This window comes from Oncorhynchus tshawytscha, linkage group LG05 (genome assembly GCF_018296145.1).
Source record: "Oncorhynchus tshawytscha isolate Ot180627B linkage group LG05, Otsh_v2.0, whole genome shotgun sequence".
Classification (NCBI taxonomy): domain Eukaryota; kingdom Metazoa; phylum Chordata; class Actinopteri; order Salmoniformes; family Salmonidae; genus Oncorhynchus; species Oncorhynchus tshawytscha.
In genome coordinates, this window is record NC_056433.1 from 48,935,963 (window position 1) to 49,199,085 (window position 263,123).

At 42.7% G+C, this 263,123-nt stretch overlaps 8 protein-coding genes and 2 long non-coding RNA genes across 18 annotated transcripts; 4 read left to right on the top strand and 6 right to left on the bottom strand.

Moving 5' to 3' along the window:
• Nucleotides 1-7,892: 7,892 nt before the first annotated feature.
• On the top strand, nt 7,893-8,940 carry sid1 (secreted immunoglobulin domain 1). The gene is made up of 2 exons (XM_042322743.1): nt 7,893-8,185; nt 8,495-8,940. The coding sequence occupies exons 1-2, from the start codon at nt 8,137-8,139 to the stop codon at nt 8,842-8,844; spliced, it is 399 nt and encodes a 132-aa protein (XP_042178677.1). The 5' UTR covers nt 7,893-8,136; the 3' UTR covers nt 8,845-8,940.
• Nucleotides 8,941-77,794: 68,854 nt separating this feature from the next.
• LOC112250728 lies at nt 77,795-102,112 on the bottom strand. Its single transcript, XR_002953566.1, has 3 exons — nt 100,934-102,112; nt 100,474-100,734; nt 77,795-78,014 (listed from the first exon to the last, which is right to left on the bottom strand). It is a non-coding gene; the product is annotated as an uncharacterized LOC112250728 (long non-coding RNA).
• On the bottom strand, nt 92,395-96,541 carry arrdc2 (arrestin domain containing 2). Its single transcript, XM_024421116.2, has 7 exons — nt 96,052-96,541; nt 95,349-95,418; nt 94,931-95,181; nt 94,567-94,823; nt 94,228-94,390; nt 93,946-94,100; nt 92,395-93,839 (listed from the first exon to the last, which is right to left on the bottom strand). The coding sequence occupies exons 1-7, from the start codon at nt 96,323-96,325 to the stop codon at nt 93,786-93,788; spliced, it is 1,224 nt and encodes a 407-aa protein (XP_024276884.1). The 5' UTR covers nt 96,326-96,541; the 3' UTR covers nt 92,395-93,785.
• Nucleotides 102,113-105,592: 3,480 nt separating the features above from the next.
• On the bottom strand, nt 105,593-107,705 carry LOC112251788. 2 transcript variants are annotated; one of them, XR_006083522.1, is made up of 4 exons: nt 107,600-107,705; nt 106,713-106,999; nt 106,367-106,537; nt 105,593-106,006 (listed from the first exon to the last, which is right to left on the bottom strand). It is a non-coding gene; the product is annotated as an uncharacterized LOC112251788 (long non-coding RNA). The 2 variants fall into 2 exon arrangements; XR_002953714.2 differs by having other exon boundaries at nt 105,593-106,537.
• An 18,912-nt stretch (nt 107,706-126,617) lies between these two features.
• Nucleotides 126,618-128,665, top strand: LOC112250729 (ubiquitin-60S ribosomal protein L40). Its single transcript, XM_024421117.2, has 5 exons — nt 126,618-126,734; nt 127,188-127,299; nt 127,427-127,513; nt 127,973-128,075; nt 128,499-128,665. Exons 2-5 carry the CDS (start codon nt 127,197-127,199, stop codon nt 128,590-128,592), a joined length of 387 nt encoding a protein of 128 aa, XP_024276885.1. The 5' UTR covers nt 126,618-126,734; nt 127,188-127,196; the 3' UTR covers nt 128,593-128,665.
• Nucleotides 128,666-131,995: 3,330 nt separating this feature from the next.
• Nucleotides 131,996-179,809, bottom strand: homer3b (homer scaffold protein 3b). Of its 3 annotated transcripts, XM_024421118.2 has the most exons (11): nt 179,316-179,808; nt 177,661-177,710; nt 156,746-156,902; nt 155,996-156,127; nt 155,783-155,890; nt 151,330-151,338; nt 146,794-146,930; nt 145,201-145,357; nt 136,087-136,200; nt 133,706-133,786; nt 131,996-133,337 (listed from the first exon to the last, which is right to left on the bottom strand). In XM_024421118.2, the coding sequence occupies exons 2-11, from the start codon at nt 177,681-177,683 to the stop codon at nt 133,152-133,154; spliced, it is 1,104 nt and encodes a 367-aa protein (XP_024276886.1). In that variant the 5' UTR covers nt 177,684-177,710; nt 179,316-179,808; the 3' UTR covers nt 131,996-133,151. The 3 variants fall into 3 exon arrangements, with proteins under 3 accessions (XP_024276886.1, XP_024276887.1, XP_024276888.1); XM_024421119.2 differs by lacking the exon at nt 151,330-151,338 and having other exon boundaries at nt 179,316-179,809; XM_024421120.2 differs by lacking the exon at nt 177,661-177,710.
• Nucleotides 179,810-187,103: 7,294 nt separating this feature from the next.
• LOC112250731 (regulator of nonsense transcripts 1) lies at nt 187,104-208,185 on the bottom strand. Of its 5 annotated transcripts, XR_002953567.2 has the most exons (25): nt 207,783-208,185; nt 207,000-207,139; nt 206,759-206,848; nt 206,497-206,664; nt 205,933-206,113; nt 205,495-205,656; nt 204,361-204,448; nt 204,025-204,123; nt 203,291-203,414; nt 202,866-203,025; nt 202,474-202,592; nt 202,101-202,265; nt 200,831-200,945; nt 200,479-200,622; nt 200,112-200,325; nt 199,554-199,671; nt 199,265-199,421; nt 198,859-199,001; nt 198,373-198,547; nt 198,036-198,117; nt 192,763-192,924; nt 192,249-192,475; nt 190,932-191,054; nt 189,919-190,799; nt 187,104-188,110 (listed from the first exon to the last, which is right to left on the bottom strand). XR_002953567.2 is itself a non-coding variant. In XM_024421125.2 (24 exons), exons 1-23 carry the CDS (start codon nt 207,951-207,953, stop codon nt 190,935-190,937), a joined length of 3,306 nt encoding a protein of 1,101 aa, XP_024276893.1. In that variant the 5' UTR covers nt 207,954-208,185; the 3' UTR covers nt 189,916-190,799; nt 190,932-190,934. The 5 variants fall into 5 exon arrangements, 4 of the variants coding, with proteins under 4 accessions (XP_024276893.1, XP_024276891.1, XP_024276892.1 ...); XM_024421125.2 differs by lacking the exon at nt 187,104-188,110 and having other exon boundaries at nt 189,916-190,799; nt 203,291-203,399; nt 204,364-204,448; XM_024421123.2 differs by lacking the exon at nt 187,104-188,110 and having other exon boundaries at nt 189,916-190,799; nt 204,364-204,448.
• Nucleotides 208,186-212,956: 4,771 nt separating this feature from the next.
• LOC112250732 (pyroglutamyl-peptidase 1) lies at nt 212,957-217,088 on the bottom strand. 2 transcript variants are annotated; one of them, XM_024421126.2, is made up of 5 exons: nt 216,910-217,088; nt 214,949-215,001; nt 214,174-214,290; nt 213,827-214,059; nt 212,957-213,746 (listed from the first exon to the last, which is right to left on the bottom strand). In XM_024421126.2, the coding sequence occupies exons 1-5, from the start codon at nt 216,941-216,943 to the stop codon at nt 213,554-213,556; spliced, it is 630 nt and encodes a 209-aa protein (XP_024276894.1). In that variant the 5' UTR covers nt 216,944-217,088; the 3' UTR covers nt 212,957-213,553. The 2 variants fall into 2 exon arrangements, with proteins under 2 accessions (XP_024276894.1, XP_024276895.1); XM_024421127.2 differs by having other exon boundaries at nt 216,993-217,083.
• Nucleotides 217,089-217,094: 6 nt separating this feature from the next.
• LOC112250733 (U6 snRNA-associated Sm-like protein LSm4) lies at nt 217,095-228,233 on the top strand. The gene is made up of 5 exons (XM_024421128.2): nt 217,095-217,226; nt 218,873-218,914; nt 219,092-219,190; nt 219,451-219,640; nt 227,561-228,233. Exons 1-5 carry the CDS (start codon nt 217,224-217,226, stop codon nt 227,668-227,670), a joined length of 444 nt encoding a protein of 147 aa, XP_024276896.1. The 5' UTR covers nt 217,095-217,223; the 3' UTR covers nt 227,671-228,233.
• Nucleotides 228,234-258,504: 30,271 nt separating this feature from the next.
• LOC112250734 (transcription factor jun-D) lies at nt 258,505-260,097 on the top strand. Its single transcript, XM_024421129.2, has one exon. It carries the CDS (start codon nt 258,809-258,811, stop codon nt 259,628-259,630), a length of 822 nt encoding a protein of 273 aa, XP_024276897.1. The 5' UTR covers nt 258,505-258,808; the 3' UTR covers nt 259,631-260,097.
• The last annotated feature ends 3,026 nt before the right edge of the window (nt 260,098-263,123 follow it).

Consider the following 263,123-nt stretch of genomic DNA (forward strand, 5'->3'; position numbering starts at 1 on the left):
TCAACCTGTCCCTGACAGTCTGTAATACCAACATGTTTCAAGCAGACCACCATAATCCCTGTGCCCAAGAACACCAAGGTAACCGGCCTAAGTTACTATCGACCCGTAGCACTCATGTCTGTAGACATGAAGTGCTTTGAATGTCTAGTCATGGCTCACATCACCACCATTATCCCAGAAACCCTAGACTCACTACAATTTGCATACCGCCCCAGCAGATGCACAGATGATGCAATCTCTATTGCACTCCACACTGACCTTTCCCACCTAGACCAAAGGACCACCTATGTGAGAATGCTATTCATTAACTACAGCTCTGCGTTCAACACCATAGTGCCCTCAAAGCTCATCACTAAGCTAAGGACCCTGGGACTAAATACCTCCCTCTGCAACTGGATCCTGGACTTCCTGACGGGCTGCCCCCAGGTGGTAAGGGTAGGTAACAACACATCAGGGGTGCGTGCTCAGCCACCTCATGTACTTCCTGTTCACCCATGACTGCATGGCCAAGCACGACTCCAGCACCATCATTAAGTTTGCAGACGACACAACAGTGGAATGCCTGATCACCAACAACGATGAGACAGCCTATAGGGAGGAGGTCAGAAGTGTGGTGCCAAGATACCAACCTCTCCCTCAACGTGATCAAGACAAAGGAAGGAGAGGTTATTATCTGGTTTTATCCTTGCACCACACTGCCATACTAAGGTTACACTTCCAATATGCTTTCTGGTGTTGTTCTTCTTCACTACAGAAAAAACATTTAGTCCCAAATTATAGTATTCAAGGATGACTTTCCTTACATTCCATCTGGTGGATATGATGAACTCCAATGTATAAAGGCTTCATGTGAGCCATTCTAAAGTTCATAAGTACTACATAAATGCTTGACAAAACAAAATAATGTAATTCTACACGTGAGTGTACAAAACATTTGGAGCACCTTCCTAATTTTGAGTTGCACCCTCTTTTGCCCTCAGAACATCTCCATTCATCGGGGCATGGAATCTACAAAGGTGTAAAAAGTGTTCCACAGGGATTCTGGCCCATGTTGACTCCAATGCTTTCCACAGCTATGTCAAGTTGGCTGGATAACCTTTGGGTGGTGGACCATTCTTGATACACACAGGAAACTGTTGAGCATGAAAAATCCAGCAGCGTTGCAGTTCTTGACACACTCAAACCTGTGCACCTACAACCATACCATGTTCAAAGGCACTTAAATATTTTGTCTTCCTCAGTGGATTTAACAAGTACCATCAAAAAGGGACCATAGCTTTCACCTGAATTCACCTGGTCAGTCTATGTCATGGAAAGAGCAGGTATTTTTAATGTTTTGTACACTGTGTACATAGTGTGATATAAGAACCTTATATATCTGGTGCTTTGCCAAATGTGGCATAAACCCTTTGCTTCTGAATGATTTCTGAAGCATCTATTGTGCATTAAAAAGGGTTTATAAGGGCTTAAAAGTTGTAATTCATTTAAATACAGAAAAGAAATAGAGAAAAATATATATTTTTCCATCTCTTCCTATCATTCAACTTTTTTTTGTACAGAAGGACACATGTTCTTTGAGGGAAAAACTAGATAGAATTGAAACAATAACAAAACCGGACACCCCGCCTCTTTTTTTTTAAGTGTTTAGTATCAGAATCACAATTATTCGGCAAATACATTTGCATGCACAGGAATTTGACTCTGTGAAAGAGTGCTGCCACAAAACAGAATTTACAGACAGACAATAAACTGAATATACGGTACTATCAATAGGGGGCGGGGGTATATGGGACACCATACAGGAAGGTATGACGACTGATATGTTTGGCAAGGTAGCCCCAGCACCACCAGAGAACATGTTGATAGGTACAGTATCTGTATCTGCTGTGAATGACAATAAAAGATGAAAGACAAGTGCAGTGTTGGAAAATGTACCCTATTGACATACTTGAGTAAAAGTAAAGCTCTCTTAATAGAAAATGACGAAAGTGAAAGTCACCCAGTAAAATTCTACTTGAGTAAAAGTCTAAAATTACTTGGTTTGAAATATATTTAAGGATCAAAAGTAAACGTAAACGCTAAAATATACTTAAGTATCAAAAGTAAAATTCGAAATCATTTCAAATTCCTTACAAACCAGACCAGTACCATTTGTTATTTTTATTTACGGATAGCCAGGGGCATGCTCTCACCCTCAGACATAATTTACAAACTATAAGCATGTGTTTAGTGATTCTGCCGGATCAGAGGCAGTAGGGCTGGCCAGGGATGTTCTCCTGATAAGTGTATGAATTAGACCATTCCAAATATAACGAGTACTTTTGGGTGTCAGGGAAAATGTATGGAGTAAAATGTACATACTTTTCATTAGAACTGTAGTGAAGGAAAAATATAAAGTTGTTAAAAATAAATAGAAAAGTACAGATACCTACAAAAATGACTCAAGTAAAAATACTTGACAGTAGTACTTACAGGTGAAGTTAAGTACATTAAAACTCAGTTTTTCACAATTCCTGACATTTAATCCTAGTAAAAATTCCCTGTCTTAGGTCAGTTAGGATCACCACTTTGTTTTAAGAATGTGAAATGTCAGAATAATAGTAGAGAGAATGATTTATTTCAGCTTTTATTTCTTTCAACACATTCCCAGTGGGTCAGAAGTTTACATACACTCAATTAGTATTTGGTATCATTGCCTTTAAATTGTTTAACTTGGGTCAAATGTTCCGGGTAGCCTTCCACAAGCTTCCCACAATAAGTTGGGTGAATTTTGGCCCATTCCTCCTGACAGAGCTGATGTAACTGAGTTAGGTTTGTAGGCCTCCTTGCTTGCACACAACTTTTCAGTTCTGCCCACACATTTTCTATAGGATTGAGGTCAGGGCTTTGTGATGGCCACTACAATACCTTGACTTTGTTGTCCTTAAGCCATTTTGCCACAACTTTGGAAGGATGCTTGGGGTCAATGTCCATTTGGAAGACCCATTTGCGACCAAGCTTTAACTTCCTGGCTGATGTCTTGAGATGTTGCTTCAATATATCCACATAATTGTTCTTTCTCGTGATGCCATCTATTTTGTGAAGTGCACCTGTCCCTCCTGCAGCAAAGAACCCCCACATCATGATGCTGCCACCCCCGTGCTTCACAATTGGGATGGTATTCTTCAGCTTGCAAGCATCCTCCTTTTTCCTCCAAACATAAGATGGTCATTAAGACGAAACAGTTCTATTTTTGTTTCATCAGACCAGAAGATATTTCTCCGAAATGTACAATCTTTGTCCCCATGTGCAGTTGCAAACCGTAGTCTGGCTTTTTTATGGCGGTTTTGGAGCAGTGACTTCCTTGCTGAGCGGCCTTTCAGGTTATGTCGATATAGGACTCGTTTTACTGTGGATATAGATACTTTTGTACCTGTTTCCTCCAGCATCTTCAGAAGGTCCTTTGCTGTTGTTCTGGGATTGATTTGCACTTTTCACACCAAAGTACAGTCATCTCTAGGAGACAGAACGCATTTCCTTCCTGAGTGGTATGAAGGCTGCATGGTCCCATGGTGTTTATACTTGCGTACTATTGTTTGTACAGATGAACGTGGTACCTTCAGGCGTTTGGAAATTGCTCCCAGTGATGAACCAGACTTGTGGAGGTCTACCATTATTTTTCTGAGGTTTTGGCTGATTTCTTTTGATTTTCCCAAGATGTCAAGCAAAGAGGCATCGAGTTTGAAGGTATACATTGAAATACATCCACAGGTACACCTCCCTATCAGAAGCTTCTAAAGCCATGACATAATTTTCCAAGCTGTTTCAAAGGCACAGTCAACTTAGTGTATGTAAACTTCTGACCCACTGCAATTGTGATACAGTGAAATAATCTGTCTGTAAACAATTGTTGGAAAAATGACTTGTCATGCACAAAGTAGATGTCCTAACCGACTTGCCAAAACTATAGTTTGTTAAGAAGAAATGTGTGGAGTGGTTGAAAAACAAGTTTTAATGACTCCAACCTAAGTGTATGTAAAACTTCTGACTTCAGCTGTAAGCACTTTACACCACTAGACAAGTGTAATATTTGCACATTTTTATATTAGAAGAACACTACAGTACTTTCTACAGTGCTACAGTTGCTACAGTACTATGTGAATGATGGTTTATTCTACATGGAACTATTACACTTGAAAGTTATCAAAATACTTTGTTTAGAATATCTACTTAAATTCTGAAATTGCATCCCCCATCCGTTTGATTACATCGAAGGAAAGGATTTAACCACCCACTGGAGACTTGAAGACAGAACCTCACCCAGAGAGCTGTGCAAATAGACCATAGAAATGCCATTCTAGTACTGGTTAGACAGCTGAAGTTGTACTCTAACACAACATTAAGCAAAATCATATGGATTAATATCAGTCTACAGTGTAGATTAGAACACACATTGTTTGAACTTGTGACAAGACTGCATGGGATTATTACTAATATGACTCGCATCCAATGGCAATGTCCACAATAGGTATAACGCCGGGAGCTGCTTGCTGATGTAACAGTTCCAGTGCAGTCACATGCTGACCACAGCAAAATAAATGTACACATACAATGTTATTCAAACATTGCACCCACACTGCTCACGTGCCTCAGCGAGCGTCTGCATGGCCAGGCTCTAAAATAGAAATAGGTTCTATTTGTGACGCTCAACGCACTGCAAGTCCGGCCTCTCCAATGTCCTCATTGGTTTTTAGGAGCATATACCCACGTGCCATTTCCTCATTGATGTTTAGGAGCATATACCCACGTGGGTGATTGAAAGATGAACTGACATCCACACTCCAGTCAGTTGTAGTAATGCACCATAAAGTTGGTTGCCAACCGCCATATAAAGCCCAAAGAAGTAAAAATGAAGCCTGAGGAGAGATGACGAGAAAGGAATTCAGTTTACCGTTTTATCTGTTGATTAATTGTCAGAGTAGAGGACCTTGTTTTTTATTTTTATTTTTTTATTTCACCTTTATTTAACCAGGTAGGCGAGTTGAGAACATGTTCTCATTTGCAACTGCGACCTGGCAAAGATAAAGCAAAGCAGTTTGACACATACAACAACACAGAGTTACACATGGAATAAACAAACATACAATCAATAATACAGTACAAAATTCTATATACAGCATGTGCAAATGAGGTAGGTTAAGGGAGGTAAGTCAACAAATAGGCCATAGTGGCGAAGTAATTACAATATAGCAATTAAACACTGGAATGGTATAATGTGCAGAAGATGAATGTGCAAGTAGAGATAATGGGATGCAAAGGAGCAAGATAAATAACTAAATACAGTATGGGGATGAGGTAGATTGGATGGGCTATTTACAGATGGGCTATGTACAGGTGCAGTGATCTGTGAGCTGGTGCTTAAAGCTAGTGAGGGTGGTAAGAGTCTCCAGCTTTAGTGATTTTTATAGTTTGTTCCAGTCATTGGCAGCAGAGAACTGGAAGGAGAGGCGGCCGAAGGAAGAATTTGGCTTTGTGGGTGACCAGTGAGTTATACCTGCTGGAGCGCATGCTACGGGTGGGTGCTGCAATGGTGACCAGTGAGCTGATATAAGGTGGGACTTTACCTAGCAGAGACTTGTAGATGACGTGGAGCCTGTAGAGGACCTTGTGCATTTCAGGTAAAATAACAACCCAATGTTTATGTCCCAGGACAAATTAGCTAGCTAGCTAAATTTCCATACATGTTTAATGCTTTTTGACTTGTCCCCAAATTGATATAATTAGTTCAGAGTAATATTTCAACCTACATGTCCTAGTCGTGTCTGGTGTGGGGGTACACAATCAACATCCAGTTTGGTCAGCATGTTCCACTTCTGACATCGCCTAAATAAAAACAATGAGCAAGTTCATTTTGCATGGCTAGTGCCCAGGGTGGGTGTAGATTTAATTTTACAACCAATGAAATGGTCTAAAATGTGCAAACCTCGCCCAACCGGGGCACGGGGTGGTGCAAAACGAACTCGCCCATTGAAACTGTCGGTTATTGCGGGTTAGGGCGGTTGAATGTAGCTGATTGAATATAGCCCTTAGACAATATTTTTTTATTTGGCTTAGTGAACTCTAATTTCTCTACGCTTATTATTCTACCGAGGAGAGGAAAACCTGCCGAGGAAGAGGATGGAGTTGGTCTTGTTTTTGTCTGATGAAGAAGACACAAACCCCACCCCCTGTTCATCCAAGACCGATTGGCCCTGCACCCGTCGAACGCCTCCATCCCTCACCTGTACTAACACTTCCTTGGTCACCTTTGAACCTATATACACGTCACCAGTGACCGATAACCCCATGTGAGAGTGCCCCTAGTGGACAAAACAGGCTAAAACATCTCTAGAACGACAACGTATACACAGGTCAGAATGTCTCCTACACATTTGGTTTCCTCAAAGCAAGACTTCTGTGAATGACTAATTAACAAGTTAACAATAGCAGGAACAAATAATGAAACTCTATAAGCTAATGTAATGCATTTTTACATTAGACAGCATTTCACAGCCTTGTTAAAGAGACAGCTTTTTAGAAGCATCCACTACAAGGGCGACACCGTGGACCTTGTCTTTAAGGGACGGCTTCTTCAGTCTCTGATCTCACAGGCTTCTCGGGACTGAACTGCGGAGGATGAATGGGAATGAGAACATTAGCTTGGTTTGTCAAACCTATCAGCTGAGAGAGTATTGGAATATCCTCTACTAAGCAGAGGAATTTATATCAGGGTTGAGCAACTCCTGTGCTGTCCTGTGAGGCTGCCTGCATTATTATGTTCCAACCTATCTGATTCATATTAGTGGTTTTAATTGCAGACCGTGACTAGGTGAGTCCAGTGTGTTACAGGTAGCCTGGTACAAAAGCCGACACACACTGTGGCCCCTGTTTCTCAACCCTGATCTATGTAAATGTCGACTCCCGATACCTGCACTGTGTCTTAAGGAGTCCTCATACATCGGTTCAGTTTGCTCCTAGTAGAACTTGGCTAGGTGAGGTGAACGTCTGTGCTCACATACTCCCTTAAGACCTTGGCTTGAGAAACAAGGGATGTTACTGTTTGTGCCTTTTGTAAGTTTGGGGCAATTATGTTGCATGAGAGATGGAATCCAAGTCTTTCGCCGGACATACAATTATAGGTCTACTCACATTGTAGGTCACTCACAGTCCTCTGTGTGGCCATTTCCCACAAATCCCAATAGACAATGCAGTACATTTGGGAGCCTAACACGGAACCCAAACCGGCTGCGTGCGTGCGCCATCATGCATACATTTATTTTGTCCGCCTACACCAAACGCGATCACGACACGCAGGTAAAAATATTAAAACAAACTCTGAACCAATGACGTTAATTTGGGGACAGGTCAAAAATCATTAAACATTTGTGGCAATTTAACTAGTTAGCTTGCACTTGCTAGCTAATTTCTCCTATTTAGCTAGCTTGCCGTTGCTAGCTAATTTGTCCTGGGATATAAACTTTGAGTTGTTATCTTACCTGAAATGCACAAGGTCCTCTACTCCGAATCGTTTCGAGTCATCTCTCCTCCTTCAAGGCTTTCTCACCTTTGAACTTATATGGTTATTGGCATCTGAACTTTCATAGTATTACTACACCGACCAGCAACACAGTTCGTCTTTCAATCACCCACGTGGGTATAACCAATGAGGAGATGGCACGTGGGTACCTGCTTCTATAAACCAATGAGGAGATGGGAGAAGCAGGACTTGCAGCGCGATCTGTGTCAGAAATAGGAATGACTTCTATTTTAGCCCTTGGCAACGCATACGCTCGTTGACGTGCGCGAGCAGTGTGGGTGCAATAATTTAATAACATAGATTCCTAAATTAATTTTGCAACGCTCGCACACGCGATGCAATGTGGAGTGGTCAGCCTGTTAAAAGGTAATGCTGCCTTTACAGACTGTGACACATCTGAGGTTGAAATGACCTGATGAGTTTGTGCACAACGTGTTGGAAGGCAGTTCCTCTGTGAGACTCAGTTGGACCAACAAACACAGCCTACTTCTCTCCAGAGAAAGCTCAAGCAGAGTCTACGAGGGAGTCGGATCGAAAGCTTCCTTTTCATCATCTCACAGAATAGAGTACTGCATCCGGCAATGAAAGTGACATTGAGAATCATGTTGTGCTTGTCAATCATACTGAATGGTAAGTACATTTTCCAATAACAATGGTTAAAGATATTAAACATTTTGACATAACCTCATTGAGTGTTTTGTTGGTTGTGTTCCTCAATGCATTTAAATGCTTTACTGTCAGTTACAATTGTACTGGTACAATCCTTCAGTAACCGTGACACTTTGTTGCGGTGACAGTTCAGTAGGCATATCAAGACATTATGAAATGGAATGCATTTTCGAATTAGAATTGACTTGAGGAACTAGTTATTAGGGGTTGTGTCTGGATGGGGCCTCTCTCTGTAGACCTATATGATTTGTCACCTGTGACTTTCTACAGGTGTACGTTTGGGAGAGTCCCTGGGTGTATCACTGAAGAGCTTATCAGTGAAAGTGGGCGAGGATGCCACACTGGACTGCACTCTGTCCACTAACTGTAGCATGGCCACTGTGAGCTGGTACAAGCAGAGTCAAGGAGAGAGGCCCGAACTGGTACTCAGCTACCACCTGACCAACACCTCCCATGTGCTCTACGGCCATGGCTTCCATCCCAACAAGATCACTGTCCAGACCAATGATAGCAGGCCACTTCACCAGCATCAGTTACTGATCCATGGATCTAAAGAGAATGACATGGCTGTTTATTTCTGTGGACTAACAGAAGGATTTGAAAGAACAACTGATTTGTAGAGACGAATGTGAGGTGTACTATGTAATCACACTGTACTGTATCTACAGGCTACTCTGTATTGGTCTTCCAAAGCAACTCCTAATAAACTCAAGTTGATGTTGTTTTGTTGTTGTCATGTACTAAGAGTGCTGTATTGCCTGAGTGTCTTTTTTGGGGGGTTTCATGGAATATTTAGATTGGGTTAACTAACATTTATAATGTAGGCAGAAAAGGGAGAAGGGCAGAAACATATCATGTAAAGTTAATTGTGGTTTACCACAGATAATTGACACTGTCAGAATCACCCCATTCTCCAGTGTGGGCAGAACTGGAGAAGTCATACATCTGTTTCAGACACAACCACTTGTGCTAACTGTTCTTTCCTGTTTTTCTATCCTCCTACAAACTGAATAACTGATCTACTTGTTTTGAGCCTGATATAGAAGGGGGCAACATGTGCCTTGGGAAAACACTCATGTTCCACCCAGATAGTTTTTCACAACATTTCCTCTCTGCACCAGTGTCCTTCCTCTATAATATCTTAGTTCTGAGAGTCTAGCTATTAATGTTACCTTTAGAGAAGATGGAAATAGGAATCTATCATTTATTGACATTCTCCTAATTAGTGATGAACTGACGGTTCTGAGAATGACTGGGCTAAATGCTCAAATGTTGTATAAAAGATATGAGGTGAAGAACTGATTTTTGTTGAATGTCTAGCAACCGAAAGATTGTGTGTTCGAATCTCATCACAGACGACTTTAGCATTATAGCAACTTTGCAACTACTAACTACTTTTTAGCTACTTTGCACCTACTTAGCATATTAGCTAAACCTAACCCCAACTCTAACCTTAACCCTTTTACCTAACCTTTCCCCTAACCCTAATCCCAACCTTAACGCTTTTAGCAAACCCTTCCCCTAAGCGTAAACCTAATCCTAACCTTAACCCTTTAACCTAACCCCTAACCTTAAGCCCCAGCTAAATGCATCATATGGGGATGATTTCTGTTTCTTGAAAGTTACATATCTTGAACGTCCATGTTTTGCCTGTCAACAATAAAGTTATGTCAACGATTGACGAATGAAACATACCAAAATATATTTTTTGGGGTGGAGTTTTCCTGTAATAAGTGCTGGCTTCAACACATTACAGAAAGAGATGAATTAACTGTATAGGAAGCTCTGGGGACAGGTCGTCTGCATACCGGACAGCCAATAAATTGGCAGATGCAAACAGATCATCTTTAGCGGACAACAGTTCTAAAGGGGTTAAACAAAAAAATCTGTTTGCGAATTCGTTCATACTGGTTAACCGGCATCTGAGTTGTGCGGTTGCAATATCAACAGCCCCTTATCTCTGATATACAGTGGGGCAAAAAAGTATTTAGTCAGCAACCAAAGTTCTCACACTTAAAAATATGAGAGGCCTGACTTTCATCATAGGTACACTTCAACTATGACAGACAAAATGAAAAAAAAAAAAAATCCAGAAAATCACATTGTAGGATTTTTTATGAATTTATTTGCAAATTATGGTGGAAAATAAGTATTTGGTCAATAACAAAAGTTTATCTCAATACTTTGTTATATACCCTTTGTTGGCAATGACAGAGGTCAAATGTTTTCTGTAAGTCTTCACAAGGTTTTCACACACTGTGGCTGGTATTTTGGCCCATTCCTCCATGCAGATCTCCTCTAGAGCAATGATGTTTTGGGACTGTTGCTGGGCAACACGGACTTTCAACTCCCTCCAAAGATTTTCAATGGGGTTGAGATCTGGAGACTGGCTAGGCCACTCCAGGACCTTGAAATGCTTCTTACGAAGCCACTCCTTCGTTGCCCGGACAGTGTGTTTGGGATCATTGTCATGTTGAAAGACCCAGCCACGTTTCACCTTCAATGCCCTTGCTGATGGAAGGAGGTTTTCACTCAAAATGTCACGATACATGGCCCCATTCATTCTCTCCTTTACACGGATCAGTCGTCCTGGTCCCTTTGCAGAAAAACAGCCCCAAAGCATGATGTTTCCACCCCCATGCTGCACAGTAGGTATGGTGTTCTTTGGATGCAACTCAGCATTCTTTGTCCTCCAAACACGACAAATTGAGTTTTTACCAAAAAGTTATATTTTGGTTTCATCTGACCATATGACATTCTCCCAATCTTCTTCTGGATCATCCAAAAGCTCTCTAGCAAACTTCAGAGGGGCCTGGACATGTACTGGCTTAAGCAGGGGGACACGTCTGGCACTGCAGGATTTGAGTCCCTGGCGGCGTAGTGTGTTACTGATGGTAGGCTTTGTTACTTTGGTCCCAGCTCTCTGCAGGTCATTCACTAGGTCCCCCCGTGTGGTTCTGGGATTTTTGCTCACCGTTCTTGTGATCATTTTGACCCCACGGGACGAGATCTTGCGTGGAGCCCCAGATCGAGGGAGATTATCAGTGGTCTTGTATGTCTTCCATTTCCTAATAATTGCTCCCACAGTTGATTTCTTCAAACCAAGCTGCTTACCTATTGCAGATTCAGTCTTCCCAGCCTGGTGCAGGTCTACAATTTTGTTTCTGGTGTCCTTTGACAGCTCTTTGGTCTTGGCCATAGTGGAGTTTGGAGTGTGACTGCTTGAGGTTGTGGACAGGTGTCTTTTATACTGATAACAAGTTCAAACAGGTGCCATTAATACAGGTAACGAGTGGAGGACAGAGGAGCCTCTTAAAGAAGAATTTACAGGTCTGTGTGAGCCAGAAATCTTGCTTGTTTGTAGGTGACCAAATACTTATTTTCCACCATAATTTGCAAATAATCACATTGTAGGATTTTTTATAAATTTTTCTGGATTTTTTCCCTCATTTTGTCTGTCATAGTTGAAGTGTACCTATGATGAAAATTACAGGCCTCTCATCTTTTTAAGTGGGAGAACTTGCACAATTGGTGGCTGACTAAATACTTTTTTGCCCCACTGTATCTTGGCATGCATCATTCACGACTACGTTTAAGTTGTGTGCTGCTCAATGGATATATATAATGCACAATGTCTTTGGGAAGACTGTCTGGGATGGCAATAGTCAGTATAGAAAACAGTCGGGCCCACAACTTGGGCCCACAACTTGGACCTACAGGCCATGGTGAAAACATTTGCCCACAGAAAAGGAGGACTTTGGGACACTACAGGAGTCTCTCAAGTTGGATTGGATTTGATTTGATTTAATTGACCTTGAATATTGCCATTTGTGTAGGCTATTATCCAGAGTTCAGCAATAAATAGTTGTCCTCAAGCTGACTATTTTTTCCCCTCATTGTTAGGCTATTTGATGTCATTTTTATTTTCAAAAGTTTATAAAGCCTCCCGAGTTGCGAAACGGTCTAAGGCATGGCATCCCAGTGCTTGAGGTGTCACTACAGGCCCGGGTTCGATCCCAGACTGTGTCACAACCGGCCATGTTAGGGGAGGGTTTGGCCGGGGGGGCTTTACTTGGCTTATCGCGCTCTAGTGACTCCTTGTGGTGGGCTGGGCGCCTGCAGGCTGACTTCGGTTGTCAGTTGAACGGTGTGGCTTCCGGGCTAAGCAGGTGGGTGTTAAGAAGCGCGGTTTGGCAGGTCATGTTCCAGAGGATGCATGACTCGACCTTCGCCTCTACCAAGCTCGTTGGGGAGTTGCAGCGATGAGACAGGATCCTAATTGGATATTATGAAGTTGTGGAGAAAAAGGGGAGAGAGAGAAAAACAAAGTTTATAAATAGCAGCTAAATGCAGTATGTAGTTATAAATAGTACACTGCATATAAAACAATCCCTATTAAGCTAGTGTTTTGAGGGTGGACTGGCTATATTATTTGGCATTAATAGACTGGTTTTACGCATAACTTTCTATCCATGTTGGGAGAGAGCGAGAGCACGGCTCATGTCATGCAGGTTCAGGACAGCTGTATATTCAAAACATTTATATTGGTTGCTGATCAGTATGCTGTTACATCGAACATTTATTTTAAAATGTGCAATATTTGAATTTCAACTTAATTACTGAACAAGTAGGCTAATTACATTAATGCCAGCAGTCTAAAAATGGCAACATTGCCACAGCGTGTATAGCTTCGTCAAACGTTAGGCTTAACATGATAAAATGACGACCAAATAGGCCTATCAATAACCGCTTATCCATTAGCTAAAGCAAAATTAAGCCCTGGCACCACAGAAAGCCTATCATTGATTCATTCGATAGGCATGCAGGTGCATAGACATTTCACAATTTCAGCACCATGGACATTGGTAGTATATTCTTGTAAAAATGGGGGGGGTGGATTTGTAACATATCATATGTTTTGCAAGTTCATAACATATTGTACTAATTGCAATTGGTAACATTTTGAACAAATTACAATTTGTAATATATCAAAGAAATTCGAATTCATAACATATGACACGAAATAGATGATGGATTTAATACATTCCAATACGAAACGTAACATGTACATACTAAGTGGAGTGTCCCGGTTTTACATAAGGAATCATACGAAATGCTCTGAGACCACGTTGGTGTGAGAGGAGAGAGCTGCATGATACTGGAGGACAAGACACCAAGCCCCTCAAGGGACTCAGGCAGTTGGCTTTTCTCCTCTCCAGAGCACCAACTGAAACAAACCACTCAGCCAGAATGAACAGAGCAGGACTATGTTTCACTTTACTACTACTGGGGTAACTTTCAGCTCAACTTTCAATGCAGATTGCACTTCATTCTATCTGCATTCTTGCAGTGTTCTGGTGATAATGATAGTCATGTTTTTCCTCAGGTGTGTACATGGGGGGAAGCCCTCTCAAAAGGATGTGGTGTTTAGTAGGGGCATCCAGCTCTTTGTAGAAGGTAAGCTGGAATTTTAAGAACTTTTGCTGCAATGTGTATTTGAAGGCTAATTGTTATTGACACCTTCTCACACAAAGGAGCTCACAATTGTCTGTACTTCAATAACATTTGCTCAAGCGAGTTCTAAGATTTCTCCAAGTGTTTGGATCGGAAACACCTTTTCATCCCAAAGTCTTCATGCATGTTCACTTTCTATCTCCTGTCAGGTTTGAACCCTTCTGATCCATCTGTACTCATTCTCTCCTCATTCGGGAGTGATCCTGGTGCTTCACACACACCTACGCTGGTGTGTGTCCTCAGTGGTTTACACACACACCTGGTGGACATCATTTGGTGGATCAACAACACCGTGGTTACCCCAGAGAACAATGTTGTTTGGAGTTCCAGAGGAAGCAATGGCATGTACATGGCTACTGGACTATGGACTGTGTCTGGAAAGGACTGGAAGCCACAGAATTACTACCAGTGTGGAACCAGACATGAAGGAAAGCTTTATATAAATGTAACACAGTCCTCACTTTGCAGGGATTTTACTTAATTACAAATGTTTGTTGATTTATCAAAAATGATCTGTACTTGACAGCCTCCTTTGCATTTAATGTACAGTCTTTAAACGTATTAAAATATGGATGCAATTATGTTTTTTTGAGTATTTTAGTAAAGGGTTATTTCCCTGGCTGCTATTACTATATGTTGACACAAGAGGGCGCTCCCAGACTACAGGTGGAGGAGATGTGGTCGTGTTGAGTGACGGTAAAGTTCTTATGCAGGGCATCTCTTTTACACACTCACTGATTTCAACTGACACAATGTTTCTCTCTCAAGCTGTTATATAAATGGTTTTTAAAAACATGCACTTCTTAATCAAGCACATGCTGATTTGTTCAAATACTCTTTAATTGATATTCCAATTATTGTTTCCTCCTCTCAATAATAACACATATATAATTTATAAGGTTGTGATATCATCATCTATAAAATACAGAAAGTAAGAAATATATATAATTTATAAGGTCGTGATATCATCATCTATAAAATACAAGAAGTCTGACATCCACTTCTTTATTTTGCCCTTTGTCCTGCTTGTCTGATTCCTATGAATAATTAACCATAACACCCCAATTGCCAGTATCAGCCAATGACCTTGCTGTTGGAGCTCAGCTTACTGCTTGCTGTATTAGGAAAGTCAGCAGATTTGGGCTACTTGTTGAAAAACCCTGGAGATATGAGGATGTGCTGAGTGGGAGATAGGATGGGGAAACGTGCACGTCGTGTGTGTTGTCTGTCCGTGGCCTGTGTCCAATTTGTAGGGCGACAAAGACAACCTCACCGTACTGTATGTTCCCGAACAGGAAGGGGCAGTGGATGGGCTGGATCGGTCAGTTTACTTTAGGGGAACGTTTTTTGGCAGTAACCCCCATCCAATTTATCTGACTGTCAAGTGCAGCCCGCTGGTTTCACAATAACTTTAACGTGCCCAGGGATTTGGGTGCGTCTTCTGACACTAAATCAGTAGATTCTAATGGCAAATCGATGACACGCATCCCAAGATATAGCGTAACGAACTACTGGTGAAGCATGTTCATGCCCCTATGCACTGATCTGTGGTCAGCTTCGCCTTTTACCTCCGAAAGGCCATGGTCAGGATAGGAGTGGGGTTATCCGATCCTAGATCTGCACGTCTGCTACAGGCACCAGGGAACAAACAGTTGCGCGCCACATCAGTGTCACTGCAGCTGGGTTGTTCTAGGGAAGAGGTCAGTAAGCACATATAGTTCTTCTGGTTTGTCTGACTCAGCAAGAAGTACCTTTTCTGCTCAGCCCTCCCTGATTGGCTGTGGTGATGAGAGCTATGTACTGCATAGCTATGGGAGTTGTAGACGGAGAGTGAAAGGGAGGGAGGGGGTTATAGACAGCTAAACAGGGAGCTATGTCGACTATTTAGCCGTGTGACACTGCAGTCTTTTACGACTGTCTTCTCACCCTACTCACACACACACATGCTGAGAAGTCACACACACACAAATACGCGCACGCTCACTCCGTATCCCAAGGCTTGCCAGCCCTATTGGAGGCAGTGACGTTTTCACTACGGAGGGAGAAGGTTTGCCCGTGGCCTCGATAACCTAAAGTGCTGAGAGGATGGAAAGGAGACGGCGGGATCTGTATGATGCCAGTCGGTGGTCGGATCAGGGAGAAAATAGAAACAAAGGCCTCGTCTTTCTGGCTTCATTAAAGGGCTGATTTAAACTGTAAAAGAGACAGTTCAATGTTTTCGACAAGATGTGGGCCTTTGTCTGCAGTTCATTACATCAATCTGCTGAGGTGTCCAGCAAAACAAACAAACAACGTTTTTCATTTTTACTAAGGAAAGTTCCAGACCAAAGTAGCTATGCTAAATAGCCCCCCAACCCCCTGGCAACCTTTGAATCCCCACTGAAGATAAGGATGTATTCCCTTTCATAGGTTTAGATTATGCAGTGCAATCTCAGACGTGTGTACCCGAATAGTGAGTAGAATGAATGAGCAGTGAGACATGCCGCAGCTAAGTGTGTCGACATGCGACAGCTGACGTCAAGTGTGGTTATTATTAGTGGCCCTCAATAACAACAGTTGTTGGACTCCGCTGGCCTGGCTGCCTGCAGGCCTGCTCTACCGTTTGGGTTCTTGGCGTTCGACAGCTGAACCCTGTCTGCGTGCCTGTGAAGCTGCAGCCATGTTGTTCAGCTGCAGAAGTAGTCCTCCCAGAGTAGAGGAATGTAGTAAACAAGATACCAGTCGTGTTTTAAGCCTGAAAGTCAGTATGATTGGAACCGGTTTTGTATTAAGTGTGTTAGCAAATGAGAGAGGGGAGATGTTAGTTAGCTCTGCATAAACCCCATTTTGAAGATAGCTTATGCTCTATAACCTCTTGGCCTCGATCCAACAAATCCTACTTATGAAAGCGCCTGAGCAGGGATAAACTCCCTTGACCAGCTCAGAGGAACTGGGGTGCACTATTTTAGTCTTGACCAAAGATTTGCAAGGGCAGTGAGTTGATGTGGTACAATGCAACACCTACAACATCACCCACTCCCTGCCCCCCACTGTTTTGGTAAAAAGATGAGGAACGGGACTGGATGAAATAACCACTCTCAAATAGTGGGGGTAGGAGGTGGATGGTAGTGAGGGTTCCTGTGGCTTGTCGATTGCCCCCTTTAAAGGATTATGGATCAATACACTAGTAAACATGAGTATAACATGATCCATTTCACAGAAAGTAGGAACAGGTATCATCAATATACTGCAATCTGAAAACGGAATCTAGATAGGTTTGCCAAAATATCAATAACCCCAAAATTCACAAAATCCTGAAAGTAAATGTGATTTAAACAGGATCATTGTGAAATGATTCTAAGCCATTTTAGGGGGTATAAACGTGTTTATGACGTGTTTACGAAGTATTATAATGCATTATAATTGTATATAGTCTGAGTGGAAGATTGATGGTTTCAGTTCAGCCCTAGGGCACATCCGACATAACTAAAGTGTCAGATGATAACCACATGAGAAGTGTAAACATTTGCACAGTTGGCAATTCTTTATTGGAAGCCAATTGTGGTGTCCCGTGCATCATACAAGTCATCGGAGGTACTGTGGAATTTGTCCAATCACTAGAAGGCCCTACCTATAAGTCCAGCAAACACCTTTTTGAAATCTACATTCTGAGAATCGTGTACACCAAACGATGCATGAAACATGGAGAGGGGGCGATATGCACTTTTGCATTCTAGGAGAGTTCTACTCTAGGAGAGCAAATTCTTTTCATTTCACAGCTGGACAAAGTCATTTCTTTGTTTTGGACATTACAGTATGAAACTAAATGAACTGAAATGGTTATACTCTAATCTAGACACAACCAGACTTAATAATGTTTTGTTTAATAAGAAATACTAGTCAAACTGGCTATAATTGCTCTAAAGTAGTTTCATAATTGTACTTTTAAAAATATGAGGCGTCGGTCTGAACAGCCCTTAATCCCTCCCAGACTAGGGAGGATGTGCAGTTTTCATTGTAGACAATGTTGACAACATATCTCTCTCTCTCTCTGTGTGTCCCCCTCCCTCTCTGTGTCCCTCTCTCACTCACCCTCTCTCTCTCTCTCTCTCTCTCTCTCTCTCTTCTCTCTCTCTCTCTCTGTCCCTCTCTCTCTCTCTCTCTCTCTCTCTCTCTCTCTCTCTCTCTCTCTCTCTGTCCTCTCTCTCTCTGTCCCTCTCTCTCTCTCTCTGTCCCTCTCTCTCTCTCTCTCTCTCTCTCTCTCTCTCTCTCTCTCTCTGTCCCTCTCTCTCTCTGTCCCTCTCTCACCCCTCTTTCTCTCTCTCTCTCTCTCTCTGAACCAGCGCGCACCGACTCTCTCTCTCTCTCTCTCTCTCCTCTGTCTCCCTCCCCCTCTCTCTCTCTGTCCCTCTCTCACTCTCTCTGGAACAGCTCTCTCAGTCCCCCTCTCTGCCCCCCTCTGTTGCTCTCTCTCTCTCTCTTTTCATTTGAGTCTCCTTTGCATCTCTCTACTTCTCTCTCTTTCTCTGTCAGTATCTCCCTCCCTCCCTCCACCCCTCTTTCTCAAGACAAAAAGGTGACTAATGCTGGCGGCAGGCCAGATCTGTATTTACATGTCTGTGAAGGGAAGGGGGGAAACAGGAACCGGTCTGAACCAGCGCGCACCGACTCTAAGGGCTATTCCAGTTCCCTCCCGCTCCTCCCTCTCTCCCTCTCAGTCTCCTTATCTCCCCCCTCTCTCTTTTCTCTCTGACTCAAGAGAGGACTGGCTGAACTTTTCCTCAAGCACCCAGTCACATTCTGTCTTCTGGAACAGCACCCGGGTACACATTCCTGGAAAGTGAAAGAGGATCTATCTCCCTACCGCAGTACAACAATGTTGATGGAGTGATGCGTGGGGATCGGGGCGCAGCAGGATAGGTGTTTACGCCATGAAGTTACATGAAGTAGTCAGGAGGTGTCATGGATATGTCATACCTGTAAATTATTATCAGGCGCGCGCGCATACACCACCCAAAAAAGGGAACAACTCTAAGACACTACATTCCCCTCACCCTCACCCTCCCCTCTCAGATGTAATGGGTGTAGCTAGATATGGCCTGATGTGACTTGGTGTTCTGAAAGTAAATGATGGCTACTTGTTTTCTATTTTGGCACAATAACCAATGTTCACGTTCGGTTTGAGACAGAAGATATATATATATATATATATATATATATATTATTATTATTTTTTTTTTTTAAACATTTAACCTTTATTTAACTAGGCAAGTCAGTTAAGAACAAATTCTTATTTACAATGACGGTCTACCCCAGCCAAACCCGGTATACTCAGCAAACTGGATGCAGTCTATCACAGTGCCATCCGTTTTGTCACCAAAGCCCCATATACCACCCACCACTGCGACCTGTATGCTCTCGTTGGCTGGCCCTCGCTACATATTTGTCGCCAGACTCACTGGCTCCAGGTCATCTATAAGTCTTTGCTAGGTAAAGCTCCTCCTTCTCTCAGCCCACTGGTCACCATTACAACACCCACCCGTAGCACACGCTCCAGCAGGTATATCTCACTGGTCATCCCCAAAGCCAACACCTCCTTTGGCTGCCTTTCCTTCCAGTTCTCTGCTGCCAATGACTGGAACGAATTGCAAACATCGCTGAAGTTGGAGACTTATATCTCCCTCACTAACTTTAAGCATCAGCTATCTGAGCAGCTTACCGATCGCTGCAGCTGTACATAGCCTATCTGTAAATAGCCCATACAACTACCTACCTCATCCCCATATTGTTTTTATTTACTTTTTTGCTCTTTTGCACACCAGTATTTCTACTTGCACATCATCTTCTGCACATCTATCACTCCAGTGTTAATTTGCTAAATTGTAATTACTTCGCCACTATTGGCCTCTTTATTGCCTTACCTCCTTACTCCATTTGCACACTCTGTATATAGATTTTTCTATTGCGTTATTGACTGTACTTTTGTGTATCCTATGTGTAACTCTGTGTTGTTGTTTTTTGTCGCACTGCTTTGCTTTATCTTGGCCAGGTCGCAGTTGTAACTGAGAATTTGTTCTCAACTGGCCTACCTGGTGAAATAAAAAATAAAAAAATAGGGACATTCCAAATGTAGCATAGCTTCCCGAAACAAACTGTCATGATCTCGTAAGCTTGACTTATCATACATATAATAGCATTGAACAAGATCGTCCATTTTTATACTTTTTGGGGAATTATTTTATATTGTTTCTTCTGAACCGGTTTGAAGTTGATAAACTGAAATTGAAACAAAACTGTGTAGTCTTCCTCTACCTCAAAAGTCCTTCGTAGCAAACCAAAAACAACGAAAAACAGTTGAGCATCCCTCCTCGCTGCTCCTTACACTGTTCAGTCCAAGCAAAACACACTAACTTCCAACAGGATTCCCCAAACGACACTCAATATTGTTCCAGCAGGCGCTATTTGAGTTGAACAGCTGTGTGAGTGATCCCCCACCCCCCTCCTCAGGGGACCCTTCTCTCACAAGCCCCCCATTCACAGACCTCAAGACAATCCCGTGGGGGGGGCGTTTGACTGTCCGCCAAACCATCCAAAGTTCCTCTACACTGTGTAACCCAGGCACAGCGGTAGAAATGGCTCCTGTTCAGTGCCATGTGTCTGGCCGGTGTGTCTCCAGAGTATGCAGAGCACTGGTTCTATTGTATATGCTGCCTCTGGCATTGGGTAGAGATGGTAGAGATGTGTTTGCCCGAAAACTATGTGTGTAGAGAGGTGTCGCATACTCTGAGATTTGACACAGCTCAGACTGTATCTTCCAAATGGGATATAACTTCATTGATTTGGACACCGTATCTGATCTAAAAAGCCTCTTGGGGCAATTTAAATCAGAAACGCTCCTCCATCTCATTGTTGAACATTGGGGGCGGGGGGGGCTCAAAACTAATATAGGACTATGTCAAGTGTCATGCGAACAATGGTTTGCATGCAACATTTAATTTAGTTGTACTGTGTAACATTGTGGTTGTCCTATTCTTATGTCTCCTAGAACATCTTGTTGTTTTGCAAAAGCAGAAAAACTGGCTTTGGGCGATCTCAAATACGGAATGAGGAACTACGACTAAAGCACTGTGTGTGTGTGTGTGTGTGTGTGTGTGTGTGTGTGTGTGTGTGTGTGTGTGTGTGTGTGTGTGTGTGTGTGTGTGTGTGTGTGTGTGTGTGTGTGTGTGTGTGCGTGCGTGCGTGCGTGCGTGTGGGACACTGAGGGCAATGGAGAAAGGCCAATGGAAAATTGGACACTCGTGCTGCGGGCTTTGGAGTCGGCTCAGACTGGCCAGACCTCAACAACCTGCACAACTGGACCGGAGTGGCGCTCAGATGGATACGGACTGATATGCAAACTGAGTCAGTCCCCGGCTCTGATGCAGTTGTGGCAGATCCCTGTGTTGTTGTGGAGGCTTCTGTCACCCATGATGGAACATCTCATCCAGGACAACACTCCTTGGTATCAGACGGATGCAGCAACTGCCACACTGGACTGTCCTGAGGCTACAGGGGAAACTGCTGCTCAAGACTGTGCTGACCACTCCCATTCCATGTACCAGAATACAGAGGACATTCTCACCTTTACTGTTAAGGCTGCAAGTTCTACAAACAAAATCTAATCTAGCACTCTGGTACCCTGCCAACCATGCTCCATTTTGTGATCTTCATGAGTAAAATGTAATGGATTGGATTTGTACATTGCTAGACATAACTGGGTTGTCGACCTCATAGCCAGCGAGGTGAGACAGAGAGTCTCACCAACAGCACACATCCATAAACATTGTTGTGTAAGAGGAAGATGGTTTTGATGTGTTTCCCTGTGGCCCACATATGCCAGATGTTGTTGTTGTGGGAGGAGGGGCTCATTTTGGAAGTGGGCTGCTACATGGAGCAGGCCTTAGCCGACAAGCTTCTTAAATACCAGCCCCTCGCGGCATGCTTGGACAGCCTCGGGTCTAGGTGCAAGCTGGTGGCTCTGATATTTGGCAGTCTCGGGCTATGTACACAGAAACTAGGGCAAAGCGGCCGGCTAGGTACTGCTCTGTTTCAGCTGTCGTGGGCAGCCTAGTTGTTTAGAGAAGGAGTGTTCTGTACACTTGAGTGTCATGCATACAAGGACCTTTGAAATGTTTGAATCCTTTTTAATGTAAATTTGATTGGTGGATTCAAATAAATATTTCAAATGTGTGTGGGACAGCTTCCTCCCTGGCATGCTGTGACTCATCACCCAGAGGGGTTCCTTACACTATGGACACAGCGTACTGTGAAACAGACAGACACACAGACACACACCTGCTGCGTCTGTCAACGCTAGAGCCGGGTCCCTGCATTTTGTCTGACATGCAAAGGGCAGACGAGGCGCTAAGTAACCCCACCGCCACCCCTGCACTAACCTCGCAACGTCGTCGTGGCACAGGGCCAGCGAAAAGCAGTCTAAACCGGAGTGAGCCAGTGCAGTGTGACACCGCACACTCCACCGCCACCACCAATGCCCTCCCCTTCTCTCAACAACCCGATGCACACACACGCTTCCCTTTCCTTCTCTCTCCTCCCTCAGCGCCATGTGCTCTGTTTGTGCTTTTGGCTCTCTTACCACACCGATGGGTACGGGCTCACACATTCTTTGTCCACATCTCCCTTTCTCCGCTCTTGATAAGTGTGTTTGTACAGTATGTGTTTATGTCCCAGCTTGGAGAAACATTGATTAAAAACACTTGCTAATGTTGTTTTTCTGTTTCTGCTTTTCAGGCATTGCCTCACTCTGTTTTCCGCTCCAGCAGGTCTCAGTGGTATTGGGGCTCAGACCAGCACCTGCTTTCAATCAGTTCCACAGTTGGAGTGATTGGAAATTGACCTTCGCAATCGTTTCCCAGAACACTAAGGAGTGTACACAGAACACATCAAAACACACACCCAAGCTTATACACATATAGTGTTGATCGCACGCACGCACGCACACACACATCTGGGCGTATGCGCATGCACTTGGAAAAACACACAACTTCAAACCAAAAAGCGATGTTAGTTAAAGTTCCCCTAGTTTAGCATAATTTAAATTCCATGCCAAAATCATCACTGTAAATCCAACAATCATGTTGGATTTACGACTTCCCACTTCCAAGTTTTCCACTTCTCATGAGCACATGAATGCCCCAAGGATATAATTAATCGGTCGAGGTTGCGCATTCAATACTTTGTAATTGTAGTAGCCCGTACAGGAGTGTAGGACTGATGCGGGTAGAGATGTGGACTGGGTGCTTGCAGGTAGGGTGGGGCCTCCAAGTACTCCTTGAAAGTCAACTGATGTGCAGCATGTTTTTTCGTGTCACTACTAGGGGGCTGAGAGGCAGATTCTCCCTAGATCGTTGCCACAAAATACCCAGCATACCACATAGTATTTCTAACCACCCACTTGAAGGTCTGCTTCCTGTAAAGGCTGAACTATATCTCATGTTCAATGAGCAAGTGTGCCTCGTTGCTGGATTGCCACGTCTGTCGTACACGTCGACCCAGAGCATCTCAAACGTGCTCAATAGGTGACATGTCTCGGGAGTATGCCAGGCATGGAAGAACTGGGACATTTTCAGCTTCCAGGAATCGTGTACAGATCCTTGCGACATGGGACCATGCATTATCATGCTGAAACATGAGTTGATGGCAGATGAATGGCACGACAATGGGCCTCAGGGATCTCGTCACGATATCTCTGTGCATTCAAATGGCCATTGATAAAATGCAATTGTGTTCGTTGTCCATAGCTTATGCCTGCACATACCATAACCCCACGCCACCATGGGGCACTCTGTTCACAACGTTGACATCAACAAACCGCTCACCCACACAACGCCATACACGCTGTCTGCCATCTGTCCGGTACAGTTGAAACTGGGATTCATCCTTGAAGAGCACACTTTTCCAGCGTGTCAGTGGCCAATGAAGGTGAGCATTTGCCCACTGAAGTCTGTTACGACGCCGGACTACAGTCAGGTCAAGACCCTAGTGTGGACGACGAGCACGCAGATGAGCTTCCCTGAAATGGTTTCTGACAGTTTGTGCAGAAATTACACAGTTTTATCAGCTGTCCGGGTAGCTGGTCTCAGACGATCCTGCAGGTGAAGAAGCCGGATGTGGAGGTCCTGGGCTGGCGTGGTTACACTGCCAAATTCTCTAAAATTAGGTTGGAGGTGGCTTACGGTAGAAAAATGTACATTAGATTATCTGGAAACAGCTCTGGTCAACATTCCTACAGTCAGCATGCCAATTGGATGCTCCCTCAAAACTTGAGACATCTGTGGCATTGTGTTGTGTGACAAAATTTTCTACAAAGTGTAAAGAGAATCATTTTTGTCATGAAGTCAGTCTGGCCTAAAAGTGAGTTTGGAACATCCGTGCGTCACAACGGGTAAATGGAGATTGGGTTTTGATTTGATGATGTCCATTTGCCACAGAGAGAGAGAGTGGTGTGTCCACTCTGTCCAATAGCATAGACCGTGTGTCACGTTCTGACCTTTATTTACTTTGTTTTGTCATTATTTAGTATGGTCAGGGCGTGAGTTGGGGTGGGGTGGTGGCAGTCTATGTTTGTTTTTCTATGATTTGGGTATTTCTATGTTTCGGCCTAGTATGGTTCTCAATCAGAGGCAGGTGTCATTAGTTGTCGCTGATTGAGAATCATACTTAGGTAGCCTGGGTTGCACTGTTTGTTTGTGGGTGATTGTCTATGTTGATGGCTTGTTTCAGCGCAGCTCGCATTAGCTTCACGGTTGTTATTTTGTTTACTGTTTTGTATAGTGTTTCAGTGTTTAGTGTTTTCTTTATTAAAATTCATGATGAACACATATCACGCCGCATTTTGGTCCTCCGATCCTTCTCGCCTCTCCTCTTCAGATGAAGAGGAGGACGACCGTGACACCGTGAGACAGGCCTGCCCAGCAACTCCAACTGTTTACGTAAGCATTTTTTTGCTTGAGAAATATTGCACCAAACACCTTAGTTAGATATAAAAAAAATACTAAAACATCCTCTTAAAAACGTCAACATTTATTACAGATTTAGATTCATTTAGATCTTAGATTCATTTTGGGGATTTTGAGGAAGTGAGGGGGACACACATCATGGGGGACACACATCATTAACCAAACTTGGAATAGGTCAGGAAACACACCTCTAAGACTGAAATCTCATTTTTTGAATGAGCAACAGAAAAACACAAGTCATCGTGATCAGTGGCTCTATAAGGTAAGGGTTAGGGAAAATTGGATTTTGAATAGAAATGAATTTGATGTTCCCACGAGGATAGAAGAACATAACATGTGTGGGTTGGTTCTTTTGTGTGTGTGTGTGTGTTTAGAGAGTGCCTAGTTCGAGCCCAAGTTGGGGCAAGGAGAGTGACAGAAGCAATACTGTAATAGAGAGTCAGTGGAAATAATATCTTAAGGTGCAGGTGAACAGCAGGTTGAGCCTGCTGGTGAGAGAACAGGCCATGGCCGAAGTCCTTGGTGATCTTCCGGGGAGCAGCTGCCTTGCCAGGCGGTGATGCAGCCAGACAGGATGCTCTCAAGGATGCTCTCAATGACGCATCTGTAGATGCTGGTGGGTTTCAGGACAAGGCTCCCATCTGACACTTTTTTTAAGATGGGCCACTCCATGTCTGCTGTGGAAATAAGTGGGATAGTACCACAAACACACGCACGTTGCATAAGTAAGTTCATTTGTATTCAATGTCAACAGCTAACTAGCTACAGTAACTTTTGTTAGTAATTTCAAGGTAGCTAACGTTAGCTAGCTTGTGTGTGACAAAACATAGGCCTACTATAAAATCACACTTTATGATTTCAGCCTGGTATGGAAATATGTCAGCCAATAGACTTTTTTGATGATAATGAGGCAACCTGTCAGAATAAGCAGCTAACTACTGGTACTGTAAGTTGTTAGCTAACTGTACTAACGTAGTATACTGCACTGAACCTAATGCCATCATCTAACCTGCTAGTGCTATATATGCCAATCGAAAGTATTGGCCTCTAATGACTCCCCATCCCGCGTGAGGGAGCGTAATCATTGTCTGACACTAATTAGCATAACGCAACGGACATAAATATTCCTAGAAAATATTCCTATTCATGAAAATCACAAATGAAATATATTGAGACACAGCTTAGCCTTTTGTTAATCACCCTGTCATCTCAGATTTTCAAAATATGCTTTACAGCCAAAGCTAGACAAGCATTTGTGTAAGTTTATCGATAGCCTAGCATAGCATTTTGTCCAGCTAGCAGCAGGTAACTTGGTCACGGAAATCAGAAAAGCAATCAAATTAAATCCTTTACCTTTGATGAGCTTCGGATGTTTTCACTCACGAGACTCCCAGTTAGATAGCAAATGTTCCTTTTTTCCAAAAATATTATTTTTGTAGGCGAAATAGCTCCGTTTGTTCTTCACATTTGGCTGAGAAATCGCCCGGAAATTGCAGTTACGAAAACGGCAAAAAATATTCCAAATTATAATATCGACAGAAACATGGCAAACGTTGTTTATAATCAATCCTCAAGGTGTTTTTCAAATATCTATTCGATAATATATCCATTGGGACAATTCGTTTTTCAGTGGGACCGATTGGAGTAATGGCTACCTCTGTAGCGAGAATCTCTCTGGGAGCATCAGGTGACCACTTGCGCAATATAGCCGCTTACGGGTATTCTTCAACATAAATGCGTAAAACTACGTAACAATGCTGTAGACACCTTCGGGAATACGGAGAAAGAGTAATCTGGTTGATAGCCCATTCACTGCTCAATCGGGACTCATTGGAACGCAGCGCTTTCAAAACATGAGGCACTTCCGGATTGGATTTTTCTCAGGCTTTCACCTGCAACATCAGTTCTGTTATACTCACAGACAATATTTTTACAGTTTTGGAAACTTTAGAGTGCTTTCTATCCTAAGCTGTCAATTATATGCATATTCTAGCATCTTGTCCTGACAAAGTATCCCGTGTACTTACGGGAACGTTTTTTCCCAAAAATGGAAATACTGCCACCTAGTCACAATTTAACAACAAAACTTCTGATTTCAAAAAAACTATAACATAAGGCACAAAAAGTTTTTAAAACTTTACCGTCAAATAAAATGTTCATGGTAGAGACGGAGAAGAGAGACGCTCCTCTTCTAGTTCCGGCCAATTCCCTAGCTCTGTTCTCATTGGTCAATTATTGGTTAGGGAGAAGGGTGGGGAATTGGGACGTAGCCCTCGTGTGCTCTCTCAACCACCTCTATGCCCAGTCCTGTACTGAAGACTAAAGCGATATTCCAAAATAAGGACTACTCTTATGTTTAATTTAAATTGAACTGTGTTCATATTGTAGTCCCACCCTCCCCCACTAAGTTCTTGTATGTGACATTTTGTTTGTTGCAAATCAAGCTTTTGTTTAGATACCAGTAAATATGGTCAATTGTCAACAGTGGGGACAGTACCATAGCCTGAAAGGGGGCTGTTCTATGATATGGACTGGAATTATTATGATTCAATCTCATTTTCCTGTTGTGATATTTTAAAGCTACAATTGGTTTTTGGAAGAAAAGCTTTTTCTATGGTATATACAGTGCCTTCAGAAAGTATTCAGACCCTATTACTTTTTCCACATTTGTTAGGTTACCGCCTTATTCTAAAATGTAATCAATTGGTTTTTCTCCTCATCAATCTACACACAATACCCCATAATGACAAAGCAAAAACAGGTTTTTAGAAATGTTTACTCAACATTTTTTTTATATCACATTTACATAAGTATTCAGACCCTTTACTCAGTACTTTGTTGAAGCACCTTTGGCAGCAATTACAACCTCAAGTCTTCTTGGGTATGACGCTACAAGCTTGGCACACCTGTGTTTGGGGAGTTTCTCACATTCTTTAATGCAGATCCTCTCCAGCTCTGTCAGGTTGGATGGGGAGCATTGCTGCACAGCTATTTTCAAGTTTCTCCAGAGATGTCTGATCGGGTTTAAGTCCGGGCTCTTGCTGGGCCACTCAAGGACTTTCAGAGACTTGTCCCGAAGTCACTCCTGCATTGTCCTAGCTGTGTGCTGTGTGCTTAGGATCGTTGTCCTGTTGGAAGGTGAACCTTTGCCCCAGTCTGAGGTCCTGAGCCTTCTGTAGAAGGTTTTCATCAAGGATCTCTCTGTACTTTGCTCCGTTCATCTTTGCCTCGATCCTGAATAGTCTCCGAGTCCCTGACGCTAAAATACATCGCCATGCTTCACTATAGGGATGGTGCCAGGTTTCCTCCAGACATGACGCTTGGCATTCAGGCCAAAGAGTTCAATCTTGGTTTCATCAGACCAGATAATCTTGTTTCTCATGTTCTGAGAGTCCTTTGCCTTTTGGCAAACTCCAAGCGCTCTGTCATATGCCATTTACTGAGGAGGGGCTTCCGTCTGGCCACTCTACCATAAAGGCCTGATTGGTGCAGTGCTGCAGAGAAGGTTGGCCTTCTGGAAGGTTCTCCCGTCTCCACAGGGGAACTCTAGAGCTCTGTCAAACTGACCATCAGGTTCTTGGTCCCCTCCCTGACCAAGGCCCTTCTCCCCCGATTACTCAGTTTGGCCGGGCCAGCTCTAGGAAGAGTCTTGGTGGTTCCAAACTTCTTCCATTTAAGAATGATGGAGGCCACTGTGTTCTTGGGGACCTTCAATACTGCAGAAATGTTTTGGTGCCCTTCCCCAGATCTGTGCCTGTCACAATCCTGTCTCGGAGCTCTACGGACAATTCCTTTGACCTCGAGGCTTGGTTTTTGCTCTGACAGGCACTGTCAACTGTGGGACCTTATATAGACAGGTGTGTGCCTTTCCAAATCATGTCCAATCAATTGAATGTACCACAGGTGAACTACAATCAAGATGTAGAAACATCTCAAGGATGATCATCAAGGATGATGGAAACAAGATGCACCTGAGCTCAATTTTGAGTCTCATAGCAAAGGGTCTGAATACTAATGTAAATAAGGTATTTCTGTTTTTTAATTTTAACACATTTGCAAAAATTCTAAAAAACTGTTTTCACTTTGTCATTATGGGGTATTGTGTGTAGTTTGCTGACGTTTTTTGTGTTATTTAATCAATTTTAGAATAAGGCTGTAACGTAACAAAATGTGGAAAAAGTCAAGGGGTCTGAATACTTCCTGAAGGCACTGTTTGTTCATTTGCTCCAGACCTGACAGCGTGCCTTTCAACTAATCTGTTTGTGTTCAAACACTCAGGAAACTATGAGAAGGTAGTTGTTCAGCTGACCAATGGCATTGCTGTGTGCGGACAACCCCAGCAGCTCCTCCAGCAGACGCTGCCCCCTCCTGTCTTCCAGATGCTGCTGACCATGCTGCCCACCATCAAATATTTGTCCCCAATACTACTACTAATGTTTCTAACTGTACTGATGAGGAAGAAGAGGGCAGACTTATCCATTATTGCTAAACTGTGTTCAGTCAAATATACAATGCCACTTTGTGACCAGAAACTAGTAACATGTTCAAGTGAGGTATTCTGCAAATAGGATTACAATGAAAAAATGTTGTTGCTCTTCAGTGAAGTTCTACCAATCGTATGTTGGAAACCATAGTCAAGGAAACCTAGTTGAACACTTTGTATGAATTGCAACATGTTTCTTGAACACCAGTGATTATAAGGACAAGAATAACTGTGCTACATGTAGTGCTCTAACACAGATCACTAATCAAATCATTTGTTTCATTGTGCAGACTGATTGATATGGCACGGGCATGACAAATCAATGAACTAATAAACACTGCTATCGGCCATTATGCCTCTCAATTTCTGGAGGGGCAGAGCAGGCAGGTGGGCTTCCTAGCTCCTGACACCCTGATGACGCACACTGGAAGAGATGACAACCAACAGTATTTGAGAAGACTGTCTTACCAAGGAAGAACTCAGAGACTAATGGCCAAAGGGGTCCTTCTCCCTCTCTCCCACACACACAGTCACTGTGTGCCCAAAAAGTTTTTTAATGTGTACAGACAGAATAATTGTAGGTTATGTCCATCCACTCATCTCTTAAAATGTTGACAAATACACACAGCTCGATACTTGCCATATATGCATAGCCATTGATGTGTTTAGAGAAGGTTGTAAATAGCTTTGTTTGGTTATGTTGCACTGCAGCTATCTAAATAAACACACAACTTGCTAGCTAGCTTATTCGCCTGGTAAATAACAGAGCAAGGTGCTGGAACTATTAGGTCAGAGGATACGAGTTGCTAGCTAGTTAGCAAGCTAGTTAGCAAGCTACATAATGTATATAGCCACGGAATTAGCTGCTAGCTTGTTAGCTAACGGTAGCTTTCAATACCTTGCTCCCTCTTCCGCAAACAACTTGCAGGAGTTGACTGATGGTAGCAACAATAACTAGGGGCAGAGTTATAGAAGAGAATCTGCAAAATCAGCTTCCAAAATGTTTGTTTGTGACGCAAATCAGCACGATGGTCAGTCAGATCCAGTAGGCATAGTCTGGCTATTTCTGACTTCACTTGCTGTGCCTTTCTTTTGTTCGAAATTATACTTTTAGACAATGCTTTTAGCTCCCTCCGTATTGGGTCTGCTTGGTCTGATGGTATGTGCAAATTTGCTTCTTTTAATCGGCCTCGTCTACCTGTTGAGCAACATCCCACCATCATCAGTGTTGACCGCTGTTTGTCCATCATGTTTCCTATGTGGAATCATCACTCCCTAAGGAAGTCCTCACCGGTGGTCATTTTTGCCTGGGTCATCTCTCGTGTCATTAGTATGCTACCTATATTCTTGGATGTTACATTTCCCCCAGGATTCATTTTGTGTCACAAACGTATCCAGTGGCCACCCGTCATTCGGGCCAGGTGGGGCATGTTGTTGTTTTGCATGTTATTTTGGTATTGATACGTGTCACACATCACTTTACAAACAATGTAAAAAAAAAAAAATTTAATCCTTAAGTTAATAAAGCCGCATACATAAGTAAGGCAGCTCCAAAATACAGGTGTTTCAACATAGCTCAGTGCTTTCTGTGGTGGTGGGGCAGCCAGTGGAAAATACGTAGCATAGGGGTTGGTAATGTTCTCTAGTTGCGCCTTAATTGGCTCAGTGTTCTGTCACTGATGCGGACACTACCTCACCGCAAAATGTGTGGGTAGAGCATGTAAATTCAAGCCCCTTGGGTGCTGCCATAGAGTTACATTATAAGTGCCCATCCAAGAAGGCTCAAGGTCATTGGCCACAGATAAAATTACGTCAAATCACTTTATATCTACCGTAGCTTTGATTGGACTGCTTATGTCAACATCATACTTTCAAAATCTTAGCTAGCAAGCTAGCAGTCATCCTCATGAATCAAGTCGACAATCTAATGGCAAATCCTTTTCAATTCTTGTTATGTGAAGAGAAATTATGAAGAGAAATTATAGATAAAACGTATCGTGCTCATTGGCTATTGGACACAAACATTACACAACAAGTTGGAAATCTCAAATTCAACAATGAGTGGTTTGGAAGGAATCAGTGGCTAAATGCAAGCATTGCAAAGCAATCCCTAGTCTGCTATTCAGTGGAGTGGGTGTGCGGTCCATGTCTGGGTTTAAGGGTCTCTTTTCCTAGCTTAAAAGGATAGACATTCAACACCATGGGCAAGAAAAGGTTGAATACATTGGCCATGCTGACAATCCAGCATGACTTCTGCTGCATTCAAAACAACAGGAAACTTGGAACTGGGAAATCTCAGACTTCAGTAAATTCAAGACAACTGGGAACTCTGGAAAAAAAACGGGGAAAATACGTTTTGAACGGTCATCCAACTCGGAATTCCAAGTCGGGAACTCTGGCCTCTTTTTAGAGCTCTGACCTGAAGATCACTGACGTCATAATTCAACCTTGGGGTTGTGGTCATGATTCAACCCTGGGGTTCTTGTCATTTAGCTCAATGCTATTTTTTTTGGTCTTTGCATGAAGCATCAATTACAGGGTGGGCATCTGTCCCCGGTGGCGGCTCTGGCGCAGGACGTGGACCCCACTCCACCATGGTCTTTCTCTAGCACCTCAGGACAGATGGGAGACTCTAGCAGCTCTGGACAAGCGGGAGACTCTAGCAGCTCTGGACGAGCGGGAGACTCTAGCAGCTCTGGACAGGCGGGAGACTCTAGCAGCTCTGGACAGGCGGGAGACTCTAGCAGCTCTGGACAGGCGGGAGACTCTAGCAGCTCTGGACAGGCGGGAGACTCTAGCAGCTCTGGACAGGCGGGAGAGCTCTGGACAGGCGGGAGCTCTGGCAGCTCTGGACAGGGGAGACTCTAGCAGCTCTGGACAGGCGGGAGACTCTAGCAGCTCTGGACAGGCGGGAGGGAGACTGACAGCAGCTCTAGACAGGCGGGAGACTCTAGCAGCTCTAGACAGGCGGGAGACTCTAGCAGCTCTAGACAGGCGGGAGACACTAGCAGCTCTGGACAGGCGGGAGACTAGCAGCTCTGGACAGGCGGGAGACTGTAGCAGCTCTGGACAGGCGGGAGACTGTAGCAGCTCTGGACAGGCGGGAGACTGTAGCAGCTCTGGACAGGCGGGAGACTGTAGCAGCTCTGGACAGGCGGGAGACTGTAGCAGCTCTGGACAGGCGGGAGACTGTAGCAGCTCTGGACAGGCGGGAGACTGTAGCAGCTCTGGACAGGCGGGAGACTGTAGCAGCTCTGGACAGGCGGGAGACTCTAGCAGCTCTGGACAGGCAGGAGCACCTGTAGACAAAGGACGGAGAGACAGCCTGGTGCGGGGGGCTGCCACCGGAGGACTGGTGCGTGGAGGTGGCACTGGATGGACCGGACCGTAAAGGCGTACTGGAGATCTTGAGAGCAGGGCTGGCACCATCCGCCCTGGCTGGATCTTCACCCTAGCCCGGCAGATGTGGGGAGCTGGGATGTAGCGCACCGGGCTAAGCACGCGTACTGGGAACACTGTGCGTTCCACCGCATAACACGGTGCCTGACCAGTACAATGCCCGCCACGGTTAGCACTGCTAGGAGCACTGTAGCGCTGAGCTGGCACAGGACGTGCAGGGCTAAGGAGGTGCACAGGAGGCCTGGTGCGTGAGGCTGGCACAGTCTTCACCAGACGACTAGCACGCACCTCAGGACGAGTATGGAGAGCTGACCCAGGTGCCATCAAATCCCCGACACGCTCCGTCGGGCGAATGTTGTGCCTCATGCACCAAACAGCACCTCCCTCATAACTCTCTCCTCCAATTTCCCCATTAACTCCTTCACCGTCTCTGCTTCGCTCACCTCCAATACCGGCTCTGGTTCTGGTTTCCTCCTTGGCTCCTTACGGTAAACAGGGAGAGTTGGCTCAGGTCTGACTCCTGACTCTGCCACACTCACCTGTGCCACCCCCCAATAATTTTTGGGGGCTGCCTCTCGGGCTTCCTTGCCAGCCGTGTTCCCTCATATCGCTGGCTCCTCTCTCCGGCTGCCTCTGCTCTCCTAGCTGCCTCCACCTCTTCCCATGGCAGGCGATCCCTTCCAGCCAGGATCTCCTCCCATGTGTAGCAACCCTTGCCGTTCAAAACATCCTCCCATGTCCAGGAGTCCTGATATCGCTGCCTCTCCTGCTGCTGCTGCTGCTGCCTGTTACCACGCCGCTTGGTCCTTGGTTGGTGGGTGGTTCTGTAACGGCTTTCTTCTGTGGACGAAGGAGAGGACCAAAGCGCAGCGTAGTTAGTGTTCATCATGTTTAATAAAGACGATAAACGTGAACACTACAAAATACAAAACAACATATGTGAAAGAAACGAAACAGTTTTGTCTGATGAAGACACACGAAGACAGAAGACAACCACCCACAAAACCCAACACAAAACAGGCTACCTAAATATGGTTCCCAATCAGAGACAATGACTAACACCTGCCTCTGATTGAGAACCATATCAGGCCAAACATAGAAACGGGAAAACTAGACACACAACATAGAATGCCCACTCAGCTCACGTCCTGACCAACACTAAAACAAAGAAAACACAAAAGAACTATGGTCAGAACATGACAAAATGTTTCTTCCTTCTGAATCAGAGAGGTGCGAGGGGGCTGCCTTAAATCGACATCCACATGATTGGCGCCTGGGGAACACTGGGTTAACTGCCTTGCTCAGAGGCAGAACAAAAGATTATTACCTTGTCAGCTCGGGGATTCGATTCAGCAACCTTTCGGTTTCTGGCCCAACACTCCTACCTGCCAGGCTACCTACTACAGTATGAGTTATGAGTGAACTGTCACAAATGGGATGACTGACAACACCAAGCATTCGTATTAATGTGATACACTTTTGAACCACTAATTAGTGCCTGTACATGTGTATAATGTGATCACTTCTGCATAAGTGTAACAGTGCAACTGCCTTGGCCCTTGTTTTGCATCATTGAAATATTTTTTTTGACCTGATTTCAATTCAAGTGCACTGAAAAGGGATTTGTGAAGAGAAACATAAACATGAAGCAAAATGGAGATATGAAACAAAATACTTTTGACCTATTTCACTGAACCACACACTCTGTTTGCTGCTGTCTCACACTGTCACTGAAAGATCATAGAGGTCTGTCACATATATATTTATATATTAATTATATATATATTTTCTATATCTTTGTATAACATGCAAATGACTTTGATAACATTTTCCCCGAAGCCAAACAGTTTAAGTGACCTAAAGAGAAATTCATGTTCAATTGTGTCAAAGGCGTTACAGAACTCCAAATATAAGACAACCACGTCGGAGTCCATTGCATTTGAATAATCTGGAAGGTCCAAGACTAAACAAATGTTAGAGCTTATGTCACGGCCCCGGTCTGTCACATCATCTCTGGCATACTATCTGACAATCAGAGTCACTACGGTATCCAACGAGGGTCAGTATGGGGTCAACTCTCTTTTGCTGTTGTTTCGTCACGCGGGCTGCAATTTATATTGCAGGTTTGAGAAAGGGAACAAAACCATCTCTGTGGATTTTGTCCTTTTTGCCTCTGAAACTTCATCCTTTTAAAGTCGTCCCCAGGGAGGAAGTGTAATCCCGCTCTCTGACGTCAGTCTGTATCGGTAAGTAAACAAAGACATGCCGAGGGAAGAGCCCGATGTAAACAACGCTGTTTTCAATGTCAAAAAGATTTGGAGAATTGACTAGAATGGGGGAAAGGTCAAGCAGGCTGAATGAAGGGAAAAGGGCAGAGCGGAAGTATAGCATACAGTAGTCATGGGACTGATGTTTCGGGCTATCAACGTGGTGTAGATATAGATATAGATTACTCTCGTTCACCCTCTGCTAAACTAATGTACGGATTTCTTTTCATGCAGAAGTAAAGGCGGAAAGTGGAAAATAATTCTGCAACAACAACACAAGCATCTGTGTCAGAGCTGAATCACAATTAACTAAATCAACAGCTTGGTAGAGAAATGCAGGGAATAACACAGCCTCAGGCTAGATGAAGAAGGGAGCACACTCTCCATTTGGGAGACAAATGGGGGAATAGGGGTGTGGACAGGGCGGGGTGGAAGGCCTCGAGTCCATTCCACTCAGTGACAGACTAGAGGGGAAGGGTAGGGGTCTATCTGGGTCAGTGTGTTCTCTACATGCTGCGATCGTTCAACTCGCCGCTGACCTTTCTATCATCAGCTGGCAATTACGTTGCGGCCCAAGAGACTCCCACCGCCCCTCACACCTTCTCTCCTATAGCCTCTTACAGAAGCTAAAAATAGTTGTTTTTTCCTTATCATACTGTATACCATTTCAATTCTCTTTAGAAATACGGTCTGGACAACAGTTATTGAGAAGGGAACTCGTTGGCTGACATGATAAGACGGACTGTCCTCCAACAAACTAGACGGTGGAGAGGTTGAAAATGCACCAAGCAGAAGCCGTGTTATCTGTGCAGGGCTGATAAGTGATATCCACTGCACTGGAGCCTGCTGCACCACCTAAACGCTCTCTGAATGAAGCTGCAACAGATCCTCTCACTCACACTTTCTAATCTCTGCTCACTCTCATTGGACCATAGGAAAAGTGCTTACCATTTTTACTATTTTGATCAAACAATGACCAGACATAGACAGATCTGCTCTGAGCTGGATTCACCGACCCAGATGGATCGAATTTCACTCGTAATAAAAAATACATATGTTTGGTTTCTGTGAACATGATTTCTCCAGCAATCTCCATTGAAAAAAGGTAAAACAAGTCATACTCGAACAATGAATCAATCTTCATCCCCTAAAATGATTTTTGTCTTGAATACATATGCAGCCAAGCCAGAATGATTGCCTATCGCCTCGTCCATTTTCTGTCTGTCCATGAAACCAGATGTAAATATGGCAAAGTACATTACATGAAAACAAGGCCATCAAATCCTACTGGGTCAGTTTGGCACACTTGAGCCTTGGAGAGATGCATGTGTGCTGCTCCTATGGCCTCAGGGGCTCTTATGGGCCTCTATGACTGCAGGTTTGTGGTGACACAAGCCTGACTTCAGCTAACTCAGGCTCTCTCACAGTGTGCCTGTGGACGTGGTCGGGCCACAAAGTACGTGAGAACTTTGGAGAATTTTGTATTTTTCAAACACATGAAACAGCTTTTTCCTGCAATCAAGAGCTATAATCATCATGTTTAATTCTGTATTAAAAAAAAACGTGTATTTTTCTGCATATCTAAGCATACATCTTGAGCTGTCTGTATCCTGTATCAATTTTTTTTTAAAGAAACTACATAAATCTCAAATCTAGGTAAAATATTTCAAAGGAATGTGAGTCTTATTCAGTACATTTAGTTATTGCTTGCTTCTCTGAAGTCTACCAACCTCGCCAGCAGGCATGCCATCTAAGATAGTTAAACAAGCTAGTTACTCTAACTTAGTTGATAGCCTGAAATGGCTTATTGGTAGCTAGTTATGAGGTACAACGCCTTTAGAGAGCTGCTATGGTTCAGTATGGTAATAGTAGGGAATGGTTGTGGATGGCTGCTACAACGAGTAGCCTGGGTTGTCTGGATCCATCATCACGGCTTGTTTGCTTCTTTAATGTGTAAAAATACATTTTTACTTACATATTAACATATCATCATGAGATACAGATAGATTAGATATCAGATATATAATGATAATGATGGCCTTCATGTTGCACCGTTCATTATATCTCAAAACGCTGTGTAGTACATTATACAACTGAAGTATTTTGTGACCTTAGCCTCAAGTTATACATGAACTTGACCTCAGTTACTCCTCACTCCTTGAGTGCATCACTGTCAACAAATCGTAAACAAGGCAGCGTGGAAGAACAAAGTTGACTGTGATATAAAAATAACTGAGCGTCACCCCCGACAGATCAGAAATCAGTTTTACACACCCTGCAGTCAAATGTGGTCCCACAGCTGCTGTTTCTTCCCCCAGATGAACACAAAACCTGACTGTGTCTCTTCACTCTCATTGGCTGTCATGTCATGTGAGCAGACGGGACAAAGCCCTGTTTCTGTACATTATGTTCCAGTCAGATGGAGGATCAGGTTTAACCACTGGTTCTGCATGGCTGACTTTCACACAGCCTCGTAATTCTGAGAGAGAGAGATAGAGGAAGTGTACACGTGCTATGTCTTTGCCTTATCACAAACAGTTCCAAACCTAAACAGGAAGTGACATCCTCACCATGATCTGATATCTGACTCAGAGAGCAAGTTGTAAAGTTGTATGTTGTAAAGCTGTATTAGGCTGCCATATAGAATCATCCTAAATGGTGTCGTGGTCCCGTGGAAAGTAATGATAGCTTTGGGAGAATAACTACCATAACAAGGATAATGAACAGATAAAGCAATTTCAGATTCAGTTGAATAGGGGAGACCGGGGTTGGTTAATCCGAGGGTTGGTTGTCACAGACAGTGCTTATTACTCCCAAACTAGAGGGCACTGTGTAATAATTGTGAGATTAAAATTTGTGAATTCTTTGAAGAAACTTATCCATCTGGTCAAGTCACGTCAACATGACAAAACATTGAGGTGAGGGGAATTTATGTCATAGGTGAAAGTAAAAAACAACAACATGTATTTCTCTTTTAAACATTTGAATTATGGGAGTATACATTAAACATTTACTCAAAATGTCATATGTTGTTCTCAAGGCATAAAATGCAGAATTTTTGAAAGGCTGTTTTTAAGACTGTGTGCTATATTGCTTCCTTTCCTGATACAAAAGGAATAAGCTACTAGCAAACATTGTGTCAACTAACCCCATGTTGTGTGACAACCAACCCCCATGATGGGGCTGGTTGTCAGAAGTGGACAGGGTGTGTTTGATGGCTTATTACTCAATGACTGTATGTATGAATGGATAAAGCCATTGATCACGTGACACCATTCATACCTATGTGAAGATTCAATAGCATTTTGAAGCCAAATTAAGTCGGTTAAGATGGTGTCTCATGGAGACAAAACATACACAGTTTGAGCTACTCCAAAAAGTGACATTGCAGACCAGCTCAGTGCTGCCCCCTCTCATTGAGTAATTCAAGTTGAAGTCCAACCTGGGTACTGCAGGCTTACATTAGCAAGTAAATTATCCTTGTAACTTCTTCTGTGTGCGATTTTTATATAACCAATTCAAAGTCATACATCTGGTGTATTAAAAGCCATTACTGGTACCGTGATTGTCTTCAAAACATTTTTTTATGAACACAAAAATTGACCACAAAGATTGCCATTTTTCCATTTACTATAAATGGGGGATCCTGTTTTCGGTAAACAATACCTGCAGTGCCGCGGTTAGCTTTGAACTTCCATGGCTTTCAACGAGAGGGGGGCAGTCATTCTCCATGGTGGAATAAGATATGAGGATAAAAAGGGTGCCTTTTTCAACCCAAAACCTTGGTCTTTCTATTCATGTTGACAATATCTGAGAAATACATCCGAGAGTAAAAAGTGTGACAATCAACCCTGTTCTCCCCTGTAATATCTCTTCACCTATTGGACATTAAGGAAACGTGTGTACATCACACATAACAACACATACTGTATGGTCTCCATCCCCCCTCTTTTTAAGGACCTACTGGCATGTTTTGATTATACGCCAAGTGCATGACATGGATAACGTTGTAGGATACTCTATGACTATGTCATTGTGATGTCAGGTCATGTTCAAAGTCAGTTACACTAACTCCAAACGTAATCATGCTTGACTGACTTTGGACCTGCTAAATGCTCTTCTGGTCAGAATAGCAAGCTTCTGTTTGTCAGACGACTACACTGTCTTTTAAGTCTGCCCCGAACAAATGTGATATGTTATGTTGGCCTGGTTTTTAGCATGGAACGAAAAGAAAATGAATCAAGGAAAATAGAGGGGTGGGCAGAAATTCTCCAGTCCTGAAAGAATTTGAAAATTAACCAAAACAACTTAATCCCCAAAAGTGTCTTAAATGTAAAGGTTCTGTTTGCAGCTTAGCAGACAGGCTGTTTTCCCAAACCCTGGATGCAATCACAGCTAGAATGATGAATCCAGCATTATAACAATTGGTGTTTGCTGATCTCATCAATGAGGAATGATGAATAAGGGAGAAGTCAGTCAACAGGCAGAAGTGTGGGAGGAAGTTTAGAAGTTCAGAAGTAAGGTGGGTGTAAAGTCAACACCAGCCGGCAGCAGAAGTACAGTTCTGTAAATTCAACGTACAACATTCAACTAATCTCTGTCGCTCTAGATAGTGAACACACTTGGAGAACTTGTGTCTCATTCGAGTAGAGATTCGCTGAAATCAAACATTCAAAACATCTCACGTTGCACATCTCACATTTTAGCCCACAAATGAGAATAATCTTCTAAGAGGCTAGTGAGTATTAACGTTTTCGTTGGTATTTTCACTCCATTACCACACCGCTGAGGGCCTCCTGTGGGAGTGAGTGATAACAACAAATGTTCCCACAGCTTTAGAGGACATTGCCTTAAGAGTCTCATGAACTAATGTTTTCATAGGAATGTTCCGGTGATGTGCAAGGAATGTTTCCAAACAGAACTTACCCAGAACGTTGTTACCATGTTCTCAGAACTTAAGATGTAAATGTTCTAGACACGTTTCATGGAAACGTTGCCAGAACATTAATGTGTCCAATTGCCTGTGGCTTAGGAGAATATTCCATCAACGTCCCACCAAACATGCACAGAGCGTGGTTGCCATGTTCTCAGAGTACAAGATATTAATATTCTGGACTTGTTAAATGAGGACATTTCAAGAACATTCATGTGTCTAGTTTTCTGTGGGATAGGAGAATATTCCATCTAAGTCCCACCAAACATACACAGAACATGGTTCCCATGTTCTCAGACTATGAGATATGAATGTTCTAGACACTTTAAATAAGAACGTTGCAAGAACATTCACACGTAAGGTTTTCGGTAGGTTATGAAAATATTCCATCAGCCTTCCTCCAAACATAAACAGAACTAAGAATGTCACTGCATTGCATAACAGCCGTTTGATGGGCTCCGGATCAATTCTGCTGTTTTGTGTGTGGTTTTTTTTGCAGTGATCATTTTACAATGAACTTTTTTTGGATATTAAGTTTCCGCCCTTTGTTTTACTATGACCGAATAGAGCTTCTAGACATCATAACAGCGATCACTAACCTTGATTTGGATGAAGATTTCTACTTCAACGAGTCGGAGGCGCAGGACAATCACTGGAGAACAAGAGAACAAGTGGACAACAAGCTCTGTTCTAGACTATCCTTTCAACGGGACCTGAAGAACTGTAATATCCTGTGTTTCATGGAGTCGTGGCTGAACAAGGACATGGATAATAAAGCAGGGCAGAACAGCAGCATGGGGTAAGCTCAAGGGAGGAGGTGTGTGTCTCTGTTAACAACAACGGGTGCGGGATCTCTAATATTAAAGAAGTCTTGAGGTTCTGCTCACCTGAGTTAGAATACCTCATGATAAGCTGTAGACCATACTATTAACCAAGAGAGTTTTCATCTATATTTTTGGTAGCTGTCTATTTACTCTCACAAACCGATGCTGGCACAAAGACCACACTCAATGAGCTGTATGGGGCCATAAACAAACAAGAAAAATGCTCATCCAGAGGCGACACACCTAGTGGCTGGTGAATGCAGGAAAATTGAAATCAGTCCTGCCTAATTTCTATCAGCATGTCACGTGTGCAACTAGACGCGAAGAAACTCTAGATCTCCTTTACTCAACACACAGAAACAAATACAAAGCTCTCCCCGCCCTCCACGTGGCAAATCTGACCATAACTCTGACCATAACAAATGTTCGTGCAACGTTCCCTTGAAAAGTGTCTTGAACATCCACATCTTACATTCTGAGAACAGGGCAACCATGTTCTGTGTATGTTTGGTAGGATATTGATGGAATATTCTCCTAACCCTCAGAAAAATGGACACATGAATGCTCTTGCAAAGTCCTAAAAAATGCATGTAGTACATTAAGGTTGTATATTCTGAGAACGATGTAACCACGTTAGAGCTAAGTTCTGTTTCACATTAAGGGAAGGTTCTCTGTGAGTCATGCTTTAGACACTCCTGCCCACTCTCTCTGCCAGGGGCTCTGCAGTAAATGGACAGCTTTCCACAGCCCATCCCGTATAAATTAGGCTTTTAAAAGACCCTTAGGAGCCTCTCACTCTTTAGGTCCAAATCACATGAAACCTGTGAAAACCTATCCCCCACTCTCCACCCCACCGTACTGACTGAGAAAAGACTGGGCCGGGGAGCTCAGTTTACAACAGAAGACTTCAAAGGCAGTTGATCCTAAACAAAGGCTATCAGTGACATCTCTACTCCCTGTCTGCTCCCTCATCAGTCTTAGCAGGGCATATGGCAACCACTAGGATTCACAATGTAATGTTGTAGGAGAAGCAATGGCCGCGTTGTCACGTTTAAAGGATTTCTGTCACACCCGGACCATAGTTTGCTTTGTATGTTCTATGTTTTGTTTGGTCAGGGTGTGATCTGAGTGGGCATTCTATGTTGGATGTCTTGTTTGTCTGTTTCTGTGTTTGGGCCTGATATGGTTCTCAATCAGAGGCAGGTGTTAGTCATTGTCTCTGATTGGGAGGCAAATTTAGATTTGCTTTGTTTTGTGTTGGGTTTTGTGGGTGATTGTTCCTGTCTTTGTGTTTGTTACACCAGATAGGGCTGTTGTCATTTTTTCACATTTCTTGTTTTGTATATTGTTCATTTATCATCTTCATTAAAGATGTATCACAATAACCACGCTGCGTTTTGGTCCGCCTCTCCTTCGACAGAAGAATCCTGTGACAGAATCACCCACCACAACAGGACCAAGCGGCGTGGTAACGGGCAACAGCAACAGCGATGTCAGGATTTCGGGACATGGGAGCAGAATCTGGACTACACAACTTGGGAGGAGATAGACAGGTGGGCGGTCGACCCAGGGAGAGTGCCGGAGCCCGCCTGGGATTCGATGGAGCAGTGCGAGGAAGGTTACAGGAGAATGAGGTTGGCGAAGCGAACACGGCTGGCAAGGAAGCCCGAGAGGCAGCCCCAAAACTTTCTTGGGGGAGGCACACAGGAAGTATGGCGAAGCCAGGTAGGAGACCTGAGCCAACTTCCTGTGCTTACCGGAGGGAGAGAGAGACCGGGCAGGCACCGTGTTATGCTGTGGAGCGCACGGTGTCCCCAGTGCGGGTGCATAGCCCGGTGCGGTACATACCAGCTCTGCGTATCAGCCGGGCTAGAGTGGGCATCGAGCCAAGTGCCATGAAGCCGGCTCTACGCATCTGGTCTCCAGTGCGACTCCTTGGGCCGGCTTACATGGCACCAGCATTGCGCATGGTGTCCCCGGTTCGCCTGCATAGCCCAGTGCGGGCTATTCCACCTCGCCGCACTGGCAGGGCGAACGGGAGCATTCAACCGGGTAAGGTTGGGCAGGCTCGGTGCTCAAGAGCTCCAGTGCGCCTACACGGTCCGGTCTATCCAGTACCACCTCCATGCATCAGCCCTCCGGTGGCAGCTCCCCGCACTCGCCCTGAGGTGCGTGTCCTCGGCCCGGTACCACCAGTGCCGGCACCACGCATCAGGCCTATAGTGCGTCCCGCCTGTCCAGCGCTGCCAGAGCTCCCGCCCCTCATTCCAGAGGCGCCAGAGCCCCTCATTCCAGAGGCGCCAGAGCTCCTCAGTCCAGCGCTGCCAGAGCCTTCCTCTCCAGCGTCGCCGGAGCTACCCGTCTGCCCAGCGCCATCAGAGTTGCCCGTCTGCCCAGCACCGCCTGAGCCACCCGTCTGCTCAGCACCGCCAGTGCCGCCAGTTTGCAAGGAGCTGCCAGTGCCGCCAGTCTGCAAGGAGCTGCCAGTGCCGCCAGTCTGCAAGGAGCCGCCAGTGCCGCCAGTCTGCAAGGAGCCGCCAGTGCCGCCAGTCTGCAAGGAGCCGCCAGTGCCGCCAGTCTGCAAGGAGCCGCCAGTGCCGCCAGTCTGCAAGGAGCCGCCAGTGCCGCCAGTCTGCAAGGAGCCGCCAGTGCCGCCAGTCTGCAAGGAGCCGCCAGTGCCGCCAGTCAGCCAGGAGCTGCCAGTGCCGCTAGTCAGCCAGGAGCCGCCTGTGCCGCCAGTCAGCCAGGATCTGCCGGAGCCGCCAGTCAGCCAGGATCTGACAGAACCGCCATTCAGCCAGGATCTGCCAGAGCAGCCAGTCAGCCAGAATCTGCCAGAGTCGCCAGCCAGTACCGAGCTGCCCCTCTGTCCCAAGCTGCCCCTCTGTCCCGAGCTGCCCCTCTGTCCAGTGGGTTCATTTAGAAGGGTCGCCGTGGTTAGGAGGCCACGGAAGCGGACAATGGGGCGGACTAAGACTATTGTGGTACTGTCGCACCCTGACCATAGTTTGCTTTGTATGTTCTATGTTTTGTTTGTCCGGGTGTGATCTGAGTGGGCATTCTATGTTGGATGTCTTGTTTGTCTGTTTCTGTGTTTGGGCCTGATATGGTTCTCAATCAGAGGCAGGTGTTAGTCATTGTCTCTGATTGGGAGGCATATTTAGGTAGCCTGTTTTGTGTTGGGTTTTGTGGGTGATTGTTCCTGTCTTTGTGTTTGTTACACCAGATAGGGCTGTTTTCGGTTTTTCACATTTCTTGTTTTGTATATTGTTCATTTATCATCTTCATTAAAGATGTATCACAATAACCACGCTGCGTTTTGGTCCGCCTCTCCTTCAACAGAAGAATCCCGTGACAATTTCCGACCTGTTTTGACATGGTTTCTCAAGGGAGAGATACCACGTCAGATGTTTATTTCAGGCGCAGGCTGTTTTGGGGTTCTTGGAACAACAACCTTCAATTGTAAAAGGCGCATGGGGTTGTTTTAAGCCGCAATTATTGTAGCAGTCAGTGATCTCTGAGCTAAAAGAAAATTGACCTTGAAAGACACAGCAACATTTTATAAGAAAGCAAAACAACAGAGAGAGGGGAAAGGAACAGAAATCTGAACTTGGTATTGATTTATACATGTAGGTGGAAAAGAACCCCCCCTCATTAAACAGAATTTTGGAGGGAAGATGTGATTTAGGAGAATCAGTTACCGGCCAGAAGAGGAGTTGAGACAGGATGATGGCCAAATCTCTGTCCTATGTTGTTAAAGCCCAAGTGCAGTGTAATCCATTCACCTGACAGGTAAATGAAACAAAAGTCAAACTTTTTGGGGGGGGCTCAAATTTGACCATTTTCCTATTTGTTTAAAACGCAATTTTGTACTGATGGTAGCCTAGCGGTTAAGAGTGTTGGTCCAGGAACCGAAAGGTCGCTGGTTTGAATCCCTGAGCTGACTAAGTGAAAAATCTGTCAATGTACCTTTGACCATGGCACTTAACCCTAATTGCTCCTGTAAGTCTCTACCCAGAGCATCTGCTAAATAACTAAAATGTAAATGTAAATACGTACATAAAAGCTTATTCCAAATTAAACTAAAACCCCCTCCTCTCTGTCATGGTGGATCAGATTCTTTCAATTGCATTTATCTCTCTACTCTACAGCTGTATTTGCATCCCACATATCAGCCCCTTTTCAGGTGTCCTGATTTTTCATTTTACAAAAAAAGAGTGTACTGTATGTCCAAATAACAATCAGCGAATGTCATTACACTTTTCCATTTTTTGTAACAGATGTCTCTTTCCGTTTATCGAATGGCTAGTTGCACAATACACTGTTCAGAATTATTTTGGGGTGGAAGAACAGCACATGTACCTTACTTGTTGAAGTAATTTGTTTGACAATCATGACTGGTTGTGTTCATCAGACATTAAAGGTAATACATGTTTACAGTTAAAATATACTGAACAAAAATACACTGCTCAAAAAAAAGGGAACACTTAAACAACACAATGTAACTCCAAGTCAATCACACTTCTGTGAAATCAAACTGTCCACTTAGGAAGCAACACTTATTTACAATAAATTTCACATGCTGTTGTGCAAATGGAATAGACAACAGGTGGAAATTATAGGCAATTAGCAAGACAACCCCAATAAAGGAGGGGTTCTGCGGGTGGTGACCACAGACCACTTCTCAGTTCCTATGCTTCCTGGCTGATGTTTTTGGTCACTTTTGAATGCTGGCGGTGCTTTCACTCTAGTGGTAGCATGAGACGGAGTCTACAACCCACACAAGTGGCTCAGGTAGTGCAGCTCATCCAGGATGGCACATCAATGCGAGCTGTGGCAAGAAGGTTTGCTGTGTCTGTCAGCGTAGTGTCCAGAGCATGGAGGCGCTACCAGGAGACAGGCCAGTACATCAGGAAACGTGGAGGAGGCCGTAGGAGGGCAACAACCCAGCAGCAGGACCGCTACCTCCACCTTTGTGCAAGGAGGAGCAAGGCCAGAGCCCTGCAAAATGACCTCCAGCAGGCCACAAATGTGCATGTGTCTGCTCAAACGGTCAGAAACAGACTCCATGAGGGTGGTATGAGGGCCCGACGTCCACAGGTGGGGGTTGTGCTTACAGCCCAACACCGTGCAGGACGTTTGGCATTTGCCAGAGAACACCAAGATTGGCAAATTCGCCACTGGCGCCCTGTGCTTCACAGATGAAAGCAGGTTCACACTGAGCACGTGACAGACGTGACAGAGTCTGGAGACGCCGTGGAGAACGTTCTGCTGCCTGCAACATCCTCCAGCATGACCGGTTTGGCAGTGGGTCAGTCATAGTGTGGGGTGGCATTTCTTTGGGGGGCCGCACAGCCCTCCATGTGCTCGCCAGAGGTAGCCTGACTGCCATTAGGTACCGAGATGAGATCCTCAGACCCCTTGTGAGACCATATGCTGGTGCGGTTGGCCCTGGGTTCCTCCTAATGCAAGACAATGCTAGACCTCATGTGGCTGGAGTGTGTCAGCAGTTCCTGCAAGAGGAAGGCATTGATGCTATGGACTGGCCCGCCCGTTCCCCAGACCTGAATCCAATTGAGCACATCTGGGACATCATGTCTCGCTCCATCCACCAACGCCACGTTGCACCATAGACTGTCCAGGAGTTGGCGGATGCTTTAGTCCACGCCTGGGAGGAGATCCCTCAGGAGACCATCCGCCACCTCATCAGGAGCATGCCCAGGTGTTGTAGGGAGGTCATACAGGCAGTGGAGGCCACACACACTACTGAGCCTCATTTTGACTTGTTTTAAGGACATTACATCAAAGTTGGATCTACCTGTAGTGTGGTTTTCCACTTTAATTTTGAGTGTGACTCCAAATCCAGACCTCCATGGGTTGATAAATTTGATTTCCATTTTTTTATTTTTGTGTGATTTTGTTGTCAGCACATTCAACTATGTAAAGAAAAAACTATTTAATAAGAATATTTAATTCATTCAGATCTAGGATGTGTTATTTTAGTGTTGCCTTTATTTTTTTGAGCAGTGTATAAATACAACATGCAACAATTGCAAAGATTTTACTGAATAACAGATTAGGAAATCAGTCAATTGAAATAAATTCATTAGGTTCTAATCTATGGATTTCACATGACTGGGCAGGGGCGCAGCCATAGCCCCACCCACTTGGGAGCCAGGCCCACCCACTGTGGAGCCAGGGCCAGCCAATCAAAATGAGTTTTTCCACACAAAAGGGTTTTATTCCATCCATAATAACTCCTTCGTTTCATCAGCTGTCCAGGTGGCTGTTCTCAGACGATCGAGGTGAAGAAGCCGGATGTGAAGGTCCTGCAGTGACTGGTATGGATACACATGGTCTGCGTTTGTGAGGCTGGTTGGACGTACTGCCAAATTCTCTAAAACGATGTTGGAGGCAGCTTATGGTAGGGAAATTAACGTTCAATTCTCTTGCAACCACTCTGGTGGACATCCCTGCAGTCAGCCTGCCAATTGCACACTCCCTCAAAGCTTGAGACATCTGTGGCATTGCGTTGTGTGACAACATTGCACATTTTAGAGTGGCCTTTTATTGTCCCCAGCACAAGGTGCACCTGTGATCATGATCATGCTGTTTAATCAGCTTCTTGATATGCCACACCTGTCAGGTGAATGGATTATCTTGGCAAACGACTAATGTTCACTAACAGGGATGTTAACCAATTTGTGCACAAAATATGAGAGAAATAAGCTTTTGTGCATCTGGCAAATTTCTGGGATCTTTTATTTCAGCTCATGAAACATGGGACCAAGACATTACATGTTGCATTACAATTTTTGTTCAGTAATACATGTCTTTACTATTAGGCCCATGCAATTTTTTTAGGGGGCGACAAAATTTCCTTTGTGAGAAGTCCCATGAAAAGAATATAGACCCTGAATGTCACGGTATGATTCGCACTCTGCCCAAGTGCTTGTGAAAAAGGAGGTAATCTATCAGAAGAACATAAATACTAGCTTGAGAAACCCTGCTGGAGGTTAGAGCGAACTGTATTTTGACAACCTATATTTCAAGATATGGACGATTATGATTCATTTAAATCAAAACCAGCTTGGCAGTTCATTTATCCTTGTGTCATTTAAACAAACTTAACAGACAACAGTCCAGTCAACTGTCTGTCTGTCTGTCTGGATGCTGACATGCTTTTATGTCTATTGACTATCACCAGCCAATTGAATCAGGTATGGGCTTGTCCGTAATACAGGAACTGGATTGCTAGATGAATGAATAGATGATATTACTATTGCAATATAAGGTTAAATACAGCGGCGTTTCCCTTCTATTCCCTTAGTACCCTACACACCCAACAAATGACACGGCATAGCCTATGGCATTTCCAATTTAAAATGAAAGTAATAGTAGTATTTGCTATCAGTTTTGCTGTGGGGTTTCCAGTTTCCTTAAATTCTACAGCAAATCTTTGACTGCTTATATCACTTTCTTATTGAGATAACTGGAGCCTACAGCAGTATAACACAAACATGCATGAACGAGATCCAGATTAAGATTTCCTCAAAACTGTCTCTATAGAAGTCTGTATACATCACTGTTATTTTTAATTGCAGTTCCAGTTTGGTTCAACTCTGGTTCCAGTCTTATCAGGGATTAGAAAGAAGGCCAGGGCAGCAAAGGCCCAGTCTCAGTGTGGGTCACCCCAGCGTTGACCAAGACTCTGACGTTCGTCATGCTCCCATGCGCGCTCGCCTGCGGTCCACCCCTGGGCCACCACCTCCCTCTGAGGACGACAGAGAGGTCAAAACACTGTCACCCCACACCACCCCACTGCCACATCCCCTCTCCCCTTCTCTCTCCCTTCCAACCACAGACTCAGCCGGAGGGCTACTTGAGGCCTGGATGGAGCTGGAGTGTCCAAAACACAAAGGATGGGAAAGCTCATCTTATTTTGTACAGTAGCCTAATCTTGTGTTTTTTCAATGACTTGAATGGTATAATGTTGACTTATGTCTATGAGGTAGCAATCCCTTTGCTCAATGAGGGAGTGTGGAAAATAAATGATAGGTGGCTTATCCTTCGACGTTTGTCAAAGCTAGTGGGTTGTTCAACAGTATTGCAACACTGACACAATGGTATTGCTTTATGACACACTCCATTACATGTCCAAAATACAGCATAACATCAACAGCCCGCTGAAAAGAAAGTCCCACTTTCATGCAGTTGCATAACGAACCATTCCCAGTCACGCAACACTTTATCATTATGATGTTCTCTGGCCAAAACAGTGATGCAACGCTGCATACTCCCTATCTCACCCAACTAATTGCGGCAAGCACAGAGACACAGAGGAGAAAGAGAGATTTAGTTGTTTATCCCAGTGCCTATCGCTGTCACAGAAGAGGTCACAGGGAGATAGGCAATCGAGCCTGGGATCAGATAATCAGGGAAGGTTGGTTGAGAGAGAGGTAAGGTAAAGGAAAGACTGGGGTTCTGTAGGGAGAGGGCAGGGTGTGCCCAGATCCACAGGCCTCTGGAACGCCTTACTCACAAAGGCCTCATTGTCTGGCTTATCTGGCTGCCATCAGCACCGCCTATCTGGGACCGGGGGGCTGACTGACGGAAGGACTACTGGATGGATTGGCGGACAGATGGCCTTGCTGTCCCAGTGCACAACTTGACAACTTCTGTAGGAACGAAGGATTGCCATTCCAATGACATCTGTTTCGAATCACACTGATATGTGCTCTCATTCATGCACATGTGCATGCACCCTCAGACATGCATGTGTACAGTAGCGGTCCGTAGCTAAAATCATTTGGGAAACAAAGCCAGGAAAAAAAGCCATATTACAAGCTATGTGTTGTGATAATTGTGTTGTTTTCTTTATAACTTGTTAATTCATATGCTTTGCCACTGTGATATATATAAGCCTAAGGTCGAGACAGTAAGAAGACACCGTGGCAGAATAAATTCAACCACACCTTTGTTTCATCATAAAACCGGAGAGCAACATCTGTCCGGTGAAGTCCACAAAGCACATTGCATGTAACAAACAGTTACATGACCTACAGCAGGGTCAATCAAGTTAATGTTTCCGTCATTTCGGACTACTAAATAACTATTGATTTAGAAGTCGCAAAAAGCTGCTTCCACTATTCCACCACCATTACAACTTCAACATCAAATCAAATCAAATTCCATCGCTGTATTTCAGTCTCCCGGTCCCAGCCTTGATGTACCTGTACTGACCTCACCTTCTGGATGGTAGTGAAGTGAACAGGCAGTGGCTTAGGTGGTTGTTGTCCTTGATGATCTTTTTGGCCTTCCTGTGACATCATGTGCTGTAGGTGTCTTGGAGGGCAGGTAGTTTACCCCCGGTGATGAGTTGTGCAGACTGCACCTACATCTGGAGAGCCTTGCGGTTGAGGGCGGTGCAGTTGCCGTACCAGGTGGTGATACAGCCCGACAGGATGCTCTAGATTGTGCATCTGTAAAAGTTTGTCAGGGTTTCGTCAGGTGACAAGCAAAATTCTTCAGCCTCCCGAGGTTGAAGAGGTCTTGTTCACCACACTGTCTGTGTGGGTGGACCATTTCAGTTTGTCTGTGATGTGTACGCCGATGAACTTAAAACTTTACACCTTTTCCACTACCGTCCCTTCGATGTGGAAGGGTGCTCCCTCTGCTGTTTCCTGAAATCCATGATAATCTCCTTTGTTTTATTGATGTTGAGTGAGAGGTTGTTTTCCTGACACCACACTCAGAGTGCCCTCACCTCCTCCCTGTAGGCTGTCTCGTCGTTGTTGGTGATCAAGCCCACTACTGTTGTGTTGTCTGCAAACTTGATGATTGAGTTCGAGGCGTGCATGGCCATGCAGTCATGGGTGAACAGGGAGTACAGGAGGGGGCTGAGCACGAGCTCTTGTGAGGCCCCAGTGTTGAGGGTCAGCGGGGTGGAGATGTTGTTTCCTACCTTCGCCAGCTGGGGTCAGCCCGTCAGAAAGTCCAGGTTCCAGGAACCAGTTGCACAGGGCAGGGTTGAGACCCAGAGACTACAGCTTAATGATGAGCTTGGAGGGTACTATGGTGTTGAATGCTGAGCTGACAGAAGTGAGTGCTACGGGGTGGTAGTCATTCAGTTCAGTTATCTTTGCCTTTTTGGGTACAGGAACAATGGTGGCAATCTTGAAGCATGTGGGGAAAGCAGACTGGAATAGGGAGCGATTGAATATGTTGTTAAACACACCAGCCAGCTGGTCTGCGCATGCTCTGAGGACGCGGCTGGGGATGCCGTCTGGGCAAGCAGCCTTGCGAGGGTTGACACGTTTAAATATCTTGCTCACGTCGGTCACGGAGAATGAGGGGGGGGGGCACAATCCTTGTTAGCGGGCCGCAACGGTGGCTCTGTATTATCAAAGTGGGCAAATAAGGTGTTTAGTTTGTGTGGAAGCGAGACGTCGGTGTCTGTAACATGGCTGATTTTGTTTTTGTAGTCCGTGATTTTCTGTAGACCCTGCCACAAACGTCTCGTGTCTGAGCCTTTGAATTGCGACTCCACTTTGTCCCTATAATGATATTTCACTTGTTTGATTGTGGAGTGAATAACTACACTGTTTATATTCAACCATATTCTCAGTCCTCTTTCCATGGTTAAATGCAGTGGTTTGCGCTTTAAGTTTTGTGCGAATGCCGCCATCCATCCACAGTTTCTGGTTAGGGTATATTTTAATGGTCACAGTTGGTACAACATCTCCAATGCACTTCCATATAAACTCACTCACCGAGTCAGCGTATAGATCAATGTTATTCTCTGAGGCTGCCTGGAACATTTCAAAGATCAAAACGATCTTGAAACGTTGATTCCGATTGGTCAGACCAGCGTTGAATGGTTCTAGTCATGGGTACATCCTGTTTGAGTTTCTGCCTATAAGACGGTAGAAGCAAGATGGAGTTGTGGTCAGATTTGCCAAAGGGAGGGCAAGGGAGGGCCTTGTATGCATCTCAATACTTAGAGTAGCAGTGATTGAGTTGTTTCCCCAGTGAGTGCTGCAATCAATATGCTGATAGAATGTAGGTAGCCTTGTTCTCAAATTTGCTTCGCTAAAATCCCCAGCTACAATATATGAAGTGAAGATCCTTGAGGGCCGTTGTGATGTCTGCTTGATGGATTATATGCACAGCTGTGAAGACAACTTATGAGAATACTCTTGGGAGATAATAGGGCCGGCATTTGATTCTAAGGAATTCTAGGTCGAGTGAGCAGAAGGACTTGAATTCCTGTATGTTGTTATTGTTACACCATGAGTTGTTAATCATGATGCATACTTCTTCCCAGAGAAGTGTTTATCTCTTTTGGTGTGACACGTGAAGAAACCCGGGGGCTGAACCGAATCCGACAACGTATCCCAAGAGAGCCATGTTTCCGTGAAACAGAGAATGTTACAATCTCTGATGTCTCTCTGGAAGGCAACCCTTGCTCTAATTTCATCTACCTTGTGTCAAGAGACTGGACATTGGCGAGAAATATACTTGGAAGCGGTGGGCGGTGTGCAAGCCTACGGAGCCTGACCAGGAAGCCGCTCCGTCTGCCTCTTCTGCGGCGACGTTGTTTTGGGTCAGCTTCTGGGATTAGATCCAATGTCCTGGGTGGTTGTCTGAACAAAGGATCCGCTTCGGGATAGTCATATTCCTGGTCGTAATGATGGTAAGTTGACGTCACTCTTATATCCAATAAGTCTTCCCGTCTGTATCTATAACACTTACGATTTTCTGGGTTAACAATGCAAGAAATAATACATTAAAAAACGAAATACTACATAGTTTCCTAAGGACTCGAAGCAAGGCGACCATCTTTTTCGTCTCCATTTCCAAAATGCAATCATCAAATCACCTATGATTACTCTAATACAGTGACAACTAAAACACCGATTTGTGAATGTGTGCATAAGTAGAAAAACATGTTGACTCAACCTACTTGTAGAGAAAAAACAATGCCCTCCTCCTGTCTGAGCAGTCTATTACTGTCATACAGTACACACTTCAGGTTTTATTGTCCTAGGCTACCTGGCTAAAATACTTGCTAGCTGGCTAATCGTTGCCCCTTTCATGGGCAACGATTAGCCAGCTAGTTAACATTAGCCTACTACAGGGCTGCCCAACCCTCTTCCTGGAGTTCTACCGTCCTGTGGGTTTTCAGTCCAACCCTAATTTAACACACCTGATTCTACTTATTAGCTGCTCAACAAGACCTTAACTATCTGAATCAGATATGCTAAATTAGGGTTGGACTGAAAACCTACAGGACAGTAGATCTACAGGAAGTGGGTTGGGCAGCCCTGGTCTACTACATCTAGCTATATATTGAACTTCCATCCTCTCAGTTCAGAGGCACAATGTATGAATTTATGGTTGGATCAGAATCGGCGTTAAAATCATTTGCCAGTATGGAGAATTAAGGAATTCCACAAGTCCAAATATCTATCTCCACCCAAGACTAATTTAGGAAAGGGACCATTTTAAATAGCTAGCAACCAGAGGACAACAACCCAATGAGATGCAACAATTCAAGTTTTTTTCTGTCAATGACATTAGGCGTTTAGATGATGTGATTGGTGTGAAGCCAAATCCAAACAGGCTTCCTTTGACACTTTTTTTTTTTGGTGCAGCAGAACCATTCACAGTTGAGATCACTCAGTTCAACGCTGATTGGCTATTAATCTAATCTTATTTTATCTAATGAGGGCAAATGCTTGCTGGTTTCCCTTGCATTCAAAGATATGGGCGGCAACAATATCATACTCTTTTTGACCAGACAGCATCAGATAGATGGGTTACACTCGCTCGGATGCCTGCATATACAATGAGTATACAAAACGTTAAGAAAATCTGGTCTTTCCATGACAGAGACTGACCAGGTAAATCAAGGTGAAAGATATGATCCCTTATTGCCGTTGGGGGTACGCCAAATAAAAATGTGAAAAAAAATCTAATAAAAATTCATTTCTTTCTTCACATTTTCAAACACTACATTTATATTTTCCAACGGGGCTACACATTTGCGTAAGGTTTTTTTCTCGCCTGAGTAGCCTCGTATCACTGCCCAAAATAAAATAAAATCACCTAGTGTTCAGTGAAATAACAACACAATGTCAAATACAGGCAGCCTAGTCAAATAATTAACATCCAATCACATTAACCGTTACTCTCTTGCAGGAAATCTTCGCTCTTGCGCAGACATTTAGAAACGAAACATGACAACTTGAAAAATAAGCCACATGAGTTTTAGGAGCGAGAATAAAGATGACTTTCGAGTAGTAAGACATGCATAAAAGACACAGATACCATTAATAAGAAGGAGCTAGAACCGTCTTATATGGTGACCTACCGAGCGGCTAGGACAGGCAAGCCCCATACTATTGTGGAGGACTTCATTCTTCCTGTTGTCGCGGATATGGCTGGGACAATGCTGGGGGAAAAGGCCCAAAAAACTATACAGACAATGTCTTCTTCAAACAACACTGTTACTGCCAGTGACATGGCAGGATATGTTTTGAAACAATTACTACTTCACATACAATCCAGTGAATGATATGCATTACAGCTGGATGAGTCAACAGACGTGGTGGGCCTGGAACAGCTCCTGGTATATGTCCGCTACGTTTATGGGGGCTCAATTAAGGAAGACATCCTCTTCTGCAAACCACTGGAAACCAGGACAACAAGAGAGGATATTTTTAAAGTACTGGACAGCTTTGTGACATCAAATGGACTTTGGTGGTCAAGATGTGTTATTATCTGTACTGATGGCGCAAAAGCCATGACAGGGAGAAATAGTGGAGTAATAACGCACGTGCAAGCAGTTGCTCCCGACGCCACTCGGGTACACTGCAGCATCAACCAAGAGACTTTTGCTGCCAAAGGAATGCTTGACAGGTTGAAATGCGTTTTGGACACTACAGTGAAAATTGTTAACTTAGTTAAAGCAAGGCTCCTGAACTCTCATGTATTTTCTGCATTATGCTGTAATGAACACGAGGGGAGACCTAAAGCTGGTTTAAAGCGCAGGGCGCAGAAGGTGTTTATTGCGAAGGAACACAGGAGGAGGCACATAGCCTGGTCCAGGTGCAGGCAGAAGGTCATACACAGGGGGTCCAAAAGGGCAACAGTACAGGCAGGGAAAAGGGTAGTAACGTAGTCCGGGAGATCAGGCAATAGGTAGATAGGCTATCAGATGTTCTGTTAAGGTACAGGCAGGGAATTGGCAAATGTGTCTTTAGTGAGGTAGGCAAAAACTATCATACACGGGAGGAGTAAATCACGGGAAAAACAGAGCTCCGAAAGAAGTGTGTCACAAAACAAACAATACTTCACGGTGATGGGGTGCAAAGAACTGAACTAAATAGTGTGTGATAATGACATACAGACAGGTGTGTGAACAGGTGATTAGAATTCAGGTGATTGGGATCTGGAGAGTGAGCTTTTACAACATGCAGAAGTGCGCTGGTTATCAGGGGGCAAAGTATTGACACGTTTTTTTAAATTGAGAGACGAGCTTAAAGTTTTCTTCACATGACTGGCCTGTCTGGGTGATGTATTTTCTTGCCTGAATTGTCTGAATCTAGGATTACGGGGACTCTTCGCTAATATATTCAATGTGCGGGACAAAATTGAGGCTATGCATTAACAAGGACAACACACAGATCTTCCATCATTGTATGAATTTGTGTGTGTAAATTAACTCAGGCTTACGGATAATGTTGAATGTGATATAGCGAAGCACCTGATTGAGTTGGGTGCGCAATTACGCAGGTACATTCCCGAAACAGACGACACAAACAACTGGATTCGTTATCCCTTTCATGCCCTGCCTCCAGTCCACAGACTGATATCTGAACAAGAGAGCCTCATCGACATTGCAACAAGTGCTTCTGTGAAAATTTAATCAGAAGCCATTGCCAGATTTCTGGATAGGGCTGCGCTCAGAGTTTGGCCCTGTCCGGGGGTGTCCTTGGATGGGGCCACAGTGTCTCCTGACCCCTCCTGTCTCAGCCTCCAGTATTTATGCTGCAGTAGTTTATGTGTCGGGGGCTAGGGTCAGTTTGTTATATCTGGAGTACTTCTCCTGTCCTATTCGGTGTCCTGTGTGAATCTAAGTGTGCGTTCTCTAATTCTCTCCTTCTCTCTTTCTTTCTCTCTCTCGGAGGACCTGAGCCCTAGGACCATGCCCCAGGACTACCTGACATGATGACTCCTTGCTGTCCCCAGTCCACCTGGCCGTGCTGCTGCTCCAGTTTCAACTGTTCTGCCTTATTATTATTCGACCATGCTGGTCATTTATGAACATTTGAACATCTTGGCCATGTTCTGTTAAAATCTCCACCCGGCACAGCCAGAAGAGGACTGGCCACCCCACATATGCTCTCTCTAATTCTCTCTTTCTTTCTCTCTCTCGGAGGACCTGAGCCCTAGGATCATGCCCCAGGACTACCTGACATGATGACTCCTTGCTGTCCCCAGTCCATCTGACCGTGCTGCTGCTCCAGTTTCAACTGTTCTGCCTTATTATTATATGAGCATGCTGGTCATTTATGAACATTTGAACATCTTGGCCATGTTCTGTTATAATCTCCACCTGGCACAGCCAGAAGAGGACGGGCCACCCAACATAGCCTGGTTCCTCTCTAGGTTTCTTCCTAGGTTTTGGCCTTTCTAGGGAGTTTTTCCTAGCCACCGTGCTTCTACACCTGCATTGCTTGCTGTTTGGGGTTTTAGGCTAGGTTTCTGTACAGCACTTTGAGATATCAGCTGATGTACGAAGGGCTATATAAATACATTTGATTTGATTTGATTTGATTCTTGCCTTGGCAAATTGAGGCTGTTAAGGCACTGATGCCCTTTGCAACCATGTACCTATGAGAGAGTGGATTCTCGGCCCTCACTAGCATGAAAACGAAATACAGGCACAGACTGTGTGTGGAAAATGATTTAAGACTGAGACTCTCTCCAATACAACCCAACATTGCAGAGTTATGTGTATCCTTTCAAGCACACCCTTTTCATTAACCTGTGTTGAGGTATTAACCATTTTGATGAACAAACAATGTTTTATAGGTAACATGGCTAAATAAAGAGCAAAATTATTGATCATTATTATATTTGTGCCCTGGTCCTATAAGAGCTCTTTGTTACTTCTCACGAAGTAACAAAAACACTATGTTTAATAAATGTATCGTATAGTGTGTGTGTGGCAGGCTTACAATGATGGCTAAAAACAACATTTGAGAGTGCACTGAGCCTGGTGCTAGAGGGGGTACGCAGCTGGAGGTTGAATGTTTGAAGGGGTACGGGACTATAAAAAGTTTGGGAACCACTGCTTTAGACAATTGAGACATGGGTTGTGTATGTGTGCCATTCAGAGGACAAGACAAAATATTGAAGTGCCTTTGAACGGGGTATGGTAGTAGATGACAGGTTTATGTCAAGAACTGCAACGCTGCTAGGTTTTTCACTCACAACAGTTTTCCTATCAAAAATGGTCCACCACCCAAAGGACATCCAGCCAACTTGACACAACTGTGGAAAGCAGAGTCAACATGGGCCAGCATCCCTGTGGAACGGCTCCGACACCTTATAGAGTCGGTCCATACCCCAACGAATTAAGTATATTCTGAGGGCAAAAGGGGGTGCTACTCAATATTAGGAAAGTGTTCTTAATGTTTGGTTTACTCAGTTTAGGCTTCAAAAATAGAAAACAACAGGGAGCAGAGGGTAAAGGCATTAAATAACTGTGTACACTCACATAGAAAGCATGTTGCACCACAAATTACCAAACACCATATAGTTAGCTAATACAATAGGAAAAAATATATAATAAATACATTAGAAATAGTTCAGTATTTCAGTTTCAGTTCAATGTCTCATCTGCGCCTGTTGGAAAGTAAAGCAAAATAACCCTCTGTACCTGACCAGTAAGAACACAATGAATACATGTTTTACAAAGGAAATAACAGCATAGCTAAAATGCTAGCTAACATGCTAAGGAAAGCTAGCAAATGCTAAAAACAACACTGAAAGCGAGCAGCTGGTGCTCAAGATTACAGTGAGCATTCCATTGAGTTTGTGAACAGATTTTAATAATTTTTTTATGAATTCAGACTCAATGTATATTTTTATTTACAATAACATATTTTACCACTTATAATTGAAAAACAGCCATATTTACCCATTTCTAAAATCCGCAGAGCAGCAAAACATACCTTCTCTACAAGGAACCCAAGGAAATGTAGTTGTGGTTGTACAGCTCTTTATTAACAAATTGTCTCATATCAGCTCTGTTACAAATTTGCATTGATCTTGAAATTAATATACCAAATTAATCATGGTAAAAAATAATACAATACTATACACACTAGAGTATGTATTCAGAAATAGTACCCTAGTGACCTGATTGACCCAGTCCACTCATTCAAAGTGTCATACCTCTGTCTGGCATATCAAAATAAAAGCTCACATATTCATAACTAGGTCCAACGGGAACAACACATGCACTCACTCACAAACACACACAGTTCACTGATCCCTAACTGTCCCAGGACTCCAGACTTACAATGAACATAACGAAAAGATGCTTGTGTGTGTGTTCATCACAGGTCTCTGTTGATGTGTTTAGGCACATGTATATCTGACTGTTTGTTTACATATCGTCTTGACTCCTCTCGTGCAGGACAACAACTGTCTGAGCAAGGTTCAGCTAGGAACAATAGCCAGACATTTACCCTGAACCAACTTTTGGCTCAGAGGAATAGGTGGAGAGAGAGTGCAAGGCCTGACAAAGAAAGAGGCCAAACACATTATTAGCCGCTATCAATTGGCTTTAGGTTTACTGACAACAACAAATGGGAAACAAAACCAAAACCTTTCTCTGGCTCTCACGGAGTGTGAGAGCGGGCAGCTACATGTGCTGAGAACACTCAACGTGACTGGGAGCAACATGCTTTGGGTCTGTGGTTTTACAGGAAACAGCGCTCTGTGTCAGAACACCAGAGAAGCCCCGCCCGAGGCCCGCTCCCATTGGCTCAGCTGTTGTCAGGCGCAGCTCAGGAGAGAACAAAGCCTGCACCAGCCAATCAGAGCAGAGTAAGAATGTTGCTGCTTTACCAACACCTCATCTCAGGCTGAAGTAGAGCATGTTGTTGTCACATCATGGGCCTTTAAAACTGAAAACCACAAGAATTTAAAAGGCACAGTGGATGATGAGACACACTGTTGCTGCTTCATGGTGTGAAACGGTTCACTGCTTGACTGACATCAAATCAAATCAAATCAAATTTTATTGGTCACATTCACATGGTTAGCAGATGTTAATTTGAGTGTAGCGAAATGCTTGTGCTTCTTGTTCAGACAGTGCTGTAATATCTAACAAGTAATCTAACAATTCCCCAACAACTACATAATACAGACAAATCTAAAGTGGTGAATGAGAATATGTACATATAAGTATATTGATGAGCGATGGCCGAGCGGCATAGGCAAGATGCAATAGATGGTATAAAATACAGTATATATATATGTGATATGAGTAATGTAAGATATGTAAACATTATTAAAGTGGCCTTATTTAAAGTGCCATTGTTTAAAGTGACTAGTGATCCATTTATTAAAGTGTCCAGTGATTGGGTCTCAGTGTAGGCAGCAGCCTCTCTGAGTTAGTTATTGCTGTTTAGCAGTCTAATGGCCTTGAGATCTAAGCTGTTTTTCAATCTCTCGGTCCCAGCTTTGATGCACCTGTACTGACCTCGCCATCAGGATGATAGTGGGGTGAACAGGCAGTGGCACAGGTGGTTGTTGACCTTGATGAATATTTTTGGCCATCCTGTGACATTGGGTGCTGTAGGTGTCATGGAAGGCGGTGCAGTTGTCGTACCAGGCTGTGATACAGCCCGACAGGATGCTCTCGATTGTGCATCTGTAAAGGTTTGTCAGGGTTTTGAGTGACAAGCCAAATTTCTTCAGCCACCTGAGGTTGAAGAGGCGCTGTTGCGCCTTCTTCACCACACTGTCTGTGTGGGTGAACCATTTCAATTTGTCTGTGATGTGTACACCCAGGAACATAAAACTGCCCACCTTCTCCACTGCTGTCCCTTCGATGTGGATAGGGGAGTGCTCCCTCTGCTGTTTCCTGAAGTCCACGATCATTATCTTTGTTTTGTTGACGTTGAGTGAGAGGTTGTTTTCCTGACACCACTCTCTTAGTGCCCTCACCTCCTCCTCTCGTCTCATCATTGTTGGTGATCAAGCCCACTACTGTTGTGTCGTCTGCAAACTTGATGATTGAGTTGGAGGTGTGCATGGCCACGCAATTATGGGTGAACAGGGAGTACAGGAGGGGGCCAAGCACAAACCCTTGTGGGGCCCCAGTGTTGAGGGTCAGCGAAGTGGAGATGTTGTTTCCTACCTTCACCACCTGGGGGTGGCCCGTCAGAAAGTCTAGGACCCAGTTGCACAGGGCTGGTTTGTGACCCAGAGCCTCCAGCTTGATGATGAGCTTGGAGGGTACTATGGTGTTGAATGCTGAGCTGTAGTCAATGAACAGTATTCTGACATACAGTTGAAGTCGGAAGTCAACATAAACTTAGGTTGGAGTCATTAAAACTCATTACACACATTTCTTGTTAACAAACTATAGTTTTGGCAAGTCGGTTAGGACATCTACTTTGTGCGTGACACAGGTACTTTTTCCAACAATTGTTTACAGACAGATTATTTCACTTATAATTCACTGTATCACAATTCTAGTGGGTCAGAAGTTTACATACACTAAGTTACAATACTGTGCCTTTCAACAGCTTGGAAAATTCCAGAAAATTATGTCATGGCTTTAGAATATTCTGATAGGCTAATTGACATCATTTGAGTCAATTGGGGGTGTACCTGTGGATGTATTTCAAGACCTACCTTCAAACTCAGTGCCTCTTTGCTTGACATCACGTGAAAATCAAAATAAACCAGCCATATTTTTTTTGACCTCGACAAGTCTGGTTCATCCTTGGGAGCAATTTCCAAACGTCTGACAGTACCACGTTCATCTGTACAAACAATAGTATGCAAGTATAAACACCATGGGACCACGCAGCAGTCATACCGCTCAGGAAGGAGATGCATTCTGTCTCCTAGAGATGAATGTACTTTGGTGTGAAAAGTGCAAATCAGTCCCAGAACAACAGCAAAGGACCTTGTGAAGATGCTGGAGGAAACGGGTACAAAGGTATCTATATCCACAATAAAACAAGTCCTATATCGACATAACCTGAAAGTCCGCTCAGCAAGGAAGGTTTGCAACTGCACATGGGGACAAAGATTGTACTTTTTGGAGAAATGTCCTCTGGTCTGATGAAACTATGTTTGGCCATAATGACCATCGTTATGTTTGGATGAAAAAGAGGGACGCTTGCAAGCCGAAGAACACCATCCCAACCATGAAGCACGGGGATGGCAGCATCATGTTGTTTTGGTGATTTGCTGCAGGAGGGACTGGTGCACTTCACAAAATAGATGGCATCATGAAGAGGAAAATGACGTGGATATATTGAAGCAACATCTCAAGACATCAGTCAGGAAGTTAAAGCTTGGTCGCAAATGGGTCTTCCAAATGGGCAGTGACCCCAAGCATACTTCCAAAGTTGTGGCAAAATGGCTTAAGGACAACAAAGTCATGATATTGGAGTGGACATCACAAAGCCCTGACCTCAGTCCTATAGAATATTTGTGGGCAGAACAGAACAAGCGTGTGCGAGCAAGGAGACCTACAAACCTGACTCAGTTACACAGCTCTATCAGGAGGAATAGGCCAAAATTCACACAAATTATTGTGGCAAGCTTGTGAAAGGCTATTCGGAACGTTTGACCCAAGTTAAACAATTTGAAGGCGATGCTACCAAATACTTATTGAGTGTATGTGGACTTCTGACCCACTGGGAATGTGATGAAAGAAGTAAAAGCTGAAATAAATCATTCTCTCTACTATTATTCTGACATTTCACATTCTTAAAATAAAGTGGTGATCCTAACTGACGTAAAACAGGGGATTTTTACTAGGATTAAATGTCAGGAATTGTGAAAAACTGAATTTAAATGTATTTGGCTAAAGTGTATGTAAACTTCCGACTTCAACTGTAGGTATTATTTTTGTCCAGATGGGATAGGGCAGTATGCAGTGTGATGACGATTGCATCATTTGTGGACCTGTTGGGGCGTTATGCAAACTGAAGTAGGTCAAGGGTGGCCGGTAAGGTGGAGGTGATATGATCCTTGACTAGCCTCTCAAAGCACTTAATGATTACAGAAGTGAGTGCATCATGGCAGTAGTCACTTAGTTCTGTTATCTTTGCCTTCTTGGGTACGGGAAAATTGGTGGCCATCTTGAAGCATGTGGAGACAACAGACTGGGATAGGGAGCGATTGAATATGTCCGTAAACACACCAGCCAGCTCGTCTGCGAATGCCCCGAGGTTGCAGCTAGGGATGCCACCTGGGCCAGCAGCCTTGCGAGGGTTAACAAGTTTTAATGTTTTACTCACGTCAGCCACCGGAGAAGGGGGGGGGGGTGCAGTCTTTGTTAGCAAGCCATGACGGTGGCACTGTATTATCCTCAAAGCGAGTAAAGAAGGTGTTCATATCTGACCTAGTTTGGGGCCTTTCAGAAATAGACAACAAAAATGCATTTACAGTGTTTCCCAGGAGACCTATATTCTACTATCCATTAACTTTGCTAGCCTTATCCCTTTAAGTGGAAATTTTAAGTATTTTATTACTTTGATGACGGGAAATGACTGTTTAAGTGGACCTCACTTTTCCTTACATCTCACTTCACACAGCTGCGGTTCACAAAAATTCACCAAAAGGTTTTGGGGGAGGCAAACTGGGGAGTGGTTCACTTTCTCAGTTGACCTTTCACCTTGAATGCACCAGATACAATCAGTGATGATTAATTGATATAGATCCATGCCCATTTACAATAATGCATCCCATCCCTGATTGATTGTTCCTTCAATTTGAATGTACTGAAATAACTCTCTGTTTCTGAAGATGTCAAAGGTGTTTATTGACAATATTGTAAATGTTCAACTAATTAGACTATGAGGACCCTGAACATTGAAAACGTTCATCTTATTAGATGGGTGTTTACGAGGACACTGGTGACTGAACAACATGGCTTAGAAGCGCTTGTTCGGGATGGGAAGCTTTCGGGTAAGGAACATCATAACATCACTCCACTCAGACTGCAATCTGAATACAACCACTCCTCAATCCATGGCATAGACTGCTAACAAAGTCTTCAAATAGTGGAGCTAACACCAGCACACATCTGATAAACCCAGTGCCCTTTGCTGATAATTAAACCACATCACACATTAAAAGTGAAGCACACTTCATTCCACAGAGGAGAAGTCAAAACCTGAAAATGAATGACAGAATTGAAGTTGTGAAAAAGTATATTTACATTGGAGCTAGGTTTGCTGTTGCTTTAAAATAACAGACATTTTCACATTCCTCCATAACTCCCATCATATACTACCATATATTTGTTATGTATGTAGGTGATATGTTATGTACGTGATATTTTGATAGTTGTAGATGAAAAATCACCATTTGGCATATTGATTATATTAGTGGTTAGGGGTGGGATTAAATCAGATCCGTGTTAGATCCGAGTTACGCAATCTCTACGAATGTCGGGCAAAATGCCTTTAAAAGCAGCATTGTTGGCTGTCTAGCACACTGCTATGAATTGAATCCTGGCCTAGAGGTATTCAGGTCAATAGTAAATGGCAAACTCTTGACATTATGATGAACTTTATGGCCCACTGGAGGAATACTCTGTCACTGGGTGAAAGTTCAGTGTTCGCCAGAGTCCAAGGGATATTAACAGGGTGGAGTTCCTGGAGTTAAGGCCATTTTCCCTGTCACTTAGCCTGCTTGTTCACCCTCAGCAACAGTTATGAAGAACTTAACAATTGTCCACACTGGCAATCAGTCAGGAAAGGGAGGACTGACAACTTCCTCTTGACCCCAACCCCAACATATGTGCGTGAGCGCACACACACACACACACACACACACACACACACACACACACACACACACACACACACACACACACACACACACACACACACACACACACACACACACACACACACACACACACACACACACACACAGACACACAGTGAGAAGGGAAAAGTGTTTTCCTGTGTCCTTTATTTAGCATTGGACTCATGTGACAGTTGAACTATGATGAACAAAAGTAGACCTTTCCCACCTTCTCTGCCTTTCAGTTACAGGATGGATGGGGGAAAAAACAAGTCTGCAATGTTGCATAAATAGAACAGCTGCAAAGTTATCTGAAGAGTTAAATGAAGTAGTTGATAATTGCTCACCCTAATTAGACAATGTACAAAAACCATAATATCAATCCACATACTGTAAATGATAAAACTGCTCTTATGGATTTAAAGAGCTGTTTGCATTCCTATAGGAGAGAAGACCAACTTCAAAGGAAACAAATGGTTGCTTGATATAGGCACTGCTCTTTCACATTGATTGATTTAAGCACTCCTTTTGATATTTGTACAATTTTGGAACACACTCCAAAAAAAAGGGTTCCTGGAGTATCCTTTTTTATTTTTTATTTTACCTTTATTTAACTAGGCAAGTCAGTTCAGAACAGATTCTTATTTTCAATGACGGCCTAGGAACAGTGGGTTAACTGCATGTTCAGGGGCAGAATGACTTGTACCTTTGTACCTTGTCAGCTTTGTAGATTTGTACCTTGTCAGCTCAGGGGTTTGAACTTGCAACCTTCTAGTTACTAGTCCAACGCTCTAACCACTAGGCTACCCTGCCGCCCCAAGAGGTTCTTCAAATTGAAACTGTGGGGGAACCCACATACATGTAACTTCTTTGAAGAACCCCTTTTAATGGATACTCAAATAACCTTTTGAAGAACCTTTTTGGTTCATTTTTTATCTACACCCCCCCTCCCCCATAGTATTATTATTAATACTATGCATAACAGTAACAACAATAACACAATATTTTAGTTGTCAGTGTTTATTATTATTTAAATGGAAAATCAGAATAAAACAATTTAAAAATGAGGGGAACTCCCAGCAGAGCCCCATGTCCAATGGGTATATCCTCTGGCGTGTTGATATTCAGGTGTTGATGTTCTCCGTATCCATAGCCAGAATGATTTTGCAGTGCATGGTGATCAAACAGGTTTCCTGTTATATTCTATTCATCAGAGGTGTACGGGGTGAAGTCTGTGAATTCAACATGTTCTCGTAGCATACAATACATATTCTTACCTCTTTGTCGATTAATATCCATTGAACTGTGTCCATTTTCTGTTTTAGAAAGATTTGCACAAATATGAAAAGATAGATGGTATCATCATAAAACAATATCAATTTAGATCATACAAGGGACAAACCTTACCTTAAAATTGAGGAGATCTTTACATTTTTCAGTTAAGTGCCGGCTCCTTGCTGTCCTTTCAAATTCAAATCAAAATATTTCAGTTAGGCTGTTAGGTTCCCACAAGAACCCCCACTAATTAAGGAGGTTCCACGATGAAACCCACCTACTACGGGATTCTTGGAAGAACCTTTTGGGGGCAATTTTCAGTGCCTAGAACCCTCTTAGAAGAACCATTGTTGAACCACTAATTTTTAGAGTGCATGTATTGTTATTTGGCATGGTATGAACATTTCTGTGAAAACATTGGTCGTTCCACCGGAGTGAATTAAGCAAAGATTTTTTTTAAAGTGAAGTACACAAAGCTTGTTCGTTGAGCAAATAATGAAGAACATGATTTGATTCATGTGGACTATTCAAAGTAATACTCACATGATATTTCTTGTTGTATTTTAAATAGCATTTGCAATCTATTTCTTGAAATAGGAATTAGACATAACATTTCACAGTAAATTGCAGAAAACACTTGCAACAGTCTTATGTCCAAAAATGGGTTTGATCATTGTAGACAAATCAAATCTCTTTGTACTACTAAGGGTTGTGGCGGTCACTGCATTTTGTCAGCCGGTGATTGTCAAGCAAATAACTGTCGGTCTCGCGGTAATTGACCTTTAATCTCCAGGCTTCCACGTATATCCTCAAGCCACTGATGCAGACCCTTGGAACATCCATATTTTCAAAAGTATAATACATCCATGTAATATATCCTACACCTTCACAATAAATGCATTATTTATTTTTGACAGGTCTAAAGAAGCATGCTATGAAGAAAATGTAGTATATTTCAGAAGAGCAGAATAGCACACTCTGAGTTGTTCTTAGGTTAGGTCCTGATCATGCTAAGCAAAATGGCTGTGGGTATTTTGTATTTTATTAGGATCCTCATTAGCTGTTGCAAAAGTAGCAGCTACTCTTCCTGGGGTCCACACAGAACATGAAACATAATACAGAATGACATAATACAGAACATCATTAAACAAGAACAGAACTACATACATTTTTTAAAAGGCGCACGTAGCCTACATATCAATGCATACACACAAACTATCTCGATCAAATAGGGGAGAGGCGTTGTGCCACAAGGTGTTGCTTTATCTGTTTTTTGAAACCAGGTTTGCTGTTTATTTGAGCAATATGAGATGGAAGGAAGTTCCATGCAATAAGGGCTCTATATATCATACTGTACATTTTCTTGAATTTGTTCTGGATTTGGGGACTATGAAAAGACCCCTGGTGGCATGTCTGGTGGGAATAAGTGTGCGTGTCAGAGCTGTGTGTAAGTTGACTATGCAAACAATTTGGGATTTTCAACACATTAATGTTTCTTATAAAAAGAAGAAAGATGGAGTTGAATGTCTTTCTGCCTATAATTTCATTTGAAGTCCTCAAGTTTTTTTCCATCATTCTTTATATCATTGATCGTACCTTCATAATAATGTTTATTCTTCTTTTAGTTGAGTTTAGTCACATCATTTCTCAATTTGCAGTAAGTAAGCCAGTAAGCCAATTTGCAGTAAGTAAGTAAGCCAGTACAGCCAGACTTATTAGCCACTCCGTTTGCCCCATGTCTTTTAGATATATAGTATTTCAATTCCTCATCTATCCGTGGAGCCTTAACATTTCTAATAGTCAGTTTCTTAACAGGTGCATGTTTATCAATAATTGGAAGAAGCAATTTCGTAAATTCATCAAGTGCAGCGTCTGGATGCTCCTGATTAATCACATCAGACCAGCAAATATTTTTAACATCATCCACATAAGAGTCACAGCAAAATATTTTGTATGATGTCTTATACCCTATTTTAGGCCCAGCTGGATATAGCCACTATATTGTGATCGCTGCATCCAAAGGGTACGGATACAGCTTTAGAACAAAGTTCGACAGCATTATTAAAAATGTGATTGATACATGTGGATGATCTTGTTCCTGTAGTGTTTGTAAACACCCTGGTAGGTTGATTCATAACCTGAACAAGATTACAGGCACTGGTTACAGTAAGAAGCTTCCTCTTGAGCGGACAGCTTGATGAAACCAGTCAATATTCAGGTTCCCAAGAAAGTAGACCTCTCTGTTTACGTCACATACACTATCAAGCATTTCACACATATTATTTAGATACTGACTGTTAGCACTTGGTGGCCTATAGCAACACCCCAAAAGAAAAGGCTTTACATGTACCAAGTGAACCTGCAACCACAGCACTTCAATAACACTTGACATAAGATCTTCTCTAAGCATTACAGGGATATGGCTCTGAATATATACACTGCTCAAAAAAATAAAGGGAACACTTAAACAACACAATGTAACTCCAAGTCAATCACACTTCTGTGAAATCAAACTGTCCACTTAGGAAGCAACACTGATTGACAATAAATTTCACATGCTGTTGTGCAAATGGAATAGACAACAGGTGGAATATTATAGGCAATTAGCAAGACACCCCCAATAAAGGAGTGGTTCTGCAGGTGATAACCGCAGACCACTTCTCAGTTCCTATGCTTCCTGGCTGATGTTTTGGTCACTTTTGAATGCTGGCGGTGCTTTCACTCTAGTGGTAGCATGAGACGGAGTCTACAACCCACACAAGTGGCTCAGGTAGTGCAGCTCATCCAGGATGGCACATCAATGCGAGCTGTGGCAAGAAGGTTTGCTGTGTCAGTCAGCGTAGTGTCCAGAGCATGGAGGCGCTACCAGGAGACAGGCCAGTACATCAGGAGACATGGAGGAGGCCGTAGGAGGGCAACAACCCAGCAGCAGGACCGCTACCTCCGCCTTTGTGCAAGGAGGAGCAGGAGGAGCACTGCCAGAGCCCTGCAAAATGACCTCCAGCAGGCCACAAATGTGCATGTGTCTGCTCAAACGGTCAGAAACAGACTCCATGAGGGTGGTATGAGGGCCCGACGTCCACAGGTGGGGGTTGTGCTTACAGCCCAACACCGTGCAGGACGTTTGGCATTTGCCAGAGAACACCAAGATTGGCAAATTCACCACTGGCGCCCTGTGCTCTTCACAGATGAAAGCAGGTTCACACTGAGCACATGTGACAGACGTGACAGTCAGGAGACGCCGTGGAGAACGTTCTGCTGCCTGCAACATCCTCCAGCATGACCGGTTTGGCGGTGGGTCAGTCATGGTGTGGGGTGGCATTTCTTTGGGGGGCCGCACAGCCCTCCATGTGCTCGCCTCAGACCCCTTGTGAGACCATATGCTGGTGCGGTTGGCCCTGGGTTCCTCCTAATGCAAGACAATGCTAGACCTCATGTGGCTGGAGTGTGTAAGCAGTTCCTGCAAGAGGAAGGCATTGATGCCATGGACTGGCCCGCCCGTTCCCCAGACCTGAATCCAATTGAGCACATCTGGGACATCATGTCTCGCTCCAACAGACTGTCCAGGAGTTGGCGGATGCTTTAGTCCAGGTCTGGGAGGAGATCCCTCAGGAGACCATCCGCCACCTCATCAGGAGCATGCCCAGACATTGTAGGGAGGTCATACAGGCACGTGGAGGCCACACACACTACTGAGCCTCATTTTGACTTGTTTTAAGGACATTACATCAAAGTTGGATCAGCCTGTAGTGTGGTTTTCCACTTTAATTTTGAGTGTGACTCCAAATCCAGACCTCCATGGGTTGATATTTTTTGATCATTTTTGTGTGATTTTGTTGTCAACACATTCAACTATGTAAAAAAAAAGTATTTAATAAGAATATTTCATTCATTCAGATCTAGGATGTGTTATTTTAGTGTTCCCTTTATTTTTTTGAGCAGTGAGCAGAACAACTCTTCCCCCATAAGCATTTCTGTCTCTTCTATAAATGTTATATCCTTGTATTGCTACTGGTGTATCATCAAACAAATTATCTAAGTGACTCTCAGATATGGCTTATATATAAGCAAGTTAATGATTTCATTATTAACCTTATTTGTAAGGCTACATATATTAATATGGGCTATTTTCAGCCCTTTCCTGGATAGCTTATCAGAGTTAGACATAATATTGAAAAGAGCAGACAAAGCAAGAGAAAAAAAATACATTCAGCAGTCCATTAATCAATTGGTGTGTGTGTGTGTGCTGCGGGGTTGAGGCTACAAACCCATAGCCTTGGCTCTCTCATCCCTTCCAGACTTCTGTGAGGGAGGGTGGACAATGAGCCTGTCGTAGCGGATGTACGTAATGTCCCCACGCACTCTGGCAGCTTTCATGGCTGGGATCAGTTCTTTCCTCTTCTGACGCACAGCTTCAGGATAGTCCTCATTGAGGAAGATATACGTTCCTCTCAAGTTCTTGGTTCTTTCCAGAACAGCTACCTTGTCCTTGAACCTCATGAACTTGACCACTATCGGCCTGGATCTGTCACCTGCATGATGTGACTCCAATGATGATTTGAAAAAAGTTGCTAGAAAGGCATGAGCTCTGCTTTGGGTTTTTTTGCGCAGGCTGTACATGCTTCATTAGTCTCTCATTCACAATTTGACAAGCACTTAATAATTCCTCGAATTTCACAGCGGCATCCCCTTTGTGGCCGTAATGCGCCCTAAAAAATCCATGCTTTTTGTGGCCAGTGGCCATAGTGCCCTTGGCCCTGAGTGCTGTGTTGTGTCTTTCTCCCTGAATGCTGTGCGCTCCTAAGCAACTCTCACTCACATGGCTCTCCATCACCTTCTCTGGGTCTTTCTCACAGGCTACAAGTGAAGACAGACCTTTAAGGGAAGCAACTGCGCTCATCCTTATCCAATTCTGAGGTGCATATTGAAGATATTGGAGGAACTGTCTACATTTACTTTTCGTCAGCCAACAAGATGAGTAGGCCTAAAGAATTAGCAAAAGCACTAGCCTATGCCAGTCTACTATCCCATATAGCACAAAAGTCGACCTATTCTATTCTGTGCGAGAAATAAATACTCCATACATAGTCTGGGACAGCTGTGGGATGCAATCCCAAATTAATACAACCACCGGCATCAATATAACTTTTTTACTCAACGTGGCTGACGCAACAGATCAGAACATTTAGCTTAAATTGTTGATAAACTATTAGGCTATTTCTTCACATTATAAGCGTAACAATGTGCACATGGCAGTAGGCCATAAGCGCCAATGTTCCATTAGCTGGAGAACACCATTATCAAAAGTGACCGCAAATGCGATTATGCATGTAATGCTTTTATTACAAAGGTGCATTTTTATAGGGGGAATTATCTTTCCCAAACTTGAAACTCAGGCAATGCTTATGTATGCCAGTTAGGCTCTAAACCCATTGGAAAGCGGATTAATGTGCTTAATTTTAAGAAGTTATTTGGCCACTTTAGTTGTGATACAAACCTTATCAAAACATATAGGCCTATGGGCTAGGCTACATGAGGTGCGCGACTCCGATAAAAAAAAGGCTGTTTCTTATGCTGGGCATCATTCACAAGTGGTATTATATAATTCACAAGTTATAGGCTATAATTGTCACCCATCAGACTATTCATGATTTATCTTGTCTTTACATACAGGGCCTTCAGAAAGTATTCAGACCCCTTTACTTTTTCCACATTTTGTTACATTACAGCCTTATTCCAAAATGGATTAAATAGATGTTTTCCTCATATTTTTTTTCCTCACTGTACCCCATAATCACAAAGCAAAAACAGTTTTTTAGAAATATCACAAAAATAGAAATATCACATTTACATAAATAAGTATTCAGAAACCTTTACTCAGTACTTTGTTGAAGCACCTTTGGCAGCAATTACAGCATTGAGACTTCTTAGTTGTGACGCTACAAGCTTGGCACACATGTATTTGGGGAGTTTCTCCCATTCTTCTCTGCAGATTCTCTCAAGCTCTGTCAGATTGGATGGGGAGCGTCCCTGCACAGCTATTTTCAGGTCTCTCCAGAGATGTTCGATCACGTTCGTTCTTCTTTGCCTCAATCCTGACTAGTCTCCCAGTCCCTGCCACTGAATAACATCCCCACAGCATTATGCTGCCATCACCATGCTTCACCGTAGGGATGGTGCCAGGTTTCCTCCAGACATGACGCTTGGCATTCAGGCAAAAGAGTTCAATCTTGGTTTCATCAGACCAGAGAATCTTGTTTCTCATGGTCTGAGAGTCTTTAGGTGCCTTTTGGCAAACTCTAAGCGGGGTGTCATGTACCTTTTACTGAGGAGTGGCCACTCTACCATAAATGCCTGATTGGTGTAGTGCTGCAGAGATGGTTGTCCTTCTGGAAGTTTCTCCCATCTCAACAGAGGAGCTCTAGAGCTCTGTTAGAGTGACCAAGGCCGTTCTCCTCTGATTGCTCAATTTGGCCGGGTGGCCAGCTCTAGGATGAGTCTTCATGGTTACAAACTACTTCCATTTAAGAATGATAGAGACCACTGTGTTCTTGGGGACCTTCAATGCTGCAGGCATTTTTTGGTACCCTTCCCCAGATATGTGCCTCGACACAATCCTGTCTTGGAGCTCTACGGACAATTCCTTCAACCTAAAGGCTTGGTTTTACTCTGACATGCACTGTCAAATGTGGGACCTTATCAAAGTCACGACTGTCTTGGTGTGTTTGGACCATGTTAGTTTGTTGGTGATGTGGACGCCAAGGAACTTGAAGCTCTCAACCTGCTCCACTACAGCCCCGTCGATGAGAATAGGGGTGTGCTCAGTCCTCCTTCTCCTGTAGTCCACAATCAACTAATTGGTCTTGATCACATTGAGGGAGATGTTGTTGTCCTTGAACCACACGGTCAGCACTCTGACCTCCTCCCTATAGGCTGTCTCAGCATTGTCGGTGATCAGGCCTACCACTGTTGTGTCATCGGCAAGCTTGATGATGTTGGAGTCATGCCTGGCCATGCAGTCATGAGTGAACAGGATGTACGGGAGGGGACTGAGCGTGCACTCCTGAGGGGCTCCAGTGTTGAGGATCAGCGTGGCGGATGTATTGTTACCTACCCTTACCACCTGGGTGCGGCCCATCAGGACGTCCAGGGTCCAGTTGCAGAGGGAGGTGTTTAGTCCCGGTGTCCTTAGCTAAGTGATGAGCTTTTAGGGCACTATGGTGTTGAACGCTGAGCTGTAGTTAATGAATAGCATTCTCACATAGGTGTTCCTTTTGTCCAGGTTTGAAATTATGTGTGCATCAGGACAAGCCTCTTTATACGGTGAGGGATTATTTTCAGTTAGTCTGCAAAAATATGAACATGCATGTAGGGGTGTGAGCAGTACTATATGTGTGGGTACATGGATATGTTTTTTGATAAGTTCTCTGTACTGCCCTGATATCCCAGCACAATGAAAACATGCTCGTCATGAATTGAAGTAACAATGGAAAGACATAAAAGTATGAGCCATCAATAGTTGTTGAGTATGGAGTAATATCTTGCCCTTAGAAGTGAATGAGTCATAAGTGGCTAGTGTGATGGATCTTTGTTATTTATCTCTACAATTAAATGAAATTACGGATTGCCTCCTATTGGCTCGTCGTTCCCTTTGCATTGTTTGTATAAGGGCACAGGGCGATACCCAGATACAGACACGGGGGACAGATGGTTTGAGTCTCTGATATTTATTATAATCCAAGGGGCAAGCAAGAGAATGGTCATGGATAGGCAAAAGATCATAACAAGGTCAGAGACCAGGAGGTACAGAGTGGCAGGCAGGCTCGAGGTCAGGGGAGGCAGTATGGTCAGGCAGGCGGGTTCAAAGTCAAGGGTCAAAAACAGGAGGACTAGCAAAAACAGAAAAGGAAAAAAACAAGAGCACAGAATAACACACTGGTTGACTTGACCAAACAAAATGAACTGGCAACAGACAAGCAGGGAACACAGGAATAAGTACCCAGGGACTAATGAGGATGGAGCATTCGAAGGGGGAGAGTCCAGTGGCAGAGTAGGGGAGAGTGTTCCTGGCATATTCCATCCAGACCAGTTACTGACTCCAGGTGATGGGATTACGAGCAACTGGAGTGCTGTCTCCATGTCGCAATTGGCTCGCACCAACTGGCCATTGGATTGAGGATGAAACCCAGAGGACAGGCTGGCCGATGACCCGATAAGGGTGCAGAACGCCCTCCAGAAGCAGGATGAAAACTAAGGACCCCGATCCAAGACAATGTCGACCAGGAGTCCATGGATTCTGAAGATGTGCTGCACCATGAGCTGGACCGTCTCCTTGACTGAAGGTCATTTAGGAAGAGGGATGAAATAGGTTCTCCAAGGCCACCCATCTACCACCTTAGGATGGTGGTGTTGCCATCTGATGGGGGAAACCCAGTGACAAAATCCAGGGAAATATGGGACCAGGTGCGATGAGGAACATGGAGTGGCTGAAGGAGGCCAGACAGAGCTTGCCATTGAGTCTTGCTTTGAGCACACACTATGCATGCAGCGATGAAGGCAGACACATCAGGAGCCATGGTGGGCCACCAGAAGCGTTGTCGGAGGAAGCCAGGGTACGACAAGCACCAGGATGACAGGTAAACCTGGAGGAATGAGCCCATTCTAGGACCTGAGGCCGGGCTGAATCAGGAACGAACATCCGGTTAGCCGGGCCCCCTCCAGGCTGGGAATGTTGGGCTTTGCGGACCAGAGCCTCACTACCCCAGACAACCGAAGCTGCCAAACATGAGGCAGGGAGAATGGGTCTCTGATTCAGAGGTTGGCAGCGGAACTGTACAGGCGGGAAAAGGCGTTCGGCTTCACATTTTTGGACCATGGGCGGTAGGAGATGGTGAAATTGAACCTGGTAAATAACAGGGACCAACAGGCTTGCCTTGAGTTAAGGCGCTTGGCAGTGTGGAGGTATTCTAAATTCTTATGATCAGTCCATCCCAAAAATGGATGTTCCGTCCCTTCCAGCCAGTGCCGCCACAACCATCTTAACAGCTAGAAGTTCCCGGTTCCCAATGTCATAGTTCCTCTCCAGAGTTGAGACAATGGGACATGAAGGCACAGGGATGAAGCTTTTGGTTCTGGACAGATCGCTGGGAAAGGGTGGCCCCTACTCCCACGTCGGAAGCGTCTACCTGTTGTATTTGGCGCACGTGACAAATAAACTTTGATTTGATTTGAATTCAAGTAGTTTTTGGCCTTTTCAGGATCCATCTGAACATTCCCTTCAGTAATGACGTATCCCAGAAAGGAGATAGTGGATCGGTAGAACTCGCACTTCTCAGCTTTTACAAACAACTGATTCTCCAGGAGGTGCTGAAGGACTTGTCAAACATGGAGAACGATGTCGTCGAGGTAGACAAAAACAAAACGATTCAACATGTCCCGGAGCACATCGATGACCAGGGCCTGGAAGAAAGCGGGAGCAATGGTGAGTCCAAATGGCATGACCAGGTACTCATAGTGTCCACTGGCTGTGTCTCCTTCGCGTATCCGAACAAGGTGGTAGGCATTCCGGAGGTCCCGTTTTGAAAAGATGGTAGCCCCCTGGAGAGGTTTGAAAGCCGAGGAGAGGAGTGGTAGTGAGTACCGGTTCTTGATCGTGATGTCATTGAGGCCCCGGTAATCAATACATGGACGCAGGGTCTTGTCCTTCTTCCCCACAAAGAACAACCCTGGCCCAGCAGGAGAGGCAGAAGGGCGAATGCTTCCAGCAGCCAGAGAGTCCTACATGTACTCCTCCATGACCTTGGTCTCAGGGCCAGACAGGGAATATAGCCGGCTTCGAGGCGGTGTGGTGCCCGGGAGGAGGTCAATAGCACAATTGTAAGGATGATGTTGAGGAAGGGAGGTAGCACAAGCCTTGCTGAAAACCTTCAGGAGGTCATGATACTCTGCAGGAACGGCAGAGAGATCCGAGGCAGACATTCCGGGGAACACTGTGCCGCCTTTAGGAAGTGTGAATGGCAGAAAGGGATCCAACCCAGGATTGAACCCGTGGTCCAGTCAATATCAGGGTTGTGCTTCTGGAGCCAAGAAAATCCCAAAACAGGGATGTGAGGGGACTCAATGAGGAGAAGCTGTATTGACTCACTGTGATAACCAGATATCCACAGATTAATTGGAACTGCTGTGAGTGACTACCAATGGAGCGGCCGTCCAGTGCTCTGGCATCCATGGGAACGGAGAGGAGTTGGGGATACCTAGTTCCGATACCAGGGTGACGTGGAAGGGCTTCGTTCCCTGACGGAACGAAGCCTGTAAGTAAGCATTCACTGTAAGGTCTACACCTGTTGTATTTGGCACACGTGACAAATCAACTTTGATTTGATTTGAAATCAAGTCGTTTTTGGCCACCTCTCCCGGATACCGGAGAATCGAACACCATCCTCACCTCTGCCATGAAATCTTCCAAATGACGACAAATGGCGGATTGTTGCTACCAAACTACCATAGACCAGGAGAGCGCCCTTACCGACAATAGTGTAATAACATACACTATCTTCAACCACTCTGAAGGGAACGAAGATGGCTGTAGCTCAAAAATGAGGGAGCACTGAGAAAGTAAACGCCGGCAGGTTCCAGGATCCCTAGAATATTGCTCCGGAGGTGGTAAGCGGGGTTCTCGGGGAGCCGTCAGGGAACGAAGCCCTTCCAAAAGGTCCAGCAGTAGCTCCTCATGCCTCCTAATGTTGGCTCCCTGCAGGGAGACAGCGTGGCAGAGCTGGTCTAAGTCTGTTGGGTCTGTCATGGCCAATTCGTACTATAAGAGCACAGGGCGAGACCCAGATGTAGACACGGGAGGCAGATAGTTCGAGTCTCTGATATTTATTATAATCCAAGGGGCAAGCAAGAGAATGGCCATGGACAGGCAAAATATCATAACAAGGTCAAAGTCCAGGAGATACAGAGTGGCAGGCAGGCTCGATGTCAGGGCAGACAGTATGGTCAGGCAGGCGGGTTCAGAGTCATGGCAGGCAAGGGTCAAAACTGGGAGGACTAGCAAAAACAGAGAAAAGGGGAGGAAGAAAACAAAAAAAAACAGGCGCACGGAATAACACGCTAGTTGACTTGACAAAACAAGCCGAACTGGCAACAGACAAGTAGGGAACACAGGAATAAGTACTCAGGGACTAATGAGGAAAACAGGTGACACCTGGAGGTGGGTGGAAACAATCACAAAGACAGGTGAAACAGATCAGGGTGTGACAAGTTTGTTCGTCTCAATTGTCAGTAAAAAAACACATTTGTTTAAGCAAGTCAGCCATATCAGCTTTGTTTTTTAAAAAGGCAGTAAATGAGGCTGAATTAACTGTTTCGCTGCCAGACAAGGCTCCGCTGATAGTCAGGTGTAGCGGTGGTAAGGATTCACTCCATGGTGCTGAAAAGAAAGCTCTGCTGTTAGGACAGCTTTATGTAGACCCCAACAGTTTGCGTGCACAGTTTGTCACCGTTATAGTGCAATTTATGTATTGTTTAGTGTTGCGTAGTGGCTTTGCTTGCATGCATTAAAAAAAATTGGGAGGGTTTGCCCCAACAAGATTTAAAAGCTAAAATCGCCACTGTGGCATAATAATACCATATAGTAATAGAACTCAGAGAGATATAACACCACACCCCACAAAAAAAACAAGACATAGTCTAGATAAGCCTTAAAACCTTGGTTCATAGTCAAATTAAACCAATTTGAATGCCAAGACGCTTTTGATGTTTTGATGATTCAATTGTAAATTAACATCAGTTTACATAAATGGCCTAAAGTAGTCTCCACTGATATAACTGGTTGAGTGTGCAGGTCTAACATCTGTTGGAATCCTGAGACCCTTCCCTGGTGAAAGCTACACCTCCCACTGCCCAGAGATGGTGGAATCGCTTATTCAGAGGCCGGGCATTAAACAAGGCTCCTGTTGCACAGGAGAGCAGTCACAGCCAGCCAGAGGGATCAGATTATACCTGGTTCCAGTCCGACACAATAGTGAGAGAACAATTAAGCTGTTCATGTCATTAGTATGTTTATTCACTGACACAAAACTGTGTATTATAGTAGCTCTGATCATTCAATATATTTGCTTGAATGGATATTCTCTACTGATCATTCGTCAGGCCTATATTTGCTTGGGTGGAAGCCAGCTTGCTTGACCCCACAGATATTTATGATGTGAATTTGCTTAATTGGATGTCATTGGTTTTATTCTATTTATGGTGGACCAATGTGAACATGCAGCAACTGAGAACAAATGTCAAAGGATGTATTGAAAGCCGCAGGGCTACTTTTGAATTGCCTGTAAATCTCATTATTATTCCCTTCACTTACATTTCAACGACATAACATTTCAGCATATGTTATGGTACAGTACACAATAGGATAAGAATCACGAGTATGTGTTGGCGTTGTGGACTGGGTTTCATCTGGCTTGTTTTCATGGAACATGGTGTTCCTTTTCCCTGGAAGCATGTCCATTGAGCAATACATTTAAGTCAAAACTAACTTGTCTCATCAGCTTACCCGCCATTGTTTTCATTTTCCAGCGTGAGAAAACTATGTGCTAATCTTACTTTCATCCGAAGAAAATACATTCCTCTCTGCACTCCTTTCATGTGTTCGTCACATTATGTATTGAGCTTTGCAGTTCCCCTCTAGACCTCGTGTGCGGCGGAAAATAATCTTGGAGGAAAATACAATTTAATCTGCCTTTGAAATACAGTATATGGCTAAAATACTTTGAAGCATTGACACATTGACATTGACTGATATATTTCATTATTGAAAGAAGCATTGCAAAATCATCTTACAATAGCTGATACATTATGTAGTATGTAATATTATATAGTAGGCTAAAATGGTGCAATTTGGTGCAGATGACCTGCACCTATATTCTTCAGCTTCTGTTAGAAATTAGAATTCATCATCTGACATCATCATTCTGTTTGGAGGCTGTTTGTGGACCTTTCAGTGTCATGTAGAGCTGTGAACAAAGAGAACTGTAGTCACAGAAAACAATGGAAGACAGACAGCAAGGGCAATAAACAACAAGCCTAATATGAGCCAACGCGCTGACATCTGTTGGGGGAGAGATGACCCCCTCAAAATACGCCAAGGGAAGAGAGCAAATATTGGCATGAACAAGGGTCCTAAAGGTGGTCCTGAATGTTGTTTTGCTGTACCCCCAGAGAATATTCAGTTCAAAGAGTTGTGCACAGAACACCACAGCACTGCCGCTATAATGAACTGCTTTGGACTCGCCCTCCTCTGAAGTTACATTGATATCCATGAAGCCCTTTGGGGGCACCCGGGGGAGTCAACAAAACACACACACTCCACGCATCTCGTCCCTGGACATCACGCCGCCTTTGCTGAACAAAACCCGAGTGGTACCGGGGTGTCATACGGTGTGCTATCAGGGAGCTACTTAAAACATGTCTCTGGCAGGGTTGGGCACAATTCAGAATTTTGGAATTGACTCCTATTCCACTCAGTCATAGAAAAGGAGAGTTTCATTGAATCTGATACCAGATACTGAAGAATGTATCACTTTTCTCTGGAAACAATGTTCATGTACTCTTTTAACCTTAGTGCTTAGAATAGCCAATTATATTTCCTCCAATCATTTCATTTGTTTGGCTTCTTTTTGAAGGCCTCAACTTTAGGCTTAAACTAATGCATTCTTGGAAATGTAGCATTTCCGCCATATTGAACAAAAGTTAAGTGGTTAATAACTTAGAATATTCACATACAGGTTTTGTTTTCCTTGATCATCAATTTTAAGAGTTTGTCCTGAAAAACAATTGTTTCAACAATATTTCATATGCATCTTCATAACAACATTGTAACGGTCGTCGTATGAAGGAGATGACCAAAACGCAGCGGGGTAAGTGTTCATCTTGATGTTTAATACAAATAGTGAACACTGAAACAAAAACAATAAAACGACAAACGAACAGTCCTGAACGGGGAAATAAAACACAGAACAGAAAATAAACACCCACAAAACACAGGTGGAAAAAGGCTACCTAAGTATGATTCTCAATCAGAGACAACTAATGACACCTGCCTCTGATTGAGAACCATACCAGGCCAAACTCAAAACACAACATAGAAAAACGAACATAGACAACCCACCCAACTCACGCCCTGACCATACAAAAACAAAGTCATAACAAAAGAACTAAGGTCAGAACGTGACAAACATGTTCAATGTTTTATGTTTATATTTGTATAGACTACACCTGAATGGAAGTATTACGTCTCAGGCTAATACCCAGATGCAGACACAGGAGGCGGATAGTACAAGTCTCAGAGTTTATTATAGTACAAGGGGCAGGCAAAAGTTAAGTCAAAGCAGGCAAAGAGTCGTAATCCAAATCAGAGTCAGGAAACCGTGGGCCGTGAGACAGGGGTTTAGTTCTAGATACATGGAAAGTGGGATGTATGTGGAGGGTGCGTGGCAACAGAAGGCGGACAGCAGAGGGGCTAAGAACCTTAGAGATGGGGAATGGGGCCAAGAAAACGGGGGGGAAAGTCCAGGACTAACATCCGGTTGGTCTTGGGGTCCGATGGTGTAGTAGCGGGGCTGTACAGACATGAGCGTGCATTAGGCTTCACATTCTTGGACCCCAGGCTGTAGGAGATAGTGAAATGGAAATGAGTGAATTACAGGGCCCATCTCGCCGGCCTGGAGTTGAGGTGCTTTGCAATGCGGAGAAATTCCAGGTTCTTATGGTCCATCCACACCAAGAATGAATGTTCCGCCCCTTCTAACCAATGCCACCACTCCTCCAACACCATCTTAACAGTGAGTAATTCTTGATTTCCTACATCATAGTTCCTCTCAGTGGAGGTTAAGATGATGGGGAAGGAAGGCGCAGGGATGCAGCTTCTGGTCCTGGGCGGAACGCTGGGACAGGACAGCCCCCACTCTGACGTCTGAGGCATCAACCTCCACCATGATCTGACAGGAACGGACGGATGGATTAAGATATGAATGTAGTGATTTGCTGCTTGAGGTCTGAGAATGCCCAGTCAGCTGCTGGAGACCATATGAATGGAACCTTGGGAGAGGTGAGTGCAGAGAGTGGGGAAACAAGGTTCCTGTAGTCAAAACAACGGTAGAAATGAGCAGTGGAGACACTGGAGGACCTGTCGGACATGGAGGACGTGCTCTTGAGCTGACCGGGAATAGATGAGGATGTCGTCCAGGTAGTCAAACACAAATCGGTTCAACATGTCACGTAGCACATCATTGACCAGGGCCTGGAACACTGTAGGAGCATGGTCAGTCCGAACGGCATCACCAGGTACTCATAGCGCCCGCTAGCAATGTTAAAGGCTGACTTCCACCTGTCACCTTCCCGTATCCAAACCAGATGGTAAGCGTTCCGAAGGTCCAACTTGGAGAAGATGACCGCTCTCTAGAGTTGAGGTCCATGGGCAACTCCCGGGCTGTGAGCTCGCCTTTAATCACCTCCGATTATCCGTGACGGAACGTGTCAGACAGGGCTGACGGGTTCCAGGCACTCTCAGTCGCCAACTAAAATAAAATACATTGTATAGTCTGCCACACTATGGGAGTCTTGACGTAGTTTGAACAGCTTATGAGCAGCCTCTCTCCCGGATAACGGAGAATCGAACATTTCACGTACCTCTGCCACAAACTCCTCCAGATTGAGGAAAACGTTGGACTGTTGCTGCCACACCGCCGTAGCCCAGGCAAGTGCCCTCCTATCAAATACGCTATCTACGAGTGGTCCGAGGGGGGAAAAAAAGGCTGCGGCTCGAAGATGAGGGAGCACTGGGAGAGAAACGCCCGGCTGGTTCCAGAATCTCCTGTGGAATGCTCCGGAGGAGTTAAGCGAGGTTCTCAGGACACTGGAGTAGACTGGGAAGAAGCGCCGCTGGTGGGGGGCCCACGCCAAAAATGTATGAAATGATGACAATTTTTTTTTGCTGATGACAATAATGACAATAAAACATTTACTGAAAGATCACATTTACGTTAGTATTCAGACCCTTTACAGTGATTACAGCCTCGAGTCTTCTTGGGTATGACGCAACAAGCTTGGCACACCTGCATTTGGGGACTTTCTCCCATTCTTCTCTGCAGATCCTCTCAAGCGCTGTCAGATAGGATGGGGAGTGTCCCTGTACAGCTATTTTCAGGTATCTCCAGAGATGTTCAATCGGGATCAAGTTCGGGCTCTGGCCTGGCCACACAAGAACATTCAGAGACTTGTTCCGAAGCCACTCTTGCATTGTCTTGGCTGTGTGCTTTGGGTCGCTGTCCTGTTAAAAGGTGAAACTTCGCCCCAGTCTGAGGTCCTGAGCGCTCTGGATCAGGTTTTCATTAAGGATCTCTCTGTTTTTTGCTCCGTTCATCATTCCCTAAATTCTGACTAGTCTCACAGTCCCTGCTGCTGATAAACATCCCCACAGCATGATGCTCCAAGAAAGCTGTCATGTAACTTTTACTGAGTGGCTTCCGTCTGTCCACTCTACCATAAAGGCCTGATTGGTGGAGTGTTGCAGAGATGGTTGTCCTTCTGAAAGGTTATCCCATCTCCACAGAGGAACACTGAAGCTCTGTCAGAGTGACCATCGGGTTCTTGGTTACCTCCCTGACCATGGCCCTTCTCCCCCGATTGCTCAGTTTGTCCGGGCTGTTCTTGGTGGTTCCAAACGTCTTCCATTTCAGAATGATGGAGGCCACTGTGTTATTGGAGACCTTCAATGTAGCAGAAATGTGCCTCGACACAATTCTGTCTCGGAGCTCTACGGAGCTCAATTCTTTTGACCTCAAGTCTTGGTTTTTGCTCTGACAACTGTGAGACCTTAAATAGACAGGTGGGTCAACCCTCACAAGGCTGCCGGCCCAGACTGCATCCCTAGCCGCATCCTCAGAGCATGCACAGACCAGTGTTTTCGGACATATTCAATCTTTCCCTATCCCAGTCAGCTGTCCCCACATGCTTCAAGATGGCCACCATTGTTCCTGTACCCAAAAAATAAAAGGTAACTGAACTAAATAACTATCTCCGCACAGCATTCACTTCTGTCATCATGAAGTGCTTTGAGAGACTAGTCAAGGGTCATATCACCTCTACCTTACCTGACACCCTAGACCCACTTCAATTTGCTTGCCGCCCCAATAGATCCACAGACGATGCAATTGCCATTGCACCGCACACTTCCCATCTGGGCAAGAGGAATACCTATGTAAGAATGTTGTTCATTGACTATAGCTCAGCGTTCAACACCATAGCACCTTCCAAGCTCATCATTAATTCTGAGGCCCTGGGTCTGAACCCTGCCTTGTGCAACTGGGTCCTGGACTTCCTGACGGGTTGCCCCAGGTGGTGAAGGTAGGAAACAACACCTCCATCATCAACACTGGGGCCCCACAAGGGTGTGTGCACAGCCCCATTCTGTACTCCCCGTTCACCCATGATTGCATGGCCACGCACGCCTCCAACTCAATCATCAAGTTTGCAGACGACACAACGGCAGTTGGCCTAATTACCAACAATGACGAGACAGCCTACAGGGGGGAAATGAGGGCCATGGGAGTGTGGTGCCATAAAAATAACCTCTCACTCAATGTCAACAAAACAAAGGAGCTGATCATGGACTTCAGGAAACAGCAGAGGGAGCACCCCCCTATCCAAATTGACGGGAGTGGAGTGGAGAAGATGGAAAGCTTCAAGTTCCTCGGCGTACAGATCAATGACAAACTGAAATGGTCCAGCCACACAGACAGTGTGGTAAACAAGGCGCAACGGCGCCTCTTCAACCTCAGGACGCTGAAGAAATTTGGCTTGGCACCTAAAACCCTCAGAAATGTTTACAGATGCACAATTGAGAGCATCCTGTCGGGCTGTATCGCCACCTGGTACTGCAACTGCACCCCCCGCAACCGCAGAGCTCTCCAGAGGGTGGTCTGCCCAACGCATCACTGGGGGCAAACTACCTGCCCTCCAGGATACCTACAGCACCCAATATCACAGGAAGGCCAAAAAGATCATCAAGGACAACAATCACCTGAGCCACTGCCTGTTCACCACACTATCATCCAGAAGGCGGGGTCAGTACAGGTGCATCAAAGCTGGGACAGAGAAACTGAAAACAGCTTTTATCTCAAGGTCATTAGACTTAAATAGCCATCAATAGAACATTAGAGGCTACCGGCCTATATACTTGAAGTCATTGCCCACTTTATTAATGGAAAACTAATCACTTTAATAATATTTAAATATGTTGTATTCCTCATCTCATATGTATACACTGTATTCTATTCTATTCTACTGTATCTTAGTCTATGCTGCTCTGACATTGCTCGTCCAAATATTTATATATTCTTAATACCATTCCATTACTTAGATGTGTGTGTATTGTTGTGAAACTGTTAGATATTTCTTGTAAGATATTACTGCACTGTTGGAGCTAGAACCACAAGCATGTCGCTCCACCCACAATAGCATCTGCTGAAAAAGTGTATGTGACCAATAAAATGTGATTGATTTGATTTGTGTGCCTTTCCAAATCTTGTTGTAGAAAAATCTCGAGGATGATCAATGAAAAAAGGATGCACCTGAGCTCAATTTTGTGTCTCATAGTAAAGGGTCTGAATACTAACGTAAATAAGGTATTTCAGTTGTTTATTAATAATAAATGTACAAAAACAATTGAAAACCTGTTGCCACTTTGTCATTATGTGGTATTGTGTGTAGATTGATGAGGGGGAAAAATATTTAATACATTTTAGAATACGGCTGTAACATAACAAAATGTGGAAAATGTCAAGGGGTCTGAATACTTTCTGAATGCACTGCATATTAAGGACATTCAGAAAATGAAAAGCTTGATATTTTGATATTGTCAGTTCCCTATTTTGAGTCTATAGTCCAATTGAAAGTCCTTCAACAGTCTTTTCTCTTTGTTACAATACTGAATAAGTCTCCATTACTGCCTTATGTAAGTCTAATGAAGACAGCTAGTCTGCTATGTACGGTGCATTCGGAAAGTATTCAGACCCCTTGACTTTTTCCACATTTTGTTACGTTACAGCCTTATTCTAAAATGTATTACATTTTTAGTTTTTTAGCAAATTTATAAAAAAAATGTAAACTGAAATATCACATTTACACAAGTATTCAGACCCTTTACTCAGTACTTTGTTGAAGCACATTTGCCAGCCTTGAGGCTCCTTGAGTATGACCCTTCTGTCTCTGAGCTCTATGTACAATTCCTTCAACCTTGAGGCTTGGTTTTTGCTCTGACATGCACTGTCAACTGTGGGACCTTATATAGACAGGTGTGTGTTTTTCCAAATCATGTCCAATCAATTGGATTTACCACAGGTGGATTCCAATCAAGTTGTAGAAAAATCTTGAGGATGATCAATGAAAAAAGGATGCACCTCAGCTCAATTTCGAGTCTCATATCAAAGGGTCTGAATACTTATGTAAATAAGATATCTTTTTAATTTTTAGTACATTTGCAAAAATGTCTAAAATAAAATATTTTATCCATTTTAGAATAAGGCTGTAACATGACAAAATATGGAAAAAGTGAAATGGTCTGAATATTTTCCGAATGCACTGTATGTCATCCTGTGTGTGTTTACAATTGAGAACATAATTTGCTACAAAATACAGGCTTTGCATGTCTGCTGGACTGCCCCAGTGCCCTTTAAATATAAAAGTCATTCATTCTCCTTGCTGTCCCCAGTCCACCTGGCCATGCTGCTGTTCCAGTTTCAACTGACCTGAGCCCTAGGACCATGCCCCAGGACTACCTGACATGATGACTCCTTGCTGTCCCCAGTCCACCTGGCCATGCTGCTGCTCCAGTTTCAACTTCCACCTGACTGTGCTGCTGCTCCAGTTTCAACTGTTCTGCCTTATTATTATTCGACCATGCTGGTCATTTATGAACATCTTGGCCATGTTCTGTTATAATCTCCACCCGGCACAGCCAGAAGAGGACTGGCCACCCCACATAGCCTGGTTCCTCTCTAGGTTTCTTCCTAGGTTTTGGCCTTTCTAGGGAGTTTTTCCTAGCCACCGTGCTTCTACACCTGCATTGCTTGCTGTTTGGGGTTTTAGGCTGGGTTTCTGTACAGCACTTTGAGATATCAGCTGATGTACTATTGGGCTATATAAATAAATTTGATTTGATTTGATTCTTTGTATTCAGTAGGCTACATATTGCTCTCTTGCATACAACGCAAACGTTGAGATGCACACAAACACACAGACACACAAAGCAGATACAGATACTCCGTATTGGAAAGGAATGTAAAGCTCTCTTGCTCGAGACAAAACATTTCGCGACCGTGGACATTTCTATCTGCACACAAATTGCCTGACATTCCCAACGAGGTACAACGAAAACAACAATGGCGATGCTATGTCTTCCAATGCCACTGTCGAACTTCCAGAGACAAATGTTTTGCAACCTGGCAGTCTACAATTCTGAGATGTTGTTGTAATCGCCTGGATGCCAGCCAACGTGGAATATGATAGGTTAAATATACAAAGCAGGGAAAGCAACTTCCTCCCGGCAACCTTGACAACCTTGCCTGGTGACATCTCCTCTCATGTGTACGTGCCACTCTGCTACGTTTCCTGATTGGCCCTGTTGGCTTCCTGTCTCTCGTGTAGAGCAGATAAAGACAGAGGGCAGGGAAAGTAATAACACTTTGTTACTTCATTTTGACGCTACAGTGTACCAACACAATGCTACATTAGATGCCTGAAAGGTGTTTATTTGGACCAAAACCTTGACCATAAGGTTGAGTTTGTTTGTCTGTCTGTGTCTGCCATGCATAATCAGCCAAGACGTTGGGCTTGTTGGCTAGTAGTTTACAATATCCCTGGCAGTTAATACATGGAATCCACATGATAATTAAAGCAATACACACACACTCATACAGAATGCTGACAAGGCCGCCACACATGACTAGCAACAGTTGAGAAAACACACTCGGACAGACACAATAGAAAACCCCAGGACAGTGACAAGAAGAAAAGTCTGTCTTTACAGTAAGACTCCTGCTGTACATTCCCCTCTTCCTCTTCGTTCTGCTAAACACTCATTGCAGATCCCATTATGTGAGGATGAGCTGACATGAAGACACACAAGGCAGTCCAGTGTGCTGCCGATGTTCCCGAATCCCAGGCTCTATTCCTAATTGCTCCATGAGGAATTTGTCAAACAGCAGACCACAGCATCATTCCAATGGGAGAATCCCCCTTCTCTTCTCTTGACACACTGGGCAGACAGACACCAAGTAAGAGGAGTCAATGCCCTGTTTGTTGATGATACAGTTGAAGTCGGACGTTTACATACACCTTAGTCATGTACATTTAAACTCAGTTTTTCACAATTCTTGACATTTAATCCTCGTAAAAATGCCCTGTCTTAGGTCAGTTAGGATCACCACTTCAGTTTAAGAATGTGAAATGTCTGAATAATAGTAGAGAGAATGATTTATTTTAGCTTTTATTTCTTTCATCACATTCCCAGTGGTTCAGAAGTTCACATACACTCAATTAGTATTTGGTAGCATTGGATTTAAATTGTTTAACTTGGGTCAAACCTTTCAGGTAGCCTTCCACAAGCTTCCCACAATAAGTTTGGTGAATTTTGGTCCATTCCTACAGACAGAGCTGGTGTAACTGAGTCAGATTTTGTAGGCCTCCGTGCTCACACACGCTTTTTCCGTTCTGCCCACACATTTTCTATAGGATTGAGGTCGGGGCTTTGTGATGACTTTGTTGTCCTTATCCATTTTGCCACAACTTTGGAAGTATGCTTGGGGTCACTGCCCATTTGGAAGACCCATTTGCGACCAAGCTTTAACTTCCTGATTGATGTCTTGAGATGCTTCAATATATCTACATAATTGTCCTTTCTCATGATGCCATCTATTTTGTGAAGTGCACCAGTCCCTCCTGCAGCAAAGCACCCCCACAACATGATGCTGCCACCCCCGTGCTTCATGGTTGGGATGGTGTTCTTCGGCTTGCAAGCATCCCCCTTTTTCCTCCAAACATAACAATGGTCATTATGGCCAAACATTTATATTTTGTTTCATCAGGCCAGAGGACATTTCTCCAAAAAGTACAATCTTTGTCCCCATGTGCAGTTGCAAACCATAGTCTGGCTTTTTATGGCAGTTTTGAAGCAGTGGCTTCTTCCATGCTGAGCGGCCTTTCAGGTTATGTCGATATAGGACTCGTTTTACTGTAGATATAGATACTTTTGTACCCGTTTCATCCAGCATATTCACAAGGTCCTTTGCTGTTGTTCTAAGATTGATTTGCACTTTTCGCACCAAGGTACGTTCATCTCTAGGAGACAGAAAGCGTCTCCTTCCTGAGCGGTATGACGGATGCCCGGTCCCATGATGTTTATACTTGCGTACTGTTGTTTGTACAGGTGAACGTGGTACCTTCTGGCGTTTGGAAATTGCTCCCCAAGGATGAACCAGACTGGAGGTCTACAATTTCTTTTTCTGAGGTCTTGGCTGATTTCTTTTGATTTTCCCATGATGTCAAGCAAGAGGCACTGAGTTTGAAGGTAGGCCTTGAAATACATCCACATGTACACCTCCAATTGACTCAAATGATGTCAATTAGCCAATCAGAAGCTTCTAAAGCCATGACATAATTTTCTGGAATTTTCCAAGCTGTTTAAAAGCACAGTCATCTTAGTGTATGTAAACTTCTGACCCACTGTAATTGTGATACAGTGAATTATAAGTGAAAGAATCTGTCTGTAAACAATTGTTGGAAAAAATTACTTGTGTCATGCACAAAGTAGATGTCCTAATCGACTTGCCACAACTATAGTTTGTTAACAAGAAATTTGTGGAGTGGTTGAAACAAGTTTTAATGACTCCAAACTAAGTGTATGTAAACTTCCGACTTCAACTGTATGTCAAATCAAATCAAATCAAATTTTATTTGTCACATACACATGGTTAGCAGATGTTAATGCGAGTGTAGCGAAATGCTTGTGCTTCTAGTTCCGACAATGCAGTAATAACGAACAAGTAATCTAACTAACAATTCCCAAAAAACTACTGTCTTATACACAGTCTAAGGGGATAAGGAATATGTACATAAGGATATATGAATGAGTGATGGTACAGAGCAACATAGGCAAGATACAGTAGATGATATCGAGTGCAGTATATACATATGAGATGAGTATGTAAACCAAGTGGCATAGTTAAAGTGGCTAGTGATACATGTATTACATAAGGATGCAGTCGATGATATAGAGTACAGTATCTACGTATGCATATGAGATGAATAATGTAGGGTAAGTAACATTATATAAGGTAGCATTGTTTAAAGTGGCTAGTGATATATTTACATCATTTCCCATCAATTCCCATTATTAAAGTGGCTGGAGTAGAGTCAGTGTCATTGACAGTGTGTTGGCAGTAGCCACTCAATGTTAGTGGTGGCTGTTTAACAGTCTGATGGCCTTGAGATAGAAGCTGTTTTTCAGTCTCTCGGTCCCAGCTTTGATGCACCTGTACTGACCTCGCCTTCTGGATGACAGCGGGGTGAACAGGCAGTGGCTCGGGTGGTTGATGTCCTTGATGATCTTTATGGCCTTCCTGTAGCATCGGGTGGTGTAGGTGTCCTGGAGGGCAGGTAGTTTGCCCCCGGTGATGCGTTGTGCAGACCTCACTACCCTCTGGAGAGCCTTATGGTTGAGGGCGGTGCAGTTGCCATACCAGGCGGTGATACAGCCCGCCAGGATGCTCTCGATTGTGCATCTGTAGAAGTTTGTGAGTGCTTTTGGTGACAAGCCAAATTTCTTCAGCCTCCTGAGGTTGAAGAGGCGCTGCTGCGCCTTCCTCACGATGCTGTCTGTGTGAGTGGACCAATTCAGTTTGTCTGTGATGTGTATGCCGAGGAACTTAAAACTTGCTACCCTCTCCACTACTGTTCCATCGATGTGGATGGGGGTGTTCCCTCTGCTGTTTCCTGAAGTCCACAATCATCTCCTTAGTTTTGTTGACGTTGAGTGTGAGGTTATTTTCCTGACACCACACTCCGAGGGCCCTCACCTCCTCCCTGTAGGCCGTCTCGTCGTTGTTGGTAATCAAGCCTACCACTGTTGTGTCGTCCGCAAACTTGATGATTGAGTTGGAGGCGTGCATGGCCACGCAGTCGTGGGTGAACAGGGAGTACAGGAGAGGGCTCAGAACGCACCCTTGTGGGGCCCCAGTGTTGAGGATCAGCGGGGAGGAGATGTTGTTGCCTACCCTCACCACCTGGGGGCGGCCCGTCAGGAAGTCCAGAACCCAGTTGCACAGGGCGGGGTCGAGGCCCAGGGTCTCGAGCTTGATGACGAGCTTGGAGGGTACTATGGTGTTGAATGCCGAGCTGTAGTCGATGAACAGCATTCTCACATAGGTATTCCTCTTGTCCAGATGGGTTAGGGCAGTGTGCAGTGTGGTTGAGATTGCATCATCTGTGGACCTATTTGGGCGGTAAGCAAATTGGAGTGGGTCAAGGGTGTCAGGTAGGGTGGAGGTGATATGGTCCTTGACTAGTCTCTCAAAGCACTTCATGATGACGGATGTGAGTGCTACGGGCGGTAGTCGTTTAGCTCAGTTACCTTAGCTTTCTTGGGAACAGGAACAATGGTGGCCCTCTTGAAGCATGTGGGAACAGCAGACTGGTATAGGGATTGATTGAATATGTCCGTAAACACACCGGCCAGCTGGTCTGCGCATGCTCTGAGGGCGCGGCTGGGGGCCGTCTGGGCCTGCAGCCTTGCGAGGGTTAACACGTTTAAATGTCTTACTCACTTCGGCTGCAGTGAAGGAGAGACCGCATGTTTTCGTTGCAGGCCGTGTCAGTGGCACTGTATTGTCCTCAAAGCGGGCAAAAAGTGATTTAGTCTGCCTGGGAGCAAGACATCCTGGTCCGTGACTGGGCTGGGTTTCTTCCTGTAGTCCGTGATTGACTGTAGACCCTGCCACATGCCTCTTGTGTCTGAGCCGTTGAATTGAGATTCTACTTTGTCTCTGTACTGGCGCTTAGCTTGTTTGATAGCCTTGCGGAGGAAATAGCTGCACTGTTTGTATTCAGTCATGTTACCAGACACCTTGCCCTGATTAAAAGCAGTGGTTCGTGCCTTCAGTTTCACACGAATGCTGCCATCAATCCAAGGTTTCTGGTTAGGGAATGTTTTAATCGTTGCTATGGGAACGACATCTTCAACGCACGTTCTAATGAACCCGAATCAGCGTACTCGTCAATGTTGTTGTCTGACGCAATACGAAACATCTCCCAGTCCACGTGATGGAAGCAGTCTTGGAGTGTGGAGTCAGCTTGGTCGGACCAGCGTTGGACAGACCTCAGCTGGGAGCTTCTTGTTTTAGTTTCTGTCTGTAGGCAGGGATCAACAAAATGGAGTCGTGGTCAGCTTTTCCGAAAGGGGGGCGGGGCAGGGCCTTATATGCGTGCGGAAGTTAGAGTAACAATGATCCAGGGTCTTTCCACCCCTGGTTGCGCAATCGATATGCTGATAAAATTTAGGGAGTCTTGTTTTCAGATTAGCCTTGTTAAAATCCCCAGCTACAATGAATGCAGCCTCCGGATAAATCGTTTCCAGTTTGCAGAGAGTTAAATAAAGTTCGTTCAGAGCCATCGATGTGTCTGCTTGGGGGGGGATATATACGGCTGTGATTATAATCGAAGAGAATTCTCTTGGTAGATAATGCGGTCTACATTTGATTGTGAGGAATTCTAAATCGGGTGAACAGAAGGATTTGAGTTCCTGTATGTTTCTGTCATCACACCATGTCACGTTAGTCATAAGGCATACGCCCCCGCCCCTCTTCTTACCAGAAAGATGTTCGTTTCTGTCTGCGCGATGCGTGGAGAAACCCGCTGGCTGCACCGCTTCGGATAGCGTCTCTCCGGTTAGCCATGTTTCCGTGAAGCAGAGAACGTTGCAGTCGCTGATGTCCCTCTGGAATGCTACCCTTGCTCGGATTTCATCAACCTTGTTGTCAAGAGACTGAACATTGGCGAGAAGAACGCTAGGGAGTGGTGCACGGTGTGCCCGTCTCCGGAGTCTGACCAGAAGACCGCTTCGTTTCCCTCTTTTTCTGAGTCGTTTTTTTGGGTCGCTGCATATAATCCACTCCGTTACACTGGTTGTAAGGCAGAACACAGGATCCGCATCGAGAAAAACATATTCTTGGTCGTACTGATGGTGAGTTGACGCTGATCTTATATTCAGTAGTTCTTCTCGGCTGTATGTAATGAAACCTAAGATGACCTGGGGTACTAGTGTAAGAAATAACACGTAAAAAAAACAAAAAACTGCATAGTTTCCTAGGAACGCGAAGCGAGGCGGCCATATCCGCCTATTGCAATTTGTCAAGACAACATATATCAAATGTTTTGCCTTGCGTGCCAAGCCACCAACTCACCACCAGCACCACAGCCAAGGCCTGTCCCAATAGGTTTGGTGAGAGATGGAAACGTCTATCTTGGTCAGGTTTTGAAACTGTTTTTTTATGAATTTGTTATCCTTGATGGCCTGTGTAATTAATAACACCATCTTAGTATTCTGTTTCCTCTTTCACTGCAGATTGCAGGCCTACTAGGTCACATATTTGGGTTTGGTTACATAAACCAGTCACAGATGGAGTTTTGATAAGACAAAAAATGACAAGAAATCAAGTCAGAAACTCTGTAGCAGGCCACTGCTATCCTTTCATCCTGTTCTTGTATGTATTAAACAATTGTAAGACCCCAACATCTGCCAAATGCTGCAGGAATAGCCGGAATAGCAAAATTATGTAACTGTACAATGTAAAAATATACACCCACTACCACTTCACAATTATTGTTTTCATGGCCTGCTGCCTCTGAGTAAGAGAAGTGTTCTTCAGATGAACCATGACCGCAGTGTTGCCTCAGCTCACATTAAAACTGCTGTACATGATGTTCCAAAAAAAGAAAGATTGTAGCAGGGGAAAAAAATAAAAAAAATAATGAGGTTTCAGGTTACATGAACCTAAGTTTGGTCAAAGAAATTCAATTCCCATTATGGTTGAAATGTGTGGATGTTAAACGCGACTGGATTACTTTTCACCAGAATTCCCCTGCCCAGTCATGTTTCTTAGCATGCCAACGAGTAGCTGTTGAAAAGGAAGCTTTAATATTCTCTTCTTTGAGATGGCACTCAATCATCTATTCGAGGAGATCAAGGTGTATTGAACCTCTAGTCAAATCTAACCAATGAAACTTTCTGGGAAATAGAATGAGGTAAATTAAGAAATGAATTAATTGACAGAAAACACAAAAATCTGTCAGTGTTTTTATTAGAAACAAGAATTACAAAAACTTTGGCAAGTTCTGTGAATCAACAATGGCAGTTGTATAAAATACATTCCGTTTAAGGTGTGTGCTGCACTGAGCATGACACCAAAGCTGCATTGCTGACCTGAAGCTACCTTTCTCTCCAATATTTGGAAATGAGGTAAAAGTCCTCAGTAATTTCTTGGAATGTTCTTTAGTACACTTCAAAGTGACATCCTCAACGTAAGGCTTAATGTAACACTGAACAAATATTCTGCAGACATGTATAAACTGTTCAGAAACATCAAGGCACAGGCATCTGGGTTGAGACAAACGCACAAACCACACGGCTCAGACATTTCCTCTTTAGCTGCTTCTAAAACAAATCATTTGAGCCTGAAGCAGCTTCAAAACAGACTCACACGTTTCTTCCTCTTATCATTGTTGTGAACGGTCATAATAAATCAGTACTCGTCTCTATTTGAGAAGACACTATGCATAGGTTTGTGCTAAAGAACTAGCTTGTACGCAACCCCAATTCCTCTTGAATTCATCCACATACAAAGAAATTCACTTAGTTTCTTCATCCAGTACTGTTATATTAACATTCAGAATACGTTGAACAGCGCCATACAGAGGATAGCTGCTGCATCAGAATCGTTCAGTTCATTTGCAGATACTGCAGGCTTTCCCTTTTGCATAGCATTACCTGTGTACATCGGCTTAATATCTAAACCTGCTGACTCAACTCCTCTTCACCAAACCATGACTTCTCAGAAAAAGTGCTTACTTGAATCTCATTTACTTGACTATCAGTAGAAAGTCATGGGAACATCATGATTGAGTCATAATACATAACGCAGGTCGACATCTAGGCTATATGTTACAAGGCAAAGGGGAGTTGGGTATTACAGATGCTTCAACATTAAACCAGCTGATTATTTCTTCATTTCACATAGCATTCTTTAAGGCTTAGGTATCATCTGCAACTCCAACTCTCCCCCTTACAAAAATCAAGTGATTCTCCCCCAATATTTCCCCAAATTCAGTAAAAAACACAAAACATTTATTGTGTGGGAATCATTGATTGGCAGGAGGGGCTCTGTTTCCTCATCCAGAGCCAAAATCACTTGAGGACAGGAACCATGAGACAAGTTATTTCCTTTCCTTGCTCAACATAACATGTCCATCTTTCTTTTTTTTAAAAGGGCTTCCTCCACAACCAGGTCCTGTCGTCTCCATCTCCTCTTCCACCTTCTCAGCGGTACTCTTAGTCCCTACCAACAACAGAAGCCACATCTTGGGACTGGGTAGCCAGTTTCGGATAGTAATCCAGGAGAAGACAAATCACTTTGCGTAATTAAGTTGGGTCATCGCGTGACGCTCAAGTGGTTGGTTCAACACGTCATGCAGCGACGTCTCATGTTGAGGGGCTGAGGGTTTGGGTCGACCTGCAGGCGCAAAACACAAGGGTATACATTTAAATAAGGCACATTGGGTCATGAAGTGTAGAGAGTTCAGTTAAATCACAGAGTATTCTAAGTGGTGCTAGCTCACCTCGCAGTACACCGGAGGGGGTCGGAAGCGGAACTCCTGGACAAAGGCCCTAAGTGGGTGCTCCATGATCCCACTGAGGTCCTCCTCAGGACGGTGGGCCATAGTGTTCTGCTCAGCCTCCTCATCAGTCACCACAGAGCTGTAGTCAGGAGGAGCTGTTTGGGGGAGAGAAAGAGGGGACAGATGAGTAAACCATTTTGCCTAAGGTTGGAGATTTTCAGGGGGTTTGGCATTTAGCTTTGGGGAACATGTTATGTCTTGTTTACAATGAGACACACTTACGCTCAGGCTGCTCAGGGATGGCCATGCGGAGCCATTCCAGGTTGACACTGTACTGGCTGCTGACGCTAGAGGTGCGGCTGCCGAAAGGATGCAGGGGGATGGTGCCCATCACCAGCGGCAGCTCTAGGCACAACTTAGAGGTCCCAGGAACATCCACACATACCTAAGTGGTGGAGCGGGGAGAAAGCTTTTAGAACTACAGTAACATGGACTCTTCAGTAGGGGTAAAACCACTAACCTCTAATTAGCTTTTCATTATCAATAAGACATACACTCAACAAGGAACACCTAATAAACGTGAATGAAGTGCTTTCCATTCTGTCTAGGGAGTGAACTCACCCTGAGCATGTATTCCACTTTGATGATGCGGCACTGCAGGATGGAGGGCCCGACTGGTGGGATCTTGATGGCGCGGCCATGCCAGGTCTCCCTGCGCTGGGCCCCCACCACGTCGCCACTAAGCGTGGCCACCACAGCCTGCTTCTGCTTCATGGTGCCCCGGGCGAGGAACGTCTGCGTCTGTGTGATGTAGGCCTTGGGCACCACAGAGCGTGAGGTGGCATTGTCAAACTCAGCAAAGACCGGAATCACCTCACCTGGAAGTTGGAGAATAGAGGCTGTGACATTATATTTGGTTCAGTTAAAAACAGTTATAACTATTTGTTAAGTTCAGGCCACTAGGGTTAAAGGATATGGTTCTTACCTGGTGTGTAACCTTTACGGTCAATCTTGGCAGTTATCGACACCTGTCCAAAGTTGTGGTACCAAACCCGTGCCATCTTGTCTTTGCTGCCAGCTTGGGGGGCCAATAAGGCCGGTGTGTTGATGTCAATGGGCTCAATGACTGTGAACTCCTTCTTGAGCTTCCTCACTGTAGCCCAGGGCCTATGCAGCTTCACCTTCACCCAGTAGCGGACGCTGCCATGCTTGCCTTCGAAAGATGTTACCAGTGTCCTGTTGGAGTAAAACACATCAATTGATTAGACCTTTGTTGTTCTTTAATAAGATGTGATGTTTATCATAGGCCCAAATCAAATGCAATCAACATTTGCAATCAACACAGTGCATTACTGTATGCTAATACTGAACCGAAACCATTCATTCCAGAAAGGGATACTCACTCGTCAGGCAACTGGAAACTAAATGGAAATTCATGTCTTCCAGCAGGGATGAGGATGAGCTCGGCATTATCTGAAAATTAATAAAAACAAGCATTAATGTTGTGACAACTTCTGATACATTCATTGATTACTGAAAGAGGGCCTTTTGCTTTCCAATGCTATGTACTACCTAAAATAAATATTGGATAAGTCACTGAGTTCAATTTCTCATTACAATGAACTGCAACTGAAGTTACTCTTTTCTCATCAAACAAGAGCACCATATTTATCCGATATTAAAAACGTTAGGTGGTACATATCACGTCTTTCTCTATACTACTTGCAAAGGGAGGTTCCTTCTCACTGTCATGAGAACAGATTTTTGTCAAACCTGGTGCTCTTGAACGGGTATTTGCAGGCCCTTGATTTGTGGGTTATTTTGTTAAAGTTTATTATTTATGGAAGCACTGAGTCCCCTTTTAGAGTTATTACTTTTAGAGTGAATCTAACTTGCATTGACAACACATGGACTTATTTTTTAAATGACAGAATAATTCAAAGTTAATAAATAACAAAATCATGAGAGAAACCCCCCACAAAACGCAGTAGTGTACAATAACATACTTTTATCTTGATTGAAATTTGCTCGAGATGGTTTGTCCGGAGAGTAGCATAACATGGAGCACGATTGCTTACATTCACCGAGAAAGAGTGAATGACTAACCTGCTTGCAAAAGCACTTCTCTTCGGTTGAGATATTCCACTTCGTCGCTGTAGTTTTGAGTATAAGCAGTACTAGACCCAGCCGAACGAGACTCGGTCCAATACACTTTAGCAAAACCTTCGGCGTGCAACTTCAACGACTCCACTTTACATTCCCCTGCAAGGTCCAAAACAACTTTTCCAGACACCACGTCCCCACTGCTGAAAACTGGAGGAGAGTCGATTTCTGGAGAGTCAAAGACGATGTCAAACTTTTTCAATTTGCCGAAAATCATCTTGAGGCGTGTTAATTCCAAAGGGATTACTTTTGCTAAAATGTTCTTGCGCTCTTGTTCAAGTTGTCAAAAAGCGTAGAGCGTTTCAGTTGTCTCTCTGGCTTGTCGCTACACAAAACTGATGCAGCAGAGACGGCCACAGCTCCTTTTTGCACAATGTGAAAGGGGGCGGGATCTCCGAATATATTACATAAGGTGCCATGCATAGACTGTAGCAGGCTAATAAACATCTTCCCTGGGCGTGGAGTGCTCAGAGCGAACAGAGAAAACAGTGCCTGGTGATTGATGGTTACAGGTTCTTAGACAAAAACAGACTTAACTGAGCATGCCTGGAGACAGCAAAGATCCTCCCATTTAGTTTCACATTGTACATTGTCACATTGTACTATTGTGCAAAGGTATTTATATTCGCTTTAGCTCGGGTCCATTTTTAACATCCTGTACATGCGGTCTATGCATTAGTCCAAGAAACCGAACATGCACAGTTTGCAAAATTGATTTTGTTAGAGAGCAAACATGATGATGATTTGAAACGTCTCTAAAGCCCTGTATGAACGATCATGAAAGCGTTTTTTTTTACTATTAGGCTACCACTTCAAGAAAAAGCAATAATGATAAAGGGAATGCGCATAAACATGAAAGTGCATTTGCTTGCAATACAAATACATCTATCATATCTTACAGAACATTTAGTTCCAGGCCCTCTAGATTGCAAAATCACGGGTGAAAAGTTGTCCCCCAAAAAAACAAAGTTGTTTACTTATTTGTTTCCTGAAAGTATGTGAGGGTTATATACTGCCTCCTGTGGTGTGAACGACACATGCAACAGCTGGGCTTTGTCATGGAATACAGACGAGTACCAGTACTGTGCAACTTTATGATATCAACCGCCTCCTGGTGGCTATATGACAACTTTAAAAAGTGTGTAATCAACTTCAGTGAGCTCTGACCTGAGACTTCCTGTAATTGCTGGGCCGATGAGATAAAAGCCATGTATGCTTGCATGCCTGCATGAAGTATGATTTTGGACTTATACACCCACGTTGTATCAAATAATGAATGGTATGCAGACTCATCACACTAACAAAGTTAATACCATGTACATATGTGTTCAGAACAGATGTTATTCAAAACAAAGACCTATCTTGGTAGAGTGCCAAATTATGTATAGAAGGCTATAGCTATGTTTTCCGGGGGTCTGGCTTAAGGCACACAAACAGCAGGACTTTAGCCAGAGTGTATTCACACAAAGAATACATGAAAAACACAGTCTAGTTTATTGCAATGGACATGGACGGCATCATTACACATTTATCAGACGACCAAAGACAGCTGCAGTATCAGTATCAACATGACATGTCTCAAAACCAAATCAACCAAACTAATGTCATGAAGGGGAGTAAAACTATTCTGTAATTCTATCTGACCATGTGAAGAAGGCTACGTTCATATGACATATGAAATGAGATAAGAGGTCCACAGAATATGTTTGCTCACATTGCTTTTATAATGAAATAGGACTGCACTTCATAAACTATTTCCCAACTGACTTACCGCGATTAAAGATTCATTTGACAAATGTCTGCACCCTGAAGTCCCAGCCATTTAGCAATTATTAGTCAGACTCGAGGCAGATAACAAAGGACTGTTGGGGTGTAATTTCAACAACTTCCTGTAGAGGATGTTAATCTAGCTGCCTCCACATGTTTTTCCCTTGTTACCTGAGAGACAAGATGCAGCATTTTTTTAAACCCCCCACACCTTTTCAGGCCAGCAGTCGTCTTCGGCCTCTGCCTCTTCTTGGGCTTCTGCACTCACTCTTTCTTTCACTTTAGTTTATACATTCCAAAACCACTATTTACAGTTTAACAGTCATAATGAAAGAGAAAGTGTCAAAAACCCCAAGAGCGAGACTCAGAAAGTAAATAGCCATGCTCCTTTTCTGATTAAGCCTACAATAATCCAAACAAGTCTCCAATCAAACCAAAATGTAGACATTTACTTTGGCTCTGTGAAGGAAAATATGAAGTTCTGTCAGATACCTGACTTGATTAAATCAAAATACGTCAAAGTTGATCAGTATGATCAGCACTCGACTTGGGCAGGAGTTCATCGGAGTTCAATACCCAATACCCGGCACCTCAAATTTTCACTGCTTTAGTTCCTGCACCTTATAGAATATGATCTCAAAAGTACTGTGTTCCTGCACCTAAATATAAATAGTACTGGCACACAAAATGAGTACTGCCACCTATTTTAGTCCAAGTCAAGCACTGAGTATGACATGTAAATTGTGTTTTGAACACCATCCAATAAATAATTTCCTGTTATTCTTTGGGAAATGTATCATAATTAGCCTATCCACATATAAAAACTGGTCAACACTTTTATATTAAGCTGCCCCTCTGCTATACTAACTTTATGTAACCATGAAATTACTCAGCTGTACATGGTAGTTAATGTGTTATAACATTAGCTAAATCCACTTTAATTTTACCTTGAGGTTAGAGAAGGCGGCCTGTCAAGAGGTCAGCAACATGTACAGTACCAGTCAAAAGAATGGACACACCTACTCATTGCAGGGTTTTTCTTTAATTGTACTCATTTCTACATTGTAGAATAATAGTGAAGACATCAAACCTAAGAGACCTGGTCAGAGACCTGGCCATGTGGTGCCAGGATAACAACCTCTCCCTCAACATGATCAAGGCAAAGGAGATGATTGAGGACTACAGGAAAAGGAGGACCGAGCACACTTCCATTCTCCTCGACAGGGCTGTAGTGGAGCAGGTTGAGAGCTTCAAGTTAAGGTGTCCACATCACCAACAACCTGGTGGTCCAAGCACACCAAGACAGTCGTAAACAGGGCACGACAATGCCTATTCCCCCCCAGGAGACTGAAAAGATTTGGCATGGGTCCTCAGATCCTCAAAAAGTTCTACAGCTGCACCATTGAGAGCATCCTGACTGGTTGCATCACTGCCTGGTATGGCAACTGCTCGGCCTCCGACCGCAAGACACTACAGAGGGTAGTGCGTACGACCCATTACATCACTGGGGCCAAGCTTCCTGCTATCCAGGACCTCTATACCAGGTGGTGTCAGAGGAAGGCCCTAAAAATTGTCAAAGACCCCAGCCACCCTAGTCATAGACTGTTCTCTCTGCTACCGCATGGCAAGCTGTACCGGAGTGCCAGGTCTAGGTCCAAAAGGCTTCTTAATAGCTTCTACCCCCAAGCCATAAGACTCCTGAACAGCTAATCAAAAAGCTGCCTCCCCCCCAACCCCTCTTTTACGCTGCTGCAAATCTCTGTTTATTATCTATGCATAGTCACTTTAACTCTACCTAACCTGTGACCCCGCACATTAACTCTGTACCGGTACCCCCTGTATATAGCCTCGCTGCTGTTATTTTTACTGCTGCTCTTTTAATTATTTGTTATTTTTATTTGTTATTTTATTTTTTACTTATCTATTTTTACTTAACACTTATTTTTCTTAAAACTGCATTGTTGGTTAAGGTCTTGTAAGTAAGCATTTCACTCACTGTAAGGTCTACACCTGTTGAATTCGGCGCATGTAAATACAATTTGATTTGATTGTCAAGGCAAGCCATGCATGACAGCTGACTTTCTAGTGAAACATTAACTCCACCAGTCCTGCATTTATTTACCTGCCAGTCTGATGGCCTAGATCCAATCCCTATAAGTATGTTGCTGCTACACGTGAGCTTCATTCACACACAACAGAATTGTACATATTAAGTTCATGCTGTCAACTATTTTCCAGTCTCTTGTTATTCTACAGTGCCTCTAAGAATGTCATCTTCGAATCGATTTGTGTTTAATGTTTTATAACCAAAAGTAGGGCCTGTGTCTTCAGTGCTTCCATATTTACTGTGTCCTACAGTAGGCTTGGTCAAATCCAAGGTGCACTACTTTTAGAGATGCATGATTTTACCAGGCAATTAATTAGTTCCATTCATGGGCTCAAAATGAGAATTTTATAATTGCATTAAAAGGAAATCAATAGATATTAATCATTTTGAACATATTAACATGGTTGACATATTTTTTTTAAATAATAAAAAAGAAAAAAATCTGTTGACAAATAGCCAGTGTGATTTTTCCAGAAATGCAGAAGAATTACCTCGGATGAGATGTTGTCTCTTCCTAAAGTAGGTGATCTTGGAGGTGTAGTCGTTGTAAACTGCATTCATGCCCACACTGTGATCCTCAAGCCAGTGGGCAGTGGCAACCCCTCTTCCAATGACCTTCATGGAGTGCACTTTCGTCTCCCTGTTGAGCTCTAAAATGACATGTCCTGACACTATCTCGCCGCTGGCATACACAGCATCGTCCGGGTCGTCCAACTCCAGTTTAAAACGTTTAAAGTGTCTTGAAAGTCATTCTTTGGAGGGAACATTTATGAATTATACCACAAGAAAATGTAGCCTGTGACACAAATACCTGATGGCGCCTTGTTGTTTGTGAAAAGAAAACATGAATTATGCATAAACACACGGACCTGCCTATACTCAATTTAACCATTTTGAATGACATATTTCACACCAGCAGACCAAAGTTCTGTCAAAGAACACAAACCAAACCTTCAAAAAATGGGATGGTGTATTTGAGTTCTTCACTGTAATATTTATATTGTTACAATGTTTCTACCACATAATTTCTATGCTCAAGTACGAATGGGTTTCTTTAACATACACAAATGAGAAAAAAGCACATGCGACTCTCGTGTATACGAGTGTGGCCAGAAAGCGACCACTGTTTTCAGTGCCTGAAAATTCATTGGTTTACGAGATGATTCGCTACAGAGATTACTGTCCCCTCCCTCCCGGCTACATAAGTGCACTAACTTCTGTGTCTAACGTTTTCATGACTTCTCAGACTTTTGGGTATGCATCGATAAGATATAATGCATAGGATGCGTAAGATATCAATGCATGGAATAAATCAAATACAATATATTTAATAGTTGCAGGTATATATTTATGAAAGTATGGTGTGAACATAGAATATTTCCCATATTCTATCGGATAGTAATTGTGCATTCACAAAAATGGTTAAATAAATCAGGGCTACCGGATTCACAATGCACAAAACACAGGATCAGAAAGCTTACTTTACACACACATAAACACCTCATTTCAATATTAGAGGTCAGTTATGGGTAACCACATGGATGCAAAGTGTTGTTAAACAAAGATTGAAATGAAATTGATGCTGAAATACTGATAGTCATAGACTTGAAGTTGGATACAAGGCCAGCTCCAGGCATACTCAGCGTCCGATTCACATCATAAATTACAACACGCAAAGCCATGCCCCTCGTTCAGGGGACACGTTCCGGTTTGTCCCATAGACCGGCATTCAAAGTTGGCTTCTTTCAGTGGTACTTTTGAAGCTGTCTGTCAAATAACGAGAACATGCCCAAAAGTTGTTGTGTAATGGGGTGTACCTCTAATAAGAGGAAAACCCCAGACCTCAGGGTTTTAGCTCTACCAAATCCAAAAACAGAGCCTCACAGAAGAGTACTGTGCTCTAGTCCAGGGTTTCCCAAACTCGGTTCGTCACACACACTACGTGTGTAGTAAACACTTCATTACAGGTAAGAAAATGCATTGTTGTTTACATTAGACAGGGTGTGTAGTTGTGTCTTCCGCTGTTGATTTGAATTTTTGTGTATAACAAAGAGCACTATTGTGAGGTTCTGTGTTATGCACTATAGCCCGTTACCATATCATATGTGATTGAATATTATCTGCTGTTGGCTTGTGTGGATGTATGTGTTATGCAACATGGCTGACTTGAGACATTGTTAACAGTTTCAGGGCCATGGGCCTTTCTCATGATGGAAAAATACAGAATGACATGAAGACAGGAAATGTGCAATGAGTTGGGGGAGGCACATTCAGAACGTAGTGTTGCGAGAAGAAACGGTCTTTTGTTAGATAACAGGAGCCAGGTGCCTGATAACTGTATATTCTATACAGCTACAACGACTGACCACTGAAGCGCTTAGGGGGCTGGGACCAGCCTCTGTGCCAACAATCAACGATAGGCTGGGTGTGTCTAAACCATGCCCAGTCTCTACTCTGACAGGCCGACTCGGAAGCAGGAACTACCTCTGTCAGAGTATATTTATAATATCTTTGTCAGGAAAAAGTCAGTTCTCTGTTTGCCCTGCGAGGTGGAACAGAGAGCCCGTATATACGAAAATTGCATTTACCACTTATTGCTTAGCTAATAAAAAATACAGAGTATACAATCGGTGACTCAATGTCATATTTATATTGATACCAGATTCGAATTGACGCAACCCTAAGACTATCCAGTTTTTTTCCTGTATGCTTTCAGTCAACTCTAGTTAGAAGTAAAGTTATCAGACTGCGGCTCGGAGCGAAGAGGGTAGCTTGCAGCTAACGTTAGCTATCTCAAGTCCGACCGATGGTGTATATATAAATCATTGAGTCTAACATTGTAATCGGTTATAAACGAGGAGGGTGGAGGGAAGGCCATCCTGAAAGTACATTTGCTAACCTGTCTAAGAGATAGTGAAATGTGTTGTGTTGGCCTGCTGAGTACACGGGGTAACATGCTGACCAGGCCGGACACGTCTCGTGCGCGAGCGTCACAAAATAAATGTAGAAATCCATGTTATTATTATTACTGCACCCACACTGCTCGTGCGCGCCAGCAAGCGTCTGCGTTACCAAGGGCTAAAATAGAACTCCTTTCTATTTCTGATGCAGATCGCGCTGCAAGTCCTGCCTCTCCCTTCTCCTCATTGGTTTATAGAAGCAAGTACCCACCTGCCATCTCCTCGTGGGTGATTGAAAGATGAACTTTGTTGCCGGTTCTCGTGGTAATACTATGAAAGTTTGGATGCGATCGCCATATAAGTTCAAAGATGAAAAGCCTGGAAGGGGGAGAGATGACTAGAAACAATTTGGTTGACCATTTTATGTGTGGATTAATTGTCAGAGTAGAGGACCTTGTGCTTTTCAGGTAAAATAACAACTCAATGTTTATATCCCAGGACAAATTAGCTAGCAAGTGCAAGCTAACTAGCCATACATGTTTAATGCTTTTCGACCTGTCCCCAAATTAATGTCCTGCGTGTCGTGATCGCTTTTGGTGTAGGGGGACAAAATACATTTATGCACAATAGCGCACGACGGGGCACACGCGCAGTCGGTTTGGGTTCCATGAAGGTGTAGCTATTAGACCTACTAGTTCTCAATGGGCTTTGGTCATAAGCCAAGCACAATGTAAAAATAAAATGCAATTTCAGACAAACACGTTTTCTTTGAATGTTCTTTCTTCTAATGAGAGTTATTAGGTAGAAACAGTAAAACTGTGTGATGTGACGATTGCATTAGCTCTATCTCTGCACATGTGCCTGCTGTTCAAGGGTCTGCTATCATTAATCCCACTTCTAACATTGCCTATGATTATTTATTTTTCAGGGCACAACTGTACTCAAACTACAATAAATGGACAACTGTGAAGTATTTCATAGCTTGTAGTAGAGGTCGTCCGATTATGATTTTTCAACGCAGATACCAATACCGATTATTGGAGGACAAAAAAGCCGATACCGATTAATCAGCCGATTTTTAGAATGTATTTGTAATAATGACAATTACAACAATACTGAATGAACACTTATTTTAACTTAATATAATACATCAATTTAGCCTCAAATAAATAATGAAACATGTTCAATTTGGTTTAAATAATGCAAAAACAAAGTGTTGGAGAAGAAAGTAAAAGTGCAATATGTGCCATAAAAAAGCTAATGTTGTAAGAAAGCTAAGAAAGCTAATGTTGAAGTTCCTTGCTCAGGACATGAGAACATATGAAAGCTTGTGGTTCCTTTTAACATGAGTCTTCAATATTCCCAGGTTAGAAGTTTTAGGTTGTAGTTATTATAGGAATTATAGGACTATTTCTCTCTATACCATTTGTATTTCATATACCTTTGACTATTGGATGTTCTTATAAGCAGTTTAGTATTGCCAGTGTAACAGTATAGCTTCCGTACCTCTCCTCGCTCCTACCTGGGCTCAGACCAGCCACCCTCGAAGCAGCGTTACCCATGCAGAACAAGGGGAACAACTACTCCAAGTCTCAGAGTGAGTGACGTTTGAAACGCTATTAGCGCGCACCCCGCTAACTAGCTAGCCATTTAACATCACAATGTTACATCAGCCTAATCTTGGGAGTTGATAGGCTTGTCATAAGTCATAAACAGCAGGGCTGCTGGCAAACCGCATGAAAGTGTTATTTGAATGAATGCTTATGAGCCTGCTGGTGCCTACCATCGCTCAGTCAGACTGCTCTATCAGATAATAGACTTAATTATAACATAATAACACACAGAAATGCGAGCCTTAGGTCATTAATATGGTCGAATCCAGAAACTATCATCTCGAAAACAAGATGTTTATTCTTTCAGTGAAATACGGAACCGTTCCGTATTTTATCTAACGGGTGGCATCCATCAGTTTAAATATTCCTGTTACATTGCACAACCTTCAATGTTATGTCATAAGAACGCAAGAGAAGTGACACAATTTCACCTGGTTAATATTGCCTGCTAACCTGGACTTCTTTTCGTGTTCTTAACTGACTTGCCTAGTTAAATAAAGAATAAATAAAGGTGTAAAAAATATTTTTTTAAATCGGTGTCCAAAATTACCGATTTCCGATTGTTATGAAAACTTGAAATCGGCCCTAATTAATCGGCCATTCCGATTAATCGGTTGACCTCTAGCTTGTATTCCTGCTGGCAGTATCACATATTGTACCTGTCGAAAGGCTGCGGTGGTCGTACTTCTGATGTGACTTTATCTCTCCACAATATCATCATCCTGGCGGTCAGGTATGTATTATGTAGGCTATGCCTGGGTGCCTGGACTCTTAAACTGTTCCTACAACTATTGTTTCTTTGATGAGAGGAGTTTGCAAAACAGCTCAAAGAGATCTGGCACCCAGACTGTATATCATCCTGGTAATATTTTTTACAATTTCTGATCTTGGCTGTTTGTTTTTTGTTGTGATTTCAGATCTTGGCTGACTTAAAGAGGTGGATTCATATTGGTATGTGTTGACTTCGATGCTTTCCACAGTTGTGACAAGTTGGCTAAGATGCCCTTTGGGTGGTGGACCATTCTTGGTACACACAGGAAACTGCTGAGGGTGCACTTGGCACCTACTACCATACCCCCTTCATTGGCACTTAACCTGTCTCCTCCTCTTCATCTACACTGATTTAATTGGATTTAACAAGTGACATTAATAAGATAGCATAGCTTTCACCTGCATTCACCTGGTCAGTGTATGTCATGGCACGTTTTCTTAATGTCTTGTACAGTCAGTGTATATCTCTGACAACTCCTCATCAACTGCATTAGCTATTTGCACCCACACACTTTATATTGTATACATTTTAACTTAAATGACTGACTATTGTGTATTATGTGTATGTACTTCTATCTAAATACAGTTAATTTATAGACATTTTTCACCAGACCGATTACATGGCTTGAGTCCTTCCACTGAACTACTGTATTCCTAACTTTTCTTCATGTACCAGCTTCTCCTTCTTCCTCTCTGCACTGTATTCCACCCTGGACTGTCTGTAGACTGGAGTCTGTCTCCTAAGAAGGAAACGCATCACCGTCAATTGTTTTTGGTTGTTGATGTTTTTTACAGCCAGCGTGGAACTAGATATAAGGCTGTATTCAATCCGTATCGCGGAAGATCCGTATTAAAATGCAAAAGGTCATTTCCGATTGAGCCGACATATGCAGCGTTTAATTACGAATGCAGTCTCTGCGAACACGGGAACATGGCCGTTAAATTTCAGACGAGCTAATAAAAGGTGGATCTTCCTTGATACGGATTGAATTCAGCCCATAGTCTTGGTTTTCTTAACTTATTCCCAATCTCTTATTCTATCAGTTACAGTATATGAAATAAATGTACCTTAGACCTATATCACAATCTAGAGTTTGTACCCTGTCTATGGGCTGTGCCAACCATCTTGGTGTAGATATACTTGGCCCAGAATCGGCTCATTGTGTTCAGAGCCTTGGTGAGGAAGTCATCAGCTCACGGGACACGGACGATTATACATTGTTTGGGGGTCCACATGATGAAATCAGTTCTTGTTCTACAAACATCTGCACCTGTGTTGAACATAACATAGTGAGAACAAAACCTCGTGAAAACTGACTCTGCACTTAGCAGTCTATGCTCCTATGAACTTTTTGATGTCACTCAACATTTTGGTCAACTGTGAACTTTGTTGATATGCATTTTCCCTTATAACTGCTATTTAATTCAGTGTAAATGTTTACCAACCTGAGTGTTGGAGAAGTGGTTCTTCCTCAAAGAAGTTGCATTTGCCAGATGCCCTCTCTTGTTCTGTAGCCAGTCGTCCAGAGTGTTGTTGTCTTGTGCCCAAAGGACACTTGACCTCCAGGACTCTGTGTACAGCCACCCATGTCTGATGTGATTCCTCCGTCACCCTCCACAATGGTTTGACTTGAGCATTCATGAGGGTGCAGTCGGACGCCCCATCCACTTTCAAATAAGTTATTGGGCTTCCAAGGAATGGTAATTGTTCATATTATGTGCAGTGCAGATACCTTGTAAGATAAAGGGCAAAATACATTAGAAAAATGTACTGAATGCACAACTCATGGAGACATCAGATTATGTTTTTTTGTCGTTGTACATTTCAAAAGTGATGAATCAAATAGATATGACTACATCCGTCCTAGCTCGCTCATTAATGTCTTAAACTAAATTACGGATTGCCTCTTATCCGCTTGTCGTAACCTTATGCCATAGTTTGTACATCTCAATTGTCAGTAGAAACCACATTTGTTTGAGCAAGTCAGCCACATCAGCTATGTTATTTTAAAAGGCAGTAAATGAGGCTGAATGAACTGTTTTGCTGCCAGACAAGGCTCCGCTGATAGCCAGGTGTAGCAGTGGTAAGGTGTTGGGACTGCCGTTGGGACAGCTTTATGTAGGCCCTAACAGTTTGTGGGCACAGTTTGTCACTGTTATAGTGCAATTAATGTGTTGTAGTGGCTTTGCTGGCATGCATCCCACTCCCCCCCACACACACACACAAAGATATGCATGCTAAAATCGCCAACTAATGTTTTTCAAAAGGCAGTTACCCTTATCAACAGCCAAAGTTTCCATTGTAAACAAAGTAGGAAGGTGAGTAAGCTTACCAATGCAAAAGTGTGTAGCATTGCTCTACATTATCCAGAGGCCCTGGTTTGTGTTTAAACTTCCTAACTGCTTCGATACTTCACACTCGACGTGCAAGGTCCGCAAACTTCTGGGTCAAGGTTTTTATCTTATCATGTCAGTGTGATTATCAGGCTTCTTGCACGGTTCCTCTCTAGGCATGCAAGTCACTGGAGGTGATGTGACAGCCAACACACCGAAGCTTAGCCTGGTCCCAGATCTAAATAAGGTGTATAGCCAACTCCTATGGTCATTGTCATGCCTACGACGTGAATGGTATGACCGATTTGGGACCAGGTTTCCAAATTGTGCCGCATGGGCTTTTATTTCCATATTTATTTGATTGTGTGTAGGCAGTCAAGTGTACAAGTTTAGCCAATAGAGGCAAGCAGTTGCTTCATAACACTAGGGCATTTGCTCAATAAACAAACAAAGCATTGAATAAAAGCATGCATTTCAGGAGTAGGCCTTAAAAAAAAAAATGTTTTGTGCCAGAGTTTTTTTCCTTTCAAATCCCCAAAATGTCACAAGATGATATACACTGAGTGTACAAACCATTAGGAACACTTTCATAATATTGAGTTACACCCCCTTTTGTCCTCAGAACAGCCTCAGTTTGTCAGGTCATGAACGCCACAAGGTGTCGAAAGCGTTCCACAGGGATGCTGGCCCCTGTTGACTCCAATGCTTCCCACAATTGTGTCAAGTTGGCTGGATGTCCTTGACACACTTAAACCTGTGCGCCTGGCACGTACTACCATACCCGTTCAAAGGCACTTAAATATTTTGTCTGGCACATTCACCCTCTGAATGGCATACAAACACAATCCATGTCTCAATTGTCTCAAGGCATAAAAATACTTCTTTAACCTGTCTCCTCCCCTTCTTCTAAACTGATTTGAAGTGGATTTAACAAGTGAAATCAATAATGGATCATTGCTTTCACCTGGATTCGCCTGGTCAGTCTACGTTATGGAAAGAGAAGGTTTTGCTAATGTTTTGTTTACTCAGTGTAGAGTAAATGCACATGGCTAATGTGGGTTGTCCAGGCAGGTCCTGGAGAGAGGCTTGGCACTAAAAGCCTTCTTATGGGTCGTGCTGAAGTGTTGCTCATTGTAGAGAGCGGTGATGTGGCTGAATTTACAGTTTTCCTCGATTGCTAAACACAAAAACTGGTTCTTGGAGCACAAAAACCCATACCCTTACGTCATTCCCCAAAACACACACACATTTCCCATAGCCGTAAACACTATTCACCTTTTTCCACACATGTTTCAATATTCAAAACTCTTTCTGCAAAACCTTACCCAAGTGGCCAAATAAATCAATCATTGCATATGTTCATTCAGCAAACACATGCTCTCGATATAATTAACTCAAGTCCTCACAACCTGAACTCAAAGAGCACACCTTTCTCCAGGTGCAAACACTAAGCCTCAAAATTGTTAACACACCAATCAGAATGGCAGGATCAATAAATAGGGCCTAGAGGCATGTCCATGTGCTTTGGAGCAATGGATCCTAACGACGCCGAAGTTGCAAGACAACAGAGCGGAAGAGGACGACAAAGACAAGTAATCTCTGGTGACATTCGTGCCACCCTAGTTCATCATGTGCTCATACATGGGAGGACTATGAGAGAAACTGGACAGCTTGTGCAACCCAACTTTTTTTATATATATATTTTTTTTAACTAGGCAAGTCGGTTAAGAACAAATTCTCACTTTCAACCTAAGCCTTTACAGGGTTGCATCCATTGTCCGTACTTTCAGAAGGGGAAACGGGTATTTTGCCTTGTTACTGTGCTACGTGTAATGTTGTAGTGCATATAGACTGAATCTCCACTTGTTTTCCATGTAGTTTTTACCACGGTAATGGATGAACATCGGTCAGTAATGGTCAAATTAAATTTTTGCTGAGCCGGCAATCTATTAGAGGTAGGCGGAGACTTCTCACAGCTAAGCAGGAGACTGCCCTGGTGAGTATAGTGATTGCCAATAATGCCATCTGTTTGAGGGAAATTCAAACCTTAATAGTTGAAGACCAGGTAGTCTTCCAAGGAATTGACAACATCAGCGTTTCCACCATTGACCGGATTGTTCAGAAGAACCACAAAAAGACCAAGCAGCTGTGCCTTTTGAAAGGAATTCAAAGTTAAGGAGCAATGATTCCAATATGTGCAGGTAATTGCTATACTGCATTTTGACAGTATGTAGAGTATGGCCCATCTCTCCAGCATATCAGTACAGTACCATATAGTAATGTGTTACAGTAACTGCAGTACACAATATTTCATTCCAGTACTGTGTTTGTAGTACAGTAAAATGTTTGTTTTTTTACCTCAGAGAATCTTTGAGCTGGATGACATGGCTGACTCACAGGAGTACATCTTCATCGACGATGCAGGGTTCAACCTAATAAAAGGGGGCGCAACATAATTGGTCACTGTGCGATCATACAAGTTCCTGGCCAGAGGGGAGGCAATGTCACCCTATGTGCAGCAATCATGGCGTCCTCCACCGCCATGTCAAAGTGGTTCCATACAACACGGCACAACTCCTTCAATTTCTAGATCAGCTGCACAATAACATTCTTCATCAGGAAGGGAATCCAGAGCAAGCCCAATATGTTGTCATTTGGGATAACGTGAGTTTCCATCGGGCTGCTCTGGTTCGCGCCTGGTTCAATGACCTCCCCAGGTTTCCCATTATTTTTTTTGCCAGCATATTCCCCATTTCTGAATCTGATTGAGGAATTTTCCTCAGCATGGCAGGGGAGAGTGTATGACAGCAACCCCTACGCACAGCAGCACCTCCTGGAGGCAATGGTGGACGCCTGTGGTGATGTGTCTGTAGAGTCTATCCAGGGTTTTCTAAGGCACACATGGGACTTTTTTTCCCACGTTTTTTTCCTAACATGTTTTGTCAGTGTGACATTTTAAAAGGTACGTTTTTTTTCCACCAAAACCGCATATACTGTATTCCCTTATCCACTAATGTAAGAGGTATTTATTACAGTACTGTTTTGAATTTCTCTCGTCAGGATGTTCCTGAAAGGGTATCTGGATAGTCAGTGTGTAACGGTTCTCTTTTGGTGAAGGAGAGTCGGACCAAAATAATAAAATAAACAAACGTAACACAAATCTAAATACAAACACTACAAAAACAATAAACGTAATGAAAACCGAAACAGCCTATACTTGTGTAACCTAACACATAGACAGGAACAAGGACACTAAGGACAATCACCCACAACAAACTCAAAGAATATGGCTGCCTAAATATGGTTCCCAATCAGAGACAACGATAAACACCTGCCTCTGATTGAGAACCACTCCAGACAGCCATAGACTTTACTAGATCACCCCACTAGCTACAATCCCAATATATACACACCACATACAAAAACCCCATGCCACACCCTGGCCTGACCCAACACATGAAGATAAACACAAAATACTTTGACCAGGGCGTGACAGAACCCCCCTAAGGTGCGGACTCCCGAACGCACCGCAAAACAATAGGGAGGGTCCGGGTGGGCGTCTGTCCATGGTGGCGGCTCCGGCGTGGGACGTGGACCCCACTCAGTCAATGTCTTAGTCCCCTCTCCTCGCGTCCCTGGATAGTCCACCCTCGCCGCCGACCATGGCCTAGTAGTCCTCACCCAGAACCCCACTGGACTGAGGAGCAGCTCGGGACTGAAGGACAGCTCGGGACTGAAGGACAGCTCGGGAGTGAGAGGAAGCTCGGGAGTGAGAGGAAGCTCGGGAGTGAGAGGAAGCTCGGGAGTGAGAGGAAGCTCGGGAGCTCGGGAGTGAGAGGAAGCTCAGGCAGGTTGGGAGATCCTGAGAGATCCCGGCCGACTGGCGGTTCTGGCAGATCGGGAGTGAGAGGCCGACTGGCTCTGGGAGTGAGACTGGCAGATCTGGAAGAGTCTGGCTGACTGGAGATCTGGAAGAGTCTGGCTGACTGGCAGATCAGGTTGATGGATCTGACTGGCAGATCCTGGCCGGATCTGGAAGATCTGGCTGACTGGCAGATCTGGAAGAGTCTGGGCTGGCAGATCTTCTGGCAGATCCCTGATCTGGAAGCCGACTGGCGGTGGCGGATCTGGAAGATCCCTGGCCGATCTGGCTGGTTCTGGCAGAGTCTGGCAGATCTGGAAGAGTCTGGCTGACTGGCAGATCTGGAAGAGTCTGGCTGACTGGCAGATCTGGAAGAGTCTGGCTGACTGGCAGATCTGGAAGAGTCTGGCTGACTGGCAGATCTGGAAGAGTCTGGCTGACTGGCAGATCTGGAAGAGTCTGGCTGACTGGCAGATCTGGTTGACTGGCGGATCTGGAAGAGTCTGACTGGGATCTGAGTCTCTGGCTGACTGGCAGATCTGGAAGAGTCTGGGCTGGCAGATCTGGAAGAGTCTGGATCTGACTGGCGGATCTGGAAGAGTCTGGCAGATCTGACTGCTGCGGATCTGGAAGAGTCTGGCTGACTGGCGGATCTGGAAGAGTCTGGCTGACTGGCAGATCTGGAAGAGTCTGGCTGACTGGCAGATCTGGAAGAGTCTGGCAGATCTGGAAGAGTCTGGCTGACTGGCAGATCTGGAAGAGTCTGGCTCTGGCAGATCTGGAAGAGTCTGGCTGACTGGCAGATCTGGAAGAGTCTGATCTGGAAGAGTCTGGCTGACTGATCTGGAAGAGTCTGGCTGACTGGGATCTGGAAGATCTGGCTGACTGGCGGATCTGGAAGAGTCTGGCTGACTGGATCTGGAAGAGTCTGGCTGACTGGCAGATCTGGAAGAGTCTGGCTGACTGGCAGATCTGGAAGAGTCTGGCTGACTGGCGGATCTGGAAGAGTCTGGCTGACTGGCGGATCTGGAAGAGTCTGGCTGACTGGCGGATCTGAAGAGTCTGGCTGAGTCTGGCTGACTGGCGGATCTGGGATCTGGAAGAGTCTGGCTGACTGGCGGATCTGGAAGAGTCTGGCTGACTGGCTGGAAGATCTGGAAGAGTCTGGCTGACTGGATCGGATCCATGCAGGCTGGCAGATCTCTGGCTGCTGGAAGAGTCCATGCAGAGTCTGGCAGCGGATCTGGAAGAGTCAGCTCCATGAAGGCTGGCAGCTCTGGAAGAGCTCCATGCAGCAGACTGGCAGCTGCTCCTGCTGCTGCGCTCTGCTGCTCCACTGAGGCTGCTCCATGCTGAGACTCCAGACTGGCAGCTGGCTGTCCAGAGGCTGGCAGCTCCATGCAGGCTGGCAGCTCTGGCTGCGCTGAACAGGCGGGAGACTCCAGCAGCGCAGGAGAGGAGAAAGGCTCCGGCAGCGCTGGAGAGGTGAGGCGCACTGTAGGCCTGATGCGTGGTGCTGGCACTGGTGGTACTGAACCGAGGACACCCACAGGAAGCCTGGTGCGGGGAGCTGCCACCGGAGGGCTGGTGTGTGGAGTTGGTACTGGATAGACCGGACCGTGCAGGCGCACTGGAGCTCTTGAGCACCTAGCCTGCCCAACCTTACCTGGCTCGATGCCCACTCTAGCCCGGCCGATACGCAGAGCTGGAATATACCGCACTATGCACCCGCACTGGGGACACCGTGCGCACCACTGCATAACACGGTGCCTGCCCGGTCTCTCTAGCCCCCGGTAAGCACAGGGAGTTTGCGCAGGTCTCCTACCTGGCGTAGCCATACTCCCTGTGAGGCCCACCCCACCCCCCCCCCCCCCCCAATACATTTTTGGGGCTGACTCTCGGGCTTCCGTCCGCGCCGCCGTGCTTGCTTCGCCAACTCCATTTTCCGATAACCTTCTGCGCACTGCTCCATCGAATCCCAGGCGGGCACCGGCACTCTCCCTGGGTCGACCGCCCACCTGTCTATCTCCTCCCAAGAAGTATAGTCCATACTGTCCTCCTCTTTGGGCTGCTCCTGTTGCATCTTCTCCTGCTGCACCTTTGGGCGGCTACACTCCCCAGGGTCCTCTCCCGTCGAGGATTTCCTCCCATGTCCAGAAATCCTTATTGCGCATCTCCTCTTTGGGCTGCTCCTGCCTGTTGACACGCTGCTTGGTCCGTTTGTGGTGGGTGATTCTGTAACGGTTCTCTTTTGGTGAAGGAGAGTCGGACCAAAATGCAGCGTGTAGATTGCGATCCATAATTTAATAAACAAACGTAACACGAATCTAAATACAAACACTACAAAAACAATAAACGTAACGAAAACCGAAACAGCCTATACTTGTGTAACCTAACACATAGACAGGAACAAGGACACTAAGGACAATCACCCACGACAAACTCAAAGAATATGGCTGCCTAAATATGATTCCCAATCAGAGACAACGATAAACACCTGCCTCTGATTGAGAACCATTCCAGACAGCCATAGACTTTACAAAGATCACCCCACTAGCTACAATCCCAATATATACACACCACATACAAAAACCCCATGCCACACCCTGGCCTGACCCAATACATGAAGATAAACACAAAATACTTCAACCAGGGCGTGACACAGTGCTGTGATTTTACAAAGTTATTATTTCTCTGAAATAATTATTTCTCTGAACCTTTTCTAAACATTTTTGTAGCAGTGTTTTGACTGAATCCCTCCAGTGTGTAACAGTCATGTAGTCTGTGTTTTTGACTGTTTGAGGGCAAAGTTTGAATTGGGACCCAGAAGTTAGAGGTTTGTACCGTTGGGCTTGAGTTTAAAAAAATTGGTGTGAAGATTTGAGAAAATGGTGAGTTGTTCCAGGAATTGGGTTTAAGCAATTGAGAAACTAATTTACAGATGGCAATCTGATCTCAGAGCATTTTGTATTTATGTAAATCTGAGGCACTCCTTTAGTATATGTTACGTTTGGAATGGTTACGTAAGCCAGATGGTTACTTAAGGCAAAAACAAAAGGGTGGATGGGTAGGACAGATAACTTGAACTTCTAGCAAGCTGAAGGTTGTGAGTTTGAATCTCATCACAGACAACTTTGGCATTTTAACTTTTCAACTGCTTAGTACTTTTTAGCTACTTTGCAAATACTTATGTCAGCTAACCCTTCACCTAACCATAACCTTTTAACCTAACTCCCAAACTAGCTAATGTTAGTGAGCTAGCTAACAGCCACCTAACTATGATATATTTGTAATATTGTATGTTTTTCAAATTCGTATTGTACATTTTGCAAATTCATAACAATATGAATTGTAATTTGTAACCTATCATATGAAATGGGTGATACTTACCATACCAAATGTAACATACACTAAATAGTCTCTGCTTTAAATACATAATTATACGAAATGCTCTGAGACCAGGTTGCTGGCAGATGGCGAGAGAGGGAGATGATTAAAAGACCCTAAGTTATGAATAACTTGCTCATGCTTGCACACAAAAGGGACAAAGAGCTGTCAATGTTTCTGCTCTTTATGGGGTTTTAGGCTGGGTATCTGTCAATCCTGTGACAACTGCTGATGTAAAGGGGGTTTATAAAATACATTTGACTGACAAAGAGCTTGTGTGTGTACAGTAATCGGTGTCAACTGGTTCTCTGAGAACGTATTAGGTAGCAGTGGAGGCTGCTGAGGGGAGAATGGCTCATAATGGCTGGAACGGGGTGAATGAAAATGGCATCAAACCATGTATTTGATACCATTCTGCTTCAGCCATTACCACGAGCCCATCCTCCCCAATTAATGTGCCACCAACCTCCTGTGGTACAGTGTTGGGGAAGCTACTCAAAGTATAGTTTACTAAACAACCAATTACTTCACACTGGAAGAAGTTAAGCTATACTAAATAAAAATATTGTTTACTTAACGAGAGTTACTTTCAAAAAGTAGATGACTACATCCAAACTACTTTGAAGAATTTTCATATCTATGTAAATCTAATATGTCAGAACATAAAATGCAAAAACAGATCACTCTGGAATCAGATGTTAACAAAATGTGTAATTTAGCCTATTAAACACAAAATGTTTATTTTAGGCACGCACAAAAGTTTTTCAAGTAAGAATTAGGCAGGTCTGATGCTGCTTCACCCATACATAAAAATAAAAAAATGCCCCAAAACATTGTGTGTAGTTTCAGTAGATCGCTACACCACTACATGATAAGTAATATACACTACTAATATTTGAATTTAGTTCAACTACCACCTAGCTATTGCAAAGTGTAGTTAAATGACTAGATCAATTACATGTAGTTGACTACTTCCCAACACTGAGGTATTCTCAGATATCTGCATTGCTTAAGCACTGACAACTTCAGCACATTTCTGTTCAGCATTACACATTGTGCTGTGTGTGTGTGTCTAGGGAACATACAGTGAAATGTGCACATAATAAGCCTGAAGAAACATCAGTTTGACCCCCTTATGAAATATTCATTTGCATTAACAATACTGTCCTCTAGTGTTCGTTTAATTGACTTAACTGCTGTTGTTGCTCTCAGCAGTATTGGTTTCCAATTCCAATGGCACAGGATCTTCTGTACAGGAATTTCTGTACAGGAACTTCTGTACCAATGAATGATTTATTTTTTATTTCACCTTTATTTAACAAGGTAGGCCAGTTGGGAACAAGTTCTCATTAACAACTGCGACCTGGCCAAGATAAAGCAAAGCAGTGCGACAAAAACAACAAAACAGTGTTACACGTGGGATAAACAAACGTACAGTCAATAGCACAACAGAATATCTGTATACAGTGTGTGCAAATGCAGAGTATTAAAGGTCCTTACCAGCTTGAGATGGGAGACATGGAGCGAACCCGTACTGACACTCGAACGGCAGTGTGTTGTGAGCATACTCTGCCCAGATGAGGAACTTGCTCCAGTTGCTGGCCTGGGTGGAGACGAAACAGTGAAAGAACTTCTCCAGCTCCTGGTTGGCCCGCTCCGTTTGCCCATTCGACTGTTGGTGGATCCCGAGGAGAGACTCACCGACGCCCCCAACAGGGAGCAGAAGGCTTTCTAATACCGTGTAACGAACTGGGGCCCACGATCCGAGACAATGTCCTGGGGAAGTCTGTGTAGTTGAAAGGTAATCATGAGATCAGGGGTCTCCTTCGCTGAGGGCAACTTGGGAAAGACGATCGACGACCACCAGGATAGTGGTAAGCCCTTGGGATGGGGGATAACCCTATGATAAAGTCTACGGACAGGTGGGACCAGGGCCAGCTGGGGATGGGCAGAGGTTGGAGCAACCCAGCTGGTCGCTGTCGTGAGGACTTGCTTTGGGCACAGGTGGAGCAGACCGTAATGAAGGATCTCACATCCTCAATTATATTGGGCCACCAGAATCTCCCCCTCAGGAACTCTCATTGTGCTCGATTAACCCCTGGATGCCCAGTTAATTTAGAGGTGTGTCCCCATTGTAGTACTTTGGAACAGGCTGTTCGCGGAACATGAAGTCTATTAGTGGACCCCCGCCGGGGTCAGATTCTCCATGGTCTCAATACTCCATATCATGGGGGCCACAATGCGGGAGCTAGGGATGATAGGATGAGTTCCTCTCCTCGTTAGAAACACCATGTTGGCGGGACAGGACGTCTGCTTTCTGATTCTTGGATCCCGGGCAATAGGCTAATGTGAAGTTGAACCTGTTAAAGAACAGAGCCCACCTAGCCTGGCGAGAGTTCAACCTCTTGGCTTCTTGAATGGAGACCAAGTTATTCTGGTCCGTCCAGATTACACAAGGATGAGGTACCCCTTCCAACCAGTGTCTCCACCACTCAAGGGCCCACTTAACTGCCAAGCGCTCCCGGTTACCTACATCATAGTTGTGTTCTGCTGGTGAGAATCTCTTGCAGAGAAAGGCACATGGGTGCAGTTTCTTGTCTCCCTTGTTCCGCTGTGAAAGGACTGCCCTTGCTCCGGTGTCCGAGGCGTCTACCTCTACCACGATGGGATGGGTAGAATCAGGATGGACAAGGATGGGTCCGGAGGCGAAAGGTCCATTGAGCTCCCTGAATGCCCCGTCAGCCTCTGAGGTCCAGCAAAAATGGTTCTGGGACTTGCGGGTTAGGGCCGTGAGAGGCGTTTCCACCGCACCAAAGTTGTGTATAAACGTGTGTAAAAATTGGCAAACCCAAGGAACTGCTGGACTTGTTTGAGTGAGGCGGAACAGGGCCAGTCGGTGACCACACTCACTTTTACAGGGTCCATTTGGATGCTGGTGGTAGAGATAATGTGGCCCAGGAAAGAAACTTGGGATACATGGAACTCACACTTCTCTTCTCACGTCTCAGGACTTGGCGGACATGCAGGATGTGTTCCAGAAGGGTCTTGGAGAAGATCAGGATGTCATCGAGGTAAACAAAGATGAACCGATTCAACTTATCCCTAAGCGTGTCATTGACCAAGGCTTGGAAGACTGCCAGGGAGTTTTTTATTTTTTTATTTGATTTATTTAAACTTTATTTAACCAGGTAGGCTAGTTGAGAACAAGTTCTCATTTACAACTGCAACCTGGCCAAGATAAAGCAAAGCATTGTGACACAAACAACAACACAGAGTTACACATGGAATAAACAAACATGCAGTCAATAATACAATATAAAAAGTCTATATACAGTGTGTGCAATTGAGGCAGGATAAGGGAGGTAAGGCAATGAATAGGCCATAGTGCCTAAATGATTACAATATAGCAACTAAACACTGGAATGATAAATGTGCAGAAGATGAGTGTGCAAGTAGAGTAGTTTGATAGTGCCAATTGTGTGCAAAGCTGTCATTAAGGCAAAGGGTGGCTACTTTGAAGAATCTCAAATATAAAATATCTTTAGATTTGTTTAACACTTTTACGGTTACTGCATGGTTCCATATGTGTTATTTCATCATTTTTATGTCTTCTCTATTATTCTACAATGTAGAAAATAGTAAAAATAAAGAACAACCCTGGAATGAGTAGGTGTGTCCAAACTTTTGACTGGTACTGTATATATAAAAATCTCAAGCCTATTGAATAGACCCCATTCCAGTACACGACACACTGACGTCACGCAGTGATGTGAACGACTCTTTGCTGCAGTAAGAAAGCCATCGCCATCTGCGCCTTTTCATCATAGCCTAGATTTACAGTTGTATTACTTAACAAAATAACTTTTGGGGGTTCTCATACACTTAAAATTATGTTTTGTTTCTTGCTTAAACAGTCACTAAGATTATTTGGTTGTGATCTTTACAAAATAACTATTTTGGATGAAGCAGTTGTTAGTTCTCTGCTGCCAATGACTGGAACAAACTACAAAAATCTCTGAAACTGGAAACACTTATCTCCCTCACTAGCTTTAAGCACCAGCTGTCAGAGCAGCTCACAGATTACTGCACCTGTACATAGCCCATCTATAATTTCGCCCAAACAACTACCGCTTCCCCTACTGTATTTATTTATTTAGCTCCTTTACACCCCATTATTTCTACTTTGCACATTCTTCCACTGCAAATCTACCATTCCAGTGTTTTATTTGCTATATTGTATTTACTTCCCCACCATGGCCTTTTTTTGCCTTTACCTCCCTTATCTCACCTCATTTGCTCACATCGTATATAGACTTATTTTTCTACTGTATTATTGACTGTATGTTTGTTTTACTCCATGTGTAACTCTGTGTTGTTGTATGTGTCGAACTGCTTTTCGTTATCTTGGCCAGGTCACAATTGTAAATGAGAACTTGTTCTCAACTAGCCTACCTGGTTAAATAAAGGTGAAATAAATAAATAGCTATAATGCTAATGCTCATTGACATAGGTTGTAGCAAAAGCTAGACGAAGAGACATTTTATTGAAGTTCAAGTGTTTTATAAGTATAATGCAGTTGATTTGCGATGATGACATTTGCACATTATTATTTTCCAAATTCTTCAAGCTCTGTCAAATTGGTTGTTAATCATCACTAGACAACCATTTTCAGGTCTTGCCTGTAGATTTAAGTCAAAACTGTAAATCGGCCACTCAGGGACATTCTCTGTCTTCTTGGTAAGCAACTCCAGTGTTTTAAGTTATTGTCCTGCTGAAAGGTGAATTAATCTCTCAGTGTCTGGTGGAAAGCAAACTGAACCAGGTTTTCCTCAAGGATTTTGCTCCATTCTGTTTCTTTTTTATCCTGAAAAACTCACCAGTAATGATTATAAGCACACACATAGCATGATGCAGCCACCACTATGCTTGAAAATATGGGGAACGGTACTCAGAAATGTGTTGTATTGGATTTGCACCAAACAGAACAGTTTGTATTCAGAAAGAAAAAAAATTTAGTATTACTTTAGTGCCTTGTTGCATACACAAAGCATTCCTTCTTTTCACTCTAACAATTAGGTTAGTATTGTGAAATAACTACAATGTTGTTGATCCATCCTCAGTTTTTTCCTATCACAGCCATTAAACTCTGTAACTGTTTTAAAGTCACCATTGGCCTAATGGTGAAATCATGTTTGGTAGCACGCCTGTATCTTTGTAGTGACCGGGTGTATTGATACACCATACAAAGTGTAATTAATAACTTTGCCATGCTCAAAGGGATATTCAATGTCTGATCTCTTTTAAATGTACCCATCTATCAATGGGTCAAATACACCCTCAGCAACATTTCGTCACATTTTGTCAAATGCATTACACATCTTATCAAATGCATTAGCAAAGACGTGGTGTGGGTTGGTTGTGGCCTTGTACTCCACAAGGAGAAAGGAAAAGTAAGTGAGAGTTATCAATTGCCAGTTTAGTCCTATTAGTCCATTTCGTGGCCATTAATAGAAAATATTCACATGATTCCATTATTCACATACAGCTACTGTAAAGTAAACACATCATTTCACAGTAGCCTAAATATTCCAGGACACCATCTCCACAGGTTCAGTTGGACTGCACCATTGTCCCTGGAATATATTGTTGTGGTGAGAGCTAAAATGGTGGTCATCCCTGTTCCCTATAAAGGTGGGTTCTCCCCCTGAATCGCACAGCAATTGACAACTTCACAATCTGGTAAGGGGAGAGCCACCCCTTGTTTCTAGGAAACCATACACAAAATTAATCATGTGACCAAATATTTAGAAAGAGGTCATCATTTCATGGAGTCTAAATCAAGAAACCACATGGAAAAAGAGCTAACTAAGTTAGGTTCAAAAAATGTATTTTTGCAAAGTCAAATTAATGTATTGTGTTATATGTTTCATGATGCTTGAATCTAAGCCAAAGTAGATAGCTAAGACATTTTATACATCAGTTGGGCTCTCTATAAGCTAAAATATGAGGTCCTAAACCTAACATGAAAGTGAATCCTTGTAGTTGTGTGGGCCAGTATAGTCAAAATTGATGCGTCGGGGTAAATTGTGCAATTTGGCCAGGGGCAAGTTGCAGTAATGGCTAATGAATTTACCCCATACAAATTAAGATTCCATTTTGTATATTTTAAGCATAATATAGTGCATTCTGAAAGTATTCAGAACCCTTTTTTTTTTCCACATTTTGTTACGTTACAGCCTTATTCTAACAGGGATTCAATTGTTTTTTTCCCCTCATCAATCTACACACAATACCCCATAATGACAAAGTAAAAACAGGTTTTTATAGATAAAAACAATTACAGAAATGGAAATATTGCATTTACTTAAGTATTCAGATCCTTTAAACAGTACTTTGTTGAATCACCTTTGGCAGTGATTACAGCCTCGAGTCTTCTTGGGTATGATACTACAAGCTTGGCACACCTGCATTTGGGGAATTTCTCCCATTCTGCTCTGCAGATCCTCTCAAGCTCTGTCAGGTTGGATGGGGAGCGTCGCTGAAACATTTCAAGGATGATCAATGGAAACAGGATGCACCCGAGCTCAATTTCGAGTTTCATAGCAAAGGGTCTGAATACTTATGTAAACAGGGTATTTCATTTTTTAATTTGTAATACATTTGCTAAAATTTCTACAAACCTGTTTTTGCTTTGTCATTATGGGGTATTGTGTAAAGATTGATGAGGGGAAAAATGATGTAATCCATTTTAGAATAAGGCTGTAGCGTAACAAAATGTGGAAAAAGTCAAGGGGTCTGAATACTTTCCGAATGCGCTGTATGCGTAGTATTTTGAAGACACCTCGCATTTATGTGATTAGTCAAGTTAAAATGATGAAAAATGCCTTCCTCGGTTAGGTTCAACCCCCTCTACGCCTCAATTAAAGGGTTTTCTACCCAGGCATAATGCAAGGCATTATCGCTGGGATATGAGATTACACCAGGGCCTTTTTTTTAAAGTACAAAGTGCTATAAATGTGTCCCTTTGCTTACCCAGTCCCTATGCTCAACTTAACCCATAGAGACCCCTTTTTTGGACAACCTGCTGTATGTTTTCAAATCTGTTATGTTTGCATGCGTTCTGATTATTGCCAGGGATACACAACATCCTGAGATACAGTAAAAGTCAAAGGTTTGGACACACCTCCTCATTCCAGGGATTTTTATTTATTTGTACCGTTTTCTACATTGTAGAATAACAGTGACGATGTCAAAACTATGAAATAACACGTATGGAATCATGTGGGAGGCCTGTAACCAAAAACAAATCAAAAATCTATTTTATATTTGAGATTCTTCGAAGTAGCCACCCTTTGACTTGATGACAGCGCACAGCGTTGAGATTGCCTGCAATGACAACAAGCTCAGTCCGATAATGCTGTGGCACACCGCCCCAGACCATGACGGACCCTCCACCTCCAAATCGATCCCGCTCCAGAGTACAGGCCTCGGTGTAACACTCATTCCATCGACGATAAACCCAAATCCGACCTTCACCCCTGGTGAGACACAACCGCAACTCGTCAGTGAAGAGCACTTTTTGCCAGTCCTGTCTGGTCCAGCGATGGTGGGTTTGTGCTCATAGACGACGTTGTTCCGGTGATGTCTGGTGAGGACCTGCCTAACAACAGGCCTACAAGCCTTCAGTCCAGCCTCTCTCAGCCTATTGCGGACAGTCTGAGCACTGATGGAGGGATTGTGCATTTCTGGTGTAACTCGAGCAGTTGTTGTTGCCATCCTGTACCTGTCCCGCAGGTGTGATGTTCGGATGTACCGATCCTGTGCAGGTGTTGTTACACATGGTCTGCCAATGCGAGGTTGATCAGCTGTCCATCCCTGCAGCGCTGTCTTAGGTGTCTCACAGGACGGACATTTTAATTTATTGCCCTGGGCACATCTGAGGTCCTCATGCCTTCTTGCAGCATACCTAAGGCACGTTCACACAGATGAGCAGGGACCCTGGGCATCTTTCTTTTGGTGTTTTTCAGAGTCAGTAGAAAGGCCTCTTTAGTGTCCTACGTTTTCATAACTGTGACCTTAATTGCCTACCGTCTGTAAGCTGTTAGCGTTTTAAAGACCGTTCCACAGGTGCATGTTCATTGATTGTTTATGGTTCATTGAACAAGCAAGGCAAACAGTGTTTAAACCCTTTACATCTTTTTAAGTGGGAGAACTTGCACAATTGGTTTCTGACTAAATACTTTTTTGCCCCACTGTATTATCATATTAGTTTTTGTTAGGTACTGCAAGCGCCGCAAAGCAATCGCTATTTTGCTTCCCCTGCCTGTTATTTGGTGGAGAATGTGTGTGGTCCAAGTCTGGGTTTAAGGGTTTAAAACATCTGTCTGAAAGGGTCTCTTTTCCCAGCTTAAAAAGATTAACTTTCACACACAATACATGGGCCAGAAAAGGTTGAATACATGCTCCCGAGTGGCGCAGCGGTCTAAGGCACTGCATCTCAGTGCTAGAGGCGTCACTACAGACCCTGGTTTGATCCTGAGCTGTATGACAACCGGGCGTGATTAGGAGTCCCATGGGGGCGCGCAATTGGCCCAGCGTCGTTTGGGTTTGGCCAGGATAGGCAGTCATTGTAAATAAGAATTTGTTCATAACTGACTTACCTAGTTAAATAAACATGACTTCTGCCGCATCGAAAACAACTTGGAACTGGGTAATCTCAGACTTCAGTGAGTTCAAGACTTAGGCATTATTGACTCTGTTTCCATGTCCTGACGCTGCTCCTGTTTTTGTATTGTTTATTGTTCATGTTCTATTAAACTCTCTTATGCACCTGCTTCCTGACTCCCATAATCTACATTACAGGATCGCGCCGCCACGTTCAAGTGAGCACAGCACAACAACAGTGAGTCATAAAATATGTCTTGTGTACTGCTGCATAAATTATGTAATATGCCAGGGAGATATGTATACAGTAGCTAAGAAAGTAATAATAAGTGTATGTTGTGTAGTAAGCTGTTAGTAGCCCATGTGTGTCACACTAAGAATTAGCCTACTGTTCTGACTTGGTGGTGTACAAGTAGCCTATAGCCTGTTTTAGAGAAATGTCTTCGTCGACTATTGTAAGAGCTTTCATTGTCTGCTTATATGCCCCCATTATTTATCCTACGGTTCTGACTTGGTGTACAGGGAGAATACTGTAAGAATGGCCCATGTTCTGAATTCTGTCGCTGTAAATTTAAAAAGTGCTGAACAAATAGTTATATGGACTACTTGCTCATGAATGTCCTAATCGAAATTACGGCTTGCCTCTTATCCGCTCATCGTTCCCTTATGCCATAGTTTGTACATCTCAATTGTTATATTGCTTATATAGGTCTATCTCATTAGGATGTTATAATCATTTTCGGCAATGTTGGAATGATTTCATTGTTTTTTTGTTTTTAATTTGTGTATTATAATTATCTCATGTGCTTTTCTTCACTATGGAATGTTGTTGGGTTTGTAACCATGTTTGCCTCTTCCCATTCAAATATTTTTTTTCAACAAAAAGTTTAGTAATAGACCCATGTAATTCCAGTTGATATGGTGAGGGTTGTTTTGTTTGCACAATGCACTGTCTGTGCGGCAATATGTTGTCTACAAAAATGGATCCTCGTGATTGATTTTTCCTTCCGTGTTAGACCACATGTGCCTAATAAAATGTTGTGTAGTGGCTTTGCTGGCATGCATCTTTAAAAAATTGGTTGCGTTTTCCCCAGCAAAAATTTAGACGCTAAAATAGCCACAGGAAACTCCACCTGGTGTATTCTTACACTCAATAGTAAGTTGAGACCTCTGGGGCCTTTTGCCACCGCTTATGCCTGGGGTAGGCCTTGCATAAAGGTTAATCCAAAACCAATGTTTGCCCCGTTCTACAATGCTTCCATTTGAGTGACAAATAATCCACAAATGTGAGAAGGACGTCATAGATATAGTATATATGCATATACAACGTGATGATCTAGATTTGACAGAGCCACTGACCTAGGTGTTTGACCTTGGCCTTGACAATGTATGGGGTGAACATGGCTTTATGAGTGCTCTCGAGAAGCTTCTCCTCCATTTGATTCTTCTTGATGGCCATGACTGGCCGGATGCGGCTGGTGTGGGATGAGGCCAGGTTCTGGAAGCCCTCTATCTGGGTGGTGAGGAAGTTAACCTGCCTCGGTCTTCATACATCTGGAAGTTGGTGCACAGTTTGGTCCAGGCAGGGGTGCGGCTGAGTGGGATTCATGGGTGGTGGGCAGAGCACTTGACCGCTTCCATCACATACTCCTTGATCCGACCCAGGTCTTTGTGCTCGACCTGGCCAGGGGTGGGGCAAGTGATGGTTCCTTTCTTGGGAAGGGTGGCGAAGGAGTTGAAGTCCGACTGAAGGAAGTCCTTTCCCATAAATGTGCTTACAGCCATAGAACCTCTTCTTACTTATAATTTGTCATTCTCCTTACATCACTGTGCATTTCCTTTTATGGTTATCTTTTTTTAATCATTCTATTCTATTAAAGTTTTTTTGTGTGCATAATACAAATCTCTGTCCTGTGTAGCCAACCATATACACCTAGCATTATGACAGCCCTGAGTGATACAGTTGATATTTTATGTTAATTAGTTATGGAATGAAGATGTGAATGAACAGAAATATAAATGAACAGGAATGAGAATGTTCATTGTCTGCTGCTATGTGTTTATTTGTCTGTAGCAAAGCAAAGTTTATAGGAGGCAATGAAAGTTACTTACCCATTCCACAGAGAAGAACATCACCTGAAAGAATAGTGGTAGGTACACGCTACCCTGCCTCAGGTGTCTTTTGTGCAACTGCCTCCCTAGTAGCGCAGTGGTCTAAGGCATTACTTGACGTGTCACTAAAGACCCAGGTCCAATCCCAGGCTGTGTCACAGCCTGCTGTGACTGGATCACCCATAAGGCGGTGGACAATTGGCCTAGCCTCGTCTGGGTTAGGGGAGGGTTTGGCTGGCTGAGATGTCCTTGTCCCATTGTGCTTTAGCAACTCTTTGTGACAGGCCGGGTGCCTGCAAGCTGACTTTGGTCTCCAGCTGGATGGTGTTTCCTCTGACACATTGGTGCAGCTGGCTTCTGGGATAAGCAAGCAGTGCGGCTTGGCAGGGTCGTGTTTCAGCGTATGCTTGGCTCTCAAACTTTGCCTCTCCTGAGTCCATAGGGGAGTTGCAGTGATGGGACAAGACTGTAACAACCAATTGGAAATCATACAAAAATAGTATTTTATTCATAATAGCATTTCTGTGGAAAACCTTACAATATAAATTTGCCTTGCCTCACTTTCACTTACAGTATCAACGCTGTTTGCATGGCAATGCATGCAATTAGGAAACTTAAGAGTTGATGTGAGGGCATCTTAAATGGAGTTAATGTTTCACTTTGGCAAATTTTCACCCATTACCGTGAACCTGTCTTCCCCATTTCTCCCACCACTGATAAATTCATACATACTGTACATTTTATAGTCAAATAAATTATTATATAATACACACTTGAGACAGGTATGGTAATATAAATGACCTCATCAGAGAAGTTTACTCAGTCACACCAGAGGGTGGCAGTAAAATGCAACTAACACCTGTTCCAAGCGACTGATCGTTTGTGTTCGTTTGAGGATACAATTTAGTGATACCAGTAGTATATTGCAACTTTATATGATCCTGACGATAACTTTCCCCACATTTTGCTGTTAGTAAAGTCAGGATTAATCAAACAGATTTGTGCAAATTTAAAAAAAAAAAAAGCTGGTGCGAAGCAGAAGAGGATGTGATGTAATATAACTTCCGCCTTGTACAGACTCTTTTCGTTGAGGCTCAGCTAGCGGCCGGGTGGGTTCACACTATAGTTCATACCAATTTTGGGGAAATTGACTAGAATACGCATTTATAAAGTCATAGAAATACAACAGTGTCCGTTCGCTACCATATACGTGTCTCAGTAGCCATTTGGTTATCACATGTTAGATGAGTAAATATGAGTATTGAAATACGAGCTCCAGCATGTGGCAGAGGCCTTATACTAGTAGCACTGGCTGGACCGCAGTTGATGGCTAACTAATAAGTCAGCTGCTCATTCTTATTGCCGATGGGATAGCTAGCGTGTTCACTATTGTCGTCCAAAAACATTAGTACTCGTTGATGACTGAGTTGTGAACTCCCATAGCGTTGTTTGTGGATTTCCATTCTTGGTGCCAGGGAGTAGCAGACTCTGCTAGTTAACAAGCTTCTAAAAGAGAAATCCGCTAACTTGCCACCAACTCGCACAAATTTTTCTCCCAACAGCCTGCCAAGATGCAGATCTTTGTGAAGACGTTGACGGGGAAAACCATCACCCTTGAGGTTGAGCCCAGCGATACTATTGAAAATGTCAAGGCCAAGATCCAGGATAAGGAAGGTATTTTACGTTTCATTGTAGCTCATTTGTCATACTGTATGGCTGGGAGGTGGATTTTACACTTTGATACTAGCACTGTGCATGAGTTTTCATTAGTGGGTCATATCAATTTTCTTTTTATTCTCAGGTATTCCTCCTGACCAGCAGCGTCTGATCTTTGCTGGAAAACAGCTTGAAGATGGTCGCACCTTGTCAGACTACAACATCCAGAAAGGTAAGAGAATGAGTTAATGAGGGCATGTAATGCTGCTCAAAGTTATGAGTTAGCCCTATGCGAAAAGGTACAGGTGCTTTTAAAGACACACTTTGGGGCTATAATTTATTTAAAACCTGCTTCAGGCTGGATGTGTCAGTGTAGTTCATACATGCAGAATTACTGTTTTACCTAAGCTAGCCACAGTTTCTTTCTGGAAGCTTTGTGTGCTATTTTCTCCCACTGGGGACAGCCCTCTAACAATTATTTTCAGCCAATGCGCTTTAGCCCCTTTGCCATTTGAGTGACAGCTAGCAAGATGCATGCACAGCAGAACAAGAGGGCGCACAATGATGTGGTGCACATATCAGTACATGTGATGTAGTACAACATTTTTGGGGACCACTTTTGATTTGTGCATGCTAGTTTCAGAACTACTGGCTAAAAGTGTACAAAAGTACTATGTTTGTTCCCATCCAGAGTCCACCCTGCATCTTGTGCTGCGTCTGCGTGGAGGCATCATTGAGCCATCTCTGAGACAGCTGGCCCAGAAGTACAACTGCGACAAAATGATCTGCCGCAAGTAAGTAAAGTTAATGGCGGTAAAGAACTGTTTTTACAAAATAGTTAAAGTTTGCGCGTTTCTTTAAACTCACCCTTTATTTTTTAGTTTCAATTTAACATTAAGAAACCTAAATGCGCATTTGAGATTGAGTTGATGGAAATGCAACATTCAGCAACTGCAGTAATGTTGACGTGTACAAAAACTTAGGTCCCATTGATGTGAGTGTCCCCTTGAATGGTTGACTGGACAATGGACCAGTTAACTCCATTGTTTTACGTCAATCATATCCCACACAAATTCAGATTTCATACGTCTGAAAAGATTGGGTAGCTAATCAGTATAATGTTTTAGTTTAAATTAATCAATTGGAGCGCTAGCTGGCAGTGGCTTACACCGTTGGACTACACACTTTGGACAGTTCTGAGCCTTTTTGTGCTGCAGGTGCTATGCTCGCCTCCATCCTCGTGCTGTCAACTGCCGCAAGAAGAAGTGTGGACACACCAGCAACCTGCGCCCCAAGAAGAAGCTGAAGTAAACTGTTTGCTTGGTGCTTTCTGTGGGACATATGCAGAACTGTTCTGTAAAATAAACATTTTTTTTAAATGACATTGCCTGGCCTTGATTTAAAGTTAATCCACAATTGAAGGGTCTTAGAGAAAGAACTAAAAGACAGTCTGACTTTGTTTGATAGTCAGGCTTTCACGAGGGCATGGACAGCTCAAAAACATTAAAACAAATAAAATATCCAGACAATTCAAGGTGACTTGTGTACGACAAATTGAACCAGCCCCAAATGAAGCTGACATGCACAATTGCTGTCTGAATTCACGTACATGTTTGAAATATCAGACATTTTGGGAATGCAAAAAATGGTTTTATAGCGGGTTTTTTATTTACAACTTAGTATGCTTTAAATTCCAGTTTAAAATGTCAATTTTGGCTTTTAATCTACACAGAAAAAAATAAACTCAAACGCATAATCTGTGGTTTTCACATGACTGGGCATAGGCCTACACAGTTGGGAGACTGGCCCAGCCAATCAGAATTGTTTTTTCTCCACAAGGGCTTTATTATGAACACATACTCCTGTTTCATCAGCTGTCCGAGTGGTAAGTCTCAAACAATCCCGCAGGTGAAGAAGCCGGGTGTGGCGGTCCAGGGCTGGCGTGGTTACGTGGTCTGTGGTTGAGGCAGATTGGATGTACTACCAAATTCTTTAAAACAATGGTGGCTTATGGTAAAGAAATTAAATGCTCTGGACATTACTGCAGTCAGCCCACTCCAACTTGAGACATCTGTGGCATTGTGACAACTGCTCATTTTAGTGGCATTTCTGAGACCAATACACTTTACATATTGCGTTTATTTCTGTTAAGTATTTGCTGCACACTTGAATAAAATTGTTCGAGATCCTGTGTTCAACAGCTGATAGGTATTCCCTCATGATTATGAACAAAAGGTGGGAATCAAAGTAACTGCGTGTTAGTTGGCAAGCAAGATTTGACAGGGCCAACATGTTTGCGCTTGATGCACTTGTACTCAAGTAATTTACAAGATCGTCATGTGAAAGAGGTGATTAGGAAATTGCAGTACACAGGATTGTATGACATTGTAAAGCAGAGCTTGTGTTCAAAGCTAAGGAAAATTCATACATCTCAAATGACTGATGTGCCTCAGTGTCAGTCGACATTTTAAAGAGGTCTGTAGTTAACTGGCTACTGCAATTTATCAAAACAAATGTTTTAGCTAAGTTTAATGTTGAATTGTATACAAATACTTGCGCATACATTAACTTCCATTATTATAAACATGGGTTCCTCCTATGCAGAAAGTAAAGTCAAATCAGGCAAGTGTGATTAAGGCCCGGTTTCAATACAGGAAAAATGTATCCTTGTTAAATAATGCAACAAATATAAACCACCTGTCCAATGTGATTACAAGGATAATCATTGTATTTGAAAGTGCTCAGACACTTGAAGTTCAAAGCAGGTCGCTGAGGTATTTGAAGTATTAGTGGTTGTCAAGTGTATTAAGAGTAAGAGAACACTACAGACCCTACACATTTTAATTACAGAATAATTCCACAGGCATTCCAATATATATTTTTCCAGTCAGTTGTGCTTCATCCAGTTATGTGGGTAAGAAAAGTGCATCTTTGGTACTGCATTTTGTATCATCACTCCAGTGGGATGATCACATTTTCTGTCAAGTCTTCTCCAGAAGGTTGGAGATGGGCTAGGAAAACAACCATGTTGATATGACCATGCCCCCCCCTCCCCCCTCTCTGTGTACTTCTAGGCATCAAGAAGTACACAGAGCAGGTTACACTTCCTGATAAATTCTTGGATGACAGTCACACTTTTAGGTAGGGACAGCAGAGACCACGTTTACATGCATACCAATATCCCATTATCTTTTGGGAAACTCAAGTATTCTGTTTTTGAGTTGACGCATATATAAAACACATACAATAACCCGAAAAATCTTATATTCCGGTTTTGAGAAACACGTTTTAAAAAAAACCTTTATTTAACTAGGCAAGTCAGTTAAGAACAAATTCTTATTTACAATGATGGCCGGACGACGCTGGGCCAATTGTGCGCTGCCCTATGGGACTCCCAATCACGGCCAGTTGTGATACCGCCTAGAATCGAACCAGGGTCTGTAGTGACACCTCTAGCATGGAGATGTTGGGAGCCTGGGATATTCTGATCTTAGACGGGATACCGTGGTATGTAAACATCTTATCCCGTTTAGGCCTACTGTTGTTTTTCGAGGTCTGCACGGGCGCTGTGATGTTTTCCTCTGATTCTCAAACAAATCACTTCAAAAAGTTGGCTACATGCGCAGTTCCATCCACCATAATAATTTGTTTTTCTGATACTCCGTAGGCTACTGGACTGTATAGCTTACTGACTTAGGCTACTTTCACCCCTAATTTAGATATGTTTCTGCTTATAATTTCCAAAATTTTGAAGACCGTTTGTTTGTCAACTATAGTTCGATACAGTGCATTCGGAAAGTATTCAGTCCCCTTCCCCTTTTCCACATTGTTACGTTACGGCCTTATTCTAAAATTGATTAAATTATCCCCCCACTCTATGGAGATGGGAGAGCCTTACAGAAGGACAAGTATTTCTGCAGCACTCCACCAATCAGACTTATGATATAGTGGCCAGACGGAAGCCACTGCTCAGTAAAAAGGTACATGACAGACCACTTGAAATTTGCCAAAAGGCACCTAAAGGACTCCCAACCTGACAGAGCTTGAGAGGATCTGCAGAGCAGAATGGGAGAAACTTCCCAAATACAGGTGTGCCAAGCTTGTAGCGTCATACCCAAGAAGACTCGATGCTGTAGTCAATACAAAAGGTGCTTCAGCAAAGTACTGAGTACAGGGTCTGAATACTGTAAAATGTGATAGCTGTTTTTTATTTGTAATAAATTTGCACCCCAAAAATGGTCATTATGAGGTATTGTGTGTAGAATGATGAGGGGATAAAAATAATTTTATCAATTTGAGAATAATATAACAAAATGTGGAAAAAGTCAAGGGGTCTGAATACTTTCTGAATGTATTGTACATGCAGCTTCTCTTTCGTAGTAACTTGATGCCCTAGAAGACTAAATAAAGTAATGCTTACCAGATGAATGCATTAGTAATCCAATTACCAGTAAAGTTGTCTGTTTTGTTTTGGGACCTGGGAGAAAACACAATAACTCCAAATCAGTAGAAAAATTGTTCCTGCGGAAAATGTCAAAATTTCATCAATTTGACTGGTTAAGGTTAAATGAAAAGCTGAGAAAACCATGGAAAACACTTCTGATAAGACTTCAGTTAATCTCAGGTGCATATTTTGTGTGGTTGAACTACTGTCTGCTTGCATAACAGTGTCAAATATAACATGTTACACACGTATTCACATTTTCTCAAGAGATGCTGAAAGAAAAAAATTATATTTCTCCACTCGTGTTCCCGAGACAAAATTAACATTGGTTGTACCATTTTACAGTAAGAAATGCATTATTCTGCAGTAGTTAATGTTATATTACTCTACATGTGAGAGGTTATAGGCTGACAGTCAGTGTCCACATTTCAGTTACTTTTCCATTTAACCCATATGAACTTAAATTAGGAATATTCTATTTAGTCACATGGATACTTGTGAGCGGGATATCAAAGGCGCATGTAAACAGCTTATCCCGAATAAGACCTTAAGCAGGATATGAGCTACTATCCGAAATGTATGTAAATGTGGTCATTGTTCAACAGAATTGCAGTTTGTCTACATGAACAAGGTGAGATTACATTACCTACAGAGTACTTGTCAAAAAAACTGTATTGCTGATTTAACCTTATTTGTACCTAAATAATACCATGAAAAAATGCCACAATGCCTAGGTCAGAAGATAATCTTGATGGTGTGCATCAGTGAAAGTAGAGATACCAGGTTAGCTTTTGCATTGAATCAAGTACAGTACATCTTTACTAATAACACTACTTGTGCTTTTAAATCTATTTGTAAAAGGTTGCACATTGGGTAATGCGCATAACTCACATTACTGTACTTGGCAAGGTTCTTCACTGAGCTCATTAAGTTTTGTCATTGAGTACCCTTGGTGGTAAACCCTCCGCAGCAACATTTCTGTAGGATGATCAAATAATTATGTTATCCGTTAATGTAATACGATACATAAAACAACAGAAGTAAATCTATTATTAATTGTTAATACTGACAAACGGAAACAATAATTTGGCAACTACATTTTTAAGTACAAGCCCAGATTCAATTCAACTACTTTTAAAAGTTCAAGATAACTTCTATAATAGCAGGTTGACTGAATCATAACCCAACAAAACATTGAGATAAATGGTGTAAACGTCGACTCAACAATTCTCACAGCGACGAAGAAAAAATATTAGATTGTTATTTTCAAGGTGGTGGGTAGGAGCAATGTACCGCTGCAATGGGTGGATCCACGGTTCTACTCTTAACCTCTGTAATAATGTGCTTAAGCAAACATTGTCCCAAAAGAGCTAGCTTCCTTTCCGTCCTTGTCCATCGCCCTCTACAATCCTGTCATCGCGTTGAGCTATTTGTCGATGAGCTTGGCCAAGCTCTGTCGTAGGTCATTCAGGTCGTAGATCTTGACATCCAGGACGTCGATGACCCGCTGAACCTCACTCTCCGCCCTATCCCGCTCCTCCAGAGAGGAAGCCAGAGTCTGCTCGGCTTTCTCCACCCGTTGCTCAAGTTCTGCATTCCGTGTCTCCAGATCCTAGAAGGTCCACAAGGTGACAGAGGACTTCGGATCAATTCATGTTAAAGATCTCAATTGCATACTCCTCGCATACTCTCTACTCGTCTCCTTATCAAAACTCATTGGATGAGAATGCCAGAGGTCCCTCCACTCTGACCATCTGCAATGGATTTTGAGGAGGCGGCCAGTAGAGAGGATGCGAGTAGTATGTAATTGAGATTCTCCCACTGTCATATCTTTAGATTTCCCCCCTGAAATTTTTCAGACCCTTTGAAACTCTCAGAGACCCCCAAGCGGTGCCCGACCCCCTGGCTGAGAATCACTAGTCTTCAGTACAGTTTTGAAAAGCCAAAAATGCATGTTCTGCCCCAGTTCCTAAAACTCACCTGAAGTCTCTGAACCGCCTCTTCCCTCTCTTTCTCTAAATCAGGAATATCTGAATTCTTGCTCTGTAGATTGTGGATTTCCTAAAAAAAGACAAAGTATATTGAAAGCAGCTGCTTCCACACGTGTGGTTCCTGAGCAATTCCTAAGCAATAAACATCCCATCATGTATAAATATGCTGGGTAGGCCCAGTTCACCATTATTTTGGCTACCACAGGACCACAATGCCCCCATCCACAGGGCACAAATAGTCATCGAATGCTTTTGTGAGCATGAAAACAATGTAAACCATATGACATGTCAGTCTCAGTTACCAGATCTCAACCCAATTGAACACTTATGGGAGAGTTTGGAGCGGCGCCCGAGACAGAGTTTTACATCACCATCAACGAAAATACCAAATTATGGAATTTATTGTTCCAAAAGAGCTAGCTTCCTTTCCGTCCTTGTCCATTGCCCTCTACAATCCTGTCATCGCGTTGCGCTATTTGTCGATGAGCTTGGCCAAGCTCTGTCGTAGGTCATTCAGGTCGTAGATCTTGACGGGATGGGGTGTCACATCCCTCCAATAGTTCCAGACACTTGTATAATCTATACCAAGGACCATTAATAAAGTGGCCTAATGCCCTATTAAGACACTTCATGTTGATGTTTCCTACAACACCAGTCAAAAGTTTGGACACACCTACTCACTCAAGGGTTTCTTAATGTTTACTATTTTCTATAGTGAAGACGTCAACACTATGAAATAACACATATGGAATCATGTAGTATTCAAAAAAGTATATTTTAAATTCTTCAAAGTAGCCACCCTTTGCCTTGATGACAGCTTTGCACACTCTTGGCATTCTCTCAACCAGCTTCACCTGGAATGAACAACACTCTTGAAGGAGTTCCCACATATGCTGAACACATGTTGGCTGCTTTTCCTTCACTCTGCGGCCCAACTCATCCCAAACCATCTAATTTGGGTTGTGGTCGGGTGATTGTGGAGGCCAGGTCATCTGATGCAGCAACCCATCACTCTCCTTCTCTATCAAATAGCCGTTACACAGCCTGGAGGTGTGTTGGGTCATTCATCCTGTTGAAAAACAAATGATATCCCATCTGGTTTGGGCTTAGTGGGACTGGCGTATCGCTGCAGAATGCTGTGGAAGCCATGCTGGTTAAGTGTGTCTTGAATTCTAAATAAAATCAGACAGTGTCACCAGCAAAGCACCATCACACCTCCTCCATGCTTCACGGTGGGAACCACACATAGGGATATCATCTGTTCACCTACTCTGCGTCTCACAAGGACAAGGAGGTTGGAAACAAAAATCTCACATTTGTACTTCAGACCAAAGGACAGATTTCCACCGGTCTAATGTCCATTGTTCGTGTTTCTTCATCCCAAGCAAGTATCTTCATCTTATTGGTGTCCTTAAGTAGTGGTTTCTTTGCAGCAATTCGACCATGAAGGCCTAATTCACGCAGTCTCTGAACAGTTGATGTTGAGATGTGTCTGTTACTTGAACTTTGTGAATCATTTAGTTGGGCTGCAATCTGAGGTGCAGTTAACTCTAATTAACGAATCCTCTGCAGCAGAGGTAACTCTGGGTCTTCCATTCCTGTGGCGGGCCTCATGAGAGCCAGTTTCATCATAGCGCTTGATGGTTTTTGTGACTGCACTTGAATAAACTTTCAAAGTTCTTGACATTTTCCGGATTGACTGACCTTCATGTCTTAAAGTAATGATGGACTGTCATTTATCTTTGCTTATTTGAGCTGTTCTTGCCATAATATGGACTTGGTCTTTTACCAAATAGGGCCATCTTTTGTATACCACCCCTACCTTGTCACAACACAACTGATTGCCTCAAATGCATTAAGGGATGAAATTCCACAAATTCACTTTTAACAAGGCACACCTGTTAATTGCCAAGAGTGTGCAAAGCTGTCATCAAGGCAAAGGGTGGCTACTTTGAAGAACCTCATAAATAAGATGTTTTGATTTGTTTAACATTTTTGGTTACTACATGATTCCATGTGTTATTTCATAGTTATGATGACTTCACTATTATTCTACAATGTAGAAAATAGTAAAAATAAAGAAAAACCCTTGAATGAGCAGGTGTGTCCAAACATTTGACTGGTAGTGTACGTAAAGCAATTTCCTTTGAACAAGAGGTGGAATTCAGAGTATGAAAAGCACATCTACCAAGGAAATTTCCACATGGGAAGTGCTCGAAAAATCGGTTTCTTGAGATTCTCAAGTGAAAACCTCAGCTTGTACCTCAATCGTTTCTTTCAACGGTGCTATCTAGACAGCCTAGAAGACTGGCGTCTTGAGGCTAGCAGTACCTGGCTGCCTGGAAAGTGTGTCTGAGCCCCGGGTCTCACCTCGTCTTTAGCTTTGAGCAAGGCTTCCAACTCCTCTAACGTCTGGGTCAGCTCATCCCTCGTCTCAGATTCACTGGGACCAGGCCGCCCGCTCTGAGCCTCCAGCTCTGCCACCTGCCAACACACAACACCGGAGAGGATAACAAGTAAGGACTTTTTAAATCCTAGTGTACATGCTATTACAGGATTTGTTTTTTCCATTTATATTTGGACTTTGGCACGTGGAGTGCACAGATTCTCTTCACTTCGTTAGTCAGTATGTGTTACATCTGTGCTGTTTGTCATCTCGTTTGTGGGAAGGTGTTTCACCTGGGCTGGCCTAGGTAATATTTAAGAGTGGCTTGCCCAGTGCTCCAGTTGTCTTGAGAGATGTGGAGGGTTAACACCTTTAGTTGGCTCTCCTCATTTGATTTCTGAAAGAACAATCCTTTATCTGATCTTACCGGTTTTTGTTTTGCTCCACTTTGTTTTGCGTCCTGTCTTTAATTTTGTTTGCCTATTCTTGGGCAAATTTAGTGAAAGCTCATGGTGGGTGTCTTTCGGTTGTTGTTGCTCGTCAACGTTCAGTAAACACACCCATGAGTGTCTTTCAGAACCCCTCCTAAAAACCCCACCTGTTTTGTTTTGGTTGTCAGTGACTCTTTGTTAGTTCCCCTATCTGTTTGAGCGACAATTTCTTTTCTTGCTGGGGAACGTAACAAAATGGGGGCTTGTCTGGGATCTTGTTTCCCATGTGTATGGTAGTCGCTCTAATCACCTACTCAGAAGCTCTGCTGTGCCCAGATATTTGAATGTTCAAAATACACTTCTGTCATAGTTTCTGTCACTGACATCCACCCTGAGACTGTTGGAATCATTTTGAAAGTTGCATAAACACACAGGCTTATAAAATAAACATGAACTTTAAGCATTTGTGGAAAACCCTACATGGGAGATGCTAGATAAATGTAAAAAGGCGAATCTGCTCGTCATTGCAAAGCATTATGACATCAAAGTTGCACATGCCGATTCGAAAGTGGTAGTCAAAGGGTTAGTCTATAGTATATTGATTTGGTGGGATGAGGAAATTCTTCCGGAAAGGGAGGATGATGAAAAGGGTCCTACGGGTGGTAGAGTACACCCTATAGACATGCAACTGCGAGAGGTAGAACTAAAGGCAAAATGAGAACAGAAATTAGAGTTTGTGCACAAGGAAAAATCAAATCAAATTTTATTTGTCACATACACATGGTTAGCAGATGTTAATGCGAGTGTAGCGAAATGCTTGTGCTTCTAGTTCCGACAATGCAGTAATAACGAACAAGTAATCTAACTAACAATTCCAAAGAAACTACTGTCTTATACACAGTGTAAGGGGATAAAGAATATGTACATAAGGATATATGAATGAGTGATGGTACAGAGCAGCATAGGCAAGATACAGTAGATGATATCGAGTACAGTATATACATATGAGATGAGTATGTAAACCAAGTGGCATAGTTAAAGTGGCTAGTGATACATGTATTACATAAGGATGCAGTCGATGATATAGAGTACAGTATCTACGTATGCATATGAGATGAATAATGTAGGGTAAGTAACATTATATAAGGTAGCATTGTTTAAAGTGGCTAGTGATATATTTACATCATTTCCCATCAATTCCCATTATTAAAGTGGCTGGAGTAGAGTCAGTGTCATTGACAGTGTGTTGGCAGTAGCCACTCAATGTTAGTGGTGGCTGTTTAACAGTCTGATGGCCTTGAGATAGAAGCTGTTTTTCAGTCTCTCGGTCCCAGCTTTGATGCACCTGTACTGACCTCGCCTTCTGGATGACAGCGGGGTGAACAGGCAGTGGCTCGGGTGGTTGATGTCCTTGATGATCTTTATGGCCTTCCTGTAGCATCGGGTGGTGTAGGTGTCCTGGAGGGCAGGTAGTTTGCCCCCGGTGATGCGTTGTGCAGACCTCACTACCCTCTGGAGAGCCTTACGGTTGAGGGCGGTGCAGTTGCCATACCAGGCGGTGATACAGCCCGCCAGGATGCTCTCGATTGTGCATCTGTAGAAGGTTGTGAGTGCTTTTGGTGACAAGCCGAATTTCTTCAGCCTCCTGAGGTTGAAGAGGCGCTGCTGCGCCTTCCTCACGATGCTGTCTGTGTGAGTGGACCAATTCAGTTTGTCTGTGATGTGTATGCCGAGGAACTTAAAACTTGCTACCCTCTCCACTACTGTTCCATCGATGTGGATGGGGGGGTGTTCCCTCTGCTGTTTCCTGAAGTCCACAATCATCTCCTTAGTTTTGTTGACGTTGAGTGTGAGGTTATTTTCCTGACACCACACTCCGAGGGCCCTCACCTCCTCCCTGTAGGCCGTCTCGTCGTTGTTGGTAATCAAGCCTACCACTGTTGTGTCGTCCGCAAACTTGATGATTGAGTTGGAGGCGTGCATGGCCACGCAGTCGTGGGTGAACAGGGAGTACAGTAGAGGGCTCAGAACGCACCCTTGTGGGGCCCCAGTGTTGAGGATCAGCGGGGAGGAGATGTTGTTGCCTACCCTCACCACCTGGGGGCGGCCTGTCAGGAAGTCCAGTACCCAGTTGCACAGGGCGGGGTCGAGACCCAGGGTCTCGAGCTTGATGACGAGCTTGGAGGGTACTATGGTGTTGAATGCCGAGCTGTAGTCGATGAACAGCATTCTCACATAGGTATTCCTCTTGTCCAGATGGGTTAGGGCAGTGTGGTTGAGATTGCATCGTCTGTGGACCTATTTGGGCGGTAAGCAAATTGGAGTGGGTCTAGGGTGGAGGTGATATGGTCCTTGACTAGTCTCTCAAAGCACTTCATGATGACGGATGTGAGTGCTACGGGGCGGTAGTCGTTTAGCTCAGTTACCTTAGCTTTCTTGGGAACAGGAACAATGGTGGCCCTCTTGAAGCATGTGGGAACAGCAGACTGGTATAGGGATTGATTGAATATGTCCGTAAACACACCGGCCAGCTGGTCTGCGCATGCTCTGAGGGCGCGGCTGGGGATGCCGTCTGGGCCTGCAGCCTTGCGAGGGTTAACACGTTTAAATGTCTTACTCACTTCGGCTGCAGTGAAGGAGAGACCGCATGTTTTCGTTGCAGGCCGTGTCAGTGGCACTGTATTGTCCTCAAAGCGGGCAAAAAAGTTATTTAGTCTGCCTGGGAGCAAGACATCCTGGTCCGTGACTGGGCTGGGTTTCTTCCTGTAGTCCGTGATTGACTGTAGACCCTGCCACATGCCTTTTGTGTCTGAGCCGTTGAATTGAGATTCTACTTTGTCTCTGTACTGGCGCTTAGCTTGTTTGATAGCCTTGCGGAGGGAATAGCTGCACTGTTTGTATTCAGTCATGTTACCAGACACCTTGCCCTGATTAAAAGCAGTGGTTCGTGCCTTCAGTTTCACACGAATGCGGCCATCAATCCAAGGTTTCTGGTTAGGGAATGTTTTAATCGTTGCTATGGAAACGACATCTTCAACGCACGTTCTAATGAACTCGCACAACGAATCAGCGTATTCGTCAATGTTGTTGTCTGACGCAATACGAAACATCTCCCAGTCCACGTGATGGAAGCAGTCTTGGAGTGTGGAGTCAGCTTGGTCGGACCAGCGTTGGACAGACCTCAGCGTGGGAGCCTCTTGTTTTAGTTTCTGTCTGTAGGCAGGGATCAACAAAATGGAGTCGTGGTCAGCTTTTCCGAAAGGGGGGCGGGGCAGGGAAAGACAAGATGGTTGTGCAGCCAGATAACAAGAACATGAACATACAGCCAGATAACAAGAACCTGAACATGCAGCCAGATAACAAGAACATGAACATGCCATTCAACCGAGATATGTAGATCTGGAAACACTCCATCCAGTCAGGCCATCCAGCACCCTCAACAGAGTTTGGTCTTGGACGGAACAGCCTGCTTGTACACATCACTGACAATCTGAAATGGTCCACCCACACACCCTTTGTGCGGTGACAAAGGCAACCTCAGGAGGCTGAAGAAATTAGTCTTGGCCCCTCACAAACTTTTACAGATGCACAATTGAGAGCATCCTGTTGGGCTGTATCGCCGCCTGGTATGGCAACTGCACCGCCCACAACCGCAGGGCTCTCCAGAGGGTGGTGGTCCAACACATCACCGGGGGCACACTGCCTGCACTCCCCAACACATACAGCACCAGATGTCACAGGAAGGGCAAAGATATCATCAAGGACATCAACCCCGCGAGCCATGGCCTGTTCACCCCGCTATCATCCAGAAAGCGAGGTCAGTACAGGTGCAGCAAAGCTGGGACCAAGAGACTTAAAAACATCAATCTCAAAGCCATCAGACAGTTAAATAACCATCACTAGCTGGCTACCACCGGCTACTCAACCCTGCAACTTAGAGGCTGCTGCCCTATATACATAGATATTTGGTCACTTCTCCTCCAAAGTGTTCTTGTGGGAAAAGCCTAGAAAGAGTACACTGCTTTATCTCTTGATCGGTGTTCAGATTATTACACTGTTAAAGCTGCTGTCCTTTGGGTTTATGAGTTGGTCCCAGAGGCATACAGACAACAGTTCTGTAAATTACGAAAGACAGTATAACAAAGGCATGTTGAGTTCGCAAGCGAACAAGCATGTCTTTTTGATCGGTGGTGTGGTTCTCAAGAGGTCAAGGACTTGAGGATTTAAAAACCCATACTTAGAGCAGTAACCTCTTACAGCTACCCCCCTACTTTTTTCAATTTCTGCCTGAAGACATACCCAAATCTAACTGCCTGTAGCTCAGGCTCAGAACCAAGGATATGCATATTCTTGATTTCATTTGAAAGAAAACACTCTGAAGTTTGTGTAAATGTGAATTGAATGTAGGAGAATATAACACAATAGATCTGGTTTAGATAATACAATGAAAGAAACACGTGTTTTTTTTTCATTTTTATTGTTGTATCATCTTTAAAATGAACAAGACAAAACAAACATTCAGATAGGATGATGGGGACAATTTCAGTGAAAAACATAAGAGGGCAACAGTACTTGTGCAAAGTTTCAGAATGATAACTTCCAAAATGAGTGTGCTACATGACTTTTATCATGAAGTCACCCAGGTGTCCCACACAAGTAGCCCAAATGTACCCAAGTGGCCAAATTGGTGAAGTTATACATTTTGAATGGAATAACTATATATAAAATACCAAAGTGGTATTCTAACACAACCCCCAAAAAAAGGAGAAGAAACATGAAAAAAAAAATACATGTATAAAATAACACTTTCAATATTTGGAAGACCATCAGTCCTCTACACAATATTGTGCTGCTGATGCCAGGTGCCATAGCAGTCTCTTTCTGCTGTAAAGCAGTTGGTCACCAAGCATGTAGTGCAGGTGATGGGGGACTTCATTTTGCAAAGAACACAGAGACGCCTCCATGTTGTGCCCTTTTGGCCCTGAGGCACATCCATGCCTGCAGAAATACATTTGGGCAGATGAACACCACTTGTGGCAGGAGCTGGATGAACCAGCTTCAGTGGGGGATGGACACCTTGGCACTGGGTCCCATTCGGAGTCAGTGTCACTGTGAAAGAAAATGTTCAGTTAGAATAGTTTCACATATGAGCCCTGTATCAACAGGTGTAATAAACATATATATATACATATATATATATATATATGAGTACAGGGAACATAAGGCTGAATATATTATTATAGACCTGCTAGATCTACTGTCTCATTTATATTATGACAGACCAGATAGATCTACTGTCTATTTCATATTATGACATTTCAGCTAGATCTACTGTTTATTATATTATGACAGACCAGCTAGATCTACTGTCTTTATTATATTACAACAGACAAGCTGTATCTACTGTCTCCATTTCACTATGGCCATTGTTGTGGGCCTGCCCTCCCCTCAACAGCCTGAAATAGGCTATTTCATTTCACAAATAATATTTTATATTATTAATTTCAAACAACAGCTTTGGTATGAGAAAAACTTACCAGCTGAAGATACTTTACCAAAACAACGCTGTGCGTAACATGCGTGGCTCCTTCCGGTATGAATCGTCAATGGCGAATGAACCTCTTTACGCTGGAGTTTACTACATGGGTTGGTCTTCCAACACATAAATATTACATATTGCCGTTTACCTCAGCTCATTGGCTATCTACCCAGCTAGATTTCAAGACGATCAGTGGTCATTGGGTTAAAATACAGTCAATCACCGAAACAGAGGTCATATCATTGGTGCACAATGATGTCATTACTTGTTGTCTTCAAATCGGTTTCTTTCAGTCAATACGTCCCGCGAAATGATCCATCAGGTTTGGTTGTGTTACAAACAAAGCAGTTGATTGCAATGAAACCAAACATGACTGGAAAAGTCCCGTTTAGTGTGTATTTACATCGAATCTGTCGTCGAAAATGGAATGAGACGGAATTCACAACACAAGCGGTTCACAAAATGTTTCGTGTTAGGCTATAAAAATGGATTTTATCAAACAAAAGACCATTCATTGTGTAACAATGAGCATTGGGATTGCAAACAGAGGAAGATCGTCAAAGGTAAACAATTTATTTTATTGCAGTTTGTGATTTTGTTACGCCTGTGCTGGTTGAAATAGTTGTTTTTTTATGGGGCTCTATCCTCAGATAATCGCATCGTATTCTCTGCCCAAAGCAAATAGTGAAAATCAGTTTCTCTTGACCATCGTGTGCGCTGCCATTTGTTTCCTTGAGGCCATTCCACTGAGGAAAATCACGAGAGAAAAGTTACAACAGATATTACAGGAATTTCCCCTTGAAATCAGACATGTCCGTGGTAAGGACAACTTGGTTGCTGATTGTCTTTCAAGGGTGGGCAGTCAATTTATTATGACTGCACGTTTTTCCATATTGGAGATGAGTTTTGTTTTGGTTTTGCTCCTTTCAAGGGGATGAGAGTTATAGAAGCGTACGTCTTGTCCTTATCCTGTTTCTTAAAACGTGAGAGTTTTAGGCAACTACAGAAAGAAAAAGAAAATATATAAAAAAAGATTGTAAAATAATATCTCTATATATCTATACAGTTGAAGTCAGAAGTTTACATACACTTAGATTGGAGTCATTAAAACTTGTTTTTCAACCGCTCCACAAATTTCTTGTTAACAAACTATAGTTCTGGCAAGTCAGTTAGGACATCGTCTTTGTGCATGACACAAGTCATTTTTCTAACAATTGTTTACAGACAGATTATTTCACTGTATCACAATTCCAGTGGTTAGAGCGTTGAGCGGATCGAATCCCCGAGCTGACAAGGTAAAAAGCTGTCGTTCTGCCCCTGAGCAAGGCAGTTAACCCACTGTTCCCTGGGCGCAGAAGACGCGGATGACGATTATGACATCCCCCCGCACCTCTCTGATTCAGAGGGGTTGGGTTAAATGCAGAAGAATTCCAGTTGTACAACTGACTAGGTATCCCCCTTTACTTTCTTTTTATTAATTGCCGGACTGATTTATTTGACCTACTTTTACAAATAAATTGTGACTCAAAGGTTTGAATTCCACATAGGCTCATGTGGGGAGTAACAGTGATTAAAAGAGAGACACTATTAACTACTTGAAATCAAAACTTTTACTTGACGCCAATTATCTTCACTTTAACACCAGACAGGAACATGGTTAGAATTGTATAACAAAACAGACTTGTTTTTTTGAAAACTGAAGTTTGCATGGGTTTGTGCTCAGCCTTCGCAATTACCATCTCTCCCTTTATATCTCCTCCGCATCTTCAGAGTGAATTTCAAAGTGGCCCTTTAAGATTCCATGTCATGCTATCCAGCAGCGCTTGAGAAAGCTGCTCTAAGGGCATCTAGCATTCCGATAGGACCCAACCCCATCCTGTCAAATCCATGTGACAGCAAGTCCCCGGGGGAATGATGTTACTGCTTGCTCACAACAGCCCTTTCACACCACCGCTGACAACATGGACAACAGTATTACTGATGACACCTGAAGCCAATCTAACCCCAACATACAAGTATATGAAAATAGTCCTTTTTGAAATTCTCCTTTCATCTCTAAAACAGTTATCAAATTGCCTTGCAGGAAAATGAATAGGAGCTCAAGTCGAATACATTATGGTGAAATTACCTGAAAAGAGCTTGTATGAACAATGTTAGCATTTTGAGAGAACCAACAAATGGGATTTTAAAACAGTGTGCACTCTACTGTCCCTTGGTATAGTTTGTATTTAAAAAGGACTTCCTCGCTTCGCTCCTACCGCATCTCAGCTACTGTCTACAGAAGTGCAAGGCAAGACATGAGAGAGTAGGCTGGGGACCAGAGCATCTCTGCAGTGTCAGAGATACCCCCGAAAATAAACCGACCCCTTCAGTAAAGCGCATCTACCTCTTGGAGAGCCTGGAGAGGAAAGGGCTTACTTTAAATGGTGGCTTGGTAGAAAATCCTAGCCAATGTCTTGCCTGCTCTCCCTCTGGGTGATTTGTCATTTCCTCCACAACTAGGGCAGGGGGAAATAGGGTGTCCTGTCCTCAAACTGCTTCACCGCCCTGCCAAGCCCTGGAGACATGGTCTACTTCCAACCACCTGGTTGACTTTGTTGCAGAAGTGGATAACCTTAGCTTTTTTGGACTGAGATGGATGTTGTTCCCCTCAGTGCCTGAAGCTAAAATAGGACTGTTGACAGCTAATTTCTTCCAGAAGATGTTACGCTGGTACTTTAATCTGCCACATGAAAGAACCTCAATAAGCTTGACCAAGGACACATCTCTTTTTCCAATTAAGTTTAAATTAAGCTAAACACATTTCTCCCTCTGATTATCCAGGCACATCAACACTGATACATAAAAAATGTTATCAAACCGATGGAACCTGCAGCCAAATGTCAGGACGGTCCTTTGACATAACCCCAGTTTAACTACCATGTGACCACTGATCTTAAGTAGATCTTCATATGATGTTGCTTTGAGAATGGTCTTTCTCATGGGCACGATCCCACTTTGACCACCAAAGTGGCAAAGTGTAAGGGTTACCCCCTCTTTAAACCTAATAATCTACCATTATGGATCCAGACCAGTTAGCTGGGATGCAGACAACCGGAATAGCAGTGGTCTGTCACCGTAACTCTTACCTGATCTCGGAGCCTGCCAGTCTCCTCCTGATACTCAGCCAGCTGTTTCTTCCACTCTTCCACGCCCGTGTTAGCCTCGTGAAGCGCCGCCACTAGCTTAGCGTTGCTATCCTGCAGGGTGAACAGCTCTGCCTCCAGGTTAATCTCACATATGGACCTGGAGGGAAAAACCAAATCAGAAGATAAGTGCACCATGATCAGACAAATCAGAGGTCATAGTCAGGTGCAAAGTACTGCTCCCCAAGTGGTATACAGTACAGCTATTAAGTGGTTTTAGAATTCCTGTCATGACCATTAGAGTCATTATATTGAATGGACAAGAGCTTTCAAATAATTTGCGGGAGATGGGAAAATTCCAAACAGTCTTCTAAGACCAGCATCTTCTAAAGTACTGAGGCCTCAGGCAAAAAAACACCCCGATGCCGTTTCTAACTGTCTGCCAACTACCAACCAACTCACCATAGCAACAGGCACTAAAAAAAAACATACAACTCTCATTACATGCAAGAAAAGAACAAGGAGGGTTTGTCAAAGAACATTTTAAAATGGTATATTATGTGCTTGGGTGGGATGGAAGGCAGACTGGTGTCTGAATGGTTCTGCTGTAGAGCCTCATTAATGACCATGTTTTAACTGCACATGACTCAGCCTCATACAGGTCAGTGGCCACCTGTCATTGGGCTCAACCTCCCACTCACAACAACCTCCACAATAGGAGAAACCATACCGCCTAGGGCCATGGCTTGATTTTGCTAGTACATTTCCACAGCTAAAACACATCCCATACACTCTATATAGGAGTTATTATCTAATGGTTTGCTTTAAGCATTAATCTGCTTTCCTCTCGCCACGCACGCTCCTTCCTCCCTAACGTAACGGTGAGTTAAATCGTGTGCGACAGTTTCCCGGGTCACATCATCCTATTAAGTGAGCTCAGCGTCCGTGTTCCTTTCCATTCACTTAGGCACCATATATCCCATGTTCTAAAAAGGCTTCACCTCTGCCATTGTGATCACATTGACGCTTTCGCACCACAAGCCACTGAACCTCTATCATCATCTGGCACGTTAGCGCAAACTCTGCCCCAGAAATCAGATGACGGGGAACACACACTATGCCTGGCGACACGTGATAGCTGCTCAGTGACTCACTAGGTAACCCAACAGTTGCACGACGACACCAGATAGTGGGAGACAATAGGCTACATTTACATTTTACATTGAAAATGTCACACCATCCTACTGCAATTAAAATAAAATGTCACAATCTGGTGCCAGCTAATTTAAAAGGTTATTTGAAGACACCAATGTGACTTCACACCGACGGGGTGGCACATTATTACCATTTGGAGAAAAATAGTTTGCACTGTATGCTTTACATTTTATACATGGTCTACAGTATTTAAATGTAACCTTCATTTAACCAGGAAGTCACACTGAGCTCAGAATACCTCTTTCCCAAGGGAGACCTAGTCACTGTAAACAATGACGATGGTGGCACAATGGAAGTAGACTTTTTTGGATCTCATTGTGTAACTATAAGGTGTGTGTTTGGCAAACTGCTGTGTGCAGGGGGGCTGTTCCATAACATTACCCTTCAGACAGCATCTTCTTAATGCGCTCCTTCTCCGACGTCAGCTGCTCCATGTCGGCGCTCTTGCTGCGGAACAGCTTGTCCTCGGGTCCGTTGACAGTCAGCAGCGGCGGCGAGTGGCGGTCCTCTGATAAGTCCTGGGGGACCACAGGGACATGATTAGTGACAGGAAGGATATCATGGAAATGAGTTACCCGGACACCTCCAATCCTACTGTATGTTCAACTCTTCCTCGTTGTCAAAGCTCAATGAAGCTGACCACAACTACTCTACATTATGAAGGGAAGGGGTGGCCAACTAGCCTCCTGCAGAGCTACTGGGTATGCAGGTTTTTCCTCAAGCCCTACTCTAACACACCTGATTCTACTAATTAGCTGCTCAGTAAGACTTTGATATGCTTAATTGGGTGTGTTACAACATGAAGTGTTCCAAAAGCCTGCATATCCCAGTGGCTCTCCAGGAGGTGAGTTGGCCAAACCTGACATAACTCTAGAACAGCCTAACAGGCCTAAGGATTGGTTTAGACAAACCAGGGCTCACTTCAATATGTTTTTAATACAAATGTGAGCTCTTGGTTAAAATCGTGGATGAATAAGTGATGTGTCCATCTCATGTGTCTTTCTGAACTAACAGACCACACATAGGGATCTCTCTCTGATATCTCTGTCTGTATCTGAATTTGGTGTGCTTGTTACGGGAATTAAAGGGATACTTCGGGATTTTGGCAATGAGGCCTTTTATCAACTTCCCTAGTCAGATGAACTCGTGGGTACAATTTTTATGTCTGTGTGCAGTTTGAAGTAAGTTGCTATCTAGCGCAATTGCTAACTAACATGAGTGCAATGACTGGAAGTCTATGGGTATATATATTAGCATGGTAGGAGATACCCATAGACTTCGTCATTGCGCTAATGCTAGTTTGCATTGGCTCGCAAAACTACCTCCAACTTCCTTCATACTTGACACAGAGACATACAAATGGTAACACGAAGCATCCCTTTAAGAAAACATGAACGCTTAAAATAAAGACTGAGCATGTCCTACAGTGTTCCCATTCAATCATTTGTTTGGATCTGAAAAGGGAGCGGAATGACTATTCATTTCACACTGCATATCTCTATTTGTCATAGCTATTCCCCTGCCAGTTGGAGCATTGACATTCAGGGGCTGTACAATGAGACAGAAACAGGGCAGCTCAGCATTTGTGATGTGAGTAGATATTTATTGTTCGAGGGACATCCAAACTGTTTTTAAAAAATTCTGTATTAGTATTGTACCGTTTCTGTTACCTGACAAAGATAAATGGTTGAAACATTAGCCCTCGTTAGTACAATAAAATGACAGGAAGATGACAAGCTGTCGCTATAGATTCAGACACCTTATTCAAAACAACAGGTTGCCAAAAGTAATTATGTCATTTATCAACCTCCATACTGATGTAGGATCTTAATTTGAGCCACTTTGCTAAATAACCCTACAGAAACAGGAAGTGTGAATTATTGTGGGGCTTATAATTATTGGACGTTTTTGTAGGGGTTTTCCATAAAGGGAAAATCAAGTCTGACATTTCAAAGTGAAAATTACAAACTTCAGAAGCCTTGCAGGAAATTCTCCTGCAACAGGGTGATCAAATGAAGATCCTACATCTGTATCCGCAACGCAGGTTCAAAGTTGAACAAGCAACCATGGGGAGCCACACAGCTGCTAAACGCATTACTTTGTAGAGCATGAAGCAGCATATGGCTCTTTCCTTTTAAAATGATTTAAATTCGAAGGAACATTGCCCCAGTTGCAATGCTTCCTTTCATTTGTATGCTAGTGGATACTGAAAGACAATTCTCTGTATTGTACAGTGCATTCGGAAAGTATTCAGACCCATTGACTTTTAGCACATTTTGCTAAGTTATAGCCTTATTATAAAACGGATTAGAGAAATGTTTTCCCTAAATCTTCACACAATACCCTATAATGACAAAGTGAAAAGCGGGTTTAATAAATTTTTGCAAATGTATTTAAAATAAAAAGCAGAAATGTCTTATTTACATCAGTAAACCTTTGCTATATGAGACTCGAAATTGAGTTCAGGGACATCCTGTTTCCATTGATCATCCTTGAGATGTTTCTACAACTTGATTTTCCACTTGTGGTTAATTCAATTGATTGGACAGGATTTGGAAAGGCACACACCTGTCTATTTAAGGTTCCACAGTTGACAGTGCATGTCAGAGCAAAAACCAAGCCGAGGTCGAAGGGATTGTCCGCAGAGCTCCGAGACAGGATTGGGTTGAGGCACAGATCTGTGGAAGGGTACCAAAAAATGTCTGCAGCATTGAAGGTCCCAAAAACCACATTCTTAAATGGAAGACGTTTGGAACCACCAATACTCTCCCTAGAGCTGGCCGCCCGGCCAAACTGAGCAATCGGGGGAGAAAGGCCTTGGTGGCCAAGAACCTGATGGTCACTGACAGCGTTCCAGAGTTCCTCTGTGGAGATGGGAGAACCTTCCAGAAGCACTCCACCAATCAGGCCTTTGTGGTAGATTGGCCAGAAGGAAGCCACTCCTCAGTAAAAGGCACGACAGCCAGCTTGGAGTTCGCCAAAAGTTACCAAAAGGACTCTCAGACCATAAGAAACAAGATTCTCTAGTCTAATGAAAACAAGATTGAACTCTTTGGTCTGAATGCCAAGTGTCACGTTTGGTGGAAACCTGGCACCATCCCTATGGTGAAGCATGGTGGTGGCAGCATCATGCTGTTGGAATGTTTTTCAGCTGCAGTGACTGGGAGACTAGTCGGGATCAAGGGAAAGATGAACGAAGCAAAGTAGAGTGAGATCCTTGATAAAACTTACTCCAGAGTGCTTAGGGCCTCAGACTGGGGTGAAGATTCACCTTCCACAGGACAGTGACCCTATGCACAGAGCCAAGACAATGCAGGAGTGGCTTTGGGACAAGTCTCTGGCTTTGGGACAAGCCAGAGCCCGGACTTGAACCCGATCGAACATCTGAAAATAGCTGTGCAGCGACGCTCCCCATCCAACCTGACAGATCTTGAGAGGATCTGCAGAGAAGAATGGGAGAAACTCCCCAAATACAGGTGTGCCAGGCTCGAGGTGTCATACCCAAGACTTGAGGCTGTAATCACTGCCAAAGGTGCTTCAACAAAGTACTGAGTAAAGGGTCTGAATACTTATGTAAATGTGAGTTTTTTACATTTTTATTTTTTTAATTAGCAAAAAATTCTAAAAACCTGTTTTAGCTTTGTCATTATATGGTATTGTGTGTAGATTGCGGGAAAAATCAATTTAATACATTTTAGAATAATGTAACAAAATGGTTGTTTGCCTTTTTTTATTTCGTAAGACATTTTACTTATTTGCTATAGCCAGGCCAAATAATTTGAGGAATAACTGTTTGTGATTAGAAAACTTAGAAGAACCATACAAACGTCAGCACACAGCGTCCAGGGGGTGAGCACGCTCTACCACTACGGGGCAGTTTAGTTGACGCAAAGTAAGACATTCTCGTGTTCCAATTGTTTGTTTAGGTAGCGTGAATCGTTGTTGTTCACACAGAGGTGAAGTGCGGAATAATTGAAGGAATGAATCCAAGCCTCACGCTTATCACCTGTGGAAGGCGGGGCTTCCAGTGAGCCGCAGATTTAATTGGCCTTATCAGGAGTGATTGTAGATCCTTCAACCGAAGTCGTGAGAGTTCGACACCCCATAAGTATATTGTACCAAAGTTGACTGACTGAAAGGGAACTAAACTTGAGCTCGACAAGCGCCGAGTGCATCGGTGAGGCATTACACCCCTGCACTCAGAAAATCTTGTATTATTAATTAGTCTCAGAGTCAGCCTGTGTGTATTCCCCCAAGGAAGTCGTTTCTACGACCTAGCTACTCCCTCACTATACTTAAAAAACGTGGATAAAAAAATGCACAGGGCCAGCATTCAAAAAAGCTAGCGCTAGCTAGGTCCAAAAGTGAAGAGCAAGAAATCAAAGCTAAGACAACTCCACACACCAAAGTCAATGGCTAGGGAGCACAGTTCTCTAAATTATTCACAATGTGGATCATGTTTAAGTAATAATGGATTACAAATTTCCAACAGTTTTCCCTCATCGTTGACTAGTGCATTCCAATTGGAGCAAGTGCAAACATACGACAGTACTACATCCTAACGAGCGGAATAGCTCATTAGGGTTGTAATTCAAATGATGATATCGCAAGTGGAATCTTTTCCCTTAAAATGTACAGACCGATTGTATTTGATCATGGGATGATATGCTTTTTTTTCTCTCTTTCCCGCTCTCCAAAATATACCCTCATCATACTGCAACTGCATTATTGAGAACAATGTCTCATGGAAACACTAGGGGGTCTTGTAGGAACTCCCAAGTCCCATTGAAAAGGCATCATGAAGTAGGCCATCTGGGATGTGATGGGGAGAATGCCTTTGGAATAACGTGCAGGGAGTGCGCTCTCCGTGCCAGTCGGCAGCAGAGAGAAAAGAGGTGTAATAGACATGACACTAACCTGAGAGAGCTGTGAGATGAGCAAGCAGATGGTGGATCAGTGGCAGCGAGGCAGAGGGCACCCGCGTGGGGGGAAAAGAGAATAGGTGAGAAGAGAAAGAAGAGAGAGAGATAAGTGTGTTTTCATGAACAGAGCTTAAAAAAAGAGAGCAATAATCAGCCATATTTCAGTGTCATACTGTCTGCTCTGGTGCACACCATTTTATGCAACAGCAAAAAACAACCCTAAAACAAAGATAGTCGCTGGTTATGCTTTATTTCAGTCAGCTATTCCCTTGATATTTTGTAATTACATTGTATAATGCTAATTTCCTTTTGGATTCTGTGAGACTCATTGAAATTTGGTTCTAGGTAAATTACTAATCGTGTAGAATTAAGTACCCATTGTTACAACAATTTCTCTAGGAAAATATCATATATAGTAGCACTATAGAATAAAGCTCTGAGTTTCATGACCATAAAAGGAAGAGGATGAGATGATTAAAAACTATACATTTTAATTTCAAACAGCTATAAAATATTAAACCAAAGTTATAACCCTGTGCTACCGCAAACCAAGTACATCACCAATGTTTACTTATTTATCAGTCTTTGTCAAACCTATTTTCCTTGCTTTATACTTTTCCTTTACCCTTGGTTTCCTTGAGACCCTGAACCAGCGTTATTAATTAATAAGCCCTTGCATCAGAGGCATATTTCGGTACATGCCGGCTCTCTTTGTGGGTTCTTAACGGTGAGGTCATATTAAATATAGACAACCGTCGTACTCGAGCACAACCATATGCCCTTTTCATATGGCTGCCATCATGTGTAGCCCTAGTTCACAGGGAAGTTCCTAGCTCCTGTCATGAATGACCATGATGCGCCTACAGCATGACGTGACCCACGCCTCGAATGCAGACTTCACATCTCAGTAGACAAACGTGGCTTCCTCTCCTTATCTCCTTTCTGTCATCTGCTCTGACAAAAAATGTGAAAGAAGTGGACAGGTGAAAGCTAATTCCCAATAGACATCAAGCATATTGCTTTCACCTATCAGATACGAAGCCGAGGATGAAAGTAATATACTTTAGACTGTTGAGATGCACCCTAACCACATAGCTCTGCATCAGTGGGAGTGTGCTGCTGCCTTGGAGGCAGTGAAAGAAGTGGGTGTACCCATGCTATTTGTCAGTGGCCAGGGCTTGTAAGGTTTGGAGTGTGGTGAATTAATACAATGGGAGAGGAGAGGTACCAAAACCTGGAGCATCAACAACGCTTCTATTGTAGCTGTCCCTCCAGCTACAAAATAAAGTCACTACTAAGCTTTTCAACACTAAAATACAGGACCTCCAGACAAAGATTTTACAGTTTTATCACAGACGTGACAACATATCTGCCATAACCATAATGACTTAAGTCAATTACAGTAATTCTTTCATGAAGTGGTGTCAGATTAGGACCGCCGTGTGTATGCTAAATGTCGGCATATATTTCATACATGAAACTGCACCACTTGTGTTTAATTCATAGAACACAAATCGATACGTTTGACTTATCTTATCTACAAGTCAAACAGAAAGCCAAAGCCAGACTGTGTGTGTGTGTGGCTGAAAGGACAGAGATGAGTGCACTCTAGATGGAGGAGAGGAATGAGTCAGTGAACTGTACAAAGAAATACGCTGTGCTCCAGCCAGTTTCCTAGGTGACCCCACTGCAATTACATTATACATTCCCACAGTAGCCAAAGGAATGTTTCCGCCTGGTGTCAACGGACACGGGGGCATAGTTTGTTGAACTAATGTGATAAAAACAGAGTGAAATCAGATCACATCAAAATAAGCCCAGCTGTAAGATGTGCCTTGTAAAACATGACTCGAGAATATCACAAACCAGGAAAGCTATGAAGAAGAATGCACCGTTGTTTCTGCTGTATTGTTGAAGTTGTGTCACATTTATGAATTCCCAAACAATGACTTCCCGGGGTATCTACTCTATACCGCCCATTGTTCATAGTCATGCATAATAGGAATTCATGCCAGTAGAACGCCTGTTTATCTCAATATGCTAAACAGCGGGGCTATTGTACAGTTACACAAAGGCTCTGGTTGGCTGTAGACAGTATGGACAACTGCTTCCCCCGTGACTAGCGCTATTCTGAAAAAAAAGATGTTTGCCTTATACTGTTGGCAGCTACTCATGTTCACTGGCTTGTTGTTAGTGGTTTGCAGCACACACACACACACACAGCTCTCATTCAATGCATGTTGGTACCAAAACAAATAACCAAAATGGCCCTAGCACTTATCAAACAATGGATTACAATTACTTTGCTGAAATAGCCATTCAAATGAATTGGACGAGCCATCAATTCAGGTTGGCTCTGTAACAACGAGCTGTATAACAATGTGATTTCCAAACGAGATTAGTTTGTATTTACATAGTTTGTGCGGTGTATAAATTGTGTCTCCCGCCCACATTGGCTCAAGCTGTCATTATTTATACAGCAAATCCTTCAAATGTAACCCAGTGATAATATATCCCATATTAATTCCCAAGAAACAAACAACCCTAATGCCTTTCAGCACACAACATGGTACAAGAGAATCTTTGGAGGAATAGCCACGGGAAGTAGTTTGCGGTGGGGGTGCTGCGTTATTTTTTAGCAGACAGGAGGGACGCAGAAAAAAATGATTGCCCGCACTGAAGACGTCTATATCAGTCCACTAATACAGGACTAATAAAGGCCCAGTGCACCACTTTTGTGAAAATGTTTTTACAAAAATGTATTTGAGTGTTTACCAGCTTTTGTAACTGATAATTATCTGTACAAAAAAGTTAATCTGATAATATTTATGGAATATAAAAATACTTGCTTGATATAGCTTAAGTTTTCTAGTTTCTTAAAATACTTATTTCTATGTGAAAACTGAAATGGTCTATTCATTCCTTTTCCATTTTAGCAGACGCTCTTATTCAGAGCAACTTACAATAGTGAGTGCATGAATTCACATACTTTTTCGTACTGGTCCCCTGTGGGAATCAAACCCACAACCCTAGCATTGCAATCACCATGATTTATCAACAACCACATCACCACAAACCAGCTGATGTCTCAATGTACTCAATTACTGTATTGTGCATTGTTTTTCTTCATGGTGAGGGAAAGTCTACAGGTACAAACCTACATGACCAGCCTACATACAACACAGTAATGTACATTTACATGAAGTGATTTGTAAGAACGGTAAATTAATGACCGCACAAAAATTGGTTGTTTTCCATGTTATTTGATCAAGAAAATATACAAATTTGATGTGGATGTTTTGTGTCTTTGTCCATTACTTTGCACCTTTTTTTGTATTTTTGTATTTATTTTTTGTGATATCCAATTGTGATCTTGTCTCATAGCTGCAACTCCCCAACGGTCTCGGGAGAGGCAAAAGTCTAGTCATTCTTCGAAACATGACCCGCCAAACCGCACTTCTTAACACCCGCCCGTTTAACCCGGAAGCCAGCCACACCAATGTGTCGGAGGAAACACAGTTCAACTTGACGACTGAAGTCAGCCTGCAGGTGCCCGGCCCACCACAAGGAGTTGCTAGAATGCGATGAGCCATGTAAAGCCCCTAACCCGGATGACGCTGGGCCAATTGTGCGCCGTCCTATGGGACACCCGGTCATGGCCACTTGTGACAAGGCCTGGGATTGAACCCAGGTCTGTAGTGATGCCTCAAGCACTGCCTTAGACCACTGCGCCATTCGGGAGGCCCCAACTTTGCACCTTCTGATGTAAATGTTTGAACAGTGAAAAAAAAAGTATATATTAATAAAAATAAAGAATAAATTGAAAAAAATATTGTTTAACAAATTTAGTGCACTGGGCTTTGAAAGTTTCTTCAAGTGCAGTCGCAAAAACCATCAAGCGCTATAATGAAACTGGCTCTCATGAGGACCGCCACAGGAAAGGAAGACCCAGGGTTACCTCTGCTGCAGAGGATAAGTTAATTAGAGTTACCAGCCTCAGATATTGCAGCCCAAATAAATGCTTCACAGAGTTCAAATAACAGACACATCTCAACATCAACTGTTCAGAGGAGACCGTGTGAAATCAGGCCTTCATGGTTGAATTGTTGCAAAGAAACCACTACCAAAGGACACCAATAATAATAAGAGAATGGCTTGGGCCAAGAAAGACGAGCAAATGGACATTAGACCGGTGGAAATCTGTCCTTTGATCTGGAGTCCAAATTTGAGATTTTTGGTTCCAACCACCTATGTCTTTGTGAGACATAGAGTAGGTGAACGGATGATCTCCGCATGTGTACACATTAATTATATATACACACACACACACACACCAACACACACACACACGGTCCTTAGGGGTAGCACTCCTACGCCATGAGCTTATCTGTCATGCCTCAGCAGTCAACTTATGAGAATAATCGAACAACTGCAATTCCAGGCCTCACCTGTGGGGCGGCAATATTCAGCGCAGGGTTGGTCAGTTCAAATTTCTCCTGTGATTTCTCCCTTGCAAGACGCGCTGCTTCTTTCACTTCCTTGAACTGGTCTGAAAACTATGGAAGAAAAAGTTAAATATAAGTATCAGAGTAATTCGTCAACCAATGTGCATTATAAATGTGTTTCTTCTGAATTTGAGACAGTCTATAGTGGTGACTAACCTGCTGAAGCTGTTGCTCGGTGGCAAAGCCCAGGCCATACACGGTGTTGGCGCGGCTGTCAGCCCACTGGCCAAACTTCTGGGAGGTTTTGGTGAAGGTCATGTTGGGGGTGATGGTGCTGTTGATGATGGCCTATGATGGATGGCAGAGGCCATGAAATAAATCAACCGCTTATTTCTAATCAACAAAGAAGCAACAAAGGAAAACTTCACACATCACTGCTTGATTCTGCCACCTTGCCTGGGGCCTACTGATAATAAATTCACAGAGAAAAACAACATTACCAACACATCAGACAAAGGCATTATTGTACAAAATGTACTAAATTGCAGACGTGTCTAAAGTTCACCATTTCCCTTTTTAATCCATCAACCCATTCAGTGAGCGAGAGCATTAACATTCTCATTGAGTAAGGACATCCACTCACTCTAGTACTGACAAAAACCTAAGCAAAATAATAAGATGTGTGCTGACTACCTTTGAAGCACCCTTTGTAGGACAAGTATAGGGAGGCAGGACTAGAAAATGTTACATGCTCATTAGTCAAGAGCAGGCCAGCTCCCCTGTAATGTGTGTGTTGGGAAGCAGCCACGGGTACACCTAACTACCCTCTACCAGACATGACACAGCAGGTCCTTACTAATGGTGTTACTCAAAGGGGACTCTGCTGTTCAATCATATTGCATCAAAGGCAATCTGGACAATGAGGACCATGTTGGTAAGAGAGAGCCAGCGGGGTTCACATCTCACCTTGGTGCCCCCCACACTGATGATGCGGTACACACTCCGATTGGCATCGTAGAAGAAGGAGACAGTGACGGCATGCTTGCTGGCCGGAAGCCAGTTCCTCTTGGTGGCCGGGTCTATCTGGAAGACGTGCGCTCTGGCACTGAAGATGGGTTGTTCCCTTCAGGGGAGAAACACACAATGCTATTTAGCAATGCAGCCCAGTCACTCACTGCCATTCTCTTCTAAGACATGGAGGTGAAATGGAGGACGTATGCACGTTACAGTTACAGGATTCCATTGCTGCCAGTCAAGCTGTGGGAGGGGAGCCCCTTTTTGAGATTCACACATTCACATTCATTTTGAGCCCTGGAAATGGCTCTCTTTCAAATGAGCCACCACAACGCATTAACAACTTAAAGGCCAAACAAACAAAATAGTTCTGAAAAGAAAATGTTCTGCAGAGGCACATATTGCTCAGACATTCCCATCTTTTAAATGGATGGTATTTCATTATTTTTTATAGCCTGTGGGTATTGTTGTGGGTTTAGGTTAGGAGTGACCTAGTGTAGCAGGCATAAAATAAAGTCCTGATGCTAGATCTTCTACCTACTGGTAAATAACTCTACTGCACTGTTCAACCAATCCAGTAAATGTGGAGGAGGAGTTAAGATGGAGTGTCACATTGTTAATGTCCAAAAGCGTAAGTCGCGCCACAGGCTCACTTTCCTTTTCCTCTGAAAATTGGGAACATCTGGTTGTTGGGTACTAGACAGAGGCTAGGTTAGAAGGAAAGGCCAGGGTTTTTTCTGCCATTTAAATCCTTGTGTCATGCCGCATAAGCATTTTTATTTAAGTACAAACAGTGGAGAAAAAACAGTGGGAGAATATGTAAGGATTGAAAAGCGCTTTCAGTGTAAACTTAAACAACTAAAACCAGATATAGAGTATGTAGAAAAGATAATGGACGTACACACTCAGTGGCCAGTTTTTTCGCTCCAACAGACAGTGAGTTGCAGGCAGACAGGCATTCAGTTACCGTTTGATTGAATGTTAGAATGGGCAAAACGAGGACCTAAGTGACTTTGAGCATGTTTTGATCGTCCGTGCCAGCCACGCTGGTTCTAGTATCTCAGAAATGTCCAGCCTCCAGAGCTTTTCACATATGACAGTGTCTAGGGTTTACCGAGAACGGTGCGCAAAACAAAAAAACATCCAGTCAGTGGTAGTCCTGTAGGTGAAAACAGCTTGTTAAAGGAGAATGGCACAACAGTGGTGTGCAGAACGATATCTCAGAACGCACAACCCGTTGATAATTATCACGGATCGGCTATTGAAGCAGATGACCACACAGGATTCCACTCTGATCAGCTAAAAACAAGAAGAAGCGGCTGCAGTGGGCAATGTGATCACCAACACTGGACAATTGAGGAGTGGAAAAACATTGCCTGGTCCGCCAAATACCGGTTGCTGTTGTGTTATGTGTAAGTAGCATGAATCCATGGCCCCATCCTGCCTGGTGTCAACAGTACAGGCTGGGCGGTGGTGTGGGGATTGTTTTCCTGGCATTGCTAGGTCCTTTGATACCAATTGATCAACATTTCCATACCCCAAAGAATTCAATATGTTATGGATGCAAAGTGGGGTGGTCTGAGCCGGCACTAGATGGGTGTAACAATTTTTTTGTTTTTGTTGCATATAATCTTTGAGAACTAACAAATCACCACAATAAAAGCTAAACAGGGAGTATTGAAAATTCCTAAAACAATGAATTTAGCAGTATAGATTTTGTTATTATGTTTGATCAAAATAACAGCATTAGCCATGGCAAAATGCATACAATGGCAGGAAATTAGCTTTAAACTGAAAACAATATTGCTATATTGTAGAATTGCAGGAAATTGGCTTAGAAATGCAGACATTTCTCTACACCACCAAGATGGGGGCAGACCGCGCCACCCTGTTACGGCCCCTGCCACACCCACCGCCTAAGTTTTTGGATCCAGAAAAAACCTTGGAGGCTATCTGTTAAATTAACCTATATCAATGGATAGTGATTTGATATTTCCAGAAGCCAACTCATCCTCTAATTCAGGGCTTCTTAAACTCGGTCTTGGGGCCCCCTTGGGTGCACAATTTTTTTTTTTTGCCTCAACGCTACACAGCTGATTAGCACTACACACACACACTACACAGCTCATCAAGCTTTCATTATTTGAATCAGCTGTGTAGTGCTAGGGCAAAGACCAAAATGTGCACCCATGGGGGGGGCCCAGGACAGAGTTTGGGAAACATTGCTGTAATTGATGTTTGCTAAGCCCTGCCCCAGAATTTTGGGCAACCAAGCTGTGCTCCAATGGATAGCAACACATGAAAGCCAGTGAGTAAAAAAATATGTAGTTTAAATAATTGACCAGTGCCCCAGTGGTACTGAAGTACATCCATTTCCAATGGAACACTGCGTTTGCCTTGCAGCACTGCGTTGCAGAGGCAGTTTCAGGGCGTTCTGTGTGTTGCACATGTTGGATTTATCGAAAGTATGCGTAATGCCTTGATCACACCACGCAAAATGGTACGCAGCAGCATCTACATGTGTGCAACAAAAGTTCAACATTCACCTTTTGCTACCATTTCTGTCAAGCCGTCTACGCATAGTTTGACGCATATGTTCCATGTTTGATAAATCCAACGTATTCACCACACAGAACGCACTGCAACTGCCTCTGCAACACAATGCTGCAAGGCAAACGCAGCTGAACATACTTCTGGTGTACCAAAATGCAATGACACTGTCGGTGTGATCGAGGCGTGAACGTACTTCTGGTGTACCAAAATGCAATGACACTGTCGGTGTGATCGAGGCGTACAGACATTCTGGTCGAAATCTCCCAAGGAACGTTTGGATGATGCCCGTGGTTTCTTCCCGTCCCAATTGTGTGGCCTTTACAGGTATTAAAAAGTCCAACACCTTCAGATCGTTCATTACAAATAAAGAATACACGATCAATAGATTAATTGCCTGTGGATCTAACAATGTAGTGCATCTACTGTCTTGTCCATGCGGCTTGCAATACACTGGTATTCATTTGGCTCCTCCCTTCCTGTAGGCAGAAACTCAAACAGGATGTACCAACACTGGTCTGACCAATCTGAATCCACATTTCAAGATAGTTTTGATCACGCAGACTGGGATATGTTCCGGGTAGCTTGCGAGAATAATATTGACAAATATACTGATACGGTGACTGAGTTTATCAGGAAGTGTATAGGAGATGTTGTACCCACTGTGACTATTAAAACCTTCCCTAACCAGAAACCGTGGATAGATGGCAGATTTCACGCAAAACTGAAAGTGCGAACCACTGCATTTAACCATGGCAAGGTGACTGGGAATATAGCAGAAAACAAACAGTGTAGTTATTCCTGCCGCAAGGCAATCCAACAGGCAAAACGTCAATATAGAGACAAAGTGGAGTCACAATTCAACGGCTCAGACATGAATGTATGTGGCAGGGTCTACAGACAATTACGGACTACAAAAGAAAAAACAGCTACATCGCGGACACCAACATCTTGCTTCCGGACAAGCTAAACACCTTCTTCACCCGCTTTGTGGATAACACAGTGCCACCGACACAGCCCGCTACGAAGGACTCTGGGCTCTCCTTCTCCGTGGCCGATGTGAGTAAGACATTTAAGCATGTTAACCCTCACAAGGCTGCCGGCCGAGACCGCATCCCTAGCCGCGTCCTCAGAGCATGCACAGACCAGCTGGCTGGTGTGTTTACGGACATATTCAAACTCTCTCTATCCGTCAGCTGTCCCCACATGCTTCAAGATGGCCACCATTGTTCCTGTACCCAAGAAAGCTAAGGGAACTGAACTAAATGACTATAGCCCCATAGCACTCACTTCTGTCATCATGAAGTGCTTTGAGAGACTAGTCAAGGATCATATCACCTCTACCTTACCTGTCACCCCAGACCCACTTCAATTTGCTTACCGCCCCAATAGATCCATAGACGGTGCAATCGCCATCGCACTGCACACTGTCCTATCCCATCTGGACAAGAGGGATACCTATGTAAGAATGCTGTTTATTGACTATAGCTCAGCATTAAACACCATAGTACCCTCCAAGCTCATCATTAAGCTCGAGGCCCTGGGTCTGAACCCCGCCCTGTGCAACTGGGTCCTGGACTTCCTGACCGGCCGCCCCCAGGTGGCGAAGGTAGGAAACAACACCTCTACTTCACTGATCCTCAACACTGGGGCCCCACAAGGGTGTGTGCTTGGCCCCCTCCTATACTCCCTGTTCACCACACATGATTGTGTGGCCAAGCAGGCATCCAACTCAATCATCAAGTTTGCAGACATCACAACAGTGGTTGTGGGAGTGTGATGCCAAGAAAATAACCTCTCACTCAATGTCAATAAAACAAAGGAGATGATCGTGGACTGCAGTGGAGAAGGTAGAAAGCGTAAAGTTCCTCGGCGTACACATAACTGACAAACTGAAATGGTCCACCCACACAGACAGTGTGGTGAAGAAGGTGCAACAGAGACTAAAAACCCTAAAACATTTATAGATGCACAATTGAGAGCATCCTGTCGGGCTGTATCACCGCCTGGTACGGCAACTGCACTGCCAGCAACCACAGGGCTCTCCAGAGGGTGGTGCGGTCTGCCCAACACATCACCAGGGGCACACTTCCTGCCCTCCAGGACACCTACAGCATCCTGTGTCACAGGAAGGCCAAAAAGATCCTCAAGGACAACAACCACCCAAGCCACTGCCTGTTCAACCTGCTATCATCCAGAAGGCGAAGTCAGTACAGGTGCATCAAAACTGGGAACGAGAGACTGAAAAACAGCTTCTCTCTCTAGGCCATCAGACTGTTAAATAGACATCACTAGCACAGAGGCTGCTGCCCTATATACATAGACTTTAAATCACTGGCCACTTTAATAAGTGGAACACTAGTCACTTTAACAATGTCACTTTAACAATGTTTGCATATCTTGCATTACTCATCTCATACGTATATGCTGTATTCTATTCTACTGCATCTTAATCTATGCCACTCTGACATTGCCCGTCCATATATTTATATATTTTTAATTCCATTCCTTTACTCAGATTTGTGTGTGTTAAGTATATGCGGTGAAATTGTTAGATATTACTGCACTGTCGGAGCTAGAAACACAATCATTTCACTACACCCACAATAACATCTGCTAAACACGTGAATGTGACCAATAACATTTGATTTATTTTGATTTATTTCATGTAGGCAACTACAGTTACGCAACAATAAGCATCGCAGTGCCACCTGAAGATATGACCTAAAATCACCAGACATTTTTAGGAGGCTAATCATGCTGTGAATGATCTTAAGTTCTGTGCCATTGACCGTGTTCTCTCAAACTGCAGATGCAATATAGGATGAGCGCCTTCTCCAGTGCTAAGCCCGATGGATCTTGTACTTAAAAACTCTACACCCCCAAGGGCCTAATGAGGAATTGGACCTTGTATGTTTCTTGTAGTGTTGTCTACTAACAGTCCCCGTTCCCCCCGCTGAGCGTTTTAGCCTACTCGAGTATTTCATATATTTTGCTTCTGATATTGTTATGTACCCCATACTGTTGTCTCTTTCCAATTATGTGGGATTTGAATTATCTATTTTTGATACTCTTCTATATATTCCTTGTTAATATGCATTGACTCCCGATTCGCCAGTCTCTAACAAACTATCTGCTTTGCTCCTGTTGCACTTGTTACACACAGCAGGTCTTAAGTACGTGTCTTCTTAATTTGTGTGTACAGCACTGATAAAAGCATAAGGCCAAAACGTATGTCCAGCACATTTTTTTATTAGCACCTTTCACTTTTTGTATTATATTCTTTTTGCATCTCAGCCTCCTTGGGTTACTCCTGTTCATGGTTTTGAGTGCAAGGACTTTTTGAACAGATATTCTCTCTCCCACGCACCGGCCGCCGTTCATTCTAGCCTGAGCGCTAACCCTCATAATGGTTTCTAGCTAGCCATGTTATGAACACAACTCCCATCTGCTGTCGACATCAGGACACAATGAAAGCACTAGCTAGTTACCTTAAAGTGGTTATTAGCTTTGACTGCATGCTGACAGTGAATTCAGAGACATTTAGTGGCTATCCACACTACAAAACAATTTTACCAGGTTTCCATTGAAGCAATTGTAATTACAGTCCACCACAACATACCCAAGCATTTCCTGATTAGTAAGGGATAGTGTGTTTAATTTCATTGTGTATAAAAAACAAAGTTTCAGATCATTGTGAGGGGATTTTGACAGTAGTTCTTATTAGAAAAGGTTGTCCAAGGTTACAACAGTAGAGAAGGGTCCATTGTATCGCTCTTAGAAGAAAATAAAAGCAGAAAGTCAAGGACATCCATTACCAGATGTTGTAGGGAGATTCAAACACATTACAAGATAATGCAACATTACACAACTAGCTGAGTTTATACAATGTTAATCTATGCAATGTAGGGGAGAACCAGGACCAAAGTAACATGAACCATTTTCTCAGATAACAAGGAAGCTAGAATGATGGAATGAAGTCGGGCATGTTATTCATTCGGAGGACAACCTCCCTGCAAAATAACAGCCCAGTCTGACCATGTTTTGCCAACAAAAGTTTGTAACTTGGCGACTAATTGCCAGCATAAGTATCAAGTATCATGCTAGCTAATCTTGGGTGTTAGCCTGGGAAAAGTTACAGGAAAGACAGGTGGGACGGAAGTAACAATGCAATCTGATGATCTAGAATAAAAGAAAATCAACGTTTAAGCAGAGGCCATTGTCTCCTCTAGTTCTTATTGCTTTTATAAATGTTTGCAAAATAGCAACATGCGACAATGTTTGAAAATTATATATGACATTAGAATTATGCCTTAAATCAATTGACTTGATCGATCAGCTCCAGGACAGCTGGAGCGTGCCTGATTGGTAGGGCTAACCATGAATAGTCACTGAAAATGGCGAAAAACATCTACCACATTCCCATTAAGGTGAGATGACAAAATTAGGGTTAATATAGCTATTCTTTGATCCAATTTAGTTTGATTCATCTTGTAAGACAAAATATTGTGGTTGAACAACATTGCAATGTTGACACATGGTTCATTTTCATAAACTTAGAACCTATCATATTAATTATTTCAATCGATACGTGAAATCATGGCTGATATTACATTTGTTGAAAGTAACAAGCATACTAAAACATGGAGATAAGACAGGTATTGTGCACTTCTTGGCGGCTGTTACTTCCCTCCCAAGGCTGTGTTACTCCCGCCCTTGCCGGCAGGTACAAAAGTAACATTGTGGTGGTTCTGTTCTCCGTCTACAAATGAAACCCTACAAATGAAATTACAGTTGCTAATGGTAGAGGACAGGTGTGTCAAGTTGGATGGATGTTCTTTGGGTCGTGGACCATTCTTGAAAACACACAGAAAACTGTTGAGCGTGAAAAACCCAGCAGCGTTACAGTTCTTGACACAATTCGGTGCACCTGGCACCTACTACCATACCCCGTTCAAAGGCACTTCAAACCTTTGTCTTGCCCATTCACCCTCTGAATGGCACACGTACCCAATCCATGTCTCAAATCGTCTCAAAAATCATTTTTTAAACCAGTCTCCTCCACTTCATCTACACTGATTGAAATGGATTTGTGACATCAATAAGGGATCATAGCTTCACATGGTCACTCTTTGTGAAGGAAAGAGCAGGTGTTCTTAATGTTTTGTGGATTCAGAAAGTATTTAGATACTTCCCCTTTTCCACATTGTGTTACTTTTTACAGCCTTATTCTAAAATTGATTAAATAATTTAAAAAGTCCTGAATCTACACACAATACCCCATTATGACAAAGCAAAAACAGGTTTTTAGAAATGTTCGCTAATTTATTAAAAATAAAAAACAGATACCTTATTTATATACACAATTAGTCAAAAAGTTTTAGAACACCTACTCATTCAAGGGTTTTTATTTGGACTATTTTCTACATTGTATGGACTGTTTCTCTTAGCCATATTATGGCAAGAACAGCTCAAATAAGCAATCTTCTGTATACCACCCCTCCCTTGTCACAACACAACTGATTGGCTCAAACGCATTAAGAAGGAAAGAAATTTCACAAATTAACTTTTAAGAAGGCACACCTGTTAATTGAAACGCATTCCAGGTGACTACCTCATGAAGCTGGTTGAGAGAATGTCAAGAGTGGGCAAAGCTATCATCAAGGGAAAGGGTGGCTATATAAAATATATTTTGATTTCTTTAACACTTTTTTGGTTACTATATGATTCCCTATGTGTTATTTCATAGTTTTGATGTCTTCACTATTATTCTACAATTTAGAAAATAGTAAAAAATAACAAAAAAACAGTTGAGTTCTAAAACTTTTGACCGGTAGTGTAAGTATACAGACCCTTCGCTATGAGACTCGAAATAGAGCTCAGGCGCATCATGTTTCCATTCATCATCCTTGAAATGTTTGACTGTAAAAGATTTGGAAATGCACACACCTGTCTATATAAGGTCCCACATTTGACCGTGCATGTCAGAGCAAAAACCAAGCCACGAGGTCGAAGGAAATGTCCGTAGAGCTCTAAGACAGGATTTTGACGAGGCACCGATCTGGGGAAGGTTACCTACCAGAAATGTCTGCAGCATTGAAGGTCCCCAAGAACACAGTGGCCTCCATCATTCTGAAATGGAAGAAGTTTGGAACCACCAAGACTTCCTAGAGCTGGATGTCTGGCCAAACTGAGCAATCAGGGGAGAAGGGCCTTGGTCAGGGTGGTGACCAAGAACCTGATGGTCACTCTGACAGAGCTCCTCTGTGGAGATGGGAGAACCTTCCAGAAGGACAACAATCTCACAGCACTTCACCAAATCAGGCCTTTATGGTGGAGTGGCCAGACAGAATCCACTCCTCAGTAAAAAGGCACATGACAGCCCGCTTGGAGTTTGACAAACGGCACCTAAAGGACTCTCAGACCATGAGAAAAAATATTATCTGGTCTGACGAAACCAAGAGTGAACTCTTTGGCCTGAATGCCAAGCGTCACATCTGGAGGAAACCTGGCATTCCATGTGGGAGTACATGGAAAATAATGATCTGATTACAGCCAATCAGCATGCTTATCGCAAAGACCATTCCACTACCACTGCATTGGTTGACATGACTGACCAGTGGCTCAATGCTATGGATAATGGCAAATTTGTAGGTGTACTATTTTTAGATTTCAGTGCAGGATTTGATTTAGTGGATCATGAAAGAATTTTGACAAAATTAATGCATTATGTTTTTAAGGAGGTAGCATTGAATTGGGTACAGTCATATCTAACTGATAAGAAACAGTCCACCTATATCAATGGTTCATTTTCTTCCCCTAATGTGTTAAACTGTGGAATACCGCAGGGCAGCTGCCTTGGGCCACTTCTTTACTTAATATATACCAATGACCTTCCCTATGCCTTGGTTGAAACTCAAGCTACTATATTTGCAGATGATACTACAATTTATGCAGCAAGACAATCGGTTCAACAGGTACAGCAGGCTTGACAAGGAGATTGAGAATATCAGGAAGTGGGTTTGCCAAAACAAACTCGTTTTAAACACCAAGAAAACTAAAGTTGTTGGTCTGTTCAACTAGGAAAAGGCCAAAACAGCATGGGATACAATGAAGTATGGGAGGAGTACAAATTGAAGAAGTGGCAGAAACCAAACTATTGGGAGTGCAGCTAGACAACTGCTTATCATGGTAGTCTCAAATAACTAATCTATGTAAAAAAAAAAAAAAAAAATCTAAACAGCATGCATAATCAGAAAGATAGCTAAATATTTACCAGGAAAAATTATTCAGCAAATATCACAAGCATTAATTGAGAGTCAGGTGAACTACTGTTCGGTGGTCTGGGGAAATGCATCATCAAGGGAAGTTAGGAGGCTGCAGAATGCACAGAATAAAGCAGCAAGGATTGTTTTAAGGTGGAGATATGGTTCTTCTGTTGCAGTCATGCACAGTGTTCTTGGTTGGTCATCAATCAACAAGATAATTGAAAAAAAACCATGCTTATTTTATTTTAGAATATACATAATTTAAAACGGCCAAGTTCTATTCACAGCTGTATTCAGTTGGTAAGAGACAGACATTCCGTAAATACTAGGAATAAATTGTCCACCATCTATGCGTTATCCAGACAGAAAAGAGAAATAGGCTAAATAACATTTCGATTTAGAGCAATAAAGAAATGGAATAAATTAACTGAGCAAACTAGAAACCTTTCAATATATACATTTAAACATTATTTTAAAACAATTTAAATATAGTATATAGAAATGTTGTGGGACAAAAGTAGATGAAGAATCAATATTTTTTAGATTGAGTATTTATTGGGTCATTATGCTAGTATATTATGTATGTTTGTAATAGTGTGTTATATGTGAAAGTGTGTTTGTATTATACATTTATTTTAATGTTTAAGGACTCTTGGAAGATTAGTCCAAAAGGGGACTAAAATAGATCCAAATCAAACTCTACGTAGGGCTGGGCGGTATACTGTATTTTACTATATACCGTGATTGATGCATGGACCGGTTTGGGTTTTTACTTTACCACTTCTATAATGGTATTTGAATGTTTGGTTTGTTAAATGTGATACTCCGTATGTAACGTTCATATTTTATAGCTTACTCCGCTACTTGAGTCATCCCTCTCCAAGCCACTTTCCACAGACCTAGTCCCACCCGTCACTCAAAGAGCTAATTTGTTGTTGCTTAAACCACGAGACATTTTCGTTCAGTCTGCATGGTCAATGCAGCACATGCAACAATGTTGATGACAACAATGTTGTTTCCAATTTGATCTTAATATAAATCGACATGCATTCTATAATTACAAACTTAGTTTGTGTTTCTTACATCTGCAAACAGTTAGTTTGTATTTTCTTAGCAAGTTAAGCTAAATCGTGTTAGCCACTAATGCTAATCGCTAGCTAACTAGCTAATAGAAGTACTGAGTTAGAGCAAACGTAGCTAGCTAATACAGCCTGATACCAGTGCTGGTGGGGGCCTAAATCAGCATGTTGTTTGTGCAACAGTATCTTCTAAATCAAGGAGGAAAAGGCGAAGCATGAATATGATGGCTATATGAATAAAGATTTAATGTGGCCAAAGTTTATAGGTCCCCTAGGAAACACGGAACATCACTTAGGTTCCTACCTTGTCACAATAACTCTTCCAATAATTCGTTGTCATGTCAAACAACACTGTATTCAAAGTCCCCACTATTATGTATATTCTAACTAACTATAGAATTATAAACTATTTCCATGATTCCAAAAGTTCACCCAAGTGTTGATCTAAATCGCAACATTTGGTTAAAAATAAGGTCTAGTTTTTTTGCCCATATCATGGCAGTGTGGAAATTATCTGAAATGAGTGCAGGAAATGCTGGAAATTATTTTAGGTTGATGTTGAATTGAACAGTATAAAACAATCTGAATGGCGAAAGACCCATTGAAACACTACTCAAAGCAAATGTAGAACTTTTATTAATCAAAAACATAAAATACAGTCAAAAATGTGAAAGATTCCATATGATATTTTGGCCATATCACCCAGCCCTAACCCTTCGGTGAAGCTTAGTGGTGGCAGCATCATGCTGTGGGGATGTTTTTCAGCGGTAGGCAATGGGAAACTAGCCAGGATCGAGGGAAAGATGAACAGAGCAAAGTATAGATAGATCCTTGATGAAAACCTGCTCCAGAGCGCTCAGGACCTCATACTAGGGAGAAGGTTCACCTTCCAACAGGACAACGACCCTAAGCGCACAGCCAAGACAACGCAGGAGTGGTTTTGGAACAAGTCTCTGAATGTCCTTGTGTGGCCCAGCCAAGGCCTGGACTTGAACCTGATTGAACATCTCTGGAGAGATCTGAGAAGAGCTGTGTAGCAACGCTCCATCCAACCTGACAGAGCTTGAGAGGATCTGCAGAGAAGAATGGGAGAAACTCCCCAAATACAGATGTGGCAAGTTTGTAGCGAAGACTCAAGGCTGTAATCACTGCCAAAGGTGCTTCAACATAGTACAGAGTAAAGGGTCTGAATATTTATGTAAATGTGATATGTAAATGTTTTATTTGTAATACATTTTCATAATTAAAATGAAAACAGTTTTTGCTTTGTCATTATGGGGTATTGTGTATAGATTCGTTAAGGGAAAAACGATTTAATCCATTTTAGAATAAGGCTGTAACGAAACAAAATGTCAAAAAAGTGAAGGGGTCTGAGTTTATAAGGTGTCATAAAATATGGTGTCTCAAGCTCTATCGATCTCTGAGTAATTAGGAAAAAAACGAAGTCTTACTTTCGTCCCGGTTCCCCTTACAATTACCTAGCTATACTGATTTTAATGAGCACAACACAACGTATGCCAAAAATATTATTTTTACTTTAAGGGAGAAGGAATAACAAGGTAAAATTGCAACTGCAATAAGGGAATGGCTCATTGCCTTTTGCCTTCAATTTGACTGAAACCAGGATATAGGCCAGATAAAGAAGACAGGCTGTTGGTATTTGCCCCCAAAAACCCAATTTATTATTACTGTTTACTGTTTTTATTTATTTACTTTTCTGATCTTTTGCACACCAATATCTCTACCTGTACATGACCATCTGATCATTTATCACTCCAGTGTTATTAATCTGCAAAATTGTAATTATTCGCCTACCTCCTCATGCCTTTTGCACACAATGTATATAGACTCCCCTTTTTTTTCTACTGTGTTATTGACTTGTTAATTGTTTACTCCATGTGTAACTCTGTGTTGTCTGTTCACACAGCTATGCTTTATCTTGGCCAGGTCGCAGTTGCAAATGAGAACTTGTTCTCAACTAGCCTACCTGGTTAAATAAAGGTGAAATAAATAAAATAAAAAAATAAATCGTATCGTGGGCGGCAGGTAGCCTAGTGGTTAGTGCGTTGGACTAGTAACCGAAAGGTTGCAAGATCGAATCCCCGAGCTGACATCTGTCGTTCTGCCCGTTCTAACCCACTGTTCCTAGGCCGTCAATGAAAATAAAAATGTGTTCTTAAAAAAATTATCCCTTTTAGTCTGTTTGAGAAAATGACAACTGTCCTTCAATCTCTCTGAAGTGCAAAGTTGCATCAGGTTGAGACTTCAAATAGAATACAATTGTAATTTGTCACATGCGCCGAATACACCTTACCGTGAAATGGTTAAGGGCTTGTAAGTAAACAACAATGCAGTTAAGAAAAATAAGAGTTAAGAAAATATTTACTAAATAAACTAAAGTTTAAAAAAAAGTTACACAATAAAACAACAATAACCAGGCTATTTACACACACATACACACAGTGGGTACAAGTACAGAGTTAGTGTGTGGGGCTACAGGTTAGTCCAGGTAATTGAGGTAATATGTACTTGTAGGTAGGGGTAAAGTGACTATGCCTAGACAATAAACAGACTTGATGAAACTTATAGATTAACATGGATTCAAATCCTCCTGAAGATCAGTCCTGTAGCATAAATACAGTACATATTCATTCCCATTAGAGGATCAGATCTAGGTTCTACAGGAGCCCAGGAGAGCTTGGTTGTAAAGAAGCCATGCCTCACGCTGTGAAGCCTCATGTCTGAGCGCAAGAGTGGGCAGAGAGAGAGAGAGAGAGAGAGAGAGAGAGAAAATGGGGCCTTGAGCCCTCCCCCTGGCCTGTAGGGAGTGGGTTGGAAGCCAAAAGCGAGGCCTCAGAAGGGAAAGCAAAGAGCCGTGGAGAGGAGGCAGGGGGGGGGTGGAGGAGGGGTGACCGTGACACACATTTCTGGGACACAGGCCTTTGTCTGGCCAGCTGGCACATTCCATGCTTCCCTGCAGGATCAAGGAGGACCCGGGGGGGGGGTCTCAACGAACCGTCAATTCAACGCTCCGCCAACGTTCTACCAACATGCTTCAATGCTCTACTAGCCTCTGCACAGCCATGTCAAATCACCCTTACAGTGTTGTGCACAGGTATCCTAGAGATGAGGTAAATCTGGCAGTGACATTTTCAAATCAACATGGCACTGCTCTGCAAAGGTCATAATAAAGTCAGGGTTGTCCAGATAGATTATTGTAAACCTATTCCAGGTCATATTCAGGAAACGTATAAGGAATCATTGAAACAAACAAGTTGGAGCTGTATTATCAGAGGGGACTGTGAGCAGCTGATGGCTAGCGAGGTGAGTGGGACAGCAGCTGCTGGGCTGGCAGCCAGCAGGATGAGAGGGAGGGAACTGAAGGAAAAGACTACTTACTCTCCCCACGTATCTATATTTCATCACCTTTCCCGTGCTGTACGCACGACCATATATTATAAATTAATCTAAACGTTTCACAACAATGAATTAATCATGGGCTGGGTGCTGACGATGGATGGGCCGCTTTCTGTACCTGGTCAAATCACTTCTGTGGGAATCAGTGCATTTTTAGTGCAAATGGAAAAACGTGCTGGCATCAGGCCAGTCCATCAGTTTTGAGTCAGTAGTACTTGACAACAGAATGTAAAATTCTAGCCCAACAAACACCCTCTCAGTGAAAAACAAGTGCACAAAAGAAAGTCCATTGTGGTAAAATGCTCAAAATCTCAAATCAACATTACTCCTCATTACACTGACTTCAAATGTAAGTCAGTGTAAAACAAAAAGTACAACTCTGAACCTTTCGCAGTGAAGGCAGGTGATATTGATTGGTTTGTTCTGAAATCAGTACCGTAACTGCATTTACAGTGAAACAGCATTAGACATTAGCTTCTTGCTCACGTTCTGTTATACTCTAAAACGCACTTTCCCAGTGACCCGTGGGTGTGTGGGTTCACCCAGAGACAGTGTCATCGCTGGCTAATCCACCTCACTTGGATCTTCATCTCATGCTTAAGCTCCCTCAGTAATTCATCTTCCAGAGTCACTGATCTGTAAAATGGCCCCCTATGCAGATCAGCTGCCCAAAAATACCCATGAGTTATTCTGTGGTCTATGAAAGCATCAAAATAAGTTATCTGGAAGCAATAGCTCAGAAATATAAAACCAAGCTGTTCCAAACTACACGTGATATGTTACAAAGGACACATCTTCAATGGGGAAAACAGATGGCAGAATACCACAGGTAAACTCTGATACTGAAAAATAATTTGACCAATGATATAAGATTCTAAATGACCTACTTCATGCAGAAGTTCTGGGGTGTAAAATATCCCCTATTATAATATCTCTGATTATTTGAAAAGATCCGATGATATAAAAAAAAAACTGTGAAATCAATTAGGTTATTGTAATCTTGTGCTATATTTGAATGTAGGTAATAGAATAATGGGAGTGGTTTCGCAATGTTTTCCGCCGACAACTATATAAAAGGCCCCTGAGGTAAAAAGACTAAAGTTGTTACCCCTGCTGTAAGCATTACGGGGATGACACTCAGGGGACTATGGTCATTTCCATGTAAAAGGACCCATGAGCACCAACGTGTGAAGTTTATAGGAGCATGACAAAGTGGGTGACAAATGAAAGCTAAGAGTCTATATTTTGAGAGATTAAGGCATAGATACATTTACCATTTCCAATCTAAAAATTAGTAATAAAGCAAAGGCTTTGATTTCTTGTTCAACTGATAGAAAAGGAGTCTTAGAAAACATTTACCCGAAAAAGTCTTAACCTCATAACAATGTTGAAGAATAAAAGACCCTGGCCAACTAAATATCAACACTTACAGTGCATTCGGAAAATATTAAGACCTCTTGACATTTCCCAAATTTTCTTACGTTACAGCCGTATTCTAAAATAGATTCAATTGTTCCCCCCTTTTTAGCAAATGTATAAAAAAAATTGAAATATTACATAAGTATTCAGACCATTTACTTAGAACTTTGTTGAAACACCTTTGGCAGCGATTACAGCCTCGAGTCTTCTTGGGTATGACGCTACAAGCTTGGCACACCTGTATTTGGGGAGTTTCTCACATTTTTTTCTGCAGGTCCTTTCAAGCTCTGTCAGGTTGGATGGGGAGCATCGCTGCACAGCTATTTTCAGGTCTCTCCAGAGATGTTCGATCGGGTTCAAGTCCGGGCTCTGGCTAGGCCCCTCAAGGACATTCAGAGACTTGTCCTGAAGCCACTCCTTGTTGTCTTGGCTGTGAGCTTAGAGTCGTTGTCCTCTTAGAAAGGTGAACCTTCACCCCAGTCTGAGGTCCTGAACGCTCTGGAGCAGGTTTTCATCAAGGATCTCTCTGTACTTTGCTCCAAGTCCTCCAAGAGGGCTGTCATGTGCCATTTACCGAGGAGTGGCTTCCGTCTGGCCACTCTAACATAAAGGCTTGATTGGTGGAGTGCTGCAGAGGTGGAGGAACCTTACAGAAGGACAACCATCTCCACAGAGAAACTCTGAAGCCCTGTCAAATTGACCATTGTGTTCTTGGTCACCTCCCTGACAAGGCCCTTCCCCCCCGATTGCTCAGTTTGGCCGGGCAGCCAGCTCTAGGAAGAGTCTTGGTGGTTCCAAACTTCTTCAATTTAAGAATGATGGAAGCCACTGTGTTTTTGGGGATCTTCAATGCTGCAGACATTTTTTGGTACCCTTCCCCAGATCTGTACCTTGACACAATCCTGTCTCTTGAGCTTTACCACAGGTGGACTCCAATCAAGTTGTAGAAATATCTCAAGGATGATCAATGGAAACTAGATGCACCTGAGCTCAATTTTGAGTATCATAGCAAGTTTGGACAGCACAGCACAGTACAGTAGAGCACAGTACAGTAAAGAAAAGTAGAGTATAGTTCAGTACAGTCCTGTACAGTAGAATTGAGTAGAGTTCAGTAGAGTACACAGTAGAGCATACTAGAGTCGAGTACACTAATGTACTGTACTAAACTATACTCTCCTGAACTTTACTGTACTCTATTGTGCTCTACTTTGATGTCCAAACTTGTGGAACATAGACGTCTATGATTGGTTCAGATTTGGTCCTGTCTGGACCGACGTAGTTTGGTCGACGAGCTCTTTAAAATAATAGCCAGTGTGTAGAATAATACCCAAATACGCAAAAGGAGGATATTGCATATTTCTACCTTTGTGTACCTATTTAGGATACATCACCATGAACTGAATTATACTCATAACCATAAATATGCATTTCTGTGTGGTACAGATCAGGGACCAATGATGAAATTCCGTAACCACAATTCTGTTACCGGATGTAAACCCACTTCACCTACATTAGTTCAAAATTCAAACTCAAGGTGTCATGTCATAGGTGATACCCCATTCATTCTGCAGACATCTTGAATCATAATTCTGAGCAGATATTTAACAACGTTTTTGGAAAACGTCATCACATAAATTGTACCAAAATTCAGTTACGAAACTTGGCATCTGCACAGTTCTTCTAGTAAATGTGTTTTTGTAAAATGTTCAGTGTAAATTGTTAAAAGTAGTCCCTGTGAACAGTGTTATATGGTTTGTTAAACTTTAAAATCAATGTTTTTTGTTTGGCATATATTTGAGTCTCAGTGCAATTCTGTTACTGTGGAATTGCCCCTATTCCTTTCCAGAAACTTAGATTATTGTTTTTGTATAGAGAATAAAATGTGAGAGAAAAACTAATTTAGACTCTAGTTCTCCTTTAAGGGTTTCATTCCTATGACACCCTGAGAGTCGAGTGAACCTCACGTCAACATTCCTGAGCCAGCGAAAGTGTCCGGCCATTTCAGCAACATGACACTGCACAACTAAATACCAAAATAGCACAGTGGAAACGCTAACTCACTACTACTCAACAACAAGTAGACATCTCAGCTCACATATGGTCTTCTATCAAGGTGCTTAGGTGTTTCATTCTTTAATCCACACATTCCTCTCCGGGGACCAAATTATGTTCTCATCAAATGGAATTCTCAACCATTTAAGAATGTTAACGATACAACATTGCCTTTTTCTAAATAATCTGGAAACTTGTCAAAACCTTCTTAGCATCATCTTCACTTGTATTATGAAGTGCAGGCTCTTAACTTGGTCAGTAGGCTCTTGCATATGTCTGACTGATAAAATGTTGTAGTCAAGAAATTAAAGTGAAAGGAGAGAGAATATTACATGCATAAGCAATAGCAAAGATCCCAAAAACAGCAATTAGCAAGCACTTCCTCAACCTCAGAATTCTCATTGAGCAATAAGCTATAGACCACAAAATAATATTTCATGGCATATATAATTTGTCTAATTTTACTCACGCTTGCACAATGCAAAACAAATCCTATTTTTGGGACAACTGGTTTAGGCACAATGTCTTTGACACAATGCAATAATTTATGAGGACAGGGTAAATGCATCTCAGTGCAGTAACCAAATCTCCAGAAAGTTCTGGGACACTGTAAAGTCCATGGAGAATAAGAGCACCTCCTCCCAGCTGCCCACTGCACTGAGCCTAGGAAACACTGTCACCACCAATAAAATCCACAATAATTGAGATTTTCAATAAGCATTTTTCTATGGCTGGCCATGCTTTCCACCAGGCCACCCCTACCCCGGTCAACAGCCCTCAGCAACTTGCCCAAGCCTCCCCATTTCTCCTTCACTCAAATCCAGATAGCCGATGTTCTGAAAGAGCTGCAAAATCTGGACCCCTACAAATCAGCCGGGCTAGACAATCTGGACCATCTCTTTCTAAAATTATCCGCCGCAATTGTTGCAACCCCTATTACTAGCCTGTTCAACCACTCTGTCGTATCGTCTGAGATCCCCAAAGATTGGAAAGCTGCCGCGGTCATCCCCCTCCTCAAAGGGGGAGACACTCTAGATCCAAATTGTCACAGACCTATATCTATCCTATCCTGCCTTTCTAAGGTCTTCGAAATCCAAGTTAACAAACAGATCACGGCCATTTCGAATCCCACCGTACCTTCTCCGCTATGCAATCTCGTTTCCGAGCTGGTCATGGGTGCACCTTACCCACGCTCAAGGTCCTAAATAATATCATAACCGCCATCGCTAAGAGACAATACTGTGCAGCTGTCTTCATCAACCTGGCCAAGGCTTTCGACTCTGTCAATCACCACATTCTTATCGTCAGACTCAACAGCCGTGGTTTCTCAAAGGACTGCCTCGCCTGGTTCACCAACTACTTCTCTGATAAGAGTTCAATGTGTCAAATCGGAGGGCCTGTTGTCCGGACCTCTGGCAGAATCTATGGGGGTGCCACAGGGATCAATTCTCGGGCCGACTCTTTTCTCTGTAAACATCAATGATGTCGCTCTTGCAGCTGGTGATTCCCTGATCCCCCTCTACGCAGACGACACCATTCTGTATACTTCTGGCCCTTCTTTGGACACTGAGTTAACTAACCTCCAGACGAGCTTCAATGCCATATAACTCTCCTTCCGTGGCCTCCAACTGGTCTTAAATGCAATTAAAACTAAATGAGTGCTCTTCAACCGATCGCTGCCCGCACCGGCCCGCCCATCCAGCATCACTACTCTGGACGGTTCTGACTTAGAATATGTGGACAACTACAAATACCTAGGTGTCTGGTTAGATTGTAAACACTCCTTCGAGACTCACATTAAGCATCTCCAATCCAAAATGAAATCTAGAATCGGCTTCCTATTTCGCAACAAAGCATACTTCACTCATGCTGCCAAACGTACCCTCGTAAAACTGACTATCCTACCGATCCTTGACTTCGGTGATGTAATTTACAAAATAACCTCCAACACTCTACTCAACAAATTGGATGCAGTCTATCACAGTGCCAGCCGTTTTGTCACCAAAGTCCCATATACTACCCACCACTGCGACCTGTATGCTCTCGTTGGCTGGCCCGCACTTCATATTCGTCGCCAAACCCACTGGCTCTCGGTCATCTATAAGTCTTTGCTAGGTAAAGCCCCACCTTATCTCAGCTCGCTGGTCACCAAAGCAGCACGTGCTCCAGCAGGTATATTTCACTCATCACCTCCAAAGCCAATTTCTCCTTTGGCCGCCTTTTTTTCCAGTTCTCTGCTGCCAATGACTGGAACGAATTGCAAAAATCACTGAAGCTGGAGACTCATATCTCTCTCTCCATCTTTAAGCACCAGCTGTCAGAGCAGCTCACAGATCACTCCACCTGTACATAGCCCATCTGTAAATAGCCCATCCAACTACCTCATCCCCATACTGTTGTTTTTTTTCTTCTCCTTTGCACCCCAGTATCTCTACTTCCACATTCATCTTCTGCACATCTATCACTACAGTGTTTAATTGCTAAATTGTAATTATTTTGCCATTATGGCCTATTACCTCGATTGCACACACTGTATTTGAACTTTTCTATTGGTGTTATTGACTGTATATTTGTTTATTCCATGTGTAACTCTGTGTTGTTGTTTGTGTTGCACTGCTTTGCTTTATCTTGGCCAGGTTGCAGTTGTAAATGAGAACTTGTTCTCAACTGGCCTACCTAAAGATGAAATAAAAAAGATGAGGCATGAAAAATCCAGTTTGGACTTCATTTTTTATTTTACCTTGATTTAACTAGGCAAGTCAGTTAAGAACACATTCTTATTTTCAATGACGGCCTAGGAACAGTGGGTTAACTGCCTTGTTCAGGGGCAGAACGACAGACCTTGTCAGCTCGGGATTCGATCTTTCGGTTACTAGTCCAACGCTCTAACCACTAGGCTACCTGCCGCCCGTACTGTAGGGGTTCTAATTTTTATCCCTGGATTAGAATATGATAAGAGCATACATGACGTGACAAGATGGGGCAATTGGGAGGGGAGACTTGTAGATGAGGGGCACATTTTTGGGGGCAGGGCAAATGGACAATGAATTAGCACAACACATATGACATGTATCAATAATACCTTTCTCTGTGTGACGGATACATGTTTACAGCTCAGGGAAGGCTCCTTTTCTGTGATGGAAAAAGAAGGTAACACTTCAAATTAGACCTTTAAAAAAAAAAGTGGAATAAACTTTAAAAATCACGGAGGTTTTTCAAGGTCAAATGAAAACAGCATGACGTTAGAATAGTTTTTCTTCTTTCCCAACCTTTAGTTCCCATAGTTCTCCACTACAGACAAAGACAGCACTAGTTTCTCTGAAGCAGAGCTGACTGCATCCTTGCCCAGACATACTTGCAATACACTAAACCCCTCACATTTGGTTTCCAAGGCCCCAAGGCCCTTCTTAAATATCATTAGTTAAATAATTCAAAGAGGCAACATAAATCTTTCAACTAATGATTTCACCATCAATGGAGCCTTTAACCCATTCATAGATGCTAACTACCTTTAGCTCCTATTGACAAAAGTATCCTCTGGCTGGGGAAGTTTCGTTAACAGCCCCGACGCTCGTTCTGAACTTCAAAACACTTCGCTTGTGGTATGTTTTTGGAAACATAATCGTTCATGTCAGCGAGAAATACTAATAAGTAAAAAATAAAAGTTAATTTATTACACCTTTATAGGCTTCCCACACAGCCATATTTCCATGTTACAGCGCTTGTGTACGGACAACAGACAAAGACAGAGGCAAAGACAGAGGCATACCTGTGCTAATTTGCCATCTGCGTCTTCCGAACACCTGTGTGTAAACGGAAGACAGATGGCACAAAAGTGTTGTCCCTGAAAAATACTGTGTGCTGCAACTGTGTTAAAACAGTGTACAGTGAGTGTATATTTTGCATTTGTGAAAATATTTTGATGTGATGTGAAAGTAGAGGTCTTTATGTTTCTAGATCCGTACCACTATTGAGAATCGATTCACATTTAAATGGAGTATTTGGCTGCCAGAGCCAATTCGCCTCTAAAAAGAACATGTAAGGCCCTTGAAAGGAGTAACTTTAGGCTTCTTTAGTCCATTATTGAGCCTTCAGCACAGCTTGACTATCAAATTATGAGGTGGCTTCAAAAGCTGTCTGTTACCAAGTTAAACATAAGTAAATATTAATTGGAGAAAAGGGCTAAGAATTAGAGAAAATTCTGAAATGCTAGGCTATTGCACCACACAATACAACCAAAGTCATCAACATTTCTGCGTATGTGAACTGTGGCATTTTAATCGGATTATTTCAACACATCAGTATGACATGTCTTTGACAGTATGGAACAATGTAGCCATAGTCAAGGTGAACATTCATACAGTAGACTGAGGGCAACAACCATGCTGCTTAAAGGCTGAAGGCGCTGAAATGAGGTCATAAGAAAAATAAATAAGATTAAACCCTTCTTTCAAATAAGATCATTAAGAAAAGATTAAGACTTATGTACAAAACATTTAAGAATTCTGAGATTTTTTTTTTGGGGGTCAATGCATGCATACATTACGCCCATACATTAGGGCGATAACATGCCACATCTTAAATAATATTTCCAATCAAACTCATACAAAAACATGGGTAATTTATACATACCACCCTGAACTCATCCCAAACTTCACTTTTTGTCTTTGCCTTTTCAAGAGATTGTAGAGAAAGCGCAACTTGATTTGAGAAACTATGAAGCTGCAGTGCACTCACCCCATATTGTTGAACGCTTTCCGTGTCCTTGCAGAATATAAATTCCAGTCTTATCTCAAGCGATAGGTAATGTCTTGCTCTTTGTCTCCGAATAGATGGTTAACAAATTGTCTCGAATGTCACTGTAAAGTGAATTCCTTTATAATTGTACAGTACGTTGCATTACATTTCTCTAACAGGAATACCGCAAATGTTCAGTGGGGGAAAAATGTACTTGAAAACATGTAATGTTTTCCCAATTGTAGTAGTTCTGTTGTTTGAAATCAATTAAAACAGCTTTCCTTTGTCCTTCGAATCCCGTTCTTTGTCGCTCTTCCTTTGTGGTGGCACACTAATCTTGTGATTTAACGCCTCTCAAAAACATGAGGAAACTATGTTCTACAAAAGTATAAATGCGTTCTGCCCCTTCTAAGTGTCAGCGCACGGTAATGAGATCCTTCTGCAGTTTGTTGTTTCCCCCTGCTCTGCCCATTCCGGTATCCCATTCAAGAATTGTCCTTGCTCAATGAGACAGAGACACTAAGTCTAACACCACCTACTGGCTGCTGTTTGACGAATCAAATTACATTGCCTCTAACCTAACCCACTTTACGCCATTGGAAATGTGAAATATAATATTCTAATGGCTTGCAGGTTGTCTTGAAAGCACTCTCCCCACTTGTAATGAGGTTTGATTGACATAATGGGATTGAAATAAGTATATTTCCAGCGATTGATGGCTGAAATGAGGAATACATTCACATTATGGGTGTAAACGTACATTCTAATTGCTGTTTGGAATAAAAAATGCTCTGCCTATTAAGGTAAACCTAAATCATACATTTTTTTTTTTAATTGCTGTACTTCGTACGTTTTTTTTCTTCTCTCCTGTGGTTCCAAAAACTCCCCCTGCGCTGTCCTTGAAAGGTCCGTGTAAATGTCTCTGAAGCATTTTATTTTTGTCTTCCTTCAATCTCTAAGCCTTTGTGACATGTAGGTGCTCAAAATATGCTTGAAACATGGTGTTCATATTATATTGGTGTGTATTTGGCATCATGTTGAAAACCTCCCTAAGGCATTAATACAATATAGAAATACATCTTGTAAATCAGGTGCGTCAAACTCATTCCACCGTTTCTTTTCTATTAAGACCTAGACAAACAGGTGAGGGGGAGTTGCTTCTTCTTCGATGAGGTTTAACGGCAGTTGGCATCCAATAAATGTTGCATTACCGCCACCTACTAGACTGGAGTATAACTCCCTTATACTTGGCTTATTTTTTTAAATAAACAAAAACATTTAATACTACAACAATTACCTTACCATCTAACGCTACACTCACAAAAAAAGTATGAATACCATACTCCACTATTTAAATCTATTTAGTCCTACAGCCTGAAAGGATGGGACACTACCACTTAACACACCCTGTAACTCTTCTGATGGCAAGTCTCTTACACCCAAATACCTCTCTGCAGCTGCCACCACAACCTCTATTTTTTTTACAACTTACGTTCCATCCCTGCAGTACAGTTGAGAACCATTACTATAAATGCCAAAAACTGGTACAGATCTACTATTTCATTTCACCTTTATTTAACCAGGTAGGCCAGTTGAACAAGTTCTCATTTACAACTGCGACCTGGCCAAGATAAAGCAAAGCTGTGCGACAAAAACAACACAGAGTTACACATAAACAAATGTAGTCAATAACAGTAAGTTCAAATAGAAAAATCTATGTACAGTGTGTGTAAATGTAGAAGAGTAGGGAGGTAGGCAATAAATAGGCCCTTACAGGTGAAAATAATTACAATTTAGCATTAATACTGGAGTGATAGATGTGCAGATGATGATGTGCAAGTAGAGATACTGGGGTGCAAAAGAGCAAGAGGGTAATTAATAATATGGGGATAAGGTGGTCGGGTGTGCTATTTACAGATGGGCTGTGTACAGGTACAGTGATCGGTAAGCTGCTCAGACAGTTGATGCTTAAAGTTAGAGGGGGAGATATAAGACTCCAGCTTCAGGAGGTTTTTGCAATTTGTTCCAGCCATTGGCAGCAGAGAACTAGAAGGAAAGGCGGCCAAAGTAAGTGTTGGCTTTGGGGATTTCCAGTGCAATATACCTGCTGGAGTGCGTGCTATGGGTGGGTGCTGTTATGGTGACCAGTGAGCTGAGATGAGGTGGGGCTTTACCTAGCAAAGACTTATAGATGACCTGGAGCCAGTGGGTTTGGCGACGGATATGTAGTGAGGGCCAGCCATCGAGAGCATACAGGTCGCAGTGGTGGGTAGTATATGGGGCTTTGGTGATAAAATGGATGGCACTGTGATAGACTGCATACAGTTTGCTGAGTAGAGTGTTGGGGATTGGTAGGATAGTCAGCTTTACGAGGGTAAGTTTGGCGGCATGAGTGAAGGAGGCTTTGTTGCGAAATAGCAAGCCGATTCTAGATGTAATTATGGATTGGAGATGCTTAATGTGAGTCTTGAAGGAGAGTTTACAGTCTAACCAGACACCAAGGTATTTGTAGTTGTCCATATATTGTAGGTCAGAACCCATCCAGAGTAGTGATGCTAGTCGGGCGGGAGGGTGCGGGCAGCAATCAGTTGAAGAGCATGCACTTAGATTTACTAGCATTTAAAAGCAGTTGGAGGCCATGGAATGAGTGTTGTATGGCGTTGAAGCTCGTTTGAAGGTTTGTTAGCACAGTGTCCCAAAGGGCCAGATGTATACAGAATAGTGTCGTCTGCATAGAGGTAGATCAGAGAATCACCAGCAGCAAGAGCGACATCATTGATAAATACAGAGATGACTACTCACACAACTCCTCTCAGAATCCCTCCACCTTGACCCATATCTTCCTCTATTTTCTTCACTGCCTCAGCATATGACCACTTCTGCGCTACTCTATTCACCCCCTTGGCATTTTTCCTATTTTGTTGCCTTACAACCTGGAATTAAAATAGTTTTTTTGGGGGGGGGGTCATTTGATTTACACAACATGCATACCACCTTGAAGATGACATTTTTGTGTGAAACAAACAAGAAATAGGACCAAAAAAAAAACAGAACTTGAGCGTGCATAGCTATTCACTCCCCCCTAAGTCAATACTTTGTAGAGCCACTTTTTGTAGCAATTACAGCTGCAAGTCTCTTGGGGTATGTCTATAAGCTTGGCACATCTAGCCACTGGGATTTTTGCCCATTCAAGGCAAAACTGCTCCAGCTCCTCCAAGTTGGATGGGTTCCGCTGGTGTACAGCAATCTTTAAGTCATACCACAGATTCTCAATTGGATAGAGGTCTGGGCTTTGACTAGGCCATTTCAAGTCATTTAAATGTTTCCCCTCAAGTGATGTATGCTTAGGGTCATTGTCCTGCTGGAAGGTGAACCTCTGTCCCAGTTTTATTTTACCTTTATTTAACTAGGCAAGTCAGTTAAGAACAAATTCTTATTTTCAATGACAGCCTAGGAACAGTGGGTTAACTGCCTTGTTCAGGGGCAGAGCAACAGATTTTTACCTTGTTGGCTCTGGGATTCGATCTTGCAACCTTTCGGTTACTTGTCCAACGCTCTAACCACTAGGCTACTTGCGCCCCAGTCTCAAATCTCTGGAAGACTGAAACAGGGTTCCCTCAAGAATTTCCCTGTATTTAGCGACATCCATCATTTCTTCAATTCTGACCAGTTTCCCAGTCCATGCAGATGAAAAACATACCCACAGCATGCTGTTGCCACCACCATGCTTCACTGTGGGGATGATGTTCTCGGGATGATGAGAGGTGTTGGGTTTGCGCCAGACATAGCGTTTTCCTTGATGGCCAAAAACTCAATTTTAGTCTCATCTGACCAGACGTGTTTGGTCAGGCTAGAATGAATGGGCGAATTCGAGCGTATCCAACGACCAATCCTGTCATCCATTGAAGAAGCATAGTGACATCAAAAAAAATGCACGATACCAAGAGTATGATTTTCTGGCAGTTCAGATGATAATTCTGAACACAAAATAAAGTATATTCTATATAATTGTCATCTGGAACTTTGTAAAATGTTGGATTTCTCCTCTCTCGTGCTGTCAGATTGTTGAATCAACCAATGTAAACCAAATCAGAAATGATCTGATGACCCATATGGCATCTTTTGTTTGGTGCTCACACCTACCATGTTGGGCATCTTCGGATAATTTAAGTACAAATTCTAGAGCAATAACTGACCAAAATGTCATTTAAAAGGCATATCTTCTGGAAAACAACAATGTAATATAATGGTCAATGTTGTGTAATGTTTAAACTTGTGTCCTTTGCAGGGAATTGGCCTACCAGATTGCCAAGCAGTTCAGAGTCCTGGGAAAACCAATGTGCTTGCGGGACCGCATCATTGATGGAATGAGTAATCTCGATTACCAATGACACTGCCTCTTATTGCATTGTTATTCATTTGACCAGCATGTTCAGGTGATGTTCCATACACATATGATCACATAGACCTTAGAGCTCTCCATGAAGCCCCACGTCGTTGTAACCACTCCAGGAAGAACACATTCGGATCTCCAACACATTCAGCATCAAGAAGATCCAGTTTCTGGTAAAACAAAGATTTAAAAAATATAGTTTCTTCCACAAAGGCCATGTTTGAGGATGTCTAGGTGAGGATTTCACTGACAACCAAAACAGTGTGTCATGAACAACCTTTATTTCCTCGGGTTCTCAGATTTCCCCCCCATTAGGGTTTATTTTTTTGTATTGCCTTCTAATAGGATTTCAAACCAATTTAGTTAAATTTCTTCTGCATACTTAAATTGTAAATATTTTTCTCGTAGGGTCCGCACAGCAGAGGAGTTGGATCAAAAGGTACATCCTGACACCAGAGAGAGATGCCTACCTGGTGCATCTGATCCAGAAGTTAAGACGAGCATGACAACTGGTCCATCATGATCTTCACCAAGACCTGCAAGTAAGGACTCCTTCACTTGGAGATGACTGAAGAACCTAGAACAATGACTATGTGGATTATAATAGAACCAATAGAACATGCTGCTGCATCATGGCCTTCAGACACATCAATATAGAATGATGGTTAGACATTGAATCATTAATGCATTGCATTATTCCTACAGGAATTGCCAAATCCTCACAATGATCCGGCAGAAATTCAACTCTCCTTCCATTCAATGATGATGCGGGTAAACAACCCGAGCTCAGACTGTAGCTTTGTATTCATTAATGGGTTACAGGACAGGTTAAAAGCACATTTAACACGCGTCATAATAAGTAACGTTAATTTGGACAATGTAAACAGAATCTTGGGGTGGAAAGCTAGATTATTATTTGTTTTGCTTTCTCGTTTGTCCAGAGGCCAAACTGAAGGAGTATCCTGTTGAAAATCCTGACTCAAATCAACGTGGCCAGACGCTAGTGTGAAATTGTATGAACACATTCTGTTTATATAGACATTTCCCCTCGTGAACATGTGGCCGTTGGATAACATGGGCTCATATTACAGCTGTGACTTCTCACCATTCCTTTCGTGTTGCAGAAACCTGAGTCAGCAGATGTTCACTCAAAAAAGGAGACCAACTAGAGAATATGATTGGAGGGGAACGTAAGTATACGCACTCACCATGAGCCACAACACCAAGGACAGACTTACATTTTTTGCTGCGATAAGGGTTCTAGACGATTTTTCCCGACATTCCAACTACTATCCTGTCAGAGGATCCTGGAAAGAAAGGCTGAACTGGATAAGATAAGGGGTGAGAAGAAGTTGTTCAGGGAAAAGGCACATGAAACCATTCAGAAGACGCAACATGGGATTCAGAAAAATAAACTGATGAAGCAAAAACTAATTCAAAAGAGAAAAAAAAGGCAGAGAAGTCCATATAATGCAACACTGTATATTAACAAATTGTGTATATATACAGTACATACCGTAGCCAAATACATTTAAACTCTGTTTCACAATTCCTGACATTTAATCCTAGTAAAAATGCTCAGTCTTAGGTCAGTTAGGATCACCACTTTATTTTAAGAATGTGAAATATCAGAATAATAGTAGAGATAATTATTTATTTCAGCTTTTATTTCTTTCATCACATTCCCAGTGGGTCAGAAGTTTACATACACTCAATAAGTATTTGGTAGCATTTAACTTGGGTCAAACGTTTCGGGTAGCCATCCACAAGCTTCTCACAATAAGTTGGGTGAATTTTGGCCCATTCCTCCTGACAGAGCTGGTGTAACTGAGTCAGGTTTGTAGGCCTCCTTGCTTTTTCAGTTATGCCCACAAAGTTTCTATGGGATTGAGGTCAGGGCTTTGTGATGGCAGCTCCAATACATTTACTTTGTTGTCCTTAAGTAATTTTGCCACAACTTTGGAAGTATGTTTGGGGTTATTGTCCATTTGGAAGACCCATTTGTGACTAAGCTTTAACTTCCTGACTGATGTCTTGAGATGTTGCTTCAATATATCAACATTATTTTCTTTTCTCATGATGCCATCTATTTTGTGAAGTGCACCAGCCCCTCCTGCAGCAAAGCACCCACACAACATGATGCTGCCACCCCGGGGCTTCACAGATGGGACGGTGGTCTTCGGCTGGCAAGCCTCCCCCTTTTCCCTCCAAACATAACAATGGTCATTATGGCCAAAGTGTTCTATTTTTCTTTCGTCAGACCAGAGTACATCCCCATGTGCAGTTGCAAACTGTAGTCGGGCTTTTTTTTAAGGCGGTTTTGGAGCAGTGGCTTCTTCCTTGCTGAGCAGCCTTTCAGGTTTTGTGGATATAGGACTAGTTTTACTGTGGTTATAGATACCTTTGTACCCATTTCATCCAGCATCTTCACAAGGTCCTTTGCTGCTGTTCTGGGATTGATTTGCACTTTTCGCACCAAAGTACGTTCATCTCTAGGAGACAGAACGTGTCTCCTTCCTGAGCAGTATGATGGCTGCGTGGTCCCATGGTGTTTATACCTGCGTACTATTGTTTGTACAGATGAACGTGGTACCTTCAGGCATTTGGAAATTGCTCCCAAAGATGAACCAGACTTGTGGTCTACAATTTGTTTTCTGGGGTCTTGGCTGATTCCTTTTGATTTTCCCATGATGTCAAGCAAAGAGGCACTGAGTTTGAAGGTAGGCCTTGAAATACAGCCACAGGTACACTCCCAATTGACTCAAATTATGTCAATTAGTCATTTAGCCTATGAGAAGCTTCTAAAGCCATAACACCATTTTCTGGAATTTTCCAGGCTGTTTAAAGGGCACAGTCAATTTAGTGTATGCAAACTTCTGACCCACTGGAATTGAGATACAGTGAATTATAAGTGAAATAATCTATGTAAACAATTGTTGTGTCATGCACAAAGTAGATGTCCTAACTGACTTGCCAAAACTATAGTTTGTTAACAAGACATTTGTGGAGTGGTTGAAAAACTGGTTTTAATGACTCCAACCTAAGTGCATGTAAACTTCCGACTTCAACTGTATAACAAGATCAGTTGCCCATTATTGCGCCGAGTTCAGGTGCAACATGTTTCATAATCTGTAAATGCCAAATAAATGGCAAAATCACTTTCTCATTGTTCAAACCCTTTGACATGCAAGCAACCTTTGTTTCTGTTTCACAAGAGAGGAATCATCAGGTGAAATGTCTCGATTAATCTTCACTGCAACTAAAATACTAATTCCTGCAAATCCAGTGCAGTTTTTCCATAGTGAGAATCCAAATGCTGGGAAGAAGGAAAGCATACATTACCGTATTACCATTACCGTAAAAAAAAAAGTGTTCTTATCCATTGATTCCTGCAGTATAGTTTGGTAATATACTTTTAATACATTTCTAGTTAGCAGTGCTGGCCATGTAACAGATGACAAACTTTGATAGCAGGATTGCTGTATTTCATTTCAACATAAGTATAATGTCACCATCTTAGTAAAAAGTATAAGGAGCAATGCTATATTCCCTGCTGGAATTCTTGATGTGAAATACAGTAACATAATCAACATGGAAAAATGCATAATGTTGATCAAAAAAGACCATTTGTAAGCATTTCTTCAACCATGACTAGCTATTTGACAGCAAGATTGTCATACAATGTGTTTTGGATTGACATATTCAAAGTCAGGTGACGACAAAGAAAAAGAAATGGACAGCAGAGGACAATGCAGGTGGTGAGCTAAAATGAATACATTCTCAATTTGGTGCTCGAAGCATCCAAATGACATTCCTAAAAACTGATAGAGGACTCCTCAAATAGCCAAGGATTCCTCAATATAAAACAGTCCCATGGACAGTTTATTTAAATTATTGATTTAAAACTTTAAAAAACCCATTATTTAATCCCCCTTTGTCATCAGATAACAAATTAAACCATATAGTGTGGTTTAAGTGTCATTTTGCTGTTCACAACCTCACCCCTGGCAGGAAAATCATGCAAAAAAGAAAATACTGGGGGGAAATTACAATTCACAGAGGGTTAAGAATGGAGGGTTTGGGAGCCATAGGAATTTGGAGCAAACAGATGGGCGAACTATAGGGAAGCCAAAAGTGTAAAAACACTCATAAAATAGAAGTTACAAAAGGAAGGCCATTCTACCAACCTGGTTTAGTGGCAACTCCTAAGAGAAGGAAGGTGGCTTAAACCAGCTCGTACATTCAGTAACCATTCAGAAACACTTTGACTCAGGTTCAAGTGATGACTCTGTGGGTTTCAATGTCACAACCTACTGGTCACATTCAGCGATTCTTTCTATGAAGTTGGTATATGCTGGCTTAGGTTGCTTTCACCTGCATTCATGTTTGGGCTTCTTTATACCTGCAAATAACCAAAAGGAAGTTAAGGGTACTGATTCGGATGCATTCATTCTTTTTAATGTGATAAATCACGGTCACCTTGTATGAAAATCAGTACCAGTGGTAATTTTACTGATTGTGTGTAACTGGTGTGAAATGGTTTCAAATACTTTGGATTTGACAACTTAATTCTAGTCATGTAGCTAACATTCTGTACGCACGAGTCACATTCAAATTTGAACGCCAATTGACTCTCCATACTAAATAACCAGATTCGGGGGATGAATCTTCAAGCCTTATCCTTCTTCCAGCCACCATCCTAGTCTATTCCTTAACTGTTACACTACATGACCAAAAGTATGTGGACACCTGCACATCGAACATCTCATTCCAAAATCATGGGCAATAATATGGAGTCGGCCTCCCTTTGCTGCTATAACAGCACTAGATGTTGGGACTTGCTTCCATTCAGCCACAAGAGCATTAGTGAGGTCGGGCAACTAGGCCTGGCTCGCAGTTGGCGTTCTAATTCATCCCAAAAGACAAACCATTTCTGTATGGACCTCACTTTGTGCACGGGGGCATTGGCAGGCTGAAACAGGAAAGATCTTTCCCAAAACTTTTGCCACAAAGTTGGAAGAATCGTCTAGAATGTCATTGTATGCTGTGGCGTTAATATTTCTGTTCATTGGAACTAAGGGGCCTAGCACGAACCATGAAAAATAGCTCCAGACAATTATTCCTCCTTCACCAAACTTTACAGTTGGCACTATTCATTCGGGCAGGTAGTGTTCTCCTGGCATACACCAAACCCAGATTCATCCGTCCGATTGCCAGATGATGAAGCGTGATTTATCACTGCAGAAAACGCGTTTCCACTGCTCCAGAGTCCAATGGTGGCGAGCTTTACACCACTCCAACCGACGCTTAACATTGTGCATGGTGATCTTCGGCTTGTGTGTAGCTACTCGGCCAAGGAAAGCCATTTCATGAAGCTCCCGATGAACAGTTACTGTGTTGACGTTGCTTCCAGAGGCAGTTTGAAACTCGATAGTGAGTGTTGCAACTGAGGACAGGCGATTATTACGTGCTACAGTCCCATTCTGTGAGCTTGTGTGGCCTACCAAATCGCGGGTGAGCCATTGTTGCTCCTAGACATTTCCACTTCACCAATACCAGCACTTAAAGTTGACCCGGACAGCTCTAGCAGGGCAGAAACCGACTTGTTGGAAAAGTGACATCCTATGACGTTGCCACTTTGAAAGTCACTGAGCTCTTCAGTACGGGCCATTCTACTGCCAATGTTTGTCTATGGAGATTTCATGGCTGTGTGCACGACTGTATACACCTGTCAGCAACGGGTGTATCTGAAATACCTGAATCCACTCATTTGAAGGTGTGTCCACATACTTTCGTCCATGTAGCGTATTTCACACCTAGCCACCTGCAACTTCAATAGTAACACAAAAGTGTGTAGACTATAGTGGAAATCAGTTTCCATTAATAGCTCAGTGTTCATGCAGATGGATCTTACATCCACAAGGAATTCCCCCAAGTAAAGCATTCATTCAAAGCCGCTGCCAATCTATGCATAAAAACATTTAAAACATAGAATATTATCCGCTGAACAGCACAGCGACATCTCATGTAACCCCCCCCCCTTTCAAAAGATCAAAAAAGCCTTTGCTACAACTTCAAATAATATTGAGTCAATATTCTTCAATGCTGGTCATTTTTCTATTAAATATTTTTTGCCTTTTGCGCTCTGCAATAAGGTACTTCAAAAACAAATAGTCTCATGATTAAAGATCTCTTGGATCCAGAGCTCACCACTTCAGAAACCTTCCTCTGATATCCCCATGCCACTCAACTCCACCAGACTTCCAGTTAACCACCTGTTTCTGAAAAGACCTGTTGAAAAAGCCAAATGGTTCCGAAGGCCATCAAAGGCATTTCAATTCAAAGTTCTTTATTATCAGACTTAGCGGAGAAAACTTTTCAACTCAAAGTTGAACGACGATGTGAACTGCCACTGTTCCTCTTGGAGACTGTTCCTCTTGGAGACTGTTCCTCTTGGAGACTGTTCCTCTTGGAGACTGTTCCTCTTGGAGACTGTTCTTCTTGTGGTCATTTGATGAGATTTCAGGTCTGAGAGTTGAGATCAACACCGCAAGTGATCAACATTGAGGTGATGATTTCCTATGTTGCCTGCTTGAAGTGTTCCACACCCTCCCCCCTCTACTTTCTTGTTATCCGCTTTCGAGAGTTAGTGCTCCCCCAGCCAAGTTGCTTGAGAACTTGTCTTTCTTTCTCTGTTAGCTGATCAAAGAGCAAGGTCCTCTGGATAACTGGTCATTCTCTCAGACAGAGGTGTGAGGTTAGAATGGGAGGTGGGAAAAGGGTTGTGGAGGGAGGGAGTTGTTCCTCGTTTCGTCTTCCTCACGACAGCTCGACCACTGGCCACCGTCTTCCTCTCGCTTTCGTTCCCATGTGCCGGCAGTGGTCCCTCACTCCCACACGTTCCCTCTTCCTGGCCGTCCGTTTTTTCTACCACTCTCTCGCGATTGGTTGGTTTCTCTCTCCCGTTGATTTCACACGGTGGTGCTTCAGTTGTAGAGGAAAACAGGTCTCCATTTTTTGTTTTTATTACTACCCAGATTAAAATGCTGATGAACTAAGCTCAGCTCAAGCCTAGCTCCTCTTCCAACAACCTGAGAAAAGGAAACAATAAGGATATTCAAAATGGCTTCCGCCAACACGATTATTGGTCTGTACAGTGGAGGTCAAATCAATAACACTTCTTGATGACTCTAGTACCGTGGGAATGCGAATAGTTATCTTACACTCTAGTACTGTGACAGTCCAGTCACTCCACCATGTTGGTATGCACGTTCACCCTGGTAAGTCGAATCCTGCGACAGAGCCACGTCGATCTGGGACTTGAACTCGTCACCTAAATAACTGTCCTGTTAAAACAGAAGGAGAAACACCCAATTACATCCAAAACATAATTCGTCCAACTAATGTTTCCTACATTTTTTCAGCACTGAGCAAATTTCAGGTCTGCTGAGCGCAAACTTGAATGTTGTGAAAACTCTGTGCAACTTCCAGCGCGCATTTACTGTGAACACTGAGGCTGTACCCGGTTTAAGTTAGTTTTAACAGTGGCCAAGTAGGCTACTGTGGCTATTTGATCATAATGTAGGCCTATCAGAGTGGTCTACCATCAAAAACAATCGAGGAAATGCATCTCATATCATTTTAACATGGAAATAGCTGTTCTATCATTCAGCCTACAGTAGCAGCCAGTGTGTGGTGTTCAATGTAGGCCTACATTCCATGAAACTTTAGAAAAGAACATGCATGTTGTGTTGTTTGATGCAAGAAACCACTTTACAAAATAAAATGCATTATTATTTCCATACCATTATTACAGAGAATCAGACAAATTATGCTACCCTCTGCCTATTTATTGGCTACTTAGCTTATTCAAGCCTGCCTCAAAGTAAATGGCACAGATCCATATATGGCAATGGTCTATTTGCATATAGGCCTACTGCAGCTCTGATTGGTAATGCCGCACGCTACAACAAAATCTCTTGTGTAGTTAGTTTTGCATTCTAAGTCTTGCATAGTTATTTTTGTTTTGGTATGTTGCATTGAAAGTGGCTAATATTGCGCTGATTCGATCACAATAGCCACAGTAAAGGGAAACGTTGATAGTGTTAACAGGGAAAACTAAAAAGTTGAGTGAAGTTCAATCCCGTGCTTCCCTCCGTGGGACAATACTGTATTTCTTCTGCGCGCCCGCACGCAGCTTAAAGGGGACATTGCTTCCAACACATTTCCCTAAGAGTATCAGATGTCAGCAATATGAACCTCCACCCAGCAAATCAGAGGTGGCATTATTACCATATTGCTTACGTTATTATTACCATACTGCTTCCTTCTTGGTTCAAGCAATGTCAAAAACATTACATCTAACCAATGGGAAAGGTGAAGCTGTTATAATCTTTTACTTATACCCATCTAATCCTCTCAGATCTCCACAATCACATAAAAAGAGTAAGGTACGATTTGGGATTGGGCATAGGAGTACAAGGCCAGATTCTGATTTGGTATTAGGTAGTAAAGAGTGGAGTTTAGGCCGGTCTTGTTACCTGGGAAAGTTCAGGCTGGGAGAGGCCAGGCTGGCTCATCTGGGAGGGCTGACTCATTGTGATGTAGCCCTGGGTGAGTGGCCCCTGGGAGAAGGGCTGGGAAGATACGTCCTGGCTAGCCTGGCTGTTGTGCCCGTTGGCCTGCCCGCTGCTACCGTGGTTCCCCATGCCGCGGGTCCTCTGGCGCCCGCCACGCCCCACTTTGCCCTTCAGCACCCCACCACGACCTGGGTGGCACAGAGAGAGTATGTTCCCGCTCACTTATCAAACACACGAACAAACAAACAAACAATGAACATGCATTACAGACGAGAAATAGCAGGGGTACGAGGACATCTCCAAACCCCCATAACATAATATCACCAACAACAGTACCACATGAAGAATACTCTTGTGAGCAACACAGAGACTTCTGGCCATTTGGATAATGTCCAACTTCTCAGGGCCAAATACAATATCCACCAGTCAATATATGAACAACTAATGAATAGTAGTTGTTTTGCTTCCTGCTCACCTGCAGCAGGGCCGTTGGCCTGGGCCAGGTAGCCTGGCGGAGGCATGGGGGGCACCACCAAGTTGAAGGGAATAGGCATGTTCATGGCCGCCATGTGGGCTGGCCCAGTCCCAATCATGCCGATCTGATCGTGGGTTTGGAAATACATGTTGGATGGACGCCCTGTAGAAAGAAACACACAGAAAACATGTCACAGTAGTGTGTGAGCGGTCTCATTGCTGTAGGACGCGTTTGTTGCATCTAGCAATGCAATAAAGTCTGGTGCCACCTTACAGTTCTAGCAAGGCATTAGCCTACAGTACCTTCAGAAAGTATTCACAACCTTGACTTTCCCCCCCAAAACATTGTGTTACAGCCGGAATTTAAAATGCATTCAATTTAGATTTTGTCATCACTAGCCTACACACAATACCCCAAAGTGGAAGTTTTTTTTAAATAAATTTTTTTATAAAAAAATGAAAAGTTGAAATGTCGAGTCAACCCTTTTCTTATGACAAGCCTAAAAAGGTTCAGGAGTAAAAATGTGCTTAACAAGTAACATAATATAACAAACAAAAATATAAAAATGCAACATGCAACAGTTTCAAAGATTTTACTGCGTTTTTAAAAATGTATTTAACTAGGCAAGTCAGTTAAGAACAAATTCTTATTTACAATGGCGGCCTAGAAACAGTGGGTTAACTGCCTTGTTCAGGGGCAGAACGACAGATTTTTACATGGTCAGCTCGGGGATTCAATCTAGCACCTTTTGGTTACTGGCCCAACGCTCTAACCACCAGGCTACATGCCTCCCCTGCGTTAGTTCATATAAGGAAATCAGTCAATTGAAATTAGAGCCTAATGGATTTCACATGACTGGGAATATGTTGGTCACAGACACCTTAAAAAAACAGGTAGGGGCATGGATCAGAAAACCAGTCAGTATTTGGTGTGACAACCATTTGCCTCATTTAGAGCGACACATCTCCTTCGCATAGAGTTGATTAGGCTGTTGATTGTGGCCTGTGGAATGTTGTCCCTCTCCTCTTCATTGGCTGTGTGAAGTTGCCGGATATTTACATTTTAATTGAACCTTTATTTAACTAGGCAAGTCAGTTAAGAACAAATTCTTATTTTACAATGCCGGCCTACCCCTGCCAAAACCGGACAACGCTGTGCCAATTGTTTGGTGCCTTATGGGATTCCCGATCCCGGCCGGTTGTGATACAGCCTGGGATCGAACCAGGGTCTGTAGTGATGCCTCTAGCACTGAGATGCAGTGCCTTAGACCGCTGCACCACCGGGAGCCCCAAAAAATATAGGCGGGAACTGGAATGCGCTGTCGTACACGTCAATCCAGAGCATCCCAAACATGCTCAAATGGGTGAAATGTCTGGTGAGTATGCAGGCCATGGAAGAACTGGGACATTTTCAGCTTCCAGGAATTGCATAGAGATCCTTGCGACATGGGGCCGTGCATTATCCTGCTGAAACAGGAGGGGACGGCAGTGGATGAATGGCCGACGATGGGACTCAGGATCTTGTCAAGGTATCTCTGTGCATTCAAATTGCCAAAAAATAAAATACAATTGTGTTCGTTGTCCGTAGCTTATGCCTGCCCATATCACAACCCCACCATGGGGCACTCGGTTCACAACATTGACATCAGCAAACCGCTCGCCCACACAACACCATACACATGGTCTGCGGTTGTTAGGCCGGTTGGACGTACTGCCAAATTCCCTAAAATGACATTGGAGGCAGCTGATGGTAGAGAAATTAACATTAAATTATCTGGCAACAGCTCTGGGTGGACATTCCTGCAGTCAGCATGCCAATTGCACACTCCCTCAAAACTTGAGACATCTGTGGCATTGTGTGACAAAAGTGCACATTTTAGAGTAGCCTTTTATTGTCCTCAGCGCAAGGTGCAATGATCTGTGTAATGATGATGCTGTTTAATCAGCTTCTTGATATGCCACACTTGTCAGGTGGATGGAGTCTCTTGATAAAAGGAGAAAATGTTCACTAACAGGGATGGAAACAAATTTGGCCACACAATTTGAGAGAAATAAGCTTTTTGTGCATGTGGAAAGTTGTTGGGATCTTTTATTTCAGCTCATGAAACATGGGACCAACACTTCAGTTTATATTATGTTTCAGTGTAAGTTGCATGAACTGTGTGCAATAATAATGTTTAACATGACTACCTCATCTTTGTACCCCACACAGAAAGATAATTGTAAGGTCCCTCAGTCGAGCAGTGAATTTCAAACAAAGATTCAACCACAAAGACCAGGGAGGTTTTCCAATGCCTCGTAATGAAAGGGCATCTATTGGTAGCTGGGTAAAAAAAAGCAGACATTGAATATCCCTTTGAGGATGGTAAAGCTATTAATTACACTTTGGATGGTGTATCAATACACCCAGTCACTACAAAGATACAGGCGTCCTTCCTAACTCAGTTGCAGGAGAGGAAGGAACCACTCAAGAATTTCACCATGAGGGCAATGGGGACTGTGAAACAGTTACAATGGCGGTGATAGTTTTCTCCGAAAGGATGGATCAACAATATTGTAGTTACTCCACAATACTAACCTAATTGACAGAGGGAAAGGAAGCCTGTACAGAATACATTTTTTCCAAAACATGCATCCTGTTTGCAACAAGGCACAAAAGTAAAACTGCAAAAAATGTGGCAAAGCAAGTAACTTTTTTTTGTCTTCAATAGTTATTTGCCTCAAAGTTATCTTTGGGGCAAATGCAATACAACACATTACGGAGCACCACACTCCATATTTTCAAGCATTGTGGTGGCTGCATTATGTTATGGGTATGTTTGTAAACGTTACGGACTAGAGAGTTTTTCAGTATGAAAACAGAAACGGAGCCTAGCCAGGCAAAATCCGAGAGGAAAACCTGGTTCGGTCTGCTTTCCACCAGACACTGGGAAATGAATTCACCTTTCAGCAGGGCAATAACCTAAAGCACATGGCCAATTCTACACCGGAGTCGCTTACCAAGAAGACAGTTAATCATCCTGAGTGGCCAAGTTACAGTTTTGACTTGAATCTACTTGAAAATCTATGGCAAGACCTGAAAATGGTTGTCTAGCAATGATCAACAACCAATCTGACAGAACATGAAGAACTGTGAAAAGAATAAAAGGGCAAATGTTGAACAATCCAGGTGTGGAAAGCTCTTAAGAGACTTAAAAGACTCACAGCTGTATGGAGTCAGGGGTGTGAATACTTAAATTAAATGAGATGTTTCATTTTCAATAAAACGTGCAAAAATGTCTAAAAACATGTTCTCACTTGGTCATGATGGGGTATGGGTAAATGGCTGAAAACAAATATTTAATTCAGTTGTGAATTCAGACTAACAACAAAATGTGGAATAAGTCAAGGGGTATGAATACTTTGAAGGCACTGTAAATGTTAGTGGGCTATTGAAGAGGTTAAAGAACAAGTTAACGCATTATAAAACAATGAAAACGAAGTGTCTACGGATACAGAGATTCTGTATCCCAATTTGCCCAGGCTAAAAATACAGATATATCTGCGGATGTGCCGGATATTTTTTTGATGTAGCAGAGTGACCACTCTGCTGCCTACGTACTGCTGCGCTCAGTGCTCCCCTGCCGCTCCCCCCTACTCGGTCGCCTTCGTCTGGTCACTGGTGTAGCCTACAAAACGTCATGTTGTACACTAAACTGTTCTAAATATTGCATTCCATGCCGCAGTAAGCATAAGCACACGTCTTCAAGTTCTTTTTTTCAGGAGAGGAGTAGGCTACAGCTATGTACATGTTTGACACAAAATACATTAGACATGTTAGTACAAACTTTGTTGCCAGTATTGCAAACATAAGCATGACACAAACAGGCAGTCTAGCAATATCATGTTCTTAGCTGCGGAGTTTACATGCAGCCACTTACTCTCGCCACGGTACAGCAGCATATATGGCATAACTATGACACCGAGCGATGCAAAACAAACCTGCCCATTGTCAGACTCTTTTTACCGGTCTGGATACATGCTCGGCTGCCCAGAGGTGGAACGCAGCAAGACAGATACGCAGTGTAATTAGAGATTGAATTCAATTTTTTTCCATCATCAACCCAAACACTGACTAAGTCACACAGGAGGCAGACATGTGTACGATATGGCAGCACCTATAAAGATTAGCCTACATCACACAGCACGCTGATTGTTTCTTGCTCCAAAGTGTAGGGCCTGCATCCTGCTTGTGCACCTGCGATATCCGTTACAACAGACAGAAGGCTGTAGCCTTCATAATATATAGGGCTGACCCCATTTAGTCGACTGGTCAATTGTTTTGTCGATAGGCCGTTGGTCGACCGAGATTTCTTTAGTCAAGCAGAAGCAAATAGAATTGTTTTAATATGGAGTACAAGACACCTGTCTGATTCGTGCCTGTTTCAGTGGATTAATCCATTGTGAAGGCCGTGGGGATGGCACAGTCTATCGCTCTAAGACATGTGCTACTGAAATTGTATGTGTTACACCTGTCTGAGGCTAAACTGAGCAATCGGGAGAAGGGCCTTGGTTAGAGAGGTGACCAAGAACCCAATGGTCACTGACAGAGCTCCAGAGTTCCTCTGGCCAGACAGAAGCCACTCCTCAGTAAAAAGGTACATGACATCTTGCTTGGAGTTTGCCAAAAGGCACCTAAAGGACTCTCAAAGGGTTGAGGGAATAGGAAATTATTTTCCTAAACAAATGTGTCTATATTGTATATGGGGAAATACACGTTTAAAAACTTGACAGATGACTCTCGGTCAAGCAAGATTTATTTTGGTCGGGGACAGCCCTAATAATATACACTGCTCAAAAAAATAAAAGGGAACACTTAAACAACACAATGTAACTCCAAGTCAATCACACTTCTGTGAAATCAAACTGTCCACCTAGGAAGCGACACTGATTTCATTCAGATCTAGGATGTGTTATTTTAGTGTTCCCTTTATTTTTTTGAGCAGTGTATATGTTTTGGAATGTTTATTCAAATCGGCGCAGGGTTTTTAATTTAGCTGTTTAAAAATAGGAGTCAGAGACATCATCATGGTTCAGAAGAGGGTGAGTAAAGAGCAAAACGTGAAGAGAGGAGTGTGAGCAGCAAATACATTAGAAAAACAAATGTGTGTAAAATAACACATGCCGAATGTGATCCGGAATGTTAGCTTTGAGAAAGAGGTTTCCGGAAGGCGTGGGGAAAAAAAACTCTGTATCCGTAGCCACGGCCTTATATTAAACACTTTCCCCACTAACCTGCGCTGCTGCGATCGTAGGCAGACCCAGGGATGAGGGCCTCACGGGCATCATACATGGCAGTGCTCATGAACCGGGCTCCCTGGAACACAGACAAGGGTTCAATACCCTCAAAAACACAGTGGCACTGCTGTACTGTTGTCATAACATTGCTGTAAATGGCATTACATATTGGCCAAAGTGTTACTGAGGTAAAAGTGTTAAGTACTAATTTAAAAAAGGATATGAGGGGAATAGACTCATCATGGGTTCAATACCCACACTGAAAACATGTGCCAACTGTACACTCCAACACATCCAACATATAATGCGTGTTCATGCAAGTGTGATAACTCACAGGGTTGATGGCATTGACCAGCTTGCGGGGCCTGCTGAACTGCATCAGGCTCTCTCTCAGGTTGTTGAGGGGTCCCTCCACCAGAACCTTCTGCTCCTTGTAGTAGTTGAGAAGGTGGTTCCACAGAGGCTGCTTGGACAGGGCCTTTGGGTTGCCCACAATGATCACCCCATACCTGAAAATATACGTTACACACACACACAAGGAGAAATCTATCTAAGGACAAGGCAGTCTCAAACTGCACCATTTTGTCTACGGTGTCAAGGATGAATGTGGACAGGGATTCACATAGATTTTTTGATGATGCATTCTATACTGTTCCACTGAGGCTCATCACGATTCATCATCAAGGCTTCTAAACTACCATGACTTTGAACACAGACATCCTATGAAGTATGTAATTCTATGACTTTGTCCATACATATTTGAAACTGTCCATCCAGAGAAGCTGTGGTGAGAATGAAGACTAATGGTCCAGATGCTTACTTGGCTCTGGTGAGGGCCACGTTGAGACGGCGCGGGTCATTGAGGAAGCCGATGCCCTGGTGCTCGTTGGCTCGTACGCACGACAGGATGATAAAGTCCTTCTCCCTGCCCTGGAACGCGTCCACGCTGGCGATCTCAACCTCCTGATAGCAAGACAAGAGGATAGAACCATGTTGTAACATTGGTCATCGAGACCTGTTGCATTTGGCATTGGTCAAATGGCAACAGGGATCGACAGAACTAGCAGCGCAATATTATTTTAAGATTTTATAAGTCTACCATCTGCAGAACAATAACAAAGCAAATCGATATCACAAATCATGTTCTTGAGAAGACTGTGACAACAAAAATATATTGAATTGTTTTTTTCCCCAAGACAAGTGCAAGTTCAGCTATACTGCTGTACCTGGTAGAGTTTTGTATGGAGGGAACCACTGAACTGCATGTACTGCACCAGGTAGGACCTCTGGCCCTCGTAGGGGGTGATGATGCCTATCTGGTCAGGCTTGGCCCCAGCCTTCAGCAGCCTGGTTGTGATCTTCTCCACGTTGGCCGCCTCAGTTCTGGGGAGAGGACAGTGTTTAAAATGGTTCCAGTCAAACTAAATGAAGAAGACGCACTCTATGTGCATTTCAAAATAGCAATCAATTCTGTTGATGCTTTGAGATTAACCTTGACAGGACTGTTAGCCGTACCTGTTCAGGTAGGACGTTCCAGAGCTGGCTATTTCCTCCTGGCCTTGAGTTACATAGAAGAACATGGGCTTGTCTGGCTGCGGCCACTGGAAGTCAAAGCCTTTCTTGATGCGGTCAGCTTCCCAGGATAAACAGAGAATTTGTCAACATGGTTAGTATGGGAATTGGTCTTCAATAATTCAGTGAGATTGAACAAACCTAAAATTGGCCATTTTATTCAACAGCAAATAGGTGCACAAGAGCAATATGCTTTGAGTTGCAGTCGATTTCAGAATGGCCTAACAAACTTCCACAGTAGAGTAAATGCTTTATACTCAGTGTATGAACACAAACACTGCTTGAATCCAAAGCAGATCTACACTGCTACTTCTAGATCTTCTAGGGGTGAACAAACACACTTTCTACAAAAACGTCACATGTTCTAGATGCAAGGTACATTGCTGATAATAAGTGTGAATTATTTTGAAATGAAAACATTTTTTTACATTTTATTTTTAACACATGACAATTCAAAAGCTATAATATGACCGAGAAGCCTGGTGAAAACTTCTAACTCACCAGCGGTGACTCCGTTCTGCAGGGAGCCCTCGTAGAAGATGTTGGAGGGGAAAGAGCTAAGGGCCGGGTGCATACGGTACTGCACCTGCAGACGAATGGGCCTGATGCCCAGCACCACCAGACGCTCAAACAGAGACTGGGACAGGCCTGCTTTGGCTGCCTTCTTACACATCACTACTGGGCCCAGCTGGCAGTGGTCTCCCACCAGAATGAGCTGTGAAGGGGGGAATTAATGATGAAATGACAATCAATTAACCAAATATTCTCATGGGCTTTTACATTGTTTTCGTCTGGATTGAGTAAGTCACGGACAATTGACCTAGTTGAGCTGTTTATCTTGAACATAAATTGGTGTGTGTGGTTGTACCTGCTTGGCACCCAGGACCACAGGCACCATGCACTCTGGCTCGGTGGCCTGGGTGCTCTCATCAATCAAGATGGAGCGGAACTGCATCTTGGCCAGGCGTGGATCTCCTGCCCCCACACAGGTACAGCAGATCACATCCGCATTCTGCCGAGGGACAGAAGAGGAACAGTGGTTAACAGGTTAACAGTTGGTTTGAAATTGAAGGAACGGGGAACCCATATCACCTTCGCTAGGTCAAAAAAAAAAAAAAAAAAAAAACATTCTACTTGACAGCACCTGCCATACTCTTCTCATAATACTGCTGTGACATATCGGGCGACAAAGGTGTAAGTGTTGTAAAAGTCCTCCTCACCGTGAGCAGCTCTCGCTCAGCGGTGCGCTTCAGGGCCCGGTAACGCTTCTCGTCAGCAGACGACAGCTCCCCGGTCTCATCCTTCAGCTGCTGCAGCTTCTGCAGCTCTGGCATACTGAGGGTCACACCAGACACAGAGCAGGCAAAGTGGGTTGAGTCATTAGTAGCCTTGCCGAGAACCTGGCTTCCCTAATCGGAAAACCTGGTGAAGTTAATGGCAGAAACTAGTTCCAAAGGGGTATAAAGCCGGAGTGAATCAGTGACGCCTTGCAACACCTCAAACCAATTAAATGCCTTGTTTGGGCGGAGCTCCGAAGGTGCCCACTAGAATAGTGTCGTAGGAGCAACGGTTCTCCATCTCATTTCAAACTGTGTATGCGGCGGCGATTCCTTGAGAGTTAAGGACACAAACCTGATCCTTGATTATTGACATCAGATGAGAAACTACTATTACCATCGGTTTCTCCACTTTCAATAAATCAGACTGCCACACTAAACTATTACCACGGCCTGTAGGTAGACACGCCATAACTTCTCTTTTTTTTTTTGTAGGGTGCAGAGAATTTGTAACGCCTTCGACTCGATTTGTGTAGAGCACATTTCTGCCAAAACAGAATTCAGTTTTTTCTCCAGGTTCTCTTCTATTTTCTGCGATGTTGCAAACTAGCATACGCAACAACCCTCTGCAAGTGTGGCCCTGGTCACATGTGAGAGTTACGGTTCTTGAAATTGAACATCCAATAAAATGTAGCCGCTGGAAGCCATCAGACCAATCAAGCCATTTCGGATGATATAAAGTTCTCCAGACCTCCAAATGAGGTGTGACAACAATGACAACAATTTGGAGGTATGGCTATGCGAAACTAAGTCTGTGGTTGCATTCCCCTGCTCAGAAGTTGCATGCATTAACCAATGTTTACGTGCCACGTCATCGACTGTGTCATCGACTTACAGATTGCTATGACAATGTGGTTAGCGGATAATTAAAATACTTATCCAGGCGTTTTAAGATTTGGCATGAGTTAGCAAAGCCCGAGCAGAGGAACACCCCCATTAGAAACACACAGAATTAGAGTTATTATATCTATCAAAGGTTCTGTTGTAAGTGCTTAAAAAAATCCATCCTTCCCATTCCGTAATTCTTTGATATTCAAAACAGGGATAATACACCGCTACAAGCATTAACATGAGTGATTACGAGAGCACTACTACATGTAAAATTCTATTTCAGACAGTGCTAACAAAGACTTCATTTCCCAGCATGCCCCACCTGTCCATGTTGCGGATCTGGTTGTGCAGCGCCAGGAATGAGACGGGGGAGTCAATGGCCTCTCTGCTCTTAGCACACAGCCGGACCACCTTCAGACCTGACATGTGGATCTTCTCAGTCAGCTGGTCCACTGCGATGTTACTGGGAGCACACACCAGCACGGGTCTGCAGGAACCAAACACAACAGATGAACGCAGAAAGCTAGGGCAACGTGGAGATGCTTTTGATGTGCGTCGCTTCACATTCTTGTTAAGTACAATAACTTGCTGTAAGTCGTTCTAGATGAGAGCTTCCGCTTAACGACTTGAATGTAAACTGCACACGAAAATGCTTTAAAAAGACACATATGCATAGTGAGTGTAACCCATCTTACCCGTTGCCCTGCCTGGCGAGCTGGTACACTATGGTGGCAGAGGTGACAGTTTTCCCAGTGCCGGGGGGGCCTTGGATAAGACTGAGGGGTCTTTGCAGCACAGTCTTCACAGCATACACCTATTTTACACACACAAATCAAAACATTTATGAAAGCTGCGCAAAGAGCACATGGTAGTACGGGGAATTAACATCTAACCCCAAATGAAGTTCTTCGTGATTATAAGACGACGTTACTATAATAAGGTTTCCCCATTATAAGAGTAAATGTCACATTTTCTGTGATCATTCATCCACTAAAACGAATGGTTAAAAATGCAAACAAGTTCAGTTTCCGGCAGTCAGGTTGGGTCAGGTCAGATGAGGTGTTAAGAGTGTGTGTGTGGGTCAGACCTGAGAGTGGTTGAGATCGGGTAGGCCCTGGGCAGTGAAGCGTTTGGGCAGCTGACACTTGATGATGACATCCTCCACCTCGTGGCCCAGCAGTTTGTGGTAGATGTAGCCTGACACGGACGTCTCGTCCACAGCAAAGGTCTTCAGGGCACTCTGCATTCTGGAACCCAGTGGAAACCAATGGGTTATGGTGGCGATAGAGAGTGACGTGATTAACAGCAATAATACCAGCTAGTACCTTCATATCATGTCTTATTCATTCAATTATTCAATATATATAATATATATCAGGAGTTATGTTTGGGATAAATCATGTGAAACGCTGCCGAAGCTAAGGCATTAGTACTCTGGAAGTCACGTTAAGAACACCAGAGCGTCAACAACCAAAGTAGAACTGCTTAAATATTCCTATCGGCTTGTCACACCTGTCAAAGGAAGTGGACTTCCACACGAAATCCACCTGGTAGTCGTGGGTTGTTTCCACAGGTGCTCCGACACTGCTGCGCAATTCTATAGCAATCTCATCTCCATAGTCTTTCACAAAGGGTGCTAAGGAAATAAGTACAGCAAAATAGCCTTTCCTCCTTGTGGAATGTTAGAAAGAAAAAGACGTGCCCCCATCCCCTCCCCCACCCACTTGAACGGGGCTAATAGTAGGGAAGAAAAGCAAGGTCTACAAAACTGTAGATTTTCCCCTACATTAGCATATATCAGATACACTAGCCAGGTGCAAACTAGAGGGGCATTAACTAATGGGTGGGCTTCTCCTAAGGGAGTTCCATGGGGTATTGAACCCTTAATAATTTGGTTTAAATTAGGCAATTATCTCCCAATAAAATATTATTTATTTCTGCAAGCCTTTGAACATTGCAACCCAATAACGTGGCTAGTATCATTAGACGGATTACCTCACGTTTTGCATTGGTTACCAAGAACTAGTCAGCATTTGAGACATTGAGAATGTCCAGATTGGCTGATAAGTTGAGATACAAAATTACTTCTTTTTTTTCTGACCCCCACCATGGAAAAATAAAGATGGAGAGGTGGATCCTATTTGTTAAAAAGGGACCACTTTGAAAAGGTGGTCAGAAGGGTAGAGATGAGCAACCATTGACGAATTAAAGTTTTTCTTCAGAATGGTCTTTTAGTTAAAGGATACTGTCTGGGACTTTGATGACATGGCCGATGCCTTTCCAAAGTGGAGCCAGGTCTCCTTTGTAGCGCAGACAAATCTCATCTCCCTGCATCAGCCGCATGTCTGTACAAACCACCACAAACAGAGACACATCAGAAACACTTTGCTCAAAACTATAAATCACAAAATATACGAATAATGGTTCCAATGAGGCGGACAGAATACAATACCGTACACACACGGCACGACACAAAACAAACACACCACCAGGGATGCAGGTATGGGATGCGTGGGATGCAAGGGTTCTCTATGCACAGCAGAACAACCGGTAGACAGAGAAAAGTCAATTGAAAGAATTACCACCTGAATCCGTCTTGGGCAAGGAGAAATAGGCAATCCGCTTTTTATTCAGCCCCAGGTCCCACCTGACCGTTATATTATCTTGGGTCTATGAAGAGTTCCAGATGAGAACAAGGGAAACAATAAATAGGACAAGTTAGTCCTCATACTGTTATTAGCTACATAAAAGAAAACTCAGCCCCCTTGCTATGTTCAAGTACAATTTCCTTTTCTTTGAATATGCATCGTTCCTTGCACATGTTCACTGATTTGACAAATTTGGCCGGGTTATAGCAAGGTTTCCACCATTATAATTTTACCTCACAAGACAGATAAAGTACTGCATGTAAACATTTAATAGAGTGGGTATGTTGTAGTAGGCAGTTGCACAGTAGACTCATGTGTGACTGATGTTTTGTTGACTTAAAGGGGAGCTTATGGATGATCTTGGGCCCTATAAAATCAGATTTAATTTTTGATTAATTCTGTTTTTCCATGTTTCAGATTTCCTGCCTGTTTTCTGGTTTTCGCTCACTAAAACACACAAAATATATATTTAAAAAACTACAAAATTGGATGTTCCAAATCTACAACAATGCTTAAACTGCATCAGAAGACCCCATTTGAGGTCTGGGGGAGAAATAAGAAAAAATCTAAGAATTTTACATTTTTGGGTAGATACCCTTAATTCAAGTGTGCACTAGCAAGAGACTTTGGTTTTTCTGTAGTACACATGTGAGTGCAGAGTCTGCTTTACAAATCACCACTGGATTGATGCAAATAATCATGATATCATTCTGCCAGGTAGGCATAGACTACTTTGCAATTGATATTTAATTGAAAAGGTTTTTGGGAAAGCCTTTCCATCTACCAGACGATAGTTATCATTAGCATCATCGCTATCAGCCACACAAAGTGGTAGACAAACTCGCACACACAGACAGGGGCATTCCCATACTGCCTCTTCAGAATGTTGAAGGTAAAAACTGAATCAACGCATGACTACAAAGTTCAATACATTTAGTCGGTTTCCTAATATGTTCAATACATTTTTGAATATTGTTTAATGTCTGCATTCTGTGACTCCATCCGGGTTCTCCACATCGCAGATTTTTAAAGGGACCTAATTATCTAAAGGGGATGTGGAGGCTATACCTGGGACTCTTTAAGCTTTTTGTCGTAGTCGGCCTCCAGTTTGACAAGGGGGCCGAAGATGTTTTGGTACTGGTAGGCATCCTCGTAGCGCAGCAGCACATGTTGAGGCTCCTCATCTACACCGGGCTTCTCCAGATCCTCCAGAGTGGCTGTTGGATTGTCCTGAGACGAGAGGATGCACAGGTTCAAGCTTTCATGCACGTCCATATATGGTAACACTGACTGATTCCTCCTACAGCTACTGATAGGTGTTGGTAGGGACTGTCCCTGCCTAGTTTTGTTGCCCTTCTGCCCCAAAAGAGGTCTTGATTTGTTGAATGAACCCCCCAGTATGTTTGATGCTGTGGTGTTTCATGGTTATTTCTGAAGTTAAGATACGTGTACAGTGCATTGTCTACTTCATGGCCCTGGATGGGTTGAGTCGAGTCAGCCCAGTACCTTCCAGAGCTCCTCTAGCTTGTTGATCTGTTGGGCGGTAATCTGTCGGGCCCGGAGCTGCTCCTGCTCCGAGGGGATCTTTACCAGCCAGGACAGGAAGCAGCGGTCCTGGATCAGCGGCTGCCACTGGGAGCTGTCCCAGTTTATGTCTTTCAGGCTGCTCTGACTGGCACATGGCTGCCTAAGAGCACAAACATTTGGATATGGTCAACTTACACTTGCATTATCGAAAGTCTGTTCGACAGAAGATTGTGCTGATCTCTTGCCATAATAGGACATTCTCAAATCAAGTTTATAAGTCATATACACAGTTTATAGCAGGCATAAACGGTGCAGCGAAATGCTAACTTGCAAGCTCTTCGCTGCACCTTTTCAACCTGCTGTAAACGGTGTAAGTGACAAATAAGCGTTGATTTGATACTTACGTTTACATCACGGCCTCTATGGCAACACGTGTGTATACTGTCAAATCTATGGTAATAACACACACACAATCAGTCTCTCTATCACACCACACACACAGCATTGGCCATCATTCCCTCTTTTTCAGCACATTATACACACCTGCACAGCAGCACCACCACAGAGTCGGCCTTGGCGGGTATGAAGCCCAGGAGGAAGACGTTGCGACAGCCACAGTTGTAGCACTCCAGCACCGTCTCGCCCAACGGCCCGTCTTTGTGCAGAGTCACCTCTTTGCATTTGGCTCTCACCAAGTGGTTTACGATGTGGCTGAACGAGAGCATGGAAGACGATCAACTTACATACACACGCATGTTATGAATGCATTTTTTTTGTGTGGATATGATGCTGTCGTGATGCATACCTGCCAGATGTATTGCCACGTCCATTGCAGAACCACTTCTTGCTTGTGTTGCAGTACACCACACACGCAGGATCATGGATGCCACAGTAACTGAAAAAAGAAACATAGCAACAGGCCCTTTTATGATTTCTCGGTCATACGTATTTACTCATAAATCGGGTGAAGCTGCACTGAAAGCAATAACAGAGTTATAATACGTTTATATTACAACAGTTATTATTTTACTTTATTTACAAACTACCTGCAGGCATGCAGTGGGAGGTCTTTAGTGTAATAGGTGTCCTCTTCATCCTCCTCAAAGTTCAACTCAGAGAGAATTTGGCTCGCCTTGGCAACATCATCAACCCCTCCATTGTGAAGCCCTTCATTAGGACCATTCACCTACAGATAGAGTATGGTTGAATTAAGACTGAACTATTGCTATGGCACTATAGGTAACGTTAGAAACATATTTAATTTGCCACTACTATGAACACATACAACTTTAAAAAAGGTCAAACAACACAAGCCAACTTTAAATTTGTGGACGAATTTTTTGGTTTGTAGTCAAACCACTTGATGAATACTTGGAACTGCTGCAGAACGTCGTTACCCACATCGGTACTGTTGTTGTTAGTTAGCCATTTTAGCATGACCAACATTTAGCACATGTTTTTGGCCTTTCATTTTGGAGAGGAGGAAGTCATACGGTGTTAGACAAGAAGCTAAGTTAGCTAACTAAAGCTACCTTACACTGTTAGCTATCACCAACTAACTTTGTAATATAGCCAGCCCAGTGACGTGTAAAAAGTGATTGATACATATAATGCTAGCTAGTTAGCAAACAAGTTAGCTAGTCAGCTAGCTAGTACGATCACTGGCTAACAACGCTTTATAATATTAGCTGGCTAGCTAACTGTTGATAGCGTAAGCAAACAGTCAACATTGTTGGTGGTGGCGAGCAAGCAAACTAACGCCTTAACGTTACTTGTTAGCTAGCGTGTTTGGCTAGCTAACGTTAACTGTTGACATGAAGAATAGAAACCTGATTGTCCAGCTGACTCTGGGTGTGGCCTTGAGTTTGTGTCTGGCTAGGTAGGGTAAAATCGGTAAACTCGTACTCCGAGCCCTGGGTATCTGCTCCAAGTAGCTCCGCTTCTTCGGTGTCCAGGAAGGTGAGCGTTTGAGAACTCGGCCCGTACGCTTCCACACTCATCTCGACACAAGTTGCGCGTCCTAAACGGACTCCGATGCGGCGATGAATATGATCAAGATCTTCAGTGATATGTTTATCAATGCTGATATCTGTGATCACCGCTTCTGCTTCGAGTCTGATTTGAACCTAAACAAAATTCTAACCGCACCAGAAATTAAACCGAAAACAACTCGAGGCGCCTGAACTCCAACACCAGTGACGAACTTCCTAGCCACACAACGTGCATAGAGAACAGAAACGCAAATGAAGGAGGATGAAACTATTATTGATGGATTGATTGATATTGGTGACTAAACTCTATTTTTTATCATGTCAAAAAAAATCAGTAGCTCTCAACTAGAAGTGTTTACTATGAATATACTTATGATTGGAAGAGAATTAACATTGTGTGTGGGTTATTCTCGAGGCACAAGGGAAACCAAAATGATGTTCATTTATTTATTCAAACGTTAATGAGGTTCATCTTTTTCAATGCTTATTTTTGTTTACAAAACCAACCACTAAATAGAAATACGGGAAAATACAGAGGAATTTGATATACATCTAGATGTCATAAAATATGATATACATCTAAGAACAATAGGCCTACACATTGAGACAGAGGAGCATTTATAGGTTGGTATAGATGTTAGGCATACTGGGATCGATGTATGTAGGAAGTTTATTTCTAAATGGTAACCTAGTGAATATTCTACAGCCCTTTCCATTATTACATATGGCACAGGTCAGAAGAGTATCCTCAAAGGAAATTGGTCACCTCAACAAGCATTTGGGGACATAGGCTTTCACATCTGTGAGTATAGTCACAATTTAATCACATATGTAATAACCAGTATGTGACAGTGTGAAGGAACACATAAACAACACAAAGACAAATCTCCATGGATACAGTCCATGAACACTCAAATACCCAGTAAACACAAAACATATTTTAGGCAACAAAATTGCTTATGACAGTTGTTCTGGGAAGAAGATACAATTCATCTGGATCAGTTACTGAATGTTATTATGTGGTTGTACCACGAGAGGTATGACATGTCTTTTAAAATATAGATACAACACGGGAAGAAGCTGTAATGGGAGACAACTGAAAACAAATACTGTGTTATGACAAAAATACAAGAACAAAACTAAACCAGCTCAATGACGTTCATAAAGCTGAAACATCCAAAACAATTCAGTCAATAAAGTAAAAAAAGAAAGTGCTACAGAAATGCAAGAACTGGGTCCAATTCTCACCTGGCTGCCTACCTGCCCACTTCATCAAATTAAATCCTCGGCTGAGATAAGCATACTGATCTGATAAAGTTCATTGAACAACAAACATCAAACATCGCCATACAGCTATCAATCAAAGTTGGGCCCACAGACTTGAAAATATGAGAATAGAACCAAACCGTTCCCTGATATAAATAACCGTAGTAAAAGGCACAACTACAACTTCTTAGAAAAATACTCAAGAAACAATAAGAAATCCATGTAAACGAGCAACATTTGGCTTTTGCAAGTAAGAGAAACTATCTGAAATTGCTGTTTTTTTCCACCCAAGAAAAACAACAAACAAAAGTTTAGATAACATTGGGGGGGATATGAAAACACAATATGCAGTTTACTTTAAATTAAAAAAGTCTGCTCTACAGAACATTTTTCAGGTACATTAAAAATTTCTATACAACATATAAATCCAGCAAAACACCTTATGAAAGCACCATCAGAATCACCTTTATTCACTAAGTACATTTACAAATACCCAGAGTTGTACTTGGTGATATGGTGCCAGCTGCTTGTGATAGACAACATTTAGAGACAGAATACAGACAACGAAGTTTACACACATTATATACAACTAGGTAAAGTGAACATAGAGAATGAGCAGATATACAAATGTACAGTGGGTATATTATTGATATACAGTGGATGTACACATTTACAGTATGAATCTATCTAAATGCAGAGAGCTGGACAGAGTGAAATGCAGTTATTTTGTATACAGTTCAGAGATGGCCTGATGCGGTGTGCAGCATAGAGTGCATAGTGCTTTAGTCTCTATGGGCCAGATAGCCGGTTGGTGAGGGCCACAGCCTGGGGGAAGAAACTATTCAGGTGGCAAGACATTTTGGGTATGTGTTGCAGTTTTCCCTTGCAGTGGGCAGACCCAAACCAGACAGTGATGGAGGAGATGAAGGATGGACTCAACGATTGATGCTTAAAACCGGATAATGTTTGGCTGGGAGATTGTGTTTTGCTGCTGCAAGTAGTACATCCACTGGTGTGCCTTCTTGGTGACCTCTGTGATGTTGTCCTCCAATTTGAGGTTGTGGGAGATGATGGTCCCCAGGTATTTGAATGATTCAGCCATGCTAACAGCTGAGCCAACAATCTCGAGGGGGAGAGATGGTGGGGGGCGTTTTCTTAAGTCAACCACCATTTCCACGGTTTTGTCTGTGTTGAGTTCCAGGTTATTTTGACTGCACCAGGCCACTAGTTGGTTGACCACTCCACGGTACATGTACTCATCGCCGTCGGTGATGAGATCGACCAGAGTGGCGTCATCTGCAAACTTGAGTAGTTTGACAGATGCGTTGTTAGAGGTGCAGAGTGAGTAGAGTATAGGTGAGAGCACGCATCCTTGCGGCACTCTGGTGCTGAGGGATAAAGAGTCCGAGAGGTGTTTTCCCAGCTTCACGTGTTGCGTCCTGTTGGTTAGGAGGTCAGTAGTCCACTGATAGATGGAGCTGGACACGTTCAGCTAGGACAGTTTGTCTTGTAGCAGTTCTGAGATAATGTAATGAAAGCAGAGCTAAAGTCCACAAACTATGTCCTTGTATATGTCTATGGGTTATCGATGTGTTTGAGGATGTAGTGTTGGCCCATTTCGACAGTGTCGTCCACAGACCTGTCAGCTCTGTAGGCAAACTGCAGTGGGTTGAGGGAGGCGTCAGTGATGGTTTTGAGATGGGACAGTACCAGGCGCTGAAAGGTTTTCATGATTACCGAGGTGAGCACTGCAGGTCTGTAAAAGTTCAGGCAGGACACCTTTAGGTTTTTTTGGGACTGTAACAATGATGGAAGATTTGAAACAGGCAGGAACAGTGCATTGCTCTAATGACTGGTTGAATATGGTCAGTGAAAACGGGAGAGCTGGTCCGCGCAGTGCTTTAAATATCTAAGCCATTTGAGGGGAGGGTTACTAAGCTGACATAAGACGTGGAATTGTTTTAAGATGGTCATACCATGGATCATTTAGCTATTTGATTTGGAATTTTAGCACACCTTTAGGTGTAAACATTAAAAAATAAAAATGTGTTGATAAAAATATTGAACTTGGCCATTACTGTATCCCATAGAAACGCATTGAATAAACATTCATAAATGGCAAAAAAAAAAAAAAAAATCAGAAAGGAATAAGGTTTTGAAGGTTGGATACACATTTAACCTCTTATTTCTACTCCCATAACCCATACAAATGAATGGAAGTATCTTAAGATGGGTCCCGTGACACAGGAGAATACCATTGTGTTTGTGAGAGTCTCCCCTTTCCATTGAGTGGTTAATAGTTTGTAGGCCAAACCGTTCGGAAGCTACAGACGTTTTTGTGAGAAGCTAGATTTTTCAGGATGTCTCATGGTCTGACAGCTCTAGCTCTGTTAGCTTCCACCGCAGATACGGAAAGGCCGCCATAGGCGGATGCGGTGGATTGAGACGTAACCCATGTAAAAAATTGGGGATGATGATTTTTAAAATTGTATTACTTAGATTGATGCACGTGTGCGTCAATAGACTTAAGTATTAAGTAGAGGAGAGAAGAGCCTGGAGAGAAATGGGGAAGGGAGGGGTGGGATGGGGTAGATGGGTGAGAGGGGGAAGTGGCAAGGAGGGGTAGGTGGAGGGTGTGTCAAATCTGCAGTAGAACTAGTTTAGTTTACTCGGCAGTGAGGGGTTAGGGTTTGTAGCTTTAGGTTTCTAGTTGGAAATTTCTTTCAGTCCTTTCCAGACAGACGAGCAGTTGCTCTAGTCTGTCTTTGTACTGCTGTTTGGCTGCCTTCATTCCTGAGTAGCTTTTTCTTGACCTCTATAGAGTACCCTGGTCTTGCTCTTTGGCACTGTGGAGAGCCCTAAGCTCACCAGTGACCCATGGCTTGTCGTTGAGGTGTGATAGAAAAGTATTTGGATGGTATGTAGTTCTCACATACACCGATGTAGGATGTGAATCTGTCTGTAGTCGTGTATGTTGGCTTTGCTGTCCTTGAATATATTCCAATTTGTGGTGTCTAGGCAGTGCTTTCACTTCCCAATGGCCTCGTCAGTCTTATTTCCACATGTTTGACAGGCTTGGCAGTTTTTAGTTTATGTCTGTATGCAGGGATGAGGTGTAGCATCACATGGTCTGAGTTCCCTTAGGGAGCATGGGAGACAGCATGGTATGTCCCTTTAAAAGTGCTGTAAACATGGTCCAGAATTTTTTTCTTGACTTGTTGAACATTTCACCAAGTGTTCGTATCTGGGAAGTTCCTGTTGTAGGCTGGTATGGTTAAAATCCCCCCATTGATGGTCAAAGTAGAATCTGGGTATTCTCTTTCCACCTCTGTGATCTGATCAGCCAGTAGATGTTGCTCTGTGTGTGCACAGGTGCTCGGAGCGATATAGACTCCGGCCAGAATGACTGAGGAAAATTCACAGGGTGAATAAAAAGGTTTGCAGTGGATGAAAATAGATTCCAGATCTGGAGACTTAGAAGTGTCATCATTGCACCAGCATAGGGTGACGTAGAAACACAAACCACCTCTGGATTTATTGCACTGCTTCCGGACGCGATCAGCCCTGTAGACCTGGAAGCTGGCTAGACCCACAGCATAAAAAAAGAAAGAGGTGAGAAGTCCTTTTTTATCCTTATCAGAAGTTGTAGTTCGCTGGTTTTGTTGGTGAGTGGAGAGGAAAAGGCCGGGCATTTCATATACATCAAATCCAGGAAGTACTAGCATGACTTAAGTAGCACCAAGAAGTGGACGCTTAAGACTTTAATGAAAAAGATGGTTACAAAAATAGCTCTTCAAGATGATGAATAACAACCAAAGACAGAAATTCCCCTTAAATAACAATAAATAATGTGGAACTTGTACATTGAGTCGATGCAAAAAAGGGCTATTCCATACACTAACCCTGTTTCTGAGATAGCAGTGTAAGTATGGATAGAGTCAAAACCATGGAAGCTTCTCAACAGATTCAAAAAGAGTAGCGCTCTTAGAACAAGCATGTGGCTCACTTCTGTCAATTCCTGTTATTCCAGTTCAAATCGTCTTGCTCAATCTCTGTGTCAACAGAATGTGGGGAAAGCTCATTACACCAAAACAGCTTTACTCACCTCATCATAACTATTAAGATTTTAAAAATGGGCCAGGTCAAGAGCTTGAGGAAACAGCAATGAAGAATGTGACGAAATGGCTGTGAAATAAGTCAACTGGAAGTGTCTGTATGGTTGCCATCTTTGAATTTGCACCAGAAGAGGTAATGAAACAAAAACATTGTTTGGCTAGTTGTGGTTAAGTGCATAATCTCTCTTGTGTGTAAGGGGTTAAAGGCAGTTGGCTTTCACAGGTAAATTAGTGCACACGCTGGCAGTGGATCTTCTCTTCGGTTTGGTCGAGCATGTTCAACATCCCTTGTATGATGGCTTGGAGGGCCCTACCCAAGTCCACTCCACTATAAGGCTTCTCTATGGGAGGCACGTGGATGAATGCCGAGTGCCCATGGCTCAGGTACAGAGAGGTGTAGTAGGTGAAGTCACAGAGGTATCTGTCAGGAAAGACACAGGAATTAATATAAACTGGTTCTAAGTGGTGGTTCTACAGTAAGATGTGGGGGGGGATGCTTACCTGCCAGCATCTTGAGAGACGGAGACTGCTACTCCTAGTCCAGAGGCTGTCACTCTTTTGCAGACCGATTCCATGTCAATAACAGAGTCAATGCAGTCTGGGCCCCCCTCAATGCAACACTGAGAATGGGGACAGAAGCGGCTGTTGTCCAGACCCTTGTAGCCATGGTTACGGCCACATTTCTCTAAGGTAACGGTGGTGGCCATACCTGAGACTCCAACATGGACCACTAACTGATTCCCCGTGCAGAGAAGGATACAAAACAAACAAATTCAAATATGGTGCATATTAAGGTGCATAATTGACCAGCAGGAAAGGAGATAGGAGCCCATTCATTGCCTTCTTACCTGGGGATGATACTGCTTCAATAGTGATGGAATCAAACACTGGACTGCCTGGTAGTCGACAGGCACCTCATACACATGCAGGTCTATGTCCTTTCCCAGGCCCAGCTTCTTTAGTTCCTTAAAACAAAGAGAAGAGTAGACAGGTGATTAATATTCATAAAAGATAGAAATGTCTTCACATTATTTTGAAACTCATTGCTTTTAAAATAGACATTTTGTAACATTTCCTTGTGGTCATCTTTTACTTTTGCTATTCAGTCCATAAAAAAATATGCACAACAGAAATATGATTGGATGATATCCTAAAAATACAAAATTGGGAAAGCACAAATAGGAAAAGATTGAACATTTCTAAAGTGTAATGTTCACAACTGGCTCTATAATTTGCTACAGGACAACTGGCCATGGCTACCAGGCCAGTTCCCATAAACATTTAAAAGTGGCGTGATTGACCACAGCCACAAAGCAGCCCTTTGTTTGATTTGAATATCCTTATCAAGTCTGTCTAGACACCCTGACAACCATTGTCCCCATCACATTTCCCAATACAGCCCCACACCACCACTTTGGCCCTATAATGATTCTCACAGTATAGAACGTGTAAGAAAACATTTTCTGAATGGAGATCCCATGACTAATGTGTTCTACCAAAACAGGCTGAGCATGAACAAGGTAGGCAGTTTTGTGTTATTGTCAGGGAAATAAATGCATCCTCATAGTTATAAAGACAAATTAATTCAATATAGCCTACGTGAAATATGCAAAATATACATACCTGGACTGCTACCCAACTGGCATTAATAGTGTGCTCTCCAAATGGCTCAAACCCTGCAAAATATGGCAGCATTTATAAAATTAAAATAAAGTATTAAACTCAAATAGCAGACTCAACTTGAGATTGAAGCTTTACTTATAGGAATGCTTGGCAATACATTTGCTTGAAGGGAAATAACTGTCCTAAGAACCCACGCTCGAAGGGACACTAAAGAAATATGCACAATCCAATAAAAAGCTCACTTTATATGATGTTTATATAAATGTGTGAGTGTAACTGCAGTAATGTTGAGACATCACTCTGAATCCCTGTGAAATTAATGGGCTGGTGTGTTCCCTTGGGGACACAGGGATCTGTCTGTCTGGCAGAAAGGTGAAAAGGAGAGAGCGTGGGGTCAGCAGCTGCTGGCCAGCTCTTTTGTGAGGCCCTCTGTTCCCAGGCAATCTAACATCTTTTATCAGGCCATCCCGTGTTCAACTGGCCTTTGCGTCTGGGAGACAGGAGAATTCGGGTGTTTTCACACTTGGTCCCTTTCGGACAATTTTTGTGAACTCAGCACGGTTTGCAACATTTGTTGTGCACTGTGAACACTCCAAAGGAAGTCAGACACCTCAAAAGAGCCCCTGAAGCAGTTCGCTTGAATTCCGTGGTCCGGTTCCCTCTTTTAGGGAAATGTGAACACAAAGCTCCCCAGGTTCGTCTGTCATTATTCCCACACCTGAATACAGCAACACAGATTCCCCTGCCATAATCCATCACATTGGTGCCACAAGAGAGAAGATTATATGCAGGTTCACAGAAAAAAAATGTTTTTGGTTACTGAGTAGCGACACAGAAAATCCAAAATGTGTGTTTGTAGTTCAAGATTATTTGTTTGCAATATGCTATCTATAGGCTGAGAGCTTCATAAAATGCTTATTTGATTGTGCATTTTGAAAAGTGTGAGAAGACAACATAATTTGGTGAGAATAACATACTGTAGGGTACAAAATCAATTCTAGCTAATAAAGGGGCAGTCGCCTATATCGGGTGTACAATTTTCAATTACAGCATTATTTAAATCTGCAGTTATTCTTCTGCTATATATTATGTTAACAATAAAATGTACATGTTAATAGTATCTTCTAATTACAATTATGTCTCATATTTTAATTAAATGCAATTATTAGCTTCCAAAATGTATGTATATCTAGTTGTCCAATAACACAATTCTGATTGAATGGCTTGTCCTGCACTTTGTAAAAACACAGAGTGCATGTTGGAAAAAAATATCTTGGTTCCTTTCTAAACATAGCAATGTGAGTGCAAAGAGGACTCAGTCCACAAAATAGGTGAAGTGTACTGGAAAAAAATAGTTGAGTCCTCATTCAAAGGCAAGGGTAGTGTGACTACAAAGAGAACTGGGTTATTTTTATTTCATTTAAATGTTTTACCCCAATTCACTTTAAAGAGGACTGAGATAATGTCTTTTAAAGAGGAATATGTGAAAACACCCTAAAAGTTTCACAATTCTGTTTAATGCTAGCATGTAAAGCAAATGTTTATTGAAACTAGAATTTTGCTAAACACAAGGAAGACATTAAAAATTAGCCAAATTGCCTAACAAGTGCATGTCTGGAGGTCTGAAATATTACAACTTCAATTTCATTCTGCTACATACAGGGTCAAGTAGGTCATACCATGCATGACACGTTCCTAAAGTTATGCAATTATGTCCATAGGCAGTTATCCATAGGCATATTATTTTGGAATACAAGAAACAAATGATTGCCAATTTGACAAACACTTTAAAGGAATGTATGCCATTTTACAAATAACAAACTGCAACTATTTGGACAACTCAGCTGCATGTCCTTCACACAACTTTTCAACAGAGTAACATTCTTGACATGCACGCCCTAGTTGGCTTTGTCGAGCTAGAAACTACGTACAGTCGAGCAAGTAGAGGAAAGCCCACTAACCTGTTACAACAACAGTTTGCTTACTGTTGTCCATATTTTTCTTAGCTGTAGTGAATGTTTTCGTTTGTTATTCTAAATTTTACCAGGGATGCAGCTGTCTGGGAGTTTGCTGTCTGGGAGTTTGCTGTCCTTTCACAGTTGATCAGTCATCTGTTTCTGTGCTTTTTGCGTTTTTTTTTTAATCGGCGAGTCTGACGTAAAGACGCATGGTAGGAACACATTTTGGCGACAACTTCCGTCCAACGTAGTTAGCATTAGCAAACAAAATAAAATACGTTCAGTTGACCGGATAGTTTGTAATATAATCTGTTATAATGGTAAGTATATGTTTTATCGGGTTACAGTAATATGAGGACTATTATGTGTGGGACCGTGGAATAGCTCGAGCACAAAAGCGTGGTTGTTTTGTTTACCATGCAGCTTGGATAGTTAGCTACTGTAACGTAACATGAACGTAGCTAAATGGTTAACTCATTGTGTTAATGCTAGCTAATAGTTAACTAAAAATATAATCGTAATCTAGTTAAAACATTGACATATGTTTGTTATAGTGTCTAAACACATGGTTTGCATTTCAAGTCAAATTTGATCTAGCTAGTTAACTACACTAAACAAACAATATAAACGCATCATGTAAAGTGTAGGTTCCATGAGCTGAAATAAAGTATCCCAGAAATGTTCAATAAGTACAAAAAGCTTATTTCTCTCAAATGTTGTGCACAAATTTGTTTACATCCCTGTTAGTGTGCATTTTTCATTTGCCAAGATAATCCATCCACCTGACAGGTGTGGCATATGAAGAAACTGATAAAACAGCATGATCACTAGACAGGTGAACCTTGTGCTAGGGACAAAAAAAGGCGACTCTAAAATGTGCAGTTTTGTCACAACACAATGCCACAGATGTCTTTGAAGGAGTGTGCAATTGGCATGCTGACTGCAGGAATGTCCACCAAACATAGTCCTGGGGTGCCTCTTCTCCCCACGTTTTGGTTTTTGCCCTAGAACTACACAACTGATTCAAATAACCATCTCATCATCAAGCTTTGATTACATGAATCAGCAGTGTAGTGCTACAGCAAAACTAAACGTGCATCCAGGGGGGGCCCCAGGACCGAGTTTGGGAACCCTTGCTATAAGCTGCCTCAAATGTAATTTTAGAGAATTTGGCCGGTCGTCCAACCAGCCACACAACTGCTGACCACGTATATAGCATCGTGTGAGCGAGCTGTTTACTGATGTCAACGTTGTGAACAGAGTGCCCTGTGGTGGTGGGGTTATGGTATAGGCAGGCACAAGCTACGGACAAAGAACACAATTGCATTTTATCTATGGCAATTTGAATGCACAGAGATACCTTGACTAGATCCCGAGGCCCATTGTTGTGCCATTCATCCGCCGCCATCACCTAATGTTTCAGCATAATAGTGCACATCCCCATGTCACAAGGACTGTACACAATTCCTGGAAGCTGAAAATGTCCCAGTTCTTTCATGGCCTATTGAGCATGTTTGGGATGCTCTGGTTCGACATGTACAATAGCGTGTTCCAGTTCCTGCAACTTTTTACTGCCATTGAAGAGGAGTGGGACAACATTCCATAGGCCACAATCAACAGCCTGATCAACTCTAAGGAGCCGCCGCGCTGCATGAGGCAAATGGCGGTTGTCACTCCCTTTTTTATAAAGGTGTCTGGGACCAACAGATGCATATCTGTATTTCCAGTCATGTGAAATCCATAGATTAGGGCCTAATGACTTTTTTTTAATTGACTGATTTCCTTATATGAACTAACTCAGTAAATTCTTTGAAATTGTTGCGTTTATATTTTTGTTCAGTATAGTTGGCTATCATACCAACTAGTTAGCAAACCTTTTCAAAGCTAGCTAGCTAATTTAATCATGTGTTAGCTAACGAGCAAGACAACATGCGCCATGACTTTAAAAAAACATTGAAATTCACAGCTACCTCTATCTCTGCTGAAGACTGCACAGAACCACCCTATGGTAAGGATGAATTCAACTAGTCTTAAGTTTTTGTGATATTTTACTCTTACTTTGTTTCTTGAGTCATGTGAGTTTCTCACGGTTGTTCATGTAAATGTGGTCATTGGTTTTTGTGGTACAAACATGAAGCCACATCACTTTGATTTCTTACTCATGCTTCTTCCCTATGCTCCTCAGCTGGTGGAGTTGAAGAATGGAGAGACGTATAACGGACACTTGGTCAGTTGTGACAACTGGATGAATATCAACTTACGAGAAGTCATCTGCACCTCGAGGGTAAAGGGTTTGTCTATAAGTACTTGTCGACACTCAAGAGTTGTGACCACTGATCTGAAATATGTATATGGTTGCTTACGTGACAGCCGTGAATGAAGAGGCTACATTGCTGTCTTTTTCACAAATCAACTATCAGAAAAATGTCCATGTCTAGCCACAAGATGGCACTATTGACAGTCAAAAGATTCAGCTTTTAAGAGTGCTTCTACCAAGACTAATGCTGAAATTCTCCCCTAATCCCATTCACTCCTATCGTTTAGGATGGAGATAAGTTTTGGAGGATGCCCGAGTGTTACATCAGAGGGAGCACCATAAAGTACCTGCGTATCCCTGATGAAATCATCGACATGGTAAAGGAGGAGGTGGTGTCCAAGGGCCGCGGGCGAGGAGGCATGCAGCAGAACAAACAGCAGGGCAAGGGCCGAGGGGGAGGAGCAGGAGCAGGTAGAGGTAAGATGGAACCTCTCTTTCTGGGGAGGCAAATGGGTAACATTTGGTTGAGGTGCTGGTAGTGTGATGCAATTGGGACTTATATTTATGAGCTAAGTAAACATAGTATATATATATATATATATATACATATATATATTTTTTTCATTATTGAGTGATTCCATACGAAACCAGGACAAAAAAAGGCTTTGATATTGGGGATTTTCAAAAATGTTAAATGTAATCCATAGAATGGTCCTTTGGCCGAAGGATTGTTAACATATGTATCGAAACTCATAAGTGAGAAATAATGAGTAGAAGTTGGTTGATGATGATGGCCCTCTGTACACCTATGTAGATATTCCATTAAAAATCAGCTGTTTCCAGCTACAATAGTCATTTACAATATTAACATTTACAAACTTTTGAACGGTTGTGTGTGTGTGTATGACTCTTACAGTGCAGACATTGTTAATATTGTAAATTATTATTGTAAACGTGTGTATGTATGTATATATATACACACACATACATATATATATATATTATATATATATATATACTGCTCAAAAAAATGAAGGGAACACTAAAATAACACATCCTAGATCTGAATGAATGAAATATTCTTATTAAATACTTTTTTCTTTACATGTTGAATGTGCTGACAACAAAATCACACAAAAATGATCAATGGAAATACATTTTATCAACCCATGGAGGTCTGGATTTGGAGTCACAGTCAAAATTAAAGTGGAAAACCACACTACAGGCTGATCCAACTTTGATGTAATGTCCTTAAAACAAGTCAAAATGAGGCTCAGTAGTGTGTGTGGCCTCCACGTGCCTGTATGACCTCCCTACAACGCCTGGGCATGCTCCTGATGAGGTGGCGGATGGTCTCCTGAGGGATCTCGTCCCAGACCTGGACTAAAGCATCCGCCAATTCCTGGACAGTCTGTGGTGCAACGTGGCGTTGGTGGATGGAGCGAGACATGATGTCCCAGATGTGCTCAATTGGATTCAGGTCTGGGGAACGGGCGGGCCAGTCCATAGCATCAATGCCTTCCTCTTGCAGGAACTGCTGACACACTCCAGCCACATGAGGTCTAGCATTGTCTTGCATTAGGAGGAACCCAGGGCCAACCGCACCAGCATATGGTCTCACAAGGGGTCTGAGGATCTCATCTCGGTACCTAATGGCAGTCAGGCTACCTCTGGCGAGCACATGGAGGGCTGTGCGGCCCCCCAAAGAAATGCCACCCCTACACCATGACTGACCCACCGCCAAACCGGTCATGCTGGAGGATGTTGCAGGCAGCAGAACATTCTCCACGGCGTCTCCAGACTCTGTCACATGTGCTCAGTGTGAACCTGCTTTTATCTGTGAAGAGCACAGGGCGCCAGTGGCGAATTTGCCCATCTTGGTGTTCTCTGGCAAATGCCAAACGTCCTGCACGGTGTTGGGCTGTATAAGCACAACCCCCACCTGTGGACGTCGGGCCCTCATACCACCCTCATGGAGTCTGTTTCTGACCGTTTGAGCAGACACATGCACATTTGTGGCCTGCTGGAGGTCATTTTGCAGGGCTCTGGCAGTGCTCCTCCTGCTCCTCCTCCTTGCACAAAGGCGGAGGTAGCGGTCCTGCTGCCGGGTTGTTGCCCTCCTACGGCCTCCTCCACGTCTCCTGATGTACTGGCCTGTCTCCTGGTAGCGCCTCCATGCTCTGGACACTACGCTGACAGACACAGCAAACCTTCTTGCCACAGCTCGCATTGATGTTCCATCCTGGATGAGCTGCACTACCTGAGCCACTTGTGTGGGTTGTAGACTCCGTCTCATGCTGCCACTAGAGTGAAAGCACCACCAGCATTCAAAAGTGACCAAAACATCAGCCAGGAAGCATAGGAACTGAGAAGTGGTCTGTGGTACCCACCTGCAGAACAACTCTTTTATTGGGGGTGTCTTGCTAATTGCCTATAATTTCCACCTGTAGTCTATTCCATTTGCACAACAGCATGTGAAATTTATTGTCAATCAGTGTCGCTTCCTAGGTGGACAGTTTGATTTCACAGAAGTGTGATTGACTTGGAGTTACATTGTGTTGTTTAAGTGTTCCCTTTTATTTTTTTGAGCAGTGTATATTAGTGTACCAGTCAAAAGTTTGGACACCAACTCATTCCAGGGTTTTTTCTTTGGACTATTTTCTACATTGTAAAATAATGGTGAAGACATCAAAACTATGGAATCATGTAGTACGCAAAAAAAGTGTTGAAACAAATCTAAATATATTTGACATACACATCTCAACATCAACTGTTCAGAGGAGACTGCGTCAATTAGGCCTTCATGGTCAAATTGCTGCAAGGAAACCACTACTAAAGGATACCAATGAGAAGAGACTTTGGTTCCAGCCATGAGACGCAGAGTAGGTGAACGGATCTCCACATGTGTGGTTCCCACCGTGAAGCATGGAGGAGGTGGTGTGGAGGTGCTTTGCTTGTGACACTGTCTGTGATTTATTTAGAATTCAAGGCACATTTAACCAGCATGGCTACCACGGCATTCTGCAGCGATAGGCCATCCCATCTGGTTTGCGCTTAGTGGGACTACTATTTGTTTTTTCAACAGGACAATGACCCAAAACACACATCCAGTCTGTGTAAGGGCTATTTGACCAAGAAAGAGAGTGATGGAGTGCTGCATCAGATGATCTGGCCTCTCAATCACCTGACCTCAACCCAACTGAGATGGTTTGGGATGAGTTGGACCGCAGAGTGAAGGAAAAGCAGCCAACAAGTGCTCAGCATATGTGGGAACTCCTTCAAGAGTGTTGGAAAAGCATTCCAGGTGAAGCTGGTTGAGAGAATGCCAAGAGTGTGCAAAGCTGTTAAGGCAAAGGGTGGCTACTTTGAAGAATCTAAAATCAATATATATTTTGATTTGTTTAACACTTTGTTTAACTCATTGATTCTGCTTTGTAGTATACTCTGGTAACTTTACCAGTATATCCAAACATTTGGGGGTATATCCAAACATTTGGGGGCACAGAAAGAAAGGAAAAAAGATAGCTTCTTCAGGAGATCAATGATCATAGCAATGAATAAATGACTGATCTCCTGGATTCATCACCACAAACCTGCCGTTCTTAGAGTGTTCAATGTTATGGATCTCAATAGGAAAATACTGCATTTACTCAATGTAGAAACCTAATATAACCCAAATGACTTTTTAATTTCAGTGACTGGTATTTTATCAACATGTTAGCTTTTATAATAAACTGTCTTTACAGTGTTACATAATTTCTAGCGGACAGCATGTGCTTCAAAAGTAGCTAGAATTCAAATAGGCCCAATATAGGCTGTCAATCAAGAGACGGTGTACAATGCATCGCAATAGCAAAATTAAATAAACCAAATTTCCCACAAATTACTTTGTAATTTCAGGCCTGCCAACCTGCATGTATTTTGCGTACTATGCATGCAATTTGAGGTCAAAGTACATGACTTTAAAACGACCCTAAAATACACTGAAAAATAGGCTTCTAGTTGGCACGTTGTGGTTTTTGACTCAACGGTCGGAATTTGGAGTTGAGCCAATCTGTGGACTTGGGTGAGGAGAACATTTTTCAAGCTGTACGCTCCGGCCAGCCCTTGTAGTCATAGTACTATTTTCCACCCTCGAGCTGGATGGCAGATCTCCACATCGTCCATTGATACCACTAATGTGTGGGGTGGAAAAGGGTACGGAAAATGAACTGTTCGCCAAATATATTTTCCAAAATGGTATGTTAGTCAAGCACATAACCACTATTCTTTCGTAGTTAGCTCCTCAGCTAAGGTGTCATTACAATGAAGATAGTTGGCTACAACATTGTCAACTCAGTGAACACTTTCTTGCTTGCACATGCTTTGTTCTCCGCAACCATAGTAGTCACGAGCGCATTGCCGAGCAAGGAAACGTGCGGGTGTTGCGGTAGTTTAGAGCATGTTCCTGTGTGGATGGAAACAGACATGGCAGAGAGCTGTTCCGCTAATACCGTCCTTCACAGAAAGTTATTTTAGACGGTTTAAAGATTAGTAGGCCAATGTTAATTAATCAGTTATTGATCTGTCCTCTTGATATATCTGTATGTCAACAGTAGGCTTCTAATGATGTGATAATAGTCAGTCCACCAATGACGACAAGGCATGTTGAGTGAATGGTAGACTAGTAGTCAGACCTTGATGGATTAGGTCAGGGATGGAGATCTGAAACCAGCTCATATAGGCCTAGTTCAGTTGTTTCATATTTCAAGTAGTCTACAATAAACTAGACTACATTGCATCTAGTAATTGAATTGAGAATTTTCTCCCCAAACAAAATTACGAAGCCAGTTCACATTTTCACTAGACTGTTCACAAAGACACCTATGAAATCTAATAATCATTACCCCTAAATTTTACCCAGAAATATGTGAAGGTGTCATTGAGACCACCTCAATTTAATGTAGGATCAAACAAGACTTCTTTTGTTGGATACATTGTTTGAGTATATACTATTAGTTAATTTTAGTATACTGTAAACAAACTGTATCCTTTCAGTTGAGCGTACTAGCGCTTCGCCTGTCTATCGGAAGTTGATGTTGTTGCCGTGCAACCTATTGCTAGCTTGTTAGCATAATAATTGACTAGCTAGACATTTTACGATTTTGGGTGTGTTCGGGAAATTCAATCTGGAGTGCCAGAGTGCGCTCTGGGTGTTCGTAAATCCAGATCGTTGTCAGATTGTCCATTTCAGAGTGGTTCACTCTTGGAGCGCGCTCTGGCTGTGGAATAGGGTTGATCCGATCGTTCTGACCTTACAACCACAGTAAAGCACCCAAGCTAACTGGATAACGTTGGCTAGCTTGCTAACTATTTCCAGACACAAATGAGAGAACACGTTACTCTGACCGTTTTACTCGCCTTAGCAGAGCTGGTTAGGCTGGTTCATGTTATCCAGAGCGTTTGTGACTGTAACTATGATGCTGGCAACAATTTAATTATGCTTTTTTTGGCCAACATTTACTGACACTGGCCATATATTCAACGGGTGTTGAAAATGTGTAAATTCATCAGTTATTCTGCGCTCTGGCACACTCAGACGAGTGTGCTCTGAAATCGGAGTAGATGGCCAGAAATTAACAATGTCCATTGAGAACGCACAACGACTATACCACTTAGCTAAGAATGACGTGAATAATCAAGTCAATAAACATTGGGTAGTTAGTTAGATTATAGTTTATACTGCCTGGCAAGTTTGACGTATTAGAAGCCAACTGATGTTAACATTACTCGTTAGGTAACTAACTAACATAGCATTACAGCAGTATGTACCGGTATGCGGTTTGTAAAGATAGTGTAGCTAACAAATTGTAAGCCAACATAACGTGTAACTTATTTGATAAGTCATTACTTTATTACATTGTTCAACATGTTCTTAACATTTGTCATTAGTTAAAGCAATGAATTTGTATCCGCCCCCGTCGAACTTGGGCTGCCATTTTCTTTAAATCTGAAAATGTGAAGCATGAGCATTTTCTGAAGAATTTGCTTTTTAGGCCCTAAAAGCACATAAATAGTGTCCACTGCTTGCATACTTCGTATTTTGGCAAATTTAGTATGATATCTGGGAACAATTTTATTTAACTAGGCAAGTCAGTTAAGAACAAATTCTTATTTACAATGACGGCATAGGAACCGTGGGTTAACTGCCTTGTTCAGGGAAAGAACGACAGACTTTTACCTTGTCAGCTCTGGGATTCAATTTAGAAACCTTTCGGTTACTGGCTCAAAGCTCTAACCACTAGGCTACCTGTCGCCCCCAATTAGCATACTACATACTCGATTTACCTCTTGAGCTTACTTGAGACGCAGACGTCCCACCTAGAGCTCTAGAAATGCACATGCGCGACGCTACACGCTAATAGTATTAGTTAAAACGCAAACGTTCATTAAAATACACATGCTTGGTATTGAAATAAAGCTACAGTCATTGTGAATCTAGCCACCGAGTCAGATTTTTAAAATGCTTTTCGGCGAAAGCATGAGAAGCTATTATCTGATAGCATGCAACACCCCAAAAGACCCGTAGAGGGGATGTAAACAAAAGAATTAGCATAGTCGGCGCTACACAAACCGCACAATAAAATATAAAACATTAATTACCTTTGACCATCTTCTTTCTTTGCACACCTTGATGTCCCATAATCAATACTGGGTCTTTTTTGGATTAAATCGGTCCATATATAGCCTAGATATCGATCTATGAAGACTGTGTGAAAAACGGAAAAAAATAGCGTTTCATAACGTAACGTCATTTTTTAAAAGTTAAAAATTCGACGATAAACTTTCACAAAACACTTCGAAATACCTTTCTAATGCAACTTTAGGTATAACTACACGTTAATAAGCTATAAAAATCATCAGGAGGCGATGTAAATTCGATAGCCTGCCGTGTGGAAAAATGTCCGGAAAAAAAGACAGACAATGCCTCGGGTCGGTGGTCGGAGGGAATCGGTTCCCTTTGGTCGGATCTACCAAGAATCAATTCAGATTCAAATGAGGAGACTCTATACACCCTGTGGAAGCTGTAGGTACTGCAAGCTTGGCCTCATATATTACGGTTCACCTTTAACAATTCATGGGAGTGGCGCATGGATATTTTTTTCCCATCTCCAGTGATCAGATTTTCCTGCGCTTTTCGATGAAACAGACGTTCTGTTATAGTCACAGCCGTGATTTAAACAGTTTTGGAAACGTCTGAGTGTTTTCTATCCACACATACTAATCATATGCATATACTATATTCCTGGCCTGAGTAGCAGGACGCCAAAAAGTTGCGCGATTTTTAACAGAATTTCCGAAAAAGTAGGGGGGAAGCTTAACAGGTTTTAAGAACAAATTCTTATTTACAATGACGGCATAGGAACCGTGGGTTAACTGCCTTGTTCAGGGAAAGAACGACAGACTTTTACCTTGTCAGCTCTGGGATTCAATTTAGAAACCTTTCGGTTACTGGCTCAAAGCTCTAACCACTAGGCTACCTGTCGCCCCCAATTAGCATACTACATACTCGATTTACGTCACAAATACTCCACAAATTCTACTGTGTTATTGACTTGTTAATCGTTTACTCCATGTGTAACTCTGTTGTCTGTTCACACTGCTATACTTTATCTTGGCCAGGTCGCAGTTGTAAATGAGAACTTGTTCTCAACTAGCCTACCTGGTTAAATAAAGGTGGAAAAAAATATTTAAAAAAGGAAAAACTTTTTTTTTTTAAAGGAACAAATAAAAATAGTGCGGTTAGTATGAGTATTTGAACACAGCTTAGGTTTCAGGAAATGTCAGTTAGGGAAGTTGACTGACCCCTTCCGGACCTCACCCCTACCCAACCTTAGACCAACATTGGCCTCCCATTCTTACTGAGGCAGTCTTCTGCTAACATCATTATTAGGCACACAAAAAAAAAGTGCATTTGCCTATGATTTAGGCAGTGTGTGTTGCAGATCTGTAATTTTTATGACAGGCATATGCATCCATATTTGAGCTTTTATAATAAACTGTCATTACATTGTTAAATATTAGTTGGGGCGGCAGGTGGCCTAGTGGTTAGAGCGTTGGGCCAGTAACCGAAAGGTCGATAGATCGAGTCCCCAAGCTGACAAGGTAAAAATCTGTCGTTCTGCCCCTGAACAAGGCAGTTAACCCACTGTTCCTAGGCCGTCATTGAAAATAAGAATTTGTTCTTAACTGGCTTGCCTAGTTAAAAAAAAAAAAATTGTTTCTAGGGCACAGTGTGTGCTTCAAAAGTAGCTAGAAATCATATTTGCCCAATATAAGCTGTGTCAATCATTATTTTCTGGTACTCCTGATGTGCATTAACTTTGGTCTTGCTGTTTGTCCCTGCTCAATGTTTAGGTGTATTTGGAGGCCGTGGCCGGGGTATGCCAGGAGTGGGCAGAGGCCAGCAGCAGCAGGAGAAGAAGCCTGGTGGTGGCAAACCTCAGGGAGTCAAGAACCAGCACTGAGGAGAGGGACAGGCAGACAGGTCAGATGTAAGAGAGAGTGTAGTTTTCACAGAATAACAACTCAGTGGAGATCATCTCACACAATGTCTTGTATAATGGCCATTACCGCTCCCTTTGTGCTTTGTTTCTAGTTGTGTGTTGTGTGAGTTTGAACTCCACTGTGAGAACTATGAATAGTCCGTTCAGGTCAGAAAATGCAGGGTTTTGTATTATCTACAGATTCCCCCCCCCCCTACTTACAGTTTTTGTTAAGTTATCAATTTGGACCACCGTCAAAAACCTATAAATATCGTCCAGAAGTTTGTTTTTATTGTGGCTAGAGACATTTACATACAAGTGATTGTACCCAATTGTTTTTTATGTATATCCAATTGTTTTCGACTTAAAGCACATTTTATGCCCTTGGAATTTGAAAACTTAAGTTGATTGGGGTATATGAGTGAAAAATACCTAGTTGGTTAAAGAGTTTCTAAATGTTCTACTTTTGGAATTTTATTTGCATTTTGTAACCCAAGAAAATAACTTTGTAATTTACTTACATGAGAATAAACAATTTTATGTTATACACTGTACTTTATGTATGAAAGAAGAAAAAATGAATTGAATTGGTCTACATACAGAATTAAAAAGCCTTTTGTAACACTCATGCTCGCTTATCTCCTACAGTGACAAAAACACAATTTGCATATTAGGTTTATGTTCTTGTATAACTAGCTGTAAAATAAACAGTCCGTAGTCAACAAACAATAAAGGGTGCATATAACAAGGCTGGTGTAACCCTCTAACCCCCTAAAGCACAACCTCAATCACAGAGCTGCTGAATGTGCAATAATGCAGCCAGGAGTTTGTGTGACGACTTAAACTGAATTCTTCCACTGCTCTATGTTCGTTGCATACGTCAATCTGAGACTGCCATCGTTGAAGTCGTTTGTGGTGACTTCAAAATTAGGGGTAATTGTACAAAACAAAGTCCTTAGCGATTGGATCATCTCTAACCAATCAGCGTATCAATGCAAATTACTGATTTTCAAAACGCCGCTATACCCATGTGTGTTCTGGCTCTGGCCCAACCGGTTTCTGTTACCAATCAGAATGGTTAGAATGTGTTTGCGTTCTAGAAATCATCTGCAAAATCTAAATTCGTAGAGTACCACCGTATGAGTCATAATACCAATAACTCCTAGCGGTCTAACAGGGAAATCGTTCAAATAGTTTTTCCATTAGGTCATTTTAGAAACATTTAAAATAAGGGCTGTGTAGGCTTACCGTGACGTTTAGATAACCCTGTAAATCTTTCTAGGACAAGGTGACTTCTATCAATATATTTGCCTGAATTTACCCGCCAAAAATGAAATGCTAATGTGGTTCTCATAAAGAACTACAAATGACATGATGATCTGGACGAGACTGCCTAATCGAGGCAAAGGTAAGAATCTCTGGATTAACTATCGAATGTTGGCTAAATGGACAATTCTGTGAACTGCCTTGTGCAAGTTTTAAGTTGACACAATACCTGTTAGCAAAGGTGTCTGCCAGAGATGATATGCAAGAGCTTGCAGGGATTTGTAGTTTTGCATGATGTCTACTTTGATGCTAATTAGCATTTTCAAATCTGAGAGTAAATATTGCCAAATATATTAGTCACCTTGTCCGAGAGAGATTTGGGGCGGGGGGGGCTGTCCTGTCCTTTAAATAGTCTTGATATGTCACAAATGTACAGTTGATTTGTCAGATGACAAACCATCCAGAGACAAACTCATATCTTTCCAACCGATAAGATCTAAACCAGGCAAGAACTATTCCGTGTAGACCAATTTGGGTTTCCAATCTCTGCAAAAGAATGTGGTGATCGATGGTATCAAAAGCAGCACTAAGGTCTAGGAGCACGAGGACGGATGCAGAGCCTTGGTCTGATGCCATTAAAAGGTATTTTACCACCTTCATGAGTGGAGTCTCAGTGCTATGATGGGGTCTAAAACCAGACTGAAGCGTTTCGTATACATTGTTTGTCTTCAAGAAGGCAGTGAGTTGCTGCACAACAGCTTTTTCAAAAAGAATTGAGAGGATAAAATTAATGGTGGAAAAATGATTGCAACAGCTAGGTTTTATGGGTATTATGACACCTCCACTGTGGGGCTCTATTGCGGAAAAAAACTTATGTCTATGGGCGTGGCGTAGCATTTGGCCAGAGCAAGGGGTTTAGGTAGCAAGGCAAGCCCTGATTTAACATAGTTATAATTCATGAAGTTAAATATCACATGAGATGCTGACTGATTTAGGATGCTGTTCCATGAGTTTTATTACTGTAGTGTGGCTGTTTCTAATGAATTGAAATGGAACATCTGTATTAGTTTCAGTAACCTGTAACATGAAACCCCCAAAAAAGAACTCAAACCTCCAACTTAATTTGCATGAAAAGCCAGCTTCAATGTAAAATGTAAAATGCATAAGTGTTTTTTGACAAGGGGTTGCTGGAAATTATGAGATGGTTTCCCTACCTCTGAAATAAGGTGCCTTCGGAAAGTATTCAGACCTGTTCACTTTTTCCACATTTTGTTACAATACAGCCTTATTCTAAAACTGATGAGGAACATTTGAACTCTTATCAATATACACACACAATACCCCATAGTGACAAAGCGAAAACAGGTTTTTCATAACATTTTCCAAATGTAATACATTTTATATATTTTTGTAACCTTATTTACATAAGTATTCAGACCCTTTGCAATGAGACTCGAAATTGAGCTCCGGTGCATCCGGTTTCCATTGATCATCCTTGAGATGTTTCTACAACTTGACTGGAGTCCACCTGTGGTATATTCAATTTATTGGACATGTTTTGGAAAGGCACACCTGTCTATATAAGGTTCCACAGCTGACAGTGCATGTCAGAGCAAAAACCGAGCCACGAGGTCGAATTAATTGTCCGTCGAGGCACAGATCTGTGAAAGGTTCTGCAAAAAAGTTCTGCAGAGGTCACTGGCCGCAAAAGGCATGGATTTTTTTTTTAGGGTGCATTACAGCCACACAAAGGGGATGCTGCTGTGAAATTGTGAATGAATGACTGATGTAGAGTGTACGTCCTGTGCAACAAACAAAGCACACAAAGCAGAGCTCATGCCTTTTTAAAGCAACTTTTTTCAAATCATCTTTAGTCACGTCATGCAGCCTTACAATGTATTAAAAATCTAAGCATATAGATCAATGTTTGTAGAACAACTAAAGTTACAAGAATAACTCTAAATTAAGCATATAGGAATACCTATTTCTTTGTTAACCGCTCGACACAGAATTGCGCACTCTCAAATTGTTTGGAGCAAATTTCCTTTCTATTTTATTCAGCATTGTTCAATTGTATTATTCATACTAAAAAGATGATATAAAATAATCCTAAGGAATTCTAAGCAAGTCTTGTCTGCTAAATTAACTAATGTAGCCCACAGCCATTTGGCATAGCCAGATCAGAGCCTAACATAAGGACAACTCAGAGTATAGTATTCTGTTCTTCTGAATTCGATTTTCTTCATATCATACTTCTTTAGACCTGTCTAAAATAATAATGGATTTATTGCGAAGGTGTATGATATATTACATGGATTTATTAGACTTTTTAAAATGTAGATGTTCTGCATCAGGGGAGCCAGGAGAAGCTAAATGTGTTTGTTAATTAACGGTAAGTTACCATGAGACCGACCAGTTATTTGCTTGACAATCACCAGCCGACTAAATTTCGTGACTGCCACAGCCCTAGTCAAATCAAATCAAATTGTATTAGTCACATGCGCCAAATACAACAGGTACCTTACAGTGAAATGCTTACTTACGAGCCCCTAACAAACAATGCAGTTGAAAAAATACGGATAAGAATAAGAAATAAAAGTAGCAAGTAATTAAAGAGCAGCAGTAAAATAACGAGCAAGACTATTTACAGGGGGATACCGGTACAGAGTCAATTTTCGTGGGCACCGGTTAGTTGAGGTAATATGCACATGAAGGTAGAGTTATTAAAGTGACTATGCATAGATGATAACAGAGTATCAGCAGTGTAAAAGAGGGGAAGGGGGGGGGGGAATGCAAATAGTCTGGGTAGCCATTTGATTAGGTGTTCAGGAGTCTTATGGCTTGGGGGTAGAAGCTGTTTAGAAGCCTAGACTTGGCGCTTCGGTACCGCTTGCCGTGCAGTAGCAGAGAGAACAGTCTATGACAAGGGTGGCTGGAGTCTGACTATTTTTATGGCCTTCTTCTGACGCTACCTGGTATAGAGGTCCTGGATGGCAGGAAGCTTAGCCCCAGTGATGTCCTGGGCCGATCGCACTACCCTCTGTAGTGCCTTGCGGTCGGAGGCCGAGCAGTTGCCATACCAGGCAGTGATGCAACCAGTCAGGATGCTCTTGATGGTGCAGCTGTAGAACCTTTTTGAGGATCTGAGGACGCACCCATGCCAAATCTTTTCAGTCTCCTGAGGGGGGAATAGGTTTTGTCGTGCCCTCTACACAACTGTCTTGGCGTGTTTGGCCAATGTTAGTTTGTTGGTGATGTGGACACCAAGTAACTTGAAGCTCTCAACCTGCTTCACTGCAGCCCTGTCGATGAGAATGGGGGTGTGCTCGGTCCTCTTTTTCCTGTAGTCCACAATAATCTCCTTTGTCTTGATCACGTTGAGGGAGAGATTGTTGTCCTGGCACCACATGGCCAGGTCTCTGATCTCCTCCCTATAGGCTGTCTTGTCAGTGATCAGGCCTACCAGTGTTGTGTCATCGGCAAACTTAATGATGGTTTTGGAGTCGTGCCTGGCCGTGCAGTCATGGGTGAACAGGAAGTACAGGAGGGGACTGAGCACGCATCCATAAGGGGCCCCTGTGTTGAGGATCAGCGTGGCGGATGTGTTTTTACCTACCCTTACCACCTAGGGGCGACCCGTCAGGAAGTCCAGGATCCAGTTGCAGAGGGAGGTGTTTAGTCCCATGGTCCTTAGCGTATTGATGAGCTTTGAGTGCACTATGGTGTTGAACGCTGAGCTGTAGTCAATGAATAGCATTCTCACATAGGTGTTCCTTTAGTCCAGGTGGGAAAGGGCAGTATGGAGTGCAAAAGAGATTGCATCATCTGTGGATCTGTTGGGGTGGTATGCAAATTGGAGTGGGTCTAGGGTTTCTGGGATAATGGTGTTGATGTGAGTCATGACCAGCCTTTCAAAGCACTTCATGGCTACAGACATGAGTGTTGCGGGTTTTCTTGGTGTTCTTGGGCACAGCCTCTATGGTGGTCTGCTTGAAACTTGTTGGTATTACAGACTCAGACAGGGAGAGGTTGAAAATGTCAGTGAAGACACTTGACAGTTGGTCAGTGCATGCTCGCAGTGCACGTCCTGGTAATCTGTCGGGCCCTGCAGCCTTGTGAATGTTGACCTGTTTAAAGGTTTTACATCGGCTGCGGAGAGCGTGATCACACAGTCTTCCGGAACAGCTGGTGCTCTAATGCATGTTTCAGTGTTATTTGCCTCGAAGCGAGCATAGAAGCTGTTTAGCTCGTCTGGTAGGCTCGCGTCACTGGGCAGCTCCAGGCTGTGCTTCCCTTTGTAGCCTGTAATGGTTTGCGAGCCCTGCTACAACCGTCAAGCGTCGGAGCTGGTGTAGTACATTTGATCTTAGTCCTGTATTGAAGCTTTGCCCGTATGGTGGTTCATCGGAAGGCATAGCGGGATTTCTTATAAGCTTCCGGGTTAGAGTCCCGCCCATTGAAGCGGCAGCTCTAGCCTTTAGCTCAGTGCGGATGTTGCCTGTAATCCATGGCTTCTGGTTGGGGTATGTACGTGCGGTCACTGTGGGGACGACGTCATCGATGCACTTACTGCTGAAGCCAATGACTGATGTGGTGTACTCCTCAATGCCATTGGAGGAATTCCGGAACATATTCCAGTCTGTGCTAGCAAAACAGTCCCATAGCTTAGCATCTGCTTTGTCTGACCTCTTTTTTTATTGATCTAGTCACTGGTGCTTCCTGCTTTAATTTGGCTTGTAAGCAGGAATCAGGAAGATTGAATTATGGTCAGATTTGCCAAATGGAGGACGAGGGAGAGCTTTGTATGCGTCTCTCTCAGGTGGTCCTGAATTTGGTCAAACTGATTTAAGTTACCCTGCATTAAAGTTCATGGCTATTAGGAGCACCGCCTGTGGGTGAGCGGTTTCTTTTTTGCTTATGTCGGAATACAGCTCATTCAATGCTGTCTTAGTGCCAGCCTCTGACTGTGGTGGTTTGTAAACAGGTACGATAAATACAGATGAGAACTCTCTGGGTAGATAGTGTGGTCTACAGCTTATCATAAGTACTCTACCTCAGACGAGCAATAGCTCGAGACTTCCTTAGATATCGTGCACCAGCTGTTATTTACAGTGGTGGCAGCATTATGCTGTGGGGATATTTGTCAGCGGCAGGTCCTGGCAGAGACTAGCCAGAATTGAGAGAAATGTGAACAAAATACAGAGATCCTTGATGAAAACCAGAGTGCTCAAGACCTGGGGCGAAGGTTCACCTTCCAACAGGACAACGACCCTAAGCACACAGCCAATGCAAAGCAGGAGTGGATTCGTGCCAAGTCTCAATGTCCTTGAGTGGCCCAGCCAGAGCCCGGACTTGAACCCGAGCGAACATCTCTGGAGAGACCTGAAAATAGCTGTGCAGCGACGCTCCCCATCCAACCTGACAGAGCTTGACAGAATCTGCAGAGAAGAATGGGAGAAATTCCCCAAATACAGATGTGCCAAGCTTGTAGCGTCATACCCAAGAAGACTTGAGGCTTTAATCGCTGCCAAAGGTGCTTAAACAAAATACTTATGTAAATGTGACGTTTCAGATTTTATTCATAAATTAGCACAAATTTCTATAAAACCTTTTGCTTTGTCATTAGGGGGTATTGTGTGTAGATTGAAAACAATTTAATCAATTTTAGAATACGGCTGTAACCACACAAAATGTGGAAAAAGTTAAAGGGTCTGAATACTTTCCAAATGCACTGTATTTGTATGGCAAAAGTGTTTATTTCTTGTGTCAATACCAAAATCCCTAGGCACTGGTTTTGTGTCCCATAAATGTTATGAGACCAATGTACCACAGCTCTCTTGAAGAATACAGGATATAAAAGTTATGTAGCACTTATATTATCAAATTAGCAGGATGTTGTTCTCCATACTTGGCGCTCAGTCATGAAAAACGCTTGCTCGCCTTTTTCCTGCATGTGGGGAATGTGTTTTGGTTTTTTTAACGTCGTGAAAGATAACATTAACAGAAGTTTCATGCTAATGGGCTTTCATTTTCCGACTTTTAGTTTTTGGAGGCCACGATTGTGAGATACTTTAATGAAGGTTGAAGTTACCCTGTACCCAAATCCATGGGTATAGCATTACTCCTATGTATTATATGTCCCTGTAAGCTACAATTTCACACCATTTTGGGGAACTACTTAAGAGAATGTGTATATGGGTAGGTGAGTGTCTGTGTAGCAATGTATGAGGGAGAAAGATATTGTGTTAAGATGTTTGAGCTAAGGACCTCTGTTTGGAAGATATTTTCCTCTGACAGGTTATGCCACAGTACTCCTAAGCCCTGAGATAAAGAAACATGGTTCTCTTCAATTAGAGCCCAATGCCCTATCATCTGCCTTCTCAAAAGGGCCAAGACAAAACTTACAAGCTTGACTAATACAGGCCTACCTTTGCTGTCTTTCAGTTTCCAAATGATACCCTTAGAGTTAATTACAACCTTAGAACTAGCCTATTTCTTTGCTCATAGTTTAAAACCTAACAGACAGCAAAACATGTCAAACTAAAATTACTACAGGTTGCTATTATTTTATCCCCATACCAGCTAACTGGAACTAGTACATCTAGCTGGTAGACAATTGACAGTCAGCCAGAAGGCCTGTGACTCATGCCTGATGATAATGGCCATGTATGAATTAGGGCAGGGCGGTATATCATATTTTACGCTATACTGGTATTGATGCACAGAGCGGTTTTGGTTTTTACTTTACCTTCTATAACTGTATTGGAATGTTTGTTAAATGGGACAAGCCACGTGTGAAGTCCATTTTTATAGTTTACTTCACTACTCGAGTCATCTCTATCTGCTCTCTCTCCATGCCACTTTCCACACAGACCTAGCCCCACCCCCTGTCACTCAAAGAGCGCATTTGTTGTTCCTAGACCATGAGACACTTGCATTCAGTCTGCATGGTCAATGCAGCACATGCAACAATGTTGATGACAAGGTTGCTGTTTTCACTTTGCTTCTTTAATATAAATCCACTACCGGTCTATAATTACACATAGTTTGTGTGTCTTACATCTGCAAACATATACTTTGTCTTTTCTGAGCAAGTTGGTTCTAAATCTTGTTAGCCGCTAGTTAGCTGGCTAGCTAGCTAACAAATGTACTGAGTCAGAGCAAACGTAATTAGCTATACAGCCTGATAATATCAGTGATGGTGTAGACCTAAATCAGCATGTTATTTGTGCAATAGTATATTCTAAATCAAAGAGGAATATGCAAAGCATGAATATGTTAGCTACATAAAGTAGCTAAAAGAAAACATTAAATGTAGCCAAAGATTATAGGGTCCCATAGGAAACACTTGTCAACACTTTGGTTCCTACCCTGTCACAATAACTCCTCCCTGGCATTTTCACTAAATCGCAAGTGAAATCGGAATTGCAACATTTGGTTAAAAATAAGGCCTAGGTTGTTTGCCCATATCGTGCAGCCCTACATGGCAGTGTGGAAAGGATCTCAAAGGAGTGCGGGAAATGCAGAAATTGATGAGTCTTAAATAGTTTTTGGTTGAATTGAACAGTGTAAAACAATCAGAATGGAGAAATACCCATTGCAATGGCTTAGAATGTATTTGTTGCCACCCTAGGGTCATGCACTACTCATAAAGCAAATATAAGAACTTCTATTATTAAAAAACAAAATACCATCCTTTTTTTTTCTTTAAATACCTTGATATTATATTTTTCCCATATTGCCCAACCCTAGTAGGAATGTAGGTGTACATACATTGGCAGCCAGATATACAGTTGAAGTCAGAAGTTTACATATACTTAGGTTGGAGTCATTAAAACTAGTTTTTCAAACACTCCACAAATTTCTTGTTAATAACCTCTAGTGTACTGGCCAACATCCAATGAGATTGCAGAGCGCCAAATTCAAATACAGAAATACTTGTTATAAAAATTCAGAAAAGAGACAACTATTTTACATAGGTTAAAGATTAACTCATTTTAAATCCAACATTAATTTATTCAATAAATGTTCGATAAAGTCTCTCTTTATATCCAAAAACCTCCGTTTTCTTTGCGTTTTCTTCAGTAATCCACAGGCTCAAACGCAGTCACAACAGGCAGACAAAAAATCCAAATTGTATTCGTAAAGTTCATAGAAACATGTCAAACGATGTTTATATTCAATCCTCAGGTTGTTTTTAGCCTAAATAATCGATAATATTTCAAACGTCGTCAAGGTAAACAAGAAAGGCACTCTCTCGGTCGTGCGCATGATAAAGCTCTGTGACACGGCAGGGTCCACTCATTCCGACTGCCCCTTCTCCCTCATTTTTCAGAATACAAGCCTGAAACAATTTCTAAACACTGTTGACATCTAGTGGAAGGCATAGGAACTGCAATTTGAGTCCTAAGTCAATGGATACTGTAATGGCATTGAATAGAAAACTACTAAACCAAAACAAATCCTACTTCCTAAATGGATTTTTCTCAGGTTTTCGCCTGCTAAATCAGATCTGTTATACTCACAGACACTATTTTAACAGTTTTGGAAACTTTAGTGTTTTCTGTTCAAATCTACCAATTATATGCATATAATATCTTCTGGGCCGGAGTAGCAGGCAGTTTAATTTGGGCACGCTTTTCATCCAAAATTCCGACTGCTGCCCCCTACCCTAGAGAAGTTAACAAACTATAGTTTTGACAATTTGGTTTGGATATTTACTTTGTGCATGACACAAGTAATTTTTCCAACAATTGTTAACAGACATCTTATTTACATACAGTTGAAGTCGGAGGTTTACATACACTTAGGTTGGAGTCATTAAAACTCGTTTTTCAAACACTCCACAAATGTTTTGTTAACAAACTATAGTGCTGGCAAGTCGGTTAGGACATCTACTTTGAGCATGACACAAATAATTTTTCCAACAATTGTTTACAGACAGATTATTTCACTGTATCACAATTCCAGTGGGTCAGAAGTTTACATACACTAAGTTGACTGTGCTTTTAAACAGCTTGGAAAATTCCAGGAAATTATGTCATGGTTTTAGAAGCTTCTGATGGGCCAATTGACATAATTTGAGTCAATTGGAGGTGTACCTGTGGATGTATTTCAAGGCCTACCTTCAAACTCAGTGCTTCTTTGCTTGACATAATGGGAAAATCAAAAGGAATCAGCCAAGACATCAGAAAAAAAGTTATAGACCTCCACAAGTCTGGTTCATCCTTGGGAGCAATTTCCAAATGCATGAAGGTACCGCGTTCATCTGTACAAACAATAGTACGCTATTATAAACACCATGGGACCACGCAGCCGTCATACCGCTTAGGAAGGAGACGCGTTCTGTTTCCTAGAGATGAACATACTTTGGTGCAAAAAGTGCAAATCAATCCCAGAAAAACAGCAAAGGACCTTGTGAAGATGCTGGAGGAAACCGGTACAAAAGTATCTATATCCACAGTAAAACGAGTCCTGTATCGACATAACCTGAAAGGCCGCTCAGCAAGGAAGAAGCAACTGCTCCAAAACTGCCATAAAAAAGCCAGACTACGGTATGCAACTGCACATGGGGACAAAGATTGTACTTTTTGGAGAAATGTCCTCTGGTGTGATGAAACAAAAATGAAACTGTTTGGCCATAATGACCATCATTATGTTTGGAGGATAAAGGGGGATGCTTGCAAGCCGAAGAACACCATCCCAACCATGAAGCACGGGGCTGGCAGCATCATGTTGTGGGGGTGCTCTGCTGCAGGAGGGACTTGTGCACTTCACAAAATAGATGTCATCATGAGGAATTATGTGGATATATTGAAGCAATATCTCAAGTCATCAGTCAGGAAGTTAAACCTTGGTTGCAAATGGGTCTTCTAAATGGACAATGACCCCAAGCATGCTTCCAAAGTCGTGGCAAAATGGCTTAAGGACAACAAAGTCAAGGTATTGGAGTGGCCATCACAAAGCCCTGACCTCAATCCCATAGAAAATGTGTGGGCAGAACTGAAAAGGCGTGTGTGGGGAAAGAGGTCTACAAACCTGACTCAGTTACACCAGCTTTGTCAGGAGGAATGGGCCAAAATTCACCCAACTTATTGTGGGAAGCTTGTGGAAGGCTACCCGAAAAGTTTGACCCAAGTTAAGTAATTTAATGCTACCACGTGTATGTAAACTTCTGACCCACTGGGAATGTGATGAAAGAAATCAAAGCTGAAATACATTTTTCCTGTACTATTATTCTGACATTTCACATTCTTAAAATAAAGTGGTGATCTTAACTGACCTACGACAGGGAATTTTTACGAGGATTAAGTGTCAGGGATTGTGAAAACTGAGTTTAAATGTATTTGGCTAAGGTGTATGTAAACTTCCGACTTCAACTGTATTAGCACCCTTGCACTTTTCAGAAATAATTGTTTATTCTAAAACAAACTTTTGGTCTCCACTGTCCACACGTTGTTATTGGATTGTCAACATTGCAGAAATACATATTTGGGGTAAACTTAAAGGCTATCTTCAGTCAACGTGATTTTTCATATATTTCCACACCGAGGTTGGAATACATTTACAATTTAGTTATTTAAAAGATGCTCTTATCCAGAGTGACTTAGTTAGTTCATTAATCTTAAGATAGCTAGGAGGGCCAGCGACATATCAGAGTAATATTAACTACATTTTTCTTAAAGTAGCTATCAGCAAGGTCAGAGCTAGTAAAGGGGGAAAATAAAGTCAAGTGCGAGTTAGTTCACAAAATGCTTTTTTCTTTTTTTAGGGGTGTCAGGATGCTGTGGGATTATTTAAAATACTCTTTGAAGAGGTAGGGTTTCAGATGTTTTCGGAAGATGGGCAGGGACTCTGCTGGCCTAACTTCAGGGGGAAGTTGGTTGGGGGCGCTAGGACAGAGAAGAGCTTGGACTGGGCTTATTGTGAGCTGCCCTCTTATAGGGGTGGGAGGAGCAAGTGACCAGAGGTGGCAGAACGGAGTGGTTGGGTTGTAGGGTTGGGATTGTAGGGGCAGTTCCCTACCTTCAGGCTATGCTCAAACCCTATACCCCAACTCGAGCACTTCATTCTGCCACCTCTGGAATAATACTGTGACCATTATGATAATGGTATTTTAGTGTAAGTGATGTTTGAAAAGGCTGTCTGAAATTTCAGCCTGTTTTGGTGGAATGGAGTATTGACCTGCCTGGGGACATCACCAGGCTGTAAATTTAGTTAATAGACCAATAACAAAGAGTTCCTAACCTCTCTGCCAATAACAGCTACATTTCAGTTTTCCAATCCCCACTCAGACTACTCCCAGACAGTCCTGGCAAAAAAGTTGTTTGAGAAATTGCTCTTTGAAAATAATCGATTTTTGTTTCTCTTTGACCATTTAAATTAATAATCACAGTACGGTACTTCATTGTTACACAGAAATGATTTGATATTGAGATAAAAAAAATATATAATTCAAATGTCTGCATTGAACCTTTTTAAGTTTACAATGTTAATTAAGAAAATTAAAACAAATGGTTGCATGGACAAAATTATTGGCACCCAGGAGCTAATACTTGGTTAAACAGCCTTTGGTGAAGATAACTGCATTGATGAGCTTGCTGCAGCTTTCTACTGGCAGTTTGGCCCACTCTTCAGCTGAAAACTGCTCAAATTCTTCAATGTTTGAGTGGTGCTTTCCACAGACGGCTGTTTTCAAATTATCTTTCCATTGATTTTTTGATGGAATTCAGATCTGGACTTATCGCTGGCCACTCCAGATCAGTCCAGTGTTTATTCTTGAACCATTCCTGGGTGCTTTTTTTAATGTGTATTTATGTTGTCCTGCTGGAAGACCCTCAACAGAGACTACATTTTTGGACACTGGGTTATACATTTCACTCCAAAACACCTTGATAATCTGCTGGTTTCATGATGTCTTGTACACGTATAAGGCCCCCATTACCAGAGGCAGCAAAGAAACCCCACAGGATTATCAAACCTCCCTGATATTTGTTTGTAGGGAGGATGTTGTGTTCTTTGAATGCTTCATTTGGTCGTTGATAAACATAGGAAGACCCCCACTGCTGAAAGAGACACCAGAAACTCAGATTTGAAATTTGCAAAAATCCACCTAAACAAGCCCAAATCCTGAAAGAAATGTTCTGTTGACCAATTAAACTAAATTGGAGCTCTTTGGCAAATCAAATCAGCACTATAGTTACCAATGACCAAATTAAGCATTCAAAGAACACCCTGACAGAAATGACACTTTTTTTCTAATTTCAATTTATTTTAGAAGAAAAAATAATTATTTAAAGGTCCAGTGCAGTCAAAAATGTGATAATCCTGTGTTTTTATATATATATATATATATATATATATGCTGTATTTCTACACAGAGGTTGGAATAATACTGTGAAATTCTGATAATGCTATGATTATTATGATAGGCTAGTTTTCAGTTTTCCCCTCCTGCTCAGACCACTCCCAGACAGTCTTAGCAAAATTCTTGCTTGAGAAATTGCTCTTTACGAAGAAGCAATTTGTTTATTTTTACAGTTTTAATTAAAAATAACAGTAAGGGTTACCCAGAAATTATTTGCTATTGAGATACAAATGGCTGCATTGGACCTTTAAGAAATGTGCAAGGGTGCCAATATATTTGTCTGCCACTGTATCATTCGTTGTATGTATCATAACTGTATGTGGGTGGATTATGCTTTATAAATTGTCCCTGAAGGGATCAATTATGGTATTGGAATTAATCAAATCATGCTAGAACAAGGGAAGTACAGGGTGCCCAAGGAGTTGAAGATTGGAAGGATATTAATTTTACCACCAGCTTTCATGTGATGGATCAATCTGTGTCATGCCATATGCATTGGAATACAGTTTCCCACTATCCCTACAATACCATATCTGTGGGTGTACTAAATCAAAGGAAACCTCTCATAAAACCGAAAGGATTCGGCATCTCTGAATCACCAGTGTTAAGTGTGTTGCCAAATGCTTTTTTCTTGCCGCATTGGAATTCATTCACTGTCCAGTTTCCTTTTCATTCTGAGAGACAGAATTTCACCACAAATGCAGAACAATTTTTTAAAAATCAATTGCTAAGGGAGGAAAAACATTTGTTCTGCTTCTCAGACATTGCTCAAGGGGTGTGCGGATCAGATCTTCGGTAATTGCTTCGCTGAAATTTTAGCTGTGATAACTGGCTTTGACTTAAGGGTGGAAGTCATCTCAGAGATGGTCTTTATATCTTCCTCTCCCTCTCCTCACATCCTTGCTCCCATCCTCCCACGCATTGTTTGCCCACACAACACTGCACCAGCCCATCCAATCGCAGCCACACTCTCCTCTGCCACACTCTCCTGCGTCATGCTACATGTAGGTGTTGCCATGGCGATGGTCGACAATGCCCCCCGCTACCCGAGGATGATGATGACGACGACTGCTGATGCAGGCAGGCTGTGGACGTCATCACTTCCCTTCGGAATCGGGGCTATTTTTACTGCAGGGCACAGATATACCAGCCTGCCCATGTATTTATGGAAACTTGTATCTAATGCAGGCTGCCAGGAAACATTTTTAGTTTCTCTCACCGATCACATTAAAGCGAAGCTTTTCCTTTCCTGCAATTTTGGTCTATTTGATTTTAGTGTAAGTGGTGAAATAAGATTATTCCAGTGCTGCTGTTTTGAAAGGCATTTTATTACTTTGGATAATGTCTCCTGAGCAGTTGTCTGACTTTGTTTATCATCTGTGAATGGATTTAACACTCACTGTGAGACATGGTGTTACAGTGTCTTTTCCTTATACTAAGTACCTGGATGGACTGACTGATCTGAGACATCGTAGGCCAACAGAATGTTCTCTTGTAAGGACATCTGTCAAAATTTCAAGCCCCACGAGAAAGATTGTTTTGATTCCCTTTTTATTCCGCTTTATTGCACCACTCTGACTTTTTTTTTTTAACCAAACATACAGTGAGCTCCAAATGTATTGGGACAGTGACACATTTTGTTGTTGTTTTGGCTCTGTGCTCCAGCACGTTGGATTTGAAATTACAGTGACTACGAGGTTAAAGTGCAGAATGTCAGCTTTAATTTGAGGGTACCATTTAGAAATTACAACATTGTACATTGTCCCCCCTATTTTAGGGGACCAAAAGTATTGGAGTACAGAGCCAAAACAACAACAAAAAATGTGTCACTGTCCCAATACTTTTGGAGCTCACTGTTAGTGTTAAACACCTTTGCATATTTATGTGGCTATAAGTGTCATTTCTTGTTGTTTCTTGCCATTGTGAAATGACTTATTCATTCCCCATATCTTTTGATCTTATCAAGAGGGTGTCAAGTGATGACTTATTTGTTGTGACTGGGTATCAGAGGGGCATGTTAAACATTTTTGGGCACTGAGGGCAGGTCAACTTTTTGTCTGAATCACAGAATTCCTTCTGGCCTTAGTTCAGTGATGTAGGGTTCCTTTGACTTTTAGGAAAAAATCTACAGAGAAAATATTGTTTAATATGTCATTCCTTTTCTGTAGGAGTCAACACACCCAGAACATTTGATCCCACTAAACAAATTATGGATTGTTTCACCATTTTCCCCTCATACATCAATAATAATCTTAGTAACATGGTTTCCATAAAAATATTGTTCAATTATTGCTGTGTTGTTGGCTGCATATTACTTTCCATCAAGTTTTTCCCTCAAACATCACTAATTTGCATGCCTCTATTTCCTTTTAGAAAGTGAGATGAGAATGAATGGAAAAAATCTTGACATTTTGTAATAGTATTTTGATTTTTTTTTTTTTCTTGTTCTGAAGGACAATGATGATTAACTAAATGCTAATTGTCCACCTGTCCTGTCCATTGCACGTTGTATAACAGTCAACACAGCAGTATCAAAGCCATAACACAAAACCACTGCTGTGATGCGTGGCTGTGGGTTTGTGGCTTTGAGTGCATGTCTGTGTGTGGGGGTGTGTGACAGGCCACCGTAGGCTCCCTCTAACCTCGCATGTGAAACTACTCTACCCCCTCGCACACAGGGATTCCCCCATAGCCGTGAGTGTGGAACGTCACCTACATGTTGAAACTGCGTCATGGGTCTGTGGGAACAGAGGTGAAGGCAGACTACGTACTGTGAAACTGCTACCCTTGCTCATTCTAACGGTAAAAACACTGCAGAACCACATTTTGGTTAAGGTAGAAAACACACATCGAAGCAGTCATGCTGTAATACATGGCATCAGGTATAAACTAATTAGGTGATTTATATTTTCTGAGATATGCGATCATTAACATCCTTGTGCTTGTTACTGCCATCCCAGACTTGCCATTGGAGGGGATATAACGCATTCTGTATCAGAGGATACAACCAGTCAAAAGTTTGGACACACCTACTCATTCCAAGATTTTTCTTTATTTTTTCTATTTTCTACATTGTAGAATAATAGTGTAGGCATCAAAATGATGAAATAACACATATGGAATCATGTAGTAACCAAAAAAGTATTAAGAAATCAAAATATATTTTATATTTGAGATTCTTTAAAATAGCCACCCTTTGCCTTGATGACAGCTTTGCACACTCTTGGCATTCTCTCAACCAGCTTCTTGAGGTAGTCACCTGGAATGCATTTTCAATTAACAGGTGTGCCTTAAGTTCATTTGTGGAATTTCTTTCCTTAATGCGTTTTTAGCCAATCAGTTGTGTTTTTTTAATGTTTTTTTTATTTATTTAACCTTTATTCAACCAGGTAGGCTAGTTGAGAAAAAGTTCTCATTTGCAACTGCGACCTGGCCAAGATAAAGCATAGCAGTGTGAACAGACAACACAGAGTTACACATGGAGTAAACAATTAACAAGTCAATAACACAGTAGAAAAAAAGAGAGTCTATATACATTGTGTGCAAAAGGCATGAGGAGGTAGGCGAATAATTACAATTTTGCAGATTAACACTGGAGTGATACATGATCAGATGGTCATGTACAGGTAGAGATATTGGTGTGCAAAAGAGCAGTAGATAAATATAGTAAATAAATATAAACAGTATGGGGATGAGGTAGGTAAAAGTAAATAAATAAAAACAGTATGGGGATGAGGTAGGTAAAAATGGGTGGGCTATTTACCGATAGACTATGTACAGCTGCAGCGATCGGTTAGCTGCTCAGATAGCAGATGTTTGAAGTTGGTGAGGGAGATAAAAGTCTCCAACTTCAGCGATTTTTGCAATTCGTTCCAGTGTTGTGACAAGGTAGGGGTGGTATACAGAAGATAGCCCTATTTGGTAAAATACCAAGTCCATATTACATCAAGAACTGTTCAAATAAGCAAAGAGAAATGACAGTCCATCATTACTTTAAGACATGAAGGTCAGTCAATCCGTAAAATGTCAAAAACTTTTTTCAAGTGCAGTCACAAAAACCATCAAGCGCTATGATGAAACTGGCTCTCATGAGGACTGCCACAGGAAAGGAAGACCCAGAGTTACCTCTGTTGCAGAGGATAAGTCCATTAGTTACCAGCCTCAGAAATCGGCAATTAACTGCACCTCAGATAGCTGCCCAAATAAATGTTTCACAGAGTTCAAGTAACAGACACATCTCAACATCAACTGTTCAGAGGAGACTACTTGAATCACGCCTTCATGTCAAAATTTCAGATTTTTGGTTCCAACTGTCGTGTCTTTGTTAGATGTAGAGTAATTGAACAGATTATCTCTGGATGTGTGATTCCCACCATGAAGCATGGAGGAGGAGGTGTGGGGGTGCTTTGCTGATGACACTGTCGGTTATTTATTTAGAATTCAAGGCACACTTAACCAGCATGACTACCACAGCATTCTGCAGCGATATGCCATCCCATCTGGTTTGGGCTTATTGGGACTATCATTTGTTTTTCAACAGACATTGACCCAAAACACACCCCCAGACTGTGTAAGGGCTATTTGACCAAGAAGGAGAGCGATGGAGTGCTGCATCAGATGACCTGGCCTCCACAATCACCCCACCTCAACCCAATTGAGATGGTTTGGGATGAGTTGGACCGCAGAGTGAAGGAAAAGCAGCCAACAAATGCTCAGCGTATGTCGGAACTCCTTCAAGACTGTTGGAAAAGCATTCCAGGTGAAGCTGGTTGAGAGAATGCCAAGAGTGTGCAAAGATGTCATCAAGGCAAAGGGTGGCTACATTGAAGCATCTCAAATATTAAATATATTCAGATTTTTTTATCACTTTTTTGGTTACTACATGATTCCATATGTGCTAATTCATAGTTTTGATGTCTTCACTATTATTCTACAATGTAGAAAATAGTAAAAATATTGTAAAACCCTTGAATGAGTAGTTGTGTCAACTTTTAACTGGTACTATTTGATTAGATGAAGACAGATGCTCTCGCCAAATGCCTTTTTAACAGCGCTAAACCACTCCAATCAGGGACATAAATCCTGGGCGATGCCTCGCATACAACAGCTCAGCAAATGACATGTTGCTCAACATAAACACACACTACCTATTCATTACCTGGGCCTGGCCACGGCTTAAAGGTGTTCCATTCCCAGCGTGCATTAGTAATGCCAAACATTCCTGATGTGTTATCTCACTGTGCCTTGACTTGTAGCATTGAAAGATGTGTAGTCTATATCCACCGTCTGTCTATACAGGTTTGATTCTCTTCTCCTGATTTATTTGTATAATTAACCTGTTGTTGCAGTGTCAGTTATATTATAGGTTTGTGTTCATTGGGGGACACTGTAGGAAAACAGTTTGAAACAGAAAACAAACATTCATTTTTGCACAAGATCAGATATGTCCCCGTTTCGGGCAGTTTTTTTCTGATTTCATGCTTACGAAACATGACCCAGGTTCCTGGTGTTAGTGAAGCAGGATAGCGTCAGCAGATGACATTAGACAATATCTCGGGATTTCCTTAGCTAATTGTGAAATCAAGACTCATCGTGGAAACAAGTTCATTGGAAGCATCCCCATTGCAGTATTCTTCATTCCCTGAGGGCTGCCATGTGCGCAGGCTTTTGTACCAGCCTAGCAATACAATACCTGATTCAGCTAATCAACAAGACCATGACTTGCTGAATCAAATGTGTTAGTCCTGGGTTTCAACTAAAGCCTTTGCACACTGCAGCCCACTATGACTAGGAATAGAGACCAAAGCAACAGGGTTGCTTCCAATGAATATGAATTGATTATGTTTTCAGGTTAAGATCATTGCAACATGTGTATCTGCTCCTAAGCAATGTATTACATTGCCTCCAAATGTTAGATACATTAAAGAACCAGGTTAATCTGCAGGTGGAATGCTCTTACATAGGAGTTGATGTAGAGCTGGTGAATAGCTCAATCGCAGAGAGAATAAGATTATTCCTTTTGTACTCTTCTGTACATTGTCATTCCTTGACAGTACCAAATATAGTGTCTTGCCCTATAATATACTTTCCCAGCAGCTGATATACCCACCATGACATTCATTTCACCTATTACCTTTTGGGTTATTCATTGAAAATAAATCCTCATTAGAGCATTGAACCTTCAAATGTAATAAAATGAATGTAAATTATGTGATTACATACTTCTTCATGGTCTTTTTCTTGCCCCAAAAAACATTTCTAGTAACAGCATGTATATTATAGTATGAGCATGCTACAGCAGCCCTGTTCACATTGCAACAAAAAAATACTAGATGTTACTGCCTTTTTTTAATCCTCTACTGGTTGTTTTTTTCACTGGACCGCCCCCGCACGCTTTGCACTGTTGTATTCAGCCTTTTCTTACAGATAAATATTGCCTGTTCAGTGAGCAGCGTTCACCCCCTCCCTTTTTTCTTTTTTTTCCTACCCCTTCCGCCACAGAGAGCGCTGTCGCTGCTCTCTCTGACATCACAGGCAGACGTGGTCCGCCCCCACGTTGCCTTGCAGAGATGGGCCTACCTGTGACGCACACACTCCTCCTCGGTGTAACCCTTACCATGCCAGAGGCTTGTATGAACACAGGGAGAACCGGATTGGGATCATCTTTAAAAATAAGATTAGAAGTGTATGCACTGCAGTGGTTTGTTGTAGAGGTGGAGCAGCTCCATTCACAGGGGGGGAAATTGGGTTGTGTGACGTGTGTCTAATAAAACAAACAAGTAAATGTCCGAAATGCTTTATTGGCTCTTCTATGACATTTGTGTGTAGAAATAATATGTTGATATAGTATGACCTTTGGGACAGGTCTTTAATGTTAGTCTTCCTGCAAAGTATTTCTTAAGGGATGACTTCCTCTGGTGACTTTCAGCAAATATTCTCTGCAATCCTTTTATACATTTCTAGCTAGTTTGTAGTCAGTTTTATCCAAGATGTGAAGTATAGTTCGTATTAGATGGTGAAGAATAGGCAGCATGGGAACTGAATGCACAGCCTTGGCACTGTGCTTCAATCAGCCAAGCTAGGCTCTTCTATTAAAGTCAGGTCAGCCATATGGTTGAATTGAGTGGGGATAAATGTAGATGGAGTAAGTAGCAGTGAAATGGGTGTACCCGCAGGATATTTGGCTCAGGGAATTGTAGTGAACTTTCCTTATCCAAGCAGGAACTGTATCCTCCCTTATACTCATGGAACATGAAATGGCGACAACACATAGACATGACACAAGTGAGGCTGATCGAGGGGTATTGGATATAAAATGTCTCTGTTAGTAGTAATGGGATTTTAGTATATTGAGCGGTTAAAATGTGAGTGTGTGGTGTCTGGGGACCCCTATATCAGGCTATAAGTGGTAGATGTCTCCCCTCCTTGTATCTCCTTATTACACTGTCACATAATAGCTACAATGTTGCTATTGTGTAATGCAGTTTTACATGAATTAGTAACTGGATTATTGACACTTTGTAACAGAGAGCAATACTAGTGGTTGACAAGGTACCCCCCCCGATGTCTATCCAACTTGATGGATTCTCCATTCTACAAGCGAACAGATTCAGGGAAATCCAGAGGGGTATGTCTCTTCATCAATAACAGATGGTGTGCAGACTCTAGCACAGTGGAAGTCTATACCTATTGTTCACCCGTCTTGGAATACCGGTCAAATTCCGACCCTTCTACCTCCCGAGAGAGTTTATCTGTTATCGTGACTGGTATATATTCCACCTCAGGACAACAACAAGCTGGCACTTAACAAACTCTATGAGGCTATAAACAAGCAGGAATCCATGCACCCGGAGGCTGCTTTACTTGTTGCCAGAGATACGTGATGCCCAACTTCTATCAACACGTCTCCTTCACCGCTAGGGCGATAAAGTCCTTCCTCGTCCCCCTTTCGGCAAATCAGATCATGTCTCTATACTCCTGCTTCCTGTTTACAAACAAGCTCAATCAGAAAGTACCTGTGACGCGCTCCATAGAGAGATGGCCCTCCGAAACGGAGGCTATGTTACAGGACTGCTTTGCTAGCACCAACTGGGATATTCGGGAATCCGCCGATAGCACCAACGAGCTAACCACCTCGGGCTTCGTCAGGAAATGCATTGCCGATGTTGTCCCCAGAGTGAAGGTTTGCTGCTTCCCCAATCAAAAGCCCTGTATTAACACTGAGGTATGTGCTAAACTAAAGGACACAGCTAACGCACACAGTGCTATCACAGCCAACCCCAAAGCTACGGCCGAGGACACAAACGTGTACAAGAAGTCCTGCTGCGACCTCTGCAGAGCCATGAAATGGGCAAGAGGACAATACAGGAACAAGGTGGAATATTATTATGCCAGCTCCGATGTTCAACGCATCTGGCAGGGGCTACAGTCCATTACAGATTATTAAGTTAGACCTAGCCGTGGTCTTTCCGAAGCCTCTCTACCAAACGAACTCAGTGCATTTTATGCACCTTTCAACAAAAACTACACCGAGCCGTGCACGAGGGCCCCCACCGTACCAGATGACTGGGTGATCTCGAACTGAGGCCGATGAGTATGGTTTTTAATCTGGTCAACACTCGCAAGTCCGCACACCCGTATGGTATTCCAGGGCACATTCTCAGAGCATGCGCAGACCAGCTGGCAGACATCTTCACGGTAATTCTCAAACTGTCAGTCTGTAATCCCCAAATCTCAAACTGACTCCCATCATTCCTGTTCCTGAGAATTCTAAGGCTACCTGCCACAATAACTAGTGCCCTGTAGCACTAACATCTGTAATCCACGAAGTGCTTTGAAAGACTGGTCAAGGCACACATCCCCTCCATTATCCTAGACAGCCTAGACCCACACCAATATGCATACTGCCCCAACAGATCTCTAGAAGATGAAATCTCAATTGCACTGCACATTGCCCTCTCCCACCTGGGCAAGAGGAATACCTATGTGAGAATGCTGTTCATCGACTACAGCTAAGCATTCAATACCATAATGTCCTCCAAGCTCGTCACCAAGCTCGGGAGCCTGGAACTGAACACCTCCCTCTGCAACTGGATCCTGGACTTCCTGAATCCTGACCCCAGGTTGTGAGAGTAGCCAACAACACCTCTGCCACACTGACCCTCCTCATAGGGGACCCCCGGGGGTGTGTGCTTAGCCCCCTCATGTACTCCCTGTTTACCCACGACTGTGTGGACACGCACGACTCCAACTCCATCATCAAGTTTCCTGATCACATGACGGTGGTAGGCCTGATCACCAACAACGGTGAGACAGCCTACAGGGAGGAGGTTGGAGAGCTGTCAGTGTGGTTCCAGGACAACGACCTGTCCCTCAACGTCAGCAAAACCAAGGACCTGATTGTGGACTAAAGGAAACAGGGATTACTACACACCCCCATCCACATCGACGGGTTGCAGTTGAGATGGCCAAAGTTTCAAATTCCTCTGTGTCCATATCACTGAGGACTTTACATGGTCCTCTCAAACCAGAACCGTTGTGAAGAAGGTAGGCAATGCCTCTTCTCCCTCAGGAGGTTGAAACGATTTGGCATGGCCCCTCAGATCCTCAGGAACTTTTACAGCGGCACCATTGAGAGCATCCTGACTGGTTGTATTACGTCTGGTATGGCAACTGCACCGCCCGCGACCGGAAGGCCCTACAAAATGTAAAAGGCGCATGACAGCCCGCTTGGAGTTTGCCAAAAGGCACCTAAAGGACTCAGACCATGAGAAAAAGATTCTCTGGTCTGATGAAACCAAGAATGCCAAGCGCCTGAATGCCAAGTGTCACGTCTGGAGGAAACCTGGCATCATCCCTACGGTGAAGCATGGTGGTGGCAGCATCATGCTGTGGGGATGTTTTTCAGCGGCAAGGACTGGGAGACTAGTCAGGATCGAGGGAAAGATGAACAGAGCAACAGTGAGATCCTTGATGAAAACCAGCTCCAGAGCGCTCAGGACCTCAGTCTGAGGCAAAGGTTCACCTTCCAACAGGACAACAACACTAAGCACACAGCCAAGACAACACAGGAGTGGCTTCGCAACAAGTCTCTGAATATCCTTGAGTGGCCCAGCCAGAGCCCAGACTTGAACCCGATCGAACATCTCTGGAGAGACATGAAAATAGCTGTGCAGCAACGCTCCCCATCCTACCTGACAGAGCTTGACAGGATTTGCAGAGAAGAATGGGGGAAACTCCCCAATACAGGTGTGCCAAACTTGTAGCGTCATACCCAAGAAGACCTGATACTGTAATCGCTGCCAAAGGTGCTTCAACAAAGTACCGAGTAAAGGTTCTGAATACTTATGTAAATGTGATATTTTAGTTTACATTTTTTATAAATTTGCAAAAATTTCTATGAGCTGTTTTTGCTTTGTCATTATGGGGTATTGTGTGTAGATTGATGAGGACAAAGAAAGAGCTAATACATTTTAGAATAGATGCCAGGCGGTATTTGAAAAAGCCCCCAAAAATTGACAAAGACTCCAGCCACCTGAGACATGGACTGTTTTCAATGCTGCCGTCCAACAAGCAGTACCAGTGTATCAAGGCTCAGACAAAGAGACAGCTTCTATCCCCTGGCCATAAGACTAACAACTACTGCTCTCCCTCTCCCACAGACTATCCACACTGACTATATGCCCATTTACAAGTTTCTACCCACTCAGACAACTCAGACACAACCTACTCTGCTGCTAAAATGATTGATTTTCTGTCTTACTCCATTACACTACTCTCCATTGATTATTGATTGCCATTACATTGGTATTGATCTATGTATCCTGCTACTGGTCACTATAACTCCTGTTTACATGTATATACAGTACCAGTCAAAAGTTTGGAGGGGGGGGGGGTTCAATTCGTTCCAGTCATTGGCAGAAGAGAACTGGAAGGAAAAGCAGCCAAAGGAGAAGTTGGCTTTGGGGATGACCAGTGAAATATACCTGCTGGAGCGAGTGCTACGGGTGGGTGCTACTATGGTGACCATTGAGCTGAGATAAGGTGGGGCTTTACCTAGCAAATACTTATAGGTGACCTGGAGCCAGTGGGTTTGGCGACGAATATGACGCGAGAGCCAGCCAACGAGAGCATACAGGTCGCAGTGGTGGGTAGGGAGTTTTTCCTAGCCACCGTGCTTGTACACCTGCATTGCTTGCTCTTTAGGATTTTAGGCTGGGTTTCTGTACAGCACTTTGTGACATCAGCTGATGTAACAAGGGCTTTATAAATACATTTTATTGATTGATTTGATAGTATATGGGGTTTTGGTGACAAAACGGATAGACTACATCCAATTTTCTGAGTAGAGTGTTGGAGGCTATTTTGTAAATGACATTGCCGAAGTCGAGGATTGGTAGGATAGTCAGCTTTACGAGGGTATGTTCGGCAGCATGAGTGAAGGATGCTTTGTTGTGAAATAGGAAGCCGATTCTAGATTTAATTTAGATTGGAAATGCTTAATGTGAGTCTGGAAGGAGAGTTTACAGTCTAACCAGACACCTAGGTATTTGTAGTTGTCCACGTATTCTAAGTCAGAATCGAATAGTGATGCTAGACGGGTGGGCGGGTGCGGGCAACGATCGGTTGAAGAGCATGCATTTAGTTTTACTTACATTCAAGAGCAGTTGGAGGCCACAGAAGGAGTGTTGTATGGCATTGAAGCTCGTCTGGAGGTTTGTTAACACTGTGTCCAAAGAAGGGCCAGAAGTATACAGACACAACTACTCATTCAAGGATTTTTCTTTATTTTTTACTATTTTCTACATTGTAGAATAATAGTGAAGACATCAAAACTATGAAATAACACATATGGAACCATGTAGTAACCAAAACATTTTTCAGCAAATAAATATATATTTTTGATTTTAGATTCTTCAATGTTAGCCACCCTTTTCCTTGATGGCAGCTTTGCACACTCTTGGCATTATCTCAATCAGCTTCACCTTGAATGCTTTTTCAACAGTCTTGGAGTTTGCACATATGCTTAGCACTTGTTGGCGGCTTTTCCTTCACTCTGTGGTCAAACTCATCCCAAACCATCTCAATTGGGTTGGGGTCAGGGGATCTGATGCAGCACTCCATCACTCTCCTTCTTGGTCAAATAGCCCTTACACAGTCTGGAGGTGTGTTGAACCATACATCTCAAATTTGGACTCATCAGATCAAAGAACAGATTTCCACCGGTCTAATGTCCATTGCTCGTGTTTCTTGCCCCAAGCAAGTCTCTTCTAATTGGTGTCCTTTAGTAATGTGTTTCTTTGCAGCAATTCAACCATAAAGGCCTGATTAATGAATTCTCCTCTGAACAGTTGATGTTGAGATGTGTCTTTTACTTGAACTCTGGTGAAGCATTTATTTGGGCTGCAGTCTAAGGTGTGGTTAACTCTAATGAACTAATCCTGTGGCGGTCCTCATGAGAGCCAGTTTCATCATAGCACCTGATGGGTTTTACGACTGCACTTGAAGAAACTTTCAATGGTCTTGAAATTTTCCGGATTGACTGACCTTCATGTCTTAAAGTAATGATGGACTGTCATTTCTCTTTGCTTATTTAAGCTATTGTTGCCATAATATGGACTTATCCCTATTTGGTAAAATACCATCTTCTGTATACCACCCCTACCTTGTCACCAGGGTTGGGGAGTAATGGATGACGTAATCCGTTACATGTAAGGGATTATAATACAAATGTAACTGTAATCTGTTACCAGCAAAAATATTGGAATCAGATTACAGATACTTAAAAAACAAAAACTAGATGATTACTTTGAGGATTACTTTTAAATTCAGAAAGGATGTTTGCGGAAAATAAATCTGACACTTCTGTTTTTTCAATGCATTCAAATCAGCATTGAATAAAGGCACACTTTTAAATGTGTACAATGTGAGCGAGTCTGTCCATAGGTCTAAGACCACTATGATGACACACCAAATGTGTTTGATGGATCGCGGGAAATAGGCTTTTGGAATAGGCTTTTGTAGGCTACAGTCCAAGCTATATCTTCCAATGATGTGACTGCTGTTGGCATCCAAAGATTATCCAACTAAAATAAATGCTTGGAGGTAAGGATGACAGCAGTGGTGTTGTCTTCGGCGATACGGTTTTCACTTATTATTGATATCTACATAGCGCGTTGATGTGAATCACATTGCTGCTCTCTCGTTTAGCTATTTGCACCTTACTGATTGTGGTTGTTGTAGATGGCTGTTCACAATTCTAAATGTGTATTTCAATCCAATAATGGTTGAATTCAAGAAGTTTAAGTTGCCTACCAATCACTGTTTTTTAAACCATTGGACAATCAGTGAAAAATGCGCTCTTGCAACAGCTGCATAGTGTTTAACTTGGGTCAAATGTTTTGGGTAGCCTTTCACAAGCTTCCCACAATAAGTTGGGTGAATTTTGGCCCATTCCTCCTGACAGAGCTGGTGTAACTGAGTCAGGTTTCTAGGCCTCCTTGCTCACACACACTTTTTCAGTTCTGCCTACACCTTTTTTATAGGATTGAGGTCAGGGCTTTGTGATGGCCACTCCAATACCTTGACTTTGTTGTCCTTAACCCATTTTGCCACAACTTTGGAAGTATGCTTGGGGTCATTGTTCATTTGGAAGACCCATTTGCGAAGACCCAAGCTTTAACTTCCTGACTGATGTCTTGAGATGTTGCTTCAATATATCCACATAATTTTCCTCACTCATGATGCCATCTACTTTGTGAAGTGCACCAGTCCCTCCTGCAGCAAAGCATCATGATGCTGCCACCCCAGTGCTTCACGGTCGGGATGGTGTTCTTCTGACTTGTTTTACTGTTGCAAGCCTCCCCCTTTTTCCTCCAAACATAACGATGGTCATTAAGACCAAACAGTTCTATTTTTCTTTCATCAGACCAGAGGACATTTCTCCAAAAAGTAGTTGAAAGCCGTAGTCTGGCTTTTTTTATGGCGGTTTTGGAGCAATGGCTTCTTCCTTGCGGAGTGGCCTTTCCAGGTTATGACGATATAGGACTTGTTTTACTGTGGATATAGATACTTTTGTACTTGTTTCCTCCAGCATCTTCACAAGGTCCTTTGCTGATGTTCTGGGATTGACTTGCACTTTTCGCACCAAAGTACGTTCATCTCTAGGAGACAGAACGCATCTCCTTCCTGAGCGGTATGACGGCTGCGTGGTCCCAGGGTGTTTATACTTGCGTACTATTGTTTGTACAGATGAACGTGATCCCTTCAGGCGTTTGGAAATTGCTCCCAAGGATGAACCAGACTTGTGGAGGTCTACAATTTTTTTTTTTTTGAGGTCTTGGCTGATTTCTTTAGATTTTCCCATGATGTCATGCAAAGAGGCACTGACTTTGAAGGTAGGCCTTGAAATATATCCACAGGTACACCTCCAATTGACTCAAATGATGTCAATTAGCCTATCAGAAGCTTCTAAAACCATGACATCATTTTCTGGAATTTTTTCAAGCTGTTTAAAGGCACAGTCAACATAGTGTATCTAAACTTCTGACCCACTGGAATTGTGATACCCTGAATTATAAGTGAAATAATCTGTCTGTAAACAACATTTGTTGGAAAAATTACTTGTCATGCACAATGTAGATGTCCTAACCGACTTGCCAAAACTATAGTTTGTTAACAGGAAATTTGTGGAGTGGTTGAAAAGCACGTTTTAATGACTCCAACCTAAATGTATGTAAACTTCTGACTTCAACTGTACATGTAGGTAGAGAGGGAAACACAGAAAGTCTGGGTAGCCGTTTAATTAACTGTTCAGCAATATTATCGCTTTGGGGTAGAAGCTGTTCAGGAGCCTTTTTGTCCCAGACATGGTGCTCCGGTACCGTTTGCTGTGTGGCAGCAGAGAGAACTGACTGTGACTTGCGTGGCTGGAGTATTTGACCATTTTTAGGGCCTTCCTCTGACACCCCCTGGTATAGAGGTCCCGGATGGCTGGGAGCTCGGCCCCAGTGATGTACTGGTTCGTACAGACTACCCTCTGTAGAGCCTTGCGGTCAGATGCCGAGCTCTCAATGGTGCAGCTGTAAAACGTTTTGAGGATCTGCGGGCCCATGCCAAATCTTTTCAGCCTCCCGAAGGGGTAGAGGCGTTGTCGTGCCCTCTTCATGACTGTGTTGGTGTGTTTGAAACCATGATTGTTCCTTAGTGATGTGGACACCCGAGAAACTTGAAGCTCTCAACCATCTCCACCACAGTCCCGTCGATGTGAATGGGGTCGTGCTTGGTCCTACGTTTTCATGTATTCCAAGATCAGCTCCATTGTCTTGCTGATGTTGAGGGAGAGGTTGTTGTCCTAGCACCACACTGCTTACCCAGAAGTCAGTGAATGTTCCTGAGTGGCCGAGTTACAGTTTACACTTAAATTTGCTTGACATTCTATGGCAAGTCCTGAACATTGTTGTTTAGGAATGATTAACAACCAATTTGACAGAGCTTGAAGAATTTTAAAACGAATAATGGGCAAATGTTGCACAATCCAGGTGTGTAAAGCTCTTCGAGACTTACCCAGATAGACTCACAGGTGTAATCGCTGCCAAAGGTGATTCTAACATGTATTAAATCAGGGGATTGAGTCTTTATCTAATCAAAATATATTGCTGTTTTATTTTTCATTATTATATATTTTTTTTTACAAATGATAGTTTTTCTTCCTCTGACAGAATATTTTGTGTAGCTCGTTGAGTCTGCACTCCACTCCATAACGATTTAATTAGCCTACATGTATTTTATTTATATATATATATTATATATCAACTGTTACTAATAATAATCCTCAGCAACAACCACACGGCCGTGGCAGCATTTACAGAGGTAAGCAAATATAGGTCAACAAAACAATATAATTAAATGGAATAATAATGTAGGCTGTAACAACTGAAGGGAACTAACAGTAAATAGGCAGTTGAATATGTGTGGTTGTTAGACCTCCCTACGGTCGATACTGATTGTGGCTAATATTTACCTTGATAGAAATAGGAAACAGAGAAAGTCTGTGTAGCCTATAACTAAGACATTCGAGGGTGCCCATCCCTGCAAGTAAAAAGGCAGTACAATTTAAATTCTGCATAATGGCACAGCATTTCATAAACTTTACTGTTCATGAAATGCTGCCATTTGACTGGTTTCACATTCGTTTCCAGTGATTATACGGTAAAATAGATCTAAAACAATGTATATTTACAATCCCCTTATCCAAACGGATTACTCATTTACCTAGCTCTTATCAATAGCTCTCATTAAGTTGTAAATTACAGTGCATGGAGAACAGTGTTATTTCAATCTAAAAAAATTAAGTATATGCTTTTTCCACTTGGAACCGGTAAGTTCGATAGACCTTATTAATGTTTTCTTTGTGCGTAGAGGTGGTGGAATTAATAGGGAATTAAGTCAAGGTCAGAATACAAAGTATCTGTAGACACACCTCCGCCACACCTTAATTTATTAGATCTCCACCCCAAACTAATAGCAGTTGAATAGCATGCTATTCTCATGTTTAAGTTAAAGGTCAGAATACACCTAGAGAGAAAAGTGCATGAAAAGGGAATTCCGTTTCATTTACTTGCACTTAACTCGGGTCAGAATCAGCCCTGTGGTGAATAAACTTTGAATCTTGAAAATGAGACTAGGTCACTCTTAACTTATAACATTGTATATGCCTTTACTGTGTCAATCAGTTAGTGAAAATAGTGTGACCTTCAATACACTGATAGTCATTATATATCATGTGTTTTTATAAAGCTCATTGTAAAAACCACACTCTTAGTCCTAGTATCTTCTCCATTTGCTATTTTCTTCTTACACCACACTTTTTGGACAAGGTAAAAAATAATGTTATAGGGTATTTAGTGCAAAAACATTTGTCAAACAGAACTCAATGACTTGTTTTACTGTGCAAAAGCAATAGAACAGGGAAGAAAACAAGCCTTGACCAACCCCCACGCCTCCATCCAAGATTTGCTATGACATCAAACCACAATGCACCGCAGTGTTTGCAGTTTACCCGCATTCTCCATGGCAATGGGGCTAGTACGTCCCCTTATTCAAATAAAATACGAAAAAAACGTGATTTCTGTCCAATCTGCGCGCTCTGAAGTGACATAATGGAATTTATGAGGATAGAAAAGGTAGCGGCAGCATGCGAGCGCACACATTGGAACTTCTACCCCTCTAGTCGGGAGATTAACCATCGACTGTTTCTTATCAATTGTTAAGGGAAAAAACGACAACATTTGAGGCAAAAGGTGATTTGTACCCTGAACTTGGAGAAGGGGTAGGGCAACTTAAAAGAGCATTTGATTTAATGTTATGCAAATTACGCATCGTTTCCTCGACAGCAACTGAGAGGTTATGGGAACCCCTCTTTCTGTCGTAAGGCTCTGCTGACTTTTTACAGCTGCTGTCATCTTAGATTTGGTCTTTTACCAAAATATGATGAAGAATGACATTCATTTAAACCTTGTAGATGCCACTAATCTAAAGCCCCATCTCCGCGACGCCGAGAGCATTCTCAACTCCCCGGACCTTGGGCTGCTGAAACTGGCTTCCCCGGAGCTGGAGAGACTCCTCATTCAGTCCAACGGAATGGTCGTAACAACACCGACCTCTCAGTTCCTCTACCCCAAGTCAGTAACTGACGAACAGGAGTTTGCCGAGGGATTCGTCAAGGCTCTGGAGGACTTACACAAACAGAACCAGCTGAACGGGGGGACTTGCGCTCAAATGAACAGTCTCGACCTAAGTACCAACGTGGCTCCCGTCACTGTACACATGGACTTACCCGTCTATACGAACTTGAACAGTTATGGTAATGGGCCTTTGGGTACCACTGTCAATTACTCCACAGACACTGTACCCTTCCCACCTCCTCCCTCTCACCATTTAGGTGGCACACAGCAGCAACAGGCACATTCCCGGTTGCAATCCTTGAAGGATGAGCCGCAGACAGTCCCTGACTTGCACAGCTTCGGCGACAGTCCACCACTGTCACCTATCAACATGGACACACAGGAGCGCATTAAAGCCGAGAGGAAAAAGCTGCGGAATAGAATTGCTGCGTCCAAGTGCCGAAAGAGGAAACTGGAGAGGATATCCAGACTCGAAGACAAAGTCAATAACCTAAAAACTCAAAACACTGACCTGGCCTCAACGGCAAGTGTACTCCGGGATCAAGTGGCTCAGCTAAAACAAAATGTTTTGAATCATGTGAACAGCGGATGCCAATTGTTGCCACATCAAGTTCAAGTGTACTAATCGCAGGACGACATTGGTCAACCAGCATAAATAAGCTCAATATCTGTTCTCTTGTTGGCTCTCAAATATCTCAATTATGCACGTAGAGCCATCGACTTTACAGACTAAAAGGACTTCACTAATGTACATTTTCTGTTTACACATTCTTTATCATGTGTGTAAGACTGGATCAAACCAGTTCATCATTATTGTATTACTATATCATAGCCTTATACTGAATAAATGCATGTTTATTGACAAACTCGAATGTTACCTAAGAGGGTGTCATTGGGTGCAAGTATTTTTTTTTTTACCCCTTTTAACGTTTACAAGCAAGCACTTGTACATTTTATATTCAATGCTCCAGTGTCTTATTTCAGTCTTATCTTAATGTGAAACTGTTACCTTTTTGTTGCACTGAATATTTCCCTTCACATTCCTATTTTACTTGGATTCAGTTATCGAATAAACCTTGCTTGGTAATTCAATGCACGTGTTTTGCTGTCTGTTGGTTCAGTTTTCTGATTCATTTAGAAGCAACAAAACAAGATCCTACACACCAATGTCTTCACAAGCGACAGTAAGCCTTTATACTAGTTGCGTTTTCACAATAGGATAAATGATTGGGTGGGGCACACAAGGATATTGCTCAATACATATTTGGAAAGTCCAATAAATGATGATTTGGGTCCAACCCACCATTACAATGTATTTGATATAAATACACTTTTTAGTACAATATTCCCATGGGACACCTTTCCACTTATTTATGTGAATTTTACAAGTTTGCATATTAGCCAACTTTATTAGGCCTAAATGGACTCCTAACTCTGGCTTCACGTCCGGAGAATGGATTCCATCGTGACATTGTAGCATTTAGCATATTGGATACAAACGTATCCATTCCTCGCAGGAAGTCCGTTTGCTGTGATATCTCCGTGAATTGTGTATCAACATGGTGTGTTGTGCCCTCTGCTGGTGTAATACGATAGGCCTATTGCAGAAATTAGACTGTTTTTTTAAATTTTATTTTATTTCACCTTTATTTAACCAGTTAGGCTAGTTGAGAACAAGTTCTCATTTACAACTGCGACCTGGCCAAGATAAAGCAAAGCAGTTGGACACATACAACAACACAGAGTTACACGTGGAATAAACAAACATACAATCAATAATACAGTGGGATAATATATATACAGCATGTGGAAATGAGGTTGGATAAGAAATTGTGCTGTAGATGAGTTCATGTATTGATTAAGTATACGATATGCCATCTAATTAGTTGTATCAACACAATTATTTTGTTCAATTGAGTGCCGGTTATGCTGGTAGGTCTACGTATGATCATTTAGTCCAAAGCAAAAATGAAGACTACTTTTAGTTACTTTATACAGCATGAAAATGTTTGCATATGACCAAGTTGTGGTAGCACAGTTGACTGTTGGTGTTGTTTTTGTAAGTCAAACCTGTAATAATGCTTCATGGATAATTTTATGACAAGGTCATCTCCGGTATAAACACCTTAGTGTAGACAGCCAGACACCTATGAAACAGATGGTCCCTGCTTGCTTTGAACGCAGCCTCAGAGACCACTCTATAGATACCGTAGCCAGACACATATGAGACAGTGAATAACAGATGGTCCCAGCTTGCTTTGAATTTGCAGCATCAGTACCAGGGCTATAAAAGATGTGATGTTGCAGGGGCTGGCAGGCTCCTGGAAGCAATGTTTACGAGCCAAATGAGATGGTGCAGCTGCTGTGTTTATGAGTGTGTGTCTTCTGTATTTCTATGTGAGACGCACACTACATAATGATAGTGGTGAACATGCATCAATGAGGAAAACTGCAATATTGCAACAGGCCAAACTTTTATTTTTGTCATTGAATTCCACAACATGTACAGCAGATTTGGTAATGTTCACATTTTAACGTTTTGACACCATATTCCCTTATTGTTATAACATTAGTTGTTGTATTCCCATAATAGAAGTACAAAGTAAAAATCTATGTAAACCAAGTCAACAGTACTTTGCAGAACAGTATTCGGTGGATGCACAATAAAAATAAAAATAAAAACACAAAAAAACTATGAAATAAATTCCAAAAACAAGCAACACTTTGGATCTTTTGAAAAATTGCAATACCTTCCTGACAGCGCAAACCTTATTGGATGCCTTGAAGGTTGCCTTCGTAGCAAAGCAATGGAATAAAAACATCATCTGAAATACTCTTATTGTACTCTTCTAAATTTACACTCATGTCAAATGTTTCTTTTTCTCACAAGCTTTGGTGACATCCAAGATCCTAACAACATCTCTCACTATAAATCCACTAATTTTACAAGAGGTTTTAAAACCACTAGTATATTTGTGTAAATGTTTTTTTTTTGACAGTAACAGCTTGGCTGTTGAACATGGTTATTCCCTCTTTTTACATCTTTCCAGATTCAGTTCTATACAACCTAGGAATAGCAGCAAGGTAAAACTTACCCGACACCCTTGTTTTTTTTTGGGGGGGGGGTGTATACCCGACACACTTTATATAGTAGATCTACTGTCAGCAAGCTCTACTGTTTGAAGTGCTGTTCAGTGGTACTGCATATTGCTTTTTATTAAAAAAGTGACCTATTCATTCACAAGCAGGCCTAGAACTAATGCAGATAAAATACGAGTTTCAGATTTTGTCTTTTTTTTTGCAAGCCTGGAGTCAATACAACACACAATCCACGCATGAAACATATGACTAAAATGCATTTACAGTTTGTTTCATAGAAATGAAGGAGGAGGACAGTTTACAGAGAGGTGTGGGGGTGTCTCTGGATACTACTGAGATGGCAGACTCACAGCCATAATATAGTAGAGCAAAATTATGTTGAAAATGTATGCAAGATGATCAAATATTGTTGTTATTGTAACTACAGTAGGATTATTCTAATATCATTGTTACACATTGTCATTACTGTCTCACATCAAAACTTTGGTATGACTCAGTGAAGTATACATTGGACAGTTTCATCAATTGAGGATGCTTGAATGACTGATCTATTTGTATGATTATTTCGCACTCATTCACTCTAGTAAAGACAGCCATTTGTCAACAACATAGAAAAGTTCACTCGTAAACATCACAAAGGTCTTAAGGGTGGTTTCGATCGCTTACAATGAGTAATAATATATTCTCTAATTTCAATGGAAACTTGCCTGGATTGAGACCTTGGACTGAATATCAATTCAAAGACCAGAGGCAAAAGGCCATTCAGGTTTTTCTTTCCTAAATTAAACGATTGACTAAATTTGCGCTCAAACAGTCTCAAGGGTTAGCGTTTAATTTTACACATATTTTACTGCAAATTGTTCCAATCACACACACACTACAAACCCACAAACTCTTTGTTGCATAAGCCTACGCTTGTGTGCATTAAAGGTAGACTCAGCAAAATGACATTGCCACGAGCAGCATCGCAGATATTGCGATGAGTGAGATGCAAGACTTCCCCCCCACACAGTATCTGC

Bases quoted from the DNA above. Each gene is read 5' to 3' on its own strand.
- LOC112250731 (XM_024421121.2), bottom strand. From the start codon at position 207,953: ATGAGTGTGGAAGCGTACGGGCCGAGTTCTCAAACGCTCACCTTCCTG. The intron at 207,140-207,782 runs GTTTCTATTCTT...CTCTATCTGTAG, and splicing joins AGAGTCAGCTGGACAATCAG to GTGAATGGTCCTAATGAAGG. The intron at 191,055-192,248 runs GTAACAAGACCG...CTGTTTTAACAG, and splicing joins CCCAGCCTGAACTTTCCCAG to GACAGTTATTTAGGTGACGA.
- sid1 (XM_042322743.1), top strand. From the start codon at position 8,137: ATGAAAGTGACATTGAGAATCATGTTGTGCTTGTCAATCATACTGAAT. The intron at 8,186-8,494 runs GTAAGTACATTT...GACTTTCTACAG, and splicing joins CTTGTCAATCATACTGAATG to GTGTACGTTTGGGAGAGTCC.
- arrdc2 (XM_024421116.2), bottom strand. From the start codon at position 96,325: ATGATTTTCGGCAAATTGAAAAAGTTTGACATCGTCTTTGACTCTCCA. The intron at 95,182-95,348 runs GTGAGTATCCCT...TTACTCCAACAG, and splicing joins AGTTTCCAGTTGCCTGACGA to GACACTGGTAACATCTTTCG. The intron at 94,391-94,566 runs GTGAGTTCACTC...TCCACCACTTAG, and splicing joins AAGTGGAATACATGCTCAGG to GTATGTGTGGATGTTCCTGG.
- LOC112250733 (XM_024421128.2), top strand. The intron at 218,915-219,091 runs GTAAGGATGAAT...TATGCTCCTCAG, and splicing joins CTGCACAGAACCACCCTATG to CTGGTGGAGTTGAAGAATGG. The intron at 219,641-227,560 runs GTAAGATGGAAC...CTCAATGTTTAG, and splicing joins AGGAGCAGGAGCAGGTAGAG to GTGTATTTGGAGGCCGTGGC.
- LOC112250734 (XM_024421129.2), top strand. From the start codon at position 258,809: ATGATGAAGAATGACATTCATTTAAACCTTGTAGATGCCACTAATCTA.
- homer3b (XM_024421118.2), bottom strand. From the start codon at position 177,683: ATGTATCCGTCACACAGAGAAAG. The intron at 156,128-156,745 runs GTGAGATGTGAA...CATCCATCATAG, and splicing joins TCAGTGTGGGGGGCACCAAG to GCCATCATCAACAGCACCAT. The intron at 136,201-145,200 runs GTAAGAGTTACG...GTGTGTTGGCAG, and splicing joins CTGGCAGGCTCCGAGATCAG to GTGGCAGAGCTGGAGGCTCA.
- LOC112250729 (XM_024421117.2), top strand. From the start codon at position 127,197: ATGCAGATCTTTGTGAAGACGTTGACGGGGAAAACCATCACCCTTGAG. The intron at 127,300-127,426 runs GTATTTTACGTT...TTTTATTCTCAG, and splicing joins CAAGATCCAGGATAAGGAAG to GTATTCCTCCTGACCAGCAG. The intron at 128,076-128,498 runs GTAAGTAAAGTT...TTTGTGCTGCAG, and splicing joins GACAAAATGATCTGCCGCAA to GTGCTATGCTCGCCTCCATC.
- LOC112250732 (XM_024421126.2), bottom strand. From the start codon at position 216,943: ATGGACAACAGTAAGCAAACTGTTGTTGTAACAG. The intron at 214,060-214,173 runs GTAAGAAGGCAA...ACGGGGAATCAG, and splicing joins TGAAGCAGTATCATCCCCAG to TTAGTGGTCCATGTTGGAGT. The intron at 213,747-213,826 runs GTAAGCATCCCC...CTTTCCTGACAG, and splicing joins GTCTCTCAAGATGCTGGCAG to ATACCTCTGTGACTTCACCT.